The sequence below is a fragment of the Gopherus flavomarginatus genome, chromosome 11 (assembly GCF_025201925.1).
Source record: "Gopherus flavomarginatus isolate rGopFla2 chromosome 11, rGopFla2.mat.asm, whole genome shotgun sequence".
Classification (NCBI taxonomy): Eukaryota; Metazoa; Chordata; order Testudines; family Testudinidae; genus Gopherus; species Gopherus flavomarginatus.
This window is the reverse complement of record NC_066627.1, coordinates 2,312,375-2,599,089: the sequence shown is the minus strand read 5'-3', so window position 1 is coordinate 2,599,089 and position 286,715 is coordinate 2,312,375. Positions and strand designations below refer to the sequence as shown.

General features: G+C 50.6%; 1 pseudogene and 9 gene segments (V, D, J or C); all 10 read right to left on the bottom strand.

The window, feature by feature from the left end:
• Window positions 1–19,925: 19,925 nt before the first annotated feature.
• LOC127031714 (immunoglobulin heavy variable 6-1-like) lies at window positions 19,926–20,713 on the bottom strand. The segment is given in 2 exon segments: window positions 19,926–20,407; window positions 20,622–20,713. Coding segments are annotated over 2 exon segments (528 nt in total).
• A 14,062-nt stretch (window positions 20,714–34,775) lies between these two features.
• Window positions 34,776–35,459, bottom strand: LOC127031713 (immunoglobulin heavy variable 4-61-like). The segment is given in 2 exon segments: window positions 34,776–35,185; window positions 35,414–35,459. Coding segments are annotated over 2 exon segments (456 nt in total).
• A 5,918-nt stretch (window positions 35,460–41,377) lies between these two features.
• Window positions 41,378–42,754, bottom strand: LOC127031712 (Ig heavy chain V region PJ14-like). The segment is given in 3 exon segments: window positions 41,378–41,521; window positions 42,385–42,569; window positions 42,677–42,754. Coding segments are annotated over 3 exon segments (375 nt in total).
• A 10,739-nt stretch (window positions 42,755–53,493) lies between these two features.
• On the bottom strand, window positions 53,494–54,067 carry LOC127031711 (Ig heavy chain V region PJ14-like). The segment is given in 2 exon segments: window positions 53,494–53,867; window positions 53,975–54,067. Coding segments are annotated over 2 exon segments (420 nt in total).
• A 19,906-nt stretch (window positions 54,068–73,973) lies between these two features.
• On the bottom strand, window positions 73,974–74,513 carry LOC127031710 (Ig heavy chain V region 914-like). The segment is given in 2 exon segments: window positions 73,974–74,311; window positions 74,405–74,513. Coding segments are annotated over 2 exon segments (384 nt in total).
• A 9,603-nt stretch (window positions 74,514–84,116) lies between these two features.
• On the bottom strand, window positions 84,117–89,595 carry LOC127031709 (protocadherin gamma-A4-like; annotated as a pseudogene).
• Window positions 89,596–89,666: 71 nt separating this feature from the next.
• LOC127031708 (immunoglobulin heavy variable 4-61-like) lies at window positions 89,667–211,246 on the bottom strand. The segment is given in 3 exon segments: window positions 89,667–89,723; window positions 91,048–91,370; window positions 211,185–211,246. Coding segments are annotated over 3 exon segments (426 nt in total).
• LOC127031893 (Ig heavy chain V region 3-like) lies at window positions 135,393–200,487 on the bottom strand. The segment is given in 2 exon segments: window positions 135,393–135,709; window positions 200,376–200,487. Coding segments are annotated over 2 exon segments (363 nt in total).
• A 48,629-nt stretch (window positions 211,247–259,875) lies between the features above and the next one.
• Window positions 259,876–260,457, bottom strand: LOC127031888 (Ig heavy chain V region MC101-like). The segment is given in 2 exon segments: window positions 259,876–260,257; window positions 260,365–260,457. Coding segments are annotated over 2 exon segments (420 nt in total).
• A 12,431-nt stretch (window positions 260,458–272,888) lies between these two features.
• On the bottom strand, window positions 272,889–284,197 carry LOC127031707 (Ig heavy chain V region 3-like). The segment is given in 3 exon segments: window positions 272,889–273,004; window positions 274,826–275,065; window positions 284,075–284,197. Coding segments are annotated over 3 exon segments (402 nt in total).
• Window positions 284,198–286,715: the final 2,518 nt, after the last annotated feature.

Sequence of the window (286,715 nt, the reverse complement as noted above, 5' to 3'; positions counted from 1 at the left end):
GATGGATGGTTGAATCCATAATGTGACATGGTCGTGGGCTCTCGGACTGGCTGGAGACCAGTTCATTGATGAGGTTATTAGAGATGAGACAAAGTCCGGGGCAGGGAGTCTAATAAACACCATATGTAACATTTTAAACCTACCCGACACAGCTGTATGACACTGACCAACAGCGATTCCGGCAGAGGCCTTGGGCCCTTTTATACCTTCCAGAGGTCAGGGTTTTGCTTATCCTTCATTCTCTCCTCACACGGGAACTGAGAGGTTTACATGGGAATTTTAAGACTTTTCTTTGGCGGATAATAGTTCCTTTTCACCCGTATCAGTGTCTGTAATAGAATATCTGGGACCGAGTGAATCCCCAGCACGCCCAGTGCGGGACACCCCGTTCCCAGTATCTCCGCCTCCTGTGGCTCTAGACCTGACTGACCAGCCAGGTTCATTTCCCCCGTTTCAAAGGGAGGAAATTACTGTTTCCTGTGAGCTCCCAGCGCGGCCTGTCAGCATCAAACCAGCTGCAACTTTCTCTGGTAACCGCAACGGGAGGTTTTTGTCTGAGCTCAGCCCGGCTTCCCCTCACTGTGCAGGGTGTGTGTCTGGCACAGTAATACCGGGCAGTGTCCTCGGCTCTCAGGCCGGTCAGTTGCAGATACAGCAGGTTGTTGGGCTTGTCCCTGGAGATGGTGAATCGGCCTCTGACTGCATTAGCGTAGTATGTGTTACTCCCACTGCCGCTGCTGATACGGGCGACCCAGTGCAGCCCCTTCCCAGGGGCCTGACGGACCCACTCCATCCAGTAGCTGCTGAAGGTGAAGCCGGAGGCTTTGCAAGAGAGGTGGAGAGAGTCTCTGGGCTTTTTCACATCCCCTCCGGACTCCACTAGCTCCTGGGACCGGACACCAGGGAAGAAAGACACAACGCAAATCTCATAAAAAGAACAACAGTATCACATTCACCTGACTGTGCAAATTTCCTGGGAGACAAACATACCTTCCAAAGTTGCAAAAATGAAAACTAAATGAAACCAAAGTCTCATTTCTCCTGTTTTAGAGGGGAAAGTTCTTAGGGGACTGGCTGGTAACTGCACAGACTCAGGGGGCTGCGGATTGTGTCTCCAGGTGCAGCCTAGGCAGAGAGAAGGACAGATTTAAACAGAAAACTCTTACTTAGTTGCATATCCCTCTGCTTATAGGAGAGACACAACCCCTTTCCCTGAATGATCAGAGTTATTTGTCCTGGGGCTCTATAGAAAGATTCTTGTGCCTGGGCAGCGCCCAGCGAGTTCGGGGCCATTCCCCTTGAAATCCATCATATCCTTCCAGATATAAGGGCTGAGCTACAGTTTACTGAAGGAAATGGAAGGATCCACCACTGGCTTTAGCAGAGTTTGGATCAGACCCTTACAGTGAAGACTATTCGATTAGTGATCAGGGCAGTCTCATGTGAAAATCTGTGTTTGTATCTAGGCCAGAGGAGTTTGGAACCTGCTGTCTCCTTTCAGGATGTGTTAGATCTGTAGTGACATGAGGTGATTTTTCAAAGGAAGTTGAGAGCATTAGTGTCCAAAACACTTCAATGGGATTTTGACGCCAGCACATTTAGGCACCTTTGAAATCCAAGTCCTAGTTATCACACCTTGAGTATTGATTCCCCAAATACACTTCTGCACTGTGTATTTTTACTTTGGTGTTTGATAAGGGCCACATTCAAATATGACCGTAAGAACATAAGAAAGGCCATATTGTGTCAGACCAAAGGTCTATCTAGCCCAGTAGCCTGTCTTCTGACAATGGCCAATGCCTGGTGCCCTAGAAGGAATGAACAGAAAAATTAATCATTAAGTTTTCCTTCTCTGTCTCCCATTCCCAGCTTGTGGCAAAGATCCATAGGCTAGGGGCACCATCCATGCGCATCCTAGCTAATAGTCGTTGATGTCCTTTATGAACTTATCTAGTTCTCTTTTGAACCCTGTTATAGTCTTGGCCTTTACAAAATCTTCTGGCAAGGAGTTTCACAGGTTGACTGTGCAATGTGTGCAGAAATACTTCCTTTTGTTTGTTTTAAACCTGGTGTTTAATTTGATGACCCCTAGTTCGTGTGTTATGAGAAGGAGTAAATAACAGCTCTTTATTTGAAATAAAAATAAAATAAATAAAATGAGGAGTCCTGTGGCACCTTAAAGATTAACAAATTTATTTGGGCATAAGCTTTCTTGAGTGGCAATTTAGACCCCATCATTTTCTATGTACAATTGGGATTATGTTTTCCAATGTGCATTATTTTGCATTTATCAACATTTTGTCTGCCATTTGGTTGTCCAGTCACCCAGTTCTGAGAGATCTTTTTGTAGCATTTTGCAGTCTGCCTGGGACTTCACTATCTTTAGCAATTTTGTATCATCTGCAAATTTTGCCACCTCACTGTTTACCCCTTTTTCCAGATCATTTATGAATATACTGAACAGGCCTGGTCCCAGTACAGACCCCTGGGGAACACCACTATTTACCCCTCTCCATTTTGAAAACTGTTCATTTATTCCTGCTCTTTGTTTCCTGTCTTTTAACCAGTTCCACAGGGATCAGTTCTTGGTCCCGTTCTTTTCAATGTCTTCATAAACAATTTAAATCATGACATAGAGAAACGCATAAAGTTTGCAGATGATACCAAACTGGGAGGGGTTGCAAATGCTTTGGAGGATAGGATGAAAATTCAAAATGTTACCGAAATATCGGGTCTGCCTAGCTGAGAGCCAATTAACAGCCTGACAGGGATAAGGAAAAATGCTTTATTCTGCAGAAAAAGGAGAGCCTGTACCTTGGTACAAAAGGCTCTGTCTTACACAAATTTCACAAACCTTTTATACACATTCAGACAAAGACCCTTGCGTGTAATACTTGATTGGTAAGTGCAAAATCTCATGTTTCCCTTATCTAAATAGAACTTACTGGTTTGAAGCAGGATCTTCCTGCCTTGAGGCAGAGGAAAAGAGATAGTGCAAAAATGCAAGCTACTGTGTCCATGAGCAGTATTTACTCCCCCACCCCCACTGGCCGCTTGTAATCTATTAAGGGGAGTCAGCCAGCTTTCACAATCCCCCCTTTGGGCCTGGCAAGCCCAGATTGCCAGGCCCGTTACATAATTTACGATCAAGCTGAAGAGACAGGTACTGAGTTGTCTTACGGACAGCAGAACCTTTTGTTACAGCATTATACAGACATTTTGCGCATTTCATTACTATTCAAACAATACATAGGAAGAACAGACTGAAAATAATCCATTTAACAATTGTACGGAAATGGCCGGTAAACCATGACCCAAGGTCTGGGAGAAGGTCCTCAAAATTAAAGGTGTGATCAAGAGATACAGCATGAAAAACAACAGCAGGGTACTTAATAGCCTATAAATCCTATTCAATTAAGCCAGAATGATTAACATAAAAACAGCATTTTTTCCCAATGCGAGCACAAGCCCCCTCTATTTCAGCATTCATTGCATCTAGCACACGTCTATTTTGCAAAGCCACTTCTGCTACTTCATCAATCTCTCGCTGTAACTTTTGAAAAGCATTTATTAATGCATTAGCTGCTTTCTTAAACCCTGCAGAACTATTTACAACTGATCTCTCTAGTTCAGCCACCCCCAGCTCAGGAATGATTGCACGGACAAAAGAATGGAATCCTGTTTGTCTGACAACTAAGGGATTGGGGCACTGACTATAAATCAGTTAGGTATACCAGGTGGTCTAATTTCCCAGATGTCTTGGTGAATAATCCAGTCCCACATGCATCCTCTCCATGGACCCATCAGGATTTGGTATGTGGAAGCGCACACCCCCCTAACTGGTCCAAATGCTTGGAAGGAGCACTGTGAAAGTCCACACTTCCACTCCGAAAGTGTCCAAATATGTCTCCATGACCACAGATCAGATGGTACTCCTGATGTGTCTGTAAGGGCAGTGGGCCAAGTTTGGTACTCAAGATCACTCCGAATGGCCATCAGCTGGTCATTCAGAAAATTCTAAACTTTTACTAGATCCCACTGCAATGCCTTCCGAGCCTCATTGATATTCAATACCATCTTTCCTTGATGTAGTACTATATTACATCTGTTATTTATCTATCCTCGATATTTTCAAAAGGCATTAAGTTTAATAGCCTAGGAAGGGGTGTATTACAGGGTAACAGGGGAGATGGCAGGGGCAACAAGGTGCCTGTAGTACCTGTCATTTTAAATCCAATTAGGAAGAGCAATACATACTGAAGGATTTATCCAGAACACAGGGCACAGCCTGTAGAACAAACCCCAAAATCCAATCAATACCACATTCCCAAGCATGGGTCCCACAAATTTTTTCCTGCCAGTGTATAATTCTTTGTTTCTTCATCAGGGTCAGTTATTAATGTCCTTTCTAGTCAGGAATCCCTGGACTTTGGCAATGTCAGTGGAGTGAGTGTTCCTTCTTCTTCCCCGAAACAGTCATGGTTCAGCATCCTACAAGGGAGAGGTTACTAGCACTTCACCTTGTACTTTTTCCCTGCTGTCCAGAAGGCACAGTGGAGCTAGAAGGAGAAATAGGCTAATCATCAGTAGGAAAATTCTCCCTATGTGGAGGGGTTTTTTTGCAGTGAGAATCATGGGTCCAAGCAGTCAGTCTTTCATTGGTGGACCTTTACATTGATCCAGTCTCCTGATTCCAAGGAATGGCAGGGCTGCTAGGGTCTTTGGGTAGCTCTTCTTTACCTGTGAGAAAAGGAACCTAACACAATTCATTAGTGCCTGGCAGTGTTTTGCAGATCTCATAGCTGCTTGGGCACATTCAAGCCCCCCCCCCCCTTTTCTTGGCTATCAGCCAAGTCTTAGCTGTGAGCAGTGTCCTTGAATGGAGCTAGTGTCTTATCTTCAGTCTGCTAGCTATTATTTTTTTTCTTTCCAGTTAACTCATTCCGTTCTTTTTTCCTTCTCCCTTTTTGGCTTCTTTTAAACTACAAAGGAAACTTTCACTCTTCACTCATACACCTTTTCCCAACAACGAACACATAAACATTGCTATTATACAGTACATTAGTCTTATTATTCAATGTATGCCACATATACCCTTCCAGTAAAATAACTTTATTACAGAGCTTTGGAGCAACAAGCCAGGACAAGCACACCCACTTTGAGGAGTTCATTCAGTACAACCTTTAGTCCAACAGCTTCCCATCATTCCCAGCCCTCTGGCTAGAAATCTGAGGTAGCCAGAAGGATCCCATGTACAATATGGGGAGTAGGTTAACCTTTCATGTCCTTGCTCCCAAAAACTGTTGGTATACAAATTTTAATAACAATTTTCAGTTAAAAAATTTGGCCAATGAAGTTTTTTTTTTCCACTTAAGCAAATGTGTTAGACTTTAGTAAATCACATTTTCCTGATTTATCCAAACACTTTGTATTCCAAGTTGAATAAAACAAGTATCTGCATTCCAATCCAACCCCTCTGCCTGATTTCAAACCAGACCATCCCATGAAAACAGTAAACACAACAATTCCGGCCAGGAGACAAACACCACAAGACAGAACATAGAACACAAAACATAATTTCTATTGTGCCAGTAAATGCATGATATGTTGAATGCTGTTCAGCTGGTATCAGTTTTCTCTGATTATCTGAAAGACAGAAAAACAGAGGTCTACCCCTTCTGAGCAGTCAATCATTACTTAAATATACAAAAACTCTTGTTGATTTCAGGCAAAACAAAGGAATTACCCCATATGTTTTTTTATTTGTTTCATAGGCAGCCCAGGTTTCAGTGGCTTCTACCTTATCAGTTAGATAATTCACATTAATACAGATGCTTTCTGGCTTGCTTTTGGATCCAAAGCTATCCACAGCTTAAAGATTCTTACCTAAAAAGGGACATAATTAACTTTACCAGAATTTTGATTGCTTTTTACTTTTAACTCCTGCTTTCAAAAATGCAAGCTACTGTGTCCATGAGCAGTACTTACCCCCCCCCCCCCCCACTGGCCACTTGTAATCTATTAAGGGGGGTCAGCCAGCTTTCACAAAAATGATCTGGACAAACTGGAGAAATGGTCTGAGGTAAATAGGATAAAACTCAATAAGGACAAATGCAAAGTACTCCACTTAGGAAGGACCAATCAGATGCACACATACAAATTAGGAAATGACTGCCTAGGAAGGAGCACTGTGGAAAGGGATCTGGGGGTCAGAGTGGACCACAAGCTGAATATGAGTCAGCAGTGTAACACTGTTGCAAAAAAAAAGCAAACATCATTCTGGGATGTATTAGCAGGAGTGCTGTAAACAAGACATGAGAAGTAATTCTTTCCCTCTACTCCGCACTGATTAGGCCTCAGCTGGAGTATTGTGTCCAGTTCTGGGCACCACATTTCAGGAAAGATGTGGACAAATTGGAGAAAGTCCAGAGAAGAGCAACAAAAACGATTAGAAGTCTAGAAAACATGACCCATGAGGGAAGATTGAAAGAACTGGGTTTGTTTAGTCTGGAAAAGAGAAGACTGAGAGGGGACATGATAACAGTTTTCAAGTACCTAAAAGGTTGTTACAAGGAGGAGGGAGAAATTGTATTATCCTTAACATAAGAACATAAGAATGGCCACACTGGGTCAGACCAAAGATCCATCCAGCCCAGTATCCTGTCTGCCAACAGTGGCCAATGCCAGGTGTCCCAGCAGGAGTGAAGCTAACAGGCAAAAATCAAGTGATCTCTCTCCTCCCATCCATCTCCACTCTCTGACAAACAGAGGCTAGGGACACCCTTCCTTACCCATCCTGGCTAATAGCCATTAATGGACTTAACCTCCATGAATTTATCTAGTTCTCTTTTAAACCCTGTTATAGTCCCAGCCTTCACAACCTCCTCAGGCAAGGAGTTCCACAGGTTGACTGTGTGCTGGGTGAAGAAGAACTTCCTTTTATTTGTTTTAAAACCTGCTGCCCATTAATTTCATTTGGTGGCCCCTAGTTCTTATATTATGGGAATAAGTAAATAACTTTTCCTAATTCACTTTCTCCACACCACTCAGGATTTTATATACCTCTATCATATCCCCCCTTAGTCTCCTTGTTTCCAAGCTGAAGAGGCCTAGCCTCTTTAATCTTTCCTCATATGGGACCCTCTCCAAACCCCTAATCAGTTTAGTTGCCCTTCTCTGAACCTTTTCTAATGCAGGTATATCTTTTTTGAGATGAGGAGATCACATCTGCATGCAGGGGCGCCTCTAGACATTTTGCTGCCCCAAGCAAGGAGGGTCCGCTGGTCTCGCGGCTTCGATGAGGTCCGCCGAAGCTGCAGAACCAGTGGACCCTCCTCAGGCAAGCCGCCTGCTGCGGGGCGGGGGTTAAATAATGTGTTTTCATGCAGTTTAGTGTTGGTTCTCTCAGCCTGGGATAGTGGGAGGTGCGGAGGGAAGGCAGGGAGGAGCGGAGTGAGGGGCACAGAGTGTACTGGAGGAAAGGGAAGGTTGCGGGCTGGTCTCTGCTAACAGTGCAGTCAGTCCGTGTCTGTATCTGTGTGTGGGGGGGGGCGGGGGGAGTCACAGGCGGGCAGCTGCGGACAGGAGTTTTCTCGCTCACGGTCTCTGCGCTGCAAGCTGTAGAACTGCAGCGCCCCCAGCGGAGAGTTTGTGCTTAGCCAGCGAGGGCGGGTTTCTGTCTGAGCTCAGCCCGGCGTCCCGCACTGTGTGTCCCGCACAGCGATAGCGGGCGGTGTCCTCGGGCTTCAGGCCGGTCAGTTGCAGATACAGCAGGTTGTTGGGGTTGTCTCTGGAGATGGTGAATCGGCCTTTCACTGAATCTGCGTAAAACTGTTAGTTCCCATCAGTGTAAATGGGAGCCAACCCACTCCAGCCCCTTCCTGGGAGCCTGCCGGACCCAGCTCATAGCGTAGCTGCTGAAGGTGAACCCGGAGGCTTTGCAGGAGAGGCGGAGAGAGTCTCTGGGCTTTTTCACATCCACCAGCTGGACCGGGACCGGACACCTGGGAATTAAGAGATGATAGAAATATTAGGATCAAATTAAAAGCAGCAAAGAATCCTATGGCACCTTATAGACTAACAGACGTTTTGGAGCATGAGCTTTCGTGGGTGAATACCCACTTCCTCAGATGCATGTAATGGAAATTTCCAGGGGCAGGTATATATATGCTAGCAAGCAAGCTAGAGATAACGAGGTCAGTTCAATCAGGGAAGATGAGGCCCTGTTCTAGCAGTTGAGGTGTGAAAACCAAGACAGGAGAAACTGGTTCTGTAATTGGCAAGCCATTCACAGTCTTTATTTAACCCTGAGCTGATGGTGTCAAATTTGCAGATGAACTGAAGCTCAGCAGTTTCTCTTTGAAGTCTGGTCCTGAAGTTTTTTTCTGCAGGATGGCCAGCTTAAGGTCTGCTATAGTGTGGCCAGGGAGGTTGAAGTGCTCTCCTACCGGTTTTTGTACATTGCCATTCCTAATGTCTGATTTGTGTCCATTTATCCTTTTCCGTAGCGACTGTCCAGTTTGGCCGATGTACATAGCAGAGGGGCATTGCTGGCATATGATGGCGTATATTACATTGGTGGATGTGCAGGTGAATGAACCAGTGATGGTGTGGCTGATCTGGTTAGGTCCTGTGATGGTGTCGCTGGTGTAGATATGTGGGCAGAGTTGGCATCGAGGTTTGTTGCGTGGATTGGTTCCTGAGCTAGAGTTATTATGGTGCGGTGTGCAGTTACTGGTGAGAATATGTTTCCGGTTGGCAGGTTGTCTGTGGGCAAGGACTGGCCTGCCACCCAAGGCCTGTGAAAGTGTGGGATCATTGTCCAGGATGGGTTGCAGATCCCTGATGATGCGTTGGAGTGGTTTTAGCTGGGGGCTGTATGTGATGGCCAGTGGAGTCCTGTTGGTTTCTTTCTTGGGTTTGTCTTGCAGTAGGAGGCTTCTGGGTATACGTCTGGCTCTGTTGATCTGTTTCCTTATTTCCTCACGCGGGTATTGTAGTTTTGAGAATGCTTGGTAGAGATTTTGTAGGTGTTGGTCTCTGTCTGAGGGGTTAGAGCAGATGCGGTTGTACCTCAGTGCTTGGCTGTAGACAATGGATCGTGTGATGTGCCCGGGATGGAAGCTGGAGGCATGAAGGTAGGCATAGTGGTCGGTGGGTTTTCGATATAGGGTGGTGTTAATGTGACCATCACTTATTTGCACCGTGGTGTCAAGAAAGTGGACCTCCCGTGTAGATTGGTCCAGGCTGAGGTTGATGGTGGGGTGGAAGCTGTTGAAATCGTGGTGGAATTTTTCCAGAATCTCCTTCTCATGGGTCCATTGATGAAGATGTCATCAATGTAGCGTAGGTAGAGAAGGGGCGTGGGTGGACGAGAGCTGAGGAAGCGTTGTTCCAGGTCGGCCATAAAGATATTGGCATATTGTGGGGCCATGCGGGTGCCCATAGCAGTGCCACTGATCTGGAGATATATATTGTCATCAAATTTGAAATAGTTGTGTGTAAATATAAAGGCACAGAGCTCAGCAGCCACTTGTGCTGTGGCATCATCAGGGAGGATCAAATTAGCAAATATACACTATTGGTCTGCTTCTCCAGTGGATTTAGGTTAGAAAATACCTTCCAAAGCTACTTCAATGAGAGTTAAATGGAGCCAAAGCCTCATTGTCCCCCGTGTTGGAGGAGGACGTTCTCAGGAGGGTTGCTTGGTAGCTGCACAGAGATAAGAGTTTGGAGTTTGTCTCTCCGGATGCAGCCTGTGAAGAGACAGGCATTCATTAAAACAGGAAATTGTCACCCTTATTTGCATATCTCCTTCCCTATAAGAGTCACAAACTCTTGCCCTAGGAGTCAGACAGAGAGAGGCAGGATGTTTGTACAGCGCCCCGCACTGCATAGAGGCATCCCGAATATAGTTTTTAGAACAGAGAGATTAACTACCACTTTGCCTGAGCTCTTATACGCGTATCTTGATTCCAAAGTCTCATGCACAGACCGTTGTACTCATTGGGAAGGTAGAGAGGATGGGAACCAAGAGGCCTGATTTTTGCTTTTAGCTCTTGAGGGAGAGTGGTTTCTAGTGGTTAGAGCAGGGTGGATTGGGAGCCAGGACTCCTGGGTTGTATTCATAGTCCACTGTGCCCTTGGGCAAATCATTTCACCTCCTTGTGCCAGAGTGATCCCCCTCCCTACCGTGAAAAATGGAGATAACCGACCCTGCCTTCTGTTTGGTTCAGTCTAGGGCATTGCTAGTGCACTAACGGTGCTACTGCAAAGCTGAGAGATGCTTCCCCTTTCTAGCGATGAGAAGGGTTTTTGCTCTGGCACGTGTCATTGTGTGGAGCCCATTTTCGCTCTGTAGTAGGTGGCAGTGTCTGCAGCCGTCAGCGAACAGAGCGCAGGGAGAACTGGTTCTGGGAAGAATCTCCAGAGACTGTTACTCTGCCCTGCACAGCGGGGTTGTACTGAGTGGCCCACGAAGAGCCACTGAAGTGCCCCGTCCTAGCCATTCTGGCTCTTCCTCCGGGGGCTGGCGGACCCATTCCCAGTAGGGGTTAGTGACCGAGTCTCCAGCGATGGTGCAAGTGAGTGTGAGACGCAGAAGGCGTCACCACGCCTGGACCCGACTCCACCAGCTGCCTCTGAGAAAGGACACCTAGAAGAAAACAAAGAGTTGCATTTCTGCTAAAGCTGGTCTAATACTTCCATCAGCATTTTCCTCCCACTGATGGAAACTTGGTGTTTTGGTTTTGGTTTTGGTTTGTTTTAATAAATGAAGATTTTCCCGGAGCATGTGTGCTTTCTTCAAAACATTTCGATTTTTTGTCAGTAACTGAAAACCCAAAATTTTAGGGTAAAAAATAAACATTTTTGGTTTTCATAGTTGGAATTTAGTCAGGCAAAAAACCAACAACCCTGAAATATTTTGGGTTTGTGGGATTTAATTTTCTGTATGAAAATTCTAAATTTTCTGGCTTTCAGCATTTTTTAGCCAAAGGATCTTTGGTCTTCCCTTATCAAAATCAGAAATATTTTTATCTTTAGTTTGATGAAAAGCCTACATTTTCTATGAAGAAAAGCCATCATGTTTGCTACCAATCCTATTTCCTTCACCAAATCATTGTTCTGTATCTATACATTCGCCTCCTCCTACTGGAAGATACTTACACACTGGAGTGGCGAATAAGAAAAGGAAAATCCATAACAAATGCATATTGTTTAATTAAAAAGGAAAACTTCCCTGTTGGAATCGCCAGTTCTGAGTCTGGGGAGAAACTGAGGATCCTAGAATCAGGGGTTTGTATTTAAAGGTGCATGTGTTCCCTCTGTGTGCTATCCCAGCTCTGCGCAGATCACTGACACAGCAGATCTCGAGAGAACCCCCAATGACCACAGACTCTAGTAAGGTACGAAGGCACTTCGGACAGGTTTATTTTCAAACAAAGCACAATGATAGTTCCCTCTAGATTTTACTCTGCAGGACATACTACGAGTATGTGCTCCCTGGCAATGGACTCAGCTCAGTCAGTGGTGGGACTTTCCACTGCCCCCTCGGCTGGACAAAGTCACTGCCCCAGGGATGCATTGTTATACACAGGTACAAACAAGTTACACATCACTCCTGATGTACTGAGGTGCAACCCCTCTACATAGCAAGGTACAACCCCTCTATGCAGTAAGGTGCCGCCTCTCACCTTGTACATGTTGGTTTGAACTAAACAACTCTATCCATCATATTACCCTTTTGGCCCTGTCATTGGAATGGGTCAGCCTGTTCCTCGTTTTCTGTGGAATGTTCCAGTATCAGAGTGTCCTGGTACCGTGCTGATACTTCTGGTATCCAATGCACTATATGGATATGTGTTTATACACATCAGCCCTGTCCTTGCCAGCTTCATTGAGCAGGGCCTGCCTCTGGCTCACAGCTTCACTTTGCTTTGTTAGCAAAGCCTTGACCATTACTTTAGTTCAGGCCTTAGGCCTCACACCAGGCCTCTGATACCAAGGGTTTATGTTTCAGGGCCTCCTCTTACTACAGCAGGGATGGGAGATGAATGGAGCTGGCAGGGGAAGCTCTGATTAGGTGCAGAGTCCCCTGCAGGACATGCCAGTGCCTCTCAGCTGATAGATACATGGGAATCTTCCCTCGAGTGATATCTGTGCCACTGGGTTTGGAGAAAATAATTCAGCTGCTGCCATAGATCCATAGAACATAAAAACTGTTATGGGCATCTGCTCTGATCTTCTGCATAACAAGGGCCAGAGAATTTCACCCACTGATTTAACTTATTAAGTGATTATAATTAATTATATAATATCTCCGAACCCTAACATTGGAGGAGGCCCTCATTGTGCAAAGCAGTATAGATACCTAAAGTCTGTAATTTCTAGAGCATATTCTTTTAGAAAGAGCCTTCCATTCCCAGCTTGGTTCCATCCACAGAGAATTAATGAAGAGATTGTCTAGGAAGAGCTGAAGATGTTATGACAAAAGGGCCCTTTATTGCAGCCTAACTTTCTGTGAGTATGTCCTATAGAAATGTGAGCTCCCTTTGGAATAAGTCATATCCCAGAAAAGATGTTAAAAAGATTCCTGTTTTTTTTCATTACCGGGAGGGCTACTGTCTGACCCTTTAGACAGGAAGTCTGTTCTGAGAGGGGGAGGCATTGGGCTACACTTCAGGAGAGCCGAGTTCAATTTCTAGTGTGCTTTCTCTCTCAAACTCTTTCCGTGACCTTGATGAACTCACTTCATCTCTCTGTGCCTTATCGCTCTAAATGGCCCCCATTCCCATTGAACCTGAACGTTTTATAGATTTCAAGGGCAGAATAGATCATGAGATCATCTGGTCTTCTCTCCTGTAGAACACAGGCCGCAGAATCTTACCCAACCATCACTCTACTGAGCTCAGTAGCTGGCACGTGATTAAAGCATTTGTGCCAAAAAATCATGTCTTGAGTGAAAGGTTCAGTGTTCAGAGAGCTTATCCTCAGACCACAAGTGTGAATACAATTATCACCCTTTCACCAGTGGGGAACAGAAGCAAAGAGAGTAAGGTCCAGGTTTTAAAGGTGATAGGGCTCCTAAAGATGCAGATATGCACCCAGTAGGCTTTTCAAAGACGTGGAGGCACCTGCGGCCAGATTTTTGAAGATATTTAGACTCCTAGTGTAGTTTCCAAGCCATCTAGGTGCCTAATACCCATTGAAATACCCATAAAGGAAGTCTGTGTCTCTAGAGTCACAGCAAGGACTCAAATCACAGGGCCCTTCTTTTCCATAATTGCCTGCCTCAGTTTCCCTGCCCATCAAATAGGGTGCATGATGCTTCCTAAAACAGCCTTGGGGAATCTGAGAGTATCTCACAAACTCCCTTTTGCTTCCACACTCTCTTTCTGTTCCTTTCTCCCTCTTTCTTTCAGTAACAGTGTGTGTGTGTGTGTGTGTGTGTATGTGTCTCCGTCCAGCTGGCTTCCTGATCCAGTTCACTCTGTAATCAGTGACTGAAAACCCAGACACAGCACAGGTCTGTCTGAAGGTCTCCCCTGGTTTCTTGACTCCCCCAGTTGGATTCCTGCAACTTGATCTGGGAGTAAACATATGTAGGAAAGAAAGGACACAGGGTCAATATATCTTGTACTCAGATTGGGATCCTCCAAGTGTCTTGAGGGAATAAGCCTCCCACTGAATGCCAATGGGATTTGGGAGCCTAAACACCAATTGATTTCATTGAGGGAAAGTCATCAAAATATCCTTTGAAAATCAGTGTAGTCTGAGCACCTAAATGCCACTGCAGCTGTGTGCCTAACACCCTTAGGCACTTTGGAAAATCATAGAAGGAATTTGTGGAGCATTGATTCTCTTGGGCAATTAAGATCCAGCCCTTGCATGATGGGAAGAAGATCAGGACAGAGAGGGCTATGCTAATTCTCATGTCTCCTGGGGCAGAAATCCCCCTTGAAATGCCATCCGAAGTGAGACCAGATGCAGCTTCACTGGCCGCCATGTCCTGTGTTTAAACTTCCCACCACAAACACACCTCATGGAAATCAGGACCTGATTTCCATGAGGTGTGTTTGTGGTGGGAAGTTTAAAATGGGGCCTGATTTTAAAAAAAGTTCAGAAGAGCCAGATCCCCAGCTGGGGTCAGTCAGCTGTCACTGCATTGGAGACAATGAAAGGTTAAAAAAAAATCGATAAGCTCATGGAGGATAGGTCCATCAATGGCTGTTAGCTAGGATGGCCAGGGATGATGTCCCAAGCTTCAGCTAGCTAGAAGCTGGGTGTGGGCAACAGGGGATGGATCACTGGATGATTACCTATTTTGTTCATTCCCTCTGGGGCACCTGGCACTGGCCACTGTTGGAAGACAGGAGACTGGGATAGATGGACCCAAAATCTGACCCTGTAGGGCTGCTCTTATGTTTGATTCAATGGACACCAATCCTCAGATAATGTAAATTTTCATATCTGAATTTGAGACAACAGAGTCACATCCCCAGCTGGGTAAATTGGCTGTAGCTCCACTGGACTTAATGATCAAGATTTGCAGCTGGTTTAAATTAGTAAAGCTCAATTCAAATGAATGGGGCCAGTTCCCTAGTGGGTGCAAATCTCTGTACCTCCATTTGAGTCAATAGCCCAGATCCCCAGCTAGTGTAAATCAGCAGAGATCTATTAATGCCAGTCGAGTAAGGCAGATTGACATCACCTGAGGGGTCTGGATCTCTAATGCCACTGCATTTTAATATGTGAGATGCAAAGAGTTCAGAGATTAACATGGAAAATAGGAGAACATAAGAACATAAGAAAGACAGTACCAGGTCAGACCAAAGTCCATCTAGCCCAGTATCTGTCTACCGTCAGTGGCCAATGCCAGGTGCCCCAGAGGGAGTGAACCTAACAGGCAATGCTGAAGCGATCTCTCTCCTTCCCTCCATCTCCACGCTTTGGTAAACAGAGGGACACCTTTCCTTACCCATCCTGGCTAATCGCCATTAATGGACTTAACCTCCATGAATTTATCTAGCTCTCTTTTAAACCCTGTTATAGTCCTAGCCTTCACAACCTCCTCAGGCAAGGAGTTTCACGGGTTGAGTGTGCGCTGCGTGAAGAAGAACTTCCTTTTATTTGTTTTAAAACTGCTGCCTGTTACTTTCATTTGGTGGCCCCAAGTTCTTATATTATGGAAATAACTTTTCCTTATTCACTTTCTCCACACCACTCAGGATTTTATATGCCTCTATCATATCCCTCCTTAGTCTCCTCTTTTCCAAGCTGAAGAGTCCTAACCTCTTTAATCTCTCCTCATATGGGACCCTCTCCAAACCCCTAATCATTTCAGTTGTCCTTTTCTGAACCTTTTCTAATGCCAGCATATCTTTTTTGAGATGAGGGGACCACATCTGTGCACAGTATTCCAGATGTGGGCATTACGCATCTATATTCATATATGCCCGCTGTGAAATGAAGCATAGGGAGAAAGTAAAATTAAACCACTGGGTTCTTTGTTTACTCTCCTTTGTACCGAATGGGCTCGTTCTTACTTGCAGCCCTTGAGCGCCACCAGGAGATACACTCTCATACAGTTGCGGAGGAAGATTTTTGGCGGAGGTCAGGTTGGTTTCCTTTCCCTCTGCTGTCTGCACGGTAAATACAGGGCGGGGTTCTCTTCTGGACTCAGGCCGTCAAGATTTTGCAGAACTGGGACTAGGGTCCACGTGTCCCAAGAGCAGCCCAGTGGACCAGCAACTACCCTGCAGTGCCCCCAAATAAACTCTCCTAATGGAGCCGTCTCAGCAGGACAGACAGTGCCGCTTCCCTGGAGCAGGCTGGCTTGCCGCAAAGGAGAGAAGGGCCTGGGCCCAGCCACTCCTGATTACACAGGAGCCAAACCTGGGCGAGATGAGGTGATCGCCCTACAAAGAGCAGCAGGGGCTGCGGTGAAAGGGGAATACTCCGGCAAAGAGTCCTGAGGGGTAGGACCGAAACTTCGGCCAGGCAGGGTAATTGATGGGGCTGAGTGTAAATGCCCCCAGCCCCAACCCTCTGTCCCAGTCCTGATCACTGTCCTGCTCTCCAAACCCCTTGATTGCAGCCTGGAGCACCCTTCTGCAACCTAAACCTCTCATCCCCAGCCCCACCCCAGAGCCCACACACCTAGCTGGAACTTGCACCCCTGTCACACCCCTAATCCCCCTCCTACCCTCTGAACCCCTCAGTCCCAGCCCAGAGCCCTCTTCTACACCCTAAACTCCTCACCCCACCCCAGAATCCTCACCCCTTCCCACACCCCAACCCCAATTTTGTGAGCATTCATGGCCCGCCAAACAATTTCTATTCCTTGATGTGGCCCTTGGGCCAAAAACTTTGCCAACCTCTGATTTAGGTAATAAAATGTATTACCCACACCTTATATATATTAGTGTGCATTAAGCACAAATAATGTTAAGTACAAATAGTATAGCAGTTACATAGCCTAAATTGGCCTACACCTTAACTATACTCTTATGCTAAGTATCCCATAACACATTGCATTATCTGAAGTCATCTTTGGCTGAAGTAGATTGGATAGTTGTCCAGATCAAGATATATGATTATTTTACCATAGCGAAAGGTAGGCAGGCCTGTACTGGAATGACCCAAAGAGGATAAGACACATGTTTGTTCTGCCCTGGTACAGGCTAGCAAGTGCTTTCATAAGAAGCCAGAGGAAGACCAAGGACAGAGTAGGCCCATTACTCAGTGAAGGGGGAAAGATAAGAACAGAAAATGTGTAAATGGCAGAGGTGCTTAATGACTTCTTTGTTTTGGTTTTCACCCAGAAGGTTGGTGGTGATTGGACATCTAGCATAGTGAATGACAGTGAAAATGAGGTAGGATCAGAATCTAAAATAGAGAAAGAATGAGTCAAAAATGCCGTAGACAAGGTAGATGTCTTCAAATCACCAGGGGTCTGATGAAATACATCCTAGAATACTCAAGGAGCTGACTGAGGAGATATATGAGCCATTAGCGATGATCTTTGAAAAGTCATGGAAGATGAGAGACATTCCAGAAGACTTGAAAAGGGCAAATCTAGTGCCCATCTATAAATACGGAAATAAAGACAATCTGGCAAATTGCAGACCAGTCAGCTTAACTTCTGTACCTGGATAGACAATGAAGCAAATAATTAAACAATCAATTTTCAAACACCTAGTAGAAAATAAGGCGATAAATAACAGTCAGAATGGATTTGTCAAGAACAAATCGTGTCAAACCAACCTGATCACTTTCGCTGTCAGGGTAACAAGCCTTGCAGATGGTGGGAAGCGGTGGATATGGTATAGCTTGGCTTCAGTAAGGCTTTTGATACTGTCTCGCATGATCTTCTCATTAAGAAACTAGGGAAATACAACCTAGATGGAGCTACTGTAAGGTTGGTGCATAACTGGTTGGAAAACCATTCCCAGAGAGTAGTTATGAGTGGTTCACAGTCATGCTGGAAGGACATAACGAGTGGGGTCCCTCAGGGATCAGTTCTTGGTCTGGTTCTGTTCAATATCTTCATCAATGATTTAGATCAGACATGGGCAAACTGCGGCCCGCAAGCCAGAGCTGGCCCATCAGGGCTTTGGATCTGGCCTGCGGGATTGCCCCTCATGTTGCTGCAGACCCTGCGCCGCTCTCAGAAGCCACTGGCACCACGTCCCTGCATCTCGAGCAGGGGGTAGCAGAGGGCTCCGTGCACTGCCATTGCCTACAGGCACCACTTCCTTCAGCTCCCACTGGCCAGGAATGGGGAACCGTGGCCAATGGGAGCTTCAGGGGAGGTACTTGGAGGGGTGGCAAGGGCAGTACGTGGAACCCTGTGCCCTCCCTCTCCCAGGGGCTGTGCAGGGACAAAGCTTCCTGGAGTGGTGCAGCATGGGGACAGAGCAGGCAGGCAGCGAGCCTGCCCTGGCCCTGAGGTGCACCACTGCCTCCCTGGAGCCGCTTTAGGTAAGCGGCGCCAGGCCAGATCTTGAAACCCTCCTGAACCCCGCCCCCCAACTTCCTGCCCTAAGCCCCCTGCTGCACCCCACACCCCTCCTGCACCCCTGCCCTGAGGCCCCTCCCACAGTCCGCACTCCTTCTGCACCCCAACCTCCTTCCCTGAGCCCCCTCATACCCCCTACGCCCCTCCTCTGCCCCAATCTCTTGCCCTGAGTGCAATCCTGCACATCAAACCCCTTTCCACACTCCCTCCTGTAAGCAAGACACAAGAAGTAATTCATCCACTCTACTCAATGCTGATTAGGCCTCAGCTGGAATATTGTGTCCAGTTCTGAATGCCACATTTCAGGAAGGATGTGGACAAACTGGAGAAAGTCCAGAGAAGAGCAACAAAAATTATTAAAGGTCTAGAAATGTACAGGCTGGGCCAGTAGACGTGAGATCATCCTGGGAATCTGTTGGGGGAGGAACTGAAGTGGCAGGGAGGGAAATCAGAGAATGGTAGGACTAGAAGGGACCACGGGAGGTCCTGTAGTCCAGTTCCCAGCACTCATGGCAGGGCTAAGTGTTACCTAGACCACTCCTCACAAGAGTTTGTTTCAGGCATCAGAGACCAACAAATACCTTCAGTGAACGGGGAGGCAGCTGGTCATGGAGAGAAGACACATCTTCAGGGCTGTGTTGTGATTACAGAGGTGAGGGGCCCTCCGATAGCACTGAAGAGTCCAGCTACTGCAGGTGGGTGTGTCACTGGCCCTCCTGTGTGACCCTGGGAAGTCATTTCCCCAGGCTGTGCCTCTCCCTCTCCTTCCCCTTTGTCTAGGCAGACTATGAGCTGTTCAGGGCAGGGTCAGAAAGCGGGTGCCCAGTGCAATGCCCCACTCTTGGCTAGGAAGTGTGGGCGCTAATGTCATGTTCACAATTACAGCAACTCCCATTTTCACGTTATTCACACGAGGATCAATAATACATTTACTCCTGTAGGGAAAGGTGCTGAAACCTACTCAGGGTCATGTGTCAATGTGCAACATTTCATCTCCTGAGTTGGTGAATCTGGCAGGGTGATGGCACATCCAGATCCTCTCTAGGGTTCTCTGTTCTATTCTACTTGAGTCTAGTCTAGTCTCTGCACGTTCAGATACAGAGGTTACCACAGCATCTAGGAACCTCCCTGTGCATTGCTCACTCACCTTGCAGTTCCTATCACTGTGTGAAGTTTCACACATTCCCATTTCCCTGTCCTGGCCCTGTCCGTGGTGACATCACCAGTTCTTCCAGCCAGGCTCAGCAGTGAACCCTGAGGTGTGAATGGCAGGTGAGTGGGAGGGAAGCAGCGGGGGATGAGAGCACACGGGGAGAGTCAGGGTTTGCTGGTGATTTCCTTGTTTAACCCTTAGTCCTGCAATGAGAAGTGACATTGTTGTCACTGCTGTTCTGCAATATCAGGGTATCGACTGCTTGTGTGAACTTTATGAAACCTTCACTCCTAGAGACTCTCTCTGTTTCTCTATTTCTGCCTGTATCCCTCTTAGAGGAAAACGAGAGTGTTAAATGCCCTGAATGTGTGTATAGAAACCGCTTCCCCTTTTGGTACAGGTCCTGCCATGCTCTGCATCACTGTGTCCCTGGCGCAGTAATAGGTGGTGGTATCTGCAGCTGTTAGCGCACAAAGCTTCTTCAGGGAGAACTGATTCTTAGAGGTGTCTGCAGAGATGGTGGTTCGGCTCTAGCTGCATATACATACCCCATACATTCCAAGCCTTTCCCAGGAGTCTGCTGGACCCAAGCCCAGTTAGCACCAGAAGAAATGGAGCAACCAGACACGGTGCAGGTCAGTGAGAGGAGCTCTACGGGCTTCACCATGCAGGGCCCTGACTGGACCAGCTGGATTTGGGACCGGGCACCTGCAAAGACAGGACACGTTACAGTTAAGTCCTGTCCTCTCTTCCTCAGAGTTTGATCATTTCCTCCGAATTTCTCCTCCTGAGTCTGAGAGGGAGGGAGGAAGATCGCAGTTCTTTCTGTTCAGATTGTCTCTCTGCGTTGGTCAGAATCCGCTTCCCCTTTTTGTACCAGTCCCTGCTTTGCTCTGTGTCACTGTGTGCGTGTGGCTGCCTGGCGCAGTAATAGGTGGCGGTGTCTGCAGCTGTCAGCGTGTGGAGCTGCAGGGAGAACTGGTTCTTGGCAGTGTCTTGTGTGATGGTCACTCGGCTCTGCCCAGAGCCAGGGTACTCGGTGTTCCACCGGCCGGATCTATACCATGTGCGTCCCATCCATTCTGGCCGCTTCCCCGCCGGCTGCCGGACCCAGTGCCAGGCCACGCTGTCACTAGAAACCGAGTCTCCGGAGATGATACAAGTGAGTGTCAGGGACTCCCCGGGTTTCACCGCTCCCGGACCCGTTTCCCGCAGCTGCACTTGGGAGAGGACACCTGGGAAGGAAACACAGAAATGAATTAGTGAGCCAGGCCTCTGTCTCCTGGGAGCGGGAACATGTGAAAATAAAACACTCTGTGAGAGCTCCTGGGGGAGCAGGAAACCCAACTGCCACTGAATTCCATTGTCATCCAGGCACCTGATTCCCTTAGGCTCATCTTCTGCAGTCACTGCATCAAGGAACCCTCCTGATCCCCAATAGACACGTACCTGAAGGAGCCTCCAGCATGAACAGAAAAATCAGCAGCAGGTTCATCTTAAGTGAAGGTGCAAACTGTCCCCAGCAGCCAGGCCCGGGCAATTGTGTGTCTCTGGATGGAGTCTGTGGCTCCTCCAATCAGGGGCTTGTATTTAAACAGGAACCCTGCAGGGCAGAGATTTGCATGTGAGTTTCCCAACGTCAATATAAGATGACAGGGTGTGAACTCTGTCTACAAATGGGGCTCTTTCCTTGAAACGTGTCCTACCCCCCACCCGAGACAGTGAGTTCAGCTCAGTGGGGGCCTATTTGAAACTTTCAAAACAGCCTAAGGTATCTGGAAGCCCAAACTCAATGTACATTGATTGAATTTTGTCGTTTTACACTCTTAATGGTCTTTGACATTCTCATCCATATAGCAGTACAGAACAGCACCTTCTTATGTGTCATGAGCGGTGCATTATGGGCAGCTATCCCACAGAGCACCTCTCCTCAGTCTGGCACCGTGGGTTGTGGGAAGGGGGCGGAGGGAGCGGGGCATTCTAGGTCCTGTCCGAATGCCCCTTGATGCATCGCTTCACATCCCAGCAATCCCTGTGTTTCTGTCCACATTGGGCACCATCTTCCAGTGGTTTCTGTGCAGTGCGATCTGTTTTCCATTTTGGTCTGTGGGAAATGGAGCCCAAACTGCTGAGGAATATGCTGACGAGTCTCGCCAGTGCATCACGTTTGGCAGTTGAGCTATTCCTTAAAATCCAAAGTGACAGTGAGGAGTCCAATGATGATAGCGAGTCGCGTAACACGTACAACATGAACTTGCTTGTGGCATTCATGGACATGCTTAGCACTATGGAACGCCGCTTTTGGGTGCAGGAAACAAGCACTGAGTGGTGGGATCACATCTTCCCGCAAGTCTGGGATGATGAGCAGTGGCTGCAAAACTTTTGGATGAGAAAAGCCACTTTCATAGGACTGTGTGAGGAGCTCATTCTGACCCAGCATCGCAAGGACATGCGATTGAGAGCTGCCTTGCTGGTGGAGAAGTGGGTAGCTATTGCAGTCTGGAAGCTGGCAACTTCAGACAGCTACCAATTGGTCATGAACCGGTTTGGAGAGGGAAAGTCGACTGTTGGAATCGTGTTGATGCAGGTTTGCAGGGCTATTAAACGCATCCTGCTAAGGAGGGGGGGAGGGATAGCTCAGTGCTTTGAGCATTGGCCTGCTAAACACAGGGTTGTGAGTTCAATCCTTGAGGGGGCTATCTGGGGATTTAGTTGGGGATTGGTCCTGCTTTGAGCAGGGGGTTGGACTAGATGATCTTCTGAGGTCCCTTCCAACCCTAATAATCTGTGAAGAAGAACCGGGACTCTGGGGAATGTGCAGGACATTGTGGGTGGCTTTGCACAAATGGGTTTCCCTAACTGTGGAGGGGCGATAGATGGGACGCATATTCCTATTCTGGCACCACCCAACCTAGCATCCGAATATGTTAATCAGAAGGGGTATTTCTCTATGGTGCTTGAGGATCACCATGGGCATTTCATTGACACTAATGCAGGCTGGCCTGGAAAGATGCATGATGCACACATCTTTCAGAACAGTGGCCTGTTCAGTTAGCTGCAAACCAGGACTTTTTTCCCAGAGTGGAAGATCATAGTAGGGGACGTCGAAATGCCCATTCTGATCCTTGGAGTCCCTGCTTACCCATTAATGCTTGGCTCATGAAACCCTGCACAGGGAGCCTTGACAGCAGCAAGGAAGGGTTCAACTATAGGCTGAGCCGGTGCTGAATGACTGTGGAGTGTGCTTTTGACCATTTAAAGGGTCACTGGTGATCTCTGTATGGGAAGCTGGACTTGGGCGAAAACAGCATTCTCACAGTTATATCCACGTGCTGTACCCTCCATAATATTTGTGAAGGAAAGGGGAAAGATTCAGTCAGGCATGGATCTCCGAGGTTCAATGCCTGGAGGCTGATTTTGCACAGCCAGAGAGTAGGGCTACTAGAGAGGCCCAGCACACAGCTGCAAGGATTAGGGAAGCCTTGAGGGAGCAATTTGAGGCTGAAAACCAACAGTAATGTTTGGTGCCCTGCACGGGAGTGAAGTAGAGTGGTTACAATGTTAGTAGGAATCCGTGTTTGCTAAGCTGCTTTGCAGTGTCTGTTTCTTTCCTGGGCTAAGGTATCTTTTACTTCATGCAATAATAAAGAATGTTTTCAAAGCCAAAAATCCATTATTGAAAGAAAATTCATTTATTGAAAGAAACACAACTGTTTGGGAATCAGAAAGGGCAAGGGAGTGGGATGGGGAATGGTACAATGAGAGATTTGAGTATGTCCTGTCTGGAGTGCTGTGCAATGACTGCTGCACTTCAGGATGACTATACTGCATGGTGATGGGAGTTGAGTGCAGAGGGTAAGGGTTGTTGTTCTCGGGGGTGGGTGGTGAAGCTACAGGTGTTGGAGGCAGCTGGTGGTGGTAGGAACCTGGATGTTGAGGAAAGTGGGTTGGAGGTGACATGGTGGCACAAGAGAAAGAGTTTTGTGACAAGGGCTGTGGGGAGGATGCGGGAGGAGTAGTGCTCCACCTGCGTGGCTATGAGCACCTGGATAGAGTCTGCTTGGCCCTCCAGGATGCTTATCAGCTGCTCTGTGCTTTGCTTCTGGTGCATTGCATTTTGCTTGTGGATTCTGCTTTTGCTCTCCCTCCACTCCCATGCTTTTTGATTCTCTGTAAGAGACTGGTGCATCACTTCGTGCAGCATCTCATCTGTGCTTTTTCGTGGTCTCTTCTGGAGTTTTTGCAGTCTCTCAGTCGGTGATAACATGGACAGGCGAGATCTCAAGGTTGCATCTTTAAAGGCAAAATGCAACACTTAACAGAGGCAGCATTGTTTATACCAGACAGAGTAATGTTCCCCCGCACTTAAGGAGGGCACACACACAATCTACATAATAGCATAATTTTCCCATCCAAAAGAGAGTGCACATAACCCATGGGCCCTCGAAATGGTGAGTAAGGGGGACTGATTGTTTCAGGGCTGTATTGTCCTCTGGGTTTCTGTGCCTTGGGGAGAGCCAATAACTGCAGGGGGCACCTACACTGAATGCTGTGCCAACATTTTCCACAAGAGCTTATCCTGCAAGATATCTCGCTGCTGAGGGTGACCTGGGAAGCAAGAAAGGGTCTTCTACAGCAATGCAACTTCTGCCCTGGCCCCTATGCTGCTTGCCTGTGTGCAGCAATTGTCCCCCCACCCCTCGTGGCACATTGGCGCAGACACATTAGCCTGACTGGGACAAGGACCACGGTGGCTCTTCCAGTAAACCTGCGCAAGCGCCTTGCCCATGTTCTGGATGAGACTTTCGAAGAGATTACCGAGGCCGATTACTGCGACATGATAGACCACATCAATGTGCTATTCTGCATCTAAGCATGCGTGCATGCAGCCCTAACCTTCCTTTCCCGAAAAATGTCCTTCCTGAAAATAAAAGCCGCTTACCGAGATCCTGCTCTTCTGTTTGTCCTCCACCAAGTACTGGCTGCTGCGAGTGGCTACCTTCCTCCTGGCTTGAGATGAGCTCCTGGCTGCATGTCACCAGGAATTCCAGGGTGTCTCTCCCTGCCCCAGTACCCTCACTTCCGCTTTCCTCCTTCTCCTCCCCTTGCTCTGAAGTGTCCACGGTGGTGCTCGGAGTGGAGGTGGGGTCACCCTCAAGTATCGCATCCAGCTCCTTGTAGAAACAGCAGGTCATGGGGGCAGCACCAGTGAGGCGGTTTGCCTCATGGGCTTTGTGGTAGGCACTCTGCAGTTCCTTCACTTTAATACTGCACTGCAGTACATCCCGGTCATGGCTCTTTTCCACCATGGCCCTTGATATCTGCCTGAAGGTGTCATAATTCCTGGGGCTGGAGCGCAAGTGGGACTGGACAGCTTCCTCCCCTCAAACACTGATGAGGTCAAGCAACTCGTCATTGCTCCATGCTGGGCCTCGTTTGGCACGTGGAGGCATGATCACCTGGAAAGATTCACTGATTGCACTCCACACCTGGCTGAGCAAACAGGAAAGAGATTTTCAAAGTTCCAGGGGAATTTAAAGGGCCGGTCCGATGGTTGGTCATCTGAGGCCAGGGCAGTAGAGTTCAAACTGATGAGCAGAGTGGCTAGAACAGGCATTGTGGGATACTGTCAAATACTTCTGGAGGCCAATCATTGCGCATTGGGCTGCCACACTGGCACCACAGCACAGCAGCAGCAGTGCAGTACTCTATTCCTCTTGGCGAGGTGGAGTACAAGGAGCGCTGTAACCTGGGAGATACAGTGCTGTATCTGCCTTGCCAGTGTGGATAGGGAAAGAGTTATAGTGCTGGTGGTGGCTTTATTGTGCTGTAACTCTCAAGTGTAGCCAAGTCCTCAGGAATGAAGGACTATTTAGGGAAGAGAAATTATAACTCTTATCTTGTGGTTTTGATTGGGAAAAGAGACCAGGAGAGTTAAGAACCAAAATGTTATCGTAATCCAATAGGATTGGGTGTTCCGCTCCCTTACACCACCTCTGCCATCCTATCCTGTGTTTATTATATTGCCAGCAAAAGCATTATATGTTCTGTACACAGGGACAGCTCTAGATATTTTGCTGCCCCAAGCATGGTAGGCAGGCTGCCTTCAGCGTCTTGCCTGCAGGAGGTCCCTGGTCCCGCGAATTCGGCAGTACACCTGCAGGAGGTCCGCCAAAGCCGCGGGACCAGCGGACCCTCTACAGGCAAGCCGCTGAAGGCAACCTTCCTGCAGCCCTCGCAGTGACCGGCAGAGCGCTCCTCATGGCTTGCTGCCCCAAGCACATGCTTGGCGCACTGGTGCCTGGAGCCGCCCCTGGCTGTACAATCCCGGATACATTTCTAGTTACTAAGGGCTTTATTCAAATCAGTTAAATTAATTGGGAGTCTTTCGGTTCTCTGGATCACATGATTTAGTGAATTTATCTCTGCTGCCTTCAGAAGACAGTAACTGTCTGAGAATAGCCCTTCTCTCCTTCCGTTTGATATCATATCCTATGTGTTCTCTACCAGGACCCCTTTGAAGAAATGACACAGGTTCGCATTCTGGATAATCAGCAAAGAGTCCTGTGGCACCTTACAGACTAACAGACTTTTTGGAGCATGAGCTTTCGTGGGCGAATACCCACTTCGTCAGATGCATGCAGTGGAAATTTCCAGGGGCAGGTATATATATGCAGGGAAGCTAGAGATAATGAGGTAGTTCAATCAGGGAGGATGAGGCCCTGTTCTAGCAGTTGAGGTGTGAAAACCAAGGAAGGAGAAACTGGTTCTGTAATTGGCAAGCCATTCACAGTCTTTGTTTAATCCTGAGCTGATGGTGTCAAATTTGCAGATGAACTGAAGCTCAGCAGTTTCTCTTTGAAGTCTGGTCCTGAAGTTTTTTTGCTGCAGGATGGCCACCTTAAGGTTTGCTATAGTGTGGCTAGGGAGGTTGAAGTGTTCTCCTACAGGTTTTGTAGATTGCCATTCCTAATATCTGATTTGTGTCCGTTTATCTTTTTCCATAGCGACTGTCCAGTTTGGCCGATGTACATAGCAGAGGGGCATTGCTGGCATATGATGGCGTATATTACATTGGTGGACGTGCAGGTGAATGAACCGGTGATGGTGTGGCTGATCTGTTTAGGTCCTGTGATGGTGTCGCTGGTGTAGATATGTGGGCAGAGTTGGCATCGAGGTTTGTTGCATGGATTGGTTCCTGAGCTAGAGTTACTATGGTGCGGTGTGCAGTTACTGGTGATAATATGTTTCCGGTTGGCAGGTTGCCTGTGGGCGAGGACTGGCCTGCCACCCAAGGCCTGTGAAAGTGTGGGATCATTGTCCAGGATGGGTTGTAGGTCCCTGATGATGCGTTGGAGAGGTTTTAGCTGGGGACTGTATGTGATGGCCAGTGGAGTCCTGTTGGTTTCTTTCTTGGGTTTGTCTTGCACTAGGAGGCTTCTGGGTACACGTCTGGCTCTGTTGATCTGTTTCCTTATTTCCTCATGTGGGTATTGTAGTTTTGAGAATGCTTGGTGGAGATTTTGTAGGTGTTGGTCTCTGTCTGAGGGGTTAGAGCAGATGCGGTTGTACCTCAGTGCTTGGCTGTAGACAATGGATCGTGTGATGTGCCCGGGATGCAAGCTGGAGGCATGAAGGTAGGCATAGCAGTTGGTAGGTTTTCGGTATAGGGTGGTGGTAATGTGACCATCACTTATTTGCACCGTGGTGTCTAGGAAGTGGACCTCCCATGTAGATTGGTCCAGGCTGAGGTTGATGGTGGGGTGGAAGCTGTTGAAATCGTGGTGGAATTTTTCCAGAGACTCTTTTCCATGGGTCCAGGACCCCCTTGTCCTAATCGCCCCCCACACACACACACTTCCCTTTTGATCTGTAGGATATTTCCTGACCCTAGACATGTGAGGCATTTGCTACAGGAGCAGGTCACTGGAAGGAAGATGCTGATGGGAAATCAGGGACTGGGGGGACAGGCAGGGCTGGTGCAAGGAAGTTCCATGCCCTAAGTGAAACTTCCACCTTGCACCCTCCCCCAGCTAACCCCCCCCCACGGCAGCTAACTCAACCCCCCACCCGGGGAGTCCCCCCCGTAGCAGCTCCCCCCCCACCACGACAGCTAACCCCTCTACCCCTGGCCCCCCACAGCAACTAATCCTGCCTGGGGAGACTTCCCCCTACCCTTCCCCCTCCCCAGGCAGCTAACCCTACTGGAGAGACCTCCTGCGGAAACTAAGCCTGCCTGAGTAGCCCTCGGCTGCGCCTCCTCCACTGAGCACGCCGGCGCTGCTCTAATTCTCCTCCCTGCCCAGGCTTGCGGCACTGATTGGAGGAGACTTAGAGCTGGGCTGTGTGCTCAGCGGAGGAGGCAGAGTGGAGGTGAGCTGGGGCACAGAGCAGTGCTTCTGTGCGCCCCACCCCCAGTTACTGCGGGCAGCCCTCCGCGTGCACCCCCCCACCCAGCCCACCTCCACCTTCTCGCTGGAGGGGGCTTTTAGGTGCCGCCAACCACTAGGCACCCTAGGCAGCCGCCTAGTTAGCCTGAATGGTTGCACTAGCCCTGGGGACAGGGGACATTCCTTCCAATTGAGGTGAAAGGGAAAGACACCAGGAGCCTTTTACCGAAAGGAGAGAGAAGCGGGGAAAGAAACACTGGTGGTTTTTAGACTTTTAGGAGTGAAACACTCTGATCTCGCTTCCAGTCTGGGTGGGAAGTGAAGTTAGAGGAGCACGCGCTGAAAGAAGAGCAAATGCAAAAGAGATTTTCCTTTAATAAGACAAGTTGCCCCCAATAAACCAAGTGAGGAATACAAGCCCGATCTTTCTTTTGAATCCAAGAGATGCCCTTGCAATGAGGTTACAGAGCCATCAGTAGCCATTGCTGAGCAGAGTGGAAAACAATGCAAGTCAGGTGATGCTGCAAATGTGTGTAAAAGCAAAAAAAAAAAAAAAAAAGAGGGGGATCGGCCAGGTGTTTTTGTTTGGTTTTCAGCTTGGGGTGGCAAAAAGAACTAGAGCCAGCCCTGGTTACTGCCTCTTCTCCCCTTTTTAGGAGCCTCAGCGTGCGGGTCCGGGAGCTGCCTGGCCCCTGCACAGCGCTGCAGCGGCCTGACTCTGGCACAGGGTTTCTCAAACAGGGGTGACCGCTTGTGTAGGGATAGCCCCTGGCCTGCCCCATCCCCAGGTCCAGCAAATCGCAGCTCCCTCTGGCAGTGGATCGCTGCTCTGGGCCCATGGGAGCCAGGACCTTTGCATGGGGCAGATAAACAAAGCAGCCGGACAGCCAGGGGATTTCCCTACACAAGCAGGACCCCAGTTTGAGAAACCCTGGTCTACACATGGGGATCTCTCCCTGGGACATGTGTCCTCCTGAGACAGAGAGTTCAGGTCAGCAATGGTGTGCGTATTAAATTTTTGAAACTGCTTAGGGCAATAGTATGCCGAAATTCATTTTTTAATAATTAGGGTTTGGTCATTTAACATTCTTAAAATGTTTGAAATTCTCAGCCAATTGCAAGCACAGGACAGCGCCTTCTTAGGAATGAAGGAATGTGTTAAGAAGAGAAATGAGAACTCTTCTGTTGTGGTTTTGGTTGGTAAAAGAGCCGAATGGGAGTTAGGAACCCAAATGTCGCAATCGTGCAGGATTGAGCGTTTAAATCTTCTCTGCCATCCTATCCTGTGTTCGGTAGAGATTTATTGTCTTTCCAGCACAATCACCATATGCACTGCAGAGTCCTAGATACGTGTCTAGTTACTAAGGGCTTTATTCAAGTCAGCGGAGTGAAATGCGAGTCTTTCGGCTGATATGAATGTGTGTGAATCACATGAGTTAGTGACGTTCTATCTGCTGCCTTCATTAGACCGTAATTGTCTAAGAATATCCCTTCTCCCCTTCTTTTCGGTATCATACTGTGATGCAGTAGGGACTGTCTGTGTGGGGAGCGGGAGAGCAGGGGAGGACTTTAGGGGATGGACGATGCCAGGGCCTGTAACCTGAGCTAGGTAAGGGAGGAGAAAGGTCAACACCTTTGCCCGGGAAGGGGACAAAGGAAGGGAGTGGCAGGAGGGAAGCAGTTTGAGTTTGGGCTTGGGGCTGTGTGGGCGGAATTCAGGGTATCCTAGCTAGGATCCAAGCACCCTGAAAGCCCAGAAGGACTCGGTGGAGGGGTCCTGACTGTGCCTGCAAGCTCTGCTGTAACCTGTGTTCCTGTTGTCCAATAAACCTTCTGTTTTACTGGCTGGCTAAGAGTCACTGTGGGTCCCAGGAAGAGGGGTGCAGGGCCGGACTCCCCCACACTCCGTGACAACTGGTGGCAGCGGCGGGAGATACTGCACCCCGTGGACGGCGCTTCCTGCAGTAAGTGACTGGGGAGCAGTAAAACGAAGGGGTGGTTAACCCCTGGGAGTGTGTGCCCAGTGAGAAGGACTTTGCAGTAACAGGGTCCCCCGGGGGATTGCAGCGAGCGGTCCCAGGGGCGGAGGAGTCTGCAGCTCGACCCTGGCAGAGAGGTGGTGACCTCACGAAGCGCTGGTGCACTAGGGGTCCCCCTGGAAACCGTGGGGAGCGGCGAGCACCCTGCCCTGTGAGTGGCCAGCAGGAAGATGTATGCCAAGCAGCGCAAGTGCGACCTGCTGGAGCTGTGTAAGCAGAGGGGGCTGTGCCCGGGGAGACGCACCAAGGACCAGCTGATTGCCCAGCTGGAGCAGGGAGACCGCATGAATGAACGGAGCCCTGTCTCTGAGGGAAGCAGCCGAGCAGATGCAGCCCAGGCACCAGTGTCTGTCCCCGCTGGGAGTGGTCAGCCGGCGGATGAGAGCTTCCCGAGACCCCCTCTTCCTAGGCCTAGGGGAAGGGCGGGGAGGAGCCCAGTGTATACCGAGGGCACCGTGACACCCCCGGCCAGCAGGGGATCCGCCCGGCGAAGCCCACCCCCCAGCAGGGGATCCTCCCAGCAACGCTCGGCATCCGTGGAGTGGAGGCGGCTGGAATATGAAAGGGAGCTGAGACGGGAAGAGCTCGAGTTAAAGAGGCGAGAGGTGGAGGAGAAGGCGAAACAGTGTGACCATGAGGAGAACCAGCATAAACATGAGGAGAACCAGCGTAAACATGAGGAGAACCAGCGCCAGCGTGAGTGGGAGGAGAAGGAGAAACAGCGTAAACATGAGCTGGACCTGGCCCGGCTGAGGAGCAGTGAGGCTCCGGCTGCGGTGAGTGAGGGGGGACCCAAGCCTACAAAGAGCTTTGATAAGCACTTGCTGCCCCGGCGTGAGGAGGGGGAGGACATAGATACCTTCCTGACGGCTTTTGAGAATGCCTGCGAGCTGCACAGGGTTGACCCTGCAGACAGGATCGCAGTTCTCACCCCCTTACTGGACTCCACAGCCGTGGAGGTGTACAGCCGACGGAAAGGGGCGGAGGCAGGGGACTACGAACTGTTCAAACAGGCCCTTCTCCGCGAGTTTGGGCTGACTCCTGAGATGTACCGGAAAAAGTTCCGGAGCCAGCGTAAAACCCGTGAGGTCACATACCTACAACTGGTCAACCGGGCGCAGGGGTATGCCCGCAAGTGGACAGCTGGGGCCCAAACTAAAGAGGACCTGCTTGACCTATTCATACTGGAGCACCTGTACGAGCAGTGCCCGTCCGACCTGAGGCTGTGGTTGATGGACCACAAGCCGGAGAACCCGCAGCATGCAGGCCAGCTGGCCGACCAATTTGTGGACAGTCAGGCAGGGGATGGCAGGGAGGAGTCTCGAAGGAGCAGGCCTGCCTCAACGCAGAGAGAGAGTCATCATGGGACCTCCCAAAGGGGGCCTATGGAGAACCCCCCCAAAAGGGGAACATACAGCGGCAGGTCCCTCCGACCCACTCAAGGGGACCCACGAGATATGGGCTGCTATCGCTGTGGCCAACGAGGTCACATATGGGCCCAGTGCCCCAAGCTTAGGGACAGACCAAGCAGACCCAACCCGCAGAGGGTGGACTGGGTAAAAACCCAATCGGAGGAGGGGCTACATTCCCAGGAAAGGGGGGTTGGCAACATACCACCTATGGATGCTCCCGGTTCCGGGTTTTTGGTTTACCGGGTGGGCGCGGGGCTGCCCCTCCGGAAAGAGTGCATTGTTTCCCTGGAAGTGGATGGGAGGAAGGTCACTGGGTACTGGGACACGGGCGCAGAGGTGACGCTGGCCCGGCCCGAGGTGGTGGCCTCAGATCGGATGGTGCCCGACACCTACCTGACCCTGATGGGCGTGGGCGGGACCCCATTCAAGGTACCCGTGGCAAGGGTACACCTGAAATGGGGGGCCAAGGAGGGCCCCACGGATGTGGGGGTACACCAATATTTGCCCACTGACGTGTTAATGGGAGGGGACCTTGAGGACTGGGCCTCAGCGTATCACCCCCAGTCCAACGGGCTGGTAGAAAGGTTCAACGGGACGCTGAAGATGATGCTAAAAACATTTATGAACCAGCATCCGCAAGATTGGGACAAGTACTTACCTCACCTGCTGTTTGCATACAGGGAGGTACCCCAGGAATCTACCGGGTTTTCACCTTTCGAACTGTTGTATGGAAGGCGGGTGAGGGGGCCCCTAGACCTGATGAGGGACGAATGGGAGGGGAAGGCCGCTCCCGAGGGAGAGTCAGTGGTGGAGTATGTCCTGACCTTCCGGGAAAGACTGGCCGAGCTCATGGGCCTGGCCAGGGAGAATCTGGCCCGAGCCCAGAGGAGGCAGAAGGTCTGGTATGACTGCACAGCATGAACCCGTGCCTTCGCCACCGGGGATCAGGTGATGGTTCTTATCCCCGTGAGGAGAAACAAACTCCAGGCCGCCTGGGAAGGGCCCTTCAAGGTTATCAAGCAACTGAATAAGGTAAACTATGTGGTGGAGCTGTCAAACCGGGCACATCACCGTCGGGTGTACCATGTGAACATGATGAAACCATACTATGACAGGGGGAATGTGGTGTTGGCCGTGTGTGGACATTGGGAGGGGCAGGGAGATGACCCCTTAGTGGATCTATTCCCTGGGACAAAAGCTGGTTCCCCCCTGGAGGCGATTCCCCTCTCTGAGCAACTGACCCCGGGCCAGCACGCTGAGATCAGAGGGGTGCTGCATCTGTACCGACAGCTGTTTTCCAACCAGCCTGGACGCACTAATTTGACTGTCCACCGGGTGGAGACCGGGTCACACCCCCCTATAAGATGCTCCCCTTTTCGGGTCACTGGTAAAACTGCCCAGGATCTTGAAAGAGAGGTCAGGGACATGCTGGCTTTGGGGGTGATCCAGCCGTCTTCCAGCCCTTGGGCCTCGCCAGTAGTGCTGGTTCCCAAGAAGAATGGGTCAATCCGGTTCTGTGTGGACTATCGAAAGCTCAATGCCATTACCGTATCTGATGCCTACCCTATGCCCAGGCCTGACGAGCTCCTAGACAAGCTGGGAGGTGCTCGGTACCTCACCACTATGGATCTTACCAAAGGCTACTGGCAAGTGCCGCTGGACGCAGATGCCAGGCTGAAATCGGCCTTTATCACCCCTCTGGGGCTCTATGAGTTTTTGACCCTGCCCTTCGGCCTCAAGGGAGCGCCGGCCACCTTCCAGCGCCTTGTGGATCAGCTACTGAGGGGGATGGAGAGTTTTGCCGTGGCGTATATTGACGACATCTGCGTCTTCAGCCAGACCTGGGAGGACCACGTGTCCCAGGTTAAACAAGTCCTGGACCAACTCCGAAAGGCTGGGTTAACAGTAAAGGCTGAGAAGTGCAAGATGGGGATGGCTGAAGTATCTTACCTGGGCCATCGGGTGGGGAGCGGCTGCCTGAAGCCGGAACCAGCCAAGGTGGAGGTGATCAGAGACTGGCCTGCTCCCCAAACCAAAAAGCAGGTACAGACCTTTATTGGGATGGTGGGGTACTATCGAAGGTTCGTGCCCCACTTCAGTGCCATAGCCAGCCTCATCACTGAACTGTGCAAAAAGGGGAAGCCAGACAAGGTGATCTGGACTGAGCAGTGCCAGGAGGCTTTCCGGGCGCTGAAGGAGGCTCTGGTTAGCGACCCAGTTCTGGCAAACCCAGATTTTGACAAACCCTTTATGGTGTTCATCGATGCCTCAGACACGGGACTGGGGGCAGTGTTAATGCAGGAGGATGAAAAGGGGGAGAGACACCCCATCGTGTACCTGAGTAAGAAGCTGCTACCCCGGGAACAAAGCTACGCGGCCATCGAGAAGGAATGCCTGGCCATGGTGTGGGCCCTTAAGAAGCTAGAGCCATATCTCTTTGGGCGACACTTCACCGTGTACACCGACCACTCTCCCCTGACGTGGCTGCACCAGATGAAAGGAGCCAACGCCAAGTTCCTGAGGTGGAGCCTGCTCCTGCAGGACTATGACATGGACGTGGTCCATGTGAAGGGAAGTGCCAACCTGACAGCGGATGCGTTGTCCCGGAGAGGGGACCCTGAACTTCCCCAGGTCACTGGGCACAGTGACCCCGCTCAGTTCAGTCTCGAAGGGGGGAGAGATGTGATGCAGTAGGGACTGTCTGTGTGGGGAGTGGGAGAGCAGGGGAGGACTTTAGGGGATGGACGATGCCAGGGCCTGTAACCTGAGCTAGGTAAGGGAGGGGAAAGGTCAACACCTTTGCCCGGGAAGGGGGACAAAGGAAGGGAGTGGCAGGAGGGAAGCAGTTTGAGTTTGGGCTTGGGGCTGTGTGGGCGGAATTCAGGGTATCCTAGCTAGGATCCAAGCACCCTGAAAGCCCAGAAGGACTCGGTGGAGGGGTCCTGACTGTGCCTGCAAGCTCTGCTGTAACCTGTGTTCCTGTTGTCCAATAAACCTTCTGTTTTACTGGTTGGCTGAGAGTCACTGTGGGTCCCAGGAAGAGGGGTGCAGGGCCGGACTCCCCCACACTCCGTGACACATACCCACTGTATTCTCTACCAGGAGCCCTTGGAAGAAATGCCGCAGGCTCATATACTGGACATTGTCCGCCCGGTGGACGTTTCTATTTGGCAATTCTTTGCAAAAGGGGATTTTATGGCGCTTACATTAGATTTCTGATCCTTGGGGCCAGCTGAGTTATTATTAATTATTGTACCCTGCTGTCATTCTGAGCCACCCAGAGACCCCTGTCCCACTTCCTCCCTTTCCTTGTGCAATTTCCTGTTCTTTGTTTCCTTGGTGTTAGTACAGCATCCGATCTGAACACCATCTGTTATTATTTTGTTACTATTATTATTAGCATCAACGTCTCCATCCTCCTCAGCAGCTCGATTCAAATAGGTGCTCCCGAAAACTTTCCAGGTCAACTTCATTTTTCCATTTAGTCCCCTGCTATCTTTTTCCGCATTTCTCTTTCCCATCCCGTGGGGAAGGACTGGATTTGTTTGTGTGTTTCCCCGAAAAGCCTTGGAAGAGCCAGAATATTTCATTTTGCTGGATAAGGGCTGCTAGCACTTTTGTAAATGTTGATGCGTGTCAGTGGGCTCATGATCCTCCTGTTGGTGGCATCACCTTGGTGCAAATATACATAAGAAGTTTGCTCAGATTCCTTACCCGCCTCCCCTTTGCATGGAGTGTTATGGCAAGGGGGAGAGGAGAATCTCAGCTCTTACAGTTCAAACTGTGAAAATTAAGTGGACAGAATCCGCTTCCCCTTTTTGTGCCAGCCCCTGCTCTGCTCTGAGTCACTGTGTGTCTGGCGCAGTAATAGGTGCCGGTGTCTGCGGCTGTCAGCGAGCGGAGCTGCAGGGAGAACTGGTTCTTGGAAGTGTCTTGTGTGATGGTCGTTCGACTCTGCAGAGCGCTGACGTAGTTCGTGTGCCACTGACTCGGTCTGTAGTAAATGCGTCCCACCCATTCCAGCCCTTTCCCCGCGGGCTGCCGGATCCAGTTCCAGATGGCGCTGGTGCTAGAAACCGAGTCTCCGGAGATGGTACAAGTGAGTGTCAGGGACTCCCCGGGTTTCACCACTCCCGGGCCCGTTTCCCGCAGCTGCACTTGGGAGAGGACACCTGGGAAGGAAACACAGAAATGAATCAGTGAGCCAGGCCCCTACCCCCTGGGAGCAGGGAACATGTGAAAATAAAACACCCCAAGACCGAACCTAAGGGAGTGAGGCACCGAACTGCCACTAAATTTCATTAGGATTCGTGCACCTAATTCCCTTAGGCTCATTTGAACAGAGCCTATTCTGCAGTCACTGCATCAAGGAACCCTCCTGACCCCCAATAGCCACGTACCTAAAGGGGCCACCAGCATGAACAGGAAAATCCGTAGCAGATTCATCTTAAGTGAAGGTGGAAACTGTCCCCAGCAGCCAGGCCCGGGCAGTTCTGTGTCTGGAGGGAATCTGAGGCTCCTCCAATCATGGGTTTGTATTTAAAAGGAACCCTCCAGGGCAGGGATTTGCATGCGAGTTTCACAAGGTGACTATAAGCGATGACAGGGTGTGAGCTCTGTCAACACATGAGGATCTCTGCCTGGGATGCGTGTGCCCCTAAGACAGTGAGTTCAGCTCAGAAAATTGTGAAGCCTCCTAAGGCGTATGGACACCCCAACTCAATGTAAATAAATAGCATTTGGTCGTTCAACACTCTTAAAGGTGTTTGAGGTTCTCAGAAAAGATGGGAGCCCTCAACTCTCTGTTCCCCTCTCCTCTCCAGACCCCCTTCGGTGTTTCTGATATTGTTTTTGCAAAGGATGGATTTCATGTTTTCACCGCCTGCTCAGTGTTCTGTTCTTGCACACCATGGCTAGGATGCATCAGGGCGAGAGCAGATGTACCGAAAGGGAAATGAGGACCTCAAACTAGCAGCCTCTGACTCAAAGGGCCTGACACCTCCCCTATGGGGCTGCTGCTTCTCTCTGTACGATCCCAGTAAGTCCTGCCAGACTTTCTCCCTGTATCCTTACTAGCCCTCTGCCCTCAGCGTCAACACTTAGTAGTTTCTTGTAATTAAGGGCTGACCGTTCAAGTCCTTCATCTCCGAGATCACTCTAATAAATTGCTGGAACTATATTGTTAGCTGGATCTTCAGCTCCGCCCTCGGATAGCAGCAGAAATTTTGGCCTGTGATTCTTAAATGTGAGATGGGTCCCTTAATCTATGAGGCCGCTTTGAAAATCCCAACCCTGCCCCGTATTTCCAGTACCAGATGAGCTGATTTTCTTCAGAATCTGAGCGGTCTCTGCAGCACAGGCCCATCGGGACTTGCCGCAGAAATGAGTGACAAAGCCCGTGAATTATAGGGTTACAAACTGAGGGCAGGCTCTTATTCACCCCTGGGGTTGGAGGGAAAAGTTCTCAGGGGATTGGCTGGTAACTGCACAGACACAGAGGGAGGCAGATTGGCTCTCCGGGTGCAGGCTGGGCAGAGAGAGGGACAGATGTAAACAGTGAGTGGCCGTGGTCCTGTATGCCGAACTGCTTCGTTATAGGAGACACAAATTCTGTTGTGATTTATTATTTATCTTAGGAATCAAGGACAGAAAGGCAGAGGGTGTGTGCTGGGCCACCATCCTCAGTGCAGTGGGATCTTGTGTGTATTTTGGATAAAATAAAACAGTAATAGTAATTAATAATAATTAATACAAGAAGTTTTCCTGAAATAACACAATTCCAGAGACTCGACTTCAGGGTCTGTTTGTATTCGCGTGACTTGCTGATGGAAGATACTCAGATCCTGGCGGAGTTTTGCTTATTTGTTTTTGGTAAGAGAAATGAACAAATGGGTTAACCATATGGAAATATAAATATTCATGAGATAGGGTGATTCTCAGCTCTGCAGCTCTGGCCCATGAGCAGCGGGACTGCGAGTGGGGAGGGGCCGGCTCACGGCGTCCCATGGGGCTGGGACACCCGCTGGCTCTGGCAGAGAGGTGGGACTGAATCCCCTTCCCAGCAGTGACCGGCTACACTGAACTGTGCAGTGACTAGAGGGGAAATATTCCCCCGCAGTTTAGCCATATTGAGAAAGGGCCAAGCACTTACTTGGCCCTAAGTTCCTCTGTGAGGAAATACAGTTACTGCAGGGAGCTGTTAATTCCTCTCCGGGATGCGAAAGTGCCAGGAGGACCCCAGCACCCTGTGCCCGGCGCTGCACAGACAGAGGACGAGACAGTCTGACTCCTACACCTGGAGCCCTAGGGCGAGTCACTCAGATCAGCGGCAGCAGGAGCGTGTGTCTCTTAAGGCCATGGCTACACTCACACTTTACAGCGCTGCAACTTTCGCTCTCAGGGGTGTGAAAAAACACCCCCCTGAGCGCTGCAAGATACAGTGCTGTAAAGTGTCAGTGTAATCAGGGCGGCAGCGCTGGGAGCGGGGCTCCCAGGGCTGCACGCTACACCCCTAAAGGATGTGGTTTATATGCAGCGCTGGGAGAGCTCTCTCCCAGCGCTGCCGCTCTGACTACACTCACCATGGCTACACTAGAGAGTTGCAGTGCTGGTGAGGGGGTTACAGCGCTGCAACTTAGGATGTGGCCATACTTGCAAAGCACGGCCAACGCTGCAACTCCCTGGTTGCAGCGCTGGCTGTACACCCAGTTGAGCCTCGGGTGTAGCGATTCCAGCGCTGGTGATCCAGCGCTGGTCAGCAAGTGTGGACCCCACCAGCGCTTTTATTGACCTCCGGGGTATAAGGAGGCATCCCAGAATTCCTGTCCACAACAAACCGGAAGAAAGGGAGAGCACGGAGTTCAGCCAAACTGCTTATTTAAAAAACAAACACAGCTCCTGTTTGCTGAGCGAGCGGAGGCAGGCAGGGGAATTACTTTGGAATGTTACAACCTGTTTTCATTCCCAGGTGCCCGGTCCCAGGCGCTGGTGGAGTCCGGAGGGGATGTGAAAAAGCCTGGAGACTCTCTCTGCCTCTCCTGCAAAGCCTCCAGGTTCACCTTCAGCAGCTACGATATGAACTGGGTCCGCTAGGCAGGGCTGATTTTAGCAAGTGGGGGCCCCTTTCCTGGGGCTTGTGCTCACCGGGCCGCGCCGAGTCTTCGGTGGCACTTTGGATTGCCACTCCGGCCAGGATAGCGGGGCCATGGGACTCACTGCTCTCCTGCTGGGGGAGCGGACCCCGGGACGAGATGCACTCTGGCCGGGGGGAGAGGGGTCGTGGGACTTGCAGTTCTGGGGTTGTGGGATCGGGGCCGCGGGACTCGCTGCGCTCCTGTGGGGTAGCGGGGCGGCGGGACTTGCCCTAGTCTGGCTGGGCTCGGGGCCCCCTTAGGCACATGGCCGGATTGGAGGTGTCGGGAGAAAGGGCCTGAAGTGGGTCCTGCTGACAGGCTCCTGGTGAGAGACTGGAATAGGTAGTTTATATAAACCCTGGTGCACAAACCTCCATGCAACAAACCTCGATGCCAACTCTGCCCCCTACCTACACCAGCGCCACCATCACAGGACCTAACCAGATCAGCCACACCATCACCGGTTCATTCACCTGCACGTCCACCAATGTAATATACGCCATCATATGCCAGCAATGCCTCTCTGCTATGTACATTGGCCAAACTGGACAGTCTCTACGGAAAAGGATAAATGGACACAAATCAGATATTAGGAATGGCAATATACAAAAACCTGTAGGAGAGCACTTCAACCTCCCTGGCCACACTATAGCAGACCTTAAGCTGGCCATCCTGCAGCAAAAAAAACTTCAGGCCCAGACTTCAAAGAGAAACTGCTGATCTTCAGTTCATCTGCAAATTTGACACCAGCAGCTCAGGATTAAACAAAGACTGTGAAGGGCTTGCCAATTACAGAACCAGTTTCTCCTCCCTTGGTTTTCACACCTCTACTGCTAGAACAGGGCCTCATCCTCCCTGACTGAACTAATCTCGTTATCTCTAGCTTGATTCTTGCTTGCATATATGTACCTGCCCCTGGAAATTTCCACTACATGCATCAGAGGAAGTGGGTATTCACTCACGAAAGCTCATGCTCCAATACGTCTTTTAGTCTACAAGATGCCACAGGACTCTGCTGCTTTTACAGACCCAGACTAACACAGCTACCCCTCTGATATTTAAAATATATGCAGTTCGCTCTCTCTCTCTCTCTCCCTCCTTCTTCACTTGTTTAGCATTGCAGGTTTTCAGGGAGAAGCCGTGTGTTCTGAATGTCATCCTTGCTATCTCTCATAGCAGCAGCTAACTACCTTAGGTATCTTTGAGACTGTAAGACTAATTAATTTATTTCAGTGTAGGGCTGAACACTCAAAATCGCCTCTGTCCGAAGCTGTAGCAGTTTTCTCAAGTTATGTAGAATATCTGTGGCTGGGGCCACGTCCACAGTACAGAGTAAAATCGAAATTAATAAAATCGATTTTATAAAACAGGTTTTATAAAATCGATTTTACGCATCCACACTAGGGCACATTACTTCGGTGGTGTGCGTCCATGGTCCCAGGCTACCATCGATTTCCGGAGCGGTGCACTCTGGGTAGCTCAGTAAAAGAATGGGACCAATAACTTCGATTTCCGTCCACACTAACCCTAAATTGATATAGTAATATCATTTTAGGGTTACTCCTCTCGTTGAGCAGGAGTACAGAAATCGATTTTAAGACCCCTTAAAATCAATTTTAAGTGCCTTGTAGTGTGGATGGGTACAGCGTTAAATCGATTTAACGTTGTTTAAATCGATTTAACGCTGTAGTGTGGACCAGGCCTGACACACTTAATTCGATATCCTCTCCTTTTCCTCCTTAAACCTCGCAAATATGAATCAGAGAATTCGATCCTGAAAAGATTTTTTTTTTAATTGAGAAGGGAATTACGTTGGCCATTTCAAACTAATGTTAATGGGAAAGGTATGTCGCAATACATGAAGTGATTTGAAAACTCTCATCCCCTGAATTTGGGTAAGGAGATGAACTCTTGCTAGGTGAGTGTGATGGAGTAGGGGCTGTCTGTGTGGGGAGTAGGAGAGCAGGGGAGGACTTTAGGGGATGGACGATGCCAGGGCCTGTAACCTGAGCTAGGTAAGGGAGGGGAAAGGTCAACACCTTTGCCCGGGAAGGAGGAAAAAGGAAGGGAGTGGCAGGAGGTAAGCAGTTTGAGTTTGGGCTTGGGGCTGGATGGGTGGAATTCAGGGTATCCTAGCTAGGATCCAAGCACCCTGAAAGCCCAAAAGGACTTGACTGAGGGGTCCTGACTGTGCCTGCAAGCTCTGCTGTAACCTGCAATCCTATTGTCCAATAAACCTTCTGTTTTACTGGCTGGCTGAGAGTCACTGTGGGTCCCAGGAAGAGGGGCAGGACTAGACTCCCCACACTCTGCGACAGTGAGTAAACCAACCTCTCACTGATCCGGGATTATGAGGAACCATCCCGCCCCAGGCAGCTTACTTGACAATATCTGTCTTTATTGCTGCTTCCTACGAGGCAGCTGGTTGAGGCGACTGTTGAGACATGGGACTGGGCTAAATGGGCCCTGGGAGATTCTCAAGGCTGGCGGTTGTTAGAATCCCATGTTCCTAAGGGCTGGTCAGAGAGAACAGCGATTGTTGCTGGGTACCTGGGGGTCATTATGTGGGGAAGGGAACTTAAACATGGAGGCTGGTATAGATACGATCCAAGCAAGCAGGAATCTGAGCGTCTCAGATACTAAGCTCTCGTGTGAAAATCCCAGGGGTTTGAAACTCACTCAAGCCCCTTGCACACGTAGACAGATCATCCCTTTGTGAGTGTTTGATCTGAATACATGACCTGCTCCGGTAATGCCTCAGACTCCGTCCTGCAGAGAACGGAATTCCCAGCTCTAGAATGATAGTGGGGCTCTAGATTGTACAGCAGGCACCGGGTTTAAAGACTCCTGGTTCATCTTCCCAGCTAGAGGAGGAAAGAGCAATCTCGTGACTCTAGCTGCAATAGCAAGATTTTAGGAATGAAAATTATTGTGGTCTTTCCCCTCATTTCTTGGCAGAATGATAGACAATCTGAGAGAGCAGGGAGCCGCGTGAAAGAATCCTGGGCTTGACTCCCAGCCTTGGGAGTCCTGATCCGCTGTGTGACTTTGGTGATATGGGGTTTAATTTAATTCACAATTATTTCAACTTGCCATGGTATCTGGAGAAAGCGAATAACTAAGGAAGTGGAAAGAACGCTGTGTTGGCAGCCGCTGCATTGTCTGTCCTTCGCACGGGAAGGCTGGTTCTCTGCACGGTTAGTTTTAGCGCTGGCTCCGATAGGTTTCCTCTCACTGTGTTTCTCTGGCACAGTAATATACGGAGGTGTCTCTGGGTTGCAGGCCCCTCAGCTGCAGGAACACTTGACTTTTGGGTTTGTCTTTGATGATGCTGAGATGATTTTTTAGAGTATTGCTATAAGCAGTTGTCATAACCTTAGTCCCAGATTTGGACCTTAGCGTCCAAAATATGGGGGTTAGCATGAAAACCTCCAAGCTTAGTTACCAGCTTGGACCTGGTACCTGCTGCCACCACCCAAAAATTTAGAGTGTTTTGGGGCACTCTGGTCCCCCTGAAAAACCTTCCCTGGGGACCCCAAGACCCAAATCCCTTGAGTCTCACAACCAAGGGAAATAATCCTTTTTCCCTTCCCCCCTCCAGGTGCTCCTGGAGAGATACACAACACAAGCTCTGTGAATCCAAACAGAGTGACTCCCCCTCTCCGTTCCCAGTCCTGGAAACCAAAAGCACTTTCCTATTCCCCCAGAGGGAATGCAAAATCAGGCTAGCAAATCCAACACACAGATCTCCCCGATTTCTTCCTCCCACCAATTCCCTGGTGAGTACAGACTCAATTTCCCTGAAATTTCCCAGTAAAGAAAACTTCAACAGGTCTTAAGAGAAAGCTTTATATAAAAAAGAAAGAAAAATACATACAAATGGTCTCTCTGTATTAAGGTGACACAATACAGGGTCAATTGCTTAAAAGAATATTGAATAAACAGCCTTATTCAAAAAGAATACAAATCAAAGCACTCCAGCACTTATATTCATGCAAATACCAAAGAAAAGAAACGATATAACTTACTATCTGATCTCTTTGTCCTTACACTTAGAAACAGAAGACTAGAAAGTAGAAACTACTTCTCCAAAGCTCAGAGAAAGCAGGCAGACAGACAAAGACCTCAGACACCAAATTCCCTCCACCCAAAGTTGAAAAAATCCGGTTTCCTGATTGGTCCTCTGGTCAGGTGCTTCAGGTGAAAGAGACATTAATCCTTAGCTATCTGTTTATGACAGCAGTGCCCCCACCCGTCCAGATAACTCCCAGCCAGTCCAGCCCGTTCGCCGCTGGCTGGCAGATCCAGGGCACCTCGTAGCTAGTGAGAGAGAACCTGGACACGGTGCAGGTCAGTCTGAGTGTCTCCCCGGGCTTCTTGACTCCCCCTCCGGACTCCACCAGGCTGACCTGGGAATAGACACCTGTAGAGGGGAAATAAAGGGGGAATATTGCAGCGATTCTCAGAGGTGCAGTTATTAGGGAAAACACGGTACCGGGCGCAGAGCCGCAGCGCAGATCCCGCCCTTACCCGCGGGGAGCAGCAGGAGGAAGGCGATGGCCAGGCTGGGGGTCATGTCTGCGGTTGGCGGCTCGGTCCACAGGCAGGATGCGAAGCTGAAGCCCGGCGCTCACTCTGAGCAGGGTGAGCGGCAGGGACTGGGCTATGAATAGGGCCCCGGGGAGCAAATCTGCATGGGCCGGGGGTGGGGACAATATATGGGGGCGGGGGCCCTAGGAGATATGTGACGGTGCATCGCACTTAATTCTAGTGGCAGGTGGGTTAGAGAGTCCAACTCTTTAAACCTCCATTCAATTTGAAAATATAGAATTGTGATGCAGTAGGGACTGTCTGTGTGGGGAGTGGGAGAGCAGGGGAGGGCTTTAGGGGATGGACGATGCCAGGGCCTGTAGCCTGAGCTAGGTAAGGGAGGGGAAAGGTCAACACCTTTGCCCGGGAAGGGGTCAAAGGAAGGGAGTGGCAGGAGGGAAGCAGTTTGAGTTTGGGCTTGGGGCTGTGTGGGCGGAATTCAGGGTATCCTAGCTGGGATCCAAGCACCCTGAAAGCCCAGAAGGACTCGATGGAGGGGTCCTGACTGTGCCTGCAAGCTCTGCTGTAACCTGTGTTCCTGTTGTCCAATAAACCTTCTGTTTTACTTGCTGGCTGAGAGTCACTCTGGGTCCCAGGAAGAGGGGTGCAGGGCCGGACTCCCCCACACTCCATGACAACTGGTGGCAGCGGTGGGAGATACTGCACCCCGTGGACGGCGCTTCCTGCAGTAAGTGACTGGGGAGCAGTAAAACGAAGGGGTGGTTAACCCCTGGGAGTGTGTGCCCAGTGAGAAGGACTTTGCAGTAACAGGGTCCCCCGGGGGATTGCAGCGAGCGGTCCCAGGGGCAGAGGAGTTTGCAGCTCGACCCTGGCAGAGAGGTGATGACCTCAAGAAGGGCTGGTGCACTAGGGGTCCCCCTGAAAACCGTGGGGAGCAGCGAGCACCCCGGCCTGTGAGTGGTCAGCAGGAAGATGTATGCCAAGCGGCGCAAGTGCGACCTGCTGGAGCTGTGCAAGCAGAGGAGGCTGCGCCCAGGGAGGATCACCGAGGACCAGCTGATTGCCCAGCTGGAGCAGGGAGACCGCATGAATGAACGGAGCCCTGTCTCTGAGGGAAGCAGCCGGGCAGATGCAGCGCAGGCACCAGTGTCTGTCCCCGCTGGGACTGGTCAGCCGGCGGACGAAGGGCTTCCCGAGACCCCCCCTTCCTAGGCCTAGGGAAAGGGCGGGGAGGAGCCCAGTGTATACCGAGGGCACCGTGACACCCCCGGCCAGCAGGGGATCCTCCCGGCGAAGCTCACCCCCCAGCAGGGGATCCTCCTGGCGACGCTCGGCATCCGTGGAGCGGAGGCGGCTGGAATATGAAAGGGAGCTGAGACGGGAGGAGCTCGAGTTAAAGAGGCGAGAGCTGGAGGAGAAGGCGAAACAGCGTGAACATGAGGAGAACCAGCGTAAACATGAGGAGAACCAGCGCCAGCGTGAGTGGGAGGAGAAGGAGAACCAGCGTAAACATGAGCTGGAGCTGGCCCAGCTGACGAGCAGTGAGGCCCCGGCTGCGGTGAGTGAGGGGGGACCCAAGCCTACAAAGAGCTTTGATAAGCACTTGCTGCCCCGGCGTAAGGAGGGGGAGGACATAGATACCTTCCTGACGGCCTTTGAGAATGCCTGCGAGCTGCACAGGGTTGACCCTGCAGACAGGATCGCAGTTCTCACCCCCTTACTGGACTCCACAGCCGTGGAGGTGTACAGCCGACTGAAAGGGGCGGAGGCAGGGGACTACGAACTGTTCAAACAGGCCCTGCTCCGCGAGTTTGGGCTGACTCCTGAGATGTACCGGAAAAAGTTCCGGAGCCAGCGTAAAACCCGTGAGGTCACATACCTACAACTGGTCAACCGGGCGCAAGGGTATGCCCGCAAGTGGACAGCTGGGGCCCAAACTAAAGAGGACCTGCTTGACCTATTCATACTGGAGCACCTGTACGAGCAGTGCCCGTCCGACTTGAGGCTGTGGTTGATGGACCAGAAACCGGAGAACCCACAGCACACAGGCCAGCTGGCCGACCAATTTGTGGACAGTCAGGCAGGGGATGGCAGGGAAGAGTTTCAAAGGAGCAGGCCTGCCTCAACGCAGAGAGAGAGTCATCATGGGACCTCCCAAAGGGGGCCTATGGAGAACCCCCCCAAAAGGGGAACGTCCAGTGTCAGGTCCCTCCAACCCACTCAAGGGGACCCACAAGACATGGGCTGCTATCGCTGTGGCCAACGAGGCCACATATGGGCCCAGTGCCCCAAGCTCAGGGACAGACCAAGCAGACCCAACCCGCAGAGGGTGGACTGGGTAAAAACCCAATCGGAGGAGGGGCTACATTCCCAGGAAAGGGGGGTTGGCAACATACCACCTGTAGATGCTCCAGGCTCCAGGTTTTTGGTTTACCGGGTGGGTGGGGGCCGCCCCTCCGAAAAGAGTGCATTGTTTCCCTGGAGGTAGATGGGAGGAAGGTCACTGGGTACTGGGACACGGACGCAGAGGTGATGCTGGCCTGGCCCGAGGTGGTGGCCTCAGATCAGATGGTGCCCGACACCTACCTGACCCTTATGGGCGTGGGTGGGACCCCATTCAAGGTTCCCATGGGAAGGGTACACCTGAAGTGGGGGGCCAAGGAGGGCCCCAAGGATGTGGGGGTACACCGATATTTGCCCACGGACGTGTTGATGGGAGGGGACCTCGAGTACTGGCCTAGTAACACCCAGAGTGCCCTGGTCGTGACTCGTAGTCAGAGTCGGCAAAGGGCACTGCACCCCGACAACGGGGAAGGTACTCGACCCGAGGTGCAGGACCCTAACCCAGGGAGCGGTGAACGCCCAGGGGAACGGTTCAGAGAGGCTGCGGCCTCAGACCCAGCTAGCAAGAGAGAGCCGGTCCCCATCCCTGTCCCAGCTGCTGAGTTCCAGGCCGAGTTGCAGAAAGATCCCTCCTTGCAGAAGCCCAGGGACCGGACTGACCTCAGTGCAGTACAGACCATGAGGAGAGGTTGCAAGGAGAGGTTCTTATGGGAGAAGGGGTTCCTGTACCGAGAATGGGCTTCCCAGGGGAAGTAGAGTCATGGGGGATCAGGAGGCAGCTGGTGGTTCCCCAGAAGTTTCGCCACAAGCTGCTGTACCTGGCCCATGACATCCCTCTTGCAGGGCACCAGGGAATCCAGTGCACCAGGCAGAGGCTGCTACAGAACTTTTACTGGCCTGGGGTCTTTACCCAGGTCCGACAGTACTGCCAATGCTGTAACCCCTGCCAGAGGGTGGGAAAGACTCGGGACAAGGGGAAAGCGGCTTTGAGGCCTTTACCCATCGTAGAAGAACCTTTCCAGAAGGTGGCCATGGACATAGTGGGAACCCTCAGCAAGACAACCCGGTTAGGGAAGAAATACATCCTGGTGGTGGTGGATTTTGCCACTCGCTACCTCGAGGTGGTGGCCTTGTCCTCTATCGAAGCAGACACAGTGGCAGATGCGCTGCTGACAATTTTCAGCCGGGTGCGGTTCCCCAAGGAGGTCTTAACGAATCAGGGGTCCAACTTCATGTTGGCCCTGCTCCGGTCCTTATGGCAGAAATGTGGGGTCCAGCACAACTGGGCCTCACCGTATCACCCCCAGTCCAACGGGCTGGTGGAAAGGTTCAACGGGACGCTGAAGATGATGCTAAAAACATTTATGAACCAGCACCCGCAGGATTGGGACAAGTACTTACGTCACTTGCTGTTCGCGTACAAGGAGGTACCCCAGGAATCTACCGGGTTTTCACCTTTCGAACTGTTGTATGGAAGGTGGGTAAGGGGGCCCCTAGACCTGATGAGGGACGAATGGGAGGGGAAGGCCGCTCCCGAGGGAGAGTCAGTGGTGGATTATGTCCTGACCTTCCAGGAAAGACTGGCCGAGCTCATGGGCCTGGCCAGGGAGAATCTGGCCCGAGCCCAGAGGAGGCAGAATGTCTGGTATGACTGCACGGCACGGGCCCGTGCCTTCGCCACCGGGGATCGGGTGATAGTTCTCACCCCCGTGAGGAGAAACAAACTCCAGGCCACCTGGGAAGGGCCCTTCAAGGTTATCAAGCAACTGAATGAGGTAAACTATGTGGTGGAGCTGTCAAACCGGGCACATCACCGTCGGGTGTACCATGTGAACATGATTAAACCATACTATGACAGGGGGAATGTGGTGTTGGCCGTGTGTGGACATTGGGAGGGGCAGTGAGATGACCCCTTAGTGGATTTATTCCCTGGGACAAAAGCTGGTTCCCCCCTGGAGGCGATTCCCCTCTCTGATCAGCTGACCCCGGGCCAGCACGCTGAGATCAGAGGGGTGCTGCATCTGTACCGACAGCTGTTTTCCAACCAGCCTGGACGCACTAATTTGACAGTCCACCGGGTGGAGACCGGGTCACATCTCCCTATAAGATGCTCCCCTTTTCGGGTCACTGGTAAAACTGCCTAGGATCTTGAAAGAGAGGTCAGGGACATGCTGGCTTTGGGGTTGATCCAGCCGTCTTCCAGCCCTTAGGCCTTGCCAATGGTGCTGGTCCCCAAGAAGGATGGGTCAATCCGGTTCTGTGTGGACTATCGAAAGCTCAATGCCATTACCGTATCTGATGCCTACCCCATGCCCAGGCCTGACAAGCGCCTAGACAAGCTGGGAGGTGCTCGGTACCTCACCACTATGGATCTTACAAAGGGCTACTGGCAAGTGCCGCTGGACGCAGATGCCAGGCTGAAATCGGCCTTTATCACCCCTCTGGGGCTCTATGAGTTTCTGACCCTGCCCTTCGGCCTCAAGGGAGCACCAGCCACCTTCCAGCGCCTGGTAGGTCAGCTACTGAGGGGGATGGAGAATTTTGCCGTGGCATATATTGACGACATCTGCGTCTTCAGCCAGACCTGGGAGGACCACGTGTCCCAGGTTAAACAAGTCCTGGACCGACTCCGAAAGGCTGGGTTAACAGTAAAGGCTGAGAAGTGCAAGGTGGGGATGGCTGAAGTATCTTACCTGGGCCATCGGGTGGGGAGCGGCTGCCTGAAGCCGGAACCAGCCAAGGTGGAGGTGATCAGAGACTGGCCTGCTCCCCAAACCAAAAAGCAGGTCCAAGCCTTTATTGGGATGGCGGGGTACTATCGAAGGTTTGTGCCCCACTTTAGTGCCATAGCCGGCCCCATCACCGAACTGTGCAAAAAGTGGAAGCCAGACAAGGTGATCTGGACTGAGCAGTGCCAGGAGGCTTTCTGGGTGCTGAAGGAGGCTCTGGTTTGTGGCGCAGTTCTGGCAAACCAAGATTTTAACAAATCCTTTATGGTGTTCACCGAGGCCTCAGACACGGGACTAGGGGTGGTGTTAATGCAGGAGGATGAAAAGGGGGAGAGACACCCCATCGTGTACCTGAGTAAGAAGCTGCTACCCCGGGAACAAAGCTACGCGGCCATCGAGAAGGAATGCCTGGCCATGGTGTGAGCCCTTAGGAAGCTAGAGCCATATCTCTTTGGGCTACACTTCACCGTGTACACCGACCACTCTCCCCTGACCTGGCTGCACCAGATGAAAGGAGCCAATGCCAAGCTCCTGAGGTAGAGCCTGCTCCTGCAGGACTATGACATGGACGTGGTCTATGTGAAGGGAAATGCCAACCTGACAGCGGATGCGTTGTCCCGGAGAGGGGGCCCTGAACTTCCCCAGGTCACTGGGCAGAGTGACCCTGCTCAGTTCATTCTCGAAAGGGGGAGAGATGTGATGGGGTAGGGACTGTCTGTGTGGGGAGTGGGAGAGCAGGGGAGGACTTTAGGAGATGGACGATGCCAGAGCCTGTAACCTGAGCTAGGTAAGGGAGGGGAAAGGTCAACACCTTTGCCTGGGAATGGGAACAAAGGAAGGGAGCGGCAGGAGGGAAGCAGTTTGAGTTTGGGCTTGGGGCTGTGTGGGCGGAATTCAGGGTATCCTAGCTAGGATCCAAGCACCCTGAAAGCCCAGAAGGACTCGATGGAGGAGTCCTGACTTGTGCCTGCAAGCTCTGCTGTAACCTGTTTTCCTGTTGTCTAAAAACCTTCTGTTTTACTGGCTGACCGAGAGTCACTTTGGGTCCCAGGAAGAGGGGTGCAGGGCCGGACTCCCCACACTCCGTGACAAGATGTCATGTGGTCCCTGGGCGATGCTCTGGAACTGCTCGCCACCAAGCCAGGCAGGACTTTGGGGAGCCTCCTCTCCCTTGGAACAGACTTGTTTAGGGCAAGAAGCTTACACATCTTCACCTCCTGGGTCTCTCCTTGGAGCATTCAGCATCCTCTGCCCCTCCGTGCACTTCCCACAGTGAGCCCGCCTCAGTGGGGTCCTGGGGAAGCTTCCGGGTCCTGCACCCCCACTTCGCAGTCAGACATGACTCTTAGCCAGCCAGTAACACAGAGGTTTATTCGATGACAGGAACAGGGTCTAAAACAGAGCTTGTAGGTACAGCGAACCGGACCCCTCTGCCGGGTCCATTCTGGGGGGCAGTGAGCCAGACCCCCAGGTCTGTACTTCACTCCTCGACCCCAGCCAGCTCCAGACTAACCACCCCTTCCAGCCCCTTCTTTCTGCTTAGCGCCTTTCCCGGGCCAGGAGGTCACCTGATCCCTTTGTCTCCAACACCTTCAGCTGGCACCTTTGCAGAGGAGGGGCCCAGGCCATCAGTTGCTAGGAGACAGAGTGCCAGGCATTTAAGTGCACTGGCCCTTTGCTCTTCAGCAATCACATGCCCTTATCCCACCACCTAGATACTTAAGAACTGCATAGGGGACACTGAGGCACCAACACAGTATTCAGAGGAAACATCAAGAATATTTCCAGTTCATCACACAAGAATCACTAAATGAACGCAGTTGCGTGATCATCTATCTATTCCCATACACCCCCATCTATCTATCTATTCCCATACACCCCCCATCTATCTGTCTATCTATCTACCCCGTACACCCCATCCATTAAGTATCATTTAGTAAATAGGTTTGTATAAAATCTTTCTTTCTTTCTTCACTAGAAAGGGCTCGGTGGCAGGACTGTGCTGACTCCTACAGCTTTGACCTGCAGTGTTCCCCGTCAGCAGACAGTAGGGAGTTATGGAAATGTCGTGTGAGTTCCCCCTTAGCTCCACCCCTTTACGCAACCTGAGGTATTGGATTGTGAGCTTGGGATGTGAGGTGGGTAACTAAATCCACAAGACTCCTTTGAAAATCCCAGCCTTGACTCATATCCAGGAGTAGCTGAGTGTGGGTGCACACAGAAAGTGAGTGCTATCTCCCCCACAGGCCCATAGGAGCTCTGTGGCGCAATGGGTGACATAGCCAGGGAATTATAGGGTTAAAGCCAATTTTCCCATAGCTGTATTGTGTATGAATCTGCTGCCCCCATGCGGCGCACTGGAGAAAGCAATTCTGCGGGTTGAATTTTTTGTATTAACACTATTAGGACTCCCGTCGCTGTGTCTCTGGCACGGTAATACCGGGCGGTGTCCTCTGATCTCGGGCTGTTCATTTGCAAATACAGCAGGTTGTTGGGATTATCCCTGGAGGTGACGAATCGCCCTTTGACAGAGTGGGAGTAGTGTGTAGTTCCACACTTGGATACAGGAGGAAGACCCACTCCAGCCCCTTCCCGGGGCCCTGTCAGACCCAATGCATCCAGAAGCTTCTGAAGATGAACCCAGAGGCTTTCAGGGGAGATGGAGAGAGTCTCCGGGCTTTTTTCACATCCCCTGCGCACTCCATCAGAAGCTGGGAACGGGTACCTGGGACAACCACTGGGAGAAATTAACTTTCAAGCTGCTACAATGAAAAGGAATTGCAGTCGAAGTCTCACTTGCCTGGTGTGGGAGGGGAAAGTTCTCATGGGGGTGTTGGGTATTGGCTGGTAATTCCTTGTCTCTAGGCCTGCAGCCTGGGCATGGAGAGAGAGAGAGAGATTTAAACAGGAACCTGTCACCCCTATTTGCATATCCTCCTCCTTATAAGAGACTCAAACTCCTTCCCTTACTGATACGAATTACTGGACTCGGGTTCAGAGACCAGTCTGGCTCTCGCAGGGAGCGGCGAGTTCCTCATTTTTCCTTTGCATAAGGAAGACATGAATGTCTTTAAAGACACTGCTCCCCATAACATGTATTCAGGGCCGGCTTATAATGAAGTTACCTGGTAGTGGGAGACTCCTGGGCCCTGAGGCTGTGGAACGGCCGGTCACGGGGTTCAGTGACTCGAGTGGGATCGGGTCACAGGACCCAACTGGGCTGAGACTCTTTCTAGCAGGTGAAAATTCCTTGGTGTCCTGAGCAGGGGCTGGGTCTGATTTCCCTGCCCATCCGCCTTCCCAGCAATGTCCGGCTCCGCTGAAAAGTGCAGGGAGGGAGCAGAGGGAAATGTGTAGTGTGAAGTTCAGACAGAGCCGGCTTTAGGACGTGCGGGGCCAAATTCGAACAGTTTCCATGGGCCAGCAAGGATGACTATAAAAAAAAATGTAAAAAAAACACATGGGGCTTGTACTCACCGGGCGGGGCTCTGGGTCTTCCCTGGAGGTCCTTCACTCACTCCAGATCTTCCTGGGGCACTGAAGGACCTACTGCCAAAGTGCTGCCTAAGACCCAGAGCAAGCGAAGGACCCACCACCAGAGACTGGGAGCGCCACCAAGTGAGTAAAAATTAAAAGGGCACCTCTAGCCAGGGAAGGGATTCTCACTGGACATGGGGCACTCTTAGGCTTGGAGCCGATTTGAGGGAATTGGTGGAATTGGGCTAAAGCGGGCCCTGAGTTCAGATGTGGGTCAGGGGCCAAGTGCTGCTTTCTTTCCTCTCTGGGAGTTTCCCATTCATCTCAGTGAGGCTTCTGGTTTGAAGAGAGCTGGTAGTGCTCAGAGAAGGGTCCAGGGCCACCTGGAGGGGGGTGGAAAGTGGGGCAATTTGCCCAGACCCCGAAGGGGCTCCGAGAGGTTTTCGGGGCCCCTGGAGCGGGGTCCTTCACTCGCTCTGTTTACACCAGAAAACACTCACGAGGCCGGGGCCCCCACAGCCTCTTCTGCTCCCGGTCTTCGGTAATTCTGTGGCAGGGGACCCCTGCCGCGGGTCTTCAGGGCACTTTGACAGTGGGTCCCGGAGCCGAAGGTGGGGGGAGGTATTGGGGTTTTTTACCCAGGGCTGCCCAGAGGATTCAGGAGGCCTGGGGCAAAGCAATTTTGGGGGCTGCTTCCATTAAAAGCAGAGTTGCAATATTATAGAATACTATATTCTCGTGGGAGCCTGGGGCAGATTGCCCCACTTGCCCCTGGGGTGGCCCTGCTCCTCTCAGGTGCCTCTGCGTTCTTACATTATAAACTTTAGAGGGATTGGCAACATTTGGCACTGGGCCCTGGGGTAAGCATCCTGGTTGGCCGGGCTGCATCTGCAGGTTCCGCAGATAGTGCTGCTAAGGCCATTGGGGGTGGTGGGAAGTGGCGGCCAGCACATCCTTTGGCCCATGCTGCTTCCCGCTGCCCCCATTGGCCATGAGCGGCAAACCACAGTCAGTGGGAGCCGCAATCGGCTGAACCTGCAGAAGCAGTAGGTCAGCCAAAGGTTGCCTATCCCTGTTATAAACCATCGCAGTTACAAGGTATCCCAGTGAAGGGACCCTGCATTGGCTGACACGTCCATGCTAGCCCCTATGTGCTCTCCTCTTCCCAGATGTGCTGGCCCCTTGCACATCCCTGAAATTTGGGAATGAGGGCTTCAGAGTTTGATGCAAACTGGTTAGCTTGGAAACAGTACCGATTTCCATTTAAACCCTACATAGATTCGAGCCCAGAAAGGCAAACCTGATTGGAAACAGTGAGGTCTTTGCTCGGAGAGGTTCTTGATTTCAGCTCCATTGGGATTTTGAGAGTGGCCCTGCAAACCCTTCCTAGCCTGAGTAATCCTTACCCCACAAATTGTTCCACCGGAGCCAGTGGGGTCAGTCCCATTAGTAAGGATGGCAAGATCTTAAAGAGAAAGAGACCCTGCAGATGTTCAGCTGGTCCAGCCCCGGGCTCTGTTCCCAGCACTCCCTCTCCTCCTCTTCGGCGGCACTTCGGCAGCAGTGCAAGGGAAGAGAGGGATGGAGGGACCCGGAATTCCAGGGGCGGCATTCCAGGAGGGTTTTTTAATTTTTTTGCTTCAGTAGTTGCTCTCTGGGAGGGATTTTTTCTCCGGGTGGCAAAAAACCTAGAGCCAGCCCTGGCAGAGATTTATCAATGGGCTGAGCGGGGAGAGATTTAGCCCTCTCACCACCTTGCAGGCATAGAGCCAGACTCCAGAGTGAGGTGTTGGTGGCTTTTTTCTTTCTGTCCACAGGCCCTTGGGCCAACCACTCAGACTTTGTCCTGCACGAACAGAAAGCCTGGGGTCTGTTCCTGGCTCTCATATGATAATCGGGCTCTAGTGTCTGCAGCGGGCACCAGCGTAAAGACTCTGTGTTTATTTCCCCAGCCATGGTGAGAGGGAAGAATAATCTAGTTGCTATAGCGTGAGTCTAGGTCTGAATATCCCTGGGGTCTTTCCTTCCCTTTGTCAGCACAATAATATACAAACTGGCAGAGCAGGGCCCTGCGAGTCAGGACTCCTGGGTTCCATTCCCAGGCTCGGTGTCACTGATTCACTGTGTGATTTCGGGCCATACGGAGTTTAACTCACAAGCGCTTGTATCTTTCTGAGGAATCTGCATGAAGCAAAGAACTAAGGAAGCAGAGAGACCGCGGTGCTGGCAGCTGCTGCTCTCTGTCACTCACACAGGAAGGCTGGTTCTCTGCACGGTTAGTTTTAGTGCCGGCTCTGACAGATTCCCTCTCACTGTGTGTCTGGCACAGTAATACACGGAGGTGTCTCCGGGCTGCAGGCCGCTCAGCTGCAGGAACACGTGGCTCTTGGAGGTGTCTCTGCTGATGGTGAGGCGACTTTTGAGAGCATCATTGTAGTTATTGCTTCCATCACCCCAGATAACTCCCAGCCAGTCCAGCCCTTTCCCCGCTGGCTGGCGGACCCAGTGCACCCCGTAACTAGTGAGAGAGAACCCGGAGACTGTGCAGGTCAGTCTGAGGGTCTCCCCGGGCTTCTTGACTCCCCCACCGGACTCCACCAGGCTGACCTGGGAATAGGCACCTGCAGAGGAGAAATAAAGGGGAAATGCTGCAGCGATTCCCGGAGGAGCAGTTATTAGGGAATACGCGGTACCGGGCGCAGAGCCGCAGCGCAGATCCCGCCCGTACCCGTTGGGAGCAGCAGGAGGAAGGCGATGGCCAGGCTGGGGGTCATGTCTGCGGCTGGCGGCTCGGTCCCCAGGCGGGATGGGAAGCTGAGGCCCGGCGCTGGCTCTGAGCAGGGTGAGCGGCCGGGACTGGGCTATGAACTGGGCCCCGGGGAGCTCATTTGCATGGGCGGGGGAAGGGGGCGTGGGGCGTGGAGACAATATAAAATGGGATCCCGGACGAGTGGCGCTGAATCGTGCTGTTAAATGTAATGGCAGGTGGGTCACAGAGTCCACTAACTGCATTTCTTTTACACCTTTTAATTTGAAAATATATAACCACTAAATGAAAGCAGTTGAGTGATCTGTCTATCTATCCTCACACACACCCTCTATCTATCCATCCCCATCCACCCCCTCTAACTATCTATCTATCCTCAGACACCCCATCTATCTATCTATCTATCTATCTATCCATCCCCATCCACCCCCTCTAGCTATCTATTAATCTATCTATCTAATCTCTGTCTTTATTCCCTTCAGTGTTGTGGCCAATGTTACATACTAGCAATTATTTATATCACCGAGCCATTCTTTTGCAGGATGATTTGGAAAACGAGTATGGAAAGAGTTTACAAAGATGCTTCATGAAACTTCTGCTTTAGGTTATAATGATCAAAAGGATATTGGAGTCACGTTGCTTAGTACCACAGACAAAGATTAAAAGTCACGTAGCCACAGGTGGCTTAGGTGGGGTTCAGTAGGGGCAAAGGCCTTTGTGCTGGCCCCTTTACAAAGAAAGTCCTTTATCACAGACCCCTCCCTTCCTGCGATAAATGGGGGGGAAGCATCCTTGTGTAACTTCCCAACCATTCACTTAGCTACAGAATCCTCCTTAGCAGCTGTACCCTAATTGCCTTACCTGTAAAGGGTTAAGAGGTAAACTGAATATGAGTTGGCACCTGACCAGGGGAGCCAATAGGGAAGCTGTACCCCTTCAAATTGTGAAAAGCTGCCAGGTGTAGGGGTCTTTTGTTCTCTCGCTGCAGAGGGACAGGGCAGCAGCTATGCTGTAAGAAGCTTGGGCCCAGATATAAAAAATTGTCAGTATCATACCTAGAAACTACTCATTTGGAACCCCAGATATGGAAGTAGAAATATTAGACAGGAAATTTTAGAATGACACAGTCAGAGAGAGATCTTTTTATTTTGGTTTGTGGATTCCTCTGTGCTAACCCCAGGTGCTTTAGTTTCCTTGTTGTAACCTTTAAGCTGGACCCCAAGAAAGCTATTCTTGGTTCTTAATCCTTGCAGTTGTTCTTCTAAAATCTAGCAATAGCCTGAGTTCTCAGATGTATTTTTCTTTTCTTTTCTTTTTTCTCCTTTTTTTTTTAAATTACCTTTTTAAAGAACATGATTGGATTTCTGTGTTAAGAGGTTTGTGAACTTTTTTTTTTTTAGTTAGCTGGTGGCAACAGCTGATTTTTTATGTTTGTCTTTTCCTTTCTCATCTCTTCAGGGTGTGTGTGAAAAGGCTTGAGAGTCCCTCACAGGAAGGAGTTCCCAAGTGCGCCTTCCTGGGCTCTGAAAGGGGTTCTGCTCTTGGGTGGTGACAGCTCTACTAACCCAAGGCCAGGTAAATCTATAACCTTGGGAGTTTTATACAAGCCTGGAGTGGCCAGTATTAATTTTTGGAGCGCTTGTGGGCTCTCACCTTCTGCACTCGAAGTCCCAGAGTGGGGAATCAGGCTTGACACTTCCAGTCAATGATCATCTCTTCAGGAAGAGGTTTTTGTTTCAGCTCAGACTAGCTTCCCCTCGCTGTGTCTCTGGCACAGTAATACAGGGTGATATCCTCGGCTTTCAGGCCAGTCATTTGCAAATATACCGTGTTGACAGAATTGTTTCTGGAGATGATGACTCGCCCTTGGACAGCTTGAAAATGCCATTGGCTCTATCTGCTTGGGGAGTTAACCCTAGCCAACCACTGAAGACTCTTCCCAGGAGTCTGACGGACCCAGTCCATATCCATAGTCTTCTAATCTGAACCCAGAGGCCTTACAGGAGAGGTGGAGAGAGTCTCTGGGCTTTTACACAGCTCCACCAGGACTCCACCAGCTGCACCTGAGACCAGGCACCTGGGAATAAAGACACTTTATAGATGTTAGTATAAAAAGAGTGAACATTCAATTGTCACCTTTAAGCTGGACCCCAATAAAGCTATTCTTGGTGCTTAATCCTTGCAGTTGTTCTTTTAATGACTCTGCAAATTACTGAGGGTACAAAACTACCTTTAAAAATGTTATAGCGAAAAGTAAGTGAATCCAAGGTCCCATTTCCCCCAGTGATTGAAGGACAAGTTCTGGGGAGGTGGGGCGGGGGTGGGGGGAGATTGGTTGGTAACTGCACAATGGCAGAGCTCTGGATTATCTCTGCGGGTGCAGCCTCGACAGAGTGAGACAAATTTAAACAGGAAAGTGTCGCCTCCATTTGCGTATCCCGCTTCTTATAAGAGACACAAACCCCTTCCATTGATGTTCTGAATTATCTGCACTGGAGCTCAGATAGAAGGAGTCAGACTTCTCTGTTGCTATATGTTTCCAACTAGTGATGTGATGTTCTACTTCCATTGCAGCAGAGAAACAATGACAGGAGGTCAATGACCTCTCATTCTGAGACTGTCAAAGTTTTTTCCCCACTTTGAACTTTAGAGTTCAAGAAGTGGGGACCTGCATGATCACTTTTAAGCTTAATGACTAGTTTAAATCTGGTACGCTGCCACCAGCCAGAAGTCTGTGTCTGGCACACTTTCTGTTCCCCCAAAACCTTCCCTGGCCAACCCAAGACTCAAACCCCTTGGGTCTTAAAACAAGGAGAAATTAACCATCCCCTTCCTTTTCCCCCCAGACTATCCCCTCCCTGGGTTGCCTTGAGAGGCTTACACAGATCCAAACTCCTTGGATCTTAAAACAAAGAGGAATTAACCATCCCCCCCCTTTTCCCCCCCAGACTGTCCCCCCTCCGGGTTGCCTTGGGAAGCTTCACACTGATCCAAACTCTTTGGATCTTAAAACAAGGAGGAATTAACCATTCCCCCTCCTTTTCCCCCACCAATTCCTGGTGAGTTTAGACTCAATCCCTTGGATTCTAAAACAAGGAAAAATCAATCAGGTTCTTAAAAAGAAAGCTTTTAATTAAAGAAAGAAAAGGTAAAATGTATCTCTGTAAAATCAGGATGGAAAATGCTTTACAGAGTACTCAGATTCATATAGACTAGAGGGACCCCCCACCCCAGCCTGAGATTCAAAGTTACAGCAAACAGAGGTAAAAATCCTTCCAGCAAAAGACACATTTACAAGTTAAGAAAACAAACATAAGACTAATCCGCCTTGCCTGGCTATTACTTACAATTTTGAAACACGAAAGACTGATTCAGAAAGATTGGGAAAGCCTGGGTGTACGTCTGGTCCCTGTCAGTCCAGAGAGCAAACAACGAACAACACAAAAAGCACAAAGACTTCCCTCCACCAAAATTTGAAAGTATCTTGTCCCCCTATTGGTCCTCTGGTCAGGTGTCAGCCAGGTTCACTGAGCTTCTTAACCCTTTACAGATAAAAGAGACATTAATCCTTAACCATCTGTTTATGATAGAGACATTAATAGCTAGGGGTTGAACCAAAATCTTTTGTGGTCAAGGGAAATGTACTCTCTGGCCTGAGTGGCTTTGGATCACCCCCGAGAGACAAGAATATTTGGCTACCTACCTGGCAGGACATATGAAAATTAAAGTACCTGTGATTATTTGAATCGGATACATATGACAATTTATCCTCTCTCTTTAGACGGGATTGGAAGTAGAGCTGTAGACTTGCAATTCCAATGGAGCATAATGAAGTTAGGCTCCCAACTCCCCCTGACCATCACAAGGATTTTGGCACCTAACTCTCTTAGATTACTTTATAAATCAGAGCCAGAAGTTATAGCTCATCTGCAGTTTTCACCCCCAAACAGTCTCTGGCTGCGTTGTGCATTTTCAATGTGATGTATAAGTGCCTTTCTGACCCTTCACTAATGCTGTGATTTTCAAAGGAACCTAAGGGAATCAGGCACTAGCCCTGTGTTCCAGCATCAATGGAAATTAAAGGCCTAATTCCTCCAATTCCCTTAAAAAACACTCCTGTAAATACAACTATTTTCTTTTAACTGATTCCCAAGTGATAATGTACCGAAACAGTGGGAAGATGGTGGAAAGGTTAATTTTCACATGTAGCAGAAATCTATTTCTATATATTTATAATAGGCTGGATCACCCAGGTGTCCCTATCTGGTACAGTAACACAGAGCAGTGCAGTCAGATCTCAGGCTTCTCATTTGGAATCCAACGGGTAGTTGTATTATTGTATCATGCTGTTATTGGGGGGAGAGGTGTTTTTGTATTTTTCAGCCTGCTATAGATTCTCACCTCTCCTACCCACATTCCCTGTAAACTTCCTCTTCATTGTTTTGGTTGTGTTTTTTGTAAAGGGTGTGGTTTAGGGCTGTAATGAAATGATAAAAAGACTACTTAAATATATCAAAAATAATTTGACCACTCCTTGAGGGGCAGAGAGATTGTGACTAGTGGGAAAGGAGGGGGCGGGGCACTTCAGAGAAGTTTTACATTTGTATAAACTGCTCACAGTTATCTGGTGTTTCTGTTAAAAGATCCCAAAGAAATAAAGGAAAGAAGCAATAATTTGGGAGGCTATGGTAACATAAGTGACTTCCTACCACCTTTAGAGAGGCTAAAGTTTTCCTTGAGAAATTGATAACGTGACCAAAATCTCATCTTCCTGGAGGTGGAGAAACTAGTGAATCCAAGGATGGGGAGTAAATGAGAAACTGTAAAGAAGCCAGAGCCCCTGTACAGGAGGAGATTCAGGGACATAGGTATCAAGACCAATTCCCCACTCTGGCACTTCAAGTACTGAAGGTGGGGGCCCACAAGGACAATAAAAATTAATACTGGCCACCAGTGGCGGCTCCAGGCACCAGCGCTCCAAGCACGTGCCTGGGGCACCAAGCAGCGGCGGGTGCCCTGCCGGTCCCTGGAGGGCGGCAGTCAGGCAGCCTTTGGCAGCACGCCTGCAGAAGGTCCGCCAGTCCCATGGATTCGGCGTCAATTCGGAGGCGAGTACGCCGAAGCTGTGGGACTGGCAGACCTCCCACAGGCAAGCTGCCGAATACATGGGACCAGGGACTCCCACAGGCAAGCCGCCAAAGGCAGCCTGCCTGCCCTGCTTGGGGCAGCAAAAAAGCTAGAGCCGCCCCTGCTGGCCACTCCAGGCTTGTGTTAAATTCCCAAGGTTGCAGCTTTTCTCTGACCTTGGATTGGTAGATGCTGCCACCACCCAAGAGCAGAACCCCTTTGAGAGCCCAGGAAGGCACACTTAGGAATTCCTCCCTGTGGGGTACCCTAAAGCCCTTTCACACCCCACACTCCCCAGAAGAGCTGAGAGAGGAAAAGAAAAAAGAATCAGATGCTGCCACTAGCTAACTAAAAAACATTTGCACAAACATCTCAAGAAACAGAAATCCAATCATGTTCTTTAAAAAGGTAAATTTTATTTAAAAAAAGAAAGAAAGAAAATACATCTGGAAACTCAGGCTATTGCTAGGTTTTAAAAGAGCAACAGCAAGGATTAAGCACCAACAATAGCTTTCCTGGGGTCCAGCTTAAATGTTACCAAGCAAAACAAAAAACACCTGGGGTTAGCACAGAGGAATCCACAAGCCATAAAGAAATAAAAAGAAACAAACCTAATCATGTCTTCCTAGACATTTCCTGATCTACTTACATATCTGGGGTTTTGAATGAATAGTTTCTTGATATGATACTGATGATTTTTCACACCTGGCCCCAAACTTCTTACCGCATAGCTGCTGCCCTCTCTGCCTGTCCAGTCAAAAGAATAAAAGACAGACAGACAAAGGGGGAGTTTTTTTTAATCCATTAAAAAAAGTTCCAGCCTTCCCATTGGCTCTTTTGGTCAGGTGCCCATTCACTTCCTTTTACCTATGCATAGCAGTGAGACTTTTCAACCCTTTACAGGTAAAGCAAGTAGAGAACAGCTGCTAAGAAGGACTTTATAGCTAACTGACTGGCTCAGTGTCCATAAAAGGGGGCTACCCCAGCCCCCCCCCCCATTTATCACAAGAGGCATGGCAGGTTTTTAAAGTGGGTATTTGGTTAGACACCTGTAAATATAAGAGACACTGTCTCCAGCTTGAGTTCTGACCTGTGTGACCAAGAGTGTGTATGTGGGGGGGTAGTATCCATCAGTGATGGATCAATCAATAAATGGATCATAGAATCACAGACAAGTAGGACTGGAATGGGATCTCTGGAAGTCACTAAGTCCAGTGTGCTATGGCTCATGAGCAGCCTCAGGCCATGAGAAATGAGACAATGGGCGGGAAGGGGGTCAGATAATTCCATAACCTATTTAATAACCTTTTAACCAGAAATTACTCAGCTCTATGGCACTGATCAATAGTGTTTTGGGGAGCAGGCCTCTCCTCTTTGACAGTTGTCCTGGTCCATGTTTTTCTTTATCCTGGTTTTTCCCAGCAGACAGAAAATGGGGGTTCACATGGGGAAATTTTGGCCCTTCTTTTGGCTCAATAGAATCTATTATGAAGCGTATAAAGGTTTATGGGACCCAGCATGTCACTCCCCTATTCCAGGGAGGAGGTGCAGGCCTTGAGAACTCTGCTGTGTGTGGCCCTAGACTTGGCTGAAGAGCTGAGTACATTTTAACTATTTCTAAGGGAACACACTGTTGTCTCCTGTGAGAGCCCAGCGCCCGGACTGTCAGTGTCAAACCAGCTGGGACTTGCCCTGCTGACAGCAATGGGAAGTTTTTGTCTGAGCTCAGCCCGGCTTCACATACAGTGTCTTTCTCTGACACAGCGATACAAGGCGGTGTCCTTGGGTTTCAGGCTGGTCATGTGCAGGTATATAATTGTGTGTAGAAGTGGTGGATCATCCTTTCACTGAATTTCTGTAATAGATGGTTGCTCCCAGAATTGCTGATACCCACTCCAGCCCCCGCCCGGGAGCCTGGCGGACCCAGCTCATCCAGTAGCTGTCTATGTTGAACCCTGAGGTGGTACAGGTCAGTCTGAGGGAGTCTCCGGGCTTTTTCACATCCCCGCCGGACTCCAGCAGCTAGATGTGTCACAGGATATCTGGGAATAAGAGGGTATTAAAATCATGTCCTTGTGAATTGCCAACAATCCATTCCGCTGACTCCCCTACTCATACAGAGGGAGAAAAATACCTTCCAAAGCTGCTGCAATGAAAGCTAAAGGGAGCCAAAGATTCATTTTCTCTGATGTGGAAGGGAAAAGGTCTCTGATGGATTGGTTGGTAACTGCACAGACAGGGGGCTGTGTATGCAGCCCTGCAGAGAGAGAATTAAGCAGGAAACTCTCACCCTTATTTGTGTATCTTCCTCCTTTTAACAGATAAAACTCCTTCCAGTGAATCACTGGATAACTGCCCGTTCTGTTCATTCCCTCTGGGGCATCTGGCATTGGCCACTGTCAGGAGACAGGATACTGGGCTAGAGGGACCCTTGGTCTGACCCAGTCTGGCCGTTCTTATGATCTCCTATATTAGTCTGGGGATCTGAGTAGGATCAAGTCCCATTATAGGAGGAAAAAATATTTGAACTCCTCAAGGGTTTAACATACTCTCAGTTTTTGGTGTTGCCCTAGCAGCTAAATGGTGTATGCTCTGTCTACAGGCCCACCCCTGAAGCGGACATGACTTTCCTCTTCGCAGTCAGGGAAGTGTCTTTAATTGCTGCCAGGGTTTGTCCACAGGGAATGGAACTTGCCCCGCTCTGCCAGGCTTTCTGCATTCTCACCAGTCCCCACATTTACAGGGACAGGCAAGAACCGATATCTGAAAGGTGTTTGTTGGTGTCCAGTTCACAGCAAAAGAAGATGAGAGCACTCAGCTCCCTGATTCCCCCCAACCCTCCCCAGACATCCCTTTCTGTGTTTCTGATATTCTTTTGAAAGCTTGGGATTCATATTTTCACTGCCTATACAGTGTTCTGTTCTCGCTTGTCATGGCTGGGGCGCATCAGCCCGAGAGCAGATGTATCCAAAGATGAATGAGGACCCCAGGCAAGCAGCAACCAGAGAAAGCCACCAGCCCTGCACTCTCTGAGCCTGATAACTTCAGTTGACACCTCTCTTATGGAGGTGCTGCTTCTCTCTGCATGATCCCAATAAGCCCTGTCAGGCTTCCTCCCTGTACCCTTACTAGCCACTGCCCTCAGTGCCAACACTTGGGAGTTTCCTGGAAATAAGGGCTGCTTCCTAACACAGCACAGTTGGTACTACACCAGGAATGCAGCCCCTCCCTTATCTCACTTTTTCCCAACGCTTCATGAGACATGCTGCTTCTCAGTTCTTTTCCACTCAGGGATTACCCACAAACCTCTGTTAGCCTGACTTTGGTCAGGTTGGCATACCTGGTTTTGTCTGCTATATCTTTATTCAGGCCTAACACTTTTAAACAAACAAAAGGCAATGGCTGTTGAAAATAGCAATTCCAGTCCTAATAACCACGGGGAAGCATTTCTTGCTCAATTTTATCCTACTTTTTCTACAGCAGGTTACAGTGGATCAGGATATTTGATTTGGGAGAAATGAAGAACCACCTACCCAAACTGAGCTTGAGCACTGCTGAATTTGGAGGTGTTCAAATCTGGAAGGCAGGTGCTGGGTGTGTGTGGGGGGCTGTGGGGGAGAGGGCGGGGCTGTGGGCTCCGTGGGGGAGCACGGAATCATGTATGCAGCAGCGTGTCAGGAGCTGTGCGGAGCCAGACATGCTGGTCTGAGTGGCAGGGTAAGGAGGCTGGGTGGTTAAAGGGATAGTGGGTTGCAGGGGGGCAGTCAAGAGACAGGGAGCGGGGGGGGAGTTGGATGGGACGGAGGTTCGAGGGAGCAGTCAGGGTCAGGGAGAAGGGGGAGTTAGATGGGTCAGAGGTTCGGGGGGGCAGTTGGGGACAGGCAGCGGTTGGATAGGCACGGGAGTCCCAGGGGTTTGTCAGGGGACAGGTAGGGGGTGGGGTCCTGGGGAGAAGTTAGGGGGGTCTCAGGAAGGGGCAGTTGGGGACAAGGAGAAGGGAGGCTTAGATAGGAGGTGGGGTCCCAAGGGGCAGTTAGGGGCAGGGGTCCCAGGAGGCGGTGATCGGGGGGCGGGGGGGCGTTGGATGGGTTGGAGTTTCTGTGGTGGGCAGTCGGAGGGAGTGGATGGTGGCAGTGTCCTATTTTTTGAATGTTACAATATGGTCTCCCTGCCATTCACAGTGCAACTCTCCACACACAGCACACTGCAGCATGAGGTTCCCCTCCTTCCCCTCTAGCACAGTGATACGTCTCTCGCACAGTGATACGGGGCGGTGTCCTCGGGCTTCAGGCCGGTCATTTGCAGATACAGCAGGTTGTTGGAGTTGTCCCTGAGATGGTGAATCGGCCTTCAACAGTCAGGGAGTACCACTGCTTGGATGCATCGGGTCAAATCTCAGCCACCCAGGGGCAGCTCCAGGCCCCAGCACGCCAAGTGCGTGCTTGGGGCAAGCCACAGGGGGCGCTCTGCCGGTCGCCACGAGGGCGGCAGGCAGGTTGCCTCCAGTGGCTTGCTTGCGGAGGGCCCGCTGGTCCCGTGGCTTAGGTGGACCCTCCACAGGCAAACCGCCGGAGGCAGCCTGCCTGCCGTGCTTGGGGAGGCAAAATCCCTAAAGCCGCCCCTGATGATCCCACTAAGTCCTACCAGGCTTCTTCCCTATACTTTTACTCAGGGGGGGCTCCAGGCACCAGCGCAGCTGGTCGCCCTGAGGGCAAGAGTCAGGCTGCCTTCCAGCGGAGTGCCCGCGGGAGGTCTGCCAGTGCCACGGCTTTCCCGAAAACGGGGAACCGCAGATCACCCGCAGAAACGCAGCCGAAGGCCGCTGGACTGCAGTGCTTGGGGTGGCAAAGAACTTAGAGCTGCCCCTGCCCTTACTTCCAGACTTCCTCCCTGTCCCCTTACTAGCTCTCTGCTCTCCGCACCAGCCTTTGGCAGTTCCCTGTAATTAAGGGCTGACGGTTGAAGTCCTTTATCTCGCGGTTACTCTATTAAACTGCTGGAACTATATTGTGGGCTGGATCTTTAGCTCCGCCCTCCGGCAGCTGCAGAAATTCTGGACTGTGATTGTCGAATGTGAGGCGGGTTCCTTTATCCATGAGCAGGGCCAGCTCTACTGTTTTTGCCTCCCCAAGAGCACCTAATTGCCGCTGCAGCAGGCGGGGGCAGCCCATGTGCCCTTAGGGCAGCTCGCGGGTTTCCGCGTGGGCTGAAGACAGAAGCTGCCGCTGAATCGCCGCTGCTGCGGAAACACCTGTGCCCCCTAACTGCCCCCGCCCTCAGAGGCGGCTTGGGGGCAAAAACACAGGGACTGCCGCTCCTTGCAGATTGCGCCCCAAGCATCTGCTTGGGATGCTGGTGCCTGGAGCCAGACCTGGATCCAAGACAAGCAGGAAGACCCGTCATTAGAGAAATAAGGATTGAGATAGATAGATGGCGGGGTGGATGGGGATGGATGGATAGATAGATAGATAGACAGATAGAGGGGGTGTATGGAGATAGATAGATAGAAGGGGGGTGTATGGGGATAGATAGAGAGAGATAGAAAGGTGGATGGGGATAGATAGATGGGGTGTATGGAGATAGACAGATAGATGGGGTGCGGGGTGGATGGAGATGGATGGATAGATAGATAGAGGGGGTGTATGGGGATAGATAGATAGATAGATGGGGGGTGTATGGGGATAGATAGATAGATAGATAGATAGATAGATAGATAGATAGATAGATAGATAGATGGGGGGTGTATGGGGATAGATAGATATTTGGTACAGGAATGTTAAAATGGTGTCAGAGTTTTCAGTCCAGAGGACCGTTCGCTCTCTTGCGCCCAAGGCAGGACTGTTTTGCTTGTGTCGTTGCTGCCCCCATACGGCAGGCGCGGCAAGTTCCGCAGTTCTGGATTTTGTATTAGCATCGACAGTGTCAGTGTCACTTTGTGTGAAAAGTGTCTGCCACAGTAATAGCGGGCGGTGTCCTCAATTCTCAGGCCGGTCATTTGCAGATACAGCTCACTCTTGGAATTGTCCCTGGAGATGGTGAATCGCCCTTGAACAGCTGGGGAATACGACAGGCTCGATCCGTCAGGCCTAATCTGAGCCACCCACTTCAGCCCCTTCCCGGGAGCCTGTCGGACCCAATGCATAAGGTAGCTGCTGAAGGTGAAGCCGGAGGCTTTGCAGGAGAGGCGGAGAGAGTCTCCGGGCTTTTTCACATCCCCTCCGGACTCCACCAGCTGCACCTGGGACCGGACACCTGGGAATAAAGGCACCTTACAAGTATTGGTATAAAACAATAAGAATTGTATAGTGTCCTGGCTCTGCCATTTAATCACGAGAACAGAATACCTTCCAAAGCTGATACAATTAAAACAATTGTGATCCAAAGTCTCATTTTGCCTGGTTTGGAGGGGAAAGTTCTTAGGGGACTGGCTGGTAACTGCACAGACCCCGAGGGCTGCGGTGATCCAGCCTATTATAAATATATAGAAATAGATTTCTGCTACATGTGAAAATTAACCTTTCCACCATCTTCCCACTGTTTCGGTACATTATCACTTGGGAATCATTGTATCTCCGGGTGCAGCCTGGGCAGAGAGAGGCACAGATTTAAACAGGAAACTCTCCACCCATATTTGCATGTTCCCCTCCTTGAAGGGACGCCAACTCCTTTCCTTAAGGCTGTTCATTTCGTGCTTCAGGGCTCAGAGAAGAGTCATATCATCCCTGCCGCTGTGTCTGTGCAGTGCCCAGCCCCAGGCCGGCGGGGTATAAAGGGAGAAAAAGCAGCTGCCGAGAATGAGCCCAATTCTCCGGTTGTGAAGTTAGTGCCCGAGTGTTATCAAATGATCCAGTCGTGGGGAAGGGGTCCCCGCCCATAGGAACGTTGGGTCAGTGACTGGGGAGGGGTCGGGTCATAGGGTTGCATTGGGCTGGGACACCCGCTGGAGAATTACGTTTCTTTGGGATGGCCCAGAGTGCAGTGTGTCTGGGAGTCTTTCTCTAGGTGAGGCTGCAGGCAGCTCTGAAGGGAGACAATTATTAGAGCTGGAGATTCATATTGGTGATTACATTCCCTTCCCTGTTCCCATTCCCACTCATACCGCACTGCCCATTTGTACCTAGATTGCAATCCCATTGTGGGTAGGTAGAGTCTTTGTGTTCTGTCTTTGTACAGTGCCTAGCACTCGGGGGCCTTATTCTGTGACAGGAGGCTTTAGGCGCTAGGACCACAACCACCCTCAACTCCAACACCACCACCAGTACTATGTCAGTTCTCACTCACATTCATACACCTATAGCCATTCACTCACTCATCTTTCCATTCCCATCTCCAGTCTGACTCACATTCTCTTTAATCTCCCCTTGCTCATTCTCACACACGCCGATGTTCCCATTAACACTCATATTCCTGTTTCCGTTCCCATTTCTAGTTATACTCATGTCCAGTCAACCCCCCATTCCTTTCCTCTTTCCTACTCACTGTCCCATTCCTGCTCACACTGAAATTCCTGTTCCCATCCCTACTCAGATTCCCAGTCCCATTGCTGGGGTATGAGCCTGGGCATTTGGCCCTGAAGTAATTCTAAGTACTAACAGAATCATGGCACAGTGTTTGAATATGCCCATAATAGTGCTACCAATATGTGCAAAGGTCACACCCAGAAAGCAAAATGGCCTATTAGATAGGATATAACTTTGATAATATTTTTCCTTCAAGGTCCAAGAGACACACACAAGGCTTTCATTTCAAGGCCAAAAGACCGAAAACAGCAAGACACTTGATCACAGCCTTGGATAGGCCAAGAGACTATTTACGCTTGATCTTAGCTCATAGAGAGCCGAGAAGCAAACCAGAACAGCACAAGGGTGGGGTTTTTTAGGGGAGAGAGAGGAAGTTGAGGAGTCAAAAATGTGTTGAGGCAGGGGAAGTGGAGCTAGGAGGAGTCTTTATGAACATATTACTATCTGTGATGAAACATCTACATTCTTATATGGCCTCCTGCGAAATTATCCATGGGAAACAAAGTGAATTAAAACACTAATTTGGTTCTTTACTCTTCTTTGTACCTAATGGGCTCATAGTAACTTGCAGAGGTGGAGCACCACCAGTAGGTACATTCTCGTGCAGTTGCAGAGAAAGGTTTTTGGCTGAGATCAAGCTGGTTTACTTTCCTTGTGATGCCAGCACATATGCCAGGTTTTTGCAGAATTGGGAATAGAGCCTGTGATAAATGAAAGGGGGTGGGGGGAGCACCCTTTCATGGACACCCAGCCAGCCAGTAGCTGTAAAATCCCTCTCAGTAGCTGTTCTCTAATTGTGCTACCTTTAAAGGGTAAAAAAAGTCTCACTGCTATGCATAAGTAAAAGGAAGAGCCAATGGGAAGGAGAGAACTTTTAAAAAATTGAAACAAGACTCCCCTTTTGTCTGCCTGTTGTTGTTCTTCAGGGGAGGCAGACAGGGAGCAGTTATGCCATGAGAAGCTTGGGCCAGGTATGAACAATCATCAGTATCATACCTAGAAACTACCAATCTAAAACCCCAGATATGTAAGTAGATCAGGAAATGTCTAGAAAGGCACAATTAGGTTTATCCCTTTTATTTCTTTATGGCTTGTGGCTTCCTCTGTGCTGAAGCTGGGGCTTTTGCCTTGCTTGTAACCTTTAAGCTGGACCTCAAGAAAGCTATTTTTGATGTTTAATCTTTGTAGTTTTTTTTAATCTAGCAAAAGCCTGAATTCCCAGATACATTTTCTTCTTTTTTTATTAATAAAATTTACCTTTTTAAAGAACAAAATTGGATCTTTGTGTCCTAAGATATTTGTGCACCTGTTGTTTAATTAACTGGTGGCAACAGCTGATTTCCTTTCTTTTCTTTCTCAGCTAGGGGTGAGGGGGATGGCTTGAGGGTACCCACAGGAAGGAATTCCCAAGTCCACCTTCCCGGGTTCTATAAAGTGTTTTGCACTTGGGTGGTGGCAGCATCTACCCACCCAAGGTCAGAGAAAAGCTGTGACCTTGGGAGTTTAATACAAGACTGGAGTGGGCAGAGTTAATTTTTAGGGTTCTTGCAGCCCCCACCTTCTGCACTGGAAGTGCCAGAGTGGACAATCAGCCTTGGCAGAGCCCATGTGTCCTAAGACCAGCCCAATGAACTAGTCACTGCACTGCCAAAAAATAAATGACAGTACTAATGGAGCATCTCAGTGGGACTGTGCTGCTTCCCTGGAGCAGGATGGCTTGTCCCTAAGGAGGGAAGGGCCTGGGACCAGCCAACCCTGATTACACAGGAGCCAAACCTGGGCGAGATGAGGTGATTGCCCTACAAAGAGCAGCAGGGGCTGCAGTGAAGGGGGAATGCTCGGTGCTCATCCGGCAGAAAGTCCTGAGGGGTAGGACAGAGACTGCAGGGCTGTGGTGCGGGCTGCTAAATCAGGAAAGACTCCAGGCAGGAAGGCCTCAGAGAAACAAGATTATCCTTTGTTCTGTGTGGCCTTTTGGATGGACTTTGGTTCAGGATTTTGATTATTATTTGGAGTTTATATTATAGTAGTAAACTGAGACCAAAAGGAGGGGTATTTTGAATCCAAAATCCCTGGGTGAAATTTTATCTGCTCAATCCTGGGGAAATTGAGGCAGGCTGCCTGCAGTGTGGCCCTTGGCCACTAGAAATCTCATGCAGTCGTTGGTTTTTTTACCCTCTAAGAAAATAACATACTCTAAAATAATGTGAGTTTATTTTTTCTTCAGAATGGCTGGGGTTTTTAAAGCAACCTCAAGGATTCAGATGACAAAATCCCATTGGAACTTCCTTTGAAAATCCCAAGCTATAGTCACTTCCTCACCTAACAACCCCAGAGCTCCCTCTGCTCTTAGTGATGAATTGGCACCAGGGACAATTGTAGAATTTGGCCCAAATGCTATAGTCGTGGACCTGAGAGCCAGGGCTTTGTGGCATTGTTTCTGGGCAGGTTCCCCACTCTGCCGCCACTGAATCGCTGGCTTTAAATCCACGTGTGTGTCCCTTTGTGTCTACGCACTTAAAAGTGTAACATTTTATTTTATTCAAAAAATTGAATCCAGGCAGGGAAGGGAATAATATTATGAAGTATTGTCTGGTGTTTTGAGTATTAGGTGGAATTTATTTTATATTAATCAACCCAGCCCCCAAAGGAAAGGTAGTTTAACTTAAAAAAAAAAAGAAAATAAAAGCTGTGTCCTGGTGCTCATAGAGCTTGAGAAATTTCAGGGCCGAGACACTAACTGTTCTTTAGTTTACTGAAACATTAAATGTTTCTGCTTCATGTCACTCAAGGGGAAAACATCTGCTGCCTAGTTGAGTTCTGTTCCCAGATGTGAACGTTGTATTCAGGGTCCGCTCTAGGCACCAGCACAGCAAGCACCTGCTTGGGGCAGCCCATTTGCAGGGGCGGCATGGGAGCTGAGAACCAACAGGGGGCTCTGGGAGCTGTAGTTCCTTGGTTAGCTTCCTGCCTATCGAGCCAGCCCTGGAGCAGGGAAAGAACTACATTTCCCAGCATTCCCTTGGCCACTACCAACTAGAAAGGAAGGCAGGGAAACTCATGCGGCAGCTGCTGTGAGTGGAGAGTTGCACTGTGGATGACAGGAGACCATATTGTAACATTCAAAAAATGGGACACTGCCACCATCCACTCCCTCCGACTGCCCACCACGACCCCAACCCCTCCCTCCCTGATCACCGCCTCCAGGGACCCCTGCCCCTAACTGCCCCTTGGGACCCCACCTCCTATCTAAGCCTCCCTTCTCCTTGTCCCCAACTTCCCCCTCCTGAGACCCCCCCCAACTTCCCCCAAGGACCCCACCCCGTACCTGTCCCCTGACAAACCCCTGGGACTCCCGTGCCTATCCAACCGTTGCTAGTCCCCGACTGCCCCCCCCGAACCTCTGACCTATCTAACCCCCCTTCTCCCTGCCCCTGACTGCCTGCTCAAATCTCTGCCCCATCCAACTCCCCCTGCTTCCTGTCTCTTGACTGCCCCCCAATAACCCCCTACCCCTTCAAACCCCCAGCCCCCTTACCGTGCCACTCAGACCAGCATGTCTGGCTCCGCGCAGCTCCAGACACGCTGCTGCATACATGATTCCGTGCTCCCCCACGGAGCCCACAGCCCCCCACACACACAGCACCTGCCTTCCAGATTTGAACACCTCAAAATTCAGGAGTGCTCAAGCTTAGTTTGGGCAGCTGTTATTTCATTTCTCCCAGATCAAATATACTGATCCACTGTAACTTGCTGTAAAAAAACTAGGATAAAATTGAGCAAGAAATGCTTCCCAGTGGTTATTAGGACTAGAATTGCTATTTGCAACAGCCATTCTTTGTTTGTTTAGAAGGAAGACAGTGATACTGCATTGTCAAATTCCCCATAGAAAGAAAGAGTGGAACAAAAGAATAATAAAGGCATCTCAACTTTTCCTCATTTATGGAGAACAGTCTTATAATATGCATCCAGAGATCCTCCAATCACACCAGCTGAAAATTGTTCCACTTCACTGCAGTTCTGTAACCATGTGGGAACCAATCCTGTCTGTGTTCTGTGCACATCCAAAATTCCTGCTGAATGACCCAGCCTGGGAGCAAGTTACCAGTGACCCAGGGCTGCAGCGGAAGTAGGGTGCAGGTGGATGGGGGGAGAGCTCACGGCTGGGGCGGCAGGAGGTGTGGAGGGGGCACTGTGGGGGGAATGGGGGTGCCCAGGGCTGGGGTGACAGAGGATGTGCGAGGGGGAGAGCCCAGGGCTGGGGCAGCAGAGGGGTGAGTGTGGGAGCCCAGGGCTGGGACAGGGGGCAGCCAAATTTTTTTTTGCTTCGGGTGGCAAAAAACCTAGAGCTGGTCCTGATTGTATTGCCTTGCAAACTGTGAGTGGCCCAGACCAGCGAACTCCAATGTCAGGTTATTAGAGTGTTAGGTATTTGTCCTAGTTCCAAGGGTGGCTTTTTTTTAGGGGAGAGGGAGGAAGTTGAGGGGTCAAGAATGTGACGCAATAATACAGGGCGGTGTCCTCCATTCTAAGGCTGCTCATTTGCAAAAGCACCGACTGTTGGCGGTGTCTCTGGAGATGATGAAAGGCCCTTTCATGGAATTAGAGTAGTAGGTGCTACCCTGGACAGCCGCTCTGGCCAGCCACTCCTGTCCCTTCCTTGCAGCCTGGCGAATCCAATACATAGGATAACTGCTCATGGTGAACCTGGAGGCTTTGCAGGAGAGGCGAAGAGCGTCTCCGGGCTTTTTCACATCCCCTCCGGACTCCACTAGCTGGACCTGCGACCGGGCACCTAGGAGTAAAGACATGTTAAAAACGTATTGGCATTACAATTAATAATTCAATATTCTGCAGGGCACCCAGCGGATAACATACCTTCCAGAGCTGCTACAATGAAATCTTAACGTAGCCAAAGCCTCATTTTCCCTGGTGCTGGAGGGGAAAGTTCTCAGGGGACTGGCTGGTAACTGCAGAGACCCAGGGGCTGCGGATTGTGTCTCCGGGGGCAGCCTGGGCAGAGAGAGGCACAGATTTAAACAGGAAACTGTGTGTCTATGCAGCGCCGGCCACGGGGTGCTGGGGTCCCCCTGACACTTTCGGACCCCTGGGAGGACAGAACAGAAACTGAGGGTCTGGCTATTGTGGGGTGATGTGCGGAGAGGGGACTCAGCTCTGGAGCCCTGTCCCATGCGAAGAGGAGCCATGAGACGTCCATTCAGAGGGATCAGTTCTGGGAGGAGTCGTGTCCCAGCCGCTGGAGAGGGAAGATTTCCCATCCCACTGGGAGGGTTTTGGGACGGAAATTCCTTTTCCTTCCTTCCAAGCATTGACCAGCTACATTGAAATTATCCGTGACACTTAGAATACGATCTTGTATTAGCTCCCCTGGTTTTTGTATGTGGGTAAAAGGGTAAATAACTAGTTTCCTCTTCACTTTTTCAAGTAACCATTCATTAGTGTACAGACCTCTGTCACATCTCCCCTAAATCGACTCTTTTCTAGATAGATAGATAGATAGATAGCGGGGGTGGATGGGGATGGATAGATAGATAGGGTGGATGGGGATAGACAGATAGATTAGATAGCGAGGATGGATGGGGATGGATAGATAAAGTGGATGGGGATAGATAGATTAGATAGCAGGGGTGGATGGGGATGGATAGATAGATAGGGTGGATGGGGATAGATAGGTAGATAGATAGCGGGGGTGGATGGGGATAGATAGATAGGGTGGATGGGGATAGATAGATAGGTAGATAGATTAGATAGCGGGGGTGGATAGGGATAGATAGATAGATAGATAGATAGATAGATAGATGCCTCCATCAATGGTAACATTCTTCAGAGGCATTTGGCACACAGCTTTATGTGGTTCATCACTGTTTATATTTCCTGCCATGGTAGCGTCAGACCAATGACTCCTGCCAGTAATAACGGAATATAGAACATTAAACGATTTTATACAGTCCCCGGGGAGTTCAATCAAATTTTAACTATTTCATCTTCTCCGTTCTGTAAAATAAAAACGAACAGAAATTGGTGCCTTTGACTGAACTTTGACTATTGGGGTTAATTCCTGTCTTTTCTTAGCTTTGGCCATTTTAAAAGCCAAACACAGTGAGAATCCACTATTGATTTGGGTGATGGGCTTTATGACTATGGTCTAGACTGTCACACAGTGATTCCGGGCTGTGTCCTCGGGTCTCCAGCTGCTCGTTTGTAAATCCAGCTGGTCCCTGGGATTGTCTCGGGAGAAAATGAATCGCCCTTTCGCTGAATCGGTGTAGTGTGAACTCTTTCCTGAGTGCTCCACCCTGTACACCCGCTCCAGACACTGCCCAGGAGCCTGAGGGACCCAGCACTGAAGACTGAAGAGGACACTGAAATCTGAAGTTGAACCCGGAGACTTTACAAGCGAGGCGGAGTCAAAGTGCACCTGCGGGTCCTATGTGCAAACGAGCGATTTGTGTCGGTACCTAATAGAAAAATGATGTTTTCCAACCTCCAATGCCCCTTTCAGTCTTGTCCCTCAGGCTGTGCTGCGCTGTTTGCTCATTGCTTCCCCCTGGTGGTGGATGTGAGAAGGCGACTCTGCAGCCCCCCCCCCCCACTTTCTCTGACTGACCCCCGGTTTTGTATTATTATTAAAACCAGAACATGAATATTTTGGAGGAGTTGTTCATTTATGTATTTAACCAGGGATTTTTTTTTCTCCTAGGAAAATGCTCCTTGTGCCAGAAAACCCACCATAGGTGGAAAATAATTCAACTAACCAGACAAAGAAGCAGAAACCAAAGCAAAGACACAAAGAAACTTGGGGGGGGGGGGGGGTCTAGTGCGAAAAGCTGAGTGATCCCAACCCTTCTGCTGGAATTTGTCACTGACAGGGCGACACTGAGCGGAATCCCAGCACGGTGAAGCGAAGAGGGGCCTAGACGGAACCGGAATAACCAGGTTGAGGCTCTATGGCCTGTATTATGCAGGAGCTCAGACTAGTTTCTCCCACTGCTCCGTTCTGGCCTTTATATCTATGGATCTGTGACTCCTAGGCAGGTTGGGTGTGGGCTCAGAATTTGTCCCCTGGAGAGGAAAGAAAGAGGCAGGGACCCAACTAAGAATGTTCTGTGCTTTGTGGGAACTTGTATAAATTCCTTCACCTTGTGTAAAAGCAAAGAAGGGGGATAATAATAACAATAAAAGGGTTTGCTGCTGCTCGCCCCTTTCCCAGAACTGATCTCATTGTCACTTACAGGCCTTGGGCGCCCCCAACCCCAAACTGCTTCTCTGATTACTGCAGGGGGAGGTTTTTGTCAGAGCTCAGCCCGGCTTCCCCTCACTGTGTCTTTTGCGCAGTAATAGCAGGCGGTGTCCTCGGGCTTCAGGCCGGTCAGCTGCAGATACAGCTCACTCTTGGGATTATCCCTGGAGATGGTGAATCGGCCTTTCACTGAATCAGGGTAATATGTACTACTCCCACCGGAGTTTATAGCAGCCACCCATTCAAGTCCCTTCCCGGGAGCCTGTCGGACCCAGCTCATCCAGTAGCTGCTGAAGGTGAAACCGGAGGCTTTGCAGGAGAGGCGGAGAGAGTCTCCGGGCTTTTTCACATCCCCTCCGGACTCCACCAGCTGCACCTGGGACCGGACACCTGGGAATAAAGACAGGCCATTAATATCGGTATAAAAACAGCGGTAACACAATATTCTTCTAACTCTGCCAGTTATTCAGAAGAGGAAAATACCTTCCGAAGCTGCTACAGCGAAAATCACAAGGAGCAAAAATCCCATTTCCCTGGTGCTGGAGGGGAAAGTTCTCAGGGACTGGCTGGTCACTGCACAGACCCAGGGGCTGCGGATTGTGTCTCCGGGTGCAACCTGCGCAGAGAGAGGCACAGATTTAAACAGGAAAGTGTCTCCCTCATTTGCATGTCCCCGCTTTATAAGAGACACACACTCCTGCTGCCAGTGATCTGAGTGACTCACCCTAGGGCTCCGGGTGCAGGAGTCAGACTGTCCCGTCCTGTGTCTGTTCAGCGCCGGACACAGGGCGCTGGGATTCTCCTGACACTTTCGGACCCCTGGGAGGAATGACCAGCTCCCTGCAGTGACTGTGTTTCCTCACCCAGGAACTTAGGGGCTATTTATTGTAAAGTGATATGGCGAGGGGAGACTCCGCTCTGGAGCCCCGTCCCATGCGCAAAGGGGCCATGTAACGTCCGGTCAGAGGGGCCCGTGTCTGGCGAGGCTTCAGGCAGCACCGAAGGGAGATTGATATTCACAATTGATATTCATATTCGTGTCCACACTTCTGTTCCCATTCAGACTCCACTTCCCATTCATACGGGGATTCGGTAAAATAAGACGGAGCACAAATCAGTGCCTTTGTGTTGTCTATTGCGGTTAATCGCTGTTTCCACCACCCCCCCCTTAAATTCAGCCATTTTAAGAGCCAAACACGATGTTAACCTGCTGTCGGTTTGGTGACGGGCTTTGTCACCCCGGTCTAGTCTCTCACACGGTGATACCGGGCGGTGTGTTCCGCTTTCTTGCTGCTCCTCTGTAAATACAGAGGGTTGCCGGGATTGTCTCGGGAGACAAGGAATCGCATTTTCGCTGAATCGGTGTAATGGGAACAATTTCGTGTGTACTGCGCCCTGGAGACCCACGGCAGACGCTTCCCAGGAGCCCGATGGACCCAGCGCTGAAGTGGAACCTGGAGACTTTCGAAGAGGCGAAGTCAAAGGGCACCTGCAAGTTCCATGTACAAACGAGCTGAAAAAAAATTATGTTTTCCAACCCCCAAAGCCCCTCTTCAGTCTCCTCCCCAAGGCTGTGCTGTTTTCTCATTGCTCGCCCTGGTGGGGAATGGAGAAGGGGACTCTGCGCCCACCCTTCTCTCACTGACTCCCCCCTTTGTACTATAATTTAAAGCAGAAAATAAATATTGTGGGGTTATTTCTTCTGTTAATCCAAGATTTTTTTGCTCCTAGGAAAATGCCCCTTGTGCCAGGGGCTCATATAACTTGCCGCCTCTGTGGCTAGACGGGGGAGTGTGATGCCTTTCTGTTCTCACCTGTGTGCTAGGAAAAGAAGAAACGGTGAGAATAGACATTTCAGTGGCAGCGGTTGACGCTCAGAGGAATTCCAGGGGAGGGAAGTAACCCCATTGCGAAACTATTTATAGCCTGGGAGACCTCCTCGGGGCTGCTCCCATCCCCTGTCCCTGGCAGTCGGGAGCCGGCAGCGCCCTCAGGGGCGGACACGTTCCATGTTACTGCAGGGGAAGGTTTGTGTCTGGCTCAGACTCGCTTCCCCTCAGTGTGTCTCTCGCACAGTGATACACGGCGGTGTCCTCCGCTCTCAGGCCGGTCATGTGCAGGGAGAAGCTGGTGCTGTCCCTGGAGGCTGTGAATCGGCCCTGGATGGAGGAGCCGTAGTGCTTGTTCTTCTCTCCAGCCCCTTTCCCGGCTCCTGTCTGACCCAGTCCGTCCAGGTGCTGCTCAGAGTGAACCCGCTGGTGGCACATTGCAGCGTGTGGGACTCTCCCGGCTTCTTCAGCGCTGGCCCCGACTGGGTCAGAGCCACCTGGGATCGGGTCCCTGGGGGAGAAGGGGAAGGGGGCAGACTGCAAATAAAGCTCAATCATCGTAGGAAACCGGCCATCAGGCCCGGGTTCAACAGAAAATAACGAGGGAACAGGGGGAGACCCAGCCACGCTGGGCACTTTGTACATCAGTAGGGGTGAGCCGACAGAAGTGTCACACACCAACCACATCGATAGCAGCAGCAACAATACCCGCTACCCGACCCCTCCTGGGAATTAATAGGGGATAAATTACCCTCCAAAGCCTACAAAGAAAACCAAATTAAGCCAAAGTGTCATTTTCCACGTTGTTGAGGGGAAAGTTTTCAGATTATTGGCAGGTAACTGCACAGACCCAGGGGGCTGCAGACTCTGTCTCCGGCTGCAGGCTGGGCAGAGAGTGGGACAGATTTAAACAGGAACCTGTCACTCCTATTTGCATATCCTGCTCCTTGTAAGAGAGACGAGCTTCCTAAGAGCCCCGTCTGAAAATCCAGGTTTGGACATTCTGGAAGGCAGAGGCAGACGTCGGTGGTCGTACACCATTCCCCAGGCCAGTCCCTTGCAGTCGAAGCAGAACCCAGCTTCTCCGCCCGAAGAGCAGAGCGCAGCTGCGCCTTCTTCCCTGCGCCGCGGCTGAGCTGGGCTCCCCAACGCCCCTGGGGCTCTCAGCGGGGGCAGAGGCAGGCAGCCTTCCCCAGGGCTGCCCAGAGGGGAGGGCCAGGCCCCGAGCTCCGCAGGGGACCCCAAGAGAACGGGCCCTGCGCCAGCCCCAGCCCGCGCCCGACCCCGCCTCCGACCTCACCCGGAGCCTCAGCGCATCCAGGATCGTTCCTGAACAGCGCTGCGCCCTGGCTCCAGGGGCCTGAGCTCGTCGCGTGGTCAGGGGGCGGGGCTGGGAGCTCAGGCTGAGGGGCGGGGGTCAGATGGGGGCAGGGTCAGGCTGTTTGGGGAGGCACAGCCTTCCCTACCCTAAAGCTCGTTCAGCAGTTTGAGGCTTGCAGAAGAGCCAAGTTGTTAGCTTTTCCATTAGGGCTCCCATCCCTTTCGCTAATGCCAAATTATAGTCTAGATTTAATTTCAGTGCCATAGGGAGAGTCATGTCAGGGGAGGGTAGCTTCATTTAAAATTAGCCACTGGGGGAGGGATCACATGAGAAGAGCAATATCCTACACCACCTACCTCCTTCCCGACCCTACCAAGGGAGCTCCCTCCCCCCCGCATTCCCTGAGGCTTCAGAGAGGTTAAGTCAGTGGTTCTCAAACTTTTGTCCTGTTTACCTCTTTCACATAGCAAACCTCTGAGTGTGACCCCCCCTTATAAATTGAAAACACTTTTAAATAGATTTAACACTATTATAAATGTTGGAGGCAAAGAGGGGTTTGAGGTGGAGGCTAACAGCTTGCAGCCCCCAATAATAACCTTGTGACCCCCTGAGGGGTCCCAGCTCCCAGTTTGAGAACCCCTGGGGTAATTGAATTTTAGCACCCTGTGTCCATTCACATCCATGTGCTATTTTGAGCATTTCAGTTTTCACAACATAGGCTCATCCCAGATTCTGGAACACGCTCAAATGCTCAGTTCGTGGAGTATGTACATAAGCTGTACTAAAGACAAACCCACAGTAACCGTTTCCAGTTCGTGAGGGACCCCATGGAGCCAGTCTCTAGGAAACAGATAAATGCATGGCAGTTAAGTGCATTAATGGCTATTAGCCAGGATGGGTAAGGAATGGTGTCCCTAGCCTCTGTTTGTCAGAGAGTGGAGATGGATGACAGGACAGAGATCATTATATCATTACCTATTAGGTTCACTCCCTCTCGGGCACTTGACATTGGCCATTATCGGTGTCACGGAGTCACTGGGCAATGCTCTGGAGCAGCTCCTCACAAAAGCAAGTCAGGACTTTGGGGAGCCTCCTCTCCCTTGGAGCAGACTTGTTCAGGGCAAGAAGCTTACATGTCTTCACCTCCTGAGTCTCTCCTTGGAGCATTCAGCATCCTCTGCCCCTCAGTGCACTTTCCACAGTGAGCCCACCCCAGCGGGGTCCTAGGGAAGCCACAGGGTCCTGCACCCCCACTTTGCAGTCAGACGTGACTCTTAGCCAGCCAGTAAAACAGAGGTTTATTCGATGACAGGAACAGGGTCTAAAACAGAGCTTGTAGATACAGCGAATGGGACCCCTCAGCCGGGTCCATTCTGGGGGGCAGTAAGCCAGACCCCCACGTCTGCACTTCACTCCTCCACCCCATCCAGCTCCAGACTAACAACCCCCCTCCAGCTCCTCCTTTCTGCTCAGCTTCTTTCCTGGGCCAGGAGGTCACCTGATTCCTTTGTCTCCAACACCTTCAGCTGGCACCTTTGCAGGGGAGGGGCCCAGGCCATCAGTTGCTAGGAGACAGAGTGTCAGGCATTTAGGGGCACTGGCCCTTTGCTATGCAGCAATCACACACCCTTACCCACCACCTTGATATTAAGAACTGCATAGGGGACACTGAGGCACCAACACAGTATTCACAGAAAACATTAAGAACATTCCCAGTTCGTCACAATCGGTAGACAGGATACTGGGCTGGATGGACCTTTGGTTTGACCCAGTATGGCCATTCTTATGTTCAGTATCAGAGGGGTAGTCATGTTAGTCTGGATCTGTAAAAGCAACAAAGAATCCTTTGGCACCTTATAGACTAACAAATGTTTTGCAGCATGAGCTTTCTTGGGTGAATACCCATTTCGTCAGATGCATGTAGTGGAAATTTCCAGGGGCAGGTATATATATGCAGGCAAGCTAGAGATGATGAGGTAGTTCAATCAGGGAGGATGAGGCAATGTTCTAGCAGTTGAGGTGTGAAAACCAAGGGAGGAGAAACTGGTTTTGTAATTGGCAAGCCCTTCACAGTCTTTGTTTAATCCTGAGCTGATGGTGTCAAATTTGCAGATTAACTGAAGCTCAGCAGTTTCTCTTTGAAGTCTGGGCCTCAAGTTTTTTTGCTGCAGGATGGCCACCTTAAGGTCTGCAGTAGTGTGGCCAGGAAGGTTGAAGTGCTCTCCTACAGGTTTTTGTATATTGCCATTCCTGATATCTGATTTGTGTCCGTTTATCCTTTTCCGTAGCGACTGTCCAGTTTGGCCGATGTACATAGCAGAGGGGCATTGCTGGCATATGATGGCGTATATTACATTGGTGGATATGCAGGTGAATGAACCGGTGATGGTGTGGCTGATCTGGTTAGGTCCTGTGATGGTGTCGCTGATGTAGCTAGGGGGCAGAGTTGGCATCGAGGTTTGTTGCATGGATTGATTCCTGAGCTAGAGTTACTATGGTGCGGTGTGCAGTTACTGGTGAGAATAGGTTTCAGGTTGGAAGGTTGCCTGTGGGCGAGGACTGGCCTACCCCCAAGGCCTGTGAAAGTGTGGGATCATTGTCCAGGATGGATTGTAGATCCCTGATGATGCGTTGGAGAGGTTTTAGCTGGGGACTGTATGTAATGGCCAGTGGAGTCCTGTTGGTTTCTTTCTTGGGTTTGTCTTGCAGTAGGAGGCTTCTGGGTACATGTCTGGCTCTGTTGATCTGTTTCCTTATTTCCTCATGCGGGTATTGTAGTTTTGAGAATGCCTGGTGGAGATTTTGTAGGTGTTGGTCTCTGTCTGAGGGGTTAGAGCAGATGCTGTTGTACCTCAGTGCTTGGCTGTAGACAATGGATCGTGTGATGTGCCCAGGATGGAAGCTGGAGGCATGAAGGTAGGCATAGCGGTCGGTAGGTTTGCGGTATAGGGTGGTGGTAAGGTGACCATCACTTATTTGCACCGTGGTGTCTAGGAAGTGGACCTCCCGTGTAGATTGGTCCAGGCTGAGGTTGATGGTGGGGTGGAAGCTGTTGAAATCATGGTGGAATTTTTCCAGAGTCTCCTTCCCATGAAAAATTCCACCACGATTTCAACAGCTGGACACTAGGAAGTTTAGACTTGAAATTAGATGAAGATTTCTAACGATTAGAGGAGTGAAGTTCTGGAACAGCCTTCCAAGGGGAGTAGTGGGGGCAAAAGACATATCTGGCTTTAAGACTAAGCTTGATAAGTTTATGGAAGGGATGGTATGATGGGATAGCTTAATTTTGGCAATTAATCTTTGATTATCAGCGGATAAGTATGCCCAGTGGTCGGTGATGGTATGTGGGATGGGATGGGATCTGAATTACTGCAGAGAATTCTTTCCTGAGTGCTGGCTAGTGAGTCTTGCCCACATGCTCAGGGTTTAGCTGATCACCATATTTGGGGTTGGGAAGGAATTTTCCTCCACGGCAGATTGGCAGAGGCCCTGGAGGTTTTTTGCCTTCCTCTGCAGCATGGGGCATGGGTCACTTGCTGGTGGATTCTCTGCAGCTTGAGGTCTTCAAACCACAATTTGACGACTTCAATAACTCGGACATAGGTTAGGGGGTTGTTATAGAAATGGATGGGTAGGGTTCTGTGGCCTGCTTTGTGCAGGAGGTCAGACTAGACAATCACATTGGTCCCTTCTGACCCTAAAGTCTATGAGTCTAAGTGCAGCCAAGGGCTTAGGACTTGTCTGGCGCTTTACAGTTCTGCAACTTTCTCACTCAGGGGTGTGTGAAAAAACACCTCCCTGGTGCAGCAAGTTTCAGTGCTGTCAAGCGCCAGTATAGACAGTGCACCAGCTGTCGTTTAGCTAGATACAATTGAAAGTGACTCTTCACAAAATATTACTTATGAGAACATAATTGATGATTTTGTAAAGAAAAAGTGTAGAAAAAATGCTATCTGGGTTTTTTTCCCATATTGAATACATTTCTCCAGAGGAAGTTAAATTTTATTTTTCCATTCATGCATCTATACTATTTATTTTTACGCATTTTTCACTTTAGCATAATGCAAACACAAGCTTTCATCTAGACCAGAAGTTCTCAAACTGGGGTCTGAGAACTCCATTCAGGTGGACCGAGGAAAGATTATTATAATATATTTTTCTTTTTATAAAGCACTCATATCCAAAGCACTTTACAATAGTTAGCTAAAGGTACAAACAATATTTGGAAAGATCATTAAATGGTCCACTGAGACACACAGCACTTTTCAAGAGGTCCGTGAAAAAAGTTAGGCTACAAAAACAATCAAGATTCTTCACTTTACTTTCACTTACTTCCAATTACTTATAATTTAGGAGGAGGATAAAGGAAAAAAGAATGAAAAATGAGTGGCAGGGGAGATTAGAGAGAATGTTATTTTTCTTGTCTGGGTCCCATGCAGGGAGCAAAAATGAAGCTGAGCACAGGGCCCCAGTAACAAAATCTGCCACTCAGTAGGTATCAGTGTGAGGATGGCCTAGCGATCCTTGCTAGAGCCGGATGCTCTGGCAGGTCACCCATATGGACTCCAAAGTAAAATGAGCAGCCCAGGGCTGCAGCCATCAGCCAAAGACCCCAGCCCTGGTCGCTCTGACCCCGGTGACCCCTAGCCTGCACCCAGGGCCGACTCTAGCTTTTTTGCTGCCCCAAGCAAAACAAAAAAATTGCCCCCCCTTTAGCTTTTGCATATGTTTGCACAGCCCCTGATTTGCGTTGTTTTCCACTCTGCTCAGCAATGGTTGCTCATGGCTCTGTAACCTCATTCCAAGGACATCTCTTGGATTCAATAGAAAGATGGGGCATGTATTCGTTACTTGATTTATTGGGGGCAACTTGTCTTGTTAAAGGGGACTCTCTCTTGCATTTGCTCTTCTTTCAGAGCAGAACTTCACTTCTGTCACGGAGTCCCTGGGCGATGCTCTGGAACTGCTCCCCACCAAGCCAGTCAGGACTTTGGGGAGCCTCCTCTCCCTTGGAGCAGACTTGTTCAGGGCAAGAAGCTCACACAGCTTCACCTCCTGGGTCTCTCCTTGGAGCATTCAGCATCCTCTGCCCCTCCGTGCGCTTCCCACAGCGAGCCCGCCCCAGCGGGGTCCTGGGGAAGCCACCGGGTTCTGCACCCCCACTTTGCAGTCAGACGTGACTCTCAGCCAGCCAGTAAAACAGAGGTTTATTCGATGACAGGAACAGGGTCTAAAACAGAGCTTGTAGATACAGCGAACCGGACCCCTCGGCTGGGTCCATTCTGGGGGGCAGTGAGCCAGACCCTCAGGTCTGCACTTCACTCCTCGTCCCCAGCCAGCTCCAGACAACAACCCCTCCCAGCCCCTCCTCTCTGCTCAGCCCCTTTCCCGGGCCAGGAGGTCACCTGATCTCTTTGTCTCCAACACCTTCAGCTGGCACCTTTGCAGAGGAGGGGCCCAGGCCATCAGGTGCTAGGAGACAGAGTGTCAGGCATTTAGGTGCACTGGCCCTTTGCTCTGCCAGATACTTAAGAACTGCCATGGGGACACTGAGGCACCAACACAGTACTCAGAGAAAACATTAAGAACTTTCCCAGTTCGTCACAACTTCCCACCCAGACTAGAAGTGACATCAGAGAGTTTCACTCCTTAAAGTCTAAAAACCACCAGTGTTTGTTTCCCCGCTTCTCCCTCCTTTCGGTAAAAGGCTCCTGGTGTCTTTCCCTTTCACCTTAATTGGAAGGAATGTCACCTGACCCCCGGGTCCCGCTTTCCCATCACCACCCTCCTTCCAGAGACCTGCTTCTGTAATGCCACCCCCTGAGAGAGCTCAAGAGAGTCATTGCCCTGGGGATGAAGGGGGAGCGTGTGTTACGGTGTAGAGGAGGGGGGGAGATGTTGGTACTTTAGGTGTCTCTATGAGGTGCGAATGGTTCTGGGGGTTCAGAACCCCCAGCCTAGTGCCTTTCATTCTCTCCCGGGGAACAGATACTACTGTGAAAGGCAGACTTGTTGGAACTAGCAGTCTGGGGTGGGGGTGGAGGGTGCTGCCGCAACCCCTCTCTTGAAGTAGTTTCCATCATATCCAGGGTTACCGTTTGGTTCAATGGATCTCAGCACCCCCACTATACACATTGTTCCAGCACCCCTGGTAAAGGGGATGCTTATCAATTCCTAAATGTATAGATGGAGCCTCTTCCTATGAAAGACTCGGATTTTCAAAGGAACCTAAGGGAGTTAGACCCCTTAATCTCACTGCACGAATAGCTGCCCTGTGTTCACTAGAGTGTGTAACTGTTTGAATAAAAGGTTCAGATCATCAGCTGCTGTAAACAGGGGTAGCTGTACTGATTCCAGTGGATCTGTGATCATTGATTCCAGCTGTGGATCTACTCGCACCGTGTATGTCTTTCTTAAAGCCACACCAACCAAAGCTTCATGAAATCAGAGGCAAAATTTTGATTGGTTCCGAAGAGCTGTGTATCAGCCCCATCATCACCCACTTAGGTTCTCCGGGGTGACAGCCACTGTCCTGTGACTCTGAGATAGTCATGGCCGGGAGGAGGGTGAACGTTCCCCTGCTACCACGAGGGAGGGTGGCTCTGATAACAGGAGTCCCAGCTGCGCAGGGGTTTTGGGGGAATCCGATGGTCTCTGCCCTGCAGGCCGTGGCGCGGCTGGGTGCAACAAAGGGTGACACTGCCAGGGAACTACAGCAGGAACCTACCCCCACACACACCACTTTGTTTTGAACGAAGTTCGCTCTCCTGCCTGTGCCACAGGCGGCCTGATTTGAGCAACTGCTGTCCCCGTGCGGCGGACGGGAGAAGGGACAATCTGCAGCCTGGGTTTCTGTGTTAGCAGCAAATATCTGGTTGCACTGTGCGTCTAGCAGTGTAACGCCGAACCGTGTCCTGGAGCCTCAGGCCGGTCATTTGCAGACACAGCAGGTTATTGGGATTGTCCCTGGAGATGGTGAATCGGCCTTTCACTCAGTCGGAGTACTTTCAGTACTGCCATCCTTGCTAATTTCTGAGACCCACTACATCCCTTCCCAGGTGTCTGACGGGCCCAGTCCATCCAGTAATCGCTGAAGGCGAACCCGGAGGCTTTGCAGGAGAGGCGGAGAGAGTCTCCGGGCTTTTTCACATCCTCTCCGGACTTCATTAGCTGGATCTGCGACCGGGAACCTGGGAATAAAGTCACACTCAAGGATTACAATTTTCGATTTGTCGAAAAGACCTCCCACGTCATGCGCTTGCACCTCAGCTTCATACAATGCAGCTTCCTCAAAGTCCAGTTTCCCCACGACTGTTATTTCACCCGTTTTCGGGTCCAAGTGGAACATCTGAGGAGCTTTGTCTGTGATTTTTTGGAAAGAGTATTTCACCTCTTTGTTGACTCCTTCATCCAGGTCAGTGGCTTTTACTGTAACAACCGTGGAACCGTCAGGCACATTTTCCCAAACGCTCACTTTGTAGACAGGCTGGCTAAAAACTGGGGCATTGTCATTAGAATCGAGAACAATAACGCGGATTTGCGCAGTGCCGGATCTGACTGGATCTCCCCCGTCAGTGGCTGTGAGGATTAGATTGTGAACGGCTTGTTCTTCCCGGTCTAGAGACTTTTCCAGCACCACTTCGGCGTATTTTACTCCATCAGATCGCGTTTCTACATCCAGTAAGAAATGAGTGTTACTGCTGAGTTGGTAGCTCTGGATGGAATTTAGTCCCATATCCGGATCCTCTGCCTGATGCACAGAAAACCGTGATCCTGGCGCTGTTGTTTCACTGATTTTTAAATCGAATTCTTCTGACTGGAAGCTGGGAGCATTATCATTAATATCTGTGATTTCAACTTCGACCGGAAAAAGTTTCATTTTATCCTCCACTATAACCTCACAGTTTAACAAACACTTCTCCACTCGGCCACAGATCTGCTCTCTGTCTATTCTCTCGGTGATGTGTAAATGGCCGGTCTTGAAATCTAAAGCAAAGTACTGAGTCTTACCTCCGGAAACAATACGGACTCCGCGGTCTGAGAGCTGCTCTACATTCAGCCCCAGATCCTTTGCGATGTTCCCCACAAAAGACCCTCTCTCCATTTCCTCCGGAATAAAATAGCGAATCTGCTTCCCAAACGGTAACCAGTATCATGCAGAATAGGGCTCGCCCTTTGCAGTCCCGGAGCCTTTCTGCACTTGCAGTTCCCATGGTAATGTGGAAATGCCGCCGATTCTCCCTCAGGGAATGTCTGCCAATTGTTTCCGAAAATATTGGGTGTGAAATCATAAGCCTATTTCAGCCAGTATCGTCCATTAATGCTTAGTCCAGAGAGAGCCAGTGAAAGAGTCTGATCTCTGTGTTCTGTGCTAACAGCTGTGCTGCGCTGGCTGGATCTCTCTTCGCGGCGCTCAGAGTCTCAACCAAATACTGCAGAAGCTCTGCGCTGGAGTTTGTAGATTTGTAGTTATATCTGACACTTATTTTTAAAAATATGCTGCGTTCTTTTTATTAGGCAAATGAGTCTGATATATGCACAGGAAATCCACATAACTATTGTCAGCGACGAATCTTTTTATTCCTTAAAAGACTTACTGATAATATTTTTGTAATTTTAATCTGAGTGCATATGAATTAGACATATCTCCCTTTCCCCCTGGAGTTATTATGTGTATATATATAGCTTTTAAATATAAGTGATTTTTTTAGACTTTCACTCACATACTGTGCAGTTGTTATATACCAATATCTTCGTTTAGTAACCTTAGATTTGATATATTTAAGTGCAGCACTAAGTCGTATTTTGTTCACATTTCAGATATTTTGACTTGGTCAGATTCATCATTTAATTCATAATATTAATTACCAAATCAATAGATGAAATGAAATTTGTGTTATCTAGGGGTGAGCTTTGTCAAATGGGTATTATAAAACAATTCGTACTCTCTGTATTTCCCAGCCTGGTAGTTTTCAAGTTCAGTTTTCTAATATCTAGTCTAATTTTCCTTGATTATGCTACCACAAGAGGAATGTATATGCCAATAATCCCTGAAGTCAAAATACGAAAGGAACACGTGTGTATATATATATACACACAGCAACATACACATATACACAGATACATACCACATATGTGGCAGTAACATCCATTTGATAAATTACAGTGCCAAGAGATGAGTAAGATCACGTTTCTTCAATTTGGCATTCATCTTTGACCACTTCAACTGAACTTTGAGCGCTACTGCGTGCCTTTGAGGACAACCTGTGTTCCTATGTTCTAACTTCTAAGATTTCCAAAGAGCCGAATCCTTCAAAAATGCGACATTCTGAAATATAAGCATTCCAGGGAAATGTTTCCTTCTTCCCCTCAGTTGTGGAGTATGCTCCTCCCCCGTTGAAATATTTAAACTAACCCCAGAACCATGATAGTCAATATTTAGTCATGCTCCAGTGACCATTCTCAGGATCGATATCTCGAGATTCTGGAGGGCTATTAGTATATCTACGCTATTGAAAAATAAGTATTAACATGTCCATTGGATTCAGCATTTGCTCCTGGCTCTGGAAAGTGCAAAGAGGGCCAACTCCAGAACATATCATGTGTACATATAGAAATGCATTTTAAGGATTGTTATGGCTCCTATGATCTATGGATATTTGGATTCACTGTAGCCAAGAAAACTTGGCTTGACAAGAGCAGATAGCGACAGAAAAATGCTCTAAAACATTTTTAAACCTGTGAAATATTTGTAAAATATTTCCACCATGTAAATTGTGTAGCATATGCAGAATACATTATGACATTTTGTGAGGGTTTTTTTTATCATCACGTTTCAGGTGACGTGCATAATTACGGCACGGCTCTACCACTGGTAGGAAATGTAATCATAAAAATTATGCCAATAACACCCTTATATGACACCATATCCCAATAACGTGCTATAAAAGTCTCAAGAAAAATATGAGAAGTAGGTCAAAGTATATAAATGTTTGTGATTATAACATTCACCTAAGATCGTAAAGAAGAGGTGCTCAAAAAGCATATAGAAGAGCATTAAAGAAAATTTATATATTAAAATTAGATGACTTTAATATTTTGTCTTCTTTGGAAGAAATACATCTTACCTGAGATGCATAAATATTTATACATAATGTATTTATTTCAGTTAGAACTTTTGTAATGAGAGAAAAGAGGCTCTGATTTGGAAAATAAGAATGGACGTGCAATTAAGGAAGTGGATAGGGAACTGGGAAGACTGAGTTTTATCTTAGATTCAAATGCAGAATTCCTCTGTGACATACCCAGATCAGTTATACCCTTTGTCTCTCATTTCGTCATCTATAAACGGAAATAATCTTTCTCTGCCATCCATGGATTTTTGTTCTGAAAACAAATTCATTTATATATGTGATGCCTTAACCACTGTGGAGATAAAAGCAAGAGATACACCTAAAAACATCAAGGCAGTATTTCACAATGACTGCCTACGATGTAAAAATATCAAATTGCGCATGAAGAAAGAAGCTCACCTCCCCAGTAGTCTCCGTCCCACCATGTAAACTGCTACATCCATTGCCAGTAAATGACATCCCAGAGCTGTCACTGCACAGAATGTTTTCTGACATCTGGGCATTGGGTTTCAGGAAGGTACATTTATTCCTCGTTAACTCTGAGGACAAACACAGCTGGTAGGTGTAAGGCAAAGTCCCGTCTTCATAGCTTGGTGGGAACCTACGGCCGGTATTTGGATAAGGGTCAGGACCAAAACACTGAAGCAATTTGGGATTTCCTGACCTTCGCAATTTCATCACAATGGCCAGTGTAACTGTCAGGAGGAACAAAAATGAGATTAAGGCTAAAGCCAGCACCAAGTAAAACTGTAAATCAGACTGAGATGCGAAGTCACTTGCTTGGTCGCTCATTTCCGGAACAGCCTCTTGGAAGTTCTCGGCAAACACCAGGTTGAGAGTCACTGTGGCCGACAGAGGCGGCTGCCCGTTATCCTTCACCAGCGTGACCAGCCTGTGCTTCACTGCATCTCTGTCCGCAAAGGCGCGGGCTGTCCGGATCTCCCCGGTGTGCAGCCCCATACTGAAGAGCGTCGGTTCCGTGGCCTGGAGCAGATGGTAGGAGAGCCAGGCATTGTGTCCTGAGTCAGCATCCACTGCCACCACCTTCGTCACCAGATAACCTGCCTCGGCCGAGCGAGGGACCATCTCGAACAAGGCAGAGCCGTCGGCTCCCAGGGAAGGGTACAGGATGCGAGGGGCGTTATCATTCTGATCCAGAATAAACACCCTGACGGTGACATTGCTGCTGAGAGGCGGGGACCCGCCGTCTTGGGCCTGTACTTGCACTTCAAACTCCCGGAATTGCTCGTAGTCGAAGGAGCGCTGGGCATAGATAGCTCCAGTCTGGGAGTTAATGGAGATGTAGGAGGAGAGAGGCACCTCCTGGAGGCTGCTGCTTAGGATGGAGTAAGTGACTCGAGCGTTCCGGTCCAGATCCCTGTCTGAGGCTTCTACATTGAAAATAGAGGCCCCCGAGGGATTGTTCTCTGGCACATAGGCAGTGTAGGAAGGTTTCTCAAAGACAGGGGCGTTGTCATTGATATCCGAGATCTGCAACAGGATGGTTTTCCGGGTGGAGAGAGGGGGAGAGCCTTTGTCTGTGGCGGTGATTGTGATATTGTACTCCGGGGTCCTTTCCCTGTCCAGGGGGCTGTCTGTGAGGAGCTTGTAGTAACTGTTTGACGAAACCGCTATTTTAAAAGGCAACTTGTGTTGAATGTGACACGTGACTTCTCCGTTTTCTCGGTCACGAACTTTGATCAGAGCTATCACCGTCCCGGCTACTGAGTCTTCAGCTACCGGGCTGGACACGGAAGTAAACGTCATTTCCGGGGCATTGTCGTTTTCATCAAGTATTGTTATTTGAACTTTCGAGTGAGCGGACTGGCCACCCCTGTCCCTGGCTTCTACGCCCAACATGTATTTGTGTGTGTCTTCAAAATCTAGAATCCGTGTATTTGTAATTCTTCCTTTCTGAGAATCTAAATGAAATAGTGTACGCGCATTATCTGCTATGTTGCTGAATGAGTATGTGATTTGGGCATTTAACCCTTCATCCTGATCCGTGGCTTTCACCTGAAGCACTAAGGAGCCCCGTGGTAGGTTTTCCCTCACACTGACTTTGTAGATCTCCTCAGTAAATACGGGGGGATTGTCATTGGCATCAGTGACATTAACCCTAATATGAGCCGTCCCAGATCTGACTGGATCCCCCCCATCCACGGCAGTCAGGATCAAGTGATGAAAGTTTTGCTTTTCGCGATCCAAAGACTTTTCCAGCACTAATTCTGGGTATTTATTTCCATCCGGGCTCTCCTTTACAGACAGGATAAAATGCGGATTCTTGCTGAGTTGGTAACTCTGCACTGAGTTGATCCCAACGTCCGGATCTTGTGCAGATTAGAAATCAACTGGACAGCAACACACCTTCTGCCTCTGACATGGCATTCGATAGAGAGAACTACCTTCCAAAACCGCTACAAGGAAAGCGAAATGTTTGAATTTGGTCAGTCTAAGAGCTAACATGGCGTGAGCTCTGTCTGCACATGGGGATCTTCCCTGGGACACGTGTCCCCCTGAGAGAGTGAGTTCAGGTCAGCAAAGGTGTGTGTATTAAATTTTCGAAACCGCTTAGGGCAATTGTATGCCGAAATTCATTTTTTAATAATTAGGGTTTGGTCATTTAACATTCTGAAAGTGTTTGAAATTCTCAGCCAATTACAAGCACAGGACAGCGCCTTCTTAGGAATGAAGGAATGTGTTAAGAAGAGAAATGAGAACTCTCCTATTGTGGTTTTGGTTCGTAAAAGAGCCGAATGGGAGTTAGGAACCCAAATGTCGCAATCGTGCAGGACTGGGCTTTTTAATCTTCTCTGCCCCTATCCTGTGTTCGGTAGAGATTTATTGTCGTTCCAGCACAATCACCATATGCACTGCAGAGTCCTAGATACCTGTCTAGTTACTAAGGGCTTTATTCAAGTCAGCGGAGTGAAATGCGAGTCTTTCGGCTGATATGAATGTGTGTGAATCACATGAGTTAGTGACGTTCTATCTGCTGCCTTCATTAGCTCGTAATTGTCTAAGAATATCCCTGCTCCCCTTCTTTTCGGTATCATACCCACTGTATTCTCTACCAGGAGCCCTTGGAAGAAATGCCGCAGGCTCATATTCTGGACATTGTCCGCCCGGTGGACGTTTCTATTTGGCAATTCTTTGCAAAAGGGGATTTTATGGCGCTTACATTAGATTTCTGATCCTTGGGGCCAGCTGAGTTATTGTTAATTATTGTACCCTGCTGTCATTCTGAGCTACTCAGAGACCCCTGTCCCACTTCCTCGCTTTCCTCGTGCAATTTCCTGTTCTTTGTTTCCTTGGTGTTAGTACAGCATCCGATCTGAACACCATCTGTTATTATTTTGTTACTATTATTATTAGCATCAACGTCTCCAACCTCCTCACAGCTCGATTCAAATAGGTGCTCCCGAAAACTTTCCAGGTCAACTTCATTTTTCCATTTAGTCCCTTGCTATCTTTTTCCGCATTTCTCTTTCCCATCCCGTGGGGAAGGACTGGATTTGTTTGTGTGTTTCCCCGAAAAGCCCTTGGAAGAGCCAGAATATTTCATTTTGCTGGATAAGGGCTGCTAGCACTTTTGCAAATGTTGATGCGTGTCCCTGGGCTCATGATCCTCCTGTTGGTGGCATCACCTTGGTGCAAATATACATAAGAAGTTCGCTCAGATTCCTTACCCGCCTCCCCTTTGCATTTTCTTTCCACTTACATGGAGTGTTATGGGAAGGGGGGAAGGAGAATCTCAGCTCTTAAGTTCAAACTGTGAAAATTAAGTGGCCAGAATCCGCTTCCCCTTTTTGTGCCAGCCCCTGCTCTGCTCTGTGTCACTGTGTGTCTAGCGCAGTAATAGGTGCCGGTGTCTGCGGCTGTCAGCGAGCGGAGCTGCAGGGAGAACTGGTTCTTGGTGGTGTCTTGTGTGATGGTCGTTCGACTCTGCAGAGCGTTGGCGTAGTTCGTGTGCCACTGACTCGGTCTGTAGTAAATGCGTCCCACCCATTCCAGCCCTTTCCCCGCGGGCTGCCGGATCCAGTCCCAGGTGGCGCTGGTGCTAGAAACCGAGTCTCCGGAGATGGTACAAGTGAGTGTCAGGGACTCCCCGGGTTTCACCGCTCCCGGGCCCGTTTCCCGCAGCTGCACTTGGGAGAGGACACCTGGGAAAGAAACACAGAAATGAATCAGTGAGCCAGGCCCCTACCCCCTGGGAGCAGGGAACATGTGAAAATAAAACACCCCGAGACCGAACCTAAGGGAGTGAGGCACCGAACTGCCACTAAATTTCATTAGGATTCGTGCACCTAATTCCCTTAGGCTCATTTGAACAGAGCCTATTCTGTAGTCACTGCATCAAGGAACCCTCCTGACCCCCAATAGCCACGTACCTAAAGGGGCCACCAGCATGAACAGGAAAATCCGTAGAAGGTTCATCCTAAGTGAAGGTGCAAACTGTCCCCAGCAGCCAGGCCCGGGCAGTTCTGTGTCTGGGGGGAGTCTGAGGCTCCTCCAATCAGGGGTTTGTATTTAAAAGGAACCCTCCGGGGCAGGGATTTGCATGCGAGTTTCACAAGGTGACTATAAGCGATGACAGGGTGTGAGCTCTGTCAACACATGAGGATCTCTGCCTGGGATGCGTGTGCCCCTAAGACAGTGAGTTCAGCTCAGAAAATTGTGAAGCCTCCTAAGGTGTATGGTGGACGCCCCAACTCAATGTAAATAAATAGCATTTGGTCATTTAACACTCTTAAAGGTGTGAGAGATTCTCAGCCACACATAAGTGCAGGACAGCGCCTTCTTAGCAACAGAGGGATGTTTGGGAAAGGGAAATGCAGCCTCCTCTCTTGTGGTTTTTACTGGGATTTCAACAGGGCCCAAGGAAATTGGGAAATTGAGGGTTTAATTCCTTTACAGTATCTCTGATATCCTGTCCCGTGCTCGGTAGAGATTAACTATAGTATTGGGGAAGGCATTGCATTTACTGTACAGGCATAGCTACGATTCTAGTTAATTACGGCATTATTGAAATCAGTCCAGTTCAGTGGAAGTCTTTGGGCTGATCAGGGCCGGTTCTACTGTTTTTGCGCCGCAAGCAGCGCGCCGAATTGACGCAACCAGTGCACTTAATGCGGCTCCCGCGTTTCCCAGGCGGTGGCAATTCGGAGGCAGCTTCTGTCTTCACCCAGAAGACAGAAGCTGCGCCCCTGACGACAGTGGAACATAGAAACTGCCGCCCAATTGCCGCCCCCGCGAAAACGCGGGTGCAGCCCTATGGGCACAGGGACTGCCCCCGCCGTCCACCCGCAATTCAGCGGGCTGCTTGGGGGCAAAAACACAGGGACTACTGCCCTTTGCAGATTGCTGCCCCAAGCACCGGCTTGGGATGCTGGTGCCTGGAGCTGGCCCTGCGCACAGTAATACACGGCGGTGTCCTCCGCTTCCAGGCCGGTCATGTGTAGGTAGAAATTGGAGCGGTCCTTGGAGGCTGTGAATCGCCCCTGGATTGCCGGGGAGTAGCTGTTGCTGGACGATGAATAATAATAAATCAGCCACTCCAGCCCCTTTCCTGGAGCCTGTCGGACCCAGTCCATACCATAGCTGCTGAGATCAAAGCCGCTCACGGTACAAGTCAGTTTGGTGGATTCTCCGGGTTTCTTGATCCCCGGGCTGGACTGGGTGAGAACCAGCTGTGCTCGGGCCCCTGGAGACAAACAAAGCGGGTTGTTACAAGAAATGTTTAAAAGGATCAGTGACATTAAATAGATACAATCGGGGGAAGAAGACAGACAGCTCTGTAGATATTGGTTTAATAAATCCCTAGCGTGACTCCATTGGCCTTCCCACGCAGGATGTTGTAGAGGGGATCTTTTTCTAAAGCACTCACTGATAGGGAAGAGCAGAGACCAGAACCCTCAGCCAAAGAACGGGACTATGTCAAAACAGAACAAGAAGTATCCCCTGACACTAGTCTTTGGACATGACCTACAGGCAATCTGAAAGCGATGCTTCCTTACTGTGTGTTCTTGGCAATTTGGCCAACCCTAACCCCACAGCTGTTTCCAACACGCACCTCCTGCCCAAGACAGGAGTTTCGAAAAAGAAAGCTGGAACCATTTGGGAGCCTTTGAAAATCCCACACTAAAATGGCTTGGTCTTGTCTTTGAACATTGTCCTAACGGCTGTATTCGGGGTGAACCACCAGGTGTATAGGAACGGCCTGAAATTACCCAGGAAACAAAACAAACTCATCTTTAACTCTTCTCCAGTTTGTGCTTATGCATTAAAGAGCAAAGAGAGGCAATGCGCTCCAGGGGCACCATTCAGCCTTCTCCAGGTATCTGCAGAGAGTGACAAAATTATGGTGTGAAAAATTCTGGGGCGGGTCCACAATGACTCTAAAGAACATAAGAAGGGCCAGACTGGGTCAGACCAAAGGCCCATCTAGTCCAGTGTCCTGCCTGCCTGCAATGGCCAATGCCAGGTGCCCCAGAGGGAACGAACAGAACAGTGAATCACCCAGTGATCCATCCCCTGTCGCCCATTCCCAGCGTCTGTCAAACAGACTCTTTAAATAATGTCTCTGGCATTGTTTTTCAAAGCGCTACCGAAGTGTGAGTGTAGTCAGAGCGGCAGCGCTGGGAGAGAGCTCTCCCAGCGCTGCACATAAACCACATCCCTTACGGGGGTAGCGTGCAGCGCTGCCGCCCTGATTACACTGACGCTTTACAGCGCTGTATCTTGCAGCGCTCAGGGGGGTGTTTTTTCACACCCCAGTTGCAGCGCTGTAAAGTGTGAGTGTAGCCAAGACGATCTGTGTTTAAACTGCTCTGCCGTGTCAGTGCCAGCTGCTCTCTGCTGGCGCTGAGAATGTTTCGAGAAGGAGGTTTTTGTATTCACTGCAGGTGGTTTCTGATCGCTGTGTCTCTCGCACAGTAATAGCAGCCGGTGTCTTCCGCTTTCAGGCTGTTCATTTGCAGGTACACCAGGCTGTTGGAGTTGTCTCTGGAGATGGTGAATCGCCCTTTAACCGCATCACTGTAAAACGTGCTGTGGCTATTAGCAGAGCTGTATATCTACACTCACACTTTACAGCGCTGCAACTGGGGTGTGAAAAAACACCTCCCTGGGCGCTGCAAGATACAGCGCTGTAAAGCGTCAGTGTAATCAGGGCAGCAGCGCTGGGAGCGCGGCTCCCAGCGCTGCACGCTACCCCCGTAAGGGATGTGGTTTCCATGCAGCGCTGGGAGAGCTCTCCCCCAGCGCTGCCGCTCTGACTACACCCACACTTCAAAGCGTGAATGTAGCCATACCCTCAGTGAGACCCACTCCAGGCCCTTCCCGGGCGCCTGGCAGACCCAGCTCACATGGTAGTTGCTGAAGGTGAACCCGGAGGCTTTGCAGGAGAGGCGGAGAGAGTCTCCGGGATTTTGAATTCCACCTCCGGACTCCATCGGAAGAACCTGGGACCGGACATCTGGGGGGAAAAGAAGAAAAAGCTCTATTAGAATCACTTAATACAAGACCTCAGCGAAAGCTCATAGAAGCCGTTGGAAAGATGCCCATTCACTTCACTGCACTTTGGGTTGGGGCAAGAACGTCCAACCTTCCCCGGAGTCTCCCACTAAAGTTGCAGGGGCGGGAGAATTACCTGCAAGGGCTGCTAGAATAAAGAGAAGATTCAGCCACGATATCATGTTGCTGACGCGGGAAGGGTTTCTGACGGTAACTGCAAAGACACCAAGACCTTGGCCTGATCCCTTCTCATACTCTGCCGTCCAGGAGAACACAGGATTTATGCAGGACCTCGAGACACTGAATTTGCATCACCTCCTCTTAAAAAAACAAAAAACAAAAACATCACACCAGAAACCACAACCCTCGTTAAACTAAGGCCTTCCGGAGTCGAGTTCAGAGGAAAAAAGATACTTGGCTGGAGAAGAGGAGCTAGAGCCTCTCTTACAGGATCACTTCTTCAATGATCTCTACAAGAATGCTCGGGACCTCTCATAGACAAAATGCATCATTGATTGTTCACCTGCTGCTGAATTCTGTCTCTTCTTAGTTTGTGAGTCCTTGCCACTGTGTGTCCTAGTGCACAGAGCACTAGACTGGGCCGTGGAAAACGGGGTAGTCATTCCTTGCTCTGCTGGGTTGCCTTGGATAAGTCATTTCTCTCTGTAAAATGGGAATAACCTTTTAGGATCACCTAATCTTCCTTTGTGAAGAACTCTGTGATCTCCTGTTGAAAATCGCTCTTACAAAATGCTAGGGGTTAGTGTTATTACTAATGTCTGAAAATGTCCTTTTCCTCTTCTATGAGAAGGAGGAGGCAAGCATTTGAAACCAGGGGCGCTGGAACAATTTTTATAGTGGGGGGCGCTGAAACACTGAACCAAACTGTAAACTCTGCATATAAAGGAATCACCTTCAAGCCAGCACCCCTAGGTCCAGTACCTATATTTGAAATTCTTCCTTGCAATGCTGGACTACAAGACAGAATTATTATTAGATTGGCACCTGAAAATGAATGGTTGGGTGTGGATCCCCACCTAGCCTGCTTTGAATGTTTTAGCCCAGAAGCCGAATAACTGAATTCTCCTAGGTCATACAGTAAAAATGGACAGTCGGCACCCTGAAGGAATCTATCTATGGGTTAGGGTTATAACCCTGCAGGGGTTTGTAGGCCTGTGCCACTGTAACTGAGAGTACAGTATTTGCACTGCTTTGAGTGGGGCTAATGGTATGACTCAAACAGTTCAGTTGCATAGAAGTGTTGCATCACTCATCTTCCTCATAGTATTACCGTTCATATTATTTTCAACTCTCACTATAAATAGGCAATAATACAGAGGAAAATGTCAAACTAAAGTTTCTATGGAAATGCTGGATAAAATAATAAAATTTAACAGTGCATAGATCTTAAAAGCTCCACCTTGCCACTGTGTTTATGCAACAGGGTGGAGTTTTTAAAGGGTCTTAATGTAAATACTCAAATCCCATGGGAGCTGGAAACTTCACAACTTTGGGTGCCTTTGAAAATCCCAGTCTCACGCTTTAATTGCTGGAGGGCCTGTTCTTTCTCAGGTAAGATACAGTGCGCTCAGATGCACAGCTCAGCAATATTTACGTGTGGGAAATCTGTTACAAAGACTGTTATGTAAAATCCCAGCGCAGTGCAGGGTTGAGATATTCCAAATCGCTGAAGGGAGATGGCAGTGGATGATTTTCAAGGATGCAAATGGTGTCAGGGAGACCCTAGTACAATTTCTTAGGCCTTGATTCATGAAAGCATGTAAGAATTTGCTTAAACCTATCTCTATTCAGGACACTACTTAAAATTTAAGCACAATTCTTAGTGTCCCTGACTGAACTTTTCACTTTATTCTCAGTAGTGTCAATGGCTGTACAAGACCTGAGAGAATATTTATCTCATATCACTAAAACAGAGAGAAATCCCTACATTTTTACCTGCTGATAAGTGCACCAACATGCCCTTAATACAGGGTTTCTCAAACAGAGGTGGCAGATTGTATAGGGAAAACCCCTGGAGGGTCAAGCCGGTGTGTTTACCTGCCCCTTCGCAGATCCGGCTGATCACGGCTCCCACTAGCCACGGATCGCTGCTCCGGGCCAATGGGAGCTGTGAAGCAGTGGACAGTACGTCCCTCAGCCTGTGCCGCTTCAGCAGCCCCCATTGGCCCAGCCACTCATGAGGTGTTGGTCAGAGCGAGCAGCATTCTGGTCAGCAGTTCGGGATCCATTCCTGCAGCCAGAAAGAGGCAGGGCAGGGTGCGCAGTACACACACCATTGAAAGAAGCACAGGGATTGTTGGGATGCCAAGCAACGCATCTTGGGGCATTGGGACAGGACCAAGGATGCCCCACGACCCCTTCCACCACAGAACCACACCCACCCACTCCTGTAATAGACCTCTACCCTCTGGCTGAGCTACTGAAGACCTCAAATCATGGTTTAAAGACTGTCTGAGCTCAGCCAAAAACCTTTGTGTCCCTCAAGGTCTATTTAACCTACAATAAGTTTAATTGGGAGAAAAGAGTCAACTCTGGGAAAACATGGATTTATTTCATCTCATTCCTTTCAGTCCTAGGACCAATCCTATTCAACTTATTCATAAATGATCTGGAGAAAGGATAAACAGTGAGGTGGCAAAGTTTGCAGATGATACTAAACTGCTCAAGATAATTAAGACCAAAGCAGACTGTGAATAACTTCAAAAAGATCTCACAAAATGATTGGGCTCCAAAATGGCAAATGAAATTTAACATGGATAAATGTAAAATAATGCACATTGGGAAAAATAACCCCAACTATACATACAATATGATAGGGGCTAAATTTAGCTACAACTAATCAGGAAAAAGATCTTGGAGTCATCGTGGATAGTTCTCTGAAGACGTCCACACAGTGTGCAGCGGTGGTCAAAAAAGCAAACAGGAAGTTAGGAATCATTAAAGAGGGGATAGAGAATAAGACAGAATTTATTATTGCCCTTATATAAATCCATGGTACGCCCACATCTTGAATACTGCATACAGATGCGGTGGTCTCATCAAAAAAAAGATATACAGGCTTTGGAAAAGGTTCAGAAAAGGGCAACTAAAATGATTAAGGGTTTGGAGAGGGTCCCATACGAGGAAAGATTAAAGAGGCTAGGACTTTTCAGCTTGGAAAAGAGGAGACTAAGGGGGGATATGATAAAGGTACATGAAATCTTGAGTGATGTGGAGAAAGTGAATAAGGAAAAGTTATTTACTTATTCCCACAATAAAAGAACTAGGGGCCACCAAATGAAATTAATGGGCAGTAGGTTTAAAACAAATAAAAGGAAGTTCTTCTTCATACAGCACACAGTCAACCTGTGGAACTCCTTGCCTGAGGAGGGTGTGCAGGCTAGGACTATAACAGCGTTCAAAAGAGAACTGGATAAATTCATGGAGGTTAGGTCCATTAATGGCTATTAGCCAGGATGAGTAAGGAATGGTGTCCCTAGCCTCTGTTTGACGGCAGGAGAGAGATCACTTGATCATTACCTGTTAGGTTCACTCCCTCTGGGGCACCTGGCATTGGCCATTCTCAGCAGACAGGATACTGGGCTAGATGGACCTTTGGTTTGACTCAGAATGGCCATTCTTATGTTCATGTAATACTGAAACCCAGAGATTAGCTATAAATCCTCGGAGACAGATAATGATACTTTTATAAAAGGGAGTTTCTCTTCCCCCTCCATTCACCTCCTCCTAACACACTGACTGTGCTCCCCCAAGCGGTCCCAGATGTTTTATCTCAGCCTAGTAGCCTATCCCAGGAACTGTGTTGCCCCCTTTGCACTTACAGAAATAATTACCGGGAGTTTGTCCAAGCAGAGGCACAAGATTCTAACATCTCACACTGGTGGAGGTGCCCAGGCCCCTATTCCTTTAGAAATAAATGCGAATAGGACTGAACACAGCTGTTAGAAAGCGAAAATTTTCTGACAGCTGCCTGATACCGCAACACCTGTTCACTCCCATCCCACAGATGCTTTATCCTTAACGTCATGTCCTCCCACTGCCATTCCCACCTCATAGAGACTCCCGTGGCAGGGCTTATTCCCCTGCTCTCCACATCTACCCACTAGTGTTCTCCCTCAACTAATTTTACACACAACAGACCCCCCAACATCAGAGCCTGTGCTGCTCCTCTCTTTAGATCACAGATATTAGCTGACAGCGGTAGATTTTTGGATGTGCCTCTAGACTGGTACCTAGGGATTTGCAATCATTCAGGGAAGGTGTAGAGTTGTCTCTGAAGGAAAAGTATAATCAGCATCCCATCAGAGTGTGCTCAGCGCTGTACAAACATTGGGAAAGTTGCAGTCTGGTTCCCCCTCTCTCAGCCCTTGTGCAAGTGATTCAGGTCAATAATGGAAGAAGTGTGACTCTTTTAAAATGAGGGGGATATGCAAATGATGGCCAGAGTGTCCTGTTTAAATCTGAGCCTCTCTCTGCCCAGGCTGCACCCGGAGAGACAATCCACAGCCCCCTGGTGTGGGAGGCAGTGGGTGGCGAGAGAGGAAAGGATGGTGGCCAAACTGTGTTGTTGTGACCTAGGGGCACCAGGGAAAGGGTTTTGGGACACCGACTGCAGGGGAGGCCGGGTGCAGAGCTGGTCTGTATGCAGTGCTAGGAGCACCTGGATCAATTCTGCTTGGTGCTCCACAATGTTTAGGAGCTGCTCCGTGGCTTCTTTCCAGTGCTCCACACTCTCCTTCCGTCCCCTCCTTGCGATGTCCTGCCACTCTGAGGTTTTTGATTTTCAGCAGTGGCTTGCTAGCTGCTGCATAACTTCATGCAGCAGGTCCTCTTTACTTCTTCAAGGACGCCTCCTGAGTCTGCACAGCCATTGAGCTGCAGATAACAAGGACGACTGGGCTCCCAAGGTTGCAACTGTGAAGCCAAAATGCAACATTTCACAGAGGCACCATTGTTAACACTTTGCTATTACAGTATGGAATTGATTCCATTTAACCAATTCTAGCTCTCATCTCTACCTTTTTCCCTTTATGAATAAACCTTTAGATTTTAGATTCTAAAGGGTTGGCAGCAGCGTGATTTGTGGGTAAGATCTGATGTGTATATTGACCTGGGTCTGGGGCTTGGTCCTTTGGGATCGAGAGAACCTTTTTCTTTTACTGGGGTGATGGTCTTCTGCAGGACTGCGGCTTTTGTCCTGGCCCTTATGTGTCTTGCCTGTGTGCAGCAATGGTACCCTCCACCCCGCCCTGATGACACAGTCACATGGGAATGTTACTCTTAATGGGACAAGGAACAAAGCAGCTCTACCAAAGAACCTGAGGAAGTGGATTGCCCACATCTGCATGGGACTTTCACTGAGATCTCTGAGGCCAATTTTCTGCAATGTGAAAGAATCCATCAATGCCCTGTTCCGCCTCTAGGCACCGCAGACCCAAGCCTGCTTTCTGGAACCCTTCTCACTCCACCAGCCTGCCCCCAACAACTCGCTTCCCAAAATCAAAGCCGCTTACCAGGTGCCTCCTCTGAACTTTGTGCTTCCCCAAGCTCCAGCTGCTGCAACTGGCTATCCTGCTCTGGGGTACAAAATAGCTCCTGGATGCATGCATCTATGGATGTCGAGTCATCCTCTGTCTCTGGAACCCCCTCCTCCTTAGCACCCTCACCGCTGATTTCCTCTTGCTCCTGGTTCGGTGCGTGACCAGCTCGGCGTCAGCTCAAATCTCACTGAGGCCCAGCCTGTTACTGTGTGCGGGCCGGGCAAGTTGTCAGGCTCTCGGATTATATGACCTCCTGAAGTCTCTTTCTACCCCTATCTTCTATGACGGGGTTGTGATGTTGTGCTGGCCCCTATAAAAAGGGTGGATTCTTATCCAGACAAATGTTAATGGGCTGAGGGGGAAGATCACTGAGGGATCACTGACCCCACCCTGCCTGCCAAACAATTCTCACTCAGGGCTCAACATGCCCTCTGAGCTGGGTTGCACGAATGGCTCGGCTTCTTCTCTGACTTCACTGGGAGAAGGAGGAAGCCTTAAAATGGACAGTACGTGATCAGAGAGTCACTGGGGAGATCCACAGTCTAGCGAAGTCGGATGCACCTGTCCTTTCTTCCTGCTCTGTGAAATACACGCTGGGCATCCCCTGGGGAGATGTGATCAGCAGAGCCTCTGAATCCTAGTACAGCTGTGTGCGGGGCGATATTTTGTGTCTGTTTTCATTGCTGCGGAGCGTGAATGCCACCCGCAGGAAATTCCTTTCCCTGTGTCTGCAGGGGGAGGTTTTTGTCTGAGCTCAGACTGGCTTCCCCTCGCTGTGTCTCTGGCGCAGTAATACACGGCGGTGTCCTCGGGTTTCAGGCCGCCCATCTGTAAGTACACCGTGGTGATGGAGTTGTCTCTGGAGACGGTGAATCGCCCTTCGACAGCCTTAGCATACCACTGGCTCGATCCGCTTGGGGAGCTAACACTAGCCACCCACTCCAGCCCCTTCCCAGGAGCCTGCCAGACCCAGCTCATAGCGTAGCTGCTGAAGGTGAAGCCGGAGGCTTTGCAGGAGAGGCGGAGAGAGTCTCCGGGCTTTTTCACATCCCCTCCGGACTCCACCAGCTGGATCTGGGAGCGGGCACCTTGGAAGAAAAACAGGACACAAATCAAATAAAAAGGGCAATAGTATCACATTCACTTGACTGTGCGAATTACACAGGGGACAAAATACCTTCCAAAGCTGCTAATATGAAAATTAAATGGAGCCAAAGTCTCATTTTCCCTGGTATAGGAAGGAAAAGCTCTTAGGGGAGTAGGCGGGAACTGCACAGATCCAGGGGGCTGAGAATTGTCTCTCTTGGTTCAGGCTGGGCAGAGAAAGGGCCAGATTTAAACAGGAAACTGTCACCCCTATTTGCATATCCCACTCCTTATAAGGGACAGACTCCTACCATTAACTAAGGGAATTACTCTCAGTAGAGCCCCGAGTTGAGTCTGACTCTCTCTACATTTCTGCAACTAACAACCTGCGATGAGCTCCTGAAGATACAGAGACCTCCAGCTGCATAGTCTGTGTTAGCCCTTTAGGACACACAGAGGTTTCTTTTATATATATATATATAATAACTTCTATTACCTTTAGAAACTTTAGTATGAAACTCATTTATAAATATGTTTACTTGCTTTAATCTTGTAAATAACCCTCTTGTTTCCTATTTTAAACAAATCTTTACATAGTATAGGATTGGCAAAGGGGGCACGAATGCATAGGTCTGGTGCTCTTGAACACCTCTGCAACAGTCACTGAGAGGATCCCTTAAAGGGATCAGCCCCTATGGGGTCACACTTTCACTAGGGTAAACTATGTGGCTTCACCTCCTCTTGGGAACCGAAACTTAGAGCCTCCAGCCTAGCTGCTTCAGGCCATGAGCTCCCTTTACTGAGTCCAGCTCAGCTGGGCACCTGACAAGACTTGTACCCTCAAAGGGAGCAATACACCATGAAGTTCCTTAGACTGACACTAGTTGAGTTCTTGGAGTTTCTCTTCCCTTTGGAGGTAAAATTTGCACTTCGGGTATTTTTCCTTTGTTCCCTTCTGTTGGCTGATTTGTTTGTTCCAGGATTTTGTTTGTTTACCTGGAGTGGGTGTTTAAATGGAAGAGGTCCTGTGGTGAGAGTCCTTCTTGCTATAGTGGAAAGAAGCTGCAAAGTAGCACCTCACTTGCTTAGGCATATTTGAAATTTCAGGACTAATTAATTCACTTCATGTAGAGAGACATAACCAAATATGTCTCTATGTAAAGCTGTAGGAGACTCTGTAAGATGTTTAGGACATCAATCTTTTAACAGTAAATCCAATATCTTCTTCTTCTCCTTCCTAAGCCCCCTAAATACTAAGGGATAGATTTACAAATGGATTTAGGAGCTCAATTGCCACATTCGGAACCTACATCCCATAATCAGGCCCCAAATGGGATTCAACACATCCTACCCCCTGCTCAGATACCCCTGAATTCTGTACACATCTAAGATCACTTTTCACCTAAGTTTTTGCCAGTAAAAGTCCCCTGGGCACCTATGTTTCTGCCTCTGGGTGTGCACTTGGCAGTCCCTGGTCTTGTCTACATGGACTATAACCTGTAGAGTGCACTGGCTCCTTGTGCTTCAAATGTCCCATGTAGACTCTGGTAATGCTCAAAGAGTCGTTCTGGTTAAAACAATTAGAGTTAGAGCTTCAATCTGGTAATGTATCAGAGTTAGAGCTTCACGCTGGTTCAAAGGACGACTTTGGGAAGAAGATAAACTCCCATGCTTTCAGAGTCACACGAACGCTTGGGGGAGGAGGGAATGAGAAATCTTCCCCTTTTGAGTGGGTGAGTTGATAATTGCCACCCATTTCTCTGCTTCCTATAAAAGAGCTGGTGCCGGTGCCCCCTGTGGGAGGCAGAAGACTCAGCTAGATAGGCCCTTGGGAGGCTGGCAATTCTTAGGGTCCCAGATTTCGGATGGCAGTTCAAAAATAACATTGATTATTGCAGGCTAACTCAGGGTAAAGCTTCCTGTCTTATCTTCTGAGTTATGCAAGGAAAGAAGTCTGTAGTGATAACAGCAGCAGTTTATGTAGAAATATTCTACCTTTACCCAGAGGATGTTGTGAAGGCCAAGAATATAACAGGGCTCCAAAAAGAACTAGATATTTTCATGGAGGATCGGTGCATCAATGGCTGTTAGTCATGATGGGCAGGGATGGTGTCCCTAGCCTTTGTTTTGCCAGAAGGTGGGAATGAGTGACAGGGGGTGGATCACTTGTTGATTCCCTGTTCTGTTTGTGATGGGTTGGACCACAGAAACCCCCAACTGATGTGCCAAGACTAATTCTACCCCTGCTTACCTGCCCTGGCAGCTTGGGACTTCAGTGCCTTGCCTGGTTTGAGCCAGACCCACTAGCCTGCTCCATATCCAGACCCAGGTCTGAACCACATCCCCTAACAGCTGTAAAGGTGTAGCCAGAGGTTTTACATGTCACCTTCACAGACTCTCCAGGCTTCTTGATCTCTGCCACAGACTGGGGCAGCTGGATTTGGGAGCTGACTTCTGTCAATAAACAACAATAAAACCCCAGTTAATTTCATTCTTTTCCTCCTCTTCCAACGTTTATCCCAATCCTCACAACAGTTTCTGATCTTCTAATTAATTTATTCACACCACCCTGCTGTGAATTAGGGAAATACGGTTATCCTCATGCTTAAGGGATTTTTACACCTACTTCCCATTAAAGATTAATGAAAATTGGGTATCCAAATCCACTAGGTGGCTTTAAAATTCCACACTGTGATTTGTTCAGAGTTAGGATTTCGAATCCAGAATCCCTGAATCCATTTTTGCAGATCTTACACTGCACACCTGGCTGTGGCCAGCAGGGCCAGCTCTTGGTTTTTTGCCGCCCCAAGCAAAAAGATTTTTGGCTGCCCCCAACCCCAGTCCTGGGTTCTCACCTCCCCCAACACTATTGCCCCCCCACCCGCACCCCCCGCCACCCCAGCCCAGGGCTCTCTCTTCCCGCTCCCGATCCACACCCCCTGCCACCCCAGCACTGGGCTCCCCCCTACCAGTGCAGACTCTGCCTGCTACCCCCTCACCTCCAGCTGGTCCGGTGCTGGCAGGGTCTGGGTAAACCCTCAGCCCAGGGTCCTTCCAGCCAGGGCTCCTGCTTCCAGGATCACCCAGGACGGTAGAGCAGGGGGACCGCTCCAGGAGGGGGCTGAGGGGAGCTGGCGCAAGGTAGCCCCAGAGGGAGTGGAGTCCTGGAGAGCAGGACACGGGCCCGCAGGGCAGCGCCCCACCCTCTATGGCCCCGCTGCTGCTGCTGCTTCTCGCTGCCCTGCCGCAGTCCCTGAGCAGCTCAGGCTGCTTCACCCAGCCCCGGCTGCGTCGCTGGGGGGTGGCCGCCCTGTGGCACTTGCAGGCAGCTCCATGTGCCCCACGGGGCGGCTCCCAACCTGAGTGTCCCCCGCTCGGAGCCTGCCCGGCCCAGCTATAAGGTGTGGATGCTGCTCCCCCTTGGTGCGAACCACAGCAGCCCCAGGGCTCTGCCAGCGCATGACTTGGTGCTGCTACTGCCATGGCCGGCTCTGGGCTTCTGCTGCCCAAAGCGAAAAAAAAAAGAAAAGGTGACCAGAATGCTGCCCCTGAAAATGTGCCGCCCCAAGCACGTCACGTGCTTGCTTTTCTGGTGCCTAGAGCCAGCCCTGGTGGCCAGTGTTCTAGTGGGGGATAGTTGTCCTCACTCCATTAGAGTAAACTGCAAAGAATGGAGCAGACAATCCCCATAAAGTGAGTGGATGTTCCAATACTTATACCTTCACGTACAAAAATTATACATGCATACAGACAGCATAATTATAACTAGCAATTCATAACCTTTTCATGGACACCTCATTAGACAACCTTTGTACAAGATTTGCTGCAAATATATAACAGTGGTTGCAACAGTGAAAAGGACTCAGAGGGTCCCTTGTTCTGTGTTATGAAGCGCCTGGGCTGGGGGATCATTTTTGTGCTTTTACCTAAGGAAGAAATAAAATGATCTCAAATCCCAAGACATCCTTCCCTGGTCTGATAAAGTGTGTTCTGGGGTCAGGGAAAAGCTTCCCTTATTCCTCCTTGCCTTTGGGTTAGAGAGGAGTGGGCAAACTACAGCCCGCGGGATGGATCCGGCCCATAAAGGCCTCTTGCTCCTCCCAGAAGCAGCCGGCACCACGTCCCTAAAGCCTCTGGGCAAAGGGCTCTGCGCACTGCCCTCACCTGCAGGCACCAACCCCCACAACTGCCATTGGCCTGGAATGGGGGACCGTGGCCAACGGGAGCTTTGGGGGAGGTACCCACAGGTGAGGGCTGTGCGTGGAGCCCTCTGCCCCCTCCCCCTCTGGGGCCGCAGGGATGTGGTGCCAGCTGCTGCCAGGAGTGGTGCAAGACCAGAGCAGGCAGGCAGGGAGCCTGCCTTAGCGCTGGTCACACCGCTGCCACTCCAGAGCCACTCCAGGTAAGTGGCACTGGGCAGGAGCCTGCACCCCGCACCCAAACTCTCTGCCTTGAGTCCCCTCCCACATCCCTCCTCTGCTCTGAGCCCCCTCCTGCACCCAACCCCCTGCCCTGTGCCCCCTTGTACATCCCACACCCCTCCTCCACCCCAACCTCTTGCCCTGAGCCCCTTCCTGCACACTGCACCCCTCCTGAACCCCAACCCCCTGCCCCAGCCTTACATTCATGGCCCTGCATGCAATTTCCCCACCCAGGTGTGGCCCTTGGGCCAACAAATTTGCCCACCCCTGGGTTAGACTGTGAGAGAGAAGAGTATTTAGCAGCATTCGGACTCACTCCTGTTGCCATTAATATTCCTGCACCTGTTCACACACCCTTATAAAGCGACACTGGGGCCAAATCGCAGTCTGGGCTGGATTGTTTTTTGAATGAGAGAGCTGCCTCAATCTATTGGTTTTCTCTCAAAATCCCGGCACTATGTGTTACAGTGCGACTGACGTAGCTGAAGGGAGAATGAACCGAGCTGCACGGACACTATGGAGCAATGGGCAATCGGGAATATTATCTGGGAATTAGAGACGTAAAACCTGACTTTATTCCTGGCCTGGTGGCACTTTCCATAGTGGGATATTTTTTATGGATCTGCAGCCCCTACGCGACACCTGGGCAAACGGCTTCCCTTGGCCTGGTACAGTGTGTTTTCGGGCTCTGTCTGAGTCCCAGATACAATTAAGACATGCTTCTTTAAAATAATGGAAATTTAACATTGAGGTGGTGCCTAATTTAGGGTGGGACTTTCACAGAAGGCTGAGGGAAGCCCTGGGCCTATTTCAGTGGGGGCCGCGTTGTCTGTCCTTCTTGCCCCCCAACTCTCTCCAGCCCGGCTCAGTGTCTCCCTCTTCATCCGCCTGACTCTGAGCAAGTCCAGTGACCCCATCTTAGCGCCCTTAGTCATATGACTATCCCCAATGCCCTGAGTACCAATAGTGGGCTGAGATTAAGTGATGTCATCAAAGGCTGGGGGGCAGGTCTTTTATTTCCATAGTGACTCTGTGACATTGTGGAACTTTATTGTGGATCGGGATCTCTCAGCTCCACCCCCTGACACCAGTGGAGAGTCCGGGCGGTGATTTCCACATGTCAGTTGGGTGAAAACAATCCACGAGCCGCTTTGGAAAGTCCCGGCAGTGCCACATCTCCAGGCTCAGCGGAATGAGGTTTTTCAGGAGCTGGGTGATCACTGCCCACAGCCCCGCCCGGACTCTGAATGGCCCATTTCCATATCCAGCCTCTATCTCTCTGTGCCTCAGGCCTGGTCTACACTACGTGTTTATACCGATTTTAACAGCGTTAAACCAATTTAACACTGCACGTGTCCACACAATGAGGCCCTTTGTATCCATATAAAGAGCTCTTTAAAACGGTTTCTGTACTGCTCCCCAACGAGAGGAGTAGCGCTGACGTTGGTATTACAATATCGGACTAGGGTTAGTGTGGCAACAAATCGACGGTATTGGCCTCCAGGCAGTATCCCGCAGTGCACCATTGTGACAGCTCTGGACAGCAATCTGGACTTGGAGGCACTGGCCAGGTAGACGGAAAAACCCCGTGAACTTTTGAATTTCATTTTCTGTTTGGCCATGATTTGCACAGGTGACCACGCAGAGCTCATCAACACAGGTAACAATGCAGTCTCCTGAGAATAGAAAAAGAGCTCCAGCATGGACCACACGGGAGGTACTGGATCTGATCGCTGTATGGGGAGAGGATTCAGTGCTAACAGAACTCCGTTCCAAAAGACAAAACGAAAAAAACATTTGAAAAAATTTCCAAGGCTATGATGGGAAAAGGCCACAGCAGGGACTCAGTGCAGTGCAGAGTGAAAGTTAAGGAGCTCAGACAAACCTATCAGAAAACCAAAGCAGCAAATGGAAGATCCGGGTCAGGGCCAAAAACCTGCTGCTTCTACTCTGAGCTGCATGCAATTTTAGGGGGCTGCGCCACCACTACCCCCCCTTGTCCGTGGATTCCGAGGTGGGGGTTATAATCTCAACTATGGCTGAGGATTCAGCGGAGGGGGAAGATGAGGAGGATGAAGAAGAGGAGGATGACCTTGCAGCGAGCACATAGCACTCCGTTAGCCCCAACAGCCAGGAGCTTTTTGTGACCCAGACGGAATTACCCTCCCAGCCCTCCCAAGCCACTAGCCCAGACAGTGAAGCCATGGAAGCGACCTCTGGTGAGTGTACCTTTGTAAATATAAAACATGGTTTAAAAGCAAACATTTTTTAATGATTGATTTGCCATGAGGACTTGGGATGCATTCGCGGCCAGTAAAGTTACTGCAAAAGTTTGTTAACATGTCTGGGGATGGAGCGAAAATCCTCCAGGGACATCTCCATGAAGCGCTCCTGGAGGTACTCCAAAAGCCTTTGCAGAAGGTTTCTGGGCAAGGCAGCCTTATTCCGTCCATCATGGTAGGACACTTGACCACGCCATGCATGTAGCAAGTAGTCTGGTATCATTGCATGACAAAGCCTAGCTGTGTATAGTCCCGGTGATTGCTGGCATTCAAGCAAAATCCGTTCTTTATCTCGCTGTTATCCTCAGGAGAGTGATATCATTCATGGTAACCTGGTTGAAATTAAGAAAAGTAATTAAGGGGACAGAGATGGCCATTCCTACTGGGCTGTTTGCCTGTTGCTTAAAAGAAATCTTTCCTTGCAGGTAGCCAAGCGGGGGGAGGGGAGAAGGGGTAATGGCGCTGAGCTTTTTCGTGTGTGGCTAGCAGTGATCTTCCATGATACCAGTTATGCGGTGGGGGGAGGGGTAAAGCGATCATCCGAGAGAATTGGATTGTGGGGGTGGTTTCTGCTGCTGCATGTTAACAGGAAAGAAGCAGCACTCAACGGGCTTTGCTTGGTATTTGGGAAAGGAGGGCACTGTGTATATGAAGGCTGCAGAAGCTGAAAGACAATGGCTTACCATGGCTGCATGCAAGCTGAATTCTCCTGCCTGGACCTGCGTCTGTGAGATCTCTAATACCAGAGCCGCAGGCACTCAATATAAGATGCAAAATGCGACCTTGCAGTGAAATCACATGTGCTATGTAAGGTGAATAGTGTTCACTGTGAAAGAGTATAACCATTGTTCTGTAAAATGTATCTTTTTAAATACTTCTCTCCCTTTTTTCCCTCTGTCATGCAGCTGAAAATTTTTCAAGCCTCCATACTCCATCCTGAAGGCTAGCTCAGATTAGGTGGAGGAAAAAAAAGAAGCGAGACAAAATGTTCTCTGAAATCATGGAAGTAACGCGCAGTGAAAGAGCTCATCTGAATGAGTGGAAGGAAGTGGTATCAAATTACAGGAAAGATGTCAGTGAACGTGAGGACAGGAGGGACCAACGTGAGGATAGGAGAGACGCTGGAGATGAGAGGTGGCACCAGGAAGATCTGAGGTGTAGGCAGGAAGATCAGTGGCGTCGGGATGCAACGCTGGGGCTGCTACATGATCAAACTGACATCCTCCGACATCTGGTGGATCTTCAGGAAGAGCAGCGGGGTCACAGAGTGCCGCTGCAGCCCCTTGTGTAACCACCCTCATCATTCACCATGTTCCATATCTTCCTCACCCAGACGTGCAAGAACGTGTGGGGGAAGGCTTTGTGCAGCCACCCACTTCACCCCCGTGGACAGCCCAACCAAAAGGCTGTCATTACTTTGAAATATTTTTAGTGGCCTTTTCCTTCCCTCCTATCCTCCTCCCAAACCACACCCAGGATACCTTGTCAGTTCTCTCCCTCTTTTTATAATGACTTTTTAATAAAGAATACATGATTTTTAAATGATAGTGACTTTATTTCCTTAAGCAAGCTGTAATCGAAGGGGGAGGGTGGGTTGCTTACAGGGAAGGAGTCAATCAAGGGGGGGTTCATCAAGAGGAAACAAACACAACAGTCACACTGTACCCTGGCCCGTGATGAAACTCGTTTTCAAAGCTTCTCTGATGCATACCGCTTCCTGGTGAGCTCTTCTAATCACCTTGGTTTCTGGCTGTGTGTAATCAGTGGCCAGGTGTTTTGCCTCAGCCTCCCACCCCGCCATAAAGGTCTCCCCCTTACTCTCACAGAGATTGTGGAGCACACAGCAAGCAGCAATAACAAAGGGGACATTGGTTTGGCTGAGGTCTGAGCGAGTGAGTAATGTGTGCCAGCGCGCCTTTAAATGGCCAAATGCACATTCTACCAACATTCTGCACTTGCTCAGCCTGTAGCTGAACAGCTCCTGACCACTGTCCAGGCTTACTGAGTATGGCTTCATGAGCCATGGCATCAGGGGGTAGGCTGGGTCCCCCAGGATAACTACAGGCATTTCAACATCCCCAACTGTTATTTTCTGGTCTGGGAAGTAAGTCCCTTGCTGCAGCCGTTTAAACAGAGTAGTGTTCCTGAAGACGCGAGCGTCATGAACCCTTCCTGGCCATCCCACGTGGATGTTGGTGAAACGTCCCGTGTGATCCACCAGTGCTTGCAGCACCATTGAAAAGTACCCCTTGCGGTTTACGTACTGGGTGCCCTGGTGCTCCGGTGCCAAGATAGGGATATGGGTTCCTTCTATCGCCCCCCCACAGTTAGGAAATCCCATTTCAGCAAAGCCATCCACTATGACCTGCACGTTTCTCAGAGTCACAACCTTTTGTAGCAGCAGCTTAGTGATTGTTTTGGCTACTTGCATCACAGCAGCCCCCACAGTAGATTTTCCCACTCCAAATTGATTTCCGACTGACTGGTAGCTGTCTGGCGTTGCAAGCTTCCAGAGGGCTATTGTCACTCGCTTCTCCACTGTGAGGGCTGCTCTCATCTTGGTATTATGGCGTTTCAGGGCAGGGGAAAGCAAGTCACAAAGTTCCATGAAAGTGCCCTTACGCATGCGAAAGTTTCACAGCCACTGCAAATCGTCCCAAACCTGCAAAACTATGCTGTCCCACCAGTCTGTGCTTGTTTCCCGGGCCCAAAATCGGCGTTCAATGGCTAGAACCTGCCCCATTACCAGCAGGATCTCCAAAGCACAGGGGCCCGCAGTTAAGGAGAATTCTGTGTCCATGTCCTCATCACTCACGTCGCCACTCTGCTGTAGCCGTCGCGTCCTCACCTGGCTTTGCAGGTCCTGGTTCAGCATAGACTGCACGAGAATGCGTGAGGTGTTTACAACGTCCACGATTGCAGTCTTGATCTGAGCAGGGTCCATGCTTGCTGTGCTATGGCATTTGCACAGTTCAGCCAGGAAAAAAGGTGTGAAATGGTTGTCTGCTGCTTTCATGGAGGGAGGGATGAGGCTGTACCCAGAACCACCCACGACAATGTTTTTTGCCCCATCAGGCACTGGGATCTCAACCCAGAATTCCAAGGGGCGGGGGAGACTGTGGGAACTATGGGATAGCTATGGGATAGCTACCCCCAGTGCAACGCTCTGGAAATTGATGCTAGCCTCGGACTATGGATGCACACCGCTGAATTACTGTGCTTACTGTGGCTGTGTGCACTTGACTTTATACAATCTGTTTTACAAAACTGGTTTATGTAAAATTTGGAATAATCCCGTAGTGTAGACATACCCTCAGTCTCCCCTCTCTGAATCAGGGGCTGAACCTCCCGGTGGCACTGTGGGGAGAAAGGCAATCAGGGCCGGCTCCAGGATTTTTTTGCCGCCCAAGGAAAAAGACATTTGGCTGCCCCCACCCCAGCCCTGGGCTCTCCCCCACACTGAACTGCTGCCCCAGCTCTGGATTGGGGTTCACAGATGAAGCGAGGGGATCTCTGCACCCAGCGGGGCTCTGGGCAGGAAGGGGAGACACGTTGCCCGGGAACGGAAGGGTTAAAACTGCCGGGAGGTTTGTGTTACATTCACCCGGGTGCCGGGTCTCCTGTGTGAGCCCGGAGCGGTGTGTGTGTCACTGCTGCCCCCGCGCGGCTGCCGGGAGAAGGGCGGTTCCGCAGCCTGGGTTTTTGTAGGGTCACAAACCGGTTTCGTGTCACTGTGTCTCCCGCACAGTAATAGCGGGCGGTGTCCTCGGGCTTCAGGCCGGTCATTTGCAGATACAGCTCACTCTTGGGATCATCCCTGGAGATGGTGAATCGGCCTTTGACGGAATCAAGATAATATGTGCTACTCCCATCGTAGCTTATAGCAGCGACCCACTCTAGCCCCTTCCCGGGAGCCTGTCGGACCCAGCTCATCCCGTAGCTGCTGAAGGTGAAGCCGGAGGCTTTGCAGGAGAGGCGGAGAGAGTCTCCGGGCTTTTTCACATCCCCTCCGGACTCCACCAGCTGGACCTGGGACCGGACACCTGGGAATAAAGACAGGGTGTAAATATCGGTATAAAAACAGCGATAACACAAGATTCTTGACACTGCCCGTTATTCAGAGGACAAAAAATACCTTCCAAAGCGGCTACAGCGAAAATCACAAGGAGCAAAAATCCCATTTTCCCGGGTGCTGGAGGGGAAAGTTCTCAGGGACTGGCTGGTCACTGCTCAGACCCAGGGGTGCGGATTGTGTCTCCGGGTGCAGCCTGGGCAGAGAGAGGCACAGATTTAAACAGGAAACTGTCTCCTTCATTTGCATGTCCCCGCTTTATATGAGACTCCCACTCCTGCTGCCAGTAATCTGAGTGACTCGCCCTAGGGTTCCAGGTGCGGGACTCAGACTGTCCTGTCCTCAGGGCTGGCTCTAGGCTTTTTGCTGCCCCAAGCAAAAAAATTTTGGCTGTACCCTGTCCCAGCCCTGGGCTCCCCCCCTCACCCCATGCTGCCCCAGCGCTGGGCTTCCCCCTTTTTCCCTCACCAGTGCCCTGTCCCCACCCCGGTGCAGCCCCAGCCCTGGGCTCTCCCCCGCCCCTCATCTGCACCCTCCTTCCGCTGCAGCCCTGGGTCACTGGTAACTCGCTCCCAGGCTGGGTCATTCAGCAGGAATTTTGGATGTGCACAGAACACAGACAGGATTGGGTCCCATATGGTTACAGAACTGCAGTAAAGTGGAACAATTTTCAGCTGGTGTGATTGGAGGATAGCTGGATACATATTACAAGACTGTCCTCCATAAATGAGGAAAAGTTGAGGTGCCTTCATTATTCTTTTGTTCCACTCTTTCTTTCTATGGGGAATTTGCCAATGCAGTATCACTGTCTTCCTTTTAAACAAACAAACAAACAAACAAACAAACAAACAAACAAAAAGGCAATGACTGTTGAAAATAGCAATTCTAGTCCTAATAACCCCTGGGAAGCATTTCTTGCTCAATTTTATCCTAGTTTTTTTACAGCAAGTTACAGTGGATCAGTTTATTTGATTTGGGAGAAATGAAATAACAGCTGCCCAAACTGAGCTCGAGCACTCCTGAATTTTGAGGTGTTCAAATCTGGAAGGCAGGTGCTGTGTGGGTGGGGGGGGGCTGTGGGCTCCATGGGGGAGCACGGAAGCATGTATGCAGCAGCATGTCTGGAGCTGCGCGGAGCCAGACATGCTGGTCTGAGTGGCACGGTAAGGGGGCTGGGGAGTTGAAGGGGTAGGGGGTTGCGGGGGGGGGGCAGTCAAGAGACAGGAAGCAGGGGGGTTGAATGGGGCAGAGAGAAGAGGGGTTAGATGAGTCAGAGATTTTAGGGGGGCAGTCGGGGACAGGCAGCGGTTGGATAGGCATGGAAATCCCAGGGGTTTATCAGGGGACAGGTAGGGGGTGGGGTCCTGGAGGGAAGTTGGGGGGTCTCAGGAGGGAGCAGTTGGGGATAAGGAGAAGGGAGGCTTAGATAGGAAGTTTGGTCCCAAGGGGCAGTTAGGGGCAGGGGTCCCAGGAGGCGGTGATCAGGGGGCGGGGGGGGTTGGATGGGTTGGAGTTTCTGTGGTGGGCAGTCGGAGAGAGTGGATGGTGGCAGTGTCCTATTTTTTGAATGTTAAAATATGGTCTCCCTGCCATTCACAGTGCAACTCTCCACACACAGCACACTGCAGCATGAGCTTTCCCTCCTTCCTTTCTAGTTGGTAGTGGCTGGGAAATGTAGTTCTTTCCCTGCTCCAGGGCTGGCTCTATAGGCAGGGAGCTAACCAAGGAACTACAGTTCCCAGAGCCCCCCGTTGGTTCTCAGCTCCCATGCCGCCCCTGCAAATGGGCTGCCCCAAGCAGGTGCTTGCTTTGCTGGTGCCTAGAGCTGCCCCTGCCTGTCCTGTGTCTGTGCAGTGCCTGGCACAGGGCGCTGGGGTCCTCCTGACACTGTTTGGACCCCTGGGATGAATGAACTCTCTTGGGAAGGAGGTAACACTTTCTGTTGTGGTTCAGTGTAACACTTTAATTAATATGTCTCCCCAGTTTGGTGAGTCACAGAGGCTTACAATACAGCCACTTACTCTATGGCATACATATGTTACAAGTGACATTAATGCATGCAACAACTCACAAGGATTCAATAAAGCCTAAATCCTAAACACATTCTTATCATTCTAATACCTAATTTAGCAGAACTAGCACACAGGGGAGACAGACCGGTTCCAGTTACGTGTTTGGTTTAGACATGGGGACCTTGGTATGAGCTGGCACCTTTTCTGTGGGTGTAACTGAGTGATAGATTAAATCACAACCTACAGCCACAGTTACAAAACCCTCTTGAAGGAGACCATCAGTTTTCACACACCTCTGGCCCTGATACACAGAAATTGTCTGTTGCATCTGCCCTGCTTTCTAGCCAAAGAGTCCCCTCCCTGAAAGCCTAATCCCAAACGTATAATGGGAGGCTTTGCAGTGAGTACAACAGACATTGGACCAGACACTAGAATCATCTATATGAATTTCAGGCAGTTGTTCATTCTTCCCTTAGGCAAATGCTTATGCAGGAGCCCACTGCAAGTTGTTAGTTGCAGAAACGTAGAGCGAGTCTGACACTCGTTGGAGTCCTACTGAGAGTAATTCACATGTGTCATAGGCCTGCTCCACACTATGCAGTTAAACCGATTTTAACAGCGTTAAATCGATTTAACGCTGTACCTGTCCACACTACAATGCACTTTATATCAATTTAAAGGGCTCCTTAAATGGATTTCTGTACTTCTCCCCAACGAGAGGAGTAAAGCTAAAATCGATATTAACATATCGGTTTAGGGTTAGTGTGGTGACAAATCGAAGTTATTGGCCTCCGGGCAGTATCCCACAGTGCACCACTGACCGCTCTGGACAGGTATCTGAACTCGGATGCACTGACCAGGTAGACAGGAAAAGCCCTGCGAACTTTTGAATTTCATTTCCTGTTTGGCCAGCGTGGAGCTCTGATCAGGGCAGGTGACCACGCAGAGCTCATCAGCACAGGTAACAATGCAGTCTCCTGAGAATAGAAAAAGAGCTCCAGCATGGACCGCATGGGAGGTACTGGATCTGATCGCTGTATGGGGAGAGGATTCAGTGCTATCAGAACTCCATTCCAAAAGACGAAATGAAAAAAACATTTGAAAAAATTTCCAAGGCTATGACGGGAAAAGGCCACAGCAGGGACTCAGTGCAGTGCAGAGTGAGAGTTAAGGAGCTCAGACAAACCTACCAGAAAACCAAAGCAGCTAATGGAAGATCCGGGTCAGGGCCAAAAACATGCCGCTTCTACGCTGAGCTGCATGCAATTTTAGGGGGCTGTGCCACCTCTACCCCACCTTGTCCGTGGATTCCGAGGTGGGGGTATAATCTCAAGCATGGCTGAGGACTCTGCGGAGGGGGAAGATGAGGAGGAGGAGGAGGAGGAAGAGTAGGACGACCTTGCAGCGAGCACACAGCACTCCGTTAGCCCCAACAGCCAGGAGCTTTTTGTGACCCAGACAGAATTACCCTCCCAGCCCTCCCAAGCCACTAGCCCAGACAGTGAAGCCATGGAAGTGACCTCTGGTGAGGGTACCTTTGTAAATATCAAACATGGTTTAAAAGCAAGCGTTTTTTAATGATTGATTTGCCATGAGGGCTTGGGATGCATTCACAGCCAGTAAAGTTACTGCAAAAGTTTGTTAACATGTCTGGGGATGGAGCGGAAATCCTCCAGGGACATCTCCATGAAGCTCTCCTGGAGGTACTCCAAAGACTTTCCAGAAGGTTTCTGGGCAAGGCAGTCTTGTTCCGTCCACCATGGTAGGACACTTTACCACGCTATGCATGTAGCAAGTAATTGGGTATCATTGCTTGACAAAGCCTAGCTGCGTACGGTCCCGGTGATTGCTGACATTCAAGCAACATCCGTTCTTTATCTCGCTCTGTTATCCTCAGCAGAGTGATATCGTTCATGGTAACCTGGTTGAAATTAAGGAATTTAATTAAGGGAACAGAGATGGCCATTTTCCTACTGGGCTGTTGCTTAAAAGAAAGCCTTCCTTGCATGTAACAAAGCGGTGGGAAGGGAGGAAGGATAGCGCTGAGCTTTTTAGCGTTTGGCCAGAAGGAATCTTCCCACCTACCAGCCACGCAGTGAGGGGGGGAGGAGAAAGGGGGGTGTCAAACCTTTAGTCCCAGATTTGGACCTTAGCGTCCAAAATATGGGGGTTAGCATGAAAACCTCCAAGCTTAGTTACCAGCTTGGACCTGGTACTTGCTGCCACCACCCAAAAAATTAGAGTGTTTTGGGGCACTCTGGTCCCCCTGAAAAAACCTTCCCTGGGGACCCCAAGACCCAAATCCCTTGAGTCTCACAACAAAGGGAAATAATCCTTTTTCCCTTCCCCCCTCCAGGTGCTCCTGGAGAGATACACAGACACAAGCTCTGTGAATCCAAACAGAGTGACTCCCCCTCTCCGTTCCCAGTCCTGGAAACAAAAGCACTTTCCTCTTCACCCAGAGGGAATGCAAAATCAGGCTAGCAAATCCAACACACACAGATCTCCCCCTGATTTCTTCCTCCCACCAATTCCCTGGTGAGTACAGACTCAATTTCCCTGAAATTTCCCAGAAAAGAAAACTCCAACAGGTCTTAAAAGAAAGCTTTATATAAAAAAGAAAGAAAAAATACATACAAATGGTCTCTCTGTATTAAGGTGACAAAATACAGGGTTAATTGCTTAAAAGAAATATTGAATAAACAGCCTTATTCAAAAAGAATACAAATCAAAGCACTCCAGCACTTATATTCATGCAAATACCAAAGAAAAGAAACCATATAACTTACTATCTGATCTCTTTGTCCTTACACTTAGAAACAGAAGATTAGAAAGCAGAAACTACTTCTCCAAAGCTCAGAGAAAGCAGGCAGACAGACAAAGACCTCAGACACAAAATTCCCTCCACCCAAAGTTGAAAAAATCCGGTTTCCTGATTGGTCCTCTGGTCAGGTGCTTCAGGTGAAAGAGACATTAACCCTTAGCTATCTGTTTATGACAGGGGGTGATTAGCAGTGATCTTCCATGATGCCAGCCATGCGGCAGGGGGAGGGGTAAAGCAATCCTAGAGAATTGGATTGGGGAGGCGAGGGGTTGGCGTCTGCTTCTGCTTGTTAACAGGAAAGAAGCATCAAAGGGAACTGTGTATATGAAGGCTGGAGAAGCTGTGGCTTACCATGACCGCATGCAAGCTGAATTGTGATGCCCAGACCTGCGTCTGTGAGATCTGTAACACCAGAGCCGCAGGCACTCAATATTAAAAGTTTCCAAATGCGACCTCGTAGTGAAATCACATGTGCTATGTAAGGTGAATAGTGTTGTTCACTGTGAAAGAGTATAGCCATTGTTCTATAAAATGTATCTTTTTAAATACTTCTCTCCCTTTTTTCCCTCCCTCATGCAGCAGCACATTTTTCAAGCCTCCCTACTCCATCCCGAAGGCTAGCTCAGATAAGGCGGAGGAAGAAGAGGACGCGAGATGAAATGTTCACAGAAATCATGGAAGTGACCCGCAATGAAAGAGCTCATCTGGGGGAGTGGAAGGACGTGGTAGCAAAGTACAGGAAAGATGCCAGTGAACGTGAGGACAGGAGAGACGCTCGAGATGAGAGGTGGCGGCAGGAAGATCAGAGGTGTAGGTAGGAAGATAAGCGGTGGCGGGATGCAACGCTGGAGCTGCTGCGTGATCAAACTGACATCCTCCGACGTCTGGTGGTTCTTCAGGAAGCCAGAGGGAACAGAGAGTGCTGCTGCAGCCCCTGTGTAACCACCCTCACAGTTCACCATGTTCCATATCTTCCTCACCCAGATGTGTAAGAACGCGTGGGGGAAGGCTTTGTGCAGCTGCCCACTCCACCCCAGTGGACAGTCCAACCAAAAGGCTGTCATTACATTGAAATGTGCTTAATTGGCTTTTCCTTCCCTCCTATCCTCCTCCCAAACCACACCCGGGATACCTTGTTAATTCTCTTCCTCTTTTTATAATTACATGCTTTTTAAACGATAGTAACTTTATTTCCTTAAGCAAGCAGTAATCGAAGGGGAAGGATGGGTTGCTTACAGGGAAGGAGTCAATAAAGGGGGGAGGTTCATGAAGGGGAAACAAACACAGCAGTCACACCGTACCCTGGCCTGTGATGAAACTCATTTTCAAGGCTTCTCCGATGTGCACCGCTTCCTGGTGAGCTCTTCTAATCACCCTGGTTTCTGGCTGCGCATAATCAGCGGCCAAGTGATTTGCCTCAGCCTCCCACCCCGCCATAAAGGTCTCCCCCTTACTCTCACAGAGATTGAGGAGCACACAGCAAGCAGCAATAACAAAGGGGACATTGGTTTGGCTGAGGTCTGAGTGAGTGAGTAACGTTCTCCAGCGGGCTTTTAAATGGCCAAATGCACATTCTACCACCATCCTGCACTTGCTCAGCCTGTAGCTGAACAGCTCCTGACCACTGTCCAGGCTGCCTGTGTATGGCTTCATGAGCCATGGCATCAAGGGGTAGGCTGGGTCCCCCAGGATAACGACAGGCATTTCAACATCCCCAACTGTTATTTTCTGGTCTGGGAAGTAATTCCCTTGCTGCAGCCATTTAAACAGAGTAGTGTTCCTGAAGATGTGAGTGTCATGAACCCTTCCTGGCCATCCCACGTGGATGTTGGTGAAACATCCCTTGTGATCCACCAGTACTTGCAGCACCATTGAAAAGTACCCCTTGCGGTTTATGTACTGGGTGCCCTGGTGCTCTAGTGCCAAGATAGGGATATGGGTTCCATGTATCGCCCCCCCACAGTTAGGGAATCCCATTGCAGCAAAGCCATCCACTATGACCTGCATGTTTCCCAGAGTCACAACCTTTCGTAGCAGCAGCTTAATGATTGTTTTGGCTACTTGCATCACAGCAGCCCCCAGAGTAGATTTTCCCACTCCAAATTGATTTCCGACTGACTGGTAGCTGTCTGGCGTTGCAAGCTTCCAGAGGGCTATTGCCACTCACTTCTCCACTGTGAGGGCTGCTCTCATCTTGGTATTATAGCGTTTCAGGGCAGAGGAAAGCAAGTCACAAAGTTCAAGGAAAGTGCTCTTACGCATTCGAAAGTTTCGCAGCCACTGTGAATCATCCCACACCTGCAAAAGTATGTGGTCCCACCAGTCTGTGCTTGTTTCCCGGGCCCAAAATCAGCGTTCAATGGGTAGAACCACCCCCATTACCAGCAGGAGCTCCAAAGCGCAGGGGCCCGCGGTTAAGGAGAATTCAGTGTCCATGTCCTCATCACTCTCGTCTCCGCTCTGCCGTAACTGCCTCCTCCTCGCCTGCCTTTGCAGTTCATGGTTCACCATAAACAGCACGAGAATGTGCGAGTGTTTACAACGTCCACGATTGTGGTCTTGATCTGAGCAGGGTCCATGCTTGCTGTGCTATGGCATTTGCTCAGTTCACCCAGGAAAAAAGGCGCGAAATGGTTGTCTGCTGCTTTCACGAAGGGAGGGGTGAGGCTGTACCCAGAACCACCCGCGACAATGATTTTTGCGCCATCAGGCACTGGGATCTCAACCCAGAATTCCAAGGGGCAGGGGAGACTGTGGGAACTATGGGATAGCTACAGAAGAGCTACCCACAGTGCAACGCTCCAGAAATCGATGCTAGCCTCGGACCATGGACGCACACCGCCGAATTAATGTGCCTAGTGTGGACGCATAACATCTACTTTATAATATCTGTTTTATAAAACTGGTTTATGTTAATTCAAAATTATCCTGTAGTGTAGACATAGCCATAGTATATTTCCCCAATCTGAACCTTAGAGTCCAAAAAATTGGGGTACCAGCATGAATTCCTCTAAGCTTAATTACCAGCTTAGATCTGATACACTGCCACCACCCAAAAATATATAGTGTTTTGGGGCACTCTGGTCCCCCCAAAAACCTTCCCTGGGGACCCCAAGACCCAAATTCCTTGAGTCTTACAACACAGGGGAATAAACCATTTCCCTCCCCTTCTCCTTTCTTCCTCCCACATCTTTCCCGCCCTGGGTACACTAGGAGATCACCGTGATTCAAACTCTTTGAATGACAACACAGAGAAAACAGGTTGGTCCCCCCCCTCTTCTCTCCCCCTCCCTGGGTTATTCTGGAGAGATGGACAGATTCAAGCTCCGTGAATCTAAACAAAGGGATTCCAACCTTCTCTGTTAAGTACAGACTCAATTCCCTTGAGCCTCAACAAGGGGAAAAAATCAGAAAGGTCTTAAAAGCAAAACTTTTCATAAAAAGAAAGAAAAAAAATAAAAGTTATCTTTGCAATTTAGATGGTAAAAGTACAGGGTCTTACAGCTTATAGACACTAGAAATAAGCCTCCCCCCAGCAAAAATACAATTTAAAATACTTCCAGCAAAATACACATTTGCAAATATAGAAAACAATCAAAAGACTATAACCGCCTGTTCTACTTAATACTCACTATTCTGAATATATAAGAGACTGTAGCAGGGAGATTGGCAAGAAACCTGGTTGCACTTCTGGTCCCTTTCAGGACCCAGAGAGAACAAAGCCAAACCCAAAAAACACAAACAAAGGCTTCCCTCCACCGAGATTTGAAAGTATCTTGTTTCCTGATTGGTTCCCTGGTCAGGTGTTTGGTTCCCTGTTTGTTAACCCTCTACAGGTAAAAGGGACATTAATCCTTAACTATCTGTTTATGACAACATGGTTAATGGAAGGAGCAGCAGAGAGTCCTGTGGCACCTTATAGACTAACAGAGGTATTGGAGAATGAGCTTTCCTGGGTTAATACCCACTTCCTCAGATGCATGTAGTGGAAATTTCCAGAGGCAATGGAAGGTTAATGGAAGGAGTCTGTCTTATATAAGGAGTGGCGTATGCGAATGAGGGAGACAGTTTCCTGTTTGAATCTGTCCCTCTCTCTGCCCAGGCTGCACCCGGAGACACAATCGGCAGCTCCCTGGGTCTCAGCAGTTGCCAGCCAACCCCCTTGAGAGCTTTATCCTCCAAAACCAGGCAAAATGAGACTTTAGCTCCATTTAGTTTTTGTTTTTGAAGCGTTGGGAGGTATTTTTGTCCCTAGTAATGTGCACAGTCAGGTGACTGTTATACTATTGCTCTTTCTATGTGATCTGTATTGTGGCTTCCTTCCCAGGTGCAGCTGGTGGAGTCCAGCTGTGAGGTGAAAAGGCCCGGAGACTCTCTCCGACTCTCCTGCAAAGCCTTCGGGTTCACCTGCAGCAGCTATGATATGGACTGGGTCCAACAGGCTCCTGGGAAGGGGCTGCAGTGGGTGGCTGGATTTAGCCAGGGTTGGTACTACCATTAAGGTGAACTAGGTGGGTGCCCCCAATTATTTTTGTTACAGCGGTTCGTCCCCAAGCCCTGTTGCTGCTCCACTTCTGTTTGGCACCCCAAGCCTGGGAGGAGAATTAGAGCAGGGGCTGTGTGCTCCGGGAGGACGTGGAGAAGAGGTGAGCTGAGGTGGGGAGGTGCCGCGGGGCTCCCCAGTGGGGGTGGGGATGGGGAGCTGCGGGGGAGGGGGTGCACCTCAGGGCAGGGCCCTGGATTTAGCTCCCTATGGATCAAGTCAATGGTGTTCTAAGGCTGTCGAAGGGCGATTCACCAGCTCCAGAGATAATTCCATTAACACGGCATAATTACAAATGACCGGCCTGAAGCCCGAGGACACCGCCTGTTATTACTGTGCGAGACACACAGTCAGGGGAAGCTCAGACAAAAGGGGAAGGGATTTCTAGGGGTGGCGCTCTGGTTCCACAACAATGAGAACGAACACAAAGTATCTCCCCTTATGGACACGGCACACAGCTGTAACCGGAGAGAGGCTGACTCCAGCTGCCCCTGCGGAGCGCAGGGAACAGAATCCCAGGGTGTATTTCAGAGGGGCAGGAGAAAAGAACAGCTGCACCCGCCCTCGCTCTGTGGATGCCCCCAGTGACTCTCCGGTCAGACACTCTCCACCTTAAGTATCAGAGGGGTAGCTGTGTTAGTGTGGATCTGTAAAAGGCAACAAAGAGTCTTGTGGCACCTTATAGACCAGGGGTAGGCAACCTATGGCACGTGTGCTGAAGGCAGCTCGCAAGCAGATTTTCAGTGGCACTCACACTGCCCGGGTCCTGGCCACCAGTCCGGGGGCTCTGCATTTTAATTGAATTTTAAATGAAGCTTCTGAAACATTTTAAAAATCTTATGTACTTTACATATAACAATAATTTAGTTATATATTATAGACTTCTAGAAAGAGACCTTCTAAAAACGTTAAAATGTATTACGGGCATGTGAAACCTTAAATTAGAGTGAATAAATGAAGACTTGGCACGGCACTTCTGAAAGGTTGCTGACTCCTGTTATAGCCTAACAGAAGTATTGGAGCATAAGCTTTCGTGGGTGAATACCTATGCGTCTAATGAATGAGTATTCACCCACGAAAGCCTATGCTCCAATACATCTGTTAGTCTATAAGGTGCCACAGGGCTCTTTGTTGCTTTCTCCAGGTTAAGGCTCCCCCTTCTCCCAGTGAAATCAATGGAGAAGCCAAGTCCTTAGTGCAGGTCAGGGGGTGTGCGGAGCCCGGCGTGAGGGTTGTTTGACAGGCAGGTGGGATCAGTGATCTCTGAATGATCTCCCCCCTCAGCCGATTGATAGTTCTCTGGATAAAAATCGACCCTTTTGTAGAGGGGGCAGCACAAGCGTCTATGCACCTCCTTAGTGGTGTCAAAGCATTTTATTGTTCAACATTATTTGAGGGTCTGATGCCCAGATCCACATTCCCACCACAATCCAAAGGAAACACGTCTGTGAGTTTCATATTCTGTGGTGGAAAGAGGAAGGCCAAAGTGGGTATGGATCCAAACATAAATATGAATGGGAAGGGGAATCGAAATGGAAGTATCCAGGGGGTATTAATCTGAATCTGAATCTGAATCTGAATGGGGATATGAAGTGGAGTATAAATGGGACTGCAAAGGGAAATAGGAACAGGTATATGACTATGAAATCCTATGGATGTGACTGGCAATATGAATGGGAGGGTGTAAATAACTCTCTTGTTTTATTCTTATTTAATAAATCTTTATATAGTATAAGATTGGCAAAAGGGGCACGAATCCATAGGTCTCATGCTCTTGAACAGCTCTGGAACAGTCACTGGGAGGACTCCTTCAGCGTTCCAGCCCCTGTAGGGTCACACTCTCACTAGGGTAAGTCACTTGGCTTCACCACCTCTTGGGACCAAAACTTAGAACGTTCAACCCCCCGCTTCATGGCATGTGCTCCACCTGTGAGTCCACCTGAGTTGGGCACCTGAGGACGATTTGTACCCCGAAAGGGAGTAATTCACTGTGAACTTCCTTAAGCTGACACTAGTTGAGTTCTTGATGTCACCAGTTTATGTTCCCTTTGGAGGTGAAATTTGTGCTTGGGGTATGATTTGTTTGTTCTCTTCTGTTGGTTGATTTGTTTGTTCCAGATTTTTGTTTGTTTGTTTATTTGGTTGCTTGGAGTGGGTGTTTAAGTAGAAGAGGTCCTGCAGTGAGAGTCCTTCTTGCTGTGGTGGAAAGGAGCTGCAGAGTAGAACCTCACTCCCCTAAAAAACAATGAGGAGTCTGGTGGCACCTGAAAGACTAACAGATTTATTTTGGCATAAGCTTTTGTGGGTTAAGACCCACGTCTTCAGATTTATGGAGTGAAAATTACAGATGCAGGCATTGTTATACATGAAGAGAAGAGAGTTACCTCACCAGTGGAGAACTTAGGCATCTTTGAATTTCAGGCCTAATTAATTCATTTCACTGTAGTGAGACATAACAAAACATGTCTCTATATGAAGCAATAGGAGACTCTGTAAGATATTTAGGACATCAGTCTTTTAACAGGAAATCCAACATCATCTCCTCCCTAAGCTCCCTAAATATCAAGGGATAGATTCACAAATGGATTTAGGAACTTAATGACCACATTAGAAACCTCAATCCTACAGTCAGGCCTAAAATGGGATTGAAAAGCCATCTGAGCTGTCCCTGAATTCTGTAGACACCTGAGCTCACTTTGCACCTCAGTTTTTGCAGTAAAAGTTCCCTGGGCACCTATATTTCTGCCTGTGAGTATGGACTTTGCAGGCCCAGGTCTTGTCTCCATGGTGTGGCAGTGTGCACCGCAGGGCTGTAACCTGTAGCACGCAGCAGCCCATTGTGGTTAAAATGCCCCATGTAGACCCTGCTAGTACACAGAGATATTGTTCTGGTTCAAACAGGGAGGAGTTAGACCTTCAAGCTGGAGCACTGAGCAATTCTGGGAAGGAGATAAACTCCCCTCCTTTCAGAGTGAGAAGAATCTAAGGAGGGTGGATTATGAGAAATTTTCCCCTTTTGAGCAGGTGAGTTAATAATTGCCAAATAGTGGAGTGCTTCCTATAAAATAGTGGGTGCGGACCCCTCTGGGAGACAGAAGGTTGAGCTAGGTGGGCCCTTGGGAGAGTGTTGGGGCTGGCAATTCTTAGGGTCCCAGGTTAGGTCCATCAGTGGCTAATAGCCAGGATGGGCAGGGATGGTGTCTCTAGCCTCTGTTTGCCAGAAGCTTGGAATGGGCAACAGAGGATCAATCACTTGATGATCACCGGTTCTGTTCATTCGTTCCGAAGTACCTGGTATTGGCTACTGTCGGAGGACAAGATACTGGGCTAGAAAGACCTTTGCTCTGACCCAATATGGCTGTTCTCATGTTCTTATTCCTGGGGTTTTTCCCTTCATTTCTTAGGGGCACCATAGACAAAATGCAGCAGCCAGGACTCCTGGGTTCCACTACCAGCCTTGGGAGCTCTGATGCAGTGGTTGCCTTTCAGTGTTAAGGGATTAGATTCTGGAGTGCTTGTAATGCAAGGCAGAAGCAGTGTTGGCAGCTGCTCCTCCCTGGGGCTTATAAACCCAGACTGGTTCTCTGCAAGGTTAGTTTTAGTGCAGGCTTTAATAGGATTTTCCTCACAGTGTGTATCTGGCACAGTAATACACGGAGGTGTCTCCGGGCTGCAGGCCGGTCAGTTGGAGGGACACTTGGCTTTGGAGGTGTCTCTGGTCATGGCAAGTCGACTTTTGAGAGCATTGCTATTAGCAGTGCCCCCGTCAGCCCAGATACCTCCCATCCTTTCCAGCCCCTTCCCCGCTGGCTGGCGGGCCCAGTGCGTCCCGTAGCTAGAGAGAGAGAATCCGGACACGGTGCAGGTCAGTGTGAGCGTCTCTCCGGGTTTCTTCAGTCCCCCACCAGACTCCACCAGGCTGACCTGGGAATAGACACCTGCAGAGGGGAAATGGAGGGGAAATGAAGGGGAAATACTGCAGTGATTCCTGGAGGCGCAGTTATTAGGGAACACACGGCCAGGGGCGGCTCTAGGCACCAGCACAGCTAGCACCTGCTTGGGGCAGCCCATTTGCAGGGGCGGCATGGGAGCTGAGAACCAACGGGGGGCTCTGGGAGCTGTAGTTACTTGGTTAGCTTCCTGCCTATCGAGACAGCCCTGGAGCAGGGAAAGAACTACATTTCCCAGCATTCCCTTGGCCACTACCAACTAGAACGGAAGGAAGGGAACCTCATGCGGCAGCTGCTGTGAGTGGAGAGTTGCACTGTGGATGGCAGGAGACCATATTGTAACATTCAAAAAATGAGACACTGCCACCATCCACTCCCTCCGACTGCCCACCATGACCCCAACCCCTCCCTCCCTGATCACCGCCTCCAGGGACCCCTGCCCCTAACTGCCCCTTGGGACCCCACCTCCTATCTAAGCCTCCCTTCTCCTTGTCCCCAACTTCTCCCTCCTGAGTCCCCCCTCAACTTCCCCCCAGGACCCCACCCCCTACCTGTCCCCTAACAAACCCCTGGGACTCCCATGCCTATCCAAGCAGAGCCTGTCCCCGACTGGCCCCCCGAACCTCTGACCCATCTAACCCCCCCTTCTCCCTGCCCCTGACTGCCCCCTCGAACCTCCGCCCCATCCAACCCCCCTGCTTCCTGTCTCTTGACTGCCCCCCCCCGCAACTCCCTGCCCCTTCAAACCCCCATCCCCCTTACCGTGCCACTCAGACCAGCATGTCTGGTTCTGCGCAGCTCCTGACACGCTGCTGCATACATGCTTCCGTGCTCCCCCGCGGAGCCCACAGCTCGCCCCCCTCCCAGCACCTGCCTTCCACATTTGAACACCTCAAAATTCAGGCGTACTCAAGCTCAGTTTGGGCAGCTGTTATTTCATTTCTCCCAGATCAAATACACTGATCCACTGTAACTTGCTGTAGGAAAACCAGGATAAAATTGAACAAGAAATGCTTCCCAGTGGTTATTAGGACTGGGATTGCTATTTTCAACAGCCATTCTTTCTTTGTTTAGAAAGAAGGCACTGATACTGCATTGTCAAATTCCCCTTAGAAAGAAAGAGTGGAACAAAAGAATAATAAAGGCACCTCAACTTTTCCTCATTTATGGAGAACAGTCTTATAATATGCATCCAGATATTCTCCAATCACACCAGCTGAAAATTGTTCCACTTTACTGCAGTTCTGTAACGATATGGGACCCAATCCTGTCTGTGTTCTGTGCACATCCAAAATTCCTGCTGAATGACCCAGCCTGGGAGCGAGTTACCAGTGACGCAGGGCTGCGGCGGAAGGAGGGTGCAGGTGGGTGGGGGGAGAGCTCACGGCTGGGGCGGCAGGAGGTGTGTGGGGGCACTGGTGGGGGGGAATGGAGGTGCCCAGGGCTGGGGTGACGGGGTGGGAGGGGGAAAGCCCAGGGCTGGGGCAGCAGAGGGGTGAGTGGGGGAGCCCAGGGCTGGGACGGGGGACAGCCAAATTTTTTTTGTTTAGGGTGGCAAAAAACCTAGAGCCAGCCCTGCACGCAGTACCGGGCGCCCAGCGGCAGCGCAGATCATGCCCGTACCCTCTGGGAGCAGCAGGAGGAAGGTGATGGCCAGGCTGGGGGTCATATCTGCGGCTGGCGGCTCGGTCCCCAGGCGGGATGGGAAGCTGGATCCCCGCGCTGGCTCTGAGCAGGGTGAGCGGCCAGGACTGGACTATGAACAGGGCCCCGGGGAGCTTATTTGCATGGGCCGGGGGTGGGGACAATATAACGGGGGGACCCAGGAGGAGTGTGATGCAGCGTCACGTTGTGAAGTCTCCTGGCAGGTGGAGTCCAGAGTCCAGCTGTGACACGGAATGTTCCCTTCTGCCCACCGGAGATTTGCAACCATGAAACAACTGGATGGAGACCCTCTGTCCGTCTATCTATCTATTTATCTATCCCCATCCACCGCCTCTATCTATCTATGTTGTTCCCCACTTCTTTTTATGTTGGTGTCAATATTATAAACTAGGAGCCAGTTTCGTTACTGAACCATTCCTAGTTCATGAGAATCTGGAAAATTAAGATGGAGACAAACAATACAGAAATGCTTCAGGAAAATTTCTGTTGGGGGCTGTATTGTTGGAAAGGGGGTTGTAGTTAAATTCTTTAGTCTGAGGAGAAGGGTCAGTGCTGCGGGGGCAGGAGAAAAGTCACCCCTGGTGCTCAGTAGCTGGACAGGCCCCTGTGATGTCCCTTTACAAAGGGGTGAATTTCACACACAGAGGATCACCAATGGGCTGCCAGGGAAGGTCACTTCTAGTTTATTGGCCAGACCCTTCCGGCCCATAATCCGCACTCTGGGCTCAGCGTTCCCATTACTCTTCGCTGAGGGCTCAGCTTCTCCGGTGACTTCGCTGGGAGATGGAGGGAGCCTTAAAGTGGAGCGTATCTGATCAGAGAATCACTGAGGGCATCCACAGAGCGAGGGTGGAGCCACCTGTTCCTCACTGCTCCACTGAAACACACTCTGGGCATCTGCTTCCTGCAATAATTGATCAATAACTGATAATAGGTTATAGATAACTGAAAGGATTTTTCTTTACTCCTTTTCGCTTAGTTCTGCCTGATGGTTGTTGGGTACTGAACAAATCCCTAGAGATATAGCTAGAACACCTATTTAAATCAGGCTTGTAGGTTCAATTGGGTGGGTGTCTGGCCCTCATCTCATTGCATTGCTAGGTCCCTTCTGGTACCAATGTTTTAATCTGTTTGAATGAATGGGCCAGAACATCAGCTATCGTCAGTCGGGGTAGCAGCCTTGGGATCCATGGAGCTTCCAGAATCCACATCTGTGCTGCTCTGACCCCAGAACGATTGTCCTTCTGTCGGGTTTGTCCAAAGCTCAGTAAAGTCAAGAGAAAGTTTTCAGACTCGATTGAAATGAGTATGCGATGACCCCGAAATGAATTTATCTTCCTGAAGGTATCAGACTTTGTACTGTGAATCCGGGTAAATGTCGGTCACCTGGAGAATGTTGGATGTGAGTGAGGATAGATAGATAGATAGATAGAGGGGGTGGATGGGGATAGATAGATAGAGTGCATGGGGATAGACAGACAGATAGAGGGGGTGGATGGGGATAGATAGAGTGGATGGGGATAAACAGACAGATAGAGGGGGTGAATGGGGATAGATAGATAGATAGATAGATAGATAGATAGATAGATAGATAGATAGATAGAGGGGGTGGATGGGGATAGATAGATAGAGTGCATGGGGATAGACAGACAGATAGAGGGGGTGGATGGGGATAGATAGAGTGGATGGGGATAAATAGACAGATAGTTGGGGTGAATGGGGATAGATAGATAGATAGATCCATTCAGGTCTTTTATAACATTAGTTATGAAAACAAAACATCAGGTCACACGTTTCTGAGAGACAAAGCCTGAATTTAGCCCTTTCCTTGGGCAAGTCTGATCTGTGGACTTTCTCCAGCAACATCATCTGTTAAAATGTGAACAGCCAGTACCGTGGAGCTGCCCATTTGTGGCCTGGATAGAATGAGCCCAACGACCTAGGGCACCTGCTGACAGCCCTGTTCAACTCCCAACCTCCCTGGGTGAAATTTGCATGGAAATCCCTCACAGGGGGACGGGCGGCGAAGGGTTCCTGTTTAAATACAGGTAGGTTAATGAAATTACACTGAGAGAGGCAGTTGGGTGGATGAGAGATCCATTATGTGACATGGCACTAGGTTCTCAGACCGAATGAATGAACGTTGTTTGATGAAGCCCATACACGTGAGACAGTGCGCAGGGCAGGGAGCTGATTAGTAATATAAGTTATTTAACATCTTTGCGCACATAGAACAAATATCCAGTGGTCGATAGCATCACTGGGAGTAGCCTCGTGCCTGGTTCTGGCTGTCAGTGTTACTGGCTTTGTCCCCCCCCCACCCTCGCCCCCGCGCTTTTAAGATTGTGTAGAATGGGAGTCTTTATTTGCACATAGAATTGATTAAAAAATCAGAGGAAAAGGTCCAGGTCCAGCCCTTTTCACTCAGGAGAGGACCGGCCCCTGGACCTGTGCCTTGTGTGAAACTAGATTTGGCCAGAGCAGGGCACCTTGACATTAACACACTGTTCCCTCTTTTCAGTTTCCAGTCCCAGGAGTGTCAGAGTCTCGCCAGCTGGGACTTTCCCTACTGACCGCAATGGGAGGTTTTTGTCAGAGCTCAGCCCGGCTTCCCCTCACTGTGTCTCTCACACAGTAATAGCGGGCGGTGTCCTCGGGCTTAAGGCCGGTCAGTTGCAGATACAGCAGATTGTTGGAGTTGTCTCTGGAGATGGTGAATTGGCCTTTGACCGCGTTGGTGTAATGTATAGTTGTCATATCTCTAGTCCCAGATTTGGACCTTAGCATCCAAAATATGGGGGTTAGCATGAAAACCTCCAAGCTTAGTTACCAGCTTGGACCTGGTACTTGCTACCACCACCCAAAAAATTAGAGTGTTTTGGGGCACTCTGGTCCCCCCGAAACCCTTCCCTGGGGACCCCAAGACTCAAACCCTTGAGTCTCACAACAAAGGGGAATAAATCTTTTCCCTTCCCCCCTCCAGGTGCTCCTGGAGAGATACACAGACACAAGCTCTGTGAATCTAAACAGAAGGAGTCCACCCTCTGTAATTCCAATCCTGGAAACAAAAGCACTTTCCTCTTCACCCAGAGGGAATGCAAAATCAGACTAGTAAATCTAACACACGCAGATCTCCCTCTGACTTCTTCCTCCCACCAATTCCCTGGTGAGTACAGACTCAATTTCCCTGAAGTTTCCCAGTAAAGAAAAACTCCAACAGTTCTCAAAAAGAAAGCTTTATATAAAAAGAAAGAAAATACATAAAAATGGTCTCTCTGTATTAAGGTGACAAATACAGGGTCAATTGCTTAAAAGAATATTGAATAAACAGCCTTATTCGAAAAGAATACAAATCAAAGCACTCCAGCAACTATAGACATGTAAATACCAAAGAAAAGAAACCACATAACTCACTATTTGATCTCTTTGTCCTTACACTTGGAAACAGAAGATTAGAAAACAGAAATCACTTCTCAAAGCTGAGAGAAAAGCAGGCAGACAGACAAAGACTCAGACACAAACTTCCCTCCACCCAGAGTTGAAAAAAAAAAATCCGGTTTCCTGATTGGTCCTCTGGTCAGGTGCTTCAGGTGAAAGAGACATTAACCCTTAGCTATCTGTTTATGACAATAGTACTGCCTGCCCAGTAGCTTATACTTGCGACCCATTCCAGGCCCTTCCTGGGAGCCTGCCGGACCCAGCTCATCCAGTAGTCACCGAAGGTGAACCCGGAGGCTTTGCAGGAGAGGCGGAGAGAGTCTCCGGGCTTTTTCACATCCCCTCCGGACTCCACCAGCTGCACCTGGGACCGGGCGCCTGGGAATAAAGACAGGTTACAAACACATTGATGTTACAGTCAATAACTCAATATACTGCAGGGCATTCAGGGGCTAACCTACCTTCCAGAGCTGCTACAATGAAAATGAAATGGAACCAAATCCTCATTTTCCCGAGTGCTGGAGGGGAAAGTTCCCAGGGGACTGGCTGGTAACTGCACAGACCCTGGGGCTGAGGACTGTGTCTCCGGGTGCAGCCTGGGCAGATAGAGGGACAGATTTCAACAGGAAACTCTCATCCCGATTTGCATATCCCCCTCCTTATAAGGCACGCAAACCCTCTCGCTGCATGCTCGGAGTTATTTGGCAGGTGACTTTAATTAAAGGAGGAGTCGGACTGGTGCTCACTCTGTGCCTGGGCAGCGCCCAGTGAGTGCGGGGCCATCCTGACCACACTGCTGCACAGAGAGGTCCCTTGAATCCCCTCCCATCCCTCCAGGTGCAAGGGCTGAAGGGAATGGAAAGCTCCACCACGGGCTTTAGGGGACTGTGGACCAGACCTTTAGAAGGAAGAATATCAGGCTGGAGAGCTGGGCAGCATCATGTGAAAATCTGGTTTTCTGGTGAGGCCAGAGGTGTTGGCGCCTGATGTGTTCGATCTATAGTGCCATGTTGTTGTTTTTCAGAGAAATTTGAGAGTATTTCTATCCATCCCCCAACAACCCACAGAAGCATCTTGGCAGTCATCACTATTAGGCACCTCCGGAAACCCAAGTGCTAGTTATTACACCTTGAACAAATGAGTCCCCAGATAGTCTTCTTATGCAGCCTGCATTTTTACTTCAGTGTCCGATCAGAGCCACATTTAACCATGTGAGTGCTCAAGTTGTTGCAGTTTTTTATGGACACAAGATCAAATATGGGTGCAGAGATCTGAAACCAGCTGACAGATTTGTTTGCACTCTGTCTGTTGATCCTGTTCTAAGAAGGACAATTCTGCAGTTTGGATTTTTGGATTAGCCCTACCAGGATTCCCCTCACTGTGTGTCCCGCACAGTAATAGCAGCCGATGTCCTCGGCTTTCATGCCAGAAATCTGCAGATACAGCTCACTCTTGGGATTATCCCTGGAGATGGTGAATTAGCCTCTCATTGAATCAACGAACTACGTACTATCCCCGCTAGGGATAATATAAGCAGCCAATTCCCAGGAGCCTGCCGGACCCAGCTCATCCAGTAGCTGCTGAAGGTGAACCCGGAGGCTTTGCAGGAGAGGCGGAGAGAGTCTCCGGGCTTTTTCACATCCCCTCCGGACTCCACCAGCGCCTGGGACAGGACACCTGCAAGTAAAGACAGGTTGTAAATATCAGTATAAAAGCAGCGATAATTTAATATTCATCTAACTCCGCCAGTTATTCAGAGGTACAAAATACCTTCTAAAGCCTCTACAGAGAAAATTAAAAGAAACACAAATCTCATTTTTCCTAGTGTTGAAAGGGAAAAGTTCTCAGGGACTGGCTGGTCACTGTACAGACCCAGGGGCTGCGGATTTTGTCTCCGGGTGCAGCCTGGGCAGAGAGAGGGACAGATTTAAACAGGAAACTGTCTCCCACATTTGGAAGTCCACGCTTTATAAGAGATACACACTCCTGCTGCCAGTGGTCTGAGTGACTCGCCCTAGGGCTCCCGGTGCAGGAGTCAGCCTGTCCCGTCCTGTGTGTCTGTGCAGCGCCGGGCACAGGGCGCTGGGGTCCTCCTGACACTTTGGGGAGGAATGACCTGGGAGAAATGACCATCTCCCTGCAGTGACTGTATTTCCTCTCCCTGGAACTGAGGGCCTGGGTGTTGTGAGGCGATATGCGGAGCCGGGGGGACAGACTCGTCTGTGGAGCCCTGTCCCTTGAGGAGAGGAGCCATGCAACATCCGGCCAGTGGGGTCAGCTCTGGAGAGGAATCGTGTCCCAGGGATCCACTGGGCTGGGACAGCGGCTGGACACGGAATATTTAACATCCCACTGGGTGGGATTTGGGACGGAAGCCACTCCCCTTTCTCTTCCTTCCTAGCATTGACCAGCTGCATTGAAATGATTCATGACACTTGGAACACGATCTTGTATTAACTCCTCTGGCTGTTAATTGCACCGGGTGACCCCTGGTTTTTGTATGTGGGGGAAAAGGTAAATAACTAGTTCCCTCTTCACTTTTTCCAGCAGCATTCATTAGTGTATAGACCTCTGTCACATCTCCCCTAGAGTCTTCTTTTTTTTCCTAGATAGTTAAGATAGATAGAGGGGGTTTATGGGGGTAGATAGATAGACAGATTAGATTATATTCAGCAATGACAATATTCCTCGGGGATATTTGTCACTCAAATTTACGTGCTTCATCACTGTTTATATTTCCTGCCATGGTAGCGTCAGACCAATGATTCCTGCAAGAAGTTAGGAAATATAGAACATGAAAGGATTTTATGCAGTGCCCTGGACGTTTAGTCAAATTCTAACTATTTCATCTACTCCATTCTGAGCATAAATCGGTGCCTTTGACATAACGTTGACTATTGGTGTTAATTCCTGTCTTTTCTTAAATTTGGTCATTTTAAGAGCCAAACACGGTGTGAATCCACCATTGGTTTTGCTGATGGGCTTTGTGACTATGGTCCAGTCTCTCACACAGTGATACCGGGCTGTGTCCTCCGGTCTCCAGCTGCTTGTTTGTAAATCCAGCCGGCCCCCGGGATTGTCTCGGGAGACAATGAATCGCCCTTTCCCTGAATCAGTGTAGTGTGAACTCTTTCCTGGGTACTTCGCCCTGGAGACCCACTCCAGATGCTTCCCAGGAGCCTGAGGGACCCTGCACTGAAGTTTAACCCTGAGACATTACTGGCGAGGTGGAGTCAAAGGGCACCTGCAGGTTTTCTATGTGCAAATGAGCAGTTTGTGTAGGTACAGAGTTAAAAAATGATGTTTTCCAACCCCCAATGACCTTTTTCAGGCGTGTCCCCAAGGCTGAGCTGTGCTGTTTTTTCATTGCTGCCTCCCTTGCTGGATGGGAGAAGGGGACCCTGCACCCCACCCCCTCTCTCTGTCTCTTATGGATCCCACCATTTTGCATTATTATTAAAACTAGAAAATAAATATTTTGGGGGGTTAGTTATTTATTCATTTAACCCAGGATTTTTTTCTCCTAGGAAAATGCTCCTTGTGCCAGAGAAGCCTGCATTGGTGGGAACATTATTCAAATAACTGGACAAAGAAACAAAAAACAAAGCAAGAAAACAAACAATTTGTGCGTTCTAGTGCCAAAATCTGAGAGAGCGGCGTGTTTCCGCTGGAATGTGTCATTGACATTGACAGTGGTGACTCTGAGCGGAATCCCAGCACGGTGAAGTGAAGAGGGTCCTAGGCGGAACCGGAATGAACCATGCTGAGGCTCTGTGGCCTGTGTTATGCAGGAGCTCGCGCTAGTTTATCATCCTGCTCCTTTCCGGCCTTTATGTCTCTGCATCAGTGAGTATCCAGGAGACTGGGTGTGGGCTCAGAATTTGTCCCCAGCAGAGGAAAGAAAGAGGAAGGGCCCCAAATACTTTTTTTCTCTCTGTGACGAACTGGGAATGTTCTTAATGTTTTCTCTGAATACTGTGTTGGTGCCTCAGTGTCCCCATAGCAGTTCTTAAGTATCTGGCAGAGCAAAGGGCCAGTGCACCTAAATGCCTGGCACTCTGTCTCCTAGCAACTGATGGCCTGGGCCCCTCCTCTGCAAAGGTGCCAGCTGAAGGTGTTGGAGACAAAGAGATCAGGTGACCTCCTGGCCCGGGAAAGGAGCTGAGCAGAGAGGAGGGGCTGGAAGGGGTTGTTAGTCTGGAGCTGGCTGGGGTCAAGGGTGAAGGGCAGATGTGGGGATCTGGCTCACTGCCCCCCAGAATGGACCCGGCCGAGGGGTCCGGTTCGCTGTACCTACAAACTCTGTTTTAGACCCTGTTCCTGTCATCAAATAAACCTCTGTTTTACTGGCTGGCTGAGAGTCACGTCTGACTGCAAAGTGGGGGTGCAGGACCCTGTGGGTTCCCCAGGACCCCCGCTGGGGCGACTCCCTGTGGAAATCGCACGAAGGGGCAGAGGATGCTGAATGCTCCAAGGAGAGACCCAGGAGGTGAAGCCATGTGAGCTTCTTGCCCTGAACAAGTCTGCTCCAAGGGAGAGGAGGCTCCCCAAAGTCCTGACTGGCTTGGTGGGGAGCAGTTCCAGAGCATCGCCCGGTGACTCCGTGACACTCTCCTTTGTGGGAACTTGTGTAAACTCTTTGATCTTCAGTAAAATCAAAACAGGAGGAATAATAATAAGAATAAAAAGGGGTTGTTGTTGCTAGACCTCTTCCCATAACTCGACTCATTTTCACTTACAGATCTTGGGCCCGTCCAACCCGCTTCACTAATTACTGCAGGGAGAGGTTTTTGTCTGAGCTCAGCCCGGCTTCCCCTCACTGTGCTTCCCTCGCACAGCGATACCGGGCGGTGTCCTCGGGCTTCAGGCCGGTCAGTTGCAGATACAGCAGGTTGTTGGAGTTGTCCCTGGAGATGGTGAATCGGCCTTCAACAGCCGGGGAGTACCACTGCTTGGATGCATCGGGTCTAATCTCAGCCACCCACTCCAGCCCCTTCCCGGGGGCCTGCCGGACCCAGTGCATGTAGGCGCTGCTGAAGGTGAACCCGGAGGCTTTGCAGGAGAGGCGGAGAGAGTCTCCGGGCTTTTTCACGTCCCCTCCGGACTCCACCAGCTGCACCTGGCACCGGACACCTGAGAATAAAGACAGGCCATTAATATCGGTATAAAAACAGCGGTAACACAATATTCTGCCAGTTATTCAGAGGAGGAAAATACCTTCCAAAGCTGCTGCAGCGAAAATCACAAAGAGCAAAAATCCCATTTTCCCGGGTGTCTGAGGGGAAAGTTCTCAGGGACTGGCTGGTCACTGCACAGACCCAGGGGCTGCGGATTGTGTCTCTGGGTGCAGCCTGGGCAGGGAGAGGCACTGATTTAAACAGAAAACTCTCACCCTTATTTGCATATTCCACTGCTTATAGGAGAGACACAAACCTTTTGCCCAAATGATCAGAGTTATTTGGCCAGTCGCTCTAGGAGAGGGAGTGGGACTAGTGCTAACTCTGTGCCTGGGCAGCGCCCAGCGAGTGCGAGGCCATCTGACCACACTGGTTCACCCAGGGGAGGCTCCAGGCCCCAGCACGCCAAGCGCGTGCTTGGGGGCATGCCGCCGTGGGCGCTCTGCCGGTTGCCGGGAGGGCGGCAGGCAGGCTGCCTTAGGAGGCATGTCTGCGGAGGGTTTGCTGGTCCCGCAGCTCCTGTGATCGGCGGAGGGTCTCTCCCTCACCCCCTCCGCGGCATGCCGCCGTGCTTGGGGCTGCGAAATGTCTAGGCCGCCCCTGCATAGAGCTGTGTGATGTTTGCTTACAAGGCTATTAAATAGCTTCTGTACTTATCTGACTCCCTGCCTGATCCACTGTCTTATCTCCCCTGGAATCAGACTGCACCTGTGCCAAAGCGCAGGGGCTGGAGTGAATGACCTACCTCTCCCTTCCAACCCTACAATTCTGTGATTCTATGATCAATCGATCCATCCATCATCGATGGATACTCTACCCCTCCCCCTCTTTCAGCCTTTGCTCACAGAGCTGGGATCGCACGCTGCGGATAGAGTCTCTTATGTTTAGAGGTGCTCAGGGAAAATAATAACCCAATGCCCTCTTTAAAATCCTGCCATGCCTCTGTCCCTGCATCTCCCTCGGTACAGAGACTCCGGATTCTCCACAGTTTCTCATTGACTCCCCATCCTTGGACACGCTCATTTCTCCACCTCCAGGAAGACAAGATTCTGTTTCCACTAACTTGTCATTTTATCCGGGGGGGGCTCCAGGCCCTAGCACGCCAAGCGCGTGCTTGGGGAGGAAAAATGCCTAGAGCTGCCCCTGGGTTCACCAAGAGCTCCCTTGAAATCCCCTCCCATCCCTCCAAGTGTAAGGGCTGAGCTACAGTTTACAGAAGGGAATGAAAAAATTCACCACTGGCTTATGCAGAGTTTGGATCAGACCCTTACAGTGAAGACTATTCGAATAGCAACCAGGGCAGTCTCATGTGAAAATCTATGTTTGTATCGAGGTCAGAGGTGTTTGGAACCTGCTGTCTGCTTTCAGGAGTGCGTTAGATCTATAGTGGCATGAGGTGATTTTTCAAAGGAAGTTGAGAGCATTCGTGCCCCAAAAACGCAATGGGATTTTGACGCCAGCGCATTTAGGCACCTTTGAAATCCAAGTCCTAGTTATCACACCTTGAGTATTGATTCCTCAAATATTCCTCTTCTGCGCTGTGCACTTTTACTTTGGTGTCTGATAAGGGCCACATTCAGACGTGAATATTCAAGAACCCCCAGTTTTATGGACACATGATCATAGAATTCAGGGGTAGGCAACCTATGACATGCATGCCGAAGGCAGTCCAGAGTTGATTTCAGGGGCACTCACATTGCCCAGGTCCTGGCCACCGGTTCAGGGGGCTCTGCATTTTAATTTAATTTTAAATGAAGCTTCTTAAACATTTTTAAAACCTTATATACTTTACATACAACAATAGTTTAGTTATATATTATAGACTTATAGAAAGAGACCTTCTAAAAACGTTAACATGTATGACTGGCACGCGAAACCTTAAATTAAAGTCAATAAATGAAGACTTGGCACACCACTTCCGAAAGGTTGCCGACCTCTGTTATAGATGGATATTGAGCTCTGAAACCTGGTGACTGATTTTTATTCACTCTGGTTGTAGATTCCCTTCATGTGGCCGGTGCTGGATTGTTTGTGGAAGTGCTGCCCCCACGCGGCGCATGGGAGAAGGGCGGTTCTACCGCTCGGGTTTTTGTATTAGCCGTCTGCTGCAGCTGCCAGGAAGGTATGTGTCTGAGCCCAGACTGGCTTCCCCTCACGGTGTCAGTGTCTCTACACAGCGGTGTCCTCGGCTTTCAGGCTGGTCATGTGCAAGCAGAAAGTGGTGCTGTCCTTGGAGGCTGCAGATCTCCCCCGGATGGAGGAGGCGTAACTGTGGATGGAGGGATCATAGTACCTGGCCAGCCACCCCAGCCCCTTCCCGGGCTCCCGTCTGAACCAGCACATCCAGGCGCTGCTCAGAGTGAACCCGCTGGTGGCACATTGCAGCGTATGGGCCTCTCTGGTCTTCTTCAGCGCTGGCCCCAACTGGGTCAGAACCACCTGCGACTGGGCCCCTGGGGTACAAGGGAGAAAACAAGGCAACGGTACATTGAAGGAGAGAATTTAAATCAAAACGGGGAAAATGAGCCACCTTGTCCAATACAGGTGCGAGGTAACAGAACAAAGCTCTGCTATCAATCGCAGCCATTGCAGTGCCACTCATAGAACAATTCCTTGCCCTTCAGTAGATTGACTGGGAAGAAAATACCTTCCAAAGCCACAGCAATGAAAACTAGGAGTGTAGCGTGGTGGTTACCCGCTCCAGCCCTGTCAGGGTTAAAACCAGCCCTGGGAGAGGGCTGGAGGTCTGGGAGAACAACCCAGGCTGAGTAGGAAGCAGGCTCAGCCGGGGCCATGCCCAGTTAGGGCCCAGCTGGCCCTATAATGGCTTGAGCCAGGAGATCAAGCAAACAGTCTCTCTCAGGCTGTAGGACAGGGTTTCTCGAACAGGGGTCATCGCTTGTGTATGGAAAGCCCCTGGAGGGCCTGGCTGGTTTGTTTACCTGCCCCGTCCGCAGGTCTGCCTGATCGTAGCCCCCCCGGCTGCAGATCACTGCTCCAGGCCAATGGGAGCTGCTGAAAATGCTGTGGGCCGAGGGATGTGCTGGCCGCCGCTTCCAGCAGCTCCCATTAGCCCAGAGCAGTGATCCGCGACTAGTGGGAGCCGTGATTGGCCAGACCTGTGGACGCGGCAGGTAAACTCAGGGCCGGCGCTTCCATTTAGGCGACCTCGGCGGTCGCCTAGGGCACCAGGATTTAGAGGGGTGGCATTTTGCCGCTCTCGGCGGCAATTCGGCGGCGGGGCGTCCTTCCGCGCTCCGGGTCTTTGGTGGCAATTCTGCGGTGGGTCCTTCACTCACTCCAGAACCCGCCCCTGAAGGGACCTGAAGACCGGGAGCACAGAAGGACCCCTGCCTATGGTGCCTAAAACCTTAGCACTGCTCCTGGGTAAACTAACCGGCCTGGCCCACCAGAGGCTTTCCCTACACAAGCGGTGACTCCTGTTTGAGAAACCCTGTTATAGAGGGAGATGGGCCTGGCTGCAGGAAGCTAGAGACAGGGACCTGAGTGGAGCAGGGCTGGGGAAAAGCAGAGGAGTTGGGGAGCTCCAGCCTGGAAAGCCCCAGGCTGTGACCTAGCATTGGGCTAATAGATACTGGGGGTTGCAGAGGGCAGCCTAGGGGTACGCAAAGGCAGCAGGTCCAAACCCAACCTTGCCATAATGAGTAGGCTGATACTGCAGTCTGTAGTCTGCCCCAGGGCACGGGGGCTAGACAATGACTGGCAGTAACAGCATACTGAGGTGAGGTAGGGATAGTGGGTGGGGGTTCCCCTGGAGAGGAGACCCTATGACTGAGGGGTTACTGCCAGGGGGCAGTGCCCAGGATAACAGGGCATCGGGTCTGAGAGAGACTCTGGAGCCAAGTGATAGTGGGACACAGGCCTGCAGAGGGTGCTCCAACGGCTGGAGAGCTAATTCCCTGAGACCAGCAGGAGGCACCGCAGGGGTGAGTTCCGCATACCTACAAAGAGTCAAAATCTCATTTTTCCTGCTGCTGGAGGGGAAAGTTCTCAGGGGACTGGCTGGTAACTTCACAGGCCCAGGGGGGCTGCAGATTGTGTCTCCGGGTGCAGCCTGGGCAGAGAGAGGGACAGATTTAAAGAGGAAACTCTCACTTTTATTTGCATATCGCCCTGTTTATAAGAGCCACAAGTTCTGTCATGGAGCAAACTCAGTTCTTGTTATGGTATGTCTGCTCTATGAAATTAGGTCGATTTTATAGAAGTAGATTTTGATAAATTGATTTTATACAGTCGATTGGGTATGCCCACACTAAGTGCATTGAGCTGGCAGAGTGCAACCTCACTACTATGGCTAGCATCAGCTTAAGGAGTGGTGCACTGTGTGTAGCTAGCCCACAGTTTCCACAGTCTCCGCCACCCATTGGAATTCTGGGCTGAGCTCCCAAAGCCTGATGGGGCAAAAACATTGTCACAAGTTGTTTTGGGTACATATCGTCAGTTGCCCCTCCCTCCATGAAAGCAACGTCAGATAATCGTCTCGAGTCAGATACCAGAGTGATTAGAAGAGCACAGCAAGGTGTGCTGCACATCAGAGAGGCTTTGAAAACCACTTTTATAACTGGCCAAGCTTCAGTGTGACAGTTGTGTGTGTTTCTCCTTGATGCAAACCTGCCCCCTTTGTTGATTTTAATTCCCTGTAAACCAACCACCCTTCCCCCTTCAAAATAAAGTAACTATTGTTTTGAAACCATGCATTCTTTCTTTATTAATTAAAAAAAAAGAGATAACAGACAAGGTAGTCCTGGTGGAGTGGGGTTGGAGGGAAGGACAAGGCCACATTGCTTATTGTAGCCACACTAAAAATCAAACTGTTTGCATGACAGCCTTCTGTTGCTTGGGCCATCCCCTGGAGTGGAGTGGCTGGGTACCCAGAGCCTCCCCTCCCTGCCACGTTCTCGGGCGTCTGGGTGAGGAGGCTATGGAACTTGGTGAGGAGGGCCGGGGGTTACACAGTGGATGCTGCAGGGGTCTGTACTCTTATTGGCTTTCCTGCAGCTCCAACAGACACTTCATTATGTCTGTTTCCTCCCTCAACAGACACTTTATCATGTCTGTTTGCTCCTCCATTAGCCTCAGCATCGTGTCCTGCCTCTGCTCTTCATGCTCATTTAATTCTTCCCTGGCCTCTGCCACTGAATGTCTCTATGTATTAAGCTGTGCCCTATCAGTGTGGGAGGACTGCATGAGCTCGGAAAACATGTCATCCTGGGTGTGTTTTTTTTCCTTCTAATCTGCGATAACCTCAGGGATGGAGAGGATGGGGGAGCGTATAAACATTCTATGCTCTACGATTCGGGGGGAACTGCATGGTCACCTGTGCCACTGAGTTAGCCATGCTGATCAAACAGGAAATGAAATTCAAAAGTTCCTGGGGCATTTCCTGTGTACCTGGCTAGTGCACTGGAGTTCAAAGTGCTGTCCAGAGTGGTCACAATGAAGCACTTTGGGATAGCTCCCCAAGGTCAATACCATCGATTTGTGTCTGCGCTACCCCAAATTCGACCCAGCAAAGTCAATTTTAGTGCTACTTCTGTCACCGGGGAGGAGTACAGAAGTCGATTTTAAGAGCCCTTAGGTCAATGGAACAGGGGTTGGTTGTGTGGATGCATTCATTTATAAATCGACATAACGTGGCTAAATTCGACCTAACCCCATAGTGTAGACCAGGTCTGGGACTCAGAGAGAAAGGGCTGGATTTTTCTCTGTGGTACAATTCCCTGCACTGTCGGGATTGGAGCGTGATTGGCTTTGCACTTCCTACATCTTTCTGAGGAGATCAAATTCTCATCTTCTTTATCCCAGTCCTAACTTGAAATGTATCATTTACCTTAATCCTAAAAGAAAATTTAAACCTAACCTTACTCTAAATCCTTACAGTAGCGCTAAAAGTACCTCTAATTACAATCGGCCAAACTGGACAGTCGCTACGGAAAAGGCTAAACGGATTCAAATCAGATATAAGGAATGGCAATATACAAAAACCTGTAGGAGAACACTTCAACCTCCCTGGCCACACTATAGCAGACCTTAAGGTGGCCATCCTGCAGCAAAAAATCTTCAGGACCAGACTTCAAAGAGAAACTGCTGAGCTTCAGTTCGTATGCAAATTTGACACCATCAGCTCAGGATTAAACAAAGACTGTGAATGGCTTGCCAATTACAGAACCAGTTTCTCCTCCCTTGGTTTTCACACCTCAACTGCTAGAACAAGGCCTCATCCTCCCTGATTGAACTCCTCATTATCTCTAGCTTGCCTGCATATATATACCTGCCCCTGGAAATTTCCACTACATGCATCTTACGAAGTGGGTATTCACCCACGAAAGCTCATGCTCCAAAATGTCTGTCAGTCTATAAGGTGCCACAGGACTCTTTGCTGCTTTTACAGATCCAGACTAACACGGCTACCCCTCTGATACAAGAGTAAACTCTAACCTCATTTTTTGACTTTTACCCTACCTTTAATTTTAATTTATATTTTAAACTTAATGGTACATCCTGAAACTAACCCTAACCCCCATAAAGGTAATGTCTAACCCTAACTTTTAAAACTCACCCAAACTGAATTGTTCACCCTAATCCCAAAAATTCACTCTGACTGTAATTCTGAGAATAAACTATAACTCTAAACGTTAAAGCTAAAACAAAATGTGTAAACTTAACTGTAACCCTAACCTCAAATACTTATCTTTAACTCTTACCCTTAACCCAAATTTATATCTTATCTCTACATCATGTCAGACTAACCCTAGTTATTACCCTGAATCAGGGTTTACCTGCCCCATCCACAGGTCCGGCCAATCGCGGCTCCCACTGGCCGTTGATTGCTGCTCTGGGCCAATGGGGGCTATGGGAAGTGGTGCAGGCCAAGGGACTTGCTGGCTGCCGCTTCCAGCCCCAGACAGTGTGATTGCTGGGGAAGGAGTTGTCCAGGCACCAGCTAAGCAAACTCCTGCTTGGAGCGGCAGATTCTACAGGGTGGCTTCCGCCCAAACCTAGGGCGGCACTGCCACATTTTTGTTTTGTTTGCTGCTCTGGCCGCCCTGTGGAGGCCGACGGCGCAGAGGAGGGGAGAGCCCTGCTGCAAACTCGCTGGGGCAGCCTGTGTCCTTCCCTCCCCGTGGACCGGAGCCACACTGAGCCCTCCTGGCAGGCGCACGGTGCTCAGGCCACAGGGTGAGCCCCCTGCTGCAGCTGTGGCTGCCCCCTTCTCTCTCTCCCCCTCATCCTTCCCCTTCCCCGCTAGACCAGGCGGCGCTCTACAGCAAAGAGAGTCCTCCTGCACCCTGGCTCCAGCTGCCCTGTACGGTGTTTTGATCTGTTTTTTCCCGGGCTAGCTGAGCATTATTTGATGAGGCCCATAGACGTGAGACAATGTGCAGGACAGGGAGTCGATTAGCTACATAAGTTGTTTAATATCTGCAAGCAAATATTACAGACATACACAATGATCGGTAGCATCATTGGGAAGTAGCCTTGTGCCTTGTTTGGGCTGTCAGTGTTTCTGGTTTTGTTTATCAGGTTCAATCTCCCCTAACTTTAAGAAGGTGCAGAAGTGGAGTTTTAATTTGCACATAGAATTTATTACAATTGAAAAGGAAAAGGTCCAGGTCCAGCCCTTTCAGATAGGTGGTGACTGGCTTTTTGATCTGTGCCTTGTATGAAGCTAGATTTGGCTAGAGCTAGGCACTTTGAAATGAACACTTTGCTTTCTCTTTTGAGTTTCCAGTGCTGAGAGTGACAGACTCTAACCAGATGGGACTTTCCCTACTCACCACTGTCACAGACTCACAGGTCGTGCCCACTCTTGACCCGTACGGTCCCTGGGAGGAATCCCCTTCAATGTGACAGCCATTCTTGGGAGTCCACTCTCTCTCTGGGGTTAAGTTCCTCCACCTCCTAGAACTGCACCTCTCTGAGCCTTAGCACACCTGTTTTATGCTGTGCGCCCCCTCAGGAAGTCCATTAGCTCTGGAGCCCCAGGACCTCCACTCCCAGAGGGAATAATGCAACCCTGTTCTCTAGATCAGAGTGACTCTCAGCCAGCGTAAAACAAGAGGGTTTATTGAGCATCTGAACACAGCATAGGAAGCTCTCAGGGCCCTCAGGCCTGGCCTCCCTCAGCACAGCACCTCTATATCTCTTCTGAATCCAGGTGGGGCTCTGCCCACTCCCTCTCTCCAGACCCTGAGCCCCTTGTGCTTTCCAACTGAGAATCTGATATCACCTCCCCTAAGACCCACCTCTGTCCATTTTCTTCCATCCAGGTAAACAGGGTGGCCTAGGCCTCCTGTTCTCTGAGCCCTCCTCTGGTCCCCTCTGGCTGGAACCAGCTGGTCAGGTCACTGGGGTCCTCTCTTCGCAGCCCATTATCCTCCCACTGGCCAGAACAGGCTGCAATTCCTGAGCTCGGCCTCTCGTTGAACAGTTGCTGGGATATGAATTCTCCAGGCCATTGGCCGGAGTCCCAAGTTCCCTCGCTGGTCCTCTGTAGCAACAAACTCCCTCACCCATCATCTCCTCAAACCAGTAACCCCAGGGAAACAGCACCATCCCCACTGCAAGCAAACCATTAAAAAACCAAGAAAAACCCGAGAACCCCCACTTCCTCACAACTGCATCAGGAGGTTTTTGTCCTAGCTCACTGCAGTTTCCCCTCACTTTGTGTCTGGCACAGTAATACAGGGCAGTGTCCTTGAGTTTCAAGGTGGCCATTTCCAAATGCAGCAGGTTGTTGGAATTGTCCCTGGAGATGGTGAATCGGCCTTGGACCGAGCTGGCGTAACGTACAGCACTGTGGGCCCAGTAGCTTATACAATAGATTCACTCCAGGCCCCTGCCAGGAGCTTGATGGACCCAACTCATCCAGTAGTCTCCAAAGATGACTTTTTCACACCCCCTGCAGACTCCACCAGCTGGACCTGGGGCTGGCCACCTGTAAATAAAGGCAGTTTAAAGCATATTGATGTTATATTCAGCAACTCAATATTCTCCAGGGCATTCAGGGGAGAACACATCTTCCAGAGCTGCTGCAATGAGAATGAAATGGAGCCAAAGTCTCATTTTCCCTGGTTCTGGAGGGGAAACTTATCTGGTGGGTTTTGCTGGTAACTGCATAGACACCTGAGGGCTGTGGGTTATCTCTGGCTGCAGCCTGGGCAGAGAGGGACAGATTTAAACAGGAAACTCTCATCTCTATTTACATATTCCGCTCCTTATAGGAGACACAAACCCTTTTCCTGAATGCTCAGAGTTATTTGGCCGGTGGCTCTAAGGGAGGGAGTCAGACTGGTGTGAACTCTGTGTCTGGGCAGCGCCCAGCGACTGCAGGGCCATCAGACCACACTGCTACACAAAGCGCTCCCTTGAATCCCCTCCCATCCTTCCAGGTGCAGGGATGAGCTACAGTCTGTTGAAGAGATGGAAAGACTCACCACTGGCTGTAGTGGACTCTGGGTCAGGCCCCTAGAGAGAAGTGAAAAGGGAAGAATCAGGGGGAAAATCTGTTTTTCTGTTGAGTCTAGAGGGGTTTGGAGCCTCATGTAGCCTTTTAAGTGTGTGTTAGATCTACACTGGCATTTTATGGTTTTTCAGAGGGATTTGAGAGCAATTCTACCCATCCTCCAACAAACAATAAAAGCATTTGGACGTCATCACTTTCAGGCAGCTTTGGAAGCCCAGGTTCTGATGATCACACAGAACAATTGGGTCCCCGAATATTTCTCTTGCGCAGGCTGCATTTCTAGTCCAGTGTCTGGTGAGTGCCACTGTGAGCATGTGACAGTCAAGATGCTGCAGTTGTTATGGACACGTGACCATACATGACTACACAGATCTCTAGTCTGAGGACTGATTTATTTTTCGCTCTGGTTGCAGCTCCCGTTCCCGTGCCCAGGGCCGGATTGTCTGGGGAAGTGCTGCCCCCGCGCGGCGCATGGCGGAAGGGCGGTTCTGCCGCTCGGGTTTTTGTACGAGCCCTGTCGGGGTTCCCCGCACTGTGTCTCGCACAGTAATAGCGGGCGGTGTCCTCGGGCTTCAGGCCGGTCATGTCCAGGTACAACAGGCTGCTGGGGTCATCTCTGGAGACGGTGAATCGCCCTTTTACCGAGTCACTGTAGTATGTGCTGGTGCTGTAAATGCTGGCGATCCACTCCAGCCCCTTCCCGGGAGCCTGCCGGACCCAGCCCATGTAGTAGCTGCTGAAGGTGAACCCGGAGGCTTTGCAGGAGAGGCGGAGAGAGTCTCCGGGCTTTTTCACGTCCCCTCCGGACTCCACCAGCTGCACCTGGGACCGGACACCTGGGAATGAAGATGAATGAGGGGGAACATGAGTATCTAGGGCAGCAGAATAACAATCTCCCGACTGACGCTACAACACACGGGAAGGGGAAAATACCTTCAAACGCTGCTGCAATGAGAACGAGATACAACCAAAGCCTCATTGTCCCGTGTTTGGAGAGGAGAGTTCTCAGGGGGGTGGTCTGGTGACTGCCCAGAGACAGGGGCTGCAGATTGTCTGTCCGGGTGCAGCCGTGCAAGAGAGGGAGTCAGATTTAAACAGGAAACTTTCACCCTTATTTGCATATCTCCCTTCTTATAAGAGACTCCGAGAGCGAACTCAGTTACTTTGTGTGTGGCTGAGAGAAGGGCCCACAATTTACTTCTGGGGTAGCCCCCCCTCCCAGTCGGCGTATCTGGAGAAATGGTTTTTTTTTGCCCATGAAAGCTTAGGCCCAAATAACTCTGTTAGTCTTTAAGACTCCTCCCTGTTTTTGTGAATATAGACTAACAGGGCTACCCCCGAATACAGAAGGATTTAGGCTCTATCTTATTCAGTGGGAGCTGCACGCTGTGTCTTTCCTGCCCCCATTTCTCTCCAATCCACATCTGCTTCTCCCTGTGTCAGTCTCTCTCCGAGCTGTTCCAATGACCCCATCTTAGAACCCTTAGTCACGCGATTATACCCACTGACCTGAGGGCCAGCACTGGATTGAGAGGCCCCTGGACAATTGCCCCCTTTGCCACTGCCTGTCAGCAGGCCTGGCAGAGACCACTCAGCTGCTAGTGCAGGTCTGGGAGTTTCAAAGGGGCCTCATGGCTAAAGGAGCCCACCTCACATTCTGCAATCACAGTCCAGAATTTCTGCTGCTGTCCCAGGGGGAGATAAAGACCCAGCTATTTAACAGTAACGAGGGACTGGCTGCTCTTAATTACAGGAAGCTCCCCAAGGTTGGCGCTGAGGGCAGTGGCTGGTGAGGGTACTCTGAGGAAGTCTGGTAGGGCTTATTGGGATCGTGCAGAGAGAAGCAGCAGCCCCACAGGGGAGGTGTCAGGGGTCTTTGGGTCAGAAAGCGCGGGACTCGTGGCCTTGTCTGGTGGCTGCTGGCCTGGGGACCCTCATTCCCCTTTCGATAGATCTGCTCTGGGAATGATACGCCACAGTCATGACATGCAAGAAGGGAATACTGTACATGCAGTGAAAATATGGAATCCGCGCTTTCAAAACAGTATCAGAAACATGGAAGGGGAAGTCTGGAGAGGAGTGGGAGGAGCAGGAAGATGAGGATTCTCAACTATTTTTTTCCTGTGAACTGGCCACCAACAAACACCTTTCCAATATCGGTTCTTGCCTGTCATTGGAAATGTGCGGAGGTGAGAACACAGAAAGCCTGGCAGAGCAGGGCAGGTTCCTTTTGTGCTTGGCAGCAATTACAGACACTTCCCTGACTGTGAAAAGGAGACTCGTGTCCTCTTCAGTGGTGTCAGGGCTGGGCCTGTAGACCAAGCATACACTATCTAGCAAGTTGTTGAGGCAGCAGCCAAGGCTGAGCATCTGTTAAACCCTTGAGGAGTTCAAAGCTTTCCCAGCCTTTTTTCTCCAGTAATGAGTCTAGCTCCTACTCTTGGATCCTCAGAACAAGAAGTGAGATCAGACTGGGTCAGAACAATGGTCCGTCTAGCCCCGTGACAAGGGCAATCATCAAATCATCCACTAGGAAGGAGTTGTATCTGTTATAAGGAGGGGGATACGCAAATAACGGTGAGCATTTCCTGTTTAAATCTGTCTCTGCAGGGCTGCATCCGGAGAGAATCCGTAGCCCTCTGTCTATGTGCAGTTACCAGCCAATCCACCAGAGACCTTTCCCCTCCCACACCAGGGAAAATAAATCTTTGTCTCCATTTAGCTTTCATTACAGCTGCTTTGGAAGGTATTTTCTCCCCCTGTACGGAAAAGAGAGACTGACCTGTACCACCTCAGGGTTCAACATAGACAGCTACTGAGTTAATTGGATCTCTCAGGGCGGGTCCCGGTCAGGGGCTGTGGTGGGTATCACCAATTAGTGGAGCAACCACCTACTACAGAAATTCAGTGAAAGGGCGATTCGTCGTCCGCCCCTACCTGTACAAACACTCCAGCTCACCCTTCCCTGCACGCTGTGCTAGGACACGTGTCTATGTGTGTTTGTGAGTCTATGTAGAGATGGAGAGAGAGAGAGAACAGTTAGATCAGTGGTTTGCTGAGGCCAGTGTCTACAATTCTGACTAATATTATCTCTTTGTTCCTTGTGATATCCCATCTGTTCTCTCCTGTTTTTTACCTTGATAATAAAGTCTTTGGGGGGCAGAGATCCAATATTAACTAGAATATTAAATGCTATGGAACCTTTTAAATCTCAGCCTAGAAGTTTTAATTCTTTCCAGAATAAAAGCACTGCTGTGAAGGGGATGTTTATCTAGTTCTAAATGTATAGATGGAACCTCTTTCTATGAAAGACTCGGATTTTCAAAGGAACCCTAAGGGAGTTAGGCACCCAAATCCCATTGGAGGAATAGCTCCCATGTGTTTACTATAGTGTTCAACTGTTTGAATAAAAGTTCCAGATTGCTAGCTGGCATATTCAGGGGTAGCTGCTATATTGAATCCAGTGGATCTGTGATCATTGATTCCAGCTGTGGATCTGCTCTCACCGTGTAGGTCTTTCTTAAGGCCACAACAACCGAAGCCCTGTGAAATCAGAGGCGAGAGTTTCATTGGTTCCAAAGGGCTGTAGATCAGCCCCATCATCACCCATTTCGGTTCTCTGAGGTTACAGCCCCTGTGCAATGAGTCTGAGATAATAATGACCAGAAGAGTGAAGGTTTCCCTGCTACCAGGAGCAGGGACGTTCGTGTAAAAGGCCCCTGAGTGTCTGCACAGAACTCGCTTCCTCTTTTTGTGCCAGTCCCTGCTCTGCTCTGTCACTGTCTGTCTGGTGCGGTAATAGGTGCTGGTGTCTGCAGCTGTCAGCGAGTGGAGCTGGAGATAAACTTCGCCCTTCGAGGTGTCCCTGGCAATGGTGATCCGGCTACTGAAAGCCGATCTGTAATCTGTGCTGCCTCCCCCTGCAGTGCTCTGGATGCACCCCATCCACTCCAGACCTCTCCCCGACGGCTGCTGGACCCAGCTCCAATAGTAGCTGCTTGTAATAACCTTAGTCCCAGATTTGGACCTTAGCGTCCAAAATATGGGGGTTAGCATGAAAACCTCCAAGCTTAGTTACCAGCTTGGACCTGGTACCTGCTGCCACCACCCAAAAAATTAGAGTGTTTTGGGGCACTCTGGTCCCCCTGAAAAACCTTTCCTGGGGACCCCAAGACCCAAATCCCTTGAGTCTCACAACAAAGGGAAATAATCCTTTTTCCCTTCCCCCCTCCAGGTGCTCCTGGAGAGATACACAGACACAAGCTCTGTGAACCCAAACAGAGTGAATCTCCCTCTCTGTTCCCAATCCTGGAAACAAAAAGTACTTTCCTATTCCCCCCAGAGGGAATGCAAAAATCAGGCTAGCGATCCAACACACAAATCTCCCCTTGATTTTTTCCTCCCACCAATTCCCTGGTGAGTACAGACTCAATTTCCCTGCAGTAAAGAAAAACTCCAACAGGTCTTAAAAGAAAGCTTTATATAAAAAAGAAAGAAAAAATACAAATAGTCTCTCTGTATTAAGATGACACAATACAGGGCAATTTCTTAAAAGAATATTGAATAAACAGCCTTATTCAAAAAGAATACAAATCAAAGCACTCCAGCACTTATATTCATGCAAATACCAAAGAAAAGAAACCATAGAACTTACTATCTGATCTCTTTGTCCTTACACTTAGAAACAGAAGACTAGAAAGTAGAACTACTTCTCCAAAGCTCAGAGCAAGCAGGCAGCCAGAAAACAAAGACAAAGACACTCAATTCCCTCCACCCAAAGTTGAAAAAATCCGGTTTCCTGATTGGTCCTCTGGTCAGGTGCTTCAGGTGAAAGAGACATTAACCCTTAGCTATCTGTTTATGACACGCCCCCCAAATTGCAGACAGTGGGGAAGCTCACTGGCGGCGATTTCCTTCTAGAACTTGAAAATAAACAGATTAATACAACACATACACCTTTACATATACTCCTAAGTACATAACTAACAGACTTCTACATTTTAAGAACACTTTTTAACTACTGAATTCTGGGAAACTCTCACGGGAGAGTGCATCAGCAACTTTATTAGAAGCTCCTGTGATGTGTTGAATTTCAAAATCAAAATCTTGGAGAGCTAAACTCCAACGAAGAAGTTTCTTGTTGTTCCCCTTGGCAGTATGAAGCCACTTTAGTGCAGCATGGTCAGTTTGTAGTTGGAACCGCCGTCCCCAAACATAGGGGCGTAGCTTTTCCAGGGCGTACACAATGGCATAGCATTCCTTTTCACTGACTGACCAGTGACTTTCGCTCTCAGACAGTTTCTTGCTGAGAAACACGACAGGATGGAAGTTGTGATCTGTTGCTTCCTGCATGAGCACTGCTCCTATACCACGCTCAGATGCATCTGTGGTTACTAGGAATGGCTTGTCAAAATCCGGGGCCCTGAGCACAGGGTCAGACATGAGCGTTGCCTTAAGTTGGGTAAAGGCCTTTTGACACTCATCAGTCCACTTAACTGCATTTGGCTGGGTCTTTTTGGTCAGGTCGGTCAGTGGGGCAGCGATTTGGCTGTAGTGTGGTACAAATCGCCTGTAGTATCCGGCCAAGCCTAAGAAGGATTGGACCTGCTTCTTGGACCATGGGACAGGCCACTTTTGGATAGCATCCACCTTGGCCTGTAGGGGGTTTATGGTTCCTCGACCCACCTGGTGCCCCAGGTAAGTCACTCTGTTTTGGCCTATTTGACACTTTTTGGCCTTTACAGTTAGTCCTGCCTGCCTGATGCGCTCAAAGACCTTTTCCAGGTGTAGTAGGTGTTCGGGCCAGGAGTCTGAAAAAATGGCCACATCATCGAGGTAGGCAACTGCAAATTCTCCCAGTCCAGCTAGTAGACCATCTACCAGCCTCTGGAAGGTGGCGGGTGCATTTCGAAGGCCGAAAGGAAGGACATTGAATTCATACACCCCCGCATGGGTGACGAATGCTGACCTTTCCTTGGCAGGTTCATCTAGCGGTACTTGCCAGTACCCCTTGGTTAAGTCTATTGTAGAGATGAACTGGGCACGTCCCAACTTTTTTAATAGCTTATTGGTACGTGGCATTGGATAGTTGTCCGGACGAGTTACAGCATTTAGCTTACGGTAGTCCACGCAAAAGCGTATTTCCCCATCTGGTTTGGGTACCAGAACCACTGGAGATGCCCATGCACTGGTAGATGAGCGGATTATACCCATCTGTAGCATGTTCTGGATCTCCCGTTCTATAGCAGCTTGGGCATGAGGAGACACTCGGTAGGGTGGGGTTCTGATTGGGTGAGCATTACCTGTATCAATGGAGTGGTATGCCCGTTCAGTCCGTCCTGGGGTGGCTGAGAACAATGGGGCGAAGCTAGTGCACAGCTCCTTAATTTGTTGCCGCTGCAGACGTTCCAGAGTGGTTGAGAGGTTCACCTCTTCCACGCCACCGTCTTTTTTCCCGTCGTAGTAGACACCGTCAGGCCACTCAGCATCCTCTCCCTGGACTGTAAACTGACAAACCTGTAAGTCTCTGGAATAGAAAGGCTTGAGAGAATTAACATGGTACACTTTAGGCTGTAGTGAGGAATTGGGAAATGCTATGAGGTAGTTTACAGCTCCCAGGCGCTCTTGGACCGTGAAGGGCCCTTCCCATGATGCTTCCATCTTATGGGCCTGTTGCGCCTTTAAGACCATAACCTGGTCTCCTACCTTGAAGGACCGATCTCTGGCATGTCTGTCATACCAGGCCTTTTGCTCTTCTTGAGCATCCTTTAGGTTCTCTTTAGCAAGGGCTAAAGATTGTCGGAGGGTGCTTTGTAGGTTGCTTACAAAGTCCAGAATGTTAGTTCCTGGAGAAGGCGTAAACCCCTCCCATTGCTGCTTCACCAACTGTAATGGCCCCTTAACCTCGTGACCATACACAAGTTCAAATGGTGAAAACCCTAAACTGGGATGTGGTACAGCCCTGTAGGCAAACAGCAACTGCTGCAACACTAGGTCCCAATTATTGGAGAATTCGTTGATGAATTTTCATATCATGGCCCCCAAAGTTCCATTGAACCTTTCAACCAGGCCATTGGTTTGATGGTGGTACGGGGTGGCAACCAAGTGATTCATCCCATGAGTTTCCCACAGTTTTTCCATGGTCCCTGCCAGGAAATTAGACCCTGAATCTGTAAGGATGTCAGAGGGCCAACCTACCCTGGCAAAGATGTCTGTTAGGGCCAGGCACACAGTGTTAGCCCTGGTGTTGCCTAGAGCTACTGCTTCTGGCCATCGGGTAGCAAAGTCCACTAAAGTCAGTACGTACTGCTTTCCTCTGGGCGTCTTTTTTGGGAAAGGGCCCAGAATATCCACAGCTACTCGCTGAAATGGGACCTCAATTATGGGGAGTGGCTGGAGAGGGGCCTTGACCTGGTCTTGAGGCTTTTCCACTCTTTGGCATACCTCACAAGACCGGACATACTTGGCAACGTCCTTGCCCATCCCCTCCCAGTGGAAGGACTTCCCCAACCGGTCCTTGGTTCGGTTCACCCCAGCATGGCCACTGGGATGATTATGGGCTAAGCTTAAGAGCTTCCCCCGGTACTTAGTTGGAACCACCAACTGTTTTTGCGGCTGCCATTCTTCCCAGTGTCCACCAGAAAGAATTTCCTTGTATAAAAGTCCTTGGTCTATAACAAACCGGGATCGATTAGAAGAGCTGAGAGGCGGTGGGGTGCTCCGTGCCGCCGTCCAAGCTTTCTGAAGGCTGTCATCTGCTTCCTGCTCAGTCTGGAACTGTTCCCTTGAGGCTGGGGTCACCAGTTCTTCCTCAGACTGTGGACTTGGGCTTGTTCCCTCTGGAAGCGATGTAGGTGATGGGGTTGTTTCCAGTGCTGGTGAACCGCTCTCCGCTGGTGCACCTGAGGGTATTTCAGGCTCTGGCTGAGCCTTTTGGGTATGGCTGTCTGTTGTTTCTGCCAGTTTTGGCTCGCTGGCGCCCTCTGGCGTTGAGTTTGAAGATGGGGTTGCACTTGCTGGTGCTGGTTGCTGTTCCAGTTTCGGGCCTGGGACTGGAGATGCTGTGGCTGTTTCAGTGGTAGGCATGGAATCCGGGTCCACTACCTCTGTCTGGGTCTCTGGTAACACAGACGGGGCCTCTGTGGACGGTTCAGGAACAGGAATGGGTCTGGAAGCTTGCCTGGTTTGGCTACGTGTAACCATTCCCACTCTTTTGGCCCGCCTCACCTGGTTGGCCAAGTCTTCCCCCAGTAGCATGGGGATAGGATAATTGTCATAGACTGCAAAAGTCCACATTCCTGACCAGCCTTTGTACTGGACAGGCAGTTGAGCTGTAGGCAAGTCTACCGCTTGTGACATGAAGGGGTAAATTGTCACTTTGGCCTTTGGGTTGATGAATTTGGGGTCAACGAAGGATTAGTGGATAGCTGACACTTGTGCCCCCGTGTCTCTCCACGCAGTAACCTTCTTTCCGCCCACTCTCAAATTTTCCCTTCGCTCCAAGGGTATTTGAGAGGCATCCGGGCCTGGGGATCTTTGGTGTGATGGTGGTGTAATGAATTGCACTCGCATGGTGTTCTTGGGACACTTGGCCTTGATATGTCCCAGTTCATTACACTTAAAGCATCTTCCATCTGATGGGTCACTGGGCCGAGGTGAGTTACTGGAGACTGGTGAGGTTGAAGGGTAGGGTATCTGTGGCTTTACTTGGGTGGTATGTGGGGTCTTTGGCTGTCCTCGGTTGTAGGGTTTATGGTCTGTGTGCCCCCTGGGGTAATCGTTCCCCTTGACAGTAGCTTTTTTGCTTTCTGCCAGTTCCATCCATTTGGCTCCAATCTCCCCCGCCTCAGCGATATTTTTGGGGTTTCCATCTTGTATGTACCGTGTGATGTCTTCAGGAACACCATCCAAGAACTGCTCCATTTGTATGAGGAGGTTCAGTTCTTCCAAGGTTTGAATGTTGTTTCCTGTTAGCCAGGCCTCATAGTTTTTTGCAATGTAGTAGGCGTGTTTGGGAAATGACACCTCTGGTTTCCACTTTTGGGTTCTGAAGCGCCGACGGGCATGATCTGGGGTTATCCCCATCCTGTATCTGGCCTTGGTTAGAAAAAGTTTATAGTCATTCATTTGGTGCTTAGGCATTTCAGCTGCCACCTCTGCTAAAGGTCCACTGAGCTGTGACCTCAATTCTACCATGTACTGGTCTTCGGGAATGCTGTACCCAAGACAGGCTCTTTCAAAATTTTCCAAGAAGGCCTCGGTGTCATCACCTGCCTTGTAGGTGGGAAATTTCCTGTGCTGTGGAGCAATATTTGGCGCCGGGTTGTTAGGGTTGGCTGGCACAGGCAGCCCAGCTTTTGCCAACTCCAGTTCATGTTTTCTCTGTTTTTCCTTCTCTTCATTCTCTTTTTGTTGTTTTTTCATTTCTCGGTGGTGGTTTTCCATTTCTCGGCGGTGGGCCACCTCTTCTTCTTCTAGTTTTTTTTTGTGTGCTGCCTTTTGGGCTGCCTGTTCTCTTTGGAAGGCTGCCTCTTTGATCTGTTCTTCTCTTTCTTTTATTTCCATCTTTTTTTGTTTCATTTTTAGTTGTTGCCTGTGTTTAGCTTCTTTGATTTGTACTTCGGCGTCAATTTTTGCCTTAGAAGTCATGGTTCCTGTTTTTTTGTGTTGGGGTGCCCTCCGGTGTTTATCTTCTGAACTGCAGGTTCTCTGTTGCCTCCTGAAGTCTGCCTAGCAACAGTGCCTTAAGCTAATTTTCCTTTTCTCTTTCTAGCTAATGTTCAATGAAGGGAAACCAGAAAAACCACTTTATTTGCATGCCTATAAGTGCTGGTACTTGACTCCTAATGGGAGGGCTATTGCATGACAAAAGACCCTTAACATGCAAGCCACAAACTGCGAGAGAGAGCAGAAAAAAAAAATTCTCTCTGGTTCCCTTTTAAAACCAACTGCTTCTTTCTGCTAAAAAGCCCTTAGCAGAGAAAAGAAAAATATAATATTTCTACTGGCTTCTGGGTTTTGTCTATATCCCACCGCTGCCACCATGTAATAACCTTAGTCCCAGATTTGGACCTTAGCGTCCAAAATATGGGGGTTAGCATGAAAACCTCCAAGCTTAGTTACCAGCTTGGACCTGGTACCTGCTGCCACCACCCAAAAAATTAGAGTGTTTTGGGGCACTCTGGTCCCTCTGAAAAACCTTCCCTGGGGACCCCAAGACCCAAATCCCTTGAGTCTCACAACCAAGGGAAATAATCCTTTTTCCCTTCCCCCCTCCAGGTGCTCCTGGAGAGATACACAGACACAAGCTCTGTGAAACTACACAGAGTGAATCTCCCTCTCGGTTCCCAATCCTGGAAACAAAAAGTACTTTCCTATTCCCCCAGAGGGAATGCAACATCAGGCTAGCAATCCAACACACAGATCTCCCCTGATTTCTTCCTCCCACCAATTCCCTGGTGAGTACAGACTCAATTTCCCTGAAGTAAAGAAAAACTCCAACAGGTCTTAAAAGAAAGCTTTATATAAAAAGAAAGAAAAATAAGTACAAATGTTCTCTCTGTATTTAGATGATACAACACAGGGTCAATTGCTTAAAAGAATATTGAATAAACAGCCTTATTCAAAAAGAATACAAATTAAAGCACTCCAGCACTTATATTCATGCAAATACCAAAGAAAAGAAACCATATAACTTACTAGCTGATCTCTTTGTCCTTACACTTAGAAACAGAAGACTAGAAAGTAGAACTACTTCTCCAAAGCTCAGAGCAAGCAGGCAGCCAGAAAACAAAGACTCAGAGACTAAATTCCTTCCACCCAAAATTGAAAAAATCCGGTTTCCTGATTGGTCCTCTGGTCAGGTGCTTCAGGTGAAAGAGACATTAACCCTTAGCTATCTGTTTATGACAGAGGTACATCGGAGCTGCGGGACCAGCGACCGGCAGAGCACCCCCCATGCCTTGCTTGGGGCGGCGAAATGTCTAGAGCCGCCCCTGGCCCAGGGGCTGCAGCTCGGGAAAGCGCTTGGGTCTCAGACAAGCAAAGAACACGCGGGGGGGAGTTAGCCAGGCCCTGACTCGCCTCGTTGTGTCCAGAGTAGCGCGGAATGAGCCCGGGATGGCGTCTGGTGTCGCCTTTGTTCGGAGTGTGTTTGAGTCTGACAGTTACATTCATGGGAGTCATTGCTTCTCCCAAAGCCACCTGGGTGGAAGCAGCAGGGTGCTGCAGAAATACAAAGACACGGAGGGAGGAGATCGCCTCTCCTGGAAAAGTGCCCTTACGCCCTGTCCCTTTGGCCAGTCCTTGTTTCTTTAGAGTCAGATCTTCTTTTGACACTGCTCTGTTAGACCAGGCGTCTTAGGCTGGGGCAGCCTGCTGCAGCCATACAGAGCGACTTGAGGAATTAGGCTCCAGCGGTGATGGTGGGGCAGAAATGGGGCTGGCTGAATCAGCCTGACCCCCTGAGTACGTTGCCTATTTCTACAGACAGGTCCCCCTAGGTTTCCCTTGGAGCGCCTGGTCTGGAATCTGTCTCCATCCAGACACACAAGTGTGAAATATCCTGACCTCTGTGTTAGCCTTGCCAAGGTCCAGTCCATGTTCGCTTAGAGGACAAGGTCGATGCACAAGGGCTCCAGCTGTCAGGCTGAACTTCACTCTTGAGATCCACAAACCAGCTGTTTGATCTCTTCCCTCAGGTGCCTTACTGCGTTCTGACATTGTAAACCATCGTGGTTACAAGACATCCCAGGGAAGGGACCCTGCATTGGCTGACACATCTGTGCTAGCCCCTCTGTGCTCTCCTCTTCCCAGATGTGCTGGTCCCTTGCACACCCCTGAATTTCAGGATTGATGGTTTCTGAGCTTGATGCAAACTGGTTAGCTTGGAAATGGTACCGATTTCCATTTACACCCTACATGGATTGGAACCCAGAGAGGCAAACCTGACTGGAAACAGTGACGTCTGCGCTCGGAGGGGTTTTTGATTTCAGCTCCATTGAGATTTTGAGAGTGGCCCTGCAAACCCTTCCTAGCCTGAGCAATCCTTACCCCACAAATTGTTCCACCGGAGCCAGTGGGGTCAGTTCCATTAGTAGGGATGGCAAGATCTTAAAGAGAACTAGACTCTGCAGACGTTTGTCTGGTCCAGCCCTGGGCTCTGTTCCCAGCACCTGAGCTCCTTCTAGCTTTCCATGTGCCCAGCTTCTCTTTTCTAGTGGGCAATTGTACAGTAAACCCCTGGAATCTCGAGTAAGCGCACGGGCTGGTGCTTTTTTCCTTGCAGCACCCGAAAGCCTCAAGTCCTGTGAAGTGCATGGCAAGAATGTGCTGCCCCAAGCAGGTGCTTGCTTTGCTGGTGCCTAGAGCAGGTCCTGATCTTCAGAAGCGCAGCCATGTCCCGTTCCAGGGGGAGCTGAGCGGGCTGGGTCCAGGATCTTAGTTGGCCCTGTGTTGGGTCTAAACTTTTGGTGAACTTCGGGGAGCCAAAACACACCCAGACTGGCTGTCTCTGCATAATCCTTCCTGAACCCTTTTGAACAAAGCACTGACCTGCAAACTACTCATGACATCCCCTTTTCTCAAATAGCCATTAGCCTTTATCTCTATGCATTTACTTGTTAACTTGCTTTTCCTGTAAAATCTTGATTGATTATGCATGACCATTATCTTTTGTTAATCACTTTGTTTACTTCTGTGTATAAATATTGATGCTCACCCCTAATAAAGGGGCCACACTTAATCTAAAGCTTTTAGAGCTAAGGATAGTGTGAGCCCGTTGATCAACGCATTGGTGTCTGGTCTCTGACAGAATTGTGTGCCCCATACCAACTCCGCACGAACTCGGGTGCTGGAGAGGTGAGTGAGGACTTGCTTTATTTACCTAACAATTTGGGGGCTCGTCCGGGATTCCTTCTGGTGCGGTACCTCTGTCCAGTGGTCAGACCACTCATATATGAATTGGCAAGGCGCCACAGGAGATTTCTCCCAGCCAATTCAATATTGAGGGGTCGTGTATTGGACAGCAGGGTAAACGCCAGTTGGAGGGCTCCTGTCAGACACCATGGGTCAAGGGACTAGCGTGCCTCTTGAGAGTCCGTTGGGGATTGTAAATAAGTTATGGAACGAAGGGAAACTCCCAGTACAGACAGGAATGTCTAGGAAGAAGTTGTACACACTATGTGTAAGGAATTGGACTGGGTATACCGCGGTATTGGCCGACCCGGAGATGAGGTGGCCTTCGTATGGCTCTTTCGAACAGGCTGCCTTAAGAGGAGTAAAGAGCCAGATCGAAAAAGACCATCCGGGACAGTTATGTTACTGGTTTTGTTGGGACACAGCAGCAGAGCTGTGGAAATCTTTAAAAATTATGGCAGTCAGGTACTCTCCCGAGAGTGAACCCCCTCCAGGTTATTTCGATGAAGGGTGTAGACCACGGCGTGTTTTGACTCGTCAGCTGGTCCCCTCTGCACCTGCCCCTATTCCTCCGCAGGGGGACTCTCTCCATGTAGCAGAGGGGAATCTGCAGGATCCCAGATTGGAATTTCTGCAGAAGGATGAGGAGGAAATGAAGGGGCAAACCTCGGGAGGAGTAGTTACTAGGCTAATGTCCAAGCAGATACAGCAGGGTGCATGCCCCCCCCCCCGAGGATAGCCCAGAGGATGTCCCCGTCAAATCTCTTGCGAGTAATAAAAGTATAGTTAGAGAGATGCCTTTACAGGTGCACGATCAACCTTATATGGGCAATGATGGACGGTTACAACATGCTAATATTGTGGAATATAAAGGATGGCTAGAATGGGATTTGAAAGAGTGGGGACGGTTGTCAGGGTGTTTTGGGGAAAATCCCCGAAAGATCATAGAACTTCTAGAAAGTTTGTTTTTAAGTTATAATCCTACTTATACGGATGTGGATCAGTTGTTAAGTAGAGTTTTGACCGGAGAGGAACGTAGTAGATTGTGGATGGCAGAAAGGACATGGGGAGATAGCAATGCAGTTAATCTTACTTGGATGGATAGGCGGGATCTGGCCGCTGGCTGGAATCCCCTAGACTGGACTCAGCCAAGGCTGACTCAGCTGCGAACAGATCGAGAGCGATTGTTAGAGAGACTCAAGGAAATGGCTCGCCGCTCGCCTAATCAGGCTAAGTTCATGCAGATTCGGCAGGAATCTGATGAGCCGCCCAGAAAGTTCTGGTCGAGGCTATTGGAGGGGGCCCGAATGTTCACTCAGATGGATCCTGAGAGAGAAGCAGACCACCCTACTCTTATTTCATTTTTTGTGAATCAGTCGGTGCCCCCTGTAAGGGATTACTTCTTAAAGTTTCGCCCTGGTTGGGGAGGTGTCAGTCACTTCAGTGTTGGACGTAGCTGATTTTGCCTGGGAGAAAGAAAGGGAAAGTAGTAAAAAGAAAGAGAAAAAGGAAGAATATAAGCTGATGGCTTTAGCTTTTCACGGCGGTGTTCGAGGCAAAGGCTGTGGCCGTGGCAGGGGATTCCAGGGTGCTCGGGGAAGAGGGTCCTGGCGACCCCAGCCATCAGGAAATTGTTTTCAGTGCGGACAGCCCGGTCACTTTAAACGTGAATGCCCCTGGGGACGCCCAGAGGGTCTGGTTGCATCCGCAGATGCTTACACAAGTGAGGAATACACCCCTGCACCACCAGCTCAGCCCATTCCCCAGGCCTGGATCAACTACGGGAAACAGCAGCAGCCGCAGCAAACTCAGCCTCCTCAATGACGGCACCCCGGGGGCGAAGGCAAACAATGTGATGGTCTTATTTCCTTAATGTCTTTAGCCGGCTCCTTTCTCACTTTCTCCCCTCCTAGCAAAGAGCCTCGTTTAACCCTTTCAGTCCAGGGACTGCCTGTCTCTTTCCTCATTGATACTGGGGCTACTTTCTCTCTTTTAAATCATGCCCCCTCTCCCTGGCTATCCTCTGAGGTTAAAACTGCGACTGGGGTGGAGGGCAACCCACAGTCTCTGGGACTCACTTTGCCTTTGAATGTTATTTATGCTGATAAATGTTTTCCTCACCGTTTTCTTTTTTCCCCAGCTTGTCCGATCCCTTTGATGGGCCGGGATTTACTCTGTAAGCTTGAGGCTACTTTAACCTGCACTCCTGAAGGGGTAGGATTATTGATGACAGTGTTAGGAGATTCGGCCCCTACTCAGGGTAATTGGGAAACACCCCCCTCTCTCTCCCCTGACCTCACTGACTTGCCTTCAACCCTCTGGGGAATTTCTGACACTGATGTTGGCCTGCTCCTTTCGGCAGAGCCCGTAAGGATTCAGGTGAAGCCTTCCTTAACCCCCCCGTCAGTCCCTCAATACCCCCTGTCGCTGGAAGCCCGGGAGGGCATCCGCCCCATTATCGAGGGATTCATTGCACAAAAGCTAGTCCGCCCTCAGCGCACTCCCTGTAACACCCCTATACTGCCTGTCAAAAAGCCTCCTAAAAAGGACGGAGACCCTGTTCGTTGGCGCTTTGTACAGGATCTACGAGTTGTTAATCAATATGTGGTCCCTCTTCATGCAGTAGTTCCTGACCCAGCTACTATCATCAGCCAAATCCCCTGGGATGCTGAGTGGTTCACTGTTATTGACTTAAAATCAGCTTTTTTCAGCATTCCTGTGCACCCAGACTCTCAGTATCTCTTTGGTTTCACCTGGGAGGGACAAAGTTATGTCTGGCAACGACTTCCTCAAGGCTACAGAGACAGCCCCACGATTTTCAGCCAGTGCCTCCGCCACGACTTGGAAGGTTTCACCAGTCCGCAGGGATCCACATTGGTCCTATACGTAGATGACATCCTATTAGGTAATCGCGAAGAAGCTGCCCTCCGCATCGATGGTAAGGCACTTTTATTATACCTACACACCAGAGGCCACAAGGTAGACCCTAAAAAGATTCAGTGGGTCTCACAGAAGGTCCGATATCTGGGCTTCCTGTTAACCCCAGAGGGAAGACAGATGGACCCAGCCCGCATAAAGACTATTCAAAACTGCCCTCTACCGAACACCAAGAAACAACTTCGAGGTTTCTTAGGATTAATTGGCTTCTGTCGCCCCTGGTTGCCGTCCTGCAGGGAGTTAAGCAAACCGCTCCACCGACTCACTGCTAACCTTGCTCCTGACCCTTTGCAGTGGTCCCCGGACACTATTCAAGCCTTTCAGTTACTCAAGGACAGTGTGGCCTCCTCCATGTCTCTCCGCCCCCCCAATTACAGCAAACCCTTTCACCTTTTTGTCCACGAGAGGGGCGGAATTGCTAGTGGTGTCCTTACCCAGCTGAGCGGGCCCCACCATTTCCCGCTTGCTTTTTACTCTCAGCAAATCGACCCTGTCGCTCAGGGAACCCCATCCTGCACCCGGACTCTGGCAGCAGCTGCCCTGCTGATCACAAAGGCAAAGAGCCTAACCCTGGGTCATTTTACCACGGTTTGGACCTCTCATGCCTTGTCAGCCCTTCTGCGTAGGGGCACAACCCAAGTCTTTTCGGCCCATCGTCAGCAACAGCTAGAGGCCGAACTCTTAGAAGACACTAACCTAATTTTTGAAAGGTGTGGACCCCTTAATCCAGCTACCTTGCTTCCTGACCTGCCAGTCCTCCAGGATCAGCACGGCTGTGTGGAAGTAGTTTACAGCATCTTACAGATAAGAGACAACCTGTTTGACGTGCCACTGGACAATCCCGATTGCATCCTCTTCTCGGACGGAAGCTCCTTCTATGTTGATGGCAAGCGTTTCACAGGTTATGCTGTCACCTCTGAATGGGACATTCAAGAGGCCGCCTCACTGCCAGGCAACTGGGGAGCCCAAGCCGCTGAACTCTATGCCCTGGCCAGAGCTTGCCAGTTGGCCGCTGGTAAGACCGTTACCATTTTTACTGATAGCAAATATGCTTTTGGAGTTGTGCATTGTCATATCCACCTCTGGAAGTTTCGAGGTTTCCAGACAGCTGCCGGTAAACCCATTCAGCACCTCCCCCTCATCCACAAGCTTTTGGACGCCCTCCAAAAACCCTCTGTCCTGGCTGTAGTTCACTGCCAGGCCCATACTAAAGATAGTAGCCCCATTACCCGTGGGAATGCCCTGGCTGACGCCTCCGCCAAGAAGGCTGCCACCTTACCTTTAGCCATGCCCACCTTGGCTATTGCAGCCTCCTCCTTTACTCCACCGCACCCCGTACCAGTACCCGCTGCTGAACTACAATCGTGGGAGAGCCTCGGGGCCACTCTGGTCAAAGGGACCTGGCTTATGCCAGATGGCCGAGCCTGCCTCCCTCGCTCCACATACCCCGTGGCAGTTCGCTGGCACCATGATAAAGGGGGTCACTACGGTACGCACGCCCTCGTGGACACCATCGCTCGCTTTTGGTATGCTCCAGGCATTCAACCCTATTGCCTATCAATAGTGAAAGCATGCAGCACATGTCAGCGTAATGGACCTGCTCCGCCTCTTAACAAAATTAAGGGTGGAAGACCTCCGCCTGCTGCTCCATTTCAACATCTTCAAATTGACTTTGCAGATATGCCAAAGGCTTTTGGGAAAAAGCACCTCCTTGTTTTGGTTTGCCCTCTGACTTCCTGGGTCGAAGCTTTTCCTACTGCTAATTGTACTGCTGCCACAGTGGCGAAGATTCTCCTTAGAGACATTGTACCCCGTTTTGGCATCCCTCTTGTGCTCGACTCAGATCGCGGACCTCACTTTACTGGTCATGTCCTTGGCCGTTTAGAACAAGGACTGGGCATTTCACACTCCTTTCATACACCCTACCACCCCCAGTCTAGCGGGAAAGTTGAGCGTATGAAGAGGGAACTTAAGTTTACATTGGCTAAATACTGTCAGGAAACAGGATTAAAGTGGCCTCAGGTACTTCCTTTGGTCCTGTTTCACCTTCGTACTCGCCCAACCCGCGCATTGGGATTATCCCCCTTTGAACTGCTCTATGGACACCCCCCTTTCAAAGGCGGGGCGCTACCACGTGCTGATGTTTCACTATTGGGAGGGGATCATATGACCGCGTGTCAGTTTCTCTCCCTACAGGCTCGCCTCCGTACCCTTTGGAAAGCCTCGCAGTTTTCCCAGACCGTGCCGCTGGAGGAACAGATCCACCCGTTCCAACCAGGGGACTTCGTCTGAGCCAAAAAGTTCGTTCGTGACGACACCCTCCAGCCAAGGTTTACTGGACCCCACCAGGTTCTTTTGACAACCCAGACTGCAGTGTTCCTGGAAGGACGCAAATCTTGGATCCACCACTCCCACGTCAAGCCAGCCGTAGTGGACCACAGTGACGGACCAGCAGCTCTTGTCACCACTGAGGACACTGCCTCCGACCAGTGGACCAGCTTACCTCTCTCAGACACTAGACTTAAATTGACTCGAAAAAAATGAGAGGACCCTTTATTCTGACAACTGTATGTTTTTTTTTATGCTTTTTTAGTTTATTTTCTGCTTATGAAGATAATGCTTTTATTAGATATTCCCACGAGGTTAAAACTCGTATTTTAGGAAATAGAAGTAATTGCTGGGTATGTACTCAATTTCCAGTAAATGCAGCACAGGGACTCCCCTTCACACCCATTCCCCTAACCACTGCTAATATGACTTGGATGCCACCGACTAGAATAAAAGATCCAGTCCAACCCAATCTTACATGGGACAAAACAGGAGTGCCAATTAACAAATATCTCAGGGTAACCAATCAAACAGGATCACTGTGTTTTGTTAAAGGAAAAGGGTCAACTTTTGTGGGAACAAGTAAATGCAACATATATTTTAATGGCACCGCCTTTAGTAAAAATCTTGGCTTCAAGCCTTGCGCATCCCACTTATCCCATATGTGGATCCCTCACCCCGATCCAACTTTTTCATGGAGGGGCAGGTTTTCAGAGTCAGTTTTTAAAAAGCCCTGCTCAGATCTCAAGAGTGTCCAACTAATTGTTAAAGGATACACAATTGCCTTCTACAACTGCTCAAGCAGTACTACACTGCCCTTTGAGAACAACACTACCAAATTGTGCCTCTGCAGTTCACACAACGACCCCTCTGCGTTACCAGGGGAACAGTGGTACAACGGGTGGTGGGTTACCTCCTACTTTGAGAAATGGAATACCCAAAACGCATTATATGGAACATACTGGGTGTGCGGGCCCAAAGCTTATTATTTTCTCTCCCCTGATTGGGCAGGGTCATGTTATTTGGCATGGCTAGCACCGCCTTCTCGCATCTCCCTCACTCCCCCTCATTTTCCCCACGTTCGTAACATCCGTGAAACTGACAGAGATATTAATCTCCGTGATGGTTTGTCCTGGCAGCGGTGGGCTGGTCACACTAGCTTGAAGGGTGCTATCATCCGTCTACAGGGACTATTAGAATCTTTGACCAATGAAACTGCAACCCTATTTGAAAATCAGGCCGGGGAAATGTCCCAGCTGCGCCAGTTAGCTTTGCAAAACAGAATGGCTTTAGACATAATGTTAGCAGCCCAGGGAGGAACTTGCGCCCTCATAAATGAAGAATGCTGTATTTTTGTAAATGACACCTACTCTGACACTTTTCAACGTACCAAACACCTAAGGGAAATGGCTAAAAACTACTCCTCTGGCCAGCCACCTTATGATTGGTGGGGAGCCTTATGGAATTGGCTGCCCGGATTTGGGTGGGTTAAAAAACTCTTGGTGGGTGTTGTTGGGGCCATAGTAGTCCTTATAATACTGTGTTGCTGTATTCAGTGTGTCCCCTCCCTCATAAACTCATGTAAGTCAGTTTATTCTTTTCCCACTTCAGCTAAAAGCCTTACTCTCTTCGAATTGGCCCAGGCTGAAATTGCCAAGCGGCCCTTGAGATCTTGAAATAGGGTGTAGCTTTTTGATTAATAGTTATCCCAAAGCTACAAATGGAGGAATGTTGGGTCTAAACTTTTGGTGAACTTTGGGGAGCCAAAACACACCCAGACTGGCTGTCTCTGCATAATCCTTCCTGAACCCTTTTGAACAAAGCACTGACCTGCAAACTACTCATGACACCCCCTTTTCTCAAATAGCCATTAGCCTTTATCTCTATGCATTTACTTGTTAACTTGCTTTTCCTGTAAAATCTTGATTGATTATGCATGACCATTATCTTTTGTTAATCACTTTGTTTACTTCTGTGTATAAATATTGATGCTCACCCCTAATAAAGGGGCCTCACTTAATCTAAAGCTTTTAGAGCTAAGGATAGTGTGAGCCCGTTGATCAACGCATTGGTGTCTGGTCTCTGACAGAATTGTGTGCCCCATACCAACTCCGCACGAACTCGGGTGCTGGAGAGGTGAGTGAGGACTTGCTTTATTTACCTAACACCTGCACCACAGGCTGAGCTGGGCCTGGTGCCGCCATGGGTGACATTGCAAGGGAAGGAAAGGGTTAACACCTGCTAGCAGGTTCTCATTACCCTATGCCCGGCCTCACTGCTGTGCCTTGTGCTGAGCTGTTTGTGCATCTGTATCCGTGTGGCGATGGGGAAAGGGGAGATTCCACAGCCTGGATTTTTGTATTACCACAAGTAGGTCTGTGTCACTGTGTCTTTCGCACAGTAATACCGGGCGGTGTCCTCGGCTCTCAGGCCGGTCATTTGCAGGTACACCAGGCTGTTGGAATTATCCCTGGAGATGGTGAATCATCCTTTAACCGAGTCTGCATAGCGTGTGGTGCTACCATCCATGCTAATCTCAGAGACCCACTCCAGCCCCTTCCCGGGAGCCTGGCGGACCCAGCTCATCCAGTAGCTGTTGAAGGTGAACCCGGAGGCTTTGCAGGAGAGGTGAAGAGAGTCTCCGGGCTTTTTCACATCCCCTCCGGACTCCACCAACTGGACCTGGGACTGGACACCTGTGAATAAACAGACACTTAGAAAACAGATGTAGAACAATAAATCTTTTGATTCTGCAGTGTGTTCATGGGTAGGAAAATACCTTCCCAGGCTGCTATAGTGAAAACTAAATGGACTCAAAGATTCATTTTCCCTGGCCTGATAAGGGCAAGTTCTATGGGAAAGTCTCTGGGAACAGCACAAACCCAGGGGGCTGGAAATTTTCTCTCCGGGTGTAGCCTGGGAAGGGAGAGAGACAGATTTAAAGAGGAATCTGTCACCCCTATTTGCATATTTGCATATTCTCCTTCTAATAGGAAGCTGAAATTTCTTCCTTTATTGGTCTTCATTATGTGTACCAGGGCAGAGAGAAGGATTCAGATGGTCTCCTTTCATCTGTGCGTGCAGCGCACAGCCCAGTGCCCTGGCATCCTGTTTATACATTTGGATAAGAAAAGAATGAACCAGACGCCTGCAGTGAAGACAATTTCCCTGACAGGACCTCAGGGCCCGATTGCTGTCAGTTGGGGCGGGGGGAGAGGATCAGCCCTGGATCCCCCGTGCAGGTGTAGTGGGACTGTGGTACAGGGCTTCAGGGCCAGGGCCAGGGCCAGGGGAGGGGTTGGGTCACAGGGTTCCACTGGTCTGGGACACACCTAGAGACACAATAATGCCCTGGGCACTGGGAAATAGCTGGGACTGAACCCTGGCCCAGTCCCTTTCCTGGAAGCAGCGGCTCCACTGACCCGTGCTCTGTCTGGTGGGAAATATTCCCTGGTAGCTTTAACCACATGGGACAATTGCTATTCGCTTCACTCCCCGGAGTTCTCAGGAATTGCAAGGAGCGGAATGGTTGGAGTGAGGCAGGCAGGGATCTTCTCTGTATTGGTGCTTTCTGCTCTCCCTCTGTCATGGTACGAACCCCCACTCTGAACCTTACCGTCCAAAAGATGGGGACCAGTATGAACCCCCCCAAGCTTAATTACCAGCTTAGATTTTGTAGCGCTGCCACCAACCAGGACTTGCAGTGCCTGGTACACTCAGGTCCCCCTAGAACCTTCCCAGGGGACCCCAAGACCCAGACTCCTGGATCTTAATACAAGTAAAGTAAACCCTTTCCCTCACCGTTGCCTCTCCCAGGCTTCCCCTCCCTGGGTTACCCTGGAAGATCACTGTGATTCAAACTCCTTGAATCTTAAAACAGAGAGAAATCAGGCTTTTCCTCCCCCCTTCTCTCCTTCCTCTCACCAATTCCCTGGTGAGTGCAGACTCCCTCCCTTTGGGTCTTACACAAGATAGCCAAAAATCAATCAGGTTCTTAAAAAAGAAGAAAGTAAAAGTTGTCTCTGTAAAATCAAGATGACAAATGTTACAGGGTCTTTCAGCTTTATAGACACTAGAGAAAATCCCCCCAGCACAAATACAAGTTTCAGCAACAGAGAGACAATCCTTCCAGCAAATACACATTTGCAAATAAAGAAAACAAACAAAAAGACTAAACTGCCTTCCTAACTGGTACTTACTAAATTGAACAGAAGAGGCTGTTTCAGAAATTTGGAGATATCTGCTTACATGTCTGGTCCCTCTCAGAACCCAGAGAGAACAAAAACCCCGTGAAACAGCCCAAAACAAAGGCTTGTCTCCTTATTGGTCCTCTTGTCAGGTGTTCCAGGTTCACTGTTTGTTAACCCTTTACAGGTAAAAGAGACATTAACCCTTAACTATCTGTTTATGACACCCTCCCTCGGCTGTAAAACACTGGTCACTCCACTGAAGTTAATAGATTTTCACATAATGTAAAACTTTCACTTATGCAGGATAAAATGACAAGAGCTTTTATAATATTCCCTAGGATTCCTCATCCCCTACTCAGAGAAGATGAAATTTCCTAGTTTTTACATTAAATCTGACCAAGACCCTCACCCTGCCTTTGTGCCTAACCCTAAGTGTATCCTCAACAAATCCGGACATAATGTTTACTTAAAGGCTAATTCTCACTCTAACCCACAAAACTATGATTTTATCCAAAAACCCAACTTTAACCCTGGCTCTAATTATAACTGTAACTGCAGACATTACCCCCACTGTAACACTGACTCAGACATTAAAGTGAATCTGGGCCCTGATACTTATATTTACCCATACTGAACCATTCCCTTCCCATACCATAATGTCAACCCCAATCCTGTCTTTAACCCTAATGCTAATCCTAACCTTAACCTCAATCATACCCTTATCTCTAACCTTAACTCTATCCCAAATCCTACCCCTAATCATACCCTTATCTCTAACCTTAATCCTACCCCTAACCCTAATGTTAACCCTAACTGTATCCTTATCTCTAACCCTAACCCTAACCTTAATCTCAACACTAATTATATCTTTATCACTAACCTTAACACTATCCGTAACCCTAGCTTTAGGCATAAACCTAACTACAACACTCTGATTTATTCTGTTTTATGAACATATATTGAACATGAATTTTCTACTTCCAAAATTTTGATCAGTAAACTCTAATTGTTGTGAGGAGTGTGTGTGTTTTTCCCACTGGAAGCCCCAAGCATTGGATTAATTGCAACATTCCACACAGGGCCAGCCATGTGGCACAAAAGTAAAGTTTGGAATTGCAAGACCACTCTAGAACAAATTCTATAGAGATAGTGAGGGAGCTGCATATTCTTGCCACTCTGGTGACGGGAAGAACAATTTTGCTCTGTTAAAATGACTAGCTACTTTATAAAATCAGCAAAGGGTTCTGTGGCACCTTATAGACTAACAGACATATTGGAGCATGAGCTTTCGTGGGTGAATACCCACTTCATCGGATCCTATTTTATGTAAAACATCCAATTTCCTGGTGAGAGCAATGGATGTGAGAATGTGGCAGTTATTAAAGGAGAGAAAGTAGGGTGCCTAGTTTCGTGTAGGTTCTCAGATTTAATCTTTTTACATTTTACAGACCTTGGGCACCCCAAAAGAAGGACACTCACTCAGAGGGAAGGTTTTTGTCTGAGCTTCTTCTGATGGGTTCGGTCACAGAGACCCCCTTGGGACTATCACCTGGTGTGATGAAATTACCTCTCAGCCTGTTTTCCCTGCCAGCTTGGGACTCCAGAATCCTGCCTTGTTGAGCCAGACACACTAGCCTGCTGGAACACAGACCCACGGTCTGGACCATGCCCCCAAAGCTGCAGACTTTAACTAAAAACAGCTGAGCAGGTTACTTGTCTCCAGCACCCAGACAGCCAGCTCCCAATGGGATCCAAACCCCCAAATAAATCCATTTTACTTTGTATGAAGCTTATATAGGGTAAATTCATAAATTGTTCACTCTCTATATCACTGATAGAGAGAGATGCACATCTGTTTTCTCCCCCAGGTATTAATCACTTACTCTGCATTTATTAATAAACAGAAATGATTTTATTAAGTATAAAAAGTAGGATTTAGGTGGTTTCAGGTAATAACAGCCAGAACAAAGTAAGTCGCAAAGCAAAATAAAACAAAATACGCAAGTCTAAGCTTAATACACTAAGAAACTGATTACAGGTAATAGCTCACCCTCAACGATGTTCCAATAAATTACTTTCACAGATTAGACCCCTTCCTAGTCTGGGCCCAATCTTTTCCCCCAGTACAGTCTTTCTTAGATCCAGCAGACATCTCAGGTGGTAAGCAGAGGTTTTATCATGACTGGCAGTCTCCTTTGTCCTGCTCCACCCCCTTTTATGGCTCTGGCACAAGGTGGGAATCTTTTGTCTGTGCTTGTCTCCACCCCCACCTCATCAGTGGAAAAGTACAAGGATTAAGATGGATTCCAGTATCATGGGACATGGTCACATGTCACTGTAAGGCCCCAGTCTCCATACTTCCTGGGTTGGCCCACAGGTACACAGGAATGTTTGCAGGTAAATAAACCATTTACAACCAATTGTCCTGGTCAATGGGAGTCATCAAGATTCTAACCCATCATTAATTGCAAACTCTTTGCATAATTACAATAGGACCTCAGAGTTACACTTCATATGAAGCTAGAAATATGAAGTATAACTCTGAGGTCCAATTGTAATTATGCAAAGTATGGGCCATTAATGGTGGCTTAGATGACTTGATGACTCCCATTGACCAGGACAATTGGCTGTAAATGGTTTATTTACCTGCAAACATACCTGTGTACCTGTGGGCCAACCCAGGAAGTATGGAGACTGGGACCTTACAGTGACATGTGACCATGTCCCATGATACTGGAATCCACCTTAATCCTTGTACTTTTCCACTGATGAGGTGGGGGTTATATTCAGTAGGTCATAACCTTTGTTATGATGCCTTACAAGAGACCTTTGGCATAAAGCACATCCCAGTTACATCATATTCACACTCATCAGCATATTTCCATAAAACATATGGAGTACATCATCACACTTCTACTACAGTTAGTCTCTCACAGTCATACCAGGAGATGTCCTCATGTCTCAGTCTGTTCATGTGTCAATACAACAGGTCTCCGTGGTTGTCCCTGGAGATGGTAAATTGTCCTTTTACTGAACTGGTGTTATTGGTGCCACTTCAAGAACTGTCTTGGCTGCCTATGGCGCAGTCTCATTCCAATCCTCTTCTGGGACACCCAGCCCAGCCAGGACCTGCTGAAGGTGAACCTGAAGGCTTTGCAGGAGATAGAGAGACAGTCTTCTAGCTTTTTCACATCCCCTAAAGACTCCGCCAGCTGCACTTGCCTCCGGGCACCTGAAAATCAACACATGATGAGAATCAGGAGATTCTTGAATAAGACAAAGTGAGGGGTTTCTTGGCGTTTTCTGTGTTTTCCAGGGTTTGCATGCACAGGGGTTGGGACTCAATGTCCCTGGGTGTTACTGGTTTAACGAGGTGAGGGGAGAGGGAGTTTGTTGTTACAAAGGAACGGAGAGGGACTCGAGAACCCAGCAGATGGCCTTGAGGATGGAGACCCTGGTGACTGGTGACCTGGTGACCCGGAGACCCAGCTCAGGAGACACAGCTGGTTCTGGCCAGTGGGAGGATAATGGGCTGCAGAAAGAGAACCCTGGTGACCTGACCAGCCGGTTCCAGCCAGAGGAGAGCTGAGATGAGAGGAGACCCAGGCCTTCCTGTTTATGACCCTGTTTACCTGGAGAGAAGACAATGGACAGAGGCAGGGCTTGAGGTCTGGGGATATCAGAGGCCCAGCTAGGAAGCAGGGGGGGTTCTGGGCTGGAGTGGGGAAGCAGGCAGAGCCCACCTGGATGCAGGGGGACTGGGATGTGCTGGGCTGAGGGAGGCCAGGCTTGAGACCCTGAGAGTTTCCTGTGCTGTGTTCAACTCTCAATAAACCAACCTGTTTTATGCTGGCTGAGAGTCACTCTGGTCTAGAGAACAGGGGGCATCAACCCCTTCGGAGGTGAAGGAGGCCCAGGAGGCAAGGCCGGTGCAAGCATGTTTCATGCCCTAGGCGAAACTTCCACCGTGCACCTCCCTCCCGCACCCCTGCCCTGAGGCATCCCCTCCCCCGTAGCAGCTACCCCCCTCTGCCCTGAGGCACCTCTCGTGAGGCAGCTCCCCACCCCCACCCTCCACCCTGAAGCAGCCCCCTACCCCAGTTCACCCCTGCTGCGTGCACGAGCACCCTGAGCACGTCTTCGCTGCTCACTTCTCCCACCTCCCAGGCTTGCAGGGCCAATCAGCTTAGGAGCCGCAAGCCTGGGAGGCGGGAGAAGTGAAGCAGCGACGGTGTGCTCGGGGAGGAGGTGGGGTAGGGGTGAGCTGGGGCGGGGAGTTCCCCTGCGTGCCGCCCCTCCCCTTCCCTCCCTTACTTGCTGCAGGCGGCCCTTCCCGCGCTCCCCTGCCCCAGCTCCCTCTGCCTAAATGCCAGCTGCAACCTGGGTGGCCGAAGATCCGGCCCACGCTGTCACTGCTGAAGAAAATGGCTCCCCTCAAATGCCAGGGACCTAGGCAACTGCCTAGGTCATCTAAATGGTTGCACGGGCCCTGGCAGGGTCTATTATCTCCATGGTGACTCTTTGAAATTGTGGAACTTTATTGTGGGCTGGATCCTTAGCTGCACCGTTTACGCTAAGACTGTGATTTCCAAATGTCAAATGGATGAAAAAACAAAACAAAACGTGAGTCTCTTTTGAAAGTCCCAGCAGTGCCCACATTTACCTGCTCGCTAGAGTGGGGCTCATTCAGTTCAACCTAGTGACACCCGCGGAGAGTCCGGGCGGTGATTTCCACATGTCAGTGGGGTGAAAACAATCCACGAGCCGCTTGGGAAAGTCCCGGCGGTGTCACATTCCCAGGCTCAGCGGAGCGGGGTTTGTTCAGGCGCTGGGTGATCTCTGCCCACAGCCCGGCCCGGACTCTGAATGGGCCATTTCCATCTCCAGCCTCCATCTCTCTGTGCCTCAGTCTCCCCTCTCTGAACCAGGGGCTGGGATAGTTCCTGGCCTCTCGGCGGCACTGTGGGGAGAAAGGCGATAACCGCTTGTGAAGGGCCAAGATGCCCCGGTGAGGGGCCCCACATCGGTTATAATGAACTAATCACCTTCTGCTACCTTAATCCGCTAAACATCCCAGTTTGCTGAAAGGGTCAGAGTCTCCCTGGTGTAAATTCGGAGTAACTCGTGTCTAGTGAAAGCAGTTGCGGTGACTTTACAACAGCGGAGAATTTGACCCCTGGAGTAATTCGCTCCATACGCTGGGTCTGATGCGAAACCCAAAGCGCTTGTCCCGTTTATACTGACAGACGCTGTCCTGTGAGTCTGACACAGAGACGGGCCTCGGGAGGGCCAGCGTGCCAGGTCTGCGAGGGGAGAGCGACTCAGAACAGGACTCACTCCGGATTGGGGTTCACAGGTGAAGCGAGAGGATCTCTGCACCCAGCGGGGCTCTGGGCAGGAAGGGGAGACACGTTGCCCGGGAACGGAAGGGTTAAAACTGCCGGGAGGTTTGTGTTACATTCACCCGGGTGCCGGGTCTCCTGTGTGAGCCCGGAGCGGTGTGTGTGTCACTGCTGCCCCCGCGCGGCTGCCGGGAGAAGGGCGGTTCCGCAGCCTGGGTTTTTGTCTGATCACAAACCGGTTTCGTGTCACTGTGTCTCTCGCACAGTAATAGCGGGCGGTGTCCTCGGGCTTCAGGCCGGTCAGTTGCAGATACAGCTCACTCTTGGGATCATCCCTGGAGATGGTGAATCGGCCTTTCACTGAATCAAGGTAGTATGCAGTACCCCCACCACTGCTTATATAAGCGACCCATTCTAGCCCCTTGCCGGGAGCCTGCCGGACCCAGCTCATGTGGTAGCTGCTGAAGGTGAAGCCGGAGGCTTTGCAGGAGAGGCGGAGAGAGTCTCCGGGCTTTTTCACATCCCCTCCGGACTCCACCAGCTGCACCTGGGACCGGACACCTGGGAATAAAGACAGGCCATTAATATCGGTATAAAAACAACGGTAACACAATATTCTTCTAACTCTGCCAGTTATTCAGAGGAGGAAAATACCTTCCAAAGCCGCTACAGCGAAAATCACAATGAGCAAAAATCCCATTTTCTCTGGTGCTGGAGAGGAAAGTTCTCAGGGACTGGCTGGTCACTGCACAGACCCAGGGGCTGCGGATTGTGTCTCTGGGTGCAGCCTGGGCAGAGAGAGGCACAGATTTAAACAGGAAAGTGTCTCCCTCATTTGCATGTCCCCGCTTTATAAGAGACACACACTCCTGCTGCCAGTGATCTGAGTGACTCGCCCTAGGGCTCCCGGCGCAGGAGTTAGCCTGTCCCGTCCTGTGTGTCTGTGCAGCGCCAGGCACAGGGCGCTGGGGTCCAGGGCCGGCTTTGGGAAGTGCGGGGCCCAATTCAAACATTTTCGGCTGGGTCCTGGCAGGGATGACTTAAAAAAAAAAGTGGAAAAAAAAAAGCCTTTCATTTCTTTCATGTATTATTTACTTTCCATAACTATATGAATAATAAAATTATATATTATGTACATTGCATCATATATGCTGTTGATTGGCTATTAATGACCACCATTTCACATGTGTGGGTCCCCGCCACTCCCTGGGGGTGTGCACATGTATTGGTCCCAGCTGCTCCCTGCCCCCCTCATTGAAGCAGGTGTGCAGGGTTACTGCCCTGGAAACTGCAGGGCAGCAGTGGACATGGGGCTGGCTGGAGTCAGGGCAGGGGCTGACTGGAGGTAGGGTCTGGCTGCAGGCAGGGCATGGGGTGTGGGGCTGGTTGGAGTCAGGGAGTGTGGGGCATGCTGGCTTCAGGCTGGGCCGCAGGGGGGTGCAGCAGGGGTTTGCAGGTCTGGAGACAGCGGAGTGTGGAACTGGCTGGCTTCAGGCAGTGGGGTGCAGCAGGGGTTGACTGGAGACAGGGCAGGGGGTGTGGGCTGGGCAGGATGTGCAGGGCTGGTGCAGACAGCAGTGTGTGTGGGGCTGGGTGGCTTTGGTCAGGGCTGCAGGGGTGTGTGGCAGGGGTTGGCTGGAGACAGGACAGGGGGTTTGGCAGGGGTTGGCTGTGGGCACAGGGTGCAGAGCTGGCTGCAGGCAGGGGGGGCCGGACTGGTGTGAGCAGGTCAGGTGGTGCAGCAGAGGCAGCTGGAACCCCAGCCCTTTAAGTAGCCCCCAAACCCCCTTCAACCCGCCCCGGACCTTTCAAATAGCCGCGGGAGCACTGGGGAATGCATAGGGGCGGCGGGGCTCCGGCGGCTATTTAAAGGACCAGGGTGGCAAAGGCAGCTGGAGCCCCGGGCCCTTTAAATAGCCCCCGGAGCCCCTCACTGCCCCAGGGCTCTGGAGGCTATTTAAAGGGCCCAGAGCTCCAGCCGGCGTCGCGGGGCTTGCCGCGCTCCAGCTGGAGCCGCCAGGCTTGCCACACTCTGGCCGGAGCGTAGCAAAGCCCCGCCGCCCCGCTCTCCCGGCTGGAGCCCCGGCCAGAGCGCGACAAGCCCCGCAGCCCCGCTCTCCCGGCTGGAGCCCCGGCCGGAGCGCGGCAAGCCCTGCAGCCCCGGCTGGAGCTCTAGCTGGGAGAGCAGGGCCGCGCCGTGCTCCCCCCGGTGCTTCGCTCAAAGGAGCAGGACCATGGAAGACCCCGGAGCAGACCGCAGCCGGGGACCAGGGTAAGTTAAAAAAAAATTAAAAAGGTGCCTAAAGCTCGGGGCCCTCTTAGGTGCGGGGCCCGATTCCCTGGAATCTGTCAAATCGGCCTAAGTCCGGCCCTGCTGGGGTCCTCCTGACACTTTCGGACCCCTGGGAGGAATGACCAGCTCCCTGCAGTGACTGTATTTCCTCACCCAGGAACTGAGGGCCTGGTTATTGTGAGGTGATGTTGGGGCTGGGGGGGACTCAGCTCTGGAGCCCCGTTCCAAGTGCACAGGGGCCATGCAACGTCTGGTCAGGGGGGTCAGTGTCTCGGGACAGGTCATGTCCCAGGGATCCACTGGGCTGGGCCACCCGCTGGAGAGGGAAGATTCCCCGTGGCGCTGGGAAGGTTTGGGGACGGAGGCCCCTTTCCCTTCCCGGAAGTGACCTGCTCCATTGAAATGATCCGTGACACTAGGGACGTGATCTGAGCAAGCCTGGCTCGTGCTTTGGGCAGGGCCGGTGCTACCATTTAGGTGGACTAGGTAGTTGCCTACAGCGCCAAGATTTGGGGGCACCAAAAAGTGGCACCCCCCAAAAAAATGTTTAAAGCTGTTTGGCACCATAGGCCTGGGAGGAGAATTAGAGCTGGGGTAGCGTGCTCGGGGAGGAAGCGGAGCAGACGTGAGCTGGGGTGGGGAGGTACCGCACGTTCCCTGGGCAAGGGGGTGGGGAGCTGCCAGGAGGGAGCGCCTCAGGGCAGGGGGGTTAGCTGCCACGGGGGGGGGCTGCTGCGGAGGGGGAGGCGCCTCAGGGCAAGGAGCTGCTGCAGGGCTGGGGGGTGCAAGTTTCACCTAGGGCCTGAAACTTCCTTGCACCGGCCCTGGCTTTGGGCGAGGTCTGGGACTCGCCTCTGGGTGCAGGTGGGAGAAGCTGGGGGGAGGGGGGAGTCTGAGGGCAGAGTTAAGGTTTTGCAGTGGAGCCTCCCTGACATTAGTGGGCCGAGATCGGCGTGCCTGGGAGATTTTCTTTAGGGGGGAGTCGAGGGAGGATCCAGGCTACAGAGAAGGAAGATGATTCTGCGCGGCTGATATTTATATTTGTGTTTCTATTCCTGTTCCCAGTCACACGCCACTTTCCATTTACACTGGGGTTGTAAACTCGGTGGGACTGAGGGAGGTTTTATGGTCTGTGTCTGCACCGTGCCTAGGACTATGGGAGCCTAGACTGTAATTAAGAACATAAGAATGGCCACACTGGGTCAGACCAAAGGTCCATCTAGCCCAGTGTCCTGTCTCCTGACAGTGGCCAGTGCCAGGTGCCCCAGAGGGAATGAACAGAACAGGTGCTAGTACAGGGGTGGGCAAACTACAGCCTGTGGGTTGGATCCAGTCACCAGACATTTTAATCCAGCCCATCATCTCCCGCTGGGGAGCAGGGCCTGAGGCTGGTTCCTATGTGTAGCGGTGCAGCCCCAGCTCTGAGCCACCTCCCACCCTCTGAAGCCCCTGATCCCAGTCCAGAGCACCCTCCTGCACCACAACCTCCTAATCTCCAGCCCCACCCCATATCCCGCACCCAGGGTCAGCTCTAGGTTTTTTGCTGCCCCAAGCAAAAAAAATTTTGGCTGCCCCTCGTCCCAGTCCTGGGCTCTCCCCCACACCCGCCTGCTGCCCCAGCCCTGGGCTCCCCCCACCCCACCCATACCCCCTGCCGCCCCAGAGCTGGGCTTCCCCTTTTCCCCGCACCAGTGACCTCCCCCCACCGCACTGTCAACCCAGCCCTGGGCTCCCCCCTGCCCCCTCACCAGTGCCCCCCACATACACCTCCTGCCGCCCCAGCCCTGGGTCACTAGTAACTCGCCCCCAGGGCAGGTCATTCAGCAGGAATTTTGGATGTGCACAGAACACAGACAGGACTGGTTCCCATATGGTTACAGAACTGCAGTAAAGTGGAACAATTTTCAGCTTGTGTGATTGGAGAATATCTGGATGCATATTATAAGACTGTTCTCCATAAATTAGGAAAAGTTGAGGTGCCTTTATTATTCGTTTGTTCCACTCTTTCTTTCTATGGGGAATTTGACAATGCAGTATCACTGTCTTCCTTTTAAACAAACAAACAAACAAACAAACAGAAAGGCAATGGCTGTTGAAAATAGCAATTCCAGTCCTAATAACCACTGGGAAGCATTTCTTGCATTTTATCTTACTTTTTCTACAGCAAGTTACAGTGGATCAGTATATTTGAACTGGGAGAAATGAAGTAACAGCTGCCCAAACTGAGTTTGAGCACGCCTGAATTTTGAAGTGTTCAAATCTGGAAGGCAGGTGCTGGGTGTGTGTGGGGGGGTGGGGCTGTGGGCTCCGTGGGGGAGCACGACAGCATGTATGCAGCAGTGTGTTTGGAGCTGTGCGGAGCCAGACACACTGGTCTGAGTGGCACGGTAAGGGGGCTGGGGGGTTGGAGAAGGAGTAGGAGGTTCGGGGGGGCAGTCAAGGGACAGGGAGCAGGGGGGGTTGGATGGGGTGAAGGTTCGGGGGGGCAGTCAGGGGCAGAGAGAAGAGGGGTTAGATGGGTCAGGAGTTTGGGGGGGGGCAGTCGGGGACAGGCAGCGGTTGGATAGGCATGGGAGTCCCAGGGGGTTGTCAGGGGACAGGTAGGGGGTGGGGTCCTGGGGGGAAGTTGAGGGAGGACTCAGGAGGGGGCAGTTGGGGACAAGGGGAGGCTTAAATAGGGGCTGGGGCCCCAAGGGGCAGTTAGGGGCAGGGGTCCCGGGAGGGGGCAATCAGGGGACAATGACCAGCGGTGCTTAGATAGGGGCTGGGGTCCTGGAGGGCAGTTAGGGGCAGGGGTCCCGGGAGGAGGTGATCAGGGGACAGGGAGTGGGGGGGTTAAATGGGTTGAGGTTTCTGTGGGGGGCAGTCGGAGGGAGTGGATGGTGGCAGGCTGGGGCTTCCTACCCCCTGGAGTGTCCTGTTTTTGAATGTTGAAATATGGTCTCCCTGCCATTCACAGCACTCACAGCACACTGCCGCATGAGGTCCCCTCCTTCCTTTCCAGTTGGCAGTGGCCAAGGGAGTGCTGGGAAATGTAGTTCTTTCCCGCCGGTACCAGCAGGAGGAAGGCGATGGCCAGGCTGGGGGTCATGTCTGCGGCTGGCGGCTCGGTCCCCAGGCGGGATGGGAAGCTGAGGCCCGGCGCTGGCTCTGAGCTGGGTGAGCGGCCGGGACTGGGCTAGGAACAGGGCCCCGGGAACGGGGCTGCCTCCAGGCACCAGCAAAGGAAGCAGGTGCTTGGAGTGGCCAATGGAAAGGACTGGCACATCCGCGTCTTCAGTGGCAATTCGGTGGCGGGTCCCTCAGTCCCTCTCGGAGCGAAGGACTCCCGCCGAATTGCCACTCCGCTGCTTGGGAAAAAAGCTGGAGCCAGCCCTGTCTGCACTGCAGGGCCCGCAGGGCTCTGGGCAGGAAGGGGAGACACGCTGCCCGGGAACGGAAGGGTTAAAACTGCCGGGAGGTTTGTGTTACATTCACCCGGGTGCCGGGTCTCCTGTGTGAGCCCGGAGCGGGGTGTGTGTCACTGCTGCCCCCGCGCGGCTGCCGGGAGAAGGGCGGTTCCGCAGCCTGGGTTTTTGTAGGATCACAAACCGGTTTGGTGTCACTGTGTCTCTCGCACAGTAATAGCGGGCGGTGTCCTCGGGCTTCAGGCCGGTCATTTGCAGATACAGCTCACTCTTGGGATCATCCCTGGAGATGGTGAATCGGCCTTTCACTGAATCAAGGTAGTATGTACTACTCCCACCGGGGTATATTTGAGCGACCCATTCCAGTCCCTTGCCAGGAGCCTGTCGGACCCAGCTCATGTAGGCGCTGCTGAAGGTGAAGCCGGAGGCTTTGCAGGAGAGGCGGAGAGAGTCTCCGGGCTTTTTCACATCCCCTCCGGACTCCACCAGCGCCTGGGACCGGACACCTGGGAATAAAGACAGGTCATTAATATCGGTATAAAAACAGCGGTAACGCAATATTTTTCTAACTCTGCCAGTTATTCAGAGGAGGAAAATACCTTCCAAAGTGGCTACAACGAAAATTACAAGGAGCAAAAATCCCATTTTCCCTGGTGCTGGAGAGGAAAGTTCTCAGCAACTGGCTGGTCACTGCACAGACCCAGGGGCTGCGGATTGTGTCTCCGGATGCAGCCTAGGCAGAGAGAGGCACAGATTTAAATAGGAAAGTGTCTCCCTCATTTGCATGTCCCCGCTTTATAAGAGACACACACTGCTGCTGCCAGTGATCTGAGTGACTCGCCCTAGGGCTCTTGGTGCAGGAGTCAGATGGTCCCGGCCAGTGTGTTTGTGCAGCGCCGGGCACAGGGCGCTGGGGTCCTCCTGACACTTTCGGACCCCTGGGCAATGACCTGTTCCCTGCAGTGACTGTATTTCCTCACCCAGGAACTGAGGGCCTGGCTATTGTGAGGTGATGTTGGGACTGAGGGGGACTCAGCTCTGGAGTCCCGTTCCAGGCGCGCAGGGGCCATGCAATGTCTAGTCAGGGGGATCAGTGTCCGGGGAGGGGTCGTGTCCCAGGGATCCACTGGGCTGGGCCACCCACTGGAGAGGGAAGATTCCCCGTGGCACTGGGAGGGATTGGGGACGGAGGCTCCTTTCCCTTCCCGGCAGTGACCGGCTCCATTGAAATGATCCGTGACACTAGGGACATGATCTGAGCAAGCCTGGCTCGTGCTTCGGACCAGGTCTGGGGCCCATCTGTGGGTGCGGGTGAGAGAAACTGGGCGGGGGAGGAAGTCTGAGGGCAGAGTTAAGGTTTTGCAGTGGAGCCTCCTTGACATTAGTGGGCCGAGAGCGTCGTGTCTGGGAGGTTTTCTTTAGGGGGGAATCGAGGGAGGATTCAGGCTACAGAGAAGGAAGACGATTCTGCGCAGCTGATATTTATGTTTGTGTTTCTATTCCTGTTCCCAGTCACACACCACTTTCCATTTACACTGGGGTTGTAAACTCGGTAAGACTGAGAGAAGTTTTATGGTCTGTGTCTGCACCATGCCTGGGACTGTGGGAGCCTAGACTGTAATTAAGAACATAAGAAGGGCCATAGTGGGTGAGACATTAGCCATCTAGCCCAGTATCCTGTTTGCCAACAGTGGCCAATGCCAGGTGCCCCAGAGGGAGTGAACCTAACAGGCAATGATCAAGTGATCTCTCTCCTGCCATTCATCTCCACCCTCTGACAAACAGAGGCTAGGGACACCATTCCTTACCCATCCTGGCTAATAGTCATTAATGGACTTAACCTCCATGAATTTATCCAGTTCTCTTTTAAACACTGTTATAGTCCTAGCCTTCACAACCTCCTCTGGCAAGGAGTTCCGCAAGTTGATTGTGCACTGTGTGAAGAACTTCTTTTTACTTGTTTTAAACCTGCTGCCCATTAATTTCATTTGGTGACCCCTAGTTCTTGTATTATGGGAATAAGTAAATAACTTTTCCTTATCCACTTTCTCACGATTTTATAGACCTCTATCATATCCTCCCTTAGTCTCCTCTTTTCCAAGCCGAAGAGTCCTAGCCTCTTTAATATCTCCTCATCTGGGAATCGTTCCAAACCCCTAATCATTTTAGTTGCCCTTCTCTGAACCTTTTCTAATGTCAGATAATTACATCACCTATTCCAGGGGTCAACAACCTTTCAGAAGTGGTGTGCCAAGTTCACTGTAATTTAAGGTTTCCCGTGCCAGTAATACATTTTAACGTTTGTAGAAGGTCTCTCTCTATGTCTTGCCAGTCGGGGTCCCAGCTGCCGGCCCCGCTCAGCCTCCTGCTGCCTGGCGGAGCAGAACTCCAGGCTGGTAGCGGGCTGAGGGCGCCCAGTGGCCGGAATCCCAGCTGGCAGGAGCTGAGTGCTGCCAGCACCACAGACTGACAGCAGACTGAGCCACTCAGCTCACCACCGGCCCAGCTCACCCTGCAGCCAGCTGAGTGAATGCAACCCCAGATCAGCAGCGGGCTGAGCGAGGCTGGTGGCGGGAACCCCAGACAAGGGTCCCAGGCAGGGCTGGCTTTAGGTCTGTTCCACCAATTCCCCCGAATTGGGCCTGCGCCTAAGAGGGCCCCGCACCCAATGAGAATCCCTTCCCTGGCTAGAGGCACCTTTTTAATTTTTGCTCACCTGGTGGCACCCTGGGTCTTCGGTGGCACTTCGGTGGTGAGTTCTTCGCTCACTCTGGGTCTTCGGCGGCACTTCGGTGGTGGGTCCTTCGCTTGGTCTGGGTCTTTGGCAGCAGGTCGTTCAGTGCCGCCGAGGACCTGGAGCGAGTGAAGGACCCGTCGCCGAAGTGCCATCGAAGACTCAGAGCACTGTCCAGTGAGTACAAGCTCCACATGTTTTTTTACGTGTTTTTTTTTTATTTTAGTCATCCCTGCCGGGGCCTGTCGAAACTGTTCGAATTGGGCCCCACACTGCCTAAAGCTGGTCTTGGCTGCAGGGAATACATCCCATCTCTCTATGTGAGACAGATGCTTGTATATCTGTCATTCTCTATAGTGACAGAAAGATCGTCATGTACCTTTATTTGCTATTTTTCTCACTGTCTCTGATACCATGGGATAGTATTAAAATGGAAAAAAGTCAATGATGGTTCTGAAGGAGATTAGAGAGATACAATGGCAGATAGGAAACAGTCAGTGTGAAAGTTTTAGAGTTCACTGAAATAGCTGAAAGCTAAGAAATAAAAATGATGACACAAGATGACAAAGCGCCAGGTTTAATTTTTAAAGCAAATTTTACTTAACATTTTGTACTGATGCCCAGGCAAATTTCCGTCTATGCAGAGTCCTTCACTTCTACGGTAACAATGAATGCATCATGTCAAGTGACACACAGACCGAAACAATGTTAATGTCAGCTTTTGCCTTTTGGCCCAGCTCCCTGGGTAGGAGCCCCGCAACCCCGTGGCCCCGCTCAGGTGGCTGGAGCCCAGCAACCCCCCCCGGTCCCGCTCCCCAGGCTGGAGAGCGGCAAGTCCCGTGGCGGCCCCGCAGCTCCGCTTTCCTAGCCGGAGCCCCACAACTCTGCGGTCCCGCTCCCCCAGCTGGAGCCCAGCAAGTCCTGTGGCCCCGCTCCCCAGCCAGAGTCCCGCCGCCCCGGCCAGAGCCCCGCAACCCCGCGGTCCCGCTCCCCCAGCTGAGCGCGGCAAGTCCCGCAGCCCCGCTCTCCCGGCCGGAACCCCCAACCCCGTTGCCCTACTCTTCTTCGCGGCCTCGCCACCCCGGCCAGAGCCTCGCAACCCAGCAGCCCCGCTCTCCCAGCCGGAACCCTGCAACCCCATAGCCCCGCTCTCCTGGCCAGATCCCCACAACCCTGCGGTCCCCCTCCCCCAGCTGGAGCCCCGCAACCTCGCGATCCCACTCCGCCAGCCGGAGCCCGGCAAGTCCTGCGGCCTAGCTCCCCCAGTTCCATGGCCCTGCCTCCCTGGCCAGAGCCCCAGAACCCCGCGGTCCTGCTCCCCCAGCTGAGCGCAGCAAGTCCCACAGCCCCACTCTCCTGCTATCCCAGCCAGAGCCTCGCAACCCTGCGGTCCCGCTACCCCGGCTGGAGCCCCGCAGTCATGCTCTCCAGGCCGGAGCCACATGGCTCAGCTACCCCAGCCAGAACCTCGCAACCTGGCAGCCCCACTCTCCCAGCAGGAACTCCGCAACCTCTTAGCCCTGCTCTCCTGGCTGGATCCCCGCCACCCCACGGTCCCGCAACCCCGCAGCCCTGCTCTTCCGGCCAGAGGCCCGTGTCATAGCTTTTCTTCCCAAATCTGGACCTTAGCGTCCAAAATATGGGTACTAGCATGAAACTTCTCTAAGCTTAATTACCAGCTTAGATCTGATAGCACTGCCGCCACCCAAGATATAGTGTCTTGGGGCACTCTGACCTCCCCAACCTTCCCTGGGGACCCCAAGAACCCAGATCCCTTGGGTTCTTGAAACAAGGGGAAATAAGCCATTCCCCCACCTTTCCCCCTCCCAGAATTTCCCTCCCTGGGCTATTCTGCGAGACACTGATCCAGCCTCTTAAATCACCGTACAGAGAAGCATCTCCCTTCCCTTCCACAAAGAGGCAAACAGATCAAGAAAACAGAGAGAGATTCTATCTCTTCCCCCACCCGTCCTGGTGAGTTATCCCAGTCCCCTGGAATAACAAGGAAAACAAGAAAAACATCAATCAGGTTCTCTAAAAAGAAATCTTTTACTAAAAGAAAGGAAAAGTAAAGAATTATCTCTGTAACTTCAAGATGTAAGTATTACACGGTCTTATAGCTTACAGACACCAGAAAGAGACTTCTCTCCCAGTACCAATACAAATCAAAATATTCCCAGCAACTACACATATAATAGTTAACCAGCCAGATCCACAATTGCAAATAAAGTAAAAACAATTAATAAGCCTAAACCACCTGGTTTTACTTACTATGAAAAGAAACTTAGAGAGCCTGTAGTACTGTCTGGTCTCTCTCAGACCCCACCCCCCCGAGAGAAGAACACACAACGGACAAAGAACACACACAAAAGCTTCCCTCCCACCCAAATTCAAAAGTATCTTGTCTTCTGATTGGTCTTCTGGTCAGGTGTCCAGCTCCCTGCTTGTAACTCCTCACAGGTAGAAGCGACATTAACCCTTAACAATCTGTTTATGACACGCCCCCCAAATTGCAGACAGACGGGAACCTCACTGGCGGCGATTTCTTCCTAGAATTCTAAAATAAACAGATTAGTACAACACATGCACCTTTACATACACTACTAAGTGTATAACTAACAGACTTCTACATTTTAAGAACACTTTTTAACTACTGGATTCTGGGAAACTTTCACGAGAGAGTGCATCAACTACTTTGTTAGAAGCTCCTGAAATGTGTTGAATTTCAAAATCAAAATCTTGGAGAGCTAAACTCCATCGAAGCAGTTTTTTGTTGTTCCCCTTGGCAGTATGAAGCCACTTTAGCGCAGCATGGTCAGTTTGTAGCTGGAACTGCCATCCCCAAACGTATGGGCATAGCTTTTCCAGGGCGTACACAGTGGTGTAGCATTCCTTTTCACTGACTGACCAGTGACTTTCCCTCTCAGAGAGTTTCTTGCTGAGAAACACGACAGGATGGAAGTTGTGATCTGGTCCTTCCTGCATGAGAACTGCTCCTATACCACGCTCAGATGCATCGGTGGTTACTAGGAATGGTTTGTTAAAGTCCGGGGCCCTTAGCACAGGGTCCGACATGAGTGTCGCCTTAAGTTGGGTAAAGGCCTTCTGACACTCATTAGTCCACTTGACTGCATTCGGCTGGGTATTTTTGGTCAGGTCGGTCAGTGGGGCAGCGATTTGGCTGTAGTGTGGTACAAATCGCCTGTAGTACCCGGCCAAGCCTAAGAAGGATTGGACCTGCTTCTTTGACTTTGGGACAGGCCACTTTTCGATAGCATCCACCTTGGCCTGTAGGGGGTTTATGGTTCCTCGACCCACCGGTTGTCCCAGGCAAGTCACTCTGTTTTGGCCTATTTGACACTTTTTGGCCTTAACAGCTAGTCCTGCCTGCCTGATGCACTCAAAGACCTTTTCCAGGTGTTCTAGGTGTTCGGGCCAGGAGTCAGAAAAGATGGCCACATCATCGAGGTAGGCAACTTCATATTCTCTCAGTCCTGCTAGTAGACCATCTACCAGCCTCTGGAAGGTGGCGGGTGCATTTCACAGCCCGAAAGGAAGCACATTAAATTCATACACCCCCGCATGGTGATGAATGCTGACCTTTCCTTGGCAGGTTCATCTAGCGGTACTTGCCAGTACCCCTTGTTTAAATCCATTGTAGATATGAATTGGGCACGTCCCAACTTCTCCAATAGCTCATCGGTGCGTGGCATTGGATAGTTGTCTGGACGAGTTACCGCATTTAGCTTACGGTAGTCCACGCAAAAGCGTATTTCCCCATCTGATTTGGGTACCAGAACCACTGGAGATGCCCATGCACTGGTAGATGGGTGGATTATACCCATCTGTAGCATGTTCTGGATCTCCCGTTCTATAGCAGCTTGGGCATGAGGAGACACTCGGTAGGGTGGGGTTCTAATGGGGTGAGCATTACCTGTGTCAATGGAGTGGTATGCCCGTTCAGTCCGTCCTGGGGTGGCTGAGAACAATGGGGTGAAGCTAGTGTACAGCTGCTTGATTTGTTGCCGCTGCAGACGTTCCAGGGTCGTTGAGAGGTTCACCTCTTCCACGCCACCGTCTTTTTTCCCATGGTAGTAGACACCATCAGGCCACTCAGCATCATCTCCCTGGACTGTAAACTGACAAACCTGTAAGTCTCGGGAATAAAAGGGCTTGAGAGAATTAACGTGGTACACTCTGGGCTTTAGTGAGGAATTGGGAAATGCTATGAGGTAGTTAATAGCTCCCAGGCGCTCTTGGACCGTGAATGGCCCTTCCCATGATGCTTCCATCTTATGGGCCTGTTGCGCCTTCAAGACCATAACCTGGTCTCCTACCTTGAAGGAACGTTCTCTGGTATGTCTGTCATACCAGGCCTTTTGCTCTTCCTGAGTATCCTTTAGGTTTTCTTTAGCAAGGGCTAAAGAGTGTCGGAGGGTGCTTTGTAGGTTGCTTACAAAGTCCAGAATATGAGTCCCTGGAGAAGGCGTAAACCCCTCCCATTGCTGCTTCACCAACCGTAATGGCCCCTTAACCTCGTGGCCATACACAAGTTCAAACGGTGAGAACCCTAAACTGGGATGTGGTACAGCCTTGTAGGCAAAAAGTAACTGCTGCAACACTAGGTCCCAGTCATTGGAGTGTTCATTGACGAATTTACGTATCATGGCCCCCAAAGTTCCATTAAACCTTTCGACCAGGCCATTGGTTTGAATGTGGTACGGGGTGGCAACCAAGTGGTTCACCCTATGAGTTTCCCACAGTTCTTTCATGGTCCCTGCCAGGAAATTAGATCCTGAATCTGTAAGGATATCGGAGGGCCAAACTACCCTGGCAAAAATGTCTGTTAGGGCCAGGCACAAGGCTTTAGCCCTGGTGTTGCCTAGAGCTACTGCTTCCGGCCATCGGGTAGCAAAGTCCACGAAAGTCAGTACGTACTGCTTTCCTCTGGGTGTCTTTTTTGGAAAAGGACCCAGAATATCCACAGCTACTCGCTGAAATGGGACCTCAATTATGGGGAGTGGCTGGAGAGGGGCCTTGACCTGGTCTTGGGGTTTTCCCACTCTTTGGCATACCTCACAAGACCGGACATACTTGGCAATATCCTTGCCCATCCCCTCCCAATGGAAGGACTTCCCCAACCGGTCTTTGGTTCTGTTCACCCCAGCATGGCCACTGGGATGATCATGGGCTAAGCTTAAGAGCTTTTCCCGGTACTTAGTTGAAACCACCAACTGTTTTTGCGGCTGCCATTCTTCCTGGTGTCCACCAGAAAGAATTTCCTTGCATAAAAGTCCTTGGTCTATAACAAACCGGGATCGGTTAGAAGAGCTGAGAGGTGGTGCGGTGCTCCTTGCCACCGCCCAAGCTTTCTGAAGGCTGCCATCTGCTTCCTGCTCAGTCTGGAACTGTTCCCTTGAAGCTGGAGACACCAGTTCTTCCTTAGACTGTGGACTTGGGCTTGGTCCCTCTGGAAGCGATGTAGGTGATGGGGTTGTTTCCGTTGCTGGTGAACCGCTCTCCACTGGTGCACCAGCGGGTGTTTCAGGCTCTGGTTGAGCCTCTTGGGTGTGATTGTTTGCTGCTTCTGCCAGTTCAGGCTCGCTGGCGCCCTTTGGCATTGGGGTTGAAGATGGATTGGCAAGCACTGTCATCAGTGCTGGCACCGGTTCTGGTGCTGGCTGCTTTTCCAGTTCCTGGTTTGGGACTGGAGTCACTGTGGCTGTTTCAATTGTTGGCAGGGGATCCGGGTCCACTACCTCTGTCTGGGTCTCTGTTAACACAGACGGGGCCTCTGTGGACGGCTCAGGAACAGGGATGGGTCTGGAAGCTTGCCTGGTTTGGCTACGTGTTACCATTCCCACTCTCTTGGCCCGCTTCACCTGGTTGGCCAAATCTTCCCCCAGTAGCATGGGGATGGAATAATTGTCATAGACTGCAAAAGTCCACATTCCTGACCAGCCTTTGTATTGGACAGGCAGTTCAACTGTAGGCAAGTCTACAGCTTGTGACATGAAGGGGTAAATTGTCACTTGGGCCTCTGGGTTGATGAATTTGGGGTCGATTAGTGGATAGCTGACACTTGTGCCCCTGTGTCTCTCCACGCAGTAACCTTCTTTCCACCCACTCTCAAATTTTCCCTTCGCTCCAAGGGTATTTGAGAGGCATCTGGGCCTGGGGATCTTTGGTCTGATGGTGGTGTAACAACTTGCACTCCGTTTGGGTTCTTCGGGCAGTTGGCCTTTATATGTCCCAGTTTGTTACACTTAAAGCATCTTCCAGCTGACTGGTCACTGGGTCGAGGTGGGTTACTGGAGACTGGTGAGGTGGAAGAATAGGGCATCTGTGGCTTTCCTTGGGTTGTAGGTGGGGTCTTTGGCTGCCCTCGGTTGTAGGGTTTATTGTCGGTGTGCCCTCTGGGGTATTCGTTCCCCTTGACAGTAGCTTTTTTCTTTTCTGCCACTTCCGTCCATTTGGCTCCAAACTCCCCCGCCTCGATTACCGTTTTGGTTTCCCATCTAGGATGTACCTCTCTATTTCCTCAGGAACACCATCTAAGAACTGCTCCATTTGTATCAGGAGATGCAGCTCGTCTATATTGTTAACCTTTGTTCCTGATATCCAGGCTTCATAATTCTTTGCAATGTGGTAGGCGTGTCGGGGGAATGACACATCTGGTTTCCATTTTTGGTTTCTGAACCGCCGATGGGCATGTTCAGGTGTTATCCCCATTCTGTATCTGGCCTTGGTTTGAAAAAGTTTATAATCGTTCATTTTCTCCTTAGGCATTTCAGCCGCCACCTCCGCTAAGGTTCCACTGAGCAGTGGCCTCAATTCTACCATGTACTGGTCTTCAGAGATGCTGTATCCAAGGCAGGCTCTTTCAAAATTTTCTAAGAAGGCCTCAGTGTCATCACCTGCCTTGTAGGTGGGAAATCTCTTGGGATGTGGAACCATAATTGGAGAAGTGTTGTTAGAATTGGCTGGGTTCTGTTGCTTAGCCTTTTCTAATTCCAGGGCCTGCTGGTGGGCTTCCCTCAGGAGTTCCAACTCTCTCCTGTGGGCAGCCTCTCTTTCTCTTTCTCTCAGCTCCATTTCTTGTAGTTTTTTTTCCATGTCCCGCTTGTGGTCTGCCTCTTTGATTTGTTTCTCTGCACCCACTTTTGCCCTGGAAGTCATGTTTCCTGCTTTTTTTGTGTGTTGGGGCGCCCTCTGGTGTTTACTGCCTGAACTGCTGGTTCTCTGTTGGCTTCCTGGGTTTACTTAGCAACAGAGTCCTTTTTAACTTACTAACATCTTCCCGAAAGAGTTAAAAAGCAAAAGAATACTCTCTTTTATTTACAATTGTGTCCTGGCTGGAGTGCGTTGCTGACCACTTAAGGCTGCTTTGTTTAACAAAAAACTGTAGTTAAAACTAATAGCCCTCCCTATGCCCAGCTAGCTGGAGCAAGGAAAAAAAATTTTCTGGCTGTAGTTTAAAAAAAAAACCCTTTCTCTCTGCTTACAAGCTACTAGCAGAGAAAAAAGCAAAACTGATAATCTTACTGGCTTTTGGATTCTTCTCTTTCCCACTCAGCTGCACACCATGTCATAGCTTTTCTTCCCAAATCTGGACCTTAACATCCAAAATATGGGTACTAGCATGAAACTTCTCTAAGCTTAATTACCAGCTTAGATCTGATAGCACTGCCGCCACCCAAGATATAGTGTCTTGGGGCACTCTGACCTCCCCAACCTTCCCTGGGGACCCCAAGAACCCAGATTCCTTGGGTTCTTAAAACAAGGGGAAATAAGCCATTCCCCCACTTTTCCCCCTCCCAGAATTTCCCTCCCTGAGCTATTCTGCGAGACACTGATCCAGCCTCTTAAATCACCGTACAGAGAAGCATCTCCCTTCCCTTCCACAAAGAGGCAAACAGATTAAGAAAACAGAGAGAGATTCTATCTCTTCCCCCACCCGTCCTGGTGAGTTATCCCAGTCCCCTGGAATAACAAGGAAAACAAGAAAAACATCAGTCAGGTTCTCTAAAAAGAAATCTTTTACTAAAAGAAAGGAAAAGTAAAGAATTATCTCTGTAACTTCAAGATGTAAGTATTACACAGTCTTATAGCTTACAGACACCAGAAAGAGACTTCTCTCCCAGTACCAATACAAATCAAAATATTCCCAGCAACTACACATATAATAGTTAACCAGCCAGATCCACAATTGCAAATAAAGTAAAAACAATTAAAAAGCCTAAATCACCTGGTTATACTTACTATGAAAAGAAACTTAGAGAGTCTGTAGTACTGTCTGGTCTCTGTCAGACCCCCCCCCCCCCGCCCCCCGAGAGAGGAACACACAACGGACAAAGAACACACACAGAAGCTTCCCTCCCACCCAAATTCAAAAGTATCTTGTCTTCTGATTGGTCTTCTGGTCAGGTGTCCAGCTCCCTGCTTGTAACCCCTCACACGTAGAAGCGACATTAACCCTTAACAATCTGTTTATGACAGCCCACAACCCTGCGGTCCCGCTACCCCAGCCAGAGCCTCGCAACCTGGCAGCCCCGCTATCCCGTCCGGAGCCCTGCAATCCCGCGGTCCAGCTCCCCCAGCTGAAGCCCGGCAAGTCGTGCGTCCCCACTCCCCTGGCCCGCTCCCCGCCCCACTCCGCCACCCCGGCCAGAGCCCCTCAACCCCACAGCACTGCTCTCCCGGCCAGAGCCCGGAGGCGCAGCTACCCTGGCTAGAGCCCCGCAACCCCACAGCCCTGCTCTACCAGCCGAAGGCCCACAACCCTGTGGTCCCACTCCCCCGGCAAGTCCTGAGGCCCCGCTCCCCTGGCCAAAGCCCTGCGGTCCTGCCACACCGGCCAGAACCCCTCAGCCCCCTCTCCCGGCCGAGCACAGCAAGTCTCGCTGCCCGGCTACCCTGGCCGGAGCCCCACAACCCCCCATCTCCACTCCTTCTGCCAGAGCCCCGCAACCTCGCGGCCCCGATCCCCCTGCCTGAGAGTGGCAAGTGCGGTTGCCCATCTCCTGCGGCCGGAGCCCCGCTGCCCTGCTACCACTGCTGGAGTGCGGAAATCCAAAGTGCTGCCGGAGAGTACATGCCCCACGAATCGGGCCCCGCACTGGCTAAAGCTGGCCCTGGTCCCAGGCCCCGCTCAGCCTGCTGCTGGTCTGGGCTGAGCGGGGCTGGTGGCTGGACCCCCAGACAAGGATCCCAGGCCCTGCTCAGCCTGCTGCCACTCTGGGGTTCTGGCCGCTGGCTCCTGCCAGCCAGGGTCTCAGCCGCCGGCCTCTAGAGCCTGCTGCCAGCCTGGCATTCCCTGGGGTTCCCCAGGCCAGCAGTGGGCACTGAGCGCGGCCAGTGCCTGGGACTTTGGCTGGCAAAGGGGCCTCAGCTGGAACCCCAGAGAAGCGGTGAGCTGAGCCTCTCAGCCCGCTGCCACATGCCATCAAAATTCAGCTCACATGCCACTTTTGGCACATCTGCCATAGGTTGCCGACCCCTGACCTATTCAAGACCCTTTTAAGCAACTATCTACACAGCTGTAGGTCATTGATTTACCTTTTTTGGGGGGGGATAACACCTTTGTGCCCATTTACTGCTGTCATGGTTCCTGTTTATCTTTATCTTGCTTTTCCCCTCAGACTATTATGATGGAGTAGGGACTGTCTGTGTGGGGGATGGGAGAACCGGAGATTACTTTAGGTGAGGGACTAGCACCTAAGCCTGTAACCTGAGCCAGGGAGCAGGGAGGGGTGTCAGCATCTTTGCCGGGGAAGGTGGACAAAGGCAGGGGCTGGCTTGGAGGAGTTGAGTTTAGTTTCAGGATCCAAAGACCCTGAACCCCCAGAAGGACTCGATTGGGGGGTCCACGTTGGGCTTCCAAGCTCTGCTGTAACCTGCATTCCTGTTGTCCAATAAACCTGTTTTACTGGCTGGCTGAGAGTCACTGTGAGTCCCAGGAAGAGGGGTGCAGGGTCGGACTCCCCCTCACTCCGTGACAACTATAAATGGATGTTTACATGGGAATGTTTTGCCTGTGCTTTTTTCACATAGAATTTGTATTTAATTATATACAAAGGTGATGGGACCAAGTGTTTATATCCCCCGCTCCCCTCAGTCCCAGTAAGGAAGGGCCAGCCTCTGGATCAGGGCTTTCTCTGCAACTAAAGTTCCTTAAAGGAGCCGGGTGAATCTCAATAATTTCAAACTGAACACACTGAATTGCTGGCAAGAACCCCTAGCACCTAGACTGCCAGCATCAAGCCAGCTGGGACCTTCTCTGTTAGCTGCCATGTGAGCTTTTGGTCTGAGCTCAGCCCTGCTTCCCCTCTCTGTGTGTCTGGCACAGTGATACCGGGCAGTGTCCTCGGGCTTCATGCTGGTCATTTGCAGATACAACAGGCTGTTGGAATTGTCTCTGGAGATGGTGAATCGACCCTTAACTGAGTCAGTGTAATATATAGCGGTCAGGGGAGGCTCCAGGCACCAGCACAGCAAGTGCATGCCTGGGGCGGCAAGCATTCCTGTGGGAGGACCCCTGGCTTCAGCAGCAATTCAGTGGTGGGTACACAGAAGGTGCGGGACTGGCAGACCTCCCGCAGGCATGCCACCGAAAGCAGCCTGCCTGCCATGCTTGGGGCAGCAAAAATGATAGAGCCACCCCTGATAGCGGTGACAGCAATGTAGGCGACTCACTCCATTGCCTTCCCGGGAGCCTGTTGGACCCAGCCCATCCAGTAGTCTGCTGAACGTGTATCCGGAACCTTTGCAGGAGAGGCGGAGAGAGTCTCCAGGCTTTTTCACACCCCCTCCAGACTCCACCAGCTGCACCTGGGACCGGGCAGCTGGAAATAAAGACAGGTTACAAATTATTCCAATTTTAATTGCAACAGTGTAACGTCTCCTTGTTTTTCTAGTACAATGGGGATAAATACCTTCTAAAGCTGCTACAATGAGAAACAAATAGAGCCAAAGTCTCATTTTCCCTGTGGTTAGAGGGGAAAGTTCTCAGGGAATTGGCTGGTCACTGCACAGACACAGAGGGCTGTGGATTGTGTTTCCAGGTGCAGACTGGACAGAGAGGGATGGGGATGTAAATAGGAAACACTCACCCCTATTCACATATCTCTCTCCTTTTAAGAGAAAAAAAAATATGATGTGATGTATTACATGCAGTAGGACTCAGAGGGAGAGAGTCAGATTATTCCAGACTGTGTTTGTGCAGCACCAGGCACACTGCAAAGGGACACTGAGTACACTTTTGAGAAGGAAAAAAATAAAGATGCCTTTGTGATGAACTAGGAATGTTCTTAATGTTTTCTCTGAATACTGTGTTGGTGCCTCAGTGTCCCCATGGCAGTTCTTAAGTATCTGGCAGAGCAAAGGGCCAGTGCACCTAAATGCCTGGCACTCTGTCTCCTAGCAACTGATGGCCTGGGCCCCTCCTCTGCAAAGGTGCCAGCTGAAGGTGTTGGAGACAAAGGGATCAGGTGACCTCCTGGCCCGGGAAAGGGGCTGAGCAGAGAGTAGGGGCTGGCAGGGGTTGTTAGTCTGGAGCTGGCTGGGGATGAGGAGAGAGGGAAGATGTGGGGGTCTGGCTCACTGCCCCCCAGAATGGACCCAGCCGAGGGGTCCGGTTCGCGGTACCTACAAGCTCTGTTTTAGACCCTGTTCCTGTCATCGAATAAACCTCTGTGTTACTGGCTGGCTGAGAGTCACGTCTGACTGCAAAGTGGGGGTGCAGGACCCTATGGCTTCCCCAGGACCCCACCAGGGTGGGCTTGTGATGCAGTATGGACTGTCTGTGTGGGGAGTGGGAGAGCAGGGGAGGACTTTAGGGGATGGACGATGCCAGGGCCTGTAACCTGAGCTAGGTAAGGGAGGGGAAAGGTCAACACCTTTGCCCGGGAAGGGGAACAAAGGAAGGGGGTGGCAGGAGGGAAGCAGTTTGAGTTTGGGCTTGGGGCTGTGTGAGCGGAATTCAGGGTATCCTAGCTAGGATCCAAGCACCCTGAAAGCCCAGAAGGACTTGGTGGAGGGGTCCTGACTGTGCCTGCAAGCTCTGCTGTAACCTGTGTTCCTGTTGTCCAATAAACCTTCTGTTTTACTGGCTGGCTGAGAGTCAGTGTGGGTCCCAGGAAGAGGGGTGCAGGACCGGACTCCCCCACACTCCATGACACAGGGGTTGCCTGATTTAGGATGGGACTTTCCCAGGAGGACGAAGGGAGCACTGGGCTCTATAGTATTCAGTAGGAGCCGCATTCTGTGTCCTTCCTGCGTCTGGTCTCTCTCCAGCCCGGGCTCTTTTTATCCCTCTGCATCAGCCATTCGCTGAGCGAATCCGGTGACCCCCATCTTAGAACCCTGGGTCACCTGACTATCCCCACTGACCCAGGGGCCAGTGCTGGGCTGAGTGACGTCATCAAGGGCTGAGGGGCGGGGTCTTTTATCTCCATGGTTACATCGTGTGGGTGAGATGTCTCAGCTCCACCCATTGACACCAGCTGAGACTCAGGGCTTTGATTTACAGATGTGATGTCAGCTGGTTAAAACAATCCACGAGCCGCTTGGGAAATTCCAAAGTGGCTCGTGGGCGGTGCCACATCCCCAGGATCAGCGCAGTGGGGTTTGTTCAGGAGCTGGGTGATCTCTGCCCACAGCCCCGCCCGGACTCCAAATGGCCCATTTCCATCTCCAGCCTCCATCTCTCCGTGCCTCAGTCTCCCCTCTCTGAACCAGGGCTGGGATAGTTCCCAGCCTCCCGGCAGCGCTGTGGGGATAAAGGCGTCAACCGCTTGTAAAGGGGGGAGACGCCACAGTGAGGGGCCCCACATTCCGCTGCGTTAATGGGCTAAACATCCCAGTTTGCTGAAAGGGCCAGAGCCTCCCTGGTGTGAATCCGGAGTAACTCGAGTCTAGTGAAAGCAGCTGCGGTGACTTTACACCAGTGGAGGATTTGTCCCTATGAGGAATTCGCTCCTTCCTTGTAGTGTGAAGCAAACCCCACTGGGCAGAAGGATAAATCCAGTTGATCCTGAGGGGCATCGGATCAGTCCCGCCGTGCACTTGTCTTCGTTACACTGTCAGGGACTGTCCTGTGAGTCTGACCTTCCTCTTGACTGCTGGTTGCCCCGGGAGAGGCAACGTGCCAGGTCTCCGAGAGGAGAACGACTCTGAGCAGGACTCACTCCGGATTGGGGTTCACTGACGCAGCAAGGGATCTATGGACCGCAGCACCAGCGGGATCTTCACAGGAAGGGGAGACACTGCCAGGCAGGGCCGGATTAAGACCTCTAGAGCCCCTGAGCACTGAAAAGATTATGGTGCCCCTCATATGGAATTCAAAATAAAAACAATACTATACCATCAAATACAATTTTATTTTGTGAAATGTCACAAAACGCACGTGTATGCTGAAATTAAATACTCCCTCCCCCCCAACTCTGCCCCCCACCTGCCTAAGGCTCTGGGAGGGAGCTTCGATGTGGGGAGGAGGTCTGGGGTGCAGGATCTGGGAGGGAGTTTGGGGTCAAGAGGGGATGTGTGTGGGAAGGGGGAAGGGTACAGGCTTTGGAAGGGATTTTTTGCATAGGCGCCAACTCTGTGGGTTTGAAGGGGCTGGAACACCCGGGGGAAAAGTTGGCAGGTGCTCTGCACCCACTAGCAACCAAGGTCCCCTCTCCACTCCACTTCATCCAACCTTGCCTCCACCTCCTCCCCTGAGCATGCTGCCGCCCCACTTCTCCTCCCAGAGCTTGCGGCTGCAAAACAGCAGTTTCCTGGTGTAACAAGCTCTGGGAGGGAGGAGGAGGAGCAGGAATGTGGTGGGGGAGGGGGCTCAGGGCAGGAGGCAGAGCCAGGGCGGGGATTTGGGGAAGGGGTTGGAATAGGGGCAGGGAGGGGCGGAGCTGAGGCAGGGACTTTGGAGAAGGGGTTGGAATGTGGTGGGACAGGGGCAGGAGTGGGCAGGGTAGAGGTGGAGGGGGGCAGGGGCAGTGGGGGGTCGAGCACCCAGCAGCCCCAGCAGAAGTTGGCACCTATGATTTTGGGGAAGAAGCGTAGGTTGTGGGAGGGAGTTTGGGGGCCAGAGATTGTGTGTGGGAAAGGGGTGGGGGTGCAGACTCTGGGAGGGGGTGGGTGGGTGCAACACTTACCAGGGGTTCATAGACAGGCCAGGAGGGGGTCTCCTTGCTGCAGGGGTGCTTGGGCCGGAGCACCATGGGTAGACTCAGACCCACCCCGCCGATGGGACCGCAGCGCAGGCAGGGGCTGGCAGCCATTTGGAGCGAGCAGGCAGGAAGCCGCTAAGCTCTGTGGCGCTGCCGGTGGTGGTGGGGGGGGGGGGGCTGGGCAATTTTAAATCACGGGGGAGAGGCACTGGGGGAGAAGCAGCTGGGGGCAGAAGGCGGAGCCCAGGGAGAGACCTGGTCTCAGAAATTGCTGGAGCTGGGCCCGGGGCCAGGGCACCACGGGCCGTAGAACTCGCTGTCCATGGTGACCTTTGGAAGGTGACCTTAGCAAACCTGTCTCCCGCTTTGGACCAGGTCTGGGGACCCGCCTGTGGGTGCACATGGGAGAGGCTTAGGGTAGAGTAGAGGGACGATCCAGGCAGCTCGGAAGGAGATCGTTATTCACTATTTATGTTCATATTTGTGTTCACACTCCACTTCCCATTTGTATTCGGATTGTAAAGTCAGTGGGGCAGAGAGCGGTCTGATGGTCCGTGTTTGTCCCGTGCCTAGGACAATGGGATCCTAGCCTATGACTGGAGACCCCGGGGGCTAGGATCACAACCACCACCAACCCCACACCACTGAGCTCATATGATCACCACCGTCATTTACTTGGTTAATTATTAATAAGCAATGAAGTGTAGACTGAAGCGTTCTCCCTTTTTATGATTTTTAGATTTTGTATGATGTAATATTCAGAAGTTCTACTAGTACTGCTACTTAATAATAAAAGGTTTAGGTTCCCATATATATTCAGACCCTTATAACCGTTCACGCTGAATCACGTATTTCTATCCCCGTTTCCACTAACACTCCTGTTCCTCTTTATATTCCCCTTCCTGTTCACCCACACACTCCCATTTCCACTTCCAATCACACTCACGTTCCTATTCTCTTTCATGCTCACACTCCGATTTCTGTTCACACGGATATTCCTCTTCCATTCCGATTCATATTCACACTCCAATTCCTTTTGCACAAATGGGAGTCACTGGGAGCATTTGGCCCTGAATTCATTATAAGGCCGAACAGAATCAGGTCTCTCTGTTTGAAGGTCCCCCCAGCGGGGCTGTCAGTCACTGCAAAGGTTACACAAAGGAGGCCGCCTGTCTAGATCATAGGAGAGAGGGTGCTCCACTGAGCCAGAACATCACAGGATTTGTCCTTTTTTGGAAGGGTGGGCAAGGACAGTGTGTTGCGGGGAAGGCGGGGAGTTGGAAGGAGTCATTATAAACCTGTTAATGTCTCTGATTAAATATGGATTCTTATTTGGCCTGCTGGGCAATTCTCCATGAGAAAGGACATGGCATTCACCGCTGATTTCTTTGTTCACTTTCCTTTGTCCTCACCGGGCTCGTTGTAACTCGCAGACCTTGAGCGCCACCAAGAGCAGCGGCCTCACGCCGTTGCGGAGGGAGGGTTTTTGTCTCAGCTCAGACCGGTTTTCACTCACTGTGACGCTGCACAGTAATACCGGGCGGTGTCCTCTGCCTTCAGGCTGCTCATGTCTAAATAGGCCAGGTTTTGGGAGTTGTCCCTGGAGGTGGTGAATCGCCCGTTGACAGAAGCGGAGTAATATTCCTTACTCCCGTCGAAGAAAATCACAGAGACCCACTCCAGTCCCTTCCCGGGAGCTTGTCGGACCCAGTGCATCCCGGCCTGGCTGAAATCAAATCCGGAGCCTTTACAGGTGAGGCGCAGAGATTGTCCCGGCTTCTTAATATCCGCTCCGGACTCCACCAGCCGAGCCTGAGCCCCAGCCCCTGAGGGTATAAAAGCTCATTAACAGTCCATGTAACGGTGCTGATGCAGATAATATTACTAACAGTGCTGCTGCTAATATGTTTGATTCTTCTGTTAATATGACATCATAATTCTGATTTGAATATTACCATAAATTATTTAATAACAAGGGTATCTCCATTTCCCAACAGAAGAAATACATACCTTGTAAAGCTGTCACAATGACAAGGAAATGCAGCCAAAACGCAGTGTGTGTTTGCTGGAAAACGTTCTCTAGAGGGTAGGGCCGGTCGCTGCAGACACCGGGAGCTGCAGGTTCCCAACCCAAAGGGGAACCGCGGGCTTTAAGCAGGGGATACAATTACTCGATTTGCATATCCGTGCTCTTAAAATGCAGTCGCAGAGGCTGGAATTTCATTTCTTGCTGAGATCTCTTGTCCAGGGCCGTGGGAGATGCCAGGATACGGTATTAGACCCTGAGAGAATAGAAGCGCATTCAAAGTAATCTAAAGCACTCAATGTATCCATGCTGTGAAATACAGCCCAGGATTGATTACACCCTTGGGCGACAGAAATACTCCACTCTGTAACGGAGATTTGGGAAAGGACGGCGTGCTTTAATGTCCCCTTCTCCGAGATGGATAAACTGAGGCACAGAGAAGGAAACTGATTTGCCCGAGGTCTGTTGGCTGTTAGGAGAACATCCAGGTCCCCTAGACCCAGCCAGTCCAGTGTTCTAGTAACCACACTGTGCTGCCTGAAATCTATTAACATAACATTCAAATACTCATTAGAGGACATGGACTTCAAGATGGGCCACCCTTGATCCCAGAAGAGTGCCCTGAACAGCGGGCTGTCCAGTCATTCTCATTCACACTCGGTCCTGCTCTCTTGTCACAAAGACTCTTTGTATTCTGTGACAGGCAGAACTTCAACCCCAACTCTGTGGAGATGAGACCCCGGAAAGCCTTCTAGCCCAGTGCCTGGGCACTCTCCTGGGAGGTAAAAAATCTACCTTGGACTCCAGTGTGTGCCAGGCGGAGTGGGGCGGAGTCAGGGTGCTGAATTCACGGCTGTAATTTCCATTGGGAGCCAGGTACCTCTAGGCAGGCGTTATAATAAGGAGCCTCAGACCCTTTCGTGACGGGTACCCCAGGGCTCCCTAGCTTATTGACACAGCCAGTGCCCCGGAGGGGCGGGTCTGGTGTTTAAATGTCATCTGAGTCTTTCCCAGCTTCGCAAACCCCGAGCGACCCAAGCAGCCAGCTCCAGAGCGTGGCTCAGACAGCGCTCGGTTTTTGTCCTAGGTCGCTGGCTGTGTGTCTCTGACACAAATACCGGGCCGTGTCCTCCGCTCTCAGGCCGCTGATTTGCAAATGCACCAGGCTGTTGGCGTTGTCTCTGGAGATGGTGAATCGCCCTTGCGAGGAATCAGCGTAGTAGGCGCTCCCCTGGGCAGCCGCTCTGGCCAGCCACTCCAGCCCCCTCCCGGGGGCCAGACGGATCCAGTCCATGAGATAACTGCTGAAGGTGAAGCCGGAGGCTTTGCAGGAGAGGCGAAGAGAGTCCCTGGGCTTTTTCACATCCCCTCCGGACTCCACCAGCTGCACCTGAGGCCTGGCCTCTGCAAATACAGATTTGTTTAGACCCCTGATTCTGTCACACCCAGGAACCCGGAGGGGAGGACACTTTGCACTTTAATAGTTACCTGGGAGAACTGACAGAGTGAGAATTAAGTTCAGCCAAAATCTCATCTTCCTGGGTTTTGTGTGAGAAATTCCCAGGGGAGGAGTGAAAGTGAGAGTGTGGGAAAACCCGCGTCTTCTTCTGGGAGGAGCTGCGGGGCCTGAGACGCGTCAGGATTTAAACAGAGTGATTAGCTCAGGATTTGCATAGCGACCCCTTCACATAAGAGAGCGGTTCCTCTTGCTAAGTACCGTGAGCAGGGAAGGGGGGATAGATAGATAGATGGGGTGTGGATAGCGACAGATAGGAAGGAAGGATGACTGTTGATAGATGATGGATAGAGGAGGTGTGCGGGGAAACAGGCATTTGGCAAGAGAATGTTAAATAGGCGGTTTTATTGAGAGATGCTCAGATGATACGGATGGAGAGTTGAATCCATAATGCACCATGCATGGTACTAGGCTCTCAGACTGCCTGGAGACCAGTTCATTGATGAGATTAATCGAACAGAGACACTGTACAGGGCAGGGAGTCGAATACATGTATAACATTAAACACACCCCACACAGCTCTCTGGCATCGACCAATAGCATTCGGTCCCCTTTATAGCTACCAGGGTTTGTGTTTTCACCTACCCTGGGAAGGGTGGGTGTGGGCTCAGAATTTGTCTCCTGGAGAGGAAAGGAAGAGGCAGGGACCCAACTAAGAATGTTCTGTGCTTTGTGGGAACGTGTATAAATTCCTTCACCTTGTGTAAAAGCAAAGAAGAGGGATAATAATAACAATAAAAGGGTTTGTTGCTGCTCGCCCCTTTCCCAGAACTGATCTCATTGTCACTTACAGGCCTTGGGCGCCCCCAGCACCAAACTGCTTCTCTGATTACTGCAGGGAGAGGTTTTTGTCTGAGCTCAGCCCGGCTTCCCCTCACTGTGTCTCTCGCACAGTAATAGCGGGCGGTGTCCTCGGGCTTCAGGCCGGTCATTTGCAGATACAGCAGGTTGTTGGGATTGTCCCTGGAGATGGTGAATCGGCCTTTGACAGAATCGAGGTAGTATGTACTACTCCCATCGGAGTTTATAGCAGCGACCCATTCAAGTCCCTTCCCGGGAGCCTGTCGGACCCAGTCCATCCAGTAGCTGCTGAAGGTGAAACCGGAGGCTTTGCAGGAGAGGCGGAGAGAGTCTCCGGGCTTTTTCACATCCCCTCCGGACTCCACCAGCGCCTGGGACCGGACACCTGGGGATAAAGACAGGTCATTAATATCGGTATAAAAACAGCGGTAACACAATATTCTTCTAACACTGCCAGTTATTCAGAGGAGGAAAATACCTTCCAAAGCGGCTACAGCGAAAATCACAAGGAGCAAAATTCCCATTTTCCCGAGTGCTGGAGGGGAAAGTTCTCAGGGACTGGCTGGTCACTGCACAGACCCAGGGGCTGCGGATTGTGTCTCCGGGTGCAGCCTGGGCAGGGAGAGGCACAGATTTAAACAGGAAACTGTCTCCCTAATTTGCATGCCCTCGCTTTATAAGAGACACACACTCCTGCTGCCCATGATCTGAGTGACTCGCCCTAATGCTCCTGGTGCAGGAGTCAGACTGTCCCGTCCTGTGTGTCTGTGCAGCGCTGGGTACAGGGCACTGGGCTCCTCCTGACACTTTCAGACCCCTGAGAGGAATGAACAGTTCCCTCCAGGGATTTGATTTCCTCACCCAGGAAGTGAGGGTTTGGCTATTGTGAGGTTATATTGGGGATTGCTGTGGGGAGGCTCAGCTTTGGAGCCCCGTCCCACGCGCAAAGGGGCCGTGTAACGTCCGGTCAGAGGGGCCCGTGTCTGGCGACGCTTCAGGCAGCACTGAAGGGAGATTGTTATTCACGATAGATATTTATATTCGTGTCCACACTTCTGTTCCCATTCTCATTCAGATTCCACTTCCAATTCATACGGGGATTCGGTAAAATAAAACGAAGCACAAATCAGTGCCTTTGTGTTGGCTGTTGCGGTTGATTCCTGTCTTTTCTTAAATTCAGTCGTTTTAAGAGCCAAACACGATGTTAACCTGCTGTCGGTTTTGGTGACGGGCTTTGTCACCCTGGTCTAGTCTCTCACACGGTGATACCGGGCGGTGTGTTCCGCTTTCCTGCTGCTCCTCTGTAAATACAGAGGGTTGCCGGGATTGTCTCGGGAGACAAGGAATCGCATTTTCGCTGAATCGGTGTAATGGGAACAATTTCGTGTGTACTGCGCCCTGGAGACCCACGGCAGACGCTTCCCAGGAGCCTGATGGACTCAGCGCTGACGTGGAACCCGGATACTTTCGAAGAGAGGAAGAGAAAGGGGAGAAAGAGAAATAGGCAAACTGACTGAGGCGATATCTGAGCCAGTAGCTATTATCTCTGAAAAGTGATGGGAGACAGGGGAGAGTCTGGAAGACTGGGAAAGGGCAAATCTAGTGCCCGCCTATCTATTAAAAGGGAAATAAAGGCAACCCAGGCAATTACAGACCAGTCAGCTTCACTTCTGTACTGGGTAAGATAATGTAGCAAATAATTAAGGAATCAATTTGCAAACACCTAGAAGACAATAAGGTGGTAAGTAATAGCCAGCTTGGCTTTATCAAGAACAAATCATGTCAACCCAACCTGACAGCGTAAAAAGCCTTGTGGATGGGGGGGAAAGGTAGATGTGCTATATCTAGACTTTAGTAAGGATTTTGATACTGTCTCGCATGATCTTCTCATTAAGAAACTAGGGAAATACAACCGAGATGGAGCTACTATAAGGTGGGTGCAGAACTGGTTTGACAACCATTCCCAGAGGGTAGTTATCAATAGTTCACAGTCAGGCTGGAAGGGCATAATGAGTGGGGTTCCACAGGGATCAGTTCTTTTCAATGTTTTCATAAGCGATTTAGATCATGGCATAGAGAGGACACTTGTTAAATTTTCAGATGGTACCAAGCTGGGAGGGGCAGCAAGTGCTTTGGAGGCTAGGATGAAAGTCTACAAGGATCTGGACAGACTGGAGAAATGGTCTGAAGTGAATAGGATGACATTGAATAAGGACAAATGCCAAGTACTCCACTTAGGAAGGACCAATCAGTTGCACCCATACAGAATGGGCAATGGCTGCCTAGGAAGGAGCACTGCAGAAAGGGATCTGGGGGTCATAGTGGACCACAAGCTAAATATGCGTCAACAGTGTGAGTCTGTTGCAAAAAAAAGCAAAGCAGAAGCAAACATTGTTGTGGGATGTATTAGCAGGAGTGCTGGAAGCAAGACAGAGAAGTAATTCTTCCAGGCTACTCTGTGCTGATTACCACCTGCTAGACTGATACTAGATGCGCCCCATGAACTCCAGCCCTTTCCCCAGAGGCCTCTGGACCCAGTCCCAGGTGACACTGGTGCTAGAAACCGAGTCTCCAGAGATGGTGCAGGTAAATTTCAGTGACTCTCCTGGCCCCCACCTCAGCCTCCTGCAGCTGCACCTGGGAGAGGGTGCCTGGAAAGGGAAACCATAAATGAATCTTATTCCCTGGGGGAGGAGCAAGTGTGAAAATATGCCCCCCCCAGCCTGAACCGAAGGGAGTTAGGTTCCCAACACCCACTGACTTCTTTGGGATCCGGGCTTTTCATTCCTTTACCTCCCCCGCCCCTTGACAGTCTGAGCCTCTGGAACTAATCCAGCAGCAAATCTCCCCACAGGCATTCACAGGCAGGGAGGCCCAGCCAGGGTAGGAAGATCAACAGCAAGAGGGTGAAGGTGGAACTTGTCCTCAGCAGGCAGGACCGGGCAGTTCTGTGTCTGGGGAGAGACCGAGGCCCCTAGTATCAGGGGTTTGTATTTAAGTCCCCGGAGGGAGGAGTTTGCATGCGTGTTTCACAGCGTGGGTATAAAAGATGACAGAGTCTGAACCCTGCATACACACGGGGATCTCTGGCTGCGCTTGAGGCCATGAACTGACTTCGGCAAGGGGGCTGCGACATCTGAAATGGTCTAAGCCATTTATTTGGGTGCCCAAATTCCATTCCAACTCAAGGGGGTTGGGCACCTAACTCTCACTTAGCTTTTTGAAACATCACAGCCACGTTCAACGGAACATTTCTTAGGGCTTGGGAACATTTGGGGAAATTGATGGAACTTTTTCTGTGACTGCAAAGTCTGGAATTTCCAATAGTACCCAAGGGAGTTAGGAACAATCTCCAGTGCACATTTAGTTGGATATAGGCGCCCTTCGATCCTTCTGCAATTCCATGCTCTAAAGAGTTTAGTTATCCAGGCAGGATTTTCAGCCTGGTGAGAAAAACGCCAAGCTTCATTGACTTAAATGGGCTTTGGATCTGGGCCCAGCCTGGAAGAGTTGCATTTGTTGCTTTCAGAACACAGTAACTTTATTAGAACAGGTGGATATTCCCTCTCCCCTTCTGACAGATGTTTTATGAATCAGACCCACTACCTATCAGGTTATCATCCTGCTGACCTTACAGTTATCATCCATTTGGTGAAAAATTCACACCGGCTCATGTCCCGAGATTAAATTTTTTTATTTTACTATTTTCATTTTATATTATTATTATTATTAATTATTATTATTAATTATTATTTTTGTATATTTGAGTTTAAATTACTCTTCTGGTTTCAGTCTGCCAATTATCTTTCACTGTCACAGTAAGAATAAATGTCTTTCTTGTTACTATTTTCGTTAATATTCTGGGCCCACTTTACATTCTTGATCCTTTTCCTTCTCTTCTTTGTCATTTTTCTTGCTGTTTGTTTTCTTCCTAAGATACAACATCCAGAACTATACTAGACATTTTACAAAACAGCTAAAACATTATTCCAGTATCTATCTGGCAATCAAGATACATATTTATGGATACACCCCCCCTTTCCCTCTCTCTTTCTCTCTTGCCATTTGATAACGACTGGATGGATTCACATGTTTAATGGTGAAACGCTTGGAAGTCATATATGTTTAATTAAGCGGGTTGCTTTTTTCCCAGGGGATCTGGAGTGTGTCACTGAATCTCGTGTTTCCTCTTTCTGCAGTATCATGTTGAGAGAAAACATTAAGAAGCTGTCTTTGACCACTCTGTTTTCGTTTTCGCCTGTTCTGCATTTTCTTTCCATTTACAGGGAGTTCAGCTGGGGGAACCTCGTTGCTCTGAGTTAATCTGGCCTCACTGCGCTGCTCAGAATCTGCTTCCCCTTTTTGTCCGGTCCCTGCTCTGCTCTGTGTCACTGTGTATCCCCTGGCGCAGTAATAGGTGCCGCTGTCTCCGGCTTCCATGCCTCTCATTTCCAAATACACCTCGCTTTTAGAGGTGTCCCTGGAGATGGTCAGTCGGGTTTTGAGGGACTCGTGGTAGCGTTTGTCATCATCCCAATACACAAGGCACAACCACTCCAGGCCTTTCCCCGGGGGCTGCCAAACCCAGCTCACTGCATACCCGCTAGATGTGAGAGAGAATCCAGACACGGAGCAGGTCAGTCTCAGGGGCTGTGAGGGCTTCACCTGGGCTGCTCCGGTCTGCAGCAGTGTAACCTGGGAGCGGACACCTGCAAAGAGCACGGAGAAATCTCACTCAGAGAAATGACAGCAGCCGGATCGGTAGAGAGGGGAGCCTGCTCTCTCCTATCGTACTTACATGCTGCAATAACAAAGAGAAGCAGAGAGAGAAGCAAAGTTTTCATCTTCCCTCCTGGAAATCAGCTAGGAACAGGCACGAAGACCCAAAGGGAGTGACACAGATTTGACTTTTGCAGGGACCTGCTGAAATAAAGAACGGAAATATTCTGTTCTTAAGAGGAAGCAAAATATTAATTTGCATACCCCGCCCTCTTATGCAAAGCACGGGTAAATTAATTCTCTCCGTAGTCCTCTTAAATGTGGCACCTGCCTAGTAGTCATCAGTTAATGGCTCATGTGGATGAGACACATTGTTATTGAGGTGTGTCCTAGAAACCAGAAGCAAGTCCACTGCCCCATTGTGCTAGGCGCTGCACAGATACATAGTCAAAGCGAGTCAGTCCCCTGGTAAGGTGCTGCATCTTTAACCCGTATATGAATGTGAGATGCCTGGACACGTGGGTGAGTGAACTGTAGGGACACAACTTACGATTTTTGTTATTACCAGAAATGTCTATTAGGATCATCTAGTCTGTCCTTCAGCATAGCATGCGCCGTGGTGATGCTGACGATGCTACCGAGCGAAGCAGTCCGGTCTGTTAGATTGGTGCATTAGGCCGGGACTCAGGAGACTTGGATTCTGTTCCTGGCTTTGCCCTGGTCTTCTGGGTGACAGTAGGCAGGTCCCGTTTCCTCCTTGTACCTCAGTTTCCCTGTCTGTAATAAATGGGACTAATGATACTTACTTATCCTTAAAAAGAGCTTTTAGATCTGATGAAAAGCAGCTATTACCACTGCTAGGAAGAGAAATGTCCTCAGTGTTTGCCTGAGCACAACTGTAAGGAATGTGCACCCGGTAACCTGCTGTCATTTGTAACTTGCTCTAGACAAATGTGGAGGAGGATCAAAAGTGAAGGGTGAAGAAATTTAGGAAAACGTACTAGAGACCCGAGCACCCAAACAATTCAGTCTGGGACATGCCAATGATCTGGCTCCCAAACCTCTTGTGAGAGAACATTGATCTCATAGACTGATAGACTTTAGGATCAGAAGGGACCAATATGATCATCTAGTTTGACCTCCTGCACAAAGCAGGCCACAGAACCCTACCCATTCACTTCTATAACAAACCCCCAACCTATGTCTGAGTTATTGAAGTCTTCAAAATGTGGTTTGAAGACCTCAAGCTGCAGAGAATCCACCAGCAAGTGACCCATGCCCCACGCTGCAGAGGAAAGCGAAAAACCTCCAGGGCCTCTGCCAATCTGCCCTGGAGGAAAATTCCTTCCCGACCCCAAATATGGCGATCAGCTAAACCCTGAGCATGTGGGCAAGACTCACCAGCCAGCACTCAGGAAAGAATTCTCTGCAGTAACTCAGATCCCATCCCATCTAACATCCCATCACAGACCACTGGGCATACTTACCTGCTGATGATCAAAGATCAATTGCCAAAATTAAGCTATCCCATCATACCATCCCTTCCATAAACTTATCAAGCTTAGTACTAAAGCCAGATATGTCTTTTGCCCCACTACTCCCCTTGGAAGGCTGTTCCAGAACTTCACTCCTCTAATGATTAGAAACCTTCGTATAATTTCAAGTCTAAACTTCCTAGTGTCCAGTTTATACCCATTTGTTCTTGTGTCTACATTGGTACTAAGCTTAAATAATTCCTACCCCCTCCCTAATATTAATCTCTCTGATATATTTATAAAGAGCAAGCATATCCCCCCTCAGCCTTCTTTTGGTTAGGCTAAACAAGCCAAGCTCTTTGAGTCTCCTTTCATAAGGCAGGTTTTCCATTCCTTGGATCATCCTAGTAGCCCGTCTCTGAACCTGTTCCAGTTTGAATTCATCCTTCTTAAACATGGGAAACCAGAACTGCACACAGTATTCCAAGTGAGGTCTCTCCAGCGCCTTATACAAAGGTACTAACACCTCCTTATCTGTGCTGGAAATACCTCACCGGATGCATCCTAAAACTGCATTCGCTTTTTTAACGGCCATATCACATTGGCGGCTCATAGTCATCCTGTGATCTACCAATACTCCAAGGTCCCTCTCCTCTTCTGTTGCTTCCAACTGATGTGTCCCCAATGTATAACTAAAATTCTTATTATTAATCACTAAATGCATGACCTTGCACTTTTCACTATTAAATTTCATCCTATTACTATTAGCCCAGTTTACAAGGTCATCCAGATCTTCCTGTATGATATCCTGGTCCTTCTCTGTGTTAGCAATACCTCCCAGCTTTGTGTCATCTGCAAACTTTATTAGCACATTCCCGCTTTTTGTGCCAAGGTCAGTAATAAAAAGGTTCAATAAGCTTGGTCCCAAAACTGATCCTTGAGGAACTCCACTAGTAATCTCCTTCCAGCCTGACAGTTCACCTTTCAGTACGACCCATTGGAGTCTCCCCTTTAACCAGTTCCTTATCCACCTTTCAATTTTCATATTGATCCCCATCTTTTCCAATTTAACTAATAATTCCCCATGTGGAACCGTGTCAAATGCCTTACTGAAATCGAGGTAAATTAGATCTACTGCATTTCCTTTGTCTAAATAATCTGTCACCTTCTCAAAGAAGGAGATCAGGTTGGTTTGGCACGATCTACCTTTAGTAAAACCATGTTGTAATTTGTCCCAATTGCCATTGACCTCAATGTCCTTAACTACTTTCTCCTTCAAATTTTTTCCCAAGACCTTACATGCTACAGATGTCAAACTAACAGGCCTATAGTTACTCGGATCATCTTTTTTCCCCTTTCTTAAAGATAGAAACTATGTTAGAATTCTCCAGTCATACGGTACAACCCCTGAGTTTACCGATTCATTAAAAATTCTTGCTAATGGGCTTACAATTTCATGCGCCAGTTCCTTTAATATTGTTGGATTAAGATTATCTGGGCCCTCCGATTTTGTCCCATTAAGTTGTTCAAGTTTGGCTTCTACCTCAGATGTGATAATATCCACCTCCATATCCTCATTCCCGTTTGTCATCCTTCCATTATCCCTAGGCTCCTCATTAGCCTTATTAAAGATTGAGGCAAAGTATTTACCATCCTGGTGGTTCTTTAGTTTGTCCGTTTCTCTGTAGCGACAGTGCCCCCTACTGATTAGACACACGACACTTACCATACAAAATATTTTTTCCAGATATGGTTGGAGCATAATTTTTCTTTCTTTCTTTCTTTCTTTCTTTCTTTCTTTCTTTCTTTCTTTCTTTCTTTCTTTCTTTCTTTCTTTCTTTCTACCAGTCATGCAGTAAAGACTTGTTTTATTCGATTATTTCATGGTAAAAAAAAAACAAAAACCGACAGTCGTATACCTCAAATCACGCTGGTTGCTTTTTCCAGGATATGTGGTGTGTTTCACTGAATCTCGCCATTCCTCTTCCTGAGTTCTCCCTGTAGTCCTCATATATAAGACGCTGCACCATGGGTTAATGGATCATGTGGAGGGTGATATGGCTTAGAAATCCAAAGGAAGTGATAACTCTGAGTGCTCGAGAGACGTGACCCAGCATCCTTCAGCATTCTGTAGGAAAGGTGGACTTGGTCCCCCGTGAATAAGGGTGGATGGATTTGATGGCTTTTCCACACCTACTTTTCCATGGTTGCAGGATCCCATGATTCTTGGTCCCATCTAGATCAGCTGGATTTCAGAAATGACATCTGCGGGGGAACTAAAGATTGTTAAAACCCAGGCAGACTCTGAAGAGCTACAAAAGAATATTTGAAAACTGGGTGACTGGGCAACAAAATGGCAGGTGAAATTTAATGTTGATTTCTTCAAAGTAATGCATGTTGGAAAGCACAAATCCCAACTATACATACAGAATGATGAGGTCTGAATTAACTGTTACTCTTCAAGAAAGAGATCTTGGAGTCATTGTGAATAGTTCTCTGAAAACATCCTCTCAATGTGCAGTGGGAGTCAAAAAAGGAACAGAATGCTGGGAATAATTAAGAAAGGGATTGAAAATAGGACAGAAAATATCATGTTGCCTCTATATAAATCCATGGTAAGCCCATATCTTGAATACTGTGTGCAGATGTGATCTCCCTATCTTAAAAAAAATATATTGGAATTGGAAAAGGTTCAGAAAAGGGCAACAAAAATGACTAGGGGTATGGAACAGCTTCTGTATGAGGAGAGATTAATAAAACTGGAACTTTTCAGGTTAGAAAAGAGACGGCTAAGGGGAGATATGTTTGAGGTCTATAAAATCATGACTGGTGTAGAGAAAGTAGATAAGGACATCCTGTTTACTACTTCTCATAACACAAGAATTAGAGTCACCAACTGAAATTAATAGGCAACAGGATTAAAACACACAAAAGGAAGTATTTTTTCACACAACACACAGTCAATCTGTGGAACTCTTTGCCAGAGGATGTTGTAAGGCCAAGACTGTAACAGGGTTAAAAAAAGAACTCGATAAGTTCATGGAGGATTGGTCCATCAATGGCTATTATCCAGGATGGGCAGGAATGGTGTCCCTAGCCTCAATTTGCCAGAAGCTGGGAATGGGCAACAGGGGTTGGATCACTCAATGGTTACCTGTTCTGTTCATTCCCTCTGGGGCACCTGGCACTGGCCACTGTCAGAAAATAGGATACCGGGCTAGATGGACCTTTGGTTTGACCCAGTAGGACCATTCTTATGGAATAAAAGAGAAAATACATGAATGAGAGACAGAGTTATAAAGAGAAATGATTCATTCCCTGCTGAAGGAAAGTCCAATAGAAGATAAAAGTTTGTACGGATTTCATATTTATTTGCAGATATTGTGGAAGACTTTGTGAAGGAGATATCCCTGTATGAATATTGGTGCGTCTAGAATCAGAGCTTTGTATTTCAACAGGGGCAGATTGAGGCAGGGCCATACAGGTCGGTTTGACCCAACTGGGGTTGGGGGGAGAGGTGAAAGTGGCTGACAAGATTTCAGGTTAAAAGAGGGTGCACGCTCAGGGACTTGTCCTCGTTTAACAACAGAAGGAGAAAATACATTCCAGATTTGAAGGACTCTAGGCCCAGTGGGTTCGGGGGGAGGGGGATATAACATAACACCTCCACGGGAGTTAGGTGGCTAACTCAGGAGCTTTTGAAAATACCACTGGATGTCTCTCTTCATCTTTGAGCACCTTCATATATTTGAAAATCTGGTCCATGGTCTTCAACATTATATATAAATGCAAGCATCTTTACTGCAAATGTTTTCCTGAAACTATTATTTTTGTAATTGAAAATGGATACAGGGGAATCCCTTCCCACACAATTTACCGGTGGAACTCCTTGTCACATGATATCATTAGGGCCAAGATTTTTTTTTAATGAATATTACTTTTCTCATTAGATTGTGTCCATCTACAAGCTCAGAAGACAGGCTGTTTCTCCTCTCGTTCACATCCTGTGTGAGGAGTAACTCTACTGGTAGTAATGTGGCTTACTGTGCTTTCACTCTATTACTTTTTATATCTCCTAGTATAACAGGTGTAATGAATAATCGGAGGCACATAGAGGGTTATACTTTTTATAGGAGGTCCTAGATATATTGAATACATATGTTACTGTGGCTTTTTCTTTTGGAGAACGTAGACATATATTTCACCACCTAGAAGGAATACAATTTGTGTGCATGTGTATTTTGAACACAGTTAAGATCCTTATAATATTATTTTAAGAGTAGAATTTCTCCTAATTAAGATGCCCACATCTCTCAAAGAACTCAATGGGAACTGATTTATTGCTGAAGTCACTAATTCGTTCCCCTTCCATTGCAAATTGTAGATGACCAGACATGGGAAAAGGCCACGGAGAATGAGGTCTAGAGTCCCCGTGGTGTTACCAGTGTAACGGTAGCCAGAACCTCACTGTGGTGTGGAAAACCCGCTTCTCCTTTTCCTATCAGTTCTGGCTTTGCTCTGTGTCACTGTGGTCTCTCCCGGAGCAGTAATAGGTGGCGGTGTCTGCAGCTGTCAGCGAGCGGACAGGGAGAACTGTCTGCAGGGAGAACTGGTTCTTGGCAGTGTCTTGTGTGATGGTCACTCGGCTCTGCACAGAGCCAGGGTACTCAGTGTTACACCGGCCAGACCTGTACCATATGCACCCCATCCATTCCGGCCGCTTCCCCGCCGGCTGCCGGAATCAGTCCCAGGTGGCGCTGGTGCTAGAAACCGAGTCTCCGGAGATGGTACAAGTGAGTGTCAGGGACTCCCCGGGTTTCACCGTTCCCGGGCCCGTTTCCCGCAGCTGCACTTGGGAGAGGACACCTGGGAAGGAAACACAGAAATGAATCAGTGAGCCAGGCCCCTGTCCCCTGGGAGCGGGAACATGAGAAAATTAAACACCCTGAGACCACGTCTAAGGGAGTGAGGCACCCCACCGCCACTGAATTGCATTGGGATCCAGGCATCTCATTCCCTTAGGCTGCCTTGAACATCCTCTCTTCTGCAGTCACTGCAGCAAGGAACCCTCCTGATCCCCAACAGACACGTACCTGAAGGGGCCTCCAGCATGAACAGGAAAATCAGCAGCAGGTGCATCTTAAGTGAAGGTTCAAACTGTTCCCAGCAGCCAAGACCGGACAGTTCTGTGTCTGCGGGGGAAACTGAGGCTCCTCCAATCAAGGGTTTGTATTTAAAGTGGAACCCTCCGGACAGGAATTTGCATGGGGGTTTCCCAGACTTTATATAAAAGATGACAGGTGTGAGCTCTGTCTACACATGGAGGAATCTCTCCTTGGAATGCCTCCTACCCCCCCCCCCCGCGACAGTGAGTTCAGCTCAGCGAAATGCGAAACCGCCCAAGGTATTTGGACACCCAATCTCAGGTTAAATAAATTGGATTTGGTCATCTAACACTCTTAAAGGACTTAGAAATTCTTAGTCAAATGTAAGTGCAGGACAGCGCCTTCTTTGGAATGAAGGAATATCTGGAAAAGAGAAATTATACCCCTTCTCCTGTGGTTTGGCTGGGATTTCAAAAGAGCCCCAGGGAATTAAGAACTCAAATGGCATCGAAATTCAGTAGAATCTGGGCCTTTAACCCTCTCGCCTCATCTCTTAAATCCTAACCCGTGTTCGGTAGAGATTTATCATATTGGTAGCAAATGCACTGCATTTGCTGTGCAGTCAGAGATACATTTATAGCGAATAGGGGTTTTATTACAATGCATTGAGTTAAATGAGAGTCTTTCGGCTGATGTTAACCGTGCTCTGGATGAGATTAGTTAGTGTATTTATGTCTCCTGCCCTCGGAAGACAGTAACTGAGAATATCTTCCCCTCCCCGTCATATCGTATCCCCTGTGTTCTCTGCCAGGACTTTCTTGAAGAAATGACCCAGGCTCATATTCTGGATAATATCTGGGTGGTGAATGTTTATTTTTGGCAACTCTTTGCAAGAAAGTATTTTCGAACATAAATTACATTTCTGATCCTTGGTGCCACTTGAGTCACTGTCACTTCCCATTGTCACTTTGTTCTAACACCAGCAACGGAATAATCCTCCTCGATATTTACACTGCTGTCAGTCAGAGCAATTCAGTGGCCTCTGTTCACCTTTGTCTCTGTCCTTGTGAAGTTTCCCATTGTTCGTTTTCTTGCTGTTAATACAGCATCCAACCATGAACTAAGTATTTTGTCAAACATATATGAAGAATCTATCTATCTATCTATCTAGCGCCTGGGGCAGAAAGCCACGGGGCGGGAGGGGCGGGGGGCGCTCTGCCGGTCGCCGCGAGGGCGGCAGGCAGGTTGCCTTCAGCGGCTTGCCTGCGGAGGGTCCGCTGGTCCAGCGGCTTCAGTGGACCTTGCGGGAGGTTCCTGGACCCTCCGCAGGCAAACCGCGGAAGGCTGCCTGCCTGCAGTGCTTGGTGTGGCCAAATGCCTAGAGCCACCCCTGCCCCCCCTGTCATAGCATTCTCTCCCAGTTCTGAACCTTCGAGTTCAGAAAATGAGATACTAACACCTGAATTCTCTAAGCTTAATTACCAGCTTAGATCTGATAGCACTGCCACCACCCAAATTTATAGTGATATGGGGCACTCTGACCTCCCCAACCTTCCCTGGGGATCCCAAGAACCCAGATCCCTTGGGTTCTTAAAACCAGGAGAAATAAGCCATTCCCCCACCTTTCCCCCTCCCAGAATTTCCCTCCCTGGGCTATCCAGAGAGATACTGATCCAACCTCTTAAATTACCATACAGAGAAGCATCTCCCTTCCCTTCCACAAAGAGGCAAACAGATTCAAGGAAAACAGAGAGATTCTACCTCTCCTCTCTCCCATCTCCCCCACCTCCTGGTGAGTTATCCCAATCCCCTGGGATAAAACAAGGGAAACAAGAAAAACATCAATCAGGTTCTCTAAAAAGAAATCTTTTAATAAAAGAAAGGAAAAAGTAAAGAATTATCTCTGTAACTTCAAGATGTAAATATACAGGGTCCCATATCTTACAGACACCAGAAAGAAACTTTCCCCCCAGGACCAATACAAATTAAAATATTCCCAGCAACTACACATATAAAAGTTAACCAGCCAGATCCACAATTGCAAATAGAGTAAAACAGTCAAAAAGCCTAAACCGCTTTTCTAACTTTGTACTTACACAATTGGAACAGAAGATTAGAGAGCCAGTAGGTAGGTGTGGTACTCTCAAAAGCCCCGAGAGAACAAAGCAAAACCCAAAACTACAAACAAAGGCTTCCCTCCCTTGAGATTTGAAAGTATCTTGTTTCCTGATTGGTCCTCTGGTCAGGTGTCCAGTTCGCTGCTTGTAACCCTTTAGGGGTATAAGAGACATTAACCCTTAACAATCTGTTTATGACACCCCCTCACCTCTTTCACTCTTTCTCCCTCCACATACGTCCCATCTATGTATATGTATTGCTCGATCACTCTTTTTAGTCTGGCTTTCCTTCTTTCATAGAATAACATTCATACTTTATAAACTCGGTGCAAAGACAGGTGTTTCTGGTCTGAAGAAGATATTATAGTTACCACGGAGTTTTCCTCCGTTATATTACAGAAGAAAGGAACACACTTGCCCTGTGCACAAGAGATATGCTTGTGGTGAAGTTCCCATGCTATATATATATTATATTTTGTCAGGGTTGCATATAAAAAAAATTAAAACCCTGGGCGTCCTGATTCTAACCCCTCTCAGGCCTGTGCGCTATGCCAGTGTAGACAGCTGTATCATGCCAATCTAACGTGACTACAGGGTCGATCAGATAGAGAAGGAGAACCTCAGCTCTTCCCACCCAAGATCCAGAGCGTTAGTAGCTCTCTGCGTGCACTGTGAAAACCGCTTCCCTGTTTTGTATCGGCCTCTGCTGCACAGCGTCACTGTGCATCCTGGAGTGTGCGTGTGTATCCCCCGGGCACAGTAATAGGTGGCGGTGTCTGCAGCTTCCGCGCGTGCAGCTGCAGGGAGAATTGGCTCTTGGAAGCTCTTGGCTGATGGTCAGTTGGCTCTGCAGAGCTCCGGCCTAGTTCGTAGGCCGGCTGCCGGCTGAATGCCAGATGTTCTGCATCTACTGCAGCCCTGCCCCCCACGCCCGACGCCAGGTCCTGTTCCAGCTCGATCCGGCGGGAGACAGCGAGCTCCCAGACAGGGTGCAGGCAGGGCTGGCGCTTCCATTTAGGAGACCTAGGCCATCGCCTAGGGCACCAGGATTTGGGGGGGCTGCATTTTGCCATCCTTGGCAGCAATTAGGAGGCGGGGGGTCCTTCCGCGCTCTGAGTCTTCGGCAGAAATTCTACGATGAGTCCTTCACTCGCTCCGGGACCCGCTGCGGAACTGCCCCGAAGACCGGGAGCATGGAAGGACCCCCCACTCCCCCACAGAATTGCCGCCAATGACGCGGAGCTCAGAAGGACCCCCGCCTAGAGTGCCAAAAACCCTGGCACCGCTCCTGGATGCAGGTGAGGGTGAGGGGCTCCCCGGACTTAACCGCTCCAGGACCCGACTGCTGCAGCTGCCCCTGGGCCAGGACACCTGGAAGGGAAAACACACGGATCTGTCAGCCAGGCTTTTGTCCCCTGGCAGAGGAGAATGCATGGCAATAAAACACCTGAGGAGTGAGCCTAAGGGAGTTGGGCACCCCGCTGCCACTGAAATCCATTGGGATGTCTGCGCCTCATTCCCTTGGACTGCCTTTAAAGCCCCCGCCTCTAAAATGGTCCCAGCAGTGAAATCTATCAGAGACACTCACACATGGAGGTGTCTGGCATGAAAAAAAAAATAGCAGCAAATTCACAATGTCAGATGTGAGTGTTTCTGGTCAGACAGGAATGGGCAGTTCGGGAGCGGGAGGGTCCCAGATCAGGGGTTTGTGTTTAAACAGGAACCAGGGGCAGGGATTTGCATGCGGGTTTTGCACTGTAGGTAGAAGAATGGCGCTGAGGCTGCTGGGTGAGGCGGTGTTTCTGGTTGGGAGATGCTTCCCCCTCGCAGAAGGATCGGGAATCGCTCGCAGGTTATAGGATATTCTAGATTATTTCTTAGGGTGTTTGTTCAGGGTTTGGCCAATGCTGGTATTCCCTCGCCTTTACTTTACGGTGCACCGCATGTATCTATATTTCCTGATTGTCACCTCTGTTTGTAGAGAGGAATCCAAATCCTGTATTGCTTCATTCTGCTGCACAGACCCTGAGGAAACCGAATTAAATTCTGCCTGGCCAGGAGAAGAGGTTCCCTGGGGATAGCTGAGAAAATGTCTTTTATACCAGAGCAGTCAGAGGGACCAGTACTTATTTCTCCTGCCTCCTTCCCGCCCTAAGCAACTCCCAGCAGGGTCAGCCAATAGATTCCTGGTTCGCCTTCTTTGCACATTTTCCTACCACTGGTTTGCTTGGCATTAATATAGCAGCAGAAAGTGCATTGTGCAATTCATATCACAAATACTATCTACCTATCTATCTATCTATCCCCATCCACCCTTCTATCTATCTATCTATCCGCATCCACCCTTCTATCTATCTATCTATCTATCTATCTATCCCCATCCACCCCTCTATCTATCTATTTATCTATCCCCATCCACCCCTCTATCTATCTATCCCCATCCACCCCTCTATCTATCTATCTATCCCCATCCACCCCTCTATCTAACTATCTATCTATCTATCCCCATCCACCTCTCTATCTATCTATCTATCCCCATCCACCCCTCTATCTATCTATCTATCCCCATCCACCCCTCTATCTATCTATCTAGCCTCATCCACCCCATCTATCTATCTATCTATCTATCCCCATCCACCCCTCTATCTATCTATCTATCTATCTATCCCCATCCACCCCTCTATCTATCTATCTATCTATCCCCATCCACCCCTCTATCTATCTATCCCCATCCACCCCTCTATCTATCTATCCCCATCCACCCCTCTATCTATCTATCTAGCCTCATCCACCCCATCTATCTATCTAGCTATCTATCCCCATCCACCCCTCTATCTATCTATCTATCTATCCCCATCCACCCCTCTATCTATCTATCTATCTATCTATCTATCTATCTATCCCCATCCACCCCTCTATCTATCTATCTATCTATCTATCTATCTATCTATCTATCTATCTATCTATCTATCTATCCCCATCCACCCCTCTATCTATCTATCTATCCCCATCCACCCCTCTATCTATCTATCCCCATCCACCCCTCTATCTATCTATCTAGCCTCATCCACCCCATCTATCTATCTAGCTATCTATCCCCATCCACCCCTCTATCTATCTATCTATCTATCCCCATCCACCCCTCTATCTATCTATCTATCTATCTATCTATCTATCTATCTATCTATCTATCTATCTATCCCCATCCACCCCTCTATCTATCTATCTATCTATCTATCTATCTATCTATCTATCTATCTATCTATCTATCTATCCCCATCCTCCCCTCTATCTATCTATCTAGCCTCATCCACCCCATCTATCTATCTAGCTATCTATCTATCCCCATCCACCCCTCTATCTATCTATCTATCTATCTGTCCAGGCAAGTGGCTAATGAAGTTTTACAGTAACATATGATCATGTCACCTGAACTGGAATCCATCTTTAACCTGGTGGTTTTCCATTTAGAAGGAGAGGTGGGAACCCACAGAGGGACAAAGGATTCCTGCCTTGAGCAAAAGCTAGATAAGGGAGTGAGGCAGAACAAAGTGGGCTGCAGTCACGAGAAATCCCCTAGCTGTCTGAGCTGGAACAAGAACTGAACCGGGAAAGGATTGGGCCCAGACTAGAAGGAGGCTAGTCTGTCAAAAACGTTTATTGGAACATCTCTGAGGGTGAAATTTAACTGCACTGTTTCCTACTGTATTAGGTTTAGTCTGTGTGTTTTATTTTGTTTGGTTATTTATTTTGTTCTGTCTGTTATTACTTGGAATCACTTAAATCCTACTTTTTATATTTAATAAAATCACTTTTGTTTATTAGTAAACCCAGAGTAAGTGATTAATACCTGGAGGGAGCAAATACCTGTGCATATCTCTCTATCGGTGATATAGAGGGTGAGCAATTTATGAGTTTACGCCGTATAATCTTTACATAGGGTAAAATGGATTTATTTGGGGGGTTGAACTCCATTGGGAGCTAGGTGTCTGGGTGTTGGAGACAGGAGCACTTCCTAAGACAGGGGAGGGCAAACTGTTTGGCCCTAGGGCCACACTGGGGTTGCAAAACTATATGGAGGGCCAGATAGGGAAGGCTGTGCCTCCACAAACAGCCCCCTCCCACGTCCCACCCCCTGACTGCCCCCGTCAGAACCTCCTGCCCATACAACCCCCCCTGCTCCTTGTCCCCTAACTGCACCCTTCCGGGACCCTCCCCTTGCACAGTAATACACAGCTGTGTCCTCTGCTTTCAAGCCGGTCATTTGCAGGTAGAAGCCTGCGCTGTCCTTGGAGGCTGTGAAATGCCCCTGAATGGAGGAGGAGTAGTAATTTGTGACTGAAGATTGGCGATAGCGAACCAGCCACTCCAGTCCCTTTCCCGGCTGCTGCCTGACCCAACCCACCCACCGTCGTTAGGATCAAATCCGCTCAAGGCGCATTTCAGCTGAGTGGATTCCTGGGGCTGCTTCACTTCGGGATCGGACTGGGTCAGAACAACCTGCAAACGGGCCCCTGAAGAGGGGGGAGGAAGGAGGAGAGAAAACAGAGAAGGAACCAGTCAAATTTAATACATTCTCCGTCAATACTCGGGAGGCAAAGAAATACATAAAAACGTATTTACAATATAACTACATTTAGGCCAAAATATAACATGTTCCTGCATCTCCAATGTGTTCAGCTGGAGAAAATACCTGCCAAAGCCACTAAAATGAAAAGTAAGTGAAGCCAATGTCTCATTTTCCTGGATGTTGGAAAAGAAAGTTCTCTAAGAGGTTGACTAGTAACTGCACAGACCCAGGGGGCTGCGGATTGTCTCTCCCAGGGCAGCCTGGTCAGAGAGAGGGGCAGATTTAAACAGGAAACCGACACCCCTATTTACATATCCTGTTCCTTATAAAGAGAGACAAACTTCCCTTATGGCCCCGAATCATTTGCACAACGGTTGAGATGGGGGGAGCCAGACTAAATCCTTCCCTATGTTTGTACAGAGCCTAGCACACTGTGGTGGGATCCTGATTCTACTTTGCCTTCGGGGACAAATCTACAGCTGGCCACTCCAAAACTACCACTTTTGTAAGCTAATAGCTATGAGTAAAAAAGAGGAGGGGCTCTGCTCATGGGGGTCTTTGCAGATGAAGGTAGTTGAGGGGGATATTAGGGGGTAAATACGGAGTGCAGGGGAATAAGCCCTGCTGTGAGAGTCTCTGTGAGGTGGGGATGGCAGTGGGAGGACAGGGGGGTAGGGATAAGGTGTCTGTGGGGTGGCAGTGAACAGGTGTGGAGGTGTCAGGCAGAGGTCGGAAACTCGGAAAGTTTTTCCTTTGTATCAGTTTTATAATAAGGGGAATGGGGAAATGTACGGATGAGTCTGTAGGGATGGGGGATACAATCGATTCCAAGAAATCAGGGAGAGCAGTATTTAAAACTGAGTCCTCTGGGTGCTGATTTCTACGGGAATAGGGGTCTGGGCACCTCAGCCAGGGCTAGCTGATATTAGAATATTGTGGCCCTGCTTGAACAAATTCCCAGTAATTGTGGGCGGGGGGCGTTGTTCCTGGGATAGGCTACTAGGCTGCTTTAGAACATCTGAGGCCCCTTGTGGGAGCAGAGTGTTTTAGTAAGGGGTGAATGGAGGGGAAGAGAAGCTCCCTTTCATTAAAAAAATATTATCTGTCTGTGAGGAGTTGTAGCTAATCACTTGGATTCAGTAGTCAATTAACTGAAAGGAATGGGATTAAATAACATCCATGGGTTCCTGGAGTTGTGTCTTTTCTCCCAATTCAGTTTATTGTAGACTAGACAGACCCTGAGAGAGAAATATTTGACTCAGCTCAGACAGTCTTTCAGCCACGATTTGGGGGGTTGGTAGCTCAGCCAGAGGGTAGGGGTCTGTTACAGGAGGAGGTGGGGGAGGTTCTGTGGCCTGTGACATGCAGGAGGTCAGACTAGACAACCAGGATGGTCCGTTCTTACCTAGAAGTCTGTGAGTCTCCCCTCGCTGTGTATCTGTCACTCAGTAATCCGGGGCAGGGTCCTCAGGTCTCTCGGGCTGCTCATCTATAAGTACAGCAGATGGTTGGGGTTGTCCCTGGAGATGGTGCATCAGCCCTTAGCCCGATGGGTGTAATACACACAGCACAGCACCCCCATCAGAAGTCACAGCAGCGACACACTGTAGCCCTACCCTGGAGGCTGAGCACTTGGAGGCTGTTTGTTCTGAATCAATTTGCCGTTCTGCCAACAGCAGGCTTTGTCATCCCGTTACCAGAACGCCTGGGTTCTAGTTCTTCCCGGCTACAGAATCATGCATCTGAGGAAGTGGGTATTCACCCACGAAAGCTCATGCTCCAAAACCTCTGTTAGTCTATAAGGTGCCACAGGATTCTTTGCTGCTTTTCCGGCTACAGAAGGAATCTAGGAATCGGGGGGTTCCCCTGGACGAGGAGAGACAATTGACCAGAGCAGGAAATCGGGATTTAAGACACCAGGGTTCTATTCTCACTCTCAGGAGTTTTGATTTTCAGGTGATCCGAGGTTTAGTTCAGAAGTTCTTGCGAACTGCTTTACAAGGGGTTGGGGGTGGGGTGGGAAGAATGCATTTAGGAAAGTCTTTGATCCTTGATCTCACAACGATTCATTTGAGTTTAATGAACAGGATGTAACCGCTTCTTACGGAAGCCTCCTTCGTTTGAAGGGTCACTTTTAGTCGCAGGGGTACATGCAATGCAACTGTTTGCTGTCAGGGTACACCAGGGTGCACATAAGTGAAAGCAGTTCGGGCAACATCCTACAAACATTCTGTGAAGCCCAAACACGAACCCCATTCTGATGCACTTAACCTCGAACAACCTCTGCTGTGATGGCGCTCGCAGGCGGGCAAAGGAGGCTGGCTCCAGCTATGCACTTGTGAGGCCTCGGGACCTTGGCATGAGCTGGCACTTGCTCTGCCAGCGTCACACTGGGCACCTTCGCTTCCGGACAGGGAGGGGAGAGAAGAATCTCTGACCGGGTCCCTGTGGGGTAAGACAAGCCAAGGAGCAATGTGGGAACCGGTCACATTAACCCCATTGTACATCAGTGAAAGATCCAGATCCACAGGGAGAGCCTGACCGTGGGACCAGGACTCGCCCCTGAATGGGGCTGACGGCAGCAGCGAGGAATGTCTGCGGCGCAGACCCAGTGGGCCTCTGTGAAGCAAAGGGGGAACGTCGCTGGGGAATGAAAGGGTTAAGCCTGGTGGCAGGTGTGAATTTCATTCCCCTGGAAGCGCGTTCTCAGTCCTGTGCCCAAAGCCCTGTTGTTTACGTGGCTGCTGCCCCCACGTGGCGCCCGCGGACTCTGCAGCCTGGGTTCTTGCAGGAGCATCAATAGGTTTGTGTGTCAGTGTGTGTCTCGCACAGTAATAGCGGGCGGTGTCCTCGGGCTTCAGGCCGGTCATTTGCAGATACAGCTCACTCTTGGGATCATCCCTGGAGATGGTGAATCGGCCTTTCACTGAATCGAGGTAATATGTAGGACTCCCATACGTGCTTATATAAGCGACCCATTCTAGTCCCTTGCCAGGAGCCTGGCGGACCCAGCTCATGCCGTAGCTGCTGAAGGTGAAGCCGGAGGCTTTGCAGGAGAGGCGGAGAGAGTCTCCGGGCTTTTTCACATCCCCTCCGGACTCCACCAGCGCCTGGGACCGGGCACCTAGGAATACAGACAGGTCATTAATATCGGTATAAAAACAGCGGGGTAACACAATATTCTGCCAGTTATTCAGAGGAGGAAAATACCTTCCAAAGCTGCTACAGCGCAAATGAACAGAAGCAAAAATCCCATTTTCCCGGGTGCTGGAGGGGAAAGTTCTCAGAGACTGGCTGGTCACTGCACAGACCCAGGGGCTGCGGATTGTGTCTCCGGGTGCAGCCTGGGCAGAGAGAGGCACAGATTTAAACAGGAAACTGTCTCCCGCATTTGCATGTCCCCGCTTTATAAGAGGCACACACTCCTGCTGCCAGTGATCTGAGTGACTCGCCCTAGGGCTCTGGGTGCAGGAGTCAGACTGTCCCGTCCTGTGTGTCTGTGCAGCGCCAGACACAGGGTGCTGGGATCCTCCTGACACTTTCTGACCCCTGGGAGGAATGACCAGCTCCCTGCAGTGACTATATTTCCCCACCGGGGAACTGAGGGCCTGGCTATTGTGAGGTGATATTGGTGCTGGGGGGGACTCAGCTCTGGAGCCCCGTTCTAGGCTCACAGGGGCCATGCAATGTCTGGTCAGGGGGGTCAGTGTCCGGGGAGGGGTCATGTCCCAGGGATCCACTGGGCTAGGCCACCCTCTGGAGAGGGAAGATTCCCTGTGGCGCGGGGAGGGATTGGGGACGGAGGCTCCTTTCCCTTCCCGGCAGTGACCGGCTCCATTGAAATGATCCGTGACACTAGAGACGTGATCTGAGCAAGCCTGGCTCGTGCTTCGGGCCGGGTCTGGGGCCCGCCTGTGAGTGCAGGTGGGAGAAGCTGGGCGGGGGAGGGGGGAGTCTGAGGGCAGAGTTAAGGTTTTGCAGTGGAGCCTCCCTGACATTAGTGGGCAGAGAGCAGCGTTTCTGGGACTCTTTCCTTAGGGAGGAGTCGAGGGAGGATCCAGGCTACAGAGAAGGAAGATGATTCTGTGAGGCTGATATTTATATTCGTCTTTCTGTTCCTGTTCCCAGTCACACGCCACTTTCCATTTACACTGGGGTTGTAAACTCGGTGGGACTGAGGGAGGTTTTATGGTCTGTGTTTGTACCGTGCCTAGGACTATGGGAGCCTAGACTGTAATTAAGAACATAAGAAGGGCCAGACTGGGTCAGACCAAAGGTACATCTAGCCCAGTGTCCTGTCTCCTGACAGTGGCCAGTGCCAGGTGCCCCAGAAGGAATGAACAGAACAGGGAATCACTGAGTGACCCATCCCCTGTGGACCATTCCCAGCTTTTGGGGACACTAGGCCCACAACCAGCACCAAATCTATCACCACTGAGCATCATCATCCAGATCATTTACTTAGTTCATTATTAATAAGCAATAAAGTGTAGAGAGAAGCTTTCTCCTGGTTGTGTTTAAAGAAGTTGCGTGACATGAACTACCTGTTTCTAAACCATCCCAGGATGTAATATTGAGTGATAACAACAAAAACAACAGGAATTTTTCCATTCCCACTTCCATTCAGACAAGTATCAGCATTCAAGCTGAAACACAAATCTCCCTTCCCATTACACTCATGTCCCCTTTCATCCCTGCCAAATAGCCAGGGCCTGAGCAGGGGTCTGGGGCTTGTGAGGAACAGATTGTGAGCTGCTCTGACATCCCAGAGACGCTGGTTGTGATGTCCCTGTGCAACAGAGCAGGGTGACTGTTTTCCTTTCTCCTTTCTCATTTTTTCCTTATTTTAAATGATTGCTGTTTAATTACTTGTATTTGCTTTGAACTGTACGGTGATGATCAGTGGTTCAGGGAAGCATCCAGTGCAGAGAGAGCCCCCCAGAGTGGGGACACCCTCGCCCCTGCCCTGAGTGACTACAATAACGTTGGGGGTTGAGCCCCCGGGAATCCTGGGCCCAGCCTTGTCGGAGTAAGGAGGACTCTGCCCCACAGGAGGTGGAAGGGGAGCCCTGGAGGTCAGGCAGGGCTGTGGGAGCAGGAAGTGGGAGTGAGGACTCAGATCCTTTCACTCGCCCACTCCACAGAGTAGTGTATATGCCAGGGAAGTTCCCCACACTAGTGGGACCATCCCCCACTTACATCTATAATAGAATATCTGGGACCGAGTGAATCCCCGCCACACCCAGTGCGGGACACCCCGTTCCCAGTATCGCCGCCTCCTATGGCTCTAGATCTGACTGACCAGCCGGGTTCAGTTCCCCCATTTCAAAGGGAGGAAATTACTGCCTCCTGTGAGCTCCCAGCGCCGCCTGTCAGCATCCCACCAGCTGGGACTTTCTCTGGTAACTGCCGCGGGAGGTTTTTGTCTGAGCTCAGCCCGGCTTCCCCTCACTGTGCAGGGGGGTGTCTGGCACAGTGATACTGGGCAGTGTCCTCGGCTCGCAGACGGTCAGTTGCAGCTACACCAGGATGCTGGGATTGTCCCTCTGGACTGGCAGGCCTCCCTCAGGCGCTCTGCCGAAAGTCATATGGAGCAGCCCCTGGCCTTGAACTGCATCGCCGTCGTATGTGCTACTCCCCCTGCCCCTGCTGATATGGGAGTCTGGACTCCACCAACCCCTGGGACCGGGCACCTGGGATAAAGACACATTAAGGGGAACAGTCATATCTCGGGCACTAGCACAGTAGTCCTCGGCTTCCACAACACATGGGGAGGGAGAAAATACCTTCCGGAGCTCCTGCAACAAGACAGGGGTACTAGCACGACTGCATCGGAGATTCCTGTCTGAATATCCACAGGTGAAATTCACATCTTTATCCCCTTCCTTAGCTCCCAAACCTAGCGTTAACCTCAAGGGTGAACTCTAACCCTGACCTGAGCACTCACCTTCACCTTGACACTTCATGTGTATCTTAAATCGATAGTATTAACTCTACCCCTCAACTGACCGGTAACCCGAAATGAAACTTCTGACCCTGAGTTCAAATGTTAGCCCTAACCCCACGTGTACAGCCTGGACCTAATGCTAGATGCTGACCCTGACAATAAAGGCAAAACCTGACTCTTAATTTGTCGCTTAACAGAACACGAACCATTATCCCCGTTGTTGTTTAAATACCCCAGAGTGGGGCACAGGGATATAGCCAAGGCGGCACCGGGATTCCCTGGGAGAAGTGGTGCCAGAACCCAGGCCCCAGGACTCCAGTGCTTCATCACTCCGGGGAAGTGACTCGAATCTAAAGCAACGTGACTGCGAGGGGAATCTGAGCCACTCTCCTTAAGTTTGATACATACAGTACTTGTATGTACGTGTGTGTTTGGGTTTATATGTGTTTAAGTGAGAGTTTTCTGAGTGTTTATGGATGTATCTGTGTGTGTGTGTGTTTCTGTGTGTATATATGTCTCAGGGTGTGTTATTTGTGTCTTTGGGCTTGCTTTTTTGTGTATAGGTGTGTATTTGGTTTTTTGAATGATTGTGAAAATTTACGTGTTTGTGTGTTTTCATGCTTCCTCTGTATGTTTACTTATGTGTTTTTGTGCAGCAGTGGTTGCGTGTGTGTGCTTATGTGTATTTGTGTATTTTTCTCTACGCGCGTCTGTTTTGTTTGTGTGTTTAGAGTAGGAAAAATCGGGGAGAAGGAATAAATATTGCCAACTCCGTGTCTAATGCTCAGAGGAATTCCAGGGGGAGTGAGTTAAACCGGTTCTGAAACTACCCCAATCTGCAGCTATTTATAGCTTGGGAGACTTTCTCTGTGTTGAGCGATGTCTGACCCACTGCCCCGCCCGGACTCTGAATGGCCCATTTCCATCTCCAGCCTCCGCCTCTTTCTGCCTCAATCTCCCCTCTCTGATCCAGGGGCTGGGATAGTTCCTGGCCTCCTGGCAGCGCTGTGGGGAGAAAGGCGATAACCGCTTGTGAAGGGCGGAGACGCCACGGTGAGGGGCCTCACATCGGTTATAATGAACTAATCACCTTTCCACTGCGTTAAACCGCTAAACGTCCCAGTTTGCTGAAAGGGCCAGAGCCTCCCTGGTGTAAATCCGGAGTAACTCGAGTCTAGTGGAAGCAGCTGCGGTGACTTTACACTGGCGGAGGATTTCGCCCCATGAGAAATTCGCTCCATCCGCTGGGTCTGATGCAAATCCCAACCAGGGCAAGAGGGTGAATCCCGTTGACTCTAATGGGCACCGGATCAGTCCTGCAATGCGCTCAGGGCCGGCTCCAGGCACCAGCTGAGCGAGCTCATGCTTGGGGCAGCAGATGGGGAGGCACAGCCGCTTATTTTTGTTTGTTTTTGTTCGCAGCTCCAGCCGCTTTCTAGGCCCCGGGGGACCCAACGCGCCAGGTCTGCGAGGGGAGAGCGACTCAGAACAGGACTCACTCCGGATTGGGGTTCACAGATGAAGCGAGGGATCTCTGCACCCAGCGGGGCTCTGGGCAGGAAGGGGAGACACGTTGCCCGGGAACGGAAGGGTTAAAACTGCCGGGAGGTTTGTGTTACATTCACCCGGGTACCGGGTCTCCTGTGTGAGCCCGGAGCGGTGTGTGTGTCACTGCTGCCCCCGCGCGGCTGCCGGGAGAAGGGCGGTTCCGCAGCCTGGGTTTTTGTAGGGTCACAAACCGGTTTCGTGTCACTGTGTCTCTCGCACAGTAATAGCGGGCGGTGTCCTCGGGCTTCAGGCCGGTCATTTGCAGATACAGCTCACTCTTGGGATTATCCCTGGAGATGGTGAATCGGCCTTTCACTGAATCAGGGTATGCAGTACCCAAACTAGGGTTTATACGAGCGACCCATTCAAGTCCCTTCCCGGGAGCCTGTCGGACCCAATTCATGTAGGCGCTGCTGAAGGTGAACCCGGAGGCTTTGCAGGAGAGGCGGAGAGAGTCTCCGGGCTTTTTCACATCCCCTCCGGACTCCACCAGCGCCTGGGACCGGACACCTGGGAATAAAGACAGATTATAAATATTTTTATATAAACAGCGATAATGGCATCTATTGTTCTAGCTCTGCCAGTTATTCAGAGGAGGAAAATACCTTCCAAAGCTGCTAAAGAGAAAACTAAAAGGAGCAAAAATCCCATTTTCCCGGGTGCTGGAGGGGAAAGTTCTCAGAGACTGGCTGGTCACTGCACAGACCCAGGGGCTGCGGATTGTGTCTCTGGGTGCAGCCTGGGCAGAGAGAGGCACAGATTTAAACAGGAAACTGTCTCCCTCATTTGCATGCCCCTGCTTGATAAGAGACACACACTCCTTCCCCGAAAAATCACCCTGTCTGGGCCTGGGGATCTCAGACAAGGAGGAAGTCCTGTAACCAGAGAAATAAGGATAGACAGAAGCTCTTGTTCAGAGCAATGGTCTCCCTTGCCCAGTATCCTGTCTCTGTCAGTGGCCAGTACCAGAACTCCAGGCAGAGTGAACAGAGCAGCGACATTTTGGGCCATCCATCCCCATTTCCCATGCTCCGCTTCTGGCAGTCAGCGATTTAGGGTCCCTCAAGCATGGGGCTGCGTCCCTGGCACTACTGGCTATTAGCCATTGAGCCTCCATGAATGTATCTCCTTCTTTTTGAGTCCCATTTTACCTCTAGCCACCACAGTCAAACATCTCGTGGCAATGAGTTTCCCTGGTTAATTGTGCGTTATGTGAAAAACCCTTCCTCTGTGTGTGTTAACTCGGCTGGCTACTGATTTCATCTGGTGACCCCTGGTTTGTGTATTTGGGGAAAGGGTAAATAACTGCTTGAGTCCACGTGGCTCTGCGGCTTCTCAATGCAGACCTGCAGGTCTGGGGATTGGAGGTTTTAGAGCAGGGGAGATGAGTAGCCGCATTTGCACCTTCCTCTTTTCCTAAGGGACTGGGGAATTCAACTGCGAGTGGGCTCCAGATCCCAGCCCCGAGCTCATGGAGGAGAGTGACGGACTAGAGCATCTAGCAAGGACTGTGTGACTGTGTCTTTAACACAGTGCCTGATACTTGATCAAGCCTTGGTAAATTCATGTATCACCCTCAGCATACAATGCTGGGGCCTGTCCTTGCAACATCGATTTTCCTACTGTGCACACAGGATAAGCTGGTTAAAGAGGACTCGTTATTTAGTGTCCCTGAGTTTGATGTTGAGAAGTTGGGCAGTCAGCACCTCCCGAGAGGTGCAGCAATATGGGTCCCCAATACGGGGCACGCTGGCCATTGGACACAGCCAGTCCATGTGTAAAGCGAGAGAACAAAGGAAAATCCATTTGCTGTTATGCTATGGAAATAAGGTATTTCCTGTGGCATGTGTGAAAGCAGCCAGGGTAGTTAGGCACTTTGTGCCCATGGGACGGGAATGGCCTTTGGACACATTTGTATTTCTTCCCAAACTCCCACTTTTGCTGGGAAGCAGAGACGTGGGGAATAACACTGGTGTCCGTTCGAGCCCCTTCTTCTCGGCTGGGGGACCTGTTTGCACAATGGCGCAGTGTCACAGACTCACAGATCGTGCCCACTCGTGGTCCTGTGCGGTCTGTGGGGGGTGTCCCTTTCAGTGAGACAGCCCTTCTCAGGGGTCCACTCTCTCTCGGGGTCAGGCCCCTCCACCTCCTGGAGCCGTACCTTTTCTGAGCTTTAGCACATCTGTCTCTCACCATGGGCCCCTCAGTGAGTCCACTCATTCTGGACCCCCCAGGTCTCCTCACCCCTGAAGGGGTTGATGCAACCCTGACTCTCAGCCAGCATAAAACAGGAGGGTTTATTGAGAGTTGAACACAGCACAGGAAACTCTCAGGGCCTCAAGCCTGGCCTCCCTCAGTCCAGCATATCCCAGTCCCCCTGCATCCAGGGGGGCTCTGCCTGCTCCCCTCTCCAGCCCAGAGCCCCCCTGCTTTTCAGCTGAGCCTCCGATATCCCGGCCCCAAGCTCCGCCCCTGTCCATTGTCTTCTCTCCAGGTAAACAGGGTCATAAACAGGAAGGCCTAGGTTTCCTCTTCTCTCAGCCCTCCTCTGGCCCCCTCTGGCTAGAAGCAGCTGGTCAGGTCACCAGGGTCCTCTCTTCGCAGCCCATTATCCTCCCACTGGCCAGAACTGGCTGTGACTCCTGAGCTGGGTTTCCGGGTCACCAAGTCACCAGTCGCTGGTGTCTCCATCCTCCGGGTCATCGGCCTGGGTCCCAAGTTCCCTCTCTGGTCCTCTGTAACAACAAACTCCCTCACCTTGTTAAACCAGTAACAGCTGGGGACACTGAGTCCCCCTCCCTCTGCATGCAACCCACTGGGAAAAACAGAAAACCCCAGGAAAGCCCCGCACTTCATCACACACAGCTATTCTGTCTCTCCAGCATTGCTCCTGGTGCTTCAGGTTGAAAATGTCAGTTGTTTGTGCCAGGGCCGGCTCCAGGGGTTTTGCCGCCCCAAGCAGCCAAAAAAAAAAAAAAAAAAAAAAGCCTCGATCCCGATCTGCGGCAATTCAGCGGGAGGTCCTTTGCTCTGAGCGGGAGTGAGGGACCCTCCACCAAATTGCCGCCGAATACCTGAAAGTGCTGCCCCGCTCGGGAGTGGCTGCCCCAAGCACCTGCTTGGGAAGCTGGTGCCTGGAGCCGGCCCTGGCTCCAACATGTCTGTTAGTCTATAAGGTGCCGCAGGACTCTTTGCTGCTTTACAGATCCCGACTAACACAGCTACCCCTCTGATACTGAACAATAATAAAGTACTATAAAGTTGCTGCCTTTCAGGAATAATATTGTATGTGTGTGTCAGAGAGAGAGAGCTAACTTTTCCGTGTGCATGTACTTAGGCTGCTCATGTGTAAACAGAGATGGAGCTGTCTTTCCAGGTTGTGAATCCCTTTTCCCGCCTATGCCCGGGGGTTGTAGGCCAGTAGCTGTTGGTACAGGAAGTAGGATAGTAAAGTGTCCACTCTCACTTCTTCCCGGAAGCCTTTTGGATCCAAGGCGTGATGTAAAGATTCATCTTACATCCATCTACAGTGTGGGTCAGACTTTTTCATTGCTGGAGCAGATTGGGTCAGGAAAATCAACCAAAAGACACCCAGGAGAGGAAAGCTATCAGTGAAAAGTGATATGAATAGTGAATAGTAAAATTAAAAAGGTCGAAGTAGGTGAGCTGACTGCCTTGATGTGAGCCTTATGAGGCCATTCCCAGCTGTGCAAAGAGGGAGAAATGATTTGAACCCACTTTGCTCTTACATTCCTTATTTGTCAGAGGAGTTGTATGTCAGTTTCATTTGTGTCAAATCAACTTCCCAGGCTAGTCCCTTGAGTTACAGCAGGGATGACTCTGTCCTCTACAGTGTAGTTCAATTGTATGTTCAAAAACTCATCGTGAGAGTCCAGTCGGTCAAATGAAGTTTCATGATGCAAAGAGCATCGTGGTGGGATGGGAAAGGAGCCCCAATGAGTCAGGTCTTTTGTCTGAGGTGCTACTATCAGTATTTAACCAGGAAGTGGGAGCTGTCAGCTTTGCCTACACTGGATTGACCGAAGGGGTTTAAGCCAAGAAGCAGGGAGTGTGGGGGGCCTGGATAGGTGTATGGAGCGCTGGGTTTGGGTGGGTAGCCAGAGAATCTAGCAAAGGCTGGGAGGGTCTCTCTTCAGTAGATTGCCTGATACTTGATCAGAGATGACACACACTATGCAGTGATGGGCACCAGGATGGACTATTGTCTGGAAATTATATACATAAAACCTGACTTTACTCCTGGCCTGGTGACTCTTCCTATTCCTGTGCTCAGTGGGGTATTGTTTATGGATCTGCAGCCCGCTGCAGCCCATGGGATAAGGAAGAGGGAATCTGCAGCTGGTGTTTCTGTATTACCATTCATAGGTTTTGGTTCACTGTGTGCCTTGCACAGTAATTCTGGGCGGTGTCCTCGGTCGTCAAGTTGCTCATTTGCAAATAAACGTTGTTGGGATTGGCCCTGGAGATGATGAACTGCCCTTTGACAGCATCCGTGTAGTACGGAGAGGTGGCTTGAATTTGGGTGACCCACTCCAGGCCCTTCCCAGGAGCCTGAGGGACCCAATTCATGTAGTAATCACTGAAGGTGAACCCGGAGGCTTTGCAGGAGAGTTAGAGAGAGTATCTGGGATTTTTCACACCCATCCGGACTCCACCAGCTGGTCATGGACACTTGGGAATAAGGACACATTTAGAAATGGTATTGAGAACAGTAATACAATGTCTCCCCTTTCTCTGCAATGCATTGAAGAGGGACAAATACCTTCCAAAGCTGCTAGAATGAAAACCAAATGGCGCCAATGTCTCATTTCCCCTGGTGCTGGAGGGGAAATTTCTCAGGAGGATTGGTCCATCACTGCACAGACCCAGGGGCTGTGGACTGTGTCTCCGGGTGCAGCCTTGGCAGAGAGAGGCACAGATTTGAACAAGAAACTTCTCAACGTATTTGCGTATTCCCTTCCTTATAAGACACAAGTTCCTGCCCTTTGCTTCACTCTCAGTCTTGAAGAAGAGAACTCAGAGGGCCCCTTAGTCTGTGTTGTGAAGCGCCTGGGCTGGGGGATCATGTCTGTGCTTTTACCTAAAGGAGAAGTAAAATGATCTCAAATCCCAAGACATCCTTCCCTGGCCTGATAGAGAGTGTTCTGGGCTCAGGGAAAAGCTTCTCTCATTCCTCCCTTCCTTTGGGTTAGACTGTGGAGACACGAGTATTTGGCAGCAGGACCAGAATCTTAGAAACTCTCTGAGTACAAGGGGAAGCAGGTTCAGCTTTTTGTAGCCTGGGAGACCTGACAGTGACACTTGGCTGGTAGCTAATGCAGGGCGGGAATGTCACACAAGCCTTTGGGGAGTCCTGGGCCAAATCTCACTCAGTGGGAGCTGCGTTCTGTGACCCTAGTGCCCCCCTGGCCCCCCACCAACGGGCCTCTGCTTCTCCCTCAGCAGCCGCCTCTCCCTGAGCTACCCCATTAAATCCAACCATGTTCCTGTCTACAACCCTTAGTCACGTGACTGTCCCCAATGCCCTCAGTGCCAGCGCTGCGCTGAGTGATGTCATCATGGTCCAAGGGGCGGGGTCTGTTATCTCCATGGTGACTCCGTGACATTGTGGAACTTTACTGTGGGTCAGGATGTCTCAGCTCCACCCCCTGACACCCGTGGAGAGTCCGGGCGGTGATTTCCACAGGTCAGTGGGGTGAAAACAATCCACCAGCCGCTTGGGAAAGTCCCGGCGGTGCCACATCCCCAGGCTCAGCGGAGCGGGGTTTGTTCAGGAGCTGGGTGATCTCTGCCCAGAGCCCGGCCCGGACTCTGAATGGACCATTTCCATCTCCAGCCTCCATCTCTCCGTGCCTCAGTCTCCCCTCTCTGAACCAGGGGCTGGGATAGTTCCCGGCCTCCCGGCTGCGCTGTGGGGAGAAAGGCGATAACCGCTTGTGAAGGGCCGAGATGGCCCGGTTAGGGGCCTCACATCGGTTATAATGAACTGATCACCTTCCGCTGCGTTAATCCGCTAACATCCCAGTTTGCTGAAAGGGCCAGAGCCTCCCTGGTGTAAATCCGGAGTAACTCGAGTCTAGTGAAAGCAGCTGCGGTGACTTTACACCAGCGGAGGATTTGGCCCCAGGAGCAATTCGCTCCATCCGCTGGGTTTGATGCGAACCCCAATGCGCTTGTCCCGTTTATACTGACAGACGCTGTCCTGTGAGTTTGACACCGAGACTGGCCCGGGGGAGCCAACGCGCCAGGTCAGCGAGGGGAGAGCGACTCAGAACAGGACTCACTCCGGATTGGGGTTCACAGGTGAAGCGAGGGGATCTCTGCACCCAGCGGGGCTCTGGGCAGGAAGGGGAGACACGTTGCCCGGGAACGGAAGGGTTAAAACTGCCGGGAGGTTTGTGTTACATTCACCCGGGTGCCGGGTCTCCTGTGTGAGCCCGGAGCGGTGTGTGTGTCACTGCTGCCCCCGCGCGGCTGCCGGGAGAAGGGCGGTTCCGCAGCCTGGGTTTTTGTAGGGTCACAAACCGGTTTCGTGTCACTGTGTCTGTCGCACAGTAATAGCGGGCGGTGTCCTCGGGCTTCAGGCCGGTCATTTGCAGATACAGCTCACTCTTGGGATCATCCCTGGAGATGGTGAATCGGCCTTTGACGGAATCAAGGTAATATGTACTACTTCCACCGGGGTATATAGTAGCGACCCATTCTAGCCCCTTGCCCGGAGCCTGGCGGACCCAGCTCATGTAGGCGCTGCTGAAGGTGAAGCCGGAGGCTTTGCAGGAGAGGCGGAGAGAGTCTCCGGGCTTTTTCACATCCCCTCCGGACTCCATCAGCACCTGGGACCGGACACCTGGGAATAAAGACAGGTCATTAATATCGGTATAAAAACAGCGGTAACACAATATTCTTCTCTCTGCCAGTTATTCAGAGGAGGAAAATACCTTCCAAAGCGGCTACAGCGAAAATTACAAGGAGCAAAAATCCCATTTTCCTGAGTGCTGGAGGGGAAAGTTCCCAGGGGACTGGCTGGTCACTGCACAGACCCAGGGGCTGCGGATTGTGTCTCCGGGTGCAGCCTGGGCAGAGAGAGGCACAGATTTAAAGAGGAAAGTGTCTCCCTCATTTGCATGTCCCCGCTTTATAAGAGACACACACTGCTGCTGTCAGTGATCTGAGAGACTCACGCTAGGGCTCCGGGTGCAGGAGTCAAACTGTCCTGTCCTGTGTATCTGTGCAGCGCCGGACACAGGGCGCTTGGCTCCTCCTGACACTTTCAGCCCCCTGGGAGGAATGACCTGTATTTCCTCACCCAAGAACTGAGGGCCTGGCTATTGTGAGGTGATATTGGGGCTGGGGTGACTCAGCTCTGGAGTCCCGTTCCAGGCGCTCAGGGGCCATGCAATGTCCGGTCAGGGGGGTCAGTGTCTGGGGAGGGTTCATATCCCAGGGATCCACTGGGCTGGGCCACCCGCTGGAGAGGGAAGATTCCCTGTGGCGGGGGAGGGATTGGAGACGGAGGCCCCTTTCCCTTCCCAGCAGTGACCGGCTCCATTGAAATGATCGGTGACTCTAGGGACGTGATCTGAGCAAGCCTGGCTCGTGCTTCGGGCCGGGTCTGGGGCCCGCCTGTGGGTGCGGGTGGGAGAAGCTGGGCGGGGAGGAGTCTGAGGGCAGAGTTAAGGTTTTGCAGTAGAGCCTCCCTGACATTAGTGGGCCGAGAGCGGCGTGTCTGGGAGATTTTCTTTAGGGGGGAGTCGAGGGAGGATTCAGGCTACAGAGAAGAAAGATGATTCTGCGCAGCTGATATTTATATTCGTGTTTCTGTTCCTGTTCCCAGTCACACGCCACTTTCCATTTACACTGGGGTTGTAAACTCGGCGGGACTGAGAGAGGTTTTATGGTCTGTGTCTGCACCGTGCCTAGAATTATGGGAGCCTAGACTGTAATTTCAGAGCGGGCTGTTGTTTTTTTGCCTCCTCAAAGAAAAAGATTTTTGGCTGCCCCCAATGCCAGTCCTGGGCTCTCACACCCCCCCGCTGCTCTTGCCCTCTTCCACCCACACTTGTAATGACAGGATAAGGATCTGTGAGGGAAGGAAGCCAGGTCCTGAGGACTGGGGCCTTCGGCTGGGACTCAGGAGAACCCGCAGGTCTGGGAACTGGCAGATGGTCTGGCCGAGGTGGGCTACACTAATTGGAAGGCCTATGTTTTGGGGGTCCTGTCTGGTGAACTGGGGACTCACACATCCCCTTCTTGTCTTAGGGCGTGATCTGAACCCCAGTGAAATGAGCCGGTGTGTTTCCATTGGAGGAGCAGGGGAGGCTACAGCATGTGCTGAGCTCCTTGTCCCTCAAGCCATCTTTCCTCTCATGATCCGTGTATCTCAGAGGTGATTTTCATAGCCTACTTCTTGCCTGCATATATATACCTGCCCCTGGAAATGTCCACGACATGCGTCCGACAAAGTGGGTATTCAGCCACGATAGCTCATGCTCCAGTTAGTCTATAAGGTGCCACTGGACTCTGCTGCTTTTACATTATTCATAGTAACTGAGATGGAGTCTATTTCTGCATTGCCAGCCACTAAATATTCCAGGGGTGGGCAAACATTTTGGCCCGAGGGCCACATCTGAGTGTGAAAATTGCATGCAGGGCCATGAATGTAGGACTGGGGCACAGAGTTGGGGTGCGGGAGGGAGTGGGGGAGAGGTGTGGTGTGCAGGAAGGGGCTCAGGGCTAGGAGTTGGGGAGCAGGAAGGATGCCAGGTGTAGGACAGGGCTCAGGGCAGGGGGTTGGGGTGCAGGAGGGGGTGTGGAGTGCAGAAGGGGGCTCAGGGCAGGGGGCTGGGGTGCAGGAGGGGGTGTGGAGTGTGGGAGGGGCTCAGGGCAGGGGTAGTGGGGTATAGGAGGGGGTGTGAAGTGCAGGAGGGGGTGTGAAGTGCAGGAGGGGGCTCAGGGCAGGGGGATGGGATGCAGGAGGGGGTGTGGAGTGTGGGAGGGGGCTCAGGGCAGGGGGTTGGGGTGCAGGAGGAGGTGTGGAGTGTGGCAGGGGGCTCAGGGCAGGGAGTTGCAGTGCAGGGTGTGGGCTCCGGTCTGGTGCCACTTACCTGCAGTTGCTCTGGCTCTGGGGTGGCTGCTGCTGGCACCGGGTCCAGGGCAAGCTCCCTGCCTGCCCACCCTAGCCCCACCCTGCTCCGCTCCCGGAAGCGGCCAGCACCACATCCCTGTGGCCCCTGGGAGAGGGCGGGCAGAGGGCTCTGCGTGCTGCCCTTGTCTGCAGATACCTCCCCGGGAGCTCCCATTGGCCATGGTTCCCCAGTCCCGGCCAATGGGAGCGTCTCCTGCTTAGCTCTGTGGCACTGTGGAGGTGGCAATCCTGCGGGCCAGATCCAAAGCCTGATGGGCCGGATCCAGCCCGTGGGCGGTAGTTTGCCCACCCCTGAGCTAGGCCCATCCACGTGCTTTTCCTCCAGTTTTCATTCACTAAAGCCCCAGTCCTGCAAATGCCTCTGCCAGGGAGCTGCCACAGGCACAACTGTTTGCAGGATCAGCATCTAAGAGAGAGTAAATAGCATAAAGCAGCTTCTTAAAATGACATCAGTGAAAATACCATCACAGATCTATTTCTTTAAAGCTTGGAGTGCTCTGCTTTATCTATATGATCATTCCCAGGTAGCCACATGCCCCAAAGTGCCAGCAACTCGCCTGAAATCTTGGCACCGCACCCCCATGAAGCCTAATTCCCCCAGCCCCCACCACCGCATCCTGCTCTCTCTAGCTCCTCCAACTCGTGCAGCCGGCTCCCCCCACCCCGGCTGGGGCTGGGACACTCCAAACCCTCCACCCTCATCTCACCCCACTGACCACCACATATCTCCTATTTCTCCCATCACCTCACCTTCTTCCACCTCCTCTCCAGGATCCAGGAGGCACCTAATTACTGGAGCCCAGGAGCGACGCCAGGGTTTTTGGCGCCCTAAGCGCAAGGCAGGCTCGCCGGTCCCGCTGGCTCGGGTGGACCTCTCGCACCGCGTCCTTCGGATGCTCCAACGGAGCCACAGGACCAGAGGACCCTCCACAGACACGCCTGCGGGAGGTCCACCGGAGCAGTCTGCCACCCTCCCAAATCCTGATGCCCTAGGCGACTGCCTAGGTCACCTAAATGGAAGCGCCAGCCCTGCTGGAGCCAGCCTATGGGGCTCCCTTAATTAGGTAGAACAGCCTTCATTAGAAGAACAGCAGGCATGTCAGACCCGTGCTCCTCTGGGCGGGGCTGGGGCTGGGGCTGGCTCCTCTGGCTATGGGGTGTCTCCAGGCTCTGGCCATGAGGGGAGAGTTCAGGAGAAAGGAGTGGAGCTGGGGGCTAGCCTCCCATCCCTGAGCAATTTAAAAGGATATTTTTAAATTGTCTGGGCCCTGGGGCAATTCCCTCCTTTCCCTCCAACCCGCCACCATGGGTCCGGGCCTGGGGCCTCAAGAGCCCGGGGCGGTGGAAGTCTGGTTTAAGTAGCACATGGACTCCCAGAGGGAGAAATACAGTGGCCCAGTGCCCTCACAAGGGGGGAACTGAAGTCAAGCCCTGGAGGTGGGGAAGGACCTTGGTTCAGAGCTGCCCCTGGGAAGGGACTGAACTGTTGTGTGATGAGCTGAGACCAGGGGGCCCAGTGGGAGACACTGGCTGGTACTTGCCCTTGTGGCTGAGAAGGAGCCAGCAGAGAGGTGTGGGAGGAAAAGTCCCCTGCCACTGCCCATCTGGGTAGGGGGGGCTGCCCTAGAAGTAAAGATGCATGTGTAGAGGACTAGAGGACTGCAGCGATTCCCCTCTAGCTTGTAGCAGGGAGCAGGGGGACTGGCTGAGGGAGAAGCCTGCTCAGGCTGCCTCCATAGGAACAGTTTAAATTTAACAGTTTGCTCCTTGGTTTGAACTGGATTAGGGGCCATTTCTGGCATCCTTGTTAATTTCACTCACAGTTGTTCCTATGCAGGCAGCAGGCGGCCTGGTGAGGCTTCTCCCTCAGCCAGTCCCCCTGCTCCCTGCTGCGAGCTAGAGGGGAGCCCCTGCAGCCCCTTTCTGAATCCTTCACTTATTTGTGGTATGCTGCTGCACCTTTTCTCACCAGCACTCCATACCGGCCCGTACTGGCTCACTTTCACCTCTGCTTTCCCTGGCTGGCCCTCAACCTGCGGGCTCTGAACCACCTCCTGCTGCCAGCCCCATCCCCCAGCAGGCCCCCCTGGCCCACGGGCTCTGTGTCGGTTCTGGTGGCCAGCCTCATCCTCCGGCCGCCTGCCCCACCCCGCCCCAAGCAGCGTCGAGCGGTACGAGTGCAGGCTGGAGGACTCAAGAGGAGCAGGGGGCACCTACGCAGCCATTGGCCAGAGAGAAGTGGCAGTTTCCCCTTCAAAGCATCACTTTTCCCCCCTGGCTGTGCGGCCTCCCCGTGCTCCTTCAGCCGGCGTTCGTGGCCACCTGTACCTCCCACCAGCTCCCCTGAGGCCAGAACCGGCTCCAGGCACCAGCTAACGAAGCAGGTGCTTGGGGCAGCCAATACCAAGGGGTGGCACTCCAGCCGCTATTGGGGCGGCATGTCTGGGTCTTCAGTGGCAATTCGGTGATGGGTCCCTCGTTCCCTTTCTGAGCAAAGGACCTGCCGCCGAATTGCCGCTGAAGAATGAAGTGGTGCGATCGTGCTGCCGAGGCGCTTTTTTTTTTTCCACTTGGTGCTGCAGAAAACCTGGAGTCGGCCCTGGTTGCACAGAGCAAGGAGGATTACTTTATGGAGGAGGAAGAGGAGGAGGAGGAGGACAGTGCACAGGTGGCAAGTGGGGAATCTGTTCCCGCCGCCAGCCAGGAATTATTCTTAACACAGGATCCAATAGCCTTCCCCAACTCCCAAGGCGGGCTCCTGTTCCATGGCCCTGGAGAAGGTACTTCTGGTGAGTGAGAGCTTGATCGGAGCCACACAATGGAGGGCGGGGGAAACCTAGCCACGCTGGGCTGTTCGCGTTTAGTTTAAAGGGCTCATCCCTGCTCTGAGCCTCATTGGAGCATGCTGGGCGTGGCGGGGGGCGGGGAGGGAGTGTGTGTGAAGTGATCATCCTGGGAGCCCGCAGGCCCTCTTTTTATATGGCAACCCCCCAGGCATTGCTTACCATGGGAAAGGGGGCCCGGCAGTTTGAAAGCATTGAAATGGATGCAGAAGAAGCAGAACCCCGTGTGCCCCTAGGGCTTACCATGGCTCCCTGCAAGCTGAATTCTGTTGCTCGACTGTGTGTGATGTTTCACTCACACCATAGTGGCAGGCACTTCAGTATAAGAGGCAAAATGCTAACTTGTGTAGAAAGAACATGTGCTGTGTACTATGAATTGCCTGTTTCACTGAGGAGTGTCCCCTTTGTTCTCTGAAGTGTACCTTTTAAAATACTAACCTCTCTTTTTCTCCTCCCACAGGTGCAAATGTTTCATCCCAGGGGCTGGCCCAGATTCGAAGGCAGAAAAAACAAACTTGGGACCACATATTTGCTGAGCTCATGCAGTCCTCCCGCACTGATAGGGCCCAGCTGATTGCGTGGAGGCAAACAATTGCAGAGTCCCGTAACGCATTACAGAAACACGAAGAGAGGAGGGACGTGCGTGATGAGAGCAGGCAGGACGCTATGGTCAAGCTCACGGGGGAGCAAACTGACATGCTGCGCTGTATGCTGGCTCTAATGCAGGAAAGGCAGCAAGACCACAGCCTGCTGCTGCAGCCACTGTATAACCGCCCTCCCTCCTTCCCAAGTTGCACAGCCTCCTCACCCAGACGCCTAAGAACACGATGGGGGAGGCTACAGGGACCCGCACACTCAACCCCAGAGGATCATCCAAGCAGCAGAAAGCTGGATTATGCGAACTTTTGATTTGGTTTCTGGACTTGTCCTTCCCTCCTCCTCCACCCCCCTAACCCAATACCCACTCTCCCCCCAGTCTACCTTCGGATTTCTCTCAATGTGTTGTGCAACAAATAATAAAGAATGTTTTTTAAACAATTGTGACTTTATTTCCTTTTATATATATAGGGGGAGGGTGACTTCAAGAGAAACAAACACAACTGTCACACCGTACCCTGGCCAGTCATGAAACTGGCTTTCAAAGCTTCTCTGATGCCCTGCTTGCCCTGCTGCGCTCTTCTAATCTCCCTGTTGTCTGGCTGTGCGAAACTAGCAGCCAGGCAAGTTGCCTCAACCTCCCACCCTGCCATAAATGTCTCCCCCTAAGTCTCACAGATATTGTGGAGCAGCAATTATAACTGGAATATTGGTTGTGCTGAGGTCTAACCGAGTCAGTAAACTGCGCCAGCGCCCTTTGAAATGTCCAAAAGCACACTCCACCACCATTCCGCATTTGCTCCAGTCCAGGCCCCAGTGCTCCAAGCGCGTGCTTGGGGCGGCAAGCCGTGGGGGGCACTCTGCCGGTGCCGCGGGGGCGGCAGGTGGGCTGCCCTTGGCGGCTTGCCAGCGGAGAGTCCGCTGGTCCTGCTGTTTTGGAGGACCCTCCGCAGGCAAGCCACCGAAGGCAGCCTGCCTGCCGTGCTTGGGGTGGCAAAATGCCTAGAGCCTCCCCTGATTTACTCAGCCTATAGTTGAACTGCTCCTTACTACTGTCCAGGGTGCCTGTGTACGGCTTCATGAGCCATGGCATTAAGGAGTAGGCTGGGTCCCTGAGAATAATTACAGGCATTTCAACATCCCCAACAGTAATTTTCTGGTCTGGGAAGTAAGTCCCTTCCTGCAGCTGTTCAAACAGACCAGAATTACTGAAGAAGCAAGTGTCATGCACCTTTCCGAGGCGTCCCACGTTGATGTCGGTGAAACATCCCTTGTGATCCACCAGTGCTTGCAGCACCACTGAAAAGTACCCCTTGTGGTTTATGTACTGGCCACCACGGTGTGCCGGAGCCAAGATAGGGATGTGCATTCTGTCTGTCGCCCCATTGCCGTTAGAGAACCCCAGCGCATTAAAGCCATCCACAATGGTCTGCATATTTCCCAGAGTCACTACCCTTGATATCAGCAGCTCTTTGATTGCATGGACTATTTGCAGCACTGCAGCCCCCACAGTAGATTCCCCCTCTGCAACCTGATTCCTGACTGACCGGTAGCTGTCGGGCATTGCAAGCTTCCACGGTGCTATGGCCACTCGTTTCTCAACTGTGAAGGCTGCTCTCATTCCGGTGTCTTTGTGCTTCAGGGCAGGGGACAGCAAGTCACAGAGTTCCTTGAAAGTGGCCCTAAGCATATGAAACCTTCGCAGCCACTGGGAGTTATCCCAGACCTGCAACACTATGCGATCCCACCAGTCTGTGCTTGTTTCCCAGGCCCAGAATCGGCGTTCCATGGCATGAACGTGGCCCAACGCCACCATGATCCCCCAATAGCTACGTGCCGTGCACCTAGGAATGTCTGTGTCCATGTCCTAATCAGTATAGTAATCGCGCCGTCATCGCTTCCTCACCAGCTTTTGCAGGTACTGCACACCCTGCTGGATAATGTGTGAGGTGTTTACAAGGGTCAAAACTTCTGCTGTGAGCTGAACAGGCTCCATGTTTGACGCACTATGGCATCTACGCAGAAAAAAGGTGAGAAACGATTGTCTGCAGTTGCTCTCATGGAGGGAGGGGCAACTGATGACTGTAGCTATCCCACAGTTCCCGCACAATTCTGGGCTATCTCCCAATGCCTGATGCATCAAAAACATTGTCATGGGCGGTTCTGGGTACATGTCGTCAGGTACCCCCCCCCCCGTGAAAGCAATGAGAAACAAAAGATTCTCACCTTTTTTCACTGTCACCCTGTGTCTACTGGATGCTGCTGGCAGATGTGGTACAGCAGTGCTACACAGCAGCATCCCCTTGCTGACAGCAGATGGTACAATAGGAATGATAGCTGTCACCATCATCCCATGGTGCTCCTGGCTGGCCTTGCAGAGATCAGTCGGGGGCGCTTGGACAAAAATGGGAATGACTTAAGGTCATTCTCTCTTTAAGTTTCATCTAACAGAGATTCAGTCCTGCCTAGACTATCAGGCAAGCTTACTAAAGAACCACAGATGCAAATGGCCCCTCCGGGTCAGAACCCCAGACATCCCGCAGAAATGATGAGCTGCATGCTATTCTAGGGGGTGTCCCTGCAACAACGCCACTCATTGCTTCCCTCCTCCCCCATCCTTCCCGAGCTACCTTGGCAGTTATCCCCCCCCCATTTGTGTAATGAAGCACTAAAGAATGCATGAATTTGAAACAACACTGACTTCATTGCCTCTGCACGTGGAGATCAAAGGTGGTAGGGGAGGGCGGTTGGCTTACAGGGAAGTAGAGTGAACCACCATTCTGCACTTGCTCAGCCTATAGCTGGACTGCTCCTTACTACTGTCCAGGCTTCCTGAGCCATGGGAGCAAGGGGCAGGCTGGGGTAGGTGCAACCACGTGGTGCTGCCGACTGGGAGAGCAGCCTGAGGCAGAAGCCTCCAGCTGGTATAATATTCTAGGCAGGACTGAATCTCCATGAGATGAAACTTAAAGAGAGAATGACCTGAAGTCATTCCCACTTTTGCCCAGGAACCCCCGACTGACCTTATTGAGGCCATCCAGGAGCACCCATGTCTGCCCAGGTGCCCCCAGCCGACCTCACCAAGGCTGGCCAGGAGCACCCATGTCTGCCCAGGCGCCCCCAGCCGACTTCCCCAAGGCTGGCCAGGAGCACCCATGTCTGCCCAGGCGCCCCCAGCCGACCTCACCAAGGCTGGCCAGGAGCACCCCTGACAGCAGCAGATGGTACAATAGGACTGAGAATTGTCTTTGCCAACTTGCAATGGCAAGAAGCTGCTGCTATGTGGCACTGCAGTACTGGGTCTGCCAGCAGCACCCAGGAGACGTCCGGTGACAGTGAGCTGAGTGGGCACCATGCTTGCCGTGCTGTGTCGTCTGCACAGGTAACCCAGGAAAAAAGGTGAGAAACTATTTTTTCCTGTTGCTTTCACAGGGATGGGGGGAGGGAGTGCCTGGCAACATGTACCCAGAACAACCCACAACAATGTTTTTGCCACATCAGGCATTGGGAGTGCAGAATTCCAGTGGGAACTGTGGGATAGCTACCACAGCGCAACCTTCCGGAAGTCAACACTAGCCTCGGTACTGTGGACACACACCGCCGACTTAATGTGGTTAGTGGGGACACACACAATTGACTGTATCAAATCGGTTTCTAAAAATCGACTTCTATTAAATTGACCTAATTTCATAGTGTAGACACACCCTAAGTCTATTACAGAGAACCACTGTGCTCCTGCAGCTACTGCAGAAACCACTTCTGGTACTTGGCCACTCCCGGTTATTTGCAGATACAGCTCCCTCTTGGGATCGTCCCTGGAGATAGTGAATCGGCCTTTGACGGAATCAAGGTAGTATGTACTCCCACTGGGGTATATAGCAGCGACCCATTCTAGTCCTTAGCCAGGACCCTGGCGGACCCAGTGCATGTAGTAGCTGCTGAAGGTGAACCTGGACGCTTTGCAGGAGAGGAGGAGAGAGTCTCCGGGCTTTTTCACATCCCCTCCGGACTCCACCAGCTGCACCTGGGACCGGACACTGAGAATAAAGACAGGTCATTAATATCAGTATAAAAACAGCCGTAACATAGACTTATAGACTCTAGGACTGGAAGGGACCTCGAGAGGTCATCAAGTCCAGTCCCCTGCCCTCATGGCAGGACCAATACTGTCTAGACCATCCCTAATAGACATTTATCTTACCTACTCTTAAATATCTCCAGAGATGGAGATTCCACAACCTCCCTAGGCAATCTATTCCAGTGTTTAACTACCCTGACAGTTACGAACTTTTTCCTAATGTCCAACCTAAATCTCCCTTGCTGCAGTTTAAGCCCATTGCTTCTTCTATCATTGGAGGCTAAGGTGAACAAGTTTTCTCCTTCCTCCTGATGACACCTGTGACGAACTGGGAAAGTTCTTAATGTTTTCTCTGAATACTGTGTTGGTGCCTCAGTGTCCCCATGGCAGTTCTTAAGTATCTGGCAGAGCAAAGGGCCAGTGCACCTAAATGCCTGGCACTCTGTCTCCTAGCAACTGATGGCCTGGGCCCCTCCTCTGCAAAGGTGCCAGCTGAAAGTGTTGGAAACAAAAGGATCAGGTGACCTCCTGGCCCGGGAAAGGGGCTGAGGAGAGAGGAGGGGCTGGGAGGGGTTGTTAATCTGGAGCTGGCTGGGGTCAAGGGTGGAGGGCAGACCTGGGGGTCTGGCTCACTACTCCCCCCCCCAGAATGGACCCAGCCGAGGGGTCCGGTTCGCTGTACCTACAAGCTCTGTTTTAGACCCTGTTCCTGTCATCGAATAAACCTCTGTTTTACTGGCTGGCTAAGAGTCACGTCTGACTGCAAAGTGGGGGTGCAGGACCTGGTGGCTTCCCCAGGACCCCGCTGGGGTGGACTTGCTGTGGGAAGCGCACGGAGGGGCAGAGGATGCTGAATGCTCCAAGGAGAGACCCAGGAGGTGAAGACGTGTGAGCTTCTTGCCCTGAACAAGTCTGCTCCAAGGGAGAGGAGGCTCCCCGAAGTCCTGACTGGCTTGGTGGGGAGCAGTTCCAGAGCATCGCCTGGGGACTCCGTGACAACTGGTGGCAGTGGCGGGACGTACTGCACCCCGTGAATGGTGCTGCTTGCAGTAAGTGACTGGGGAGCAGTAAAACAAAGGAGGGATAATGAGGACCAGGCATGCTGAAGGCTCAGAGTGGGACGGTTTCAGGGGGCAGTTAACCTCTGGGAGTGTGTGACCAGCGAGAAGGACTGTTGGAGTAACAGGGTCCCCCTGAGGACTGCAGCGAGCAGTCTCAGGGGCGGAGGAGCTTGCCTCTCGACCCTGGGAGAGAGAAGGATTTTTGCAGTAGCAGGGTTCCCCGGGGGATTGCAGGAGCAGTCCCAGGGGCGGAGGAGTCTGCAGCTCGACCCTGGCAAAGAGGTGGTGATCACGAGAAGGGCTGGCACACCAGGGGTTCTTCCTGGAAACCATGGGGGAGCCAAGAGCACATAGGCCTGTGAGTCCAGAGCCACTTGGGAACGGTGAAGTGATGGCCTATCACCATCTCCTTAAGAAGGACATTGTGATCCTGTGCACAAAGAGAGGGTTACGCATGGGGAAATTCACCAAGGCACAGTTAATCGTGCAGCTGGAGGAAAAGCACCGCTTTGAGGAGCAGATTCCTGGCCCAGATGGGGCTACAAGAGGATCTGAGAGCAGCTGGAGCATCAGCCAGGCATCCCTGGGAGTCTGGTCCCCAATCAGACGAGGGTCTTCACGATTGGGTTCCCCATCAGGAGATTGGAGACGGATGGGATGGGAGCAGAGCCCGAGAGAGCGAGAGGACCGTGAGAGAGAGCAAGAGCCCGAGGAAAAGCTGCAGGAGAAGCAGCAGCAGCATGGAATGGTGATGGTGGATCAGAGAGAAATAGGGGGCTGCCCAGGGGTTAGTGGGGAAACACGCCTGCGGGGGCGAGACCCTGGGACAGAGAGAACTGTGGTGGTGCAGCCCCAGATGCTGAGGGACTGTGGGACCTGGGTGAAGTTCCCTGGGGTGAAGCCCCTCGCCCTGCCTATGGCCCAGATCCCTGTGCAGACCCAGAAGGGGTCGGGCTGGCTGGTCGTTGGGGTTCTCCAGGATATCGGCTGGGAGGCCCTGTTGGGGGGTGACTGTCTCCCCATGGGACAGGATCCAGGCCCCGCTCCTGTAACGGCCGAGGGTTTGAATTCAAATCCAGGGAGCCAATTGGCTAGGATGGAAATGGTCAGTGAAAATGCAAATGACCTGGCTGGCAGGAGGGAGGGGCTACTGGGCTCAGGATACCTGCCTACCTGTAACCAGTCCCCTGGGGCTGAGTGGGAGGGAGAGATGCTCCCCGCCCCACTGCACACCGGAGACGGGGCTCACGCTGGCTCTGATGCTGTGACCAGAGCAGAGAGCTCGCTGCCTGCCCCCACTGGGACAGCAAGGGCAGCACTGAGCACGGGGGGAGCTGAGACCCCAGCTGAGTGGGGGGACACCCAGGCAGGGCAGGTCGGCTGCCAAACAGGTTTGCCTGGTCCAGACGTGCTGCTGGGAAGTGATTACACAGCAGGGAGGGAGCTACCAGGGACAGGGCTCAGGGGGGCTGTGACCCCAGGCCCAGCCAGCGAGAGGGAGCAGGTCCCACTCCCTGCCCCAGCTGCTGAATCCCAGACCGAGCTGCAGAGGGATCCCTCCTTGGAGAAGCTGAGGGAACTTGCTGACCACAGCGCTGCAAACCCCCTTGGGGAAGGCTGCAGGGACAGAGTCCTGCAGGAGAAGGGATTCCTGTACCGGGAATGGGCTCCCCAAGGGGAAGTAGAACTGGGGGGAATCGGGAGGCAGCTGGTGGTGCCCCAGGAATCCACAGGGTTCTTCCCGTTCGAGCTGCTGGATGGGAGGAGAGTGAGGGGACCCCTGAACCTGAAGAGGGAGGATTGGATGAAGAAGGGGGAAGACCCCCGGGGGGATCTCTTCCCTGAGGTGGGAGACAATCTCCCCATCAGGTGTTCCCCGTTCAGAGTCACTGGGAAAGCAGCCCAGAACCTGGAGAGAGAGGTCAGGGACATGCTGGCTTTAGATGGGATCCAGCCGTTTTACAGCCCATGGGCCTCACCCGTGGGGCTGATCCCCAAGGGAGACAGGATGATCTGGTTTTATGGGGGCTATCAGAAGCTTAAAGCCATCACAGTGTCCAATGCCGACCCCATGCCTAGGCCTGGGGAGATTCTAGACAAGCAGAGGGCGATGGAGAACTTGGCCCTGGCAGACACTGATAACATGTGCATCTTTAGCCAGACCTGGGAGGAACAGGTGTCCCAGGTGAAGAGGGGGCTGGGCTGCCTCAAGGAGGTGGGACTGACCTTAAAAGCTGGAAAGTGTAAGGGGGGATGGCAGAGGTGTTGTGTCTGGGCCACAAAGTGGGAAGCGGCTGCCCAAGCCCAGAGCTGGCCAAGGCCAAGATGGGGGCTCTTAAGTGCTGGGAGAAGACCCCGTCCCAGTTTGGACCCCAGAGGTATTGGGGTAGCAAAAGGGTTCAAGCCGCATAAACCTTCCCACATGCGGCCTGCAAGTGCCATCAAGCACACCCGACCTAAGGGAGGGCGTGAGACTGGACTGTCCTGGTGTAACTCACACCAAGGAATGGGAGAGATGCTGGGGCATCCATGGGAACGTTGGTGGGTTCGAACTTCCCCAGGTCACTGGCTGGAGTGACCTCGCTCAGTTCGGTCTCGAAGGGGGGAGAGATGTGACGAACTGGGAAAGTTCTTAATGTTTTCTCTGAATACTGTGTTGGTGCCTCAGTGTCCCCATGGCAGTTCTTAAGTATCTGGCAGAGCAAAGGGCCAGTGCACCTAAATGCCTGGCACTCTGTCTCCTAGCAACTGATGGCCTGGGCCCCTCCTCTGCAAAGGTGCCAGCTGAAGGTGTTGGAGACAAAGGGATCAGGTGACCTCCTGGCCCGGGAAAGGGGCTGAGGAGAGAGGAGGGGCTGGGAGGGGTTGTTAATCTGGAGCTGGCTGGGGTCAAGGGTGGAGGGCAGACCTGGGGGTCTGGCTCACTACTCCCCCCCCCAGAATGGACCCAGCCGAGGGGTCCGGTTCGCTGTACCTACAAGCTCTGTTTTAGACCCTGTTCCTGTCATCGAATAAACCTCTGTTTTACTGGCTGGCTAAGAGTCACGTCTGACTGCAAAGTGGGGGTGCAGGACCCGGTGGCTTCCCCAGGACCCCGCTGGGGCGGGCTCACTGTGGGAAGTGCACGGAGGGGCAGAGGATGCTGAATGCTCCAAGGAGAGACCCAGGAGGTGAAGACGTGTGAGCTTCTTGCCCTGAACAAGTCTGCTCCAAGGGAGAGGAGGCTCCCCGAAGTCCTGACTGGCTTGGTGGGGAGCAGTTCCAGAGCATCGCCCGGGGACTCCGTGACAACACCCTTTTAGATACCTGAAAACTGCTATCATAACATAATATTCTTCTAACTCTGCCTGTTATTCAGAGGAGGAAAATACCTTCCAAAGCGACTACAAGAAAATTACAAGGAGCAAAAATCCCATTTTCCCAAGTGTTGGAGGAGAAAGTTCTCAGGGACTGGCTGGTAACTGCACAGACCCAGGGGCTGCGGATTGTGTCTCCGGGTGGAGCCTGGGCAGAGAGAGGCATAGATTTAAAGAGGAAAGTGTCTCCCTCATTTGTATGTCCCCGCTTTATAATAGAGACACACACTCCTGCTGCCAGTGATCTGAGTGACTCGCCCTAGGGCTCTGGGTGCGGGAGTCAGACTGTCCCATCCTGTGTGTCTGTGCAGCGCAGGGCACAGGGCGCTGGGATCCTCCTGACACTTTCGGACCCCTGGGAGCAGCGCTGGCTCTAGGTTTTTTGCTGCCCCAAGAAAAAAAATAGCCGCTCCCACCCAGCTCATTGTGTGTGTGGCTTTTACACATTGGCACTTTGCAATGTTGTTGTTGTTCTGTTTTTTATTTGTTTGTTTGTTTTTTACTGGGTGCAGTACTGATGCAGCATTGGGCAACGACTGCACCTGAATCTGCCTGAGCCGGGTGTATCTGCCTGAATTTCTTATTGAGACAGAGGAGCTGAAAATCCCCGTGGGCCACCAGAGCACCTGAGTAACTCGTGCCCCTGAGATATGTGCGGGGGGGGGGGGGGGGAAATACAGGCCAGAGAGTGGCATTTCGAGAGGCTTAAATCACCGAGTGCTTTGCGGCCCGGGCGTCACGCCTGAGTCTCTTGAAAGGAGGCTCCGGGGTTGTGCAGCCACGATCGGAGGCTGAGCGAGAGCCCTCCAAAGGGGACAGTTCTCTCCTGAGACAGCCCCTGGCTTTCCTGGGCACGCTCCGTATTTCAGTCTTACTAGGAGCTGGGCTGCTGCTTCTGAGCGTTCTGCTCCTTTCGCCCATTTAAAATGAGCCCGATGTTCCCCGTATCATTAACTGACGTGGGTAAGGAGCACTGGAGAATTGCCTGCTGTCCGACGGGTGCTAATTCCGACACTGCCACTCAGGGCCAGCTCCGGGGGTTTACCACCCCAAGGGGTGGGAGAAAAAAAAAGCTGCGATTGGTACTTCGGCTGCAATTCTGCGGCAGGTCCTTCCCTCTGAGAGGGACCGAGAGATCCGACCCCAAAGAGCCCGATGTGCCGCCCCTTCCCCTTGGCCGCCCCAAGAACCTGCTTGAGGAGCTGGTGCCTGGAGTGGTCCTGCTGTCACTTGATCAAAGGGTCCGGCCATTACCTCTAAAACGCCGTGCCTGAATGAAAGGATTTCTCCTGGCTCAGATTAATTTCCAAGGGGGCGGGGGTGGGACAGAAGAAGGGGGAAAGCCGGGCTAACCCTTGGGGGGGTATTTCATGGCACTCTGTCCCGGTGCACCTCGCTGAGCCCCACTGGCTGTACTTCAGCACAGGGTTACCTGGCTGGTGGCACTGACGGTGTTACTGGCCGCTCGGGGCTTCCTTCCTGACCCTGGTGAGTTCTCGGTGACTTTCCCGCTGTTCCTAGGGGACTCGGGCTTTAGGAACATGAAGTTGCTCTTGGCAGACTCCGGGGTCAGGCAGACTTTGTAGCTGTAGCCTGGAGGGCTGCTGCCCAACACATCCAGGCAGTTGGTGGCACTTTGTTGCCCGAGGAGAGCTGGGGGTTGATGCTGGAATTTTTAAAGCTGTTGTCAGGTGACCCCAAGCATTTGCTTGTTTTTCTGGTGCCTAGAGCTGGTCCTGACAAGTACTATTTGACCTGCCCCTCTACAGTGTTTAAAGACAGAGCTGATTAGGCTCCACAGAGTGACCACTACAGCTGAAATCACTGATAATCAGGTCTAAGTGCTTTGGCAAGGCACCTTCCTGGTCTCCCCAGCCTCCACTGCCTTTAGCTCTGGTAAGACATTTAAAATGAGCCTGATGTTCCCCAAATCATTAACTGACATGGGAAAGGAGAGCGCTGGAGAATTGCCCGCTGTCCGATGGGTGCTAATTCCCACACTGCCACTGCATCAAAGGGTCCGGTCATTATCTTTAAAAAGTTGTGCCTGAATGAAAGGATTTCTCCTGGCTCAGATTCGTTTCCAACGGGGCAGAGGAGGGAGAGAAGAAGGGGAAAGTGGGACTAACCCTTAGGGGGGTGGTATTTCAAGGCGCTCTCTCCTGGTGCATCTCCCTGAGCCCCACAGGCTGTACTGACCTGCCCCTCTCCAGTGTTTAAAGACAGAGCTCCATAGATAGCTTTTTGTTCTGCTCTCTGTATATATATCTCCTCACTATATGTTCCATTCCAATCATCTGAAGAAGTGGGCTGTAGCCCACGAAAGCTTATGCTCAAATAAATGTGTTAGTCTCTAAGGTGCCACAAGTACTCCTGTTCTTTTTGTGGATACAGACAAAGGCTGCTACTCTGCAACCTATCTTTTGTTCTGTTAAGTGACCACTACAGCTGGAATCACTGATAATCAGGTGTAAGTGCTTTGGCAAGGCACCTTCTCAGTCTCCTCAGCTTCCCCGCTTTTAGTCCTGGCGAGACACGCTTGGGTATAATAGTCCCTCTTGGTGGCACAGGAACAGTCCGTTCCTTCTCTCCACCAGTCTTTTTAGCTTGTTTTTTTCCCTTATGGGAGAGGATGCAGCCTCCCCACCTGGAGAGGCTTGTTGTCCTGCTGCTGCTCCTAACCTACTGGCCACAAGACTCCTCCTTTCTCTCCTCCTCTTCTCCCAACAGCGGAGGGTTTAAAAAGGTCTCAGGCATCCCTTAGTTGGAATCAGCTGATCCTATTTGACCTCAGGTAGCTCCCTCTCAGCTGATTCTAATTCATACTCTGGTAACCCCTTCTCAGCTGAACCTGATTGACCTGTAGTTACTACTCCTCAGTTGATAGGGAGGAGGGCCTTTTAACCCTCTGAGACTAATTTCTACCCCACCCTCCTTGCAGCTGTCTGTCCTGAGTTTACCACAGTGCTTAGACCTGTTGTGGGGCAGTGTGTCTGTGGAAGAGATGCCCAGTCTGCACTAGCAGCGAGGTTCCCCCACCGAGAGCTCAGCTGAAATCACTGAGAGCTGGTGGAACCTCAAGAGACCAACTCACCAAGGTCACAGTGGCAGGTGGCAGCAGAAGGTGACGGTGCAGGGCCATTGGCAGCAGAGCAATGGAGTGAACAGCGGCACAACGAAAAACAGTGGCCAGACCAAACAGTGAGCAGCTGGAGGAACGAAGAAAGTGCCTTCTTGGCCCCCAGCTGGGAGGTGACCTCATGTGAAAGCACCTCTGAACTCTGAGTCTCCACTGACCAAGGACAACACCGGTGATTGTTAATGAGGTTGTTAAGAATGCTGGAAATACAACGCAGTTCATGCGAACAAACACAACTGTGACATCGTACTTTCTATTTAAGCAAGACATACCACACGCTACCAAACTGGAGGCCAGTGTTAAGGGCATTGTCACTTGTTCATCCCGAAGTTGAACACTCTTTCTGACTTTATCATTATCTTTCTGCAAGAATCTCAACTGACTGGCTAGAACAGAGGTCGGCAAACTACAGCTCACAAGGCCATCCTGCCTGGCTTCTGAACTCCCAGCCGGGGAGGCTAGCCCCCTGCTGTCTCTCCCCCCACCCCCAGCCTCGGCTCGCTGTGCCAGCAGTGTGGCTGTGTGGATGGATCTAGCTGGGTGGCACGGCTCTGGGCAGATTTGACAATGAATACAGAGTGCCCTGGCATGGGGCCCCCCCAACAACAGGGGACCCCAGAGCTGGGCTCTTGGGCAGCTCAGCACTGGTGCACCCGCCTGCAGGGTCAGGGGAGAAGGCATGCAGTGCGGGTGGTTGAAGCATAGGGAACCTGGTTAGAGGATTTAGTAGAAGCACCGGGCAGCCGCACAGTCGATGGGACAGAAGTGCTGCTTTGACAGGGGAACCGCCACTTCTCTCCAGCTGCGTGACTGCCCCTGTTCCTCCTGAGTCCTCCACCCATGTTCACAGGGCCACATTCGGAAAGGGGCTGGGGAATGGATGGGGAGGTTCCAGGGGAGTGGTTAGGGGCAGGGGGTCCAGGAGGGCAGTTAGAGACAGAGGTCCTGGGGGGATGGTCAAGGGATAAGGAGTGGGGGGGAGTGGATGGCAAGGGGATCTTAGGGGGGCAGTCAAGGAGCAGGAAGTAGGAGGGGGCAGATAAGGGGTAGGGGGCAGGTTGTTTGGGGAAGCATAGCCTTCCCTACCCGGCCCTCCATACTGTTTCACAACCCCAATGTGGTCCTCAGCCAAAAAGTTTGCCCACCCTGGGCTTGAAGCATGTGGTTCAACAGTGAAAGATTCAACAGTTGAAAAAGTGAAGAACTCTCTCAACACACTCAAAAAAAATTGCATACATGGCTGATGATTGCACCGATGGAAATGGGCATCAAGTATTAAGTTATTGTGTACATTAGCTTGATGTCAGGGGTAGGCCAGTAGGTGCATTTCTAGATGTTCAAGTTATAGAAGAGACATCGGCTGGATCTGTGACAACCCACATCTTAGAAGAGTTAAATGCTTGTCAGTTGGACTCCAAACACATGGCTGCTTGAGCATTTGATGGAGCTGCAACCTTTTCTGGAAGACATGGTGAAGTACAAGCAGGGGCAGCTCTAGAAATTTTGCCACCCCAAGGACGGAGGGTCAGCTGGTTCCGCGGCTTCGGCAGACCTTCCACAGGCGTGCCAGTCGGGGGTCTGCTGGTCCCATGGCTTCGGTGGACCCTCTGTCCCGTGACTTCAGTGGACCCTCCTGCAGGAGGTCCACCGAAGCCGCGGGACCAGGGACCCTCCTCAAGCAAGCCGTGGAAGACAGCCTGCCTGCCGCCCTCATGGCCACCGGCAGAGCGCCCCCAGTGGTTTGCCGCCCCAGGCACGTGCTTGGAGCGCTGGTGCCTGAAGCCGCCCCTGAGTACAAGCTTTGCTCAGAGAAAAGTGTAACCCTAACCTCTCCTATACACACCGCAGAAGCCATCTATTCTAAGTAGCAATAGTACAAGCTGCAGACTCTTCAAAAGACATTAAAAAGCTATAAACTTATTGTCTTCATTATATTCTTTTTTCAGCAAGAGTCCAAAAAGACTGAATATCTTAGAAAATATAGAAGATACACTGAGATTGAAGTTCAACTTAGTCCAACGTGGGAAAACCCTCTGGCTTTCTCATGAGCGATCCTTGGCTGTTGTCTTAAAATTACTCCAGCTGTTATTACTGGCTTTGGAAAGTATCTACCAAGATGGGACGGATCTAAGTAGTGAGGCTGGTGGATCATTTTTACTACTACGTTCAGAGAAGACTATTGCCATTCTCTTTCGTGAGTCTACTGTTGAAACCACTTGGGTCATTACGCAATGCCATACAGGCATCTGCTACAATAGAAGCAGATCTTTGTCCAGTCACAGAAGCTACATTTGGGTCAATCAGAGAGCTATCCATTGAATAAGTACTGGAAGAAGCACAGACTTCAGTCCAGATGTTGAGTAATAAAGTCATTTATATTGAATCATTAAGGGAAGAGGACAAGAAGTGTTTGTGAAAGGAACTGAAAAATTACACAGACTTGATTATTAAAAATCTACAACAGCGACTTCTAGATTCTACTCTACCTCTATGTAACTTTTACAGACCCCTGTCTTATAAAACACCAACAGCTGAGTGGAGTGAGGCACTACTAGCAATGAGGCTGCCACGTGCTCAGGACAGAATAGAGAATTTGAACACAGAGTGGAATATCCTACGACGAATGAGTGAAGATTTGACTTCAACTTCTTTTTTATCATCACTAGTGGCGTGAGCCGATCTTTATGCCATGTTTCCCGGGATGAAAGAAGTAGGAATTCATCTCTTGCTACTCCCAGTCACAACAGCTACAGGTGAGGGTTCTTTTCCATCATTGAATAGAATTTTGTGTTCAGAAAGGAGTCGCCTTCTGCTTGATGATGTGAATGAACTAATGAGCATATCAGCTGAGGGAATGGAAGTACCGGACACAGGAGAAGCCACGAAATATGAATGCATTGCATTCAAGAAGTTCATGAATAGAGTTGTGCAAAACTATAACAAGAAACCAAGAAGGACGTAGACATCGCGCTTCATAGAAGCCTTGAGCAGCCAATTTTACTTTGTGTGATGATTTTAAAACATGAGATAAATCTAATTAAATGGCCATGAAACATTTTCAGTTCTTACTAGGTGTCATTCAGCCCCGTACAGCCCCCCTTCATCCTCATGGTCCCATCCCCCATTGGCCCTGACCCCCCTGTAAATTCAAATCCTCCCTCCCAAATTTCAATTACTAAGGAAACACTGATGATGTCATCAAGGGCTGAGGGGTGGGGTCTGTTATCTCCATGGTGACTCTTTGTCATTGTGGAACTTTATTGTGGGCTGGAGGGCTGGATCCTTAGCTGCACCCTTTACGCTAAGGCCACGTCCAGACTACCCGCCGTATCAGCGGGTTAAAATCGATTACTCGGGGATCGATATATCGTGTCTAATCTAGACGCGATATATCGATCCCCGAGAGTGCTTATATCGATTCCGGAACTCCATCAGCCCCAACGGAGTTCCGGAATCGACACAGAGAGCCGCGAACATCGATCCCGCGCGGTGTGGACGGGTGAGTAATCCGATTTTAGATATTCGACTTCAGCTACGTTATTCACGTAGCTGAAGTTTCGTATCTAAGATCGATTCCCTCCCCCAGTGTGGACCAGCTCTAAGACTGCGATTTCCAAATGTCACATGGATGAAAAAACAAAACAAAACGTGAGTCTCTTTTGAAAGTCCCAGCAGTGCCCACATTTACCTGCTCGCTAGAGTGGGGCTCATTCACCTTCACCCCCTGACACCAGCGGAGAGTCCGGGCGGTGATTTCCACATGTCAGTGGGGTGAAAACAATCCACCAGCCGCTTGGGAAAGTCCCGGCGGTGCCACATTCCCAGGCTCAGCATAGTGGGATTTGTTCAGGAGCTGGGTGATCTCTGCCCACAGCCCCGCCCGGACTCTGAATGGGCCATTTCCATATCCAGCCTCCATCTCTCCGTGCCTCAGTCTCCCCTCTCTGAACCAGGGGCTGGGATAGTTCCCGGCCTCCCGGCGGCGCTGTGGGGAGAAAGGCGATAACCGCTTGTGAAGGACCGAGATGCCGCCACGGTGAGGGGCCTCACACCGGTTATAATGAACTAATCACCTTCCACTGCGTTAATGCGCTAAACATCCCAATTTGTTGAAAGGGCCAGAGCCTCCCTGGTGTAAATGCGGAGTAACTCGAGTCTAGCAGAAGCAGCTGCGGTGACTTTACACTAGCGGAGGATTTGGCCCCAGGAGCAATTCGCTCCATCCGTTGGGTCTGATGCGAACCTAGGACCGGCGCTAGGGTTTTGAGCGCCCTAGGCAGACGGCAATTTCGCCATCCCGCGCGCTGGTCCCGCAGCTACAGTGAAGCTGCCACAGCGGTGCCTGCGGAGGGTCCACCGGAGCCGCACGAGCAGCCGACCGTCTGCAGGCACAACTGTGGCAGCTCCACCCGAGCCGCGGACCAGTGGACCGCCCACAGGCACCACCTCCGGAGGCGTCCTGACCCAGGGGACACCCTGGGCTGCCGGCTGCTGCTGGCAGCTCAGACTCCCTCTCTGTCCCAGCAGCAGCGGCTGCTCAACCATTTAAAAAAAAATTGGGGGCGCTTTTTGAAGCCCACAAATCTCGGCGCCCTAGGCAACCGCCTAGTCCGCCTAAATGGTTGCACCGGCCCTTTGCCAATCCCAGTGCGCTTGTCCTGTTTATACTGACAGACGCTGTCCTGTGAGTCTGAAACCAAGACAGGGCCCAGGGGAGCCAACGCGCCAGGTCAGCAAGGGGAGAGCGACTCGGAACAGGACTCACTCCGGATTGGGGTTCACAGGTGAAGCGAGGGGATCTCTGCACCCAGCGGGGCTCTGGGCAGGAAGGGGAGACACGTTGCCCGGGAACGGAAGGGTTAAAACTGCCGGGAGGTTTGTGTTACATTCACCCGGGTGCCGGGTCTCCTGTGTGAGCCCGGAGCGGTGTGTGTGTCACTGCTGCCCCCGCGCGGCTGCCGGGAGAAGGGCGGTTCCGCAGCCTGGGTTTTTGTAGGGTCACAAACCGGTTTCGTGTCACGGTGTCTCCCGCACAGTAATAGCGGGCGGTGTCCTCGGGCTTCAGGCCGGTCATTTGCAGATACAGCTCACTCTTGGGATCATCCCTGGAGATGGTGAATCGGCCTTTGACGGAATCAAGGTAGTATGTACTACTCCCACCGGGGTATGTAATAGCGACCCATTCCAGCCCCTTCCCGGGAGCCTGTCGGACCCAGCCCATCCAGTAGCTGCTGAAGGTGAAGCCGGAGGCTTTGCAGGAGAGGCGGAGAGAGTCTCCGGGCTTTTTCACATCCCCTCCGGACTCCACCAGCTGCACCTGGGACCGGACACCTAGGAATACAGACAGGCCATTAATATCAGTATAAAAACAGCGGTAACACAATATTCTTCTAACTCTGCCAGTTATTCAGAGGAGGAAAATACCTTCCAAAGCGGCTACAGCGAAAATTACAAGGAGCAAAAATCCCATTTTCCCTGGTGTTGGAGGGGAAAGTTCTCAGGGACTGGCTGGTCACTGCACAGACCCAGGGGCTGCGGATTGTGTCTCTGGGTGCAGCCTGGTCAGGGAGAGGCACAGATTTAAACAGGAAAGTGTCTCCCTCATTTGCATGTCCCCGCTTTATAAGAGACACACACTCCTGCTGCCCGTGATCTGAGTGACTCTCCCTAGGGCTCCGGGTGCAGGAGTCAGACTGTCCCATCCTGTGTGTCTGTGCAGCGCCGGGCACAGGGCACTGGGCTCCTCCTGACACTTTCGGACCCCTGGGAGGAATGACCAGCTCCCTGTAGTGACTGTATTTCCTCACCCGGGAACTGAGGGCCTGGCTATTGTGAGGTGATATTGGGGCTGGGGTGACTCAGTTCTGGAGCCCCGTTCCAGGCGCACAGGGGCCATGCAATGTCCAGTCAGGGGGCTCAGTGTCCGTGGAGGGGTTATGTCCCAGGGATCCACTGGGCTGGGCCACCCTCTGGAGAGGGAAGATTCCCTGTGGCGCTGGGAGGGTTTGGGGACAGAAGCTCCTTTACCCTTCCCGGCAGTGACCGGCTCCATTGAAATGATCCATGACACTAGGGACGTGATCTGAGCAAGCCTGGCTCATGCTTTGGGCCGGGTCTGGGGCCTGCCTGTGAGTGCGGGTGGGAGAAGCTGGGCTGGGGGGAGTCTGAGGGCAGAGTTAAGGTTTTGCAGTGGAGCCTCCCTGACATTAGTGGGCCGAGAGCAGCGTGCCTGGGAGATTTTCTTTAGGGGGGAGTAGAGAGAGGATCCAGGCTACGGAAAAGGAAGATGATTCTGCGCGGCTGATATTTATATTCGTGTTTCTATTCCTGTTCCCAGTCACACGCCACTTTCCATTTACACTGGGGTTGTAAACTCGGTGGGACTGAGAGAGGTTTTATGGTCTGTGTCCAGGGCCGGCCTTAGGATTTATGGTGCCCTAGGCGAGATTATTAAACTGGTGCCCCTGTGCCTGATCTGCTCTTAGCAACACAAACATAAGCTTATAGTATTGGAAAACTTGCCACATTCACATTAATAAAACCAGTTTAATTTAATTAAACTCACTGTAATGCTGATGGACTAGCACTAAAGAAGCAGCACTATAGAAAAAATTCTGATTTGACAGAATGATGCAAATAATATATTTTTTTTAATTTATCAAAATTTTATTGGAAATTTATATGAAGAGGTATTGAAACAAAGATTTGTTTTTAATTAAAAGCAATCTTTCTGGCTTTTTTGGCTGCAAAATCAGTAATAATGTCATTGTATGACAAAGACAAAGTCGTGTCTTGTTCGATCGCAAGAATAGCAAGACCAGTCAAGCGTTCCTGACTCATTGTAGAGTGGAGATAGTTTTTAATGAGCTTTAGTTCTGAGAAACTCCGTTCTCCTGATGCTACTCTTACAGGAATTGTCAGTAGAATACGAGTGGCAATGTACACATTAGGATATATATCAACAGGTTTGCGGGTATGAATAAACTGTACAATGTCCATCACCGATTTTGCATGTGGCAACATTGATGACAGTGTACTCAATTCTTCGTACAGTTCAAGTCCATTTAAATCAAAACTATCTCCGTGCTTCAGGAGGCTCTCTAGATTCTTGCACTTTGTCATTAGTTGCTCTTGTTTTCCTATTTCGTTGAATTTAGTTATGTCAAACAAAAATCCAAACTGTTCATGGTGTACTTGCAAGGTATTAAACCTTTCATCAACAGCAGATACTGCTTTATCCATCACAACATTAAAAAATTCAACCTCAAATTTCTTTTCTGGATCGTCTATGGGCATGATCTGCTGTACAGATTCTTCACAAAGAAGTGTTCCTGGCCTTTTTAACTCATATTAACTATGTATTTACTTTATGAAAGTTGGAGAAAACATTGTGAAAATGTAAAACATTGGCTGCTCAACTTCTGGGCTGGCAAAACTTATACTGACTCACAGGGGAAAAAAATAAGCAGGAGAATCTTAGTACACCATATGGTCACTCTATACCAGGGGTCTGGTCGGCAACCTTTCAGAAGTGGTGTGCCAAGTTCACTGTAATTTAAGGTTTCTTGTGCCAGTAATACATTTTAATGTTTGTAGAAGGTTTCTCTCTATGTCTATGTTATATAAATAAACTATTGTTATTATCTGAGGTCTTGGCCACTGGTCCTGCTCAGGCCACTGCCAGCTGAGTAAATGAAACCCCAAACCGGCAGCCGGCTGGTGGCTGGAACCCTAGACAAGGATCCCAGGCCCTGTTCAGCCCGCTGCTGGTCTGGGGTTCTGACCACCAACTCCTGCCAGCCAGGATCCCGGCCGCCAACCCCCCCTCAGCCCGCTACCAGCCTGGGATTCTGCTCACCCAGGCTGGCAGGAGGCAGAGTGGGGCTGGCGGCTGAGCTCCTGACTGGCAAGGGGCCGGCAGCCGGAACCCCGGAGTAGCAGTAGGCTGAGTGCTGCTGGCACCCCAGACTGGCAGCAGACTGAGCCACTCAACCCCCCACTGGCCCTGCTCAGCCCACCACCAGCCCACTCAGCCCGCTGCCGGCTGAGTGAATGGAACCCCAGGCTGACAGCAGGTTGAGTGGTTCAACTGGCCTGCTCAGCCCACTGCCAGCCTGGGGTTCCTTGGGGGTCCCCAGGCCAGCAGTAGGTGCTGAGTGGGGCCGATGGCTGGTATCCCAGCTGGCAATAGGGCAGCAGCCGGAACCCCAGAGCAGTGATGGGCTGAGCCGCTCAGCCTGCTGCTGCATACCATCAAAAATCAGCTCACCTGCCACCTTTGACACGTGTGCCGTAGGTTGCCGACCCCTGCTTTATACACTAGTAAGGAGATGAGCATATTACAGTTGTTGGAGGGCTCTTATCAGGAGTAACAGGCTATAGGAAAGTCAGTCAACATTTTTTGTTTATCTGATGAAAACTGACCCACTCCATGCCTCAAACCAAACCTGTTACTAATAATTGTTAACAACTTAATTTTCTGTTTTTGGCTAAGATATTGATTTTGAAAAAAAAATATTGAAATTGGATTCAGGATTGTTAGCAAGAATTTTTGGCAAACAAAGTTGTTAAATGACAATCTAAATGGGAACACAGTACTGCTTTCATGCTTGGCTCACCCCACAGCCTGCTGGTCCAACAGCTACAGTAGAGGAGGAGATAGGTGGAAAACTGCAGGACCCCAAAATCCACTTTTTGGAGTGCAGAGTGGCAACAGCAGCAGCAAACCCTCAGGTCCAATCACACGCCAATGGGCATCGCCGCCAGCCCATCAGACCATGGTGAAGTTAGCACAGCATCTGATCTCAGGGACGGGGCACCCATGGAGCCACAGCAGCTCGTCCTGCCCTGTGCAGCTCCCCCCGGATGAGATGGATCGCTGGCAGCTGCCAGCCCAGGGGAGAGGCGCTCCCCAGCTAGGGTGGCCAGATCCAGATGTCCTGATTTTATAGGGCCAGTCCCGATATTTGGGGCTTTGTCTTATATAGGCACCAATTACCCCCACCTAGAGTGACCAGACAGAAAGTGTGAAAAATCAGGACAGGGATGGGTGGGGGTGGGAGGGTAAAAGGAGCCTATATAAGAAAAAGACCCCAAAATTGGGCCTGTCCCTATAAAATAGGGATATCTGCTCACCCTACCTCAATCCCCTATCCTGATTTTTCACACATCTGGCTAACCCCAACCCAGCCCTGTGTGACATTCCAATTCTGGCTGCCTGCCCAGGAAGTGAGTTACTTTCACTTTCATTCCTCAGCAGACAGCCAGCCTCCCCTCCCCGCCAGCACCTCACTCAACCCAGCCCTGACGGAGGGGAGGGAGGAGAGAGAGAGGGGTGCTCCTGGGGAGGAGGGAGAAAGGAGGGGGTGCTCCGTGGGGCAGAGGGGAGGTGAGCTCCTTTCCCAACCCCTACCCCCTCCCCTTCCCAGAGACCCCAGCAGCCAATCCCATTCCTCAGACTGTGCTGCATTCGGCTCTCTCTAGGACCCAGCAGCCCTGCTTCTACCCTGTCTGGGCTGCCTGCAGAGTGGTGCCCCCAGGGAGAGTGAGGCCCTACGCCGCTGCCTATTCTGCCTATGCCTAAGGACAGCCCTGGATGGAGGGACCTTGAATTAGAGGGGCGGCATTCCAGGATGGTTTTTTTTTTTTTTTTTTGCTTCAGTAGTTGCTCTCTGGGAGGGATTTTTTCTCCGGGTGGCAAAAAACCTAGAGCCAGCCCTGGCAGAGATTTATCAATGGGCTGAGAAGGGAGAGATTTAGCCCGCTCACAACCTTGCAGGCATAGGGCCACACTCCAGAGTGAGGTGTTGGTGGCTTTTTTCTTTCTGTCCACAGGCCCTTGGGCCAACCACTCAGACTTTGTCCTCCACGAAACAGAAAGCCTGGGGTCTGTTCCTGGCTCTCACATGATAATCGGGCTCTAGTGTCTGCAGCGGGCACCAGCGTAAAGACTCCGTGTTTATTTCCCCAGCCATGATGAGAGGGAAGAATAATCTAGTTGCTATAGCGTGAGTCTAGGTCTGAATATCCCTGGGGTCTTTCCTTCCCTTTGTCAACACAATAATAGACAAACTGGCAGAGCAGGGCCCTGCGAGTCAGGACTCCTGGGTTCCATTCCCAGGCTCGGTGTCACCGCTTCACGGTGTGATTTCGGGCCATACGGAGTTTAACTCACAAGCGCTTGTATCTTTCTGAGGAATCTGCATGAAGCAAAAAACTAAGGAAGCAGAGAGACCGCGGTGCTGGCAGCTGCTGCTCTCTGTCACTCACACAGGAAGGCTGGTTCTCTGAACGGTTAGTTTTAGTGCCGGCTCTGACAGGTTCCCCCTCACTGTGTGTCTGGCACAGTAATACACGGAGGTGTCTCCGGGCTGCAGGCCGCTCAGCTGCAGGAACACGTGGCTCTTGGAGTTGTCTCTGCTGATGGTGAGGCGACTTTTGAGAGCATCATTGTAGTTATTGCTTCCACCACTCCAGATAACTCCCATCCAGTCCAGCCCTTTCCCCGCTGGCTGGCGGACCCAGTGCACCCTGTAGCTAGTGAGAGAGAACCCGGAGACTGTGCAGGTCAGTCTGAGGGTCTCCCCGGGCTTCTTGACTCCCCCACCGGACTCCACCAGGCTGACCTGGGAATAGACACCTGCAGAGGAGAAATAAAGGGGAAATGCTGCAGCGATTCCCAGAGGCGCAGTTATTAGGGAACACGCGGTACCGGGCGCAGAGACGCAGCGCAGATCCCGCCCGTACCCGTTGGGAGCAGCAGGAGGAAGGCGATGGCCAGGCTGGGGGTCATGTCTGCAGCTGGCGGCTCGGTCCCCAGGCGGGATGGGAAGCTGAGGCCCGGCGCTGGCTCTGAGCTGGGTGAGCGGCCGGGACTGGGCTATGAACTGGGCCCCGGGGAGCTCATTTGCATGGGCGGGGGAAGGGGGCGTGGGGCGTGGAGACAATATAAAATGGGATCCCGGACGAGTGGCGCTGAATCGTGCTGTTAAATGTAATGGCAGGTGGGTCACAGAGTCCACTAACTGCATTTCTTTTACACCTTTTAATTTGAAAATATATAACCACTAAATGAAAGCAGTTAAGTGATCTATCTATCCTCAGACACCCCATCTATCTATCTATCCATTCCCATCCACCCCCTCTGTCTATCTATTAATCTATCTATCTAATCTCTGTCTTTATTCCCTTCAGTGTTGTGGCCAATGTTACATACTAGCAATTATTTATATCACCGAGCCATTCTTTTGCAGGATGATTTGGAAAATGAGTATGGAAAGAGTTTACAAAGATGCTTCATGAAACTTATGCCTCAGGTTAAAATGATCAAAAGGATATTGGAGTCAAGTTGCTTAGTACGACAGACAAAGAATAAAAGTCACGTAGCCACAGGTGGCTTAGGTGGGGTTCAGTAGGGGCAAAGGCCTTTGTGCTGGCTCCTTTACAAAGAAAGTCCTTTATCACAGACTCCTCATGTCACAGAGTGTGGGGGAGTCCAGCCCTGCACCCCTCTTCCTGGGACCCACAGTGACTTTCAGCCAGCCAGTAAAACAGAAGGTTTATTGGACAACAGGATTGCAGGTTACAGCAGAGCTTGCAGGCACAGTCAGGACCCCTCAGTCAAGTCCTTTTGGGCTTTCAGGGTGCTTGGATCCTAGCTAGGATACCCTGAATTCCGCCCATCCAGCCCCAAACCCAAACTCAAACTGCTTCCCTCTTGCCACTCCCTTCCTTTGTCCCCTTCCCTGGCAAAGGTGTTGACCTTTCCCCTCCCTTACCTAGCTCAGGTTACAGGCCCTGGCATCGTCCATCCCCTAAAGTCCTCCCCTGCTCTCCCACTCCCCACACAGACAGTCCCTACTGCATCACATCTCTCCCCCCTTCGAGACTGAACTGAGCGGGGTCACTCTGCCCAGTGACCTGGGGAAGTTCAGGGCCCCCCCTCCGGGACAACGCGTCTGCTATCAGGTTGGCACTTCCCTTCACATGAACCACGTCCATGTCATAGTCCTGCAGGAGCAGGCTCCACCTCAGGAGCTTGGCGTTGGCTCCTTTCATCTGGTGCAGCCAGGTCAGGGGAGAGTGGTCGGTGTACACGGTGAAGTGTCGCCCAAAGAGATATGGCTCTAGCTTCTTAAGGGCCCACACCATAGCCAGGCATTCCTTCTCTATGGCCGCGTAGCTTTGTTCCCAGAGTAGCAACTTCTTACTTAGGTACACGATGGAGTGTCTCTCCCCCTTTTCATCCTCCTGCATTAACACTGCCCCCAGTCCCGTGTCTGAGGCATTGGTGAACACCATAAAGGGTTTGTCAAAATCTGAGTTTGCCAGAACTGGGCCACTAACCAGAGCCTCCTTCAGCGCCCGGAAAGCCTTCTGGCACTGCTCAGTCCAGATCACCTTGTCTGGCTTCCCCTTTTTGCACAGTTCAGTGATGGGGCCGGCTATGGCACTAAAGTGGGGCATGAACCTTCGATAGTACCCCGCCATCCTAATAAAGGCCTGGACCTGCTTTTTGGTTTGGGGAGCAGGCCAGAGTCTGATCACCTCCACCTTGGCTGGTTCCTGCTTCAGGCAGCCGCTCCCCACCCTATGGCCCAGGTAAGATACTTCAGCCATCCCCACCTTGCACTTCTCAGCCTTTACTGTTAACCCAGCCTTTCGGAGTCGGTCCAGGACTTGTTTAACCTGGGACACGTGGTCCTCCCAGGTCTGGCTGAAGACGCAGATGTCGTCAATATACGCCACGGCAAAACTCTCCATCCCCCTCAGTAGCTGATCCACCAGGCGCTGGAAGGTGGCCGGCGCTCCCTTGAGGCCGAAGCGCAGGGTCAAAAACTCACAGAGCCCCAGAGGGGTGATAAAGGCCGATTTCAGCCTGGCATCTGCGTCCAGCTGCACTTGCCAGTAGCCTTTGGTAAGATCCATAGTGGTGAGGTACCGAGCACCTCCCAGCTTGTCTAGGAGCTCGTCAGGCCTGGGCATAGGATAGGCATCAGATACGGTGATGGCATTGAGCTTTCGATAGTCCACACAGAACCAGATTGACCCATCCTTCTTGGGGACCAGCACCACTGGCGAGGCCCAAGGGCTGGAAGACGGCTGGATCACCCCCAAAGCCAGCATGTCCCTGACCTCTCTTTCAAGATCCTGGGCAGTTTTACCAGTGACCCGAAAAGGGGAACATCTTATAGGGGGATGTGACCCGTTCTCCACCCGGTGGACAGTCAAATTAGTACATCCAGGCTGGTTGGAAAACAGCTGTCGGTATAGATGCAGCACCCCGCTGATCTCAGCATGCTGGCCCGAGGTCAGTTGATCAGAGAGGGGAATCACCTCCAGGGGGGAACCAGCTTTTGTCCCAGGGAATAGATCTACTAAGGGGTCATCTCCCTGCCCCTCCCAATGTCCACACATGGCCAACACCACATTCCCCCTGTTATAGTATCATTTTATCATGTTCATGGTACACCCGACGGTGATGTGCCCGGTTTGACAGCTCCACCACATAGTTTACCTCATTCAATTGCTTGATAACCTTGAAGGGCCCTTCCCAGGCGGCCTGGAGTTTGTTTCTCCTCACGGGGATGAGAACCATCACCTGATCCCCGGTGGCGAAGGCATGGGCCCGTGCCGTGCGGTCATACCAGACCTTCTGCCTCCTCTGGGCTTGGGCCAGATTCTCCCTGGCCAGACCCATGAGCTCGGCCAGTCTTTCCCGGAAGGTCAGGACATACTCCACCACTGACTCTCCCTCGGGAGCGGCCTTCCCCTCCCATTCGTCCCTCATCAGGTCTAGGGACCCCCTTACCCGCCTTCCATACAACAGTTCGAAAGGTGAAAACCCGGTAGATTCCTGGGGTACCTCCCTGTACGCGAACAGCAGGTGAGGTAAGTACTTGTCCCAATCCTGCGGGTGCTGGTTCATAAATGTTTTTAGCATCATCTTCAGCGTCCTGTTGAACCTTTCTACCAGCCCGTTGGACTGGGGGTGATACGCTGAGGCCCAGTTGTGCTGGACCCCACATTTCTGCCATAAGGACCGGAGCAGGGCCGACATGAAGTTGGACCCCTGGTCCGTTAAGACCTCCTTGGGGAACCCCACCCGGCTGAAAATTGTCAGCAGCGCATCTGCCACTGTGTCTGCTTCGATAGAGGACAAGGCCACCGCCTCGGGGTAGCGAGTGGCAAAATCCACCACCACCAGGATGTATTTCTTCCCTGACCGGGTTGTCTTGCTGAGGGGTCCCACTATGTCCATGGCCACCTTCTGGAAAGGTTCTTCTATGATGGGTAAAGGTCTCAAAGCCGCTTTCCCCTTGTCCCGGGCCTTCCCCACCCTCTGGCAGGGGTCACAGGATTGGCAGTACTGTCGGACATGGGGAAAGACCCCAGGCCAGTAAAAGTTCTGTAGCAGCCTCTGCCTGGTGCGCCGGATTCCCTGGTGCCCTGCGAAAGGGATGTCATGGGCCAGGTAGAGCAGCTTGTGACGAAACTTCTGGGGAACCACCAGCTGCCTCCTGATCCCCCATGACTCTACTTCCCCTGGGGAAGCCCATTCTCGGTACAGGAACCCCTTCTCCCACAGGAACCTCTCCTTGCAACCTCTCCTCATGGTCTGTACCACACTAAGGTCAGCCCGGTCCCTCTGCTTCCGCAAGGAGGGATCTTTCTGCAACTCGGCCTGGAACTCAGCAGCTGGGACAGGGATGGGGACCGGCTCTCTCTTGCTGGCTGGGTCTGAGGCCGCAGCCTCTCTGAACCGTGCCCCTGGGCGTTCCCCACTCCCTGGGTTAGGGTCCTGCACCTCGGGTCGAGTGCCTTCCCCGTTGTCGGGGTGCAGTGCCCTTTGCTGACTCTGACTACGAGTCACGACCAGGGCACTCTGGGTGTTACTAGGCCACTCCTCGAGGTCCCCTCCCATTAACACGTCAGTGGGCAAATATCGGTGTACCCCCACATCCTTGGGGCCCTCCTTGGCCCCCCATTTCAGGTGTGCCCTTGCCACGGGCACCTTGAATGGGGTCCCGCCCACGCTCATCAGGGTCAGGTAGGTGTCGGGCACCATCTGGTCTGAGGCCACCACCGCCCCCCCCTGCCAGCAGGGGATCCTCCCGGCGAAGCTCGGCATCCGTGGAGCGGACGCGGCTGGAATATGAAAGGGAGCTGAAATGGGAGAAGCTCGAGTTAAAGAGGCAAGAGCTGGAGGACAAGGCGAAACAGCGTAAACATGAAAAGAACCAGCGTAAACATGAGCAGAACCAGTCATTTCGATGGCATGGGTTCGAGTCCCACCACTGCCACCAGTTGTCATGGAGTGTGGGGGAGCCCGGCCCTGCACCCCTCTTCCTGGGACCCACAGTGACTCTCAGCCAGCCAGTAAAACAGAAGATTTATTGGACAACAGGAACACAGGTTACAGCAGAGCTTGCAGGCACAGTCAGGACCCCTCCACCGAGTCCTTCTGGGCTTTCAGGGTGCTTGGATCCTAGCTAGGATACCCTGAATTCCGCCCATCCAGCCCCAAGCCCAAACTCAAACTGCTTCCCTCCTGCCACTCCCTTCCTTTGTCCCCTTCCCGGGCAAAGGTGTTGACCTTTCCCCTCCCTTACCTAGCTCAGGTTACAGGCCCTGGCATCGTCCATCCCCTAAAGTCCTCCCCTGCTCTCCCACTCCCCACACACAGTCCCTACTGCATCACACCTCGCTTCCTGCGATAAATGTGTGTGTGGGGGTAGCATTCTTGTGTAACTCCTCAACCTTTCATTTAGCTACAGAATCCTCCTTAGCAGCTGTACCCTAATTGCTTTACCTGTAAAGGGTTAAGAGGTAAACTGAATATGAGTTGGCACCTGACTAGGGGAGCCAATAGGGAAGCTGTACCCCTTCAAATTGTGAAAAACTGCCAGGTGTAGGGGTCTTTTGTTCTCTCGCTGCAGAGGGACAGGGCAGCAGCTATGCAGTAAGAAGCTTGGGCCCAGATATAAAAAATCGTCAGTATCGTACCTAGAAACTACTCATTTGGAACCCCAGATGTGGAAGTAGAAATGTTAGACAGGAAATGTTAGAATGACACAGTCAGAGAGAGAGCTTTTTATTTTGGTTTGTGGATTCCTCTGTGCTAACCCCAGGTGCTTTAGTTTCCTTGTTGTAACCTTTAAACTTGACCCCAAGAAAGCTATTCTTGGTTCTTAATCCTTGCACTTGTTCTTTTAAAATCCAGCAATAGCCTGAGTTCTCAGATGTATTTTTATTTTATTTTATTTTTTCTCCTTTTTTTAAAATTACCTTTTTAAAGAACATGATTGGATTTCTGTGTCTTAAGAGGTTTGTGAAAGTGTTTTTTTTAGTTAGCTGGTGGCAACAGCTGATTTTTTATGTTTGTCTTTTTCTTTCTCAGCTCTTCAGGGTGTGTGTGAAAAGGCTTGAGAGTCCCTCACAGGAAGGAGTTCCCAAGTGCGCCTTCCTGGGCTCTGAAAGGGGTTCTGCACTTGGGTGGTGACAGCTCTACTAACCCAAGGCCAGGTAAATCTGTAACCTTGGGAGTTTAATACAAGCCTGGAGTGGCCAGTATTAATTTTTAGAGTGCTTATGGGCTCTCACCTTCTGCACTCGAAGTCCCAGAGTGGGGAATCAGGCTTGACACTTCCAGTCAATGATCCTCTCTTCAGGAAGAGGTTTTTGTTTCAGCTCAGACTAGCTTCCCCTCGCTGTATTTCTGGCACAGTAATACAGGGCGATGTCCTCAGCTTTGAGGCCAGTCATTTGCAAATATAGTGTGTTGACAGAATTGTTTCTGGATATGATGACTCGCCCTTGGACAGCTTGAAAATGCCATTGGCTCCATCCACTTGGGGAGTTAACCCTAGCCAACCACTGAAGACTCTTCCCATATCCATAGTCTTCTAATCTGAACCCAGAGGCCTTACAGGAGAGGTGGAGAGAGTCTCCGGGCTTTTACACATCCCCTCCAGACTCCACCAGCTGCACCTGTGACCAGGCACCTGGGAATAAAGACACTTTATAGATGTTAGTATAAAAAGAGTGAACATTCAATTGTCACCTTTAAGCTGGACCCCAATAAAGCTATTCTTGGTACTTAATCCTTGCAGTTGTTCTTTTGATGACTCTGCAAATTACTGATGGTACAAAACTACCTTTAAAAGACTTTATAGTGAAAAGTAAGTGAATCCAAGGTCTCATATCCCCCGATGATTGAAGGGCAAGTTCTCGGGAGGTGGGGCGGGGGAGGGGGGAGGAAATTGGTTGGTAACTGCACAATTGCAGAGCTCTGGATTATCTCTGCGGGTACAGCCTCAACAGAGTGAGACAAATTTAAACAGGAAAGTGTCGCCTCCATTTGCATATCCCGCTTCTTATAAGAGACACAAACCCCTTCCATTGATGTTCTGAATTATCTGCACTGGAGCTCAGATAGAAGGAGTCAGAATTCTCCGTTGCTATATGTTTCCAACCAGTGATGTGATATTCTACGTCCGTTGCAGCGGAGAAATAATGACAGGAGGTCAATGACCTCCCATTACGAGACATTAATGGCTAGGGGTTGAACCAAAATCTTTTGTGGTCAAAGGAAATGTACTCTCTGGCCTGAGTGGCTTTGGATCACCCCCGAGAGACAAGAATATTTGGCTACCTACCTGGCAGGACATATGAAAATTAAAGTACCTGTGATTATTGAAATCGGATATGTATGACAATTTATCCTTTCTTTTTAGAAGGGATTGGAAGTAGAGCTGTAGACTTGCAATTCCAATGGAGCATAATGGAGTTAGGTTCCCAACTCCCCTTGACCATCACAAGGATTTTGACATCTAACTCTCTTAGGCTCCTTTATAAATCAGAGCCACAATTTATAGCTTGTCTGCAGTTTTCACCCCCAAACAGTCTCTGGCTACGTTGTGCATTTTCAATGTGATGTATAAGCACCTTTCTGACCCTTCACTGATGCTGTGATTTCAAAGGAACCTAAGGGAATCAGGCAGTAGCCCTGCATTCCAGCATCAATGGAAATTAAAGGCCTAATTCCTCCAATTCCCTTAAAAAACACTCCTGTAAATACAACTATTTTCTTTTAACTGATCCCCAAGTGATAATGTACCAAAACAGTGGGAAGATGGTGGAAAGGTTAATTTTCACATGTAGCAGAAATCCATTTCTGTATATTTGTAATAGGCTGGATCACCCAGGTGTCCCTATCTGGCACAGTAACACAGAGCAGTGCGGTCAGATCCAGGCTTCTCATTTGGAATCCAATGGGTAGTTGTATTATTGTATCATGCTGTTCTTGGGGGGAGAGGTGTTTTTGTATTTTTCAGCCTGCTATAGATTCTCGCCTCTCTTACCCACATTCCCTGTAAGCTTCCTCTTCATTGTTTTGGTTGTGTTTTTTGCAAAGGGTGTGGTTTAGGGCTGTAATGAAATGATAAAAAGGCTACTTAAATATATCAAAAATAATTCGACCACTCCTTAAGGGGCAGAGAGATTGTGACAGGTGGGAAAGGAGGGGCGGGGCAGTTTAGAGAAGTTTTACATTTGTATAAACTGCTTACTGTTATCTGGCATTTCTGTTAAAAGATCCCAAAGAAATAAAGCAAAGAAGCAATAATTTGGGAGGCTATGGTAACATAAGTGACTTCCTACCACCTTTAGAGAGGCTAAAGTTTTCCTTGGGAAATTGAGAACGTGACCACAATCTCATCTTCCTGGAGGTGGAGAAATTAATGAATCCAAGGATGGGGAGTAAATGAGAAACTGTAAAGAAGCCAGAGCCCCTGTACAGGAGGAGATTCAGGGACATAGGTAGCAAGACTGATTCCCCACTCTGGCACTTCAGGTACAGAAGGTGGGGGCCCACAAGGACAATAAAAATTAATACTGGCCATCAGCGGCAGCTCCAGGCACCAGTGCTCCAAACACGTGCCTGGGGCACCAAGCAGCGGCAGGCGCCCTGCTGGTCCCTGGAGGGCGGCAGTCAGGCAGCCTTTGGCGGCACGCCTGCAGGAAGTCCGCCAGTCCCATGGATTCAGGGTCCATTCAGCGGCGGGTACACCGAAGCTGTGGGACTGGCAGACTTCCCACAGGCAAGCTGCCCAATACGTGGGACCGGGGACCTCCTGCAGGCAAGCCGCCAAAGGCATCCTGCCTGCCGTGCTTGGGACAGCAAAAAAGCTAGAGCCGCCCCTGCTGGCCACTCCAGACTTGTGTTAAACTCCCAAGGTTGTAGCTTTTCTCTGACCTTGGATTGGTAGATGCTGCCACCACCCAAGTGCAGAACCCCTTTGAGAGCCCAGGAAGGCACACTTAGGAATTCCTCCCTCTGGGGTATCCTCAAGCCCTTTCACACCCCACACCCCCTGAAAGAGCTGAGAAAGGAAAAGAAAAAAGAATCAAATGTTGCCACTAGCTAACTAAAAAATGTGCACAAACCTCTTAAGACACAGAAATCCAATCATGTTCTTAAAAATGGTAAATTTTACTTAAAAAAAGAAAGAAAGAAAATACATAGATTCATAGATTCCTAGACTCTAGGACTGGAAGGGACCTCGACAGGTCATCAAGTCCAGTCCCCTGCCCTGATGGCAGGACCAAATACAGTCTAGACTATCCCTGATAGACATTTATCTAACCTACTCTTAAATATCTCCAGAGATAGAGATTCCACAACTTCCCTAGGCAATCTATTCCAGTGTTTAACTACCCTGACAGTTAGGAACTTTTTCCTAATGTCCAACCTAAATCTCCCTTGCTGCAGTTTAAGCCCATTGCTTCTTGTTCTATAACTAGAGGCTAAGGTGAACAAGTTTTATCCTTTCTCCTGATGATACCCTTTTAGATACCTGAAAACTGCTATCATGTCCTCTCTCAGTCTTCTCTTTTCCAAACTAAATAAACCAAATTCTTTCAGCCTTCCTTCATAGGTCATGTTCTCAAGACCTTTAATCATTCCTGTTGCTCTTCTCTGGACCCTCTCCAATTTCTCCACATCTTTCTTGAAATGCGGTGCCCAGAACTGGACACAATACACCAGTTGAGGCCTAACCAGAGCAGAGCAGAGCAGAAGAATGACTTCTAGTGTCTTGTTTACAACATATCTGGAAACTCAGGCTATTGCTAGGTTTTAAAAGAGCAACAGCAAGGATTAAGCACCAAGAATAGCTTTCCTGGGGTCCAGCTTAAATGTTACCAAGCAAAACAAAAAACACCTGGGGTTAGCACAGAGGAATCCACAAGCCATAAAGAAATAAAAAGAAACAACCCTAATCATGTCTTCCTAGACATTTCCTGATCTACTTACATATCTGGGGTTTTGAATGAATAGTTTCTTGATATGATACTGATGATTTTTCACACCTGGCCCCAAGCTTCTTACCGCATAGCTGCTGCCCTCTCTGCCTGTCCAGTCAAAAGAATAAAAGACAGACAGACAAAGGGGGAGTTTTTTTTAATCCATTAAAAAAAGTTCTAGTCTTCCCATTGGCTCTTTTGGCCAGGTGCCCATTCACTTCCTTTTACCTATGCATAGCAGTGAGACTTTTCAACCCTTTACAGGTAAAGCAAGTAGAGAACAGCTGCTAAGAAGGACTTTATAGCTAACTGACTGGCTCAGTGTCCATAAAAGGGGGCTACCCCAGCCCCCCCATTTATCACAAGAGGCATGGCAGGTTTTTAAAGTGGGTATTTGGTTAGACACCTGTAAATATAAGAGACACTGTCTCCAGCTTGAGTTCTGACCTCTGTGACCAAGAGTGTATGTGGGAGGGTAGTATCCATCAGTGATGGATCAATCAATAAACAGATGATAGAATCACAGTCAAGTAGGACTGGAAAGCTACCTCCGGAAGTCATTAAGTCCAGTGTGCTATGGCTTATGAGAAGCCTGAGGGCATGAGAAATGAGACAATAGGTGGCAAGGGAGTCAGATAATTCCATAACCTATTTAATAACCTTTTAACCAGAAATTACTCAGCTCTATGGCACTGATCAATAATGTTTTCAGGTGCAGGCCTCTGCTCCTTGATGGTTGTCCTGGTCTATGTTTTTCTTTATCCTGGTTTTTCCCAGCAGACAGAAAATGGGGGTTCACATGGGAAAATTTTGTCCACAAGGAATGGAACTTGCCCCGCTCTGCCAGGCTTTCTGTGTTCTCACCAGTCCCCACATTTACAGGGACAGGCAAGAACCGATATCTGAACGGTGTTTGTTGGTGTCCAGTTCACAGCAAAAGAAGATGAGAGCGCTCAGCTCCCTGATTCCCCCCACCCTGCCCAGACATCCCTTTCTGTGTTTCTGATATTCTTTTGAAAGCTTGGGATTCATATTTTCACTGCCTATACAGTGTTCTGTTCTCGCTTGTCATGGCTGGGGCGCATCAGCCAGAGAGCAGATGTATCCAAAGATGAATGAGGACCCCAAGCAAGCAGCAACCAGAGAAGGCCACCAGCCCTGCGCTCTCTGAGCCTGATAACTTCAGATGACATCTCTCTTATGGAGGTGCTGCTTTTCTCTGCATGATCCCAATAAGCCCTACCAGGCTTCCTCCCTGTACCCTTACTAGCCACTGCCCTCAGTGCCAACACTTGGGAGTTCCCTGGAAGTAAGGGTTGTTTATTGAGTTCTTTATCTCCACGGTCTCTACATTAAATTGCTGGACCTACGTTGCCAGCTGGATTTTTAGTCCCATCCTCGGACAGCAGCAGAAATTCTGGACTGTGATTGTCAAATGTGAAGTGGGTTCCTTTATCCATAAGGCCCCTTTGAAACTCCCAGCTCTGCTGCATGTTTCCAGTAGTAGCTGAGCGGGGTTTCTTCAGGAACTGAGTGGTCTCTGCATCACAGGCCCATGGGGTCTTGGCGTAGCAATGGGTGACATTGGCTGTGAATTATAGGGTTACAAACTGACGGCAGGCTTTTATTCACTCTGAGTGATGGGGGAGTTCTCAGGGGATTGGCTGGTAACTGCACAGCCGTGGGGGAGGCAGATTGTCAGGGCCAGCTCTAGGTTTTTTGCTGCCCAAAGCAAAAAAACAAAAACAAAACAAATCAAAAACCTCCGAGAGTGCAACTGCCGAAGCAAAAAACAAACAAACAAAGAAAAATCTTCCAGAATACCTTGGAATTGTGCCACCCCAAGCACCTACTTGGTTTGCTGGTGCCTACAGCTGTTCCTGCTAACTATCACGCTGAACTTCACCCTGGAGATCCACAAACCAGCTGTTTGATCTCTCCCCTCAGGTGCCTCACTGCCTTCTGACATTATAAACCATCACGATTACAAGGTATTCCAGTGATGGGACCCTGCATTGGCTGACACGTCTGTGCTAGCCCCTCTGTGCTCTCCTCTTCCCCAGGACCGGCTCTAGGTATCAGAAAAACAGGCACGTGCTTGGGGTGGCACATTTCGAGGGGCAGCATTCCTGCCATCCTCTGTCCAGGAGTTGAGGCTTTTGGGTGTTGCAAGGAAAAGAGCATCGGCCTGTGGGCTCACTCGAGATTCACGGGGTTTACTGTACAATTGCCCTCTAGAAAAGAGAAGCTGGGCACATGGAAAGCTAGAAGGAGCTCAGGTGCTGGGAACAGAGCCCGGGGCTGGACCAGAGAAATGTCTGCAGGGTCTAGTTCTCTTTAAGATCTTGCCATCTCTACTAATGGTACTGACCTCACTTGCTCCGGTGGAACAATTTGTGGGGTAAGGATTGCTCAAGCTAGGAAGGGTTTGCAGGGCCACTCTCAAAATCCCAATGGAGCTGAAATCAAGAACCTCTCCGAGCGCAGACCTCACTGTTTCCAATCAGGTTTGCCTCTTCGGACTCCAATCCATGTAGAGTTTAAACGGAAATTGGTACCGTTTCCAAACTAACCAGTTTGCATCAAACTCAGAAGCCGTCAATTCTGAATTTCGGAGGTGTGCGAGGGGCCAGCACATCTGAAAAGGGGAGAGCACAGAATACAGACATATCAGCCAATGCAGTGTCCCTTCACTGGGATACCTTGTAACCGCAATGGTTTGTAATGCGCTGCCCCAAGCACGTGCTTGTTTTGCTGATACCTAGAGTCCCTCCTGCTGCTATGCACTGAAATGCGGGCTGTATTCAGGACATGAAAGAGTTAATCTGCATATCAGAGTTTTCAGTCCTGAGGCCCCTCCCCTTCGTGCGCCCAAGGCAGGAGAGTTTTGCTTGTGTCGTTGCTGCCCCCATGCGGCAGGCGCGGGAAGTTCCGCAGCTCTGGTTTTTGTACGAGCATCGACAGGTTTAATCTCCGTGTGTGTCTCTCGCACAGTAATAGCGGGCGGTGTCCTCGGGCTTCAGGCCGGTCATTTGCAGATACAGCAGGTTGTTGGAGTTGTCCCTGGAGTTGGTGAATCGGCCTTCAACAGCCGGGGAGTGCCACTTCTTGGATGTATCGGGTCTAATCTCAGCCGTCCAGGGGCGGCTCCAGGCCCCAGCATGCCAAACGCGTGCTTGGGGCAGCAAGCCGTGGGGAGCGCTCTGCTGGCGCCCGGGATGGCAGGCAGGCTGCCTCCGGCGGATTGTCCTGCCTGCTGTGCTTGTGGCGGCAAAATCCCTAGATCCACCCCTGATGATCCCAATAAGTCCTACCAGGCCTCTTCCCTGTACCCTTACTCAGGGGGGCTCCAGGCACCAGCGCAGCCGGTCGCCCTGAGGGCGAGAGTCAGGCTGCCTTCAGTGGAGTCCCTGCGAGAGGTCTGCCAGTGCCATGGCTTTCCCGAAAACGAGGAACCGCAGATCACCCGCAGAAACGCAGCCGAAGGCCGCTGGACTGCAGTGCTTGGGGGGGCAACGAACATAGAGCCGCCCCTGCCCTTACTCCCAGACTTCCTCTCTGTCCCCTTACTAGCTCTCTGCTCTGCGCACCAGCCTTTGGCAGTTCCCTGTAATTAAGGGCTGACGGTTCAAGTCCTTTATCTCGCGGTCACTCTATTAAACTGCTGGGACTATATTGTGGGCTGGATCTTTAGCTCCGCCCTCCGGCAGCTGCAGAAATTCTGGACTGTGATTGTCGAATGTGGGTGGGTTCCTTTATCCATGAGCAGGTTCAGCGCTACTGTTTTTGCCTCCCCAAGAGCGCCTAATTGCTGCTGCAGCAGGTTGGGGCAGCCCATGTGCCCTTAGGGCGGCTGGTGGGTTTCTGCGTGGGCTGAAGACAGAAGCTGCCTCCGAATTGCCGCTGCTGCCGAAATGCCTGTGCCCCCTAACTGCCCCCGCCCTCAGAGGCGGCTTGGGGGCAAAAACACAGGGACTGCCGCTCCTTGCAGATTGCGCCCCAAGCACCTGCTTGGGATGCTGGTGCCTGGAGCCAGACCTGGATCCAAGACAAGCAGGAAGACCCGTCACTAGAGAAATAAGGATTGAGATAGATAGATGGGTGGGGTGGGGGCGGGGTGGATGATGATGGATGAATAGATAGATGGGGGGTATATGGGAACAGATAGAGGGGGTGTATGGATTAGATAGATGGATGGATGATGGGGTGTATGGGAATAGATAGATAGATAGAGGGGGTGTATGGGGATAGATAGATAGATGGGGAGTGTATGGGGATAGATAGATAGATAGAGGGGGTGTATGGGGATAGATAGATAGATAGATAGATGGGGAGTGTATGGGGATAGATAGATAGAGGGGGTGTATGGGGATAGATAGATAGATAGATAGATAGATAGATAGATAGATAGATAGATAGATAGATAGATAGATGGGGAGTGTATGGGGATAGATAGATAGAGATAGATAGGTGGATGGGGATAGAGAGATGGGGGTGTATGGAGATAGACAGACAGATGGGGTGGGGGTGGATGGAGATGGATGGATAGATAGATAGAGGGGGTGTATGGGGATAGATAGATAGATGGCTGTGTATGGGGATAGATAGATAGATAGAGATAGATAGATGGGGGGTGTATGGGGATAGATAGATATTTGGTACAGGAATGTTAAAATGGTGTCAGAGTTTTCAGTCCAGAGGCCCGTTCCCTCTCTTGCGCCCAAGGCAGGAGAGTTTTGCTTGTGTCGTTGCTGCCCCCATGCAGCAGGCGCGGGAAGTTCCGCAGTTCTGGATTTTGTACGAGCATCGACAGTGTTAGTGTCACTGTGTGAAAAGTGTCTGCCACAGTAATAGCGGGCGGTGTCCTCGGTTCTCAGGCCGGTCATTTGCAGGTACAGCTCACTCTTGGAATTGTCCCTGGAGATGGTGAATCGCCCTTGAACAGCTGGGGAATACGACTGGCTTGATCCATCGGGCCTAATCTCAGCCACCCACTTCAGCCCCTTCCCGGGAGCCTGTCGGACCCAATGCATAAGGTAGCTGCTGAAGGTGAAGCCAGAGGCTTTGCAGGAGAGGCGGAGAGAGTCTCCGGGCTTTTTCACATCCCCTCCGGACTCCACCAGCTGCACCTGGGACCGGACACCTAGGAATAAAGGCACGTTACAAGTATTGGTATAAAACAATAAGAATTGTATAGTCTCCTGGCTCTGCCATTTAATCAGGAGAACAGAATGCCTTCCAAAGCTGATACAATTAAAACAATTGTGATCCAAAGTCTCATTTTGCCTGGTTTGGAGGGGAAAGTTCTCAGGGGACTGGCTAGGTAACTACACGGACCCCAAGGGCTGCGGATTGTGTCTCCGGGTGCAGCCTGCTCAAAGAGAGGCACAGATTTAAACAGGGAACTCTCCACCCATATTTGCATATTCCCCTCCTTATAAGGGACACCAACTCCTTTCCTTAAGGCTGTTCATTTCGTACTTCAGGGCTCAGAGAAGAGTCAGATCGTCTCTGCCGCTGTGTCTGTGCAGTGCCCAGCCCCAGGCCGGCGGGGTATAAAGGGAGAAAAAGCAGCTGCCGAGAATCAGCCCAGTTCCCCGGTTATGAAGTCAGCGCCCGATTGTTATCAAATGATCCAGTCATGGGGAAGGGGTCCCCGCCCATAGGAACGTTGGGTCAGTGACTGGGGAGGGGTCGGGTCACAGGGTTGCATTGGGCTGGGACACCCGCTGGAGAATTACGTTTCTTTGGGATGGCCCAGAGTGCAGTGTGTCTGGGAGTCTTTCTCTAGGTGAGGCTGCAGGCAGCTCTGAAGGGAGACAATTATTAGAGTTGGAGATTCATATTGGTGATTACGTTCCCTTCCCTGTTCCCATTCTCACTCATACCACACTACCCATTTGTACCTAGGCTGCAAACCAATTGTGGGTAGGTAAAGTCTCTGTGTTCTGTCTTTGTACAGTGCCTAGCACTCGGGGGCCTTAGTCTGTGACAGGAGGCTTTAGGCGCTAGGACAACAACCACCCTCAACTCCAACACCACCACCACTACTGTGTCAGTTCCCACTCACATTCATACACCTACAGCCATTCACTCACTCATCTTTCCATTCCCATCTCCGGTCTGATTCACATTCTCTTTAATATCCCCTAGCTCATTCTCATACACGCCGATGTTCCCATTAACACTCATATTCCTGTTTCCGTTCCCATTCCTAGTTATACTCATGTCCAGTCAACCCCCCATTCCTTTCCTCTTTCCTACTCACTGTCCCATTCCTGCTCACACTGAAATTCCTGTTCCCATCCCTACTCAGATTCCCAGTCCCATTGCTGGGGTATGAGCCTGGGCATTTGGCGTTGAAGTAATTCTAAGTACTAACAGAATCATGGCACAGTGTTTGAATATGCCCATAATAGTGCTACCAATATGTGCAAAGGTCACACCCAGGAAGCAAAATGGTTAATTAGATAGGATATAACGTAGATAATATTTTTCCTTCAAAGTTCAAGAGACACAGACAAGGCTTTCATTTCGAGGCCAAAAGACCAAAAACAGCAAGACACTTGATCACAGCCTTGGATAGGCCAAGAGACTATTTACACTTGATTTTAGCTCATAGAGAGCCGAGAAGCGAACCAGAACAGCACAAGGGTGGGTTTTTTTAGGGGAGAGGGAGGAAGCTGAGGGGTCAAGAATGTATTAAGGCAGGGGAAGTGGAGCTAGGAGGAGTCTTTATGAACACATTACTGCCTGTAATGAAACATCTACATTCTTATATGGCCTCCTGCGAAATTATCCATGGGAAACAAAGTGAAATTAAAACACTGATTTGGTTCTTTACTCTTCTTTGTACCTAATGGGCTCATAGTAACTTGCAGACCTTGAGCACCACCAGTAGGTACATTCTCGTGCAGTTGTAGAGAAAGGTTTTTGACTGAGATCAAGCTGGTTTACTTTCCTTGTGATGCTGGCACATATGCCAGGTTTTTGCTGAACTGGGAATAGAGCCTGTGATAAATGAAAGGGGTTGGGAAGAGCCCCCTTTCATGGACACCCAGCCAGCCAGTAGCTGTAAAATCCCTCTCAGTAGCTGTTCTCTAATTGTGCTACCTTTAAAGGATAAAAAAAGTCTCACTGCTATGCATAAGTAAAAGGAAGAGCCAATGGGAAGGAGAGAACTTTTAAAAAATTGGAACAAGACTCCCCTTTTGTCTGCCTGTTGTTGTTCTTCAGGGGAGGCAGACAGGGAGCAGTTATGCCATGAGAAGCTTGGGCCAGGTATGAACAATCATCAGTATCATACCTAGAAACTACCAATCTAAAACCCCAGATATGTAAGTAGATCAGGAAATGTCTAGAAAGGCACAATTAGGTTTATCCCTTTTATTTCTTTATGGCTTGTGGCTTCCTCTGTGCTGAAGCTGGGGCTTTTGCCTTGCTTGTAACCTTTAAGCTGGACCTCAAGAAAGCTATTTTTGACGTTTAATCTTTGTAGTTTTTTTTTAATCTAGCAAAAGCCTGAATTTCCAGATACATTTTCTTCTTTTTTTATTAATAAAATTTACCTTTTTAAAGAACAAAACTGGATCTTTGTGTCCTAAGATATTTGTGCACGTGTTGTTTAATTAACTGGTGGCAACAGCTGATTTCCTTTCTTTTCTTTCTCAGCTCGGGGTGGGGGAGACGGCTTGAGGGTACCCACAGGAAGGAATTCCCAAGTCCACCTTCCTGGGTTCTATAAAGTGTTTTGCACTTGGGTGGTGGCAGCATCTACCCACCCAAGGTCAGAGAAAAGCTGTGACCTTGGGAGTTTAATACAAGACTGGAGTGGCCAGAGTTAATTTTTAGGGTCCTTGCAGCCCCCACCTTCTGCACTGGAAGTGCCAGAGTGGACAATCAGCCTTGGCAGAGCCCATGTGTCCTAAGACCAGCTCAATGAACTAGTCACTGCACTGCCAAAAAATAAATGACAGTACTAATGGAGCATCTCAGTGGGACTGTGCTGCTTCCCTGGAGCAGGATGGCTTGTCCCTAAGGAGGGAAGGGCCTGGGACCAGCCAACCCTGATTACACAGGAGCCAAACCTGGGCGAGATGAGGTGATTGCCCTACAAAGAGCAGCAGGGGCTGCAGTGAAGGGGGAATGCTCGGTGCTCATCCGGCAGAAAGTCCTGAGGGGTAGGACAGAGACTGCAGGGCTGTGGAGCGGGCTGCTAAATCAGGAAAGGCTCCAGGCAGGAAGGCCTCAGAGAAACAAGATTAACCTTTGTTCTGTGTGGCCTTTTGGATGGACTTTGGTTCAGGATTTTGATTATTATTTGGAGTTTATATTATAGTAGTAAACTGAGACCAAAAGGAGGGGTATTTTGACTCCAAAGTCCCTGGGTGAAATTTCATCTGCTCAATCCTGGGGAAACTGAGGCAGGCTGCCTGTAGTGTGGCCCTTGGCCACTAGAAATCTCATGCAGTCGTTGGTTTTTTTACACTCTAAGAAAATAACATACTCTAAAATAATGTGAGTTTATTTTTTCTTCAGAATGGCTGGGGTTTTTAAAGCAACCTCAAGGATTCAGATGACAAAATCCCATTGGAACTTCCTTTGAAAATCCCAAGCTATAGTCACTTCCTCACCTAATAACCCCAGAGCTCCCTTTGCTCTTAGTGATGAATTGGCACCAGGGACAATTGTAGAATTTGGCCCAAATGCTATAGTCGTGGACCTAAGAGCCAGGGCTTTAAGCATTGTTTCCGGGCAGGTTCCCCACTCTGCCGCCACTGAATAGCTGGCTTTAAATCCACGTGTGTGTCCCTTTCTGTCTACGCACTTAAAAGGCTAACATTTTATTTTATTTAAAAAATTGAATCCAGGCAGGGAAGGGAACTAATGTTATGAAGTATTGTCTGGTGTTTTGAGTATTAGGTGGAATTTATTTTATATTAATCAACCCAGCCCCCAAAGGAAAGGTAGTTTAACTTAAAAAAAAAAAAAGAAAATAAAAGCTGTGTCCTGGTGCTCATAGAGCTTGAGAAAGTTCAGGGCTGGAGACACTAACTGTTCTTTAGTTTATGGAAACATTAAATGTTTCCTCTTCATGTCACTCAAGGGGAAAACATCTGCTGCCTAGTTAAGTTCTGTTCCCAGATGTGAACATTGTATTCAGGGTCCGCTCTAGGCACCAGCAAAGCAAGCACCTGCTTGGGGCAGTCCATTTGCAGGGGCGGCATGGGAGCTGAGAACCAACAGGGGGCTCTGGGAACTGTAGTTCCTTGGTTAGCTCCCTGCCTATAGAGCCAGCCCTGGAGCAGGGAAAGAACTACATTTCCCAGCATTCCCTTGGCCACTACCAACTAGAACGGAAGGAAGGGAACCTCATGCGGCAGCTGCTGTGTGTGGAGAGTTGCACTGTGGATGACAGGAGACCATATTGTAACATTCAAAAAATAGGACACTGCCACCATCCACTCCCTCCGACTGCCCACCATGACCCCAACCCATCCAACCCCCCCTCCCTGATCACCGCCTCCAGGGACCCCTGCCCCTAACTGCCCCTTGGGACCCCACCTCCTATCTAAGCCTCCCTTCTCCTTGTCCCCAACTTCCCCCTCCTGAGACCCCCCCAACTTCCCCCTAGGACCCCACCCCCTACCTGTCCCCTGACAAACCCCTGGGACTCCCGTGCCTATCCAACCGCTGCCTGTCCCTGACTGCCCCCCCCCGAACCTCTGACCTATCTAACCCCCCCTTCTCCCTGCCCCTGACTGCCCGCTCAAACCTCTGCCCCATCCAACTCCCCCTGCTTCCTGTCTCTTGACTGCCCCCCAATAACCCCCTACCCCTTCAAACCCCCAGCCCCCTTACCGTGCCACTCAGACCAGCATGTCTGGCTCCGCGCAGCTCCAGACACGCTGCTGCATACATGCTTCCGTGCTCCCCCGCGGAGCCCACAGCCTCCCCCCCCCCACACACAGCACCTGCCTTCCAGATTTGAACACCTCAAAATTCAGGAGTGCTCAAGCTCAGTTTGGGCAGCTGTTATTTCATTTCTCCCAGATCAAATATATTGATCCACTGTAACTTGCTGCAGAAAAACTAGGATAAAATTGAACAAGAAATGCTTCCCAGTGGTTATTAGGACTAGAATTGCTATTTTCAACAACCATTCTTTGTTTGTTTAAAAGGAAGACAGTGATACTGCATTGTCAAATTCCCCTTAGAAAGAAAGAGTGGAACAAAAGAATAATAAAGGCACCTCAACTTTTCCTCATTTATGGAGGACAGTCTTATAATATGCATCCAGAGATCCTCCAATCACACCAGCTGAAAATTGTTCCACTTCACTGCAGTTCTGTAACCATATGGGAACCAATCCTGTCTGTGTTCTGTGCATATCCAAAATTCCTGCTGAATGACCCAGCCTGGGAGCGAGTTACCAGTGACCCAGGGCTGCAGCGGAAGGAGGGTACAGGTGGGTGTGGGGAGACCTCACGGCTGGGGCGGCAGGAGGTGTGGGGCGGCACTGTGGGGGGGAATGGGGGTGCCCAGGGCTGGAGTGACAGAGGATGTGCGAGGGGGAGAGCCCAGGGCTGGGGCAGTAGAGGGGTGAGTGTGGGAGCCCAGGGCTGGGACGGGGGGCAGCCAAAATTTTTTTTGCTTCGGGTGGCAAAAAACCTAGAGCTGGTCCTGATTGTATTGCCTTGCAAACTGTGAGTGGCCCAGACCAGCGAACTCCAATGTCAGGTTATTAGAGTGTTAGGTATTTGTCCTAGTTCCAAGGGTGGCTTTTTTTAGAGGAGAGGGAGGAAGTTGAGGGGTCAAGAATGTGACGCAATAATACACGGCGGTGTCCTCCATTCTAAGGCTGCTCATTTGCAAAAGCACCGACTGTTGGCGGTGTCTCTGGAGATGATGAAAGACCCTTTCAAGGAATTAGAGTAGTATGTGCTACCCTGGCCAGCCGCTCTGGTCATCCACTCCTGTCCCTTCCTTGCAGCCTGTCGAATCCAATACTAGGATAACTGCTCATGTTGAACCTGGAGGCTTTGCAGGAGAGGCGAAGAGCGTCTCCGGGCTTTTTCACATCCCCTCCGGACTCCACTAGCTGGACCTGCGACCGGGCACCTGGGAGTAAAGGCATGTTAAAAACGTATTGGCATTACAATTAATAACTCAATATTCTGCAGGGCACCCAGCGGATAACATACCTTCCAGAGCTGCTACAATGAAATCTTAACGTAGCCAAAGCCTCATTTTCCCTGGTCCTGGAGGGGAAAGTTCTCAGGGGACTGGCTGGTAACTGCAGAGACCCAGGGGCTGTGAATTGTATCTCCGGGTGCAGCCTGGGCAGAGAGAGGCACAGATTTAAACAGGAAACTGTGTGTCTATGCAGCGCCGGCCACGGGGTGCTGGGGTCCCCCTGACACTTTCGGACCCCTGGGAGGACAGAACAGAAACTGAGGGTCTGGCTATTGTGGGGTGATGTGCGGAGAGGGGACTCAGCTCTGGAGCCCTGTCCCATACGAAGAGGAGCCATGAGACGTCCATTCAGAGGATCAGTTCTAGGAGGAGTCGTGTCCCAGCCGCTGGAGAGGGTAGATTTCCCATCCCACTGGGAGGGTTTTGGGACGGAAATTCCTTTTCCTTCCTTCCAAGCATTGACCAGCTACATTGAAATTATCCGTGACACTTAGAATGCGATCTTGTATTAACTCCCCTGGTTTTTGTATGTGGGTAAAAGGGTAAATAACTAGTTTCCTCTTCACTTTTTCAAGTAACCATTCATTAGTGTACAGACCTCTGTCACATCTCCCCTAAGTCGTCTCTTTTCTAGATAGATAGATAGATAGATAGCGGGGGTGGATGGGGATGGATAGATAGATAGGGTGGATGGGGATAGACAGATAGATTAGATAGCAGGGATGGATGGGGATGGATAGATAGATAGATAGATAGGGTGGATGGGGATAGATAGGTAGATAGATAGCGGGGGTGGATGGGGATAGATAGATAGATTAGATAGCAGGGGTGGATGGGGATGGATAGATAGATAGATAGGGTGGATGAGGATAGATAGGTAGATAGATAGGGGGGTGGATGGGGATAGATAGATAGGGTGGATGAGGATAGATAGATAGGTAGATAGATTAGATAGCGGGGGTGGATAGGGATAGATAGATAGATAGATAGATAGATAGATAGATAGATAGATAGATAGATAGATAGATAGATGCCTCCATCAATGGTAACATTCTTCAGAGGCATTTGGCACACAGCTTTATGTGGTTCATCACTGTTTATATTTCCTGCCATGGTAGCGTCAGACCAATGACTCCTGCCAGTAATAACGGAATATAGAAAATTAAACGATTTTATACAGTCCCCGGGAAGTTCAATCAAATTTTAACTATTTCATCTTCTCCGTTCTGTAAAAAAAAAAAAATGAACAGAAATCGGTGCCTTTGACTGAACTTTGACTATTGGGGTTAATTCCTGTCTTTTCTTAGCTTTGGCCATTTTAAAAGCCAAACACAGTGAGAATCCACTATTGATTTGGGTGATGGGCTTTATGACTATGGTCTAGACTGTCACACAGTGATTCCGGGCTGTGTCCTCAGGTCCCCAGTTGCTCGTTTGTAAATCCAGCCGGTTCCTGGGATTGTCTCGAGAGAAAATGAATCGCCCTTTCGCTGAATCGGTGTAGTGTGAACTCTTTCCTGAGTGCTCCGCCCTGGACACCCGCTCCGGACGCTGCCCAGGAGCCTGAGGGACCCAGCACTGAAGACTGAAGAGGACACTGAAATCTGAAGTTGAACCCGGAGACTTTACAAGCGAGGCGGAGTCAAAGTGCACCTGCGGGTCCTATGTGCAAACGACCGATTTGTGTCGGTACCTAATAGAAAAATGATGTTTTCCAACCTCCAATGCCCCTTTCAGTCTTGAACCTCAGGCTGTGCTGCGCTGTTTGCTCATTGCTTCCCCCTGGTGGTGGATGGGAGAAGGAGACTCTGCAGCCCCCCCCCCCAACTTTCTCTGACTGACCCCCGGTTTTGTATTATTATTAAAACCAGGAAATGAATATTTTGGAGGAGTTGTTGATTTATTTATTTAACCAGGGATTTTTTTTCTCCTAGGAAAATGCTCCTTGTGCCAGAAAACCCACCATAGGTGGAAAATAATTCAACTAACCAGACAAAGAAGCAGAAAACAAAGCAAAGACACAAAGAAACTTGGGGGGGGGGGGGGTCTAGTGCGAAAAACTGAGTGATCCCAACCCTTCTGCTGGAATTTGTCACTGACAGGGTGACACTGAGCGGAATCCCAGCACGGTGAAGCGAAGAGGGGCCTAGATGGAACCGGAATAACCAGGTTGAGGCTCTATGGCCTGTATTATGCAGGAGCTCAGACTAGTTTCTCCCACTGCTCCGTTCTGGCCTTTATATCTATGGATCTGTGACTCCTAGGCAGGTTGTGTGTGGGCTCAGAATTTGTCCCCTGGAGAGGAAAGAAAGAGGCAGGGACCCAACTAAAAATGTTCTGTGCTTTGTGGGAACGTGTATAAATTCCTTTACCATGTGTAAAAGCAAAGAAGGGGGATAATAATAACAATAAAAGGGTTTGTTGCTGCTCCACCCTTTCCCAGAACTGATCTCATTGTCACTTACAGGCCTTGGGCGCCCCCAACACCAAACTGCTTCTCTGATTACTGCAGGGAGAGGTTTTTGTCTGAGCTCAGCCCGGCTTCCCCTCACTGTGTCTTTCGCGCAGTAATAGCGGGCGGTGTCCTCGGGCTTCAGGCCGCTCATTTGCAGATACAGCTCACTCTTGGGATTATCCCTGGAGATGGTGAATCGGCCTTTCACTGAATCAGGGTAATATGTACTACTCCCACCGGAGTTTATAGCAGCGACCCATTCAAGTCCCTTCCCGGGAGCCTGCCGGACCCAGCTCATAGCGTAGCTGCTGAAGGTGAACCCGGAGGCTTTGCAGGAGAGGCGGAGAGAGTCTCCGGGCTTTTTCACATCCCCTCCGGACTCCACCAGCTGCACCTGGGACCGGACACCTGGGAATAAAGACAGGCCATTAATATCAGTATAAAAACAGCGGTAACACAATATTCTTCTAACTCTGCCAGTTATTCAGAGGAGGAAAATACCTTCCAAAGCTGCTGCAGCGAAAATCACAAGGAGCAAAAATCCCATTTTCCCTGGTGCTGGAGGGGAAAGTTCTCAGGGGACTGGCTGGTCACTGCACAGACCCAGGGGCTGCGGATTGTGTCTCCGGGTGCAGCCTGGGCAGAGGGAGGCACAGATTTAAACAGGAAAGTGTCTCCCTCATTTGCATGTCCCCGCTTTATAAGAGACACACACTCCTGCTGCCAGTGATCTGAGTGACTCGTCCTAGGGCTCCGGGTGCAGGAGTCAGACTGTCCCGTCCTGTATGTCTGTGCAGCGCCAGACACAGGGCGCTGGGATTCTCCTGACACTTTCGGACCCCTGGGAGGAATGACCAGCTCCCTGCAGTGACTGTGTTTCCTCACCCAGGAACTTAGGGGCTATTTATTGTAAAGTGATATGGCGAGGGGAGACTCCGCTCTGGAGCCCCGTCCCATGCGCAAAGGGGCCATGTAACGTCCGGTCCGAGGGGCCCGTGTCTGGCGAGGCTTCAGGCAGCACCGAAGGGAGATTGATATTCACAATTGATATGCATATTCGTGTTCACACTTCTGTTCCCATTCAGACTCCACTTCCCATTCATACGGGGATTCGGTAAAATAAAACGGAGCACAAATCAGTGCCTTTGTGTTGGCTATTGCGGTTGATTGCTGTTTCCCCACCCCCTTAAATTCGGCCATTTTAAGAGCCAAACACGATGTTAACCTGCTGTCGGTTTTGGTGACGGGCTTTGTCACCCTGGTCTAGTCTCTCACACGGTGATACCGGGCGGTGTGTTCCGCTTTCCTGCTGCTCCTCTGTAAATACAGAGGGTTGCCGGGATTGTCTCGGGAGACAAGGAATCGCATTTTCGCTGAATCGGTGTAATGGGAACAATTTCGTGTGTACTGCGCCCTGGAGACCCACTGCAGACGCTTCCCAGGAGCCCGATGGACCCAGCGCTGAAGTGGAACCCGGAGACTTTAGAAGAGGCGAAGTCAAAGGGCACCTGCAAGTTCCATGTACAAACGAGCCGTGTATGTAGGTACAGAGCTGAAAAAAAATTATGTTTTCCAACCCCCAAAGCCCCTCTTCAGTCTCCTCCCCAAGGCTGTGCTGTTTTCTCATTGCTCGCCCTGGTGGGGAATGGAGAAGGGGACTCTGCGCCCACCCTTCTCTCACTGACTCCCCCTTTGTACTATAATTTAAAGCAGAAAATAAATATTGTGGGAGTTATTTCTTCTGTTAATCCAAGATTTTTTTGCTCCTAGGAAAATGCCCCTTGTGCCAGGGGCTCATATAACTTGCCGCCTCTGTGGCTAGACGGGGGAGTGTGGTGCCTTTCTGTTCTCACCTGTGTGCTAGGAAAAGAAGAAACGGTGAGAACAGACATTTCAGTGGCAGCGGTTGACGCTCAGAGGAATTCCAGGGGAGGGAAGTAACCCCATTGCGAAACTATTTATAGCCTGGGAGACCTCCTCGGGGCTGCTCCCATCCCCTGTTCCTGGCAGTCGGGAGCCGGCAGCGCCCTCAGGGGCGGACACGTTGCATGTTACTGCAGGGGGAGGTTTGTGTCTGGCTCAGACTCGCTTCCCCTCACTGTGTCTCTCGCACAGTGATACACGGCGGTGTCCTCCGCTCTCAGGCCGGTCATGTGCAGGGAGAAGCTGGTGCTGTCCTTGGAGGCGGTGAATCGGCCCTGGATGGAGGAGCCGTAGTGCTTGTTCGCCACTCCAGCCCCTTTCCCGGCTCCTGTCTGACTCAGTCCCTCCAGGTGCTGCTCAGAGCGAACCCGCTGGTGGCACATTGCAGCGTATGGGACTCTCCGGGCTTCTTCAGCGCTGGCCCCGACTGGGTCAGAGCCACCTGGGAGCGGGTCCCTGGGGGAGAAGGGGAAGGGGGCAGACTGTAAATAAAGCTCAATCATCGTAGGAAACCGGTCTTTAGGTCCGGGTTCAACAGAACATAACCAGGGAACACGGGGAGACCCAGCCACGCTGGGCACTTTGTACATCAGCAGGGGTGAGCCGACAGAAGTGTCACACACCAACCACATCGATAGCAGCAGCAACAATACCCGCTACCCGACCCCTCCTGGGAATTAATAGGGGATAAATTACCCTCCAAAGCCGCTACAAAGAAAACCAAATTAAGCCAAAGTGTCATTTTCCACGTTGTTGAGGGGAAAGTTTTCAGATTATTGGCAAATAACTGCACAGACCCAGGGGGCTGCGGATTCTGTCTCCGGCTGCAGGCTGGGCAGAGAGTGGGACAGATTTAAACAGGAACCTGTCACTCCTATTTGCATATCCCGCTCCTTAAGAGAGACGAGCTTCCTAAGAGCCCCGTCTGAAAATCCAGGTTTGGACATTCTGGAAGGCAGAGGCAGACGTCGGTGGTCGTACACCATTCCCCAGGCCAGTCCCTTGCAGTCGAAGCAGAACCCAGCTTCTCCGCCCGAAGAGCAGAGCGCAGCTGCGCCTTCTTCCCTGCGCCGCGGGCTGAGCTGGGCTCCCCAACGCCCCTGGGGCTCTCAGCGGGGGCAGAGGCAGGCAGCCTTCCCCAGAGCTGCCCAGAGGGGAGGGCCAGGCCTCGAGCTCCGCAGGGGACCCCAAGAGAACGGGCCCTGCCCCAGCCCCAGCC